Source organism: Acanthochromis polyacanthus, chromosome 23 (genome assembly GCF_021347895.1).
Source record: "Acanthochromis polyacanthus isolate Apoly-LR-REF ecotype Palm Island chromosome 23, KAUST_Apoly_ChrSc, whole genome shotgun sequence".
Taxonomy (NCBI): Eukaryota; Metazoa; Chordata; class Actinopteri; family Pomacentridae; genus Acanthochromis; species Acanthochromis polyacanthus.
Genome location: NC_067135.1, coordinates 16,884,204 through 17,172,561, shown reverse-complemented (window position 1 = coordinate 17,172,561; position 288,358 = coordinate 16,884,204). Strand labels below are relative to the sequence as shown.

Here is a 288,358-nt window from a genome sequence, read left to right as displayed (position 1 = left end):
GATTTCAAATATGAAATCATTCTTGTGTGAACCAAAATATAATGCAAACTGTTATTCCTAACTAAAATGACAAAAATGGCACAAAAACACATTGATTCTTAGGTCCAACACTGGAGCATCAGACAGCAACAGGATCCTTGTGAGCGTCTCCAAAATGAGAAAGTTGCACACATTTTGGGGACACGGAACAACAAAAGTGATTTCCTTATTACTTAAAATTATAATGAAATAAGTTATATAATTATAATTTTATGACTATAAATTACTCCCAACATGGAGACAGGATCAATGAGGATCACCAACATGTCACAATGTATCTTTATCGTCACACACAGAGTCACAATTCATAAGCGACAGTAAAATTATTTGTTTCATGGCAGATTTAGATTTTTGTGTTTACTTATGACTTATTATGTACATTATATACGTTTGATGCATAACAAATATCACTACTTGGCGTCCTCCATCAATGTGATGGGTTGTTTAAACAGACTTATAAAGCCAGTAATTACTCTGCCAAGGAACAGTGGAGTTATGCGACGATTGGCATACGTTTGTCTGTCTGTTCGCAACACTACTCAAAAACAGATTAACGGGTTTGGATGAAATTTTCAGGGAAGGTCAGACATGACACAAGGACCAAGTGATCATCATTGTAGAGATAGCGGCACGGCATCACTGTAACTGTAACTGCAAGTGAACACAACGTCAGGTACCTGCTGACGATCACATAAATGCAATCCTACTACAAATATACCACTGCGGGCTTATTGGGACTTATCCAAGGAACAATTATTTAAATTGTGGGGGTGTTTCCGAGTCACATCAATTCCCGCTGCCAGCTACGTATTTCGGTCACGTGATTCGGTATCCGTACAAAATGTGCACATGCATAACACACGCCTGTGCAGCAAGGTCATTTTGTTTGTGGCTACATCTATATTAAATGACCACACTCTATAATTAAGTGATTTCTGCCACAATTTTTTCAAGATTTCAGCCGTCAGAAATGATACAACAACTGAGCAGCCTTGGCAGAGTACTGCGCTCTCTTATGTATCCCATGTAACTCATGGCTAGGTAATGACTAAGCTAACAAGCATGAGAGAAATGGTTTATGAGCTAGCAGTGATAGCTAACTTACGAGGGTCAGGCTCAAAGTATAAGAGTTTTAGGCACCTAATTCAAGTAATCTGGTGTGGAATTTTGGTCTCAAATGAGATTAGCATTTATGAGCTAGCAGTTACAGATAGGAGGAAATGACTCAAGCAATAATCACATTGATAATTAATATACACTGTGTTCCAAGCTATTATGCAACTGACAACACGTGCATTTTGTCAAGATTTTTGCTTATTATGTATTTACCGTTTACAGTGCAAGTTTGGACATACACACGATTTGACTTTTTTTTTTCATAACATATGACCAATTTACATGAGAAAAAAATGTTTAATTCAATTAATGCAATTAATGCAGTATATGCAAACACAGGCCGCAGGGTGGTAACAGAATGGGCAATACTGCAATTACTCACTGTTACCCCCCCCCCCCCCCCTCCCCCGCACATGCTGCTCTGTCCTCTGAAAGCATTTTCCTCCTGTAATCACACCCAAACCTCCAAAGAGCAAGCTGACACATTTTCCAAACACTTCCTCTCCCCACCCCTCAACTCTCTCTTTTGCTGCACACACACTCACACACACACACACACACACACACACACACACACTTGCTGCTGCGTCAAAGCACTCCGCGTGAACAGGCAGATTGCTGCGAGAGCTAATGAATTGTGCTGTCAGGGAAGTAACAGATTTATTTACATCTAGAAATGGATATCTCTTCCAGCCAATCCTGGAGAGCTGAGCCCTTTGGAGCTTTACGCTATAGGGCTGCTAATGGATCGGGCAAAAGTAATGAGAGAAAAAACGGGAGAAATATCCAGGAAACAGCATGGGGCTGGACAGCGCACCGTTACACTGCAACACTGGAAACTGGAGAGAAAATAAAATAGCCAGAGGGTGGGGAGAAGTAAGTTGAAGAGTATTAGTTGGAAATCCACTTTAAGAGGTGTCATGCTGTAGAGATACAATTTTGCGCGCACGTTCGCAGGTATGCAGCACACGTGTTTGGCAGGTTTGCATTATTTAATGGTGTTGAAGGAGGGAAGATTGCACCTTTCCTACACTGTAAAAAAATGATAAAAATTCTGTGGTTGCCAGGACGCAGCCGTAAATTGACAGTAAAACATTTTCTTCATTTACAGTACAGAAATGTGTTGATACTGTTGATGTTATGTTTAAAAAATGTGCTTCATTACTCCGTGAAGGGATGGCGGAGTTATGTGATGATTGGCGTACATTTGTCTGTCTGTCTGTTCTCAACATTACTCAAAATGGGCAAATGGAATTGGATGAAGTTTTCAGGGAAGGTTAGAAATGACACAAGTGATTAGATTTTGGCAGTGATGCGGCTTATAGTCTGGATCCACGGATTTAAGATTTCTGTATCATCGGCGCCACTGTAACTATGACAACAAGTGAACACTACATCAGCTGCCTGCTGATGATCAAATGATTGTGATCCTACTACAAATCGACTGGTTTCAACTTCTGCCGCCCGCTACATATTTAGGTCACGCAATTTTGTATCCGTACATAACATACACATGCATAACACATGCCTGTGCTCAGTACAAAGTCATTTTGTTTGTGGGTACCGTATTTTCCTCATTATAAGGTGCACTGAAAAGCCTTTAATTGTCTCAAAAATCGATGGTGTGCCTTTTAACCCTTTAAGCTGCAGTCAATTCCAGCCATTTTCAGTACAAAAAAATCGCTAATATTCTATTTTTAAATAAAAAAATGACGAAAAATACAGGGAATATTGGACGCGCATCGCGATGTGCATTTCCTTGAAAACAACCGATTCGTGGATTATATACCGACTTCAGGACATCCATCCATCCATCCTCTATACACCGCTTTATCCTCATTAGGGTCGCGGGGGGTGCTGGAGCCTATCCCAGCTGACTCGGGCGAAGGCAGGGGACACCCAGGACAGGTCGCCAGTCTGTCACAGGGCTACATACACAGACGAACAATCACACTCGCATTCACACCTACGGACAATTTAGAGTACTCAATGAACCTCAGCATGTTTTTGGACTGTGGGAGGAAGCCGGAGTGCCCGGAGAAAACCCACGCATGCTCAGGGAGAACATGCAAACTCCATGCAGAAAGATCCCAGGCCCAGACCGGGATTCGAACCAGGGATCTTCTTGCTGCAAGGCGAAAGTGCTAATCACTACGCCACTGAGCAGCCCTTGACTTCAGGACATGTTTTGGACAAAATAGTTTACTGGCTTGTGTCGTCTGGATGTAAAAGGTTGGATTATGGCCGTTTTTTGTGGAATATTTTCATCTGTGTGTAATAGTGAACCCGGAAATGTGAGTCGCGCTGTGTGCGTTGAAGCAGTGTATAGAGAACGGATGGATGGATATTCGTTTTTGTCGGACAAATGTGTTTTTCTCACCCGCTGTGGTAATCGCATCTGAAAGTGGTTTATACTCTGGGACGTGTAGGACGCTACTGCGCATGCTCTTACCGTCAAAATGCTAGTGCGCATGCTCCAAAATCCCAGAGTCCCAGAGTCCTACAAGTCCCAGCCTTCTCCGCGGTTCTGGAAAGCGAGACCGCGCAGGTTTTTTTTAATTTTTCTGAAATGGGGAAGTCGGAGAGAGAGCCATATCACGCTGGGGAGATGGCAGCTGATCGTAGAGGCAAACAGGTTGCAGAAATTATCTAGTGTTATCTTGCAATATTTGAAAACGGTATATTTGTTTTACTGTAAAGCACTTTGTGCACTTCAAGGGCACACCATTGAAATGTACTGGCGGAATCCCAGAATCAGGCACCCACTTACCTCTGGTGTGTGTGTGCCCTGAAGAGATAGTTCACCAGTTTACTTGAAATGTTAAGGATTGCAAAGTGTGGATTTAAAAGAGCTTGTATTTTATTTTTCTATTTTATACGATCACAAACTGTTGTTATTTGAAGATGTTTGTCAAGTTTACTTGAAATTTTATAGATTGTATTTGTTTAAAGTGTGTATTTAAAAGAGCTTGTATTGTTTGGGACCAATAAAACTGACACTTTGTATATCTCTGCTTCTGTGTCATTTATAAATGCTTTATAAAGCATAGATAGTCCTCACTTTAGATGGGCTCACGGAATATACTTAACTAATGAGTAGTAACCGCATTAATAAGTTATTCATTGAGTATGAATATGTGTTTGTAAATCATATACTAACACAGTTGCTAACTCTTTATAAAGTATTAACAACTGAGGTTATCAATGAGCAACAAAACATTTTTAACCGGATTTATTAAGTGCTTAGTAATGCATAATAAATGTCATACAGATCATGAATTCATGATTAATTAAGCACGTATAACTAATTAGTTACAAATGATGAGTTAACAATGAATTAAGCACTTTACTAATGTTCAACTAATACTTAATAATGTGTTGGTTGAACATTTAAAACTGTCTTTACTAATGCTTTGTAATGCATTACTAATGGTGAATTCATGATGAGTTCATGAGGATTTAAGGATTAACTAATGCTGAAATTATGCTTAACCAATGCTTAACTAATGCTTAATAGTGTATAGTTATTATAAAGTGTTACCAAAATTCCATATTTCAAGAAATATATTTTATATCAACAACAAAATAACAAAAGTATATTTAATAATGCTTCATGTGAACAATTCATAGTCATGTTTCAAAATGATCGCCATTATTTTGAACACAATGACGTATGCGTTTTCTCCACTCGACCACAGTTTTCTCAATGGTGTCTCTTGGAATTGATCTCCACTAACGCTCAAGACATTTCTTCAAACTGGCCAGTGGGTGATGCAAACAGTAATTGACCTTCCCCTCTAATAATCCCCAGATGCTGTAATCCATTGGATTAAGGTCAGAACTTCTGGCAGGCCACTCTTGTTTGGTGATGAAGTCTGGGCAGTTCTGTCTCAACCAGGCCTGGGTGATGTCCTGTTGGAAAATCCAATTCCCATCCGGATACAGTCTGTTGGCTTCAGGAAGTAGCACAGACTTTTTATTCATTCAGCTTTATTTATATTGACTGAGGTTGCTGAAGTTTGTTTCCAAACTTTTGGGTCACCCTGTACTCACACTGGCAGCGATAAACCTATTAGAGAACATTACCTGAAGCTACGTACAGCACTGACTATTGTCCGAGCTTTCGCGAAAGCCGGCATCATTGCTGAACAGCCACCCAGCAACAAGACTGACTCCGACAATGACGAGAGGGAACCCGGCATGTTTGATGTCGAAATTGCCCAGCTGTTCAATTCAGATACAGAAGATGAGGGCTTTGATGGATTTGTGACAAAAGACTGAAAAAAAATAATGTCAGTGTATTTTTAAATAGGTAGTAGAATAAAGTTCAACCAAACTCACTGTTTTGTTTTTCATGGTGCGTGTTGTACTGTAAAAAAAAAGTTTTCTTGAAAATTTACATGAAAATAACACGTAAAATAAAATTTGCATGACCTATTATATATATTACAGCAGTTTTTCATTATCAACACAACAGTTGGTGTATTTAACATTTAATATGTGTATTTTTAGCTATGAATGTTATATAACAGTGCAAAAAAATTGCCGTCATAGCTGTCATAAATATTAAAGGCTATGTGCGTGTTTAACAAAAAATACATCAATTTGACTGGTACAAACTGTATTAAAATTAACGAAATAAATGCAGAAATCACCATGTTACTTGTTATAAATATTACGACAAGTTTCTGTTATCGGTACGTGCATTTTAACTGTAAAAATATTGCACTCTTTCTGAGAAATAAATGCAAAGATGACAGTATTGATGTTATGCGTATTGCAACATTTTTCCATTCAATAACTGTGCAAGAGAAGGAAAATGTATTTTTTCAAGAGAAAAAAAATGTAAAAAAAATACAGTTTTATGGTGATTCAGTGCTAAACTGAACCTGGATCAAACTGTTTTATAGTTTACAGATTTTCACCATGATGGTTTGACAGGTTTTCACAATAAAATTTGTAAACATTTTTTTTACAGTGTAGTCATGTATCAGATGAATCTGCACAGGTACTGTCATGAGAAAGAAAAAGATGCTGAAAACCCGTATAGAAACACAGACGATAGAATATTTCCAGAGAGGGGAAAAAACCACGAGGGAACAGTAGGGGAGGCAGGCTGCAGTGCTCCAACCTGTCTCAAAGGTTTATGTCATGTAAACAAATACTAGCAAAGACACACTTGCACAAGCACATGCCTCATAACACAAGCCAAGAAAGAGAACAGGTAAAAATGAAACAGCAGTCATAGGAGAGCTAATCTGTGTTTCATCGCTCCCTCTGGAAATCTCAATCCGTCTTTTGATCTTCCTTCTTGTATCCCCACCTCTCGTCTTCTTCTTGTGGAGTTTAGATGTTTCTGTGCTGCGTGCAGTGAAAATGACAGTACAGCTGTGTGTGTGATGGTGCAATGTGTTTGGGTTATTGGATAAAAATGAAGCCCTCCTGCACCAGTCCCACCTCAGCTAGCTGCCAGAACGGACACTCACTGTGTTTTTTTCCCCCCTTTTTTAATCTGAGGAAGGTGCAGCTCACTGCTAATCAGAGTGCAATGTAGCAGGGTGTAAAATTAAACCCTTACAACACATCCAGAACTGTGCTGGAGAGGGCAGGGAAGGACGAGCCTCCGGCGGTTTGTGTGTGTCTGCGTTCTTGGATGTTATCAGTCATGTCGGCTGCTGGCCACAGATGAGGTCATTAAGCCCTTTAGCAAGGCAGATTTCTTCCCTCCTGTCCGCTCCGGTTAATAAATCTCCTCTGATACTCGCATGTTGTGGTCAGCTGTGGGCGTGAGCATGTGACTTGTGCATGTGTAAATGTGTGCTCATTCGCAGAGGTGTGTGTGTGTGTGTGTGTGTTTGCGTTGTGCGTGCGCATATTTGTGTGTCTGGGGGAATCCCTCTGTTTGAGCGCGTTCGTTCGTGAGGCGAAGACTTTGTCTGGTTGCATTTGGTGAAGTGGCCCGGGGATTCAGAGCAGTCAATCCTGTCTCACCATGGCACATCGTGTGTGTGTTTGTGTGGGCGCATTTGTGTAAACCAGTGTGAAGTCTTGCGTTGTTTGCAAATGGCAGAAAACACTTAGTAGGCGTCTATGGAGGGAACAAATTAGCATAGATTATTTATTGCTCGCTGTGGCGTTTGCATTCATAATTTGTTGTATTTTTCGACAATTTATTGGATTTGTTTGAAGAGCAGCGTGAGCGAGCTTTTTGAATGCAGCTCTGTGTGCTTGCATGTGTGTGCAACAGACACACACATAACACAATATAACCACGGATAGTAAGAAATATTCCCCTGCTTTCAACTTTCGATCCATGTGCTCGATAAATTCATGCATTTTAATCGCATGGATGCGAGTGACATGAACATCCATTGAACTATACTGACACACCTAGAAGAGCACAGGAAGTGTACTTCAGTCTACTGGTGGGTTTATTGAAATGACACAGACAGAACAACTGAGATGTAGAAGTTGTGTATTTTCATAGCTTTCTATTCTGAACCATGTCCATCACAGAATCTAAGGCCATCATTTGATTTTCTTCTTGTCAGTTCCTGTTGACCGCTTTCCCATAAACTATCCTATAATCATATGTTTCTGTATGTCCTGTTTTTTACATACATGAAACATCACAAGTTCTTCATTGTTCCTATCTTATGGCCAAGTGCATCCAAGAGGATTATGTGACAGATGTGAAGCTGACAGAAAACGTTATTTTTAGGAACCAATTTTTCTCAGACATTTCAATTGCTAAGTAAATATATACACGACTGTTCAAAGGTTTGGGGTCACCCAGACAATTTCATGTTTTCTATGAAAACTCACACTTTTATTCATGTGCTAACATAACTGCACAAGGGTTTTCTAATCATCAATTAGCCTTTCAACATGATTAGCTAACACAATGCAGCATTAGAACACAGGAGTGATGGTTGGTGGAAGTGTTCCTCTGTACCCCTATGGAGATAGTCCATTAAAAATCAGTCGCAACAAGTGTAGCAACACTGTTTGATTGGACAATCCCAACAAAGCTGGAGTTGCCTAGCGCTGTTGTGTTCCTGGTGTTAGCCGTTAGCTGATGCCTAACACTCTAAGTGGTCCTCACGTTACCAATTATTTAGTGCTGCTGGTTTTGTTGAGATGGATGACTTACACTTGTACCTGATGAGAGAAAACTTAAAGGTCAATCAGGAACGTGTTAATAACAGTCTGTTCACACCTACACGGTCCTGAAAAAAGGTCTAATCAGGAGCAATAAGTGATATTTCTTGTGTGGGTGTACTTTGGCTCTGCAGAGGCCTTAATAAGAGGCACTTTGCAAACCAGGAGCTTTTTAGACTTGATTTTGCTGTTATAGATGTTATTTAACTGCTGCTACAGCATGAAGCTTTGACAGTATTTTTGCCATTCTGAACTGCTACAAACAAAGATAGCAAATGAGACACAGCTGGGGTGTTCTGATGCCACACACTGAGATGCACATGGAGATTTTATCAACTTCATGACTGACTGCATAACAGAGTGCATCAACAACTGTGTGGATCACACTATCCCCAGGACAGTACAATGCATCACCAATAATAAGCCCTGGATCAGCTGCAACCTGAATAAGAAGAAAACAGCTTTCAGTGATGGGAACTAGGAATTACAGGGAAAGCAAGGAGGCAAGATCTGGAGAGCAGGCTCCAGCTGAACATGAGGGATGTGGGGACAGCAATGACCGTCAAGGTGAGGAGGGATCAGGCTGAGAGAAGCCTGTACAGACCGATGAGTTGACCATGGTCAGCAGAGGACCCTCAACTACCTCTTTCCTGCCCCCAACCACACAAACTGCACACCCCGCTTGCAACTTAAACCCACCATGGTGATCAAGATCTCAGACTCACAGTGCGCCTCACCTCACCTCACCTCCCAACTGCCACCATAGACTTCAACACAGCCCCATCAACACCTTTTCTCACATTCAGAAACACCAATTCCCCCTTCTTCCTGCCTGTTTCTAGTTGTCAGGTGAAAAGATAGCTGGAGAGAACAAAGCTGCAGATCTGGTTAGTATCAGCTCCAAGGTCTTGAAGGCCTTTGCAGACCAGCAGATTCTACAGCTTCGCTAACTTTGAGTCACAACAACGTTCCAGTGCTGTTGAAGACATCCCGCCATAATTTGATAGTATCTGAAGATGTCCTATCCATCAGGTTGCTATGAAATCGCACTTTATAGAAGACTCATTTTAGACTTTAGGACTGCATCTCTGTGGATCCACAGCAGTTTGCTTACCAGTAGGTGGGAGTTGCAGGCACAATGATCTACAATTGAGGCCAAAATGATTAGCCCCTCTTGTGAAATCAGACAAAACCCTTGATTTCTCCATGGAAATGGCCATGAACAACAAGTGTTTATAGTTTATTTGGTTCCACAATAAGAAAGACATAATATTCACTATTGATGCAATGAGTTGAAACAAGAAAAGGCAAAAATGACACAGCCAAATTTTTTAGCCTCCTGGCCATTAATAGTCAATAATGTACCCTTTCTGAGTCATAACTGACAACAACTTCCTAAAGTAGTTCTTTACAAGGTTGGCACATGTCTCTTGAAGTATTTTGGTGCATTCTTTCAATTGTTCCAGGTGGTCCAAATTGCATGATTTCCGAGCATGGACATTCCCTTTGAGTACCCGCCACAGATTCTCAATAGGATCTGGGCTCCACTCTAGGACCTTGATTGTGGTGACCTTTAAGAACTGTTGGAGCAATTTTGACAACTGTACAAGCTTCAGTGAGGCCACACTCACCAAGACAAAGCAGACTGCACTTTGAGGAACATGTTCTTTAATTTCTCCAGTGCCTTTAACACCATCCAGCCCACACTGGAGTGTGAGAGGCTAACAGATGGAGACAGACACCTACTGTATTACTGACTATCTGATGCACGGAATTGAATTTGTGTGTGTGTGGGGGGGGGGGTGTCTGAGCAGGTGGTTTGTAAGGCAAAGGACAATCCCCTCATTTTTCCTTCTTAGCTTGTATACCTCTCTTTCAGTTCATCTCAGAGTCCTGTCATCTTGTCGCATCAAGCTGTGGAGTGTGTTGGTGGTAGAATACAGGGAACTGGCACGCTGCTTTGCGGCATGGTGTGGGATGAACCACCTACTCTTAGATGTGACCAAGATGAAGTAGATGGTTGTGGATTTTAGGAGGACCAGGACTGAGCTGAACATGATTTCTATCCTGGTAGAAGTGATGGAAGACTATAGATACCTGGATATTCACTGAGCAAACAGAGGTAAAGAAAAAAACTAAGCAATAATGAAATAAAACAATGTAATGTGGGTGCATGTGAATAATAGTGTCTTAAGGCTCCCTCCACTGTGTTGAAATAAGGACTGCAACAATCTATACAATAGCCTTGTTTCCATAATGTATTTTTTAAGTGTATTTTAAAGTATTGCATTGGAAAAAGTTAATGGAAATGCCATAATTAAAAAAAAAAAAAACATCTTGAGTTTTCAAATCGGCTTTTTACACTCACTTGAGGTAGTTTTTTGCTTTTTCACAAAGAACTTATTGTGCAAAATGTGAAATGTAAACACTTTTTTATAAATAGCTTCTGACATAGCCAACGCTTTACACAGTACTTGATTAGCTGTTTGGGCTTGTTTTGTCATCGTTGGCTTCGGACAGAACGAAACACAGTCAATATCAACTGACATGAAAGAGTAATTACAACTTTCTTGTTTGAGAACAATTCCAGCAAACAACTGGTTCTTCTACGCTGTTACTACAAGTGTTGTTAAACCTAGAGCACCACCCTCTAACAACAGTTAGAACAGAAATCAGTTTAAAAGCATGGATCCATCCTGCCTTGTATCAGCGGTTCTGGTTGTTGATGGTGTAATGGTGTGGGGGATATTTTCGTGGCACACTTTGGTCCCCTTAGTACCACTTGAGCATGGTTTAAACACCACAGCCTACCTGAGTATTGCTGCTAACCATGTCCATCCCTTTATGACCACAGTGGACCATCTTCTGATGGTTTCTTCCAGCAGGATAATGCACCATGTCACAAAGCTCAAATCATCTCAAACTGGATTCTTAAACATGACAATGAGTTCACTGTACTCCAATGACCTCCACAGTCACCAGATCTCAATCCAATAGAACCTTTGGGCTGTAGTGGAATGGGAGATTAGCATCATGGATGTACAGCTGACAAATCTGCAGCAGCTGTGGATGCTATCATGTCAATATGGACCAAAATCTCTGAGGAATGTTTCCAACACCTTGTTGAAAGTATGCCACAGAGAATTAAGGCAGTTTTGAAGTCAAAAGGATGTCCAACCTTTGACTAGCAATTGTACTAATAAAGTGGCCAGTAAGTATGTATATTTCTGTAAATTGTTTCTGCATTAGTGAAATTTCCTTTGGACTGAAAAGGTTTGGGTGGGAACTAATGACATAAACTTGCCTTGAATTTTCTTAGCTCGTTTGACCAACTAACAGCTTTCAACAGCCACCAATGTCCACTGTTAATTCCCCAATGAAATTCATTATTGTGCTCATTGCAAAGGTCTCTGAAATTGCAGTCATTCTGAGCTATATGACTTTTTTATATGACTACATGAATTTTTTCTCTGACTTTTCTATTAGAAATAACTTGCTTAATACTGACTCTGGACCTTTTCACTGGCTGAGGTGACAGTGTGGGGACTCCAATATAAGACTCTACTAATGATCTTTTGTACTTTATTGAGCATAATTTGATAGTATCTGTGTAAAACAGGTTTTTATATGTGATTGTATTGTGCAGACACTTCGGCACGACTAACTTGCAGCAGCGGTTGAGAGAATTAAAGATGAATTAGCTCCTCAATAAGGACTAAGTGCTGTATCTACTAAAGCTGTCAGGCTTAAATGAACAAATTCCACAGACGAGGCAGCAACATGGGCTCAGGAGGGACAAAAGAGAAAGTGAGAGAAGGAGGGGCGGGGGGGGGGGACTGCTAATACGAAGGAGAGAGGTTATGGAAAGTGACAGCAAACAAAGGAAAACCCCATCCTAAAAATATAACTCTTTGTTAAGGTGTCACATAGTGTCTTTTCTCACCCCCCTCACATTCTACCTTTCATCTTTTGCACCTTTCACACCCTCTCACTCTTCCTCCTCCTCCATTCCGTCGGCTCATTGCTCCCATCGTTGTGTCTCTTTGCTCTCATGTGTTCTCCACAACTTGTTTTGGAGAGCAGCGGGCAAAACAGCACATACGGGTGGGCATATGACACCCGGACATTTCGTTGCCTTCCATTCTTGCAATTTTCCCGGCCCTTTTAGACCAAATGCTCCATTTATTTGAAAGAGCAGCGAAAATAGTCAGACATCAAAGAGTCTATAATAACTGAGAGAAGGAGGACAAGAGGGAAAGCAGAGAGTAGGGAACAGATTAGTGCATTTGAGCTGACAGGAAAGGGGAAAAAGGGGGGTTTTATAGTGTACAACTTCACAGTGAGAGAATATCTCATAAAAAGTCCTCTTATGAATTTAAATCTAATATTTCTAATTCTCTCTTTCCACTTGTGTCCAATTCACATTAAAGGCAGCCTAATGTCTTATTTAGACTAGTTTCAAGGTTGATTTATTTATAAACCGACATCAATTTCACAATTTACGTTGTGTGTGAAAGACAAGGAATTATCTCAGAGAATGTTTCGCATGTTAAAGGAGGGAAAAAAATATTTAGTTAACATTTTATTGCGGCGTGGCTTAGACAGTCAGTCCCCTGACAGGCACACAAGGAAAACGCTAACTCCAAATGAGACTGTAATCCTTTGACGCGCAGGGCAGGAAAGCGAGAAATGCATTAACGCTTCGAGAAGAAGCAGCGACAAACTGCGGCTGCTTGCGCGGCGGCTCATTAACTGCGTGCTCCGTGTGTTTTTGAGGCTTCTTCATGGATCGCACATTTTAATTGGATTTAAAGTAATGTAGGAAACGGCAGGTGTGCTCATGTTGAAAACAAAAACGCTTGTGCACATTTGAATGCATGCACGGAGGTATACAAATAAAGCATCTGAAATGCTGCGTGTCATGTTACTGTCTGTCTGTCTAATTAGGTGCAGGCCAATACGTGTGTGTGTGTGTGTGATTCAGACAGCAGAGGAGCATCTCTGAGTGGCTGAGAGTTTCCCCCGTTCAGACAAGGAGAATAGACCTGGTCATCGCGGAGATTAATTCCACTTGAATGTGCCGCTCTGCTACTTAGACTCGCTTTACATGCAAAGTGTTACTCGGGGCGGCTCACTGTTTGGCATTAATTTGCGTTGGGGTTGTCAGCTGTTTACCGGCAGATACTGACAATGTTGGGGAGTTCAGCACCGAGGGCACCAGAAGGAAGGGAAAGAGACGTGCTGCTAGATCTTCTTTATTGTTTCTTTTAGTGCATTAATGGATCTTTTTTTAATGCAGAACAGTAATTAGGGCCTGATCACCAAGTGATGCAGACGCCCTCTTGTATCTGATTTAATTCCTCTTCTTCAATAAAGCATCTTTTTAGGGCCTAAAGGTGTCATGAAGCTCTGCACATGCGTTAGAAGCGCTGGGAAATGACATGTCTTATGTGCATGAGTGTGACAAAATGGTTCATTAGCGTCTCCGACAAAACTTCAAAGTTGCAGCCCCCACATTAGGCTTCACTTAGATGTACCAAATTTGGCATGAACATGTATTATGGGGCTAAAAGTTCAAGCATGAGGCATCTGTCAGGAAGGTGGTTCTTCATCGCTTTGATGTTTTGGGACAGGGAGGGATTGCTCATGATTGATTTCTTGCAAAAGGGTCAAACCCTTAATGGGAACTACTGTGCATCAGAATTGTTACAAATGAGAGAAGCAATCAAACAAAACAGGAAATGAAAGCTTCAAGCTGGTGTGTTGTTGCTTAAACGCAAAGTTCAGGTGGCAGAAACAGCCAAATGTATCTGGAGGCTCAGGATTTGATGTTTTTCTGAGAAGGTACAGCGAAGCTTGATAATCGTTCATCAAAGGTAAAGAAGACTATGTTGAACAAGAAACGCACTCATAGAGCGCAGTACTCTGCCAAGACTGCACAGTTGTATCATTTTGATGGCTGAAACCTTGAAAAAATTTCGGGTAGAAATCATGGCACTATACAGTGTGGGCCATAAGTTTCCATACATATGAAAATGCATAATGTATATTCTTTATATGTTTCAGATACCATAGAAGATGTGTTCAAATCTATCTTTGGGGGCTCTTGAACGCCATGGTGTGTCAGGTAAGGATTCAAGACATAAATCATGTCAAGCAACATATCACCAACGGCATTCCAAGCATAACTTCAACTGTGCTAATGCAAGTTCATCAACAGTGGAAAACAAGCATTGATATGTGTTTTTGAAACAATGCTAATCATAAAGAGCACATTATGTAAATAAAAACAGTTGTCCAACATAAAATACTTATTTCTCCTATGTATGGAAACTTATGGCCCACAGTGTAGAATGTGGCCCTTTCATATAGATGTACCCACAAACGACATGACCTGACGCTGAGCACAGGTGTGTGTTCCGCATGTGTACGCGTTATGCTGTGATTTTACTGGTCCGGCCCATTTGAGATCAAACTGGGCTGTGAGTTTGACACCCCTGCTCTAAGGGGTAAAAGGATCAGTCGTCATAGCATGTATGATTTGATCTCTTCCCTTTAAATTCAAATGTTTATCTCCAATTATAAAGTCTCCTGATGAGTTCTTGCATGATGCCACAGTACTGAGTGAGGATTCTGGGATTTGATCATCGCCTCTAATGCCCCACACCTGTGTACCACTCAGCACAGCTGCTGCGAATAAATGGTTGTCTTAGCAGCCTGCAAAAAGAATAGAAGGACAGACAAAGGTGAGCATCTGTGCAGCCGGGACCAGTCCACCTCTCACACTTACTCCTCTGCAGAACCGTCCCCGGAGGACATATAAAGACCGCCAAGGTGACTGCACCGCCAGCACACCTCCCCTGACTCCCAGACTTTTGGCTCCTGTACTCTCTCTCGCTCCAGTGCTCTGGACTTCCAAGGCACCTAAAGAGTTTTTTTTTTGTCATGCTTCTTAAACTTTTTGTTTGCAAGCTGTCAATAAAACCAGCGAGGGTTACTGTTTGCACCGGGCCTGAATCCCTGTGCATATTCTACCCTCCCAGGGTTTGCCTTATCCCACAGCAAGATAAAAGGTATCGATTGTGATCCTCAGTTTTGAATGGAGGAAAAACACAGATTAATGACCCTCCTTCTGCAGTTAGTTTCCAGCTCAAAACAAGAGCCAGCGAAAGTTAATACAATCGAAGATACAGAACTTTGACCTGCACTTCATGCAATAAGGATAAACTCTTGCAATCACCTCAGAAGCTACTGACAAATGCTAAAAAGTTTTCTGGATTGCGGCGTTACATCTCACTCTGAGTAAGCAGTTTTTCCCAGAGCCTTGTCTGTCCATCACAACGTTATTGATAAAGGCCTCGTTATGCAGATTTCCCAGTGATAAGAGAGAGCCGGTTTGATAATATCAAATAATGACTCATGGACTTTGTTAGGACATATCTTCCACTGTGTCCTGATTTTACATTGCAGTACAAAGCAATAGCACACTGTATGTGCTTATTTTGAACTGTGACAGTTCACAGAATTTGATAATTATGCTGCCAAGGAGTCACGTGACGATCAGCACTGTTTGTCGGCAACATTACTCAGAAATGGATGAGCAGATCTGGATAAAATTTTCAGGGAAGGTCAGAAATGACAAAAGGACCGAGTGATTAAATCTGGTGGCGATGCAGCTTATAGTCTGGATTCATGGATTTATTAAAGATTTCTGTATCATTGTGCCAGAGTGGCACGGCGTCACTGTGACTATGACAAGTGATCACTACATCAGCTGCCTGCTGACGATCACAGGATTGCGATCCTACTATAAATTCACCACTTATCAGGACTTATCGGTCAGAAATAATCCACGAAACAACTGATTACATATTTAGGTCATGCGATTCAGTATCCATACATAACGTAGACATAACACACGCCTGTGTCATTTTGTTTGTGGGTACATCGATATTAAATGGCCACACTCGATGTTGCTGTGATTTCTGATCATCAATCAATCATCAATCATTTCGAAAAAAAAAATGCTGCATTTCTGACAATGCCATTTGAATGAACAGCCTTGACAGAGTACTGCGCTCTTTAGGTGCTTTTCTAGTTTGTTGTATGTCACTGGTACACAACTTTACTGTTTTGTTTCACTAAATAACAGACTGAAGTCCTTGGGTCAACAATTATAGGCTATTGATGGCACCATCAAATGAATAAAACATATAGGAATATTCAAAATACTCTATTTAGTCGATTTGATACTTTAAAGTACAAAAGCTTTAAAATTCAATTGTCAAACAGCTTAAAATATATTAAATATGCAAAACACCATGAATAATTACAAAGAAAACAATAAGCTACAAACCTTCTCGTTACAAGCTCCTAACTGAAATAGCTGTAAGAAGCAGCCACTATTTTCGTCTATCATTTCCTTTCATGTTTGTAATGCTTTATGTGAGCACTGAAGAAATGACCTTCCACAGAAACCAGAATGCAACACACACAAGCAACGCACCAGATTAGATTTACAGTGCACACCTAACAAGATGAATGGAGAAAATGATGCATGCTGCACAATGAGAGCACCGCAACAACCCTCCCTTCTATATTGAGCCCACTTCCTGAATCACAAGAACTTTGTTTGAAACATATTCAAACTTCAGAGTGGCTTGTATGAAAACTTTTGCTCATTGAACCAGACCAGAATATAGAGTGCAGACTCCAACTTTTTGGACAGTGACGGATTCTCTATTGATTTGGCTTTGTCCTCGAGAACAGTTGAATTTAAAATTAAACATTGACTGTGGTTAAAGTGCTGGATTTCAACTTTTTATGTGTGCTGGAGGTCATTTAGATGAATATTGTTCGGGTCCAGTGTAGGAATCGACTGCTTCACCCGCTGTGAATGTCAAATTGTTGCTGCGTAGCCATGAATGGCAGGCCTGTGAAGCTTGGATTGCTCCACATCTGAAAAAGTGTGCATGGGACAGGAGCAATAACAAGCGTTTAAAGGTGGAGTATGTGAATCTAATCCAATGCACTTTTTGTTAGATTAAATGAATATCCTCTCACGGTCTGCTACCAACATATGCTCTAAAAAATTTAATTTTTTTGTACGCAGCCATGTCTTGGACCAATTTACACAATGTAATGGAGTGTATCCTGTGCACATTTGTGTTTATGCACGTTCATGCTCATGCACAGGACAATGAGGGAAAAGCAGCAGCAAATCTAGCACATGCAACCTCGCTTGCTATCAATTTTGCTCTGGAAGTGAAGTTGGGCCTATACAATGCCAAAAACGTAAGACCAGAAGTGTGACAAACTAAAAGTTGGGTATGGCACTAGATAGTTACATATTTTATGAGGTTTAAGTATAAAAAAATATTTAGAGCTGGAGCATAGCCTGTAGGAGCGTACATGCTAATTTATGCTAGCTTTAGCAACCGTGTATTGATCTGGGCAAGTAAATCCAGTCAAATTTGCAATCGATAGCATTCCAACTGCACAACCAATTGTTTATTCAAATGCTTTCTTCTGCAAAAGCAAGACATATTTGAAAATCCTAACATTAAAGCATAAATCTAATTGTCTGACAACTATGTTTTGTTTTTTTTAGCATGCACCCAGACAATTAAAATGGTAAAGACTCTTTCTTTTTTTGAGACGGCCCATGTCAGGTATATTTGTTAAGCATTAACATTAGACTGTTTTCCACTGCAAGATCTCGTGGGCCGTTTTAGGGAAGTCCAAACCTCAGTGCAACTCCCCCCATAGAAGCTTTTTAGGGCCATTGTAAGGCGAGAAATAAGTATCTAGCCCAAGATAGGCACTTAGATTTGTTGCACTTGAAGACAACGCTGATTGGATAAACTTGGAGAGGAGCCAAACACCATTTTCTCCTGTGGTGGTTGATGTCTTTGTCAACTAGCAGATTTCTCCTCTAACATCACAATCCGCAATGTCAAATTTGCCTTAGAGAGAAACATGAAAAACCTTCCTTTGTTCTCTTTGCATGTGTTCACAGAACTTGTAAGACGTGTGCAGTTATGACTATTATTGGTTACTTTTCATGCTGAGATTTGCCTTCATGGTTGAAGCGACTAAGTCCTGCACTGCAATGGAAATAGAAAACTCGATATAGTTGATTCCTGTAAACACATGGACACCGTACCCAGGTACAGTACAATGACCCATGCTTGGGTATGTTTGGAAGCGTCCAGATCAAGTGTACACAAGGTGTGAAAGCTAAATCAGGAAAGACGCTGCTGATGACACATTAAAATTAAAGCTTATAGGACAGTTACTTTGATGAAAGCATTCAAATTCTATAACACAGAAACCATAAAAGTTCAGAAATGTGACAGGTGTCGTCCTTGTTTGAGCTTTTAAACAAAAGCAGCAGCAATGTGAAGTCGTACTCTATTACAAAGTTAATTATAGCAAGTGCATATTTGGAATTAATGTGCATTTTTATTGTCTAACCAAATGCATTTGGGTATAAAACATTATGTACTCAGTCACAGAACAGATTAGTTTTACTTCAACTGGATGTGTGTTTAGTGTTTTCGGATATATGTAGCAAACATTTCTACATTTAGGACCATTATTGTAGTCAGTCACAGCTGACTAAATCTGCCAGCAGCCATTGTTATTTCAGCTCGCAACAAGTTGTTAGAGGCCTGCAGTTGTTGGTCATATTGTTTCAAGAATTCAGAATCTGAATTTTAAATGATATATTTGCCACTTTTCAAGCTACACGAGTGCCTGCAAGCAATAGAAGAAAGTAGCAACAAGTTAAAACTTATGATCTGTCAGTTGTAACACATTTGATGTATTTTTGGATAGAGCAGATTGGCAACCTAAAATCAGAACCTCAAAGTGAGTAAAATGGACAGTCTTGGTGTACTTAAAAGCAGTGCTGTGAAAGGTATCCACTTCAGCAAGTGTCTCTTCCAGTTAACTGCCTTCTAAGCGTTCTCACAAGTGAAAGCATTTACACATCAATCCTTTCATTTCCTCACCTCAAGGTAAAGGTTACACAAGTACTATGCCCAGTGAGAAGCACTAGCGGTTAGCGCACGAGCATACATCGTCTCTGATCAACCGCAACACTTGCAGATTAATTTGAAATCGGGGCGTGTCAATATTGTTCGTGGCCGGCACGGACAAAAACATGTCATATTCAATCCTGCTTCACTGACGGACATTTCTGGACTATTGGAGAGGCTCTTGTCAAGATTATTTCCAATCAGAGCAGAGCATTTATTATCAGCGACCTCTTATCTCTCCCTCCCTGTCACATAATGACAGTGCTAGAGAAACAACGGGTGACCTCCATCTAAACCCTCCACTGGGGAGAGTCTGACAACCTTTCATGGCTTTCTTCACGTTGACTGCAATGTGACGGAAATCACAGTGTTTACCGCAAACATGAAGTTTCCCTTTCTGCTTTATTACCTTTTTATCTCCTGTTTTTGTATTTCTTTTGTGACAGTTGTCAGAGTCAATCTTTAGATTTACTGCTTCCATTCATTAACAAATCTAATATTTTAAACCGAACAGATTCCCATTATTTTTCTCCGGGAGACTGAACTCCGCTGTGCATTTATTCAATTCCCTCATGTATGAAATAATATCCTGCCGAGCACAGCCAAGCCATTAAGGCTAGTTTTGCTGTGGCATGATAAGTGGATATATAAGGAACAATGATTAAATGATCCCAGCAACCTTCCTCCCACGCTCTCATTAAGGGTAATCACACCAAGGACCTTTTGACTACCACATTAGACTGGGATTTTCAGTTGATCGTCATTAAAGAAACGACAAAACCGACAGGGGCTTCGGCGAGCTGTTTAATACTGTCCTTCTTTTTAATACCTGCTTTTGTTCTCAGTTTTCCACTTAAAATTAAAAGCTGTGCTCGTATTGCTGCGACAAGACAAAAGCGGCAGTGCTTAGAAATCAACATTAAACGGATCAACATGAGCCACAACGCTATTGCATTGCTGCCATATTTACTTTTAAGTGGCTCATAAAAGCACTGAGTAAACACATAACACAAATTTAAAATACCAAGTGGCAAATGGAGAAAAAAGCTGCAGGTTTGATGACTACTTTCTCAGACTCAGTAATGGCTTTAAAGGCAGAGAGGCCTGCTAATGCGAAGCTCCATCTGCCTTCATGTAGGGGGGCTCAGACTTTCAAATTTCCTTATCCTTGCAGAGATGGTAATCACTTCCTGTGTAGCAAAGGTAGTCCTCCAAATCGGAGAAATATTTTTACTGTAAAGCCTTCATTGTTTCAACAGTTATTGAAGTTATTTGACCAAGCTATCTCTGGAGTGGTTGTAGGTCAATAAATTGCAGTAGATGTCTCAGGGGTTTGAGAAGTGGAAGAGAAAGTTTCTGGCTGGGGATAGGATACTGGCATCTCAGCACTTGAGATTGGTGTTTGTGTTTGATCCCAGATATAAATAAGTAGGAAGTAAAGTTAAAGTTTTAAGTTTGTTTTTTTTTGCATTTTGACTTATGTTTGACAAGAGTAGTCGAGTTAGAGAGGAAATATGAGGGGAAAGAGTATAGGAATTGCATTTAGAAAAGGTTTGGTAAGCCAGGAATCAAAATGAGGACTTCTTTCTGACAGTATGTACATGTGGAATACACCCTGTCCGCTTGGCTATTAAGTCACCATCAAACTAACAATTAGAGCATTAACTTCTTGCAAGATGTTCCCTGGTTTGAGCAGCTTATATAGTTGAGCGTGCAACAGTTCACTAAAACTAGACCATGTTTGTGCTTTTACATGCTTTGCACGCTCACAATGCAATGAGCGACATTAGAGGTTTGTTGTAGCCTGCCTATTCAGCCAGAAGTTTGAAATGATACTGGTACACCATTCAGCCACAACATTATGACCATTAACAGGTGAAGTGAATAACATTGATCATCTTGTTATAATGCAACATTCTGCTGGGAATCCATGAGTCCTGACATTCATGTGGATGCTTGACATGTACCACCCACCTAAACATTGCAGGTCAAGCAACCCCAAGTTGCAAGTTGCCCCATACTTTTCGCTAGCTGAGCTGCTAAGCTGCCTGCCTGGCTAAATACTGGAGCTATGTCGAAAATTCATTTCTCCATCACTCACATGTATGAAATTATATATGGAAACAGACCCCAGGTTGAAAAAAACCGAAGTGGTGAAAGTCCATCGTGACTTTGTTTTGTGGTTGCTACAAACCTGAAGGTGTAGATAAAAGCTGTTAAGACATTAAGATGTTTACTTCGGCCATTCCTCGAGCTCCGACTGTCAATTACAGAAGCAGACATTGGTTTTAAGAACAAAACAGCCCAAGGGTTACACAGTCATGGTGACACGAACCATTTTTGCAGTATTTTTGAGCTGAAAAACTTAAATATGAGGGAGATGTGGGCAGAATGTGTAGGGGACCTTTGAGAGGTTTACTGACATCATAAACATTTTTTTTTTTAAATGAAGATCCTTTCAAAACAGGATTGGTTTTACACATGAAGGCCACTGACATTTTATTCCCTTCTTGTGTTTTCTGACTGTTTTTCAATAGTTTTGCATTTGGCTATGCACTGTAGCATGAGGCGATACCTGGACCCTACAGAGGTTGGAGAGGCAGTCCAACTCCTCCACAATGACACATCAATACGTGCCATTACCAGAAGGTTTGCTGTGTTGCCCAGCATAGTCTCAAGAGCATGGAGGAGGTTCCAGGAGACAGGCAGTTACTCGAGGAGAGCTGGACAGGGCTGCAGAAGGTCCTCAACCGATCAGCAGGACAGCTATCTGCTCCTTTGTGCAAGGAGGACCAGGATGAGCACTGCCAGAGCCCTACAAAATGGCCAAAATGGAAGGTCTGAGGGTCCAATGTCCTCTAGTGGGTCCTGTGCTCATTGCCTGACACCGTGGAGCTTGATTAGCATTTACCATAGAACACAGGAATTGGCAGGTCTGCCAATGGTGCCCTTTGCTTTTCACAGATGAGAGCAGGTTCATCGTGAGCACATGTCACAGACATGGAAAGGTCTGGAGAAGCCATGGAGAATGTTATGCTGCCTGAAACATGGTTTAGCATGACCGGTTTGGTGGTGGGTCAGTGATGGTCTGAGGAGGCATATCCATGGAGGGACGCACAGACCTCTACAGGCTAGACAACGGCACTCTGACTGCCATTAGGTATCAGGATTAAATCCTTGGATCTATTGTCAGACCCTACATTGGTGCAGTGGTCCTGGATTCCTTGTGGTACACGACAATGCCATGTGGCAAGAGGATGCAGGCACTTTCTGGAGGATGAAGGAATTGACAGCATTGACTGGCCCCAATACTCACCTGACTTGAATCCAATAGAACACCTTTGGAACATTATGTTTTGTTCCATCCAACACCATCAGGTTGCTCCTCAGACTGTCCAGGAGCTCAGTGATGCCCTGGTTCAGATCTGGGAGGAGATACCCCAGGACACCATCCATCGTCTCATTCAGAGCTTGTCCCGATATTGTCAGTCATGCATACAAGCGTATGGAGGTCATGCAAACTACTGAGTACCGTTTTGAGTTGTTGCCAACGAATTTCAGAAAATGGACCAGTCTGCCACATCAGTTTTTCACTTTGATTTTGGAATGTCTTGAATTTAGCCCTCCTGGGGGTTGATAATTTTCATTTCCATCAAACAATGTGTCATCTTTTCATTCCTAACACATTAACCAGTCCATATCAATGCTAATATCCAGTTTGTTTTCCCCCGCATTGAAATATGATGTATTTTCAAAGTGTTCCTTTAATTTTTTGGAGCAGTGTATGCACCCCTGAAAATCTGATCTGTGCTGCTTGCTACTAGTTTAACACCTCACCTACTTGCAGTAATGTACAAAAGTACTCCAGGACACTGTGTTATTGCAGCTGGATGTAGATAAAGATGGACTGATCACTCCAAGCTTCAGTATGGTCAGAGCAAGGCAGGCTTGAAATGATCAACCAGAGAAGGTAGTAAATGATAGCTTTATTGGGTGTAGCTGAGAACATTGTAGAGTTGAAAAATAAACTTGTTTGCTGATGGTCATACTCTGTGATAGAGTCATTATTTCTAAATTCCCTCCCACTATTCTGCATTACAATATCTTGTTACTTATTATTCAACATGGACCTTCACTGAAACCAAACCCTGTCTCCTAATGATAGGATATGGTTTCCAGCAGAAGCTCCACATGTCCCAGAGTCCCTCCGCTTCTTTGCAGATTTGTTATTAACCTTTAGCACAATTTAAACGCTCAATCTTACACGGCTAGAGGCGAAGCAAACCCCAGGATGAGATCTGTCCCTGAGAGATGCTGATTCACTCCGAACCACAGAAGCAGGCACTTTGCTTTGGAACTCCCATTGATTTTTAAAGGGCCGTTTATTCCACTGACTCCCAGAATGATTTACATTATCTCCTCAATTAGCAAATGAGAATGAAATCTGCTGCATTTTCCTCATCGCCCATCCTGTCCTGACATCTCTCGCCTGAGTTAGCGTTTATGCAGTGCAGGGCCAGTGTGTGTGTTTGAGTGTGTGTGTGTGTGTGTTTGTCCCCCCTGGTTTTATTCATTTTGTTTTTAATCACTTTCGATTAGATTCTTGCCTATTAGCTTGGGTTTAGATTCAAAGGATCAGCACGGCGGAATTTCCCTCAATGAGATGCTCATACATCAGTGTCAGACCGGCAGCCATTTTATCTCAGGCTTCTGAATGGAAAAATAAATAATGAGTTGAGGGCTTTCCTGACTGAGCGAGAGAAACGCACCCATTAATAACAGCTCTCCTGGTGCCAAGTAATAACTTCCTGTAGAGAGTAAAAATTCCCCAAATGAAACCACAGCTTCTCCCTTTCCATGTATAATATAGTCTGATAGAGTGCAATTCTCATTATTACTCCACCAAGGAATGCGGCCGAGTTATGCGACAATCGGCGTACGTTTGTCCGTCTGTTTGTCTGTTCGCAACATTACTCAAAAACTGAGTAACGGATTCCAATGAAATTTTCAGAGAAGGTCAGAAATAACACAAAGACCAACTGACTAGATTTTGGCAGAGATGCGGATTATAGTCTGGATTGACGGGTTTGTTAAAGATTTCTGTATCATTGCAAGATAGCAGCACTGTAACTATGACAACAAATGAACACTATGTTAGCTGCCTGCTGATTGTGATTCTACTATAAATTGACCGCTTCAGACTTATCAGGACTTTTCTGTCGGAAATCATACAAGGAACAACTGAGTAAATTGTGGGGGTGTTTCCAAGTCCCATCAATTCCCGCCGCCCACTACATAGTTGGGTGATGCGATTTGGTATCCGTACATACATAACACATGCCTGTGCTCAGTGCAAGGTCGTTTTTTATTAAAGATTTCACCCGTTGGAAATGATACGACTGAGCAGCTTTGGTGGAGCACTGTGCTCTCTGAGTGCTTTTCTTGTCTGAGAATGCCATTAGGTTTTAGGAGATTGCTTTAAAGCATTTCAGCTGTTGAGCCTCCAAATCTAATCCTTCACCTCTTTGGCCCTGTTATTTCAGCAGGATACAAAATGCACATACCTGGAGCAGAATTGACCCAAAAACACTCAACACAACGATTAGCATCATGCAACATTTGTGGTTGCACCTTTTGAGCTCGCTCTTCAACCTGCAAAAGTCAAACCCCTGTCTCACCTAATTTACTCTGAGTGTGAGAGCTGTTCACCTGGATACTGAGCTGGTCCATTATTTATTTATTTCTTTTGCTTGCTTTTTGATGCCCCCCCACCCCCCACCCCCCACCCACACACACACACACACACACACACACACACACACACACACACACACACACACACACATAACTGCATATCACCGTCAAAGTGATGCGAGTTGACGGCTGCAGAGAATCTGTGCGAGCAGGTGTGAGGATGCAGTGGGAGGACCGGGGGCATCAATATGCAGTTGTTGACACAGAGGAGCCTAAAAAAAGACCCAGCGTGTTCTCCAGCATCGATCTCCAAATCTATTTCTTTTGAGTGAAACTCGAGTGAAACTTTTTTCCAAGGATAACTTTGCTCAGTTCTGAAACAGCATAAAGAAATACCGGGTCACACTGAAAGCACAGGATGATATTAATTCAGTACTTTCAGCCATGTTTTTTAGTGAAATATTCAAGGCTTTAAGTGGCTCCCATGGCTCTCCACTGTGCCTGACTGGTTGAGAAATATCTAGAATAATTCCATGCTATGGTGAGGTTAGACGTGTCTGACTTGTCAGGAAGGATAACCGGACCTGTTCACTAATGAGCAGCTGGACCCAGCCAGCCACATCCGTCTTCTCCGCTGGCTGACTGGATGTCTTCAGCCCGGGCTCTGATTATGCTCAGGTATTTATAAGAATAGCCCGACAACCACAAAGACATGTCAAGCCTGGGCTCTAGAGAACGCCTTATTAGCGATATGAAAGTCATCCAGGCAGGATTCAACAAGGAATCGAAGGTGGCGAAGTTGGATAAGAATTGCAAAGCATGTGACTGTCCGTCAAGCTCTTCTTTCATTTCTGTGTTTACGATCAGAAATGGCTTCGTTATTCCTTGTTTGAGCTGCCAGCAGGAAAATGGACGTCTGAGCCGTCGCGTAGATGAGCACCGGCTTTTGTGTTTTGGTTTAAAAGAGAGTTTGGATTGATTATGCTAATGTTCTGAGTCAGAGCAGGTCTGTCCATCTGTGCCGTGATTGTCTTTCCTTTGAGATGAATCTACTGGAGTCCAGTCTGTTTGGCCTGTCACTACTGATCTGCTGGTCACTGCTGTCAGACATTCATTGCATTGCGTAAGTTACCATTTCCAATGCTTGGTGAGAAGAGAGGAAAGGCATGGCAACTACAGTCATGATAAAAATGCAAGAAAATGTTTGTTTGGGCCATTTTATTGCTATCTTGATCCAGGTAGACATATCTACTGTATTTGGTGTATTGCTATTAAAATCTCATACAGACATTCATGGTTTCCAGATAATAACTTCTGCTATCATCTCTTGACTGTTTTTCGAGTGCCCCAATGAGGTTTGATTTTGAGTGAAATGCCATAACAATTATTGGTAGATTGCTTTGCTCATGATTTCTCATCGCATAGCATTTTCAAGAATTTCATTTAAGAACAAACTGCTTCAAAATGAATGATTCTCCATTTCTAAGTGACCCCAAACTTTTGAAAGTTAGTAGTAGTATGTAGTAGGAACACATGTAATCAGGCAAATGTATTTCCTGATTGCTCTTGAACACACCACAAGAATTAGGCAAACTCCTCCCACGGCCACGCCCCTAACTGAGAGTATTTAAAACACCTGTGCCCTCATGACTGCCTTTTGTCTCTGCTTGATGGTGCCCACATCAGGATTGTTTGAAGGTTGGTGGCTGTTTTAAAGATTTAAATGCATTTGTTTGACGGTTTCCTGTTTGCCTCATGATGTTGGGTTTGTGACTCCAAGTTTGTCTGCCTTTGCTGCTAATCCTTCTCAAGTCTATCTAACTAACAAACCATTACACCCAAGTTTTAATCAGCTGCTGTTATGCCTTTGCTCTGTATTTTTTTACTGAGCCAGCTGCTTTTTTGGCAATCATCCCTATATTTGGGTTGGAGCAGTACTGCAATTGTAAGTGTTAGTGGAGCTAGTTGCTGGCTGGTAGAGGAGCTTGGGAACTCAAGTGTGGTTTTATGCTTCAGAGGCTGTAATGGTAAGAGCACTGGGGCACCTTATCTTACACTGATGGGTAGTGGTTGTGAATTTCTGTGAGCTCACAAATGGTTGGTCATTTGTTGCATTCCTGGACACTGTTTTGTTGTTTGCTACCTCAGCACTGCTTGATTCCATTCAGTTTTTCCTTCCTGTGCTAATTTAATGTACTGGAAGTGCTTCTTAAAATCATTTTCTTGTTTCACAGAATCAAATGAAAGTAATCAGTGTTTTTTTTGTGCATTTCAATCGGTTCGGTTTATTATTTATTAGTTTTAGGCTACTCTCTACTGGCACTTTCACACATCTAGCATTCAACCAGTTACTCAGTCATCTTATAAATGTCATTTCTGCTGATTTGAACCAAATCTCTGTCTCGGATATTGAACTTGTGTGACCTGTGTATGACCACAGTGGTAGTCCAGGTTTAATGTACTAGTTCCTGGTGGCATAGTTGGCTTTTCTAGTTTCTGCTACAGCTCCACCCAATTGCCTCCTTTCCCCCTCCATCTTTCTTACCCCACCACATATACTTTGAGTTTAGTTGTAACTGTAGCAAATGGTACATTTTTAAGCTAAAATGTGAACATATAATGCCTTGGAATGGAAATCGTTAATGCTTGTCATGACATGGGAAGGCATGTGTTTCAACTTTTGGCAGTCAAGTGGTAACATCAGCTGTAACGGCAGTGCTAACTGATAGCATCATGGATGTGACTGTTGGCCTCTAAAAGCTAGTGGTGCTAACGATTTAAGAAACTAATGAGCATGTATTGTTGAAAATAGTAAGGCATTTTGAAAAGATAAGGAGGGATGATGAGTGGGGCTGTCTCAAATTACAATATGTAAAGTTACCATCCACCAAAAAAATACGAATTTTCATAGCTTCTGCATTTTCTGAATATGCCACAACTTGGGAACATGGAGCTTTCAGAAAGTTTTCATTCTTGAAAGGTTTTCATTTGGACTTTTCTAATGAGTACAGTGAAGGCAACTCCATTTGAAGGCACCAGTGGTTAACATTGCACCCTCTAAACACCAGAATTATTGGTATTATGAGCATATTAGCACACTGAGGTTAGTATTCTATGAATAGACCAGGAAGCCTAACCTACAGAGCTACTAGCAGAGAGTTATATGAGAAAATACACATGATTTGCATGTCTGCACAGTTATTTTGCTGTTTTCCTCTCTCGGAAATTTGTGTGTTCCAAATGCAAAGATTACCATTGCAGGACCTCATTCCGGGCAGTGTTTGTGAAGAAAAAGTTAGATATTTTTAAGCAACCTTGAACAAACCCCTGTGCATGGCCCGACATTAATTGGGCAAATTGAGTAACAGTCTTCACCTCTCAAACGTCACCTAAAATGTGCCATCTAGGCTGACAACGAGCCTTCTTTGTTCTATTTCCTACATTAAAGCTGTCAGAATGTCCACTGCAGTGTAAACGGAAAAGCTGAAAGGGCTGATTACAAAGTGTCTTTAATAAAACCTGCCTATGTTAATGTTCTTCATAAACCGTAAACCACAGAACACCTACAACAAACTTGACACTGCACAATGTGTCACTCCACTCAATCTTCATTATCACTGACAATGCAGATGCAATGGGTATTTTAAGACAGAAATTATCATCGTCAAATCATGCAAATCATCCTAAACTAAAATGACAGCATCTCAAAATCATCTCCAACATAAGTTTGTCATACAGTATTAAATATTATGCAACTAATATTTTTTTACGATTTTTTTTTTTTTTTAGCCAGGACCAGTTACCAGGCAACCAGCCTGCCACTGTTGTGTCCCAAATGTATCTGACACGCTACTTCTAAGCAAGTTTTCAGTATGTAGTGTGTTCACACTGGAAAGAAGAAAGTGTATCCAATGGTCAGTATGCAGTCTAAAACATTCTTTTGTGCACTTTTGTAGGAAACTATTCTCCTTCAATGCACAGCACAAGTGAAACAAACTGTGGATGATGGTGAAACAGTTGCAGGAGGGTCATTCCAGAATTGCAGAACATTTGGGCTTCAGTAGTTTTGGAAAATAAATTGTCTTTTACAATTTTCTGCTCCATATTCATCAATAATAGGTAATAAACTATCAAAGGCTTGATTGGCTCAGCTTACACATCAATGCTACCATTTTTATTCCATATTTTATTGTTAACCCTGCTCTAATCGCAGTAACAGGGTTGCTAATCCATGCTAATGTTAGCTTTTTCTCAGGAGTAGAAGCTAGATATTTAGCTAGCTGCTACTGCTGACCAAGAGTACAAACTTACTGATGGAGAAAAGTCAAGAAAAAAAGTGGAAAAAATTAGTCTTATCCTGAAAATATGAATAACAGGGTTGCATGAGGGAGAGTGAGACATTCAATGAAGGCTGACAGTGTTATGGAAAAATAGAAGAGAGGGCATAGCTTTGCTCTACCCATTCTTTGGAAAACAGTTTAATTCCATCATTTCATGTGATTCACTGCTTTCTTCTTCAACCAGATAAAAAGGTTATGCTAACAGGGTTGTTGTGAGACACGCGTTCAGTGCATGATCAATGTTATTTAAAATATTATGTTGAGTAACATGAATGAAAGAAATAATACCAATAAAGGAGAATTTAAACTTTATTTTCATTGTTTTATTTGAGATTCACTTTTGGTAATCAGGGGGGTGGGACAAGAGAAAAATGGCATTTTAGGAGGAACTCCTGACTTTTTTTTGGTATTTCTAAAAGAATATTTTCAAACATGCTTTGCTCTTAGGATTTATTTTTTAGATTTGGTTTTAGGACAAGTAAATTTACCCAACAACTGTATGTTTTACTATTTTGTAAGTGAAATTATTTGAAATTTGATAGGTGGGTGATACGCCCAGTCTAGAGTTTACTGAATGTAACATGAAGTGCCATCATGCCAGGGTCTCATGCAGCACACTACAATGTTTTCCCAAAGAAATTAACAATTTATTTTCAACAGATGTGAATTAATAAACAAAGGTTGCATTAAACAAGACTAATCAAAGGGAAGGTGTAACTAAAATTAGTGATGAGCTGTACGTCAAGATAAGTCAGCATAACCATACTAAACTTACAGAGGCTGAATGACCTACCAAGTAAAAGTGCAAAATTAAATACGAGGTCTAACCTCCCCTCTTTAAGCCAAACAGGTGAAAATGAATGAAACCAAAAGTCGCAGCTGAATCCCTCCTACCACTACTGCCAAACTTGGGTTTACTAAACAGTCAAAGAATGAATGAATAAATGAATCATGCTGCTGTGTGCCGGTTAAGACGCCGCCCATCTGGCATTCTCTCTCTGACCCGGAAGTGACGTCAACCTTCCGACTTACATCCGGTTTTCTTGGCAGCCCTAACCGATCCGGCGCCGACCCGTCCTTCTGGTGTCCAATCCTGGCGATGGTGCAGTGCAGCCCCTATTTACATATTCGGTTGGATAAACCAAAGGGGGCACATACAGCACAGGAGAACACTATACACGACCGCAGTCGTAACAGTGGGGCATAAAATCTCCTCCAATTCTGGAATGACCCAAGAACACTTCAGAAAACAAAAACCTTTCTGATAGAACATTTTGCTGTTTTTATTTCGCTGGCCACTGCAAATTTTATGTATTATTCAGTAGCACTGAATACTAATTAGGATGAGTTTGTATTTCTGCACAAAATCAGAATGACATATGGAATTGTGGCACAGCCTTTGTGTTATAAATATAGTACTGGATGTATTTAAGGCACCATTCACACTTTTCAAAAGGCACGCACAAGCAGGTAAAATATGCATATGTGTCTGCTCCACTGGGCTGTCATCATTCATGTCCGTGTGCTCCAAGTTGCTGCCGAGTAGATATGTGAGAGTGAGTCATGGGTGTTGTCATGCACTGTCCTTTTTGCCCCCCCCCCACCCTTCTCCCTCCAATGTCTGGCAGGGATGACTAAGACCATTCAACTCTCTCTGTAGATGTCATATGACTCACACACTCACACACTTTGGAGCTACGAGGAAAGCCCGCTGACATCAAGCAGGGCACGCTCCTGGCTCCTGAGAATAGGATATATATGCACGTATTAATCATCTTTATTTAATTTCATATTTCTATTTTTAGACTTCAGCCTGAATTTGCCTGGCATAATAGAAGAAGGGAAATTGGAATATGAAAAGAAGGTGGGCTCAATCAGTTCTGAAGATGAATGATGATTAAAAATGTATCTAACTTAATCCAATCAGCAATCTGCTTCTTCCTAATAGCATAGTATTAATAAGGGGATCGTAAACCCTTATGAAGAAGTTCTCATCTGCTCCCTTCTTTGGAGTCATTGTGTCTGTTGTGTGTATGTAGTAGTGTCATGTTTATAGCAGGAATATCCTAATTGTGTTTCAACAAGATTGATTCAATCTGAACTTTAGTTCGTGACATAACATTTAAATGGAACATTTAACCTCCCTTCTTCATGCTCTCTCTTTTGGGCACTCAGGCACACACTCACAAATGCACAACCCCTCCACACAAACCCCATGAGTAGCAGCTGGAACTTGTTAATTGCGAGCGCTAAATTCAAAAGCTATCGTTATCTTGGTTGGCAGGGGCATAAATATTAATACATCATAAAGAGCCATAAAAAGCTCGCCTAGCCTCATTTGGATCCATATATATGCAGCTGTTAGTGTCTATCATGGGGGGGGGGGACCATCATTTATTGAAAAAAGGGGGGGTTGAGAGAAGGCTGTCACAAAAGGAGCCCCAGCAAAGAATACAGGAAATGACTTGCTCTCCAAACAGAAAGATTGAAGGGTAGAGAGCTGTGAAGGAGGAGGATGCTGGGAAATGGAGCTAACGGCGTCGTCCAGGGGCCCAAGAAAATCAAAATGTCTGATTCAGATTGAAGTGCAGGCCTGGTGAGGAGAGGCTGTGGAAAAACATCTGCTCTCCAGGAGTAGTTTCGACCCAATCGATGCACATCCGCACTGTCTTGCTTTCTACTTTCATACACTTTCTCACACACACACATATAATATATACACAAACACACTTGACCTGTCCTTGGCACTCAGCTGTCCTGGGTGCACCAGACGGTAGAAGTGCTGTTGCGCTGCACTGCTGTGCTCGCTGTTCCTCTCTCTGCCTGGCCCGCCACTGCTGAGAGCAGAGCGGAGATGGCAGGTGTTGACAGAGTTCCACCTGAAGGGATTTTATCACTCCCGAACGCTGCCGCTCCCCAGCTGCTCGCCGCGCTGCCTAATCAACGCAGACGTCACAAAGTAAAGGGAAAGATAGCCGTGGTAAAGGTAAAATAATAGCTTGCATGTGTGTAGGGGGAAAAAAAGGGGACGTGAATTCGATGAAAGACAACACGGCTTCCTTCCCAAAATAAACAGAAATGTAATTAGCCATCAGTGCGCTCATTAGCTGTAACTGAGATTGTAAACAACATGTCGGGCAAATTCACAGACCGGTGCATCACGCTGAAACCACGAGACTACAGCAGGAGATGAAGAGTTATGATAACTCCTGAAAAAGTGCTCAACAGTGGAGTCAGTGTAACCTTACAGTGGTGTTTGCAGCAAAACTAATTAGCCCAGCAGCAGTCACTTGCTAAGTTAATTGGCAGGGGGTGAGTGGGAGGACTGGAGTATTTTAGGCAGTTCATGTCAGACAGGAGGCCGTTTCTTCGACATGTGAATAGGCTGTGGGAAATGGAGACAAATTATCACAGCGTTATTGATTGCCTGACCGAATGAGATGGAAAGGCAGATGGAGAGAAGGGGAGAGTGGGAGGGAGGTGTGTTGAGGAACAGCTAAGAGTAAGAGGAGGTAGAAAGGCAGGAGGGTTGAGGTGCATCAAGGTCTATTCTGTCAGCAGAGACTGCTCTAAAGCTATAGAAAACACTTTCCCTTCTTTGAGTTCATTCATTCATTTTCTGAATCAGAGTTTGCTTCTTGAGAATTTGTCACCTTAAAAATATGATCCAAACGTAAACGAAGCAATGGACTCTCTTTTCAGAGCAGCAATGAGTAGGCAAATGTGTTTGCTATTGTTTTGTTAATGATGGGCAGAATTGATTGTTTGGTGTCGGTAGCAATGCCAGAATTGTACCAGAATAGGGAGCTGAGCCAGAAGACGGAGCTCTTGATTTACTAGTTGGTGTTGGTGTGATGTTTCAACCCTCACTTATGGTCATGAGCTCTGGATAGTGACCAAAAGAATGGGACTGCGAATGCAAAGAGTCAAAATATGTGTCTTCTGTAGGGTGGCTGGGCTATAGGATGGGTTAAAGAGCTCCGACATTTACTAATTAATCCTTTTATTGCTTACTGGGTACCTTCCCAGAACTTGTTGGAGGATGACATATCTCATCTGAACTGGGAACGCCTTGGGAGCCCTTGGAACTAGAAAAAGCTGCTGGGTAGATGGATGTCTGAAAAGGCATGCCATTGCGAATCAACTGGATTATTGTTTTTGGGTGCTGTTAAAGGGCATTTATGTAACTTCTGCTGAACACCGGTCAGTATGTTTAGCTCTCACAACCTTTGCTTAAATTATTAGCATCGCAACGAGAGACATGTTAGCTTTTCAGTACAATCACTGCAACTTCTTTTTTTGCCAATTTCTTTTTTTTTTTACAATAAAAAAGGAATAAAGACAAATTGAGGCTGTTTTGGTCTTGGGAACCAGGTTCAAGATAGAACCAGTTATAAATAAAACCGATGGTAAGTCAAAGACCTGACTCAATAACCAGCCAACACCGGTTACTGTTGCGGAAGTTCAGCGACGTCAAGAGGGGATGAGGAGGCAGACACAGAGAGACACACTGGAGACTCAGATGATTTACGTTGAGAGTAAGGTTAACTGATATCAGGAGAAGTAACACCAACAGAGCAGCAGTTCATGCAAGCAATGCCAGGATCAGTTCTGGGGATTCTGTCTGTTCTTCAGGTCTTTATTGTAGTTGGGAAATGGGTCAAGTTTATATTACAGACCAATATGGAGACAACTCATGAGCTTACTCACATCAGAACAGACAATATACAACCTTGACCAAAGCAGAGAGTCCTTGAATATCTTCCTGTTGGAAGTTAAATTGGGATGATGTCAGCTAACATCTGCAAGGAAATGCCTTACAAAGGGGAAAGGGTAGTTTTTCATTCAGTCACTGTAAGCTGCTTGTCATACCATGCCAAGTAGGTCTGTAGTGCAAAATTCTTTAGTTTAAAGAAGTGAGCAAAGGTGCAGTTTATTAGCCTTTAGTCTTTTATTTTGTGTTATAACTTCCTGGTGATACAGTCTCACCCTTGAATGGCCATAGTCATATGTTGGGCGAACAATGACTACCTGCTTGTATGTTAAAGGGATCACTCGCAGATTCAGGGTTTGAAAAGTGAAGCCAATTTGAAATTGCCACAAACCTGCAGATTTTGTAATGACCAGAGTTGGTGACTCCTCTGATTGCAAAAAGAAGTGTAATTGTATTGACATCTATGACAAAATGACTCCACTTCCTTCTTGATTTGTGACCTTGGTAACAACCAGATGAGTTAATGGTCTCAGTGGCTAGTTTTGACATGATGTTCATTTAGTAAACCAAGGTATGCTTCGGGACCAGGACTGTCCTATGTGAATGTATCCCATCAGTTCTAAAGGAAGAACAAAGGTGACATGGTTGTAGAGACACTCAATCTGAATAGGGAGGAGGTTGGGGTGGATAAGTGGGAAAACAATGCACTGGACTTTTTCAGTGTGCTGTTCAGTTTTTGTTTCGACCTGAAAGCAGTAAAATATTTCTTTTACCCATGACCATTCTACAAACATGACTGCTTTTTTAAGATTACCATCATGACAACACATATCCTCCATTTTAATGCAGGAACCAGACTTTCTCTAAACCAAACTGTGTTGCTTTTGGGCTTAAATCTAACCAAAGGCAAAAACATTTATGATATATGACAGTCTTTGGGGGTCATTTGAAGTTTTGACATCTACATCGATATTTTTGCTCATACAAGATGCTGATTTTCCTTCTACATGTCAGCTCTTTAATCAAATATTTACCACTAACCCCAAATATGGGATCAGAAGTTACAGCACCTTCAAAAAAAGACTTGATTTATAACTTCCTGTAGCAGAAAAGTGCAGCAAACGTGTTTAGTTGATCTATACATGCATGACATACTGAGGCCTGTGACTGTTTGCAGAGTTTTATAGTTTAAAGCAGCCTTTAACGCGTACAGCACATTACTCTAATTGATTTCTTTGGCACATGGAGCAATGTTGCTCCTCGCAGCGAGACTTCATTATCTTATCCCCCTGCTTCTCTTTTCTCTTCACCATGGTGATTTATTTGTCCCAGGGTTAGAGGCGTCACTGCCTTCAGAGCCATATACACTCCCAATCATTCACAGTGAGGTCCAAGGCTCTCCACTGTCTGCCAAACTCTCTCTTAAGAAAGACCTTGTGTGTGTTTTTGTGTGTATGTGTAATGGATTGTAAGATACAGAAAACACGGGTGAGTGTATGTGCATCGCGGGCATGCTTGTGTGAGCGGTAACACATACAGTAGAGCCCCAGTGTGACTTGCGTTATTATTGAAGCTGTTTTTCTCTCCTTCCCCGTGCAAGCAGCTTGTTACCACTAATGCGTTTATCTCGTAGCACTGCTGCCAGAGAACCTACATCATCACACAATCCCAATGCATGCTGGGACACGGACTCAAGTCGCCCGCATGACAGCTAATTTCAAACGCTGGCATAACACGCACAAATACTTTACACATGATGCTTTTGCATTACGGGGGAGGAAAAATGCATCAACATGGCATTTATTTCTTAATTAGGTTCCGGTGTGTGTTTGTGTGTGGCGCTTCCCCTGCCAGCAACTCAAACGGAATGAGCAATGAAAGAGGTGCTGGGGGATTTTCTAACTGACAAGCTGTCTAATTCATTCAGTCTTCATGTATACGCACACCACCGTCATCGCTGATACATACAGTGGATATGCAAAAACTAATTGCCGCAGACAGAATAGTGCTGGAATTCTGTTATAATAGCTGTAGAAAGCCTAATGAGTGTGGCCTTGTCATTGCTGGGCTCCATTCTTTTTGTTCCCCCTTTTTTTTTTAATGCTCAGAGTATTTAGACATAATGACACGCACACATACGCACTCGTGCACATAGATAAATGGGAGCCAATAATCTGGGTGCAGCGGAAGCACAGGGCCCATTCTGTTGAGAGGTGCTTGGAAGCGCAAGAGACAGAGAAAATAGGGCTAATTTAAATTGCCAGATGTGATTGAGTTCCATTGTGTGGTCTGGGTTGGCTAATGGGTGGCAGTCAAAGGAAAAGCAGGAGGAAGGATAAGAGTGAGGGAGCGAGGCGGAGAGAAAAAGGGAGAAAAGCCTTGATGTGCAGAGCTTATTAGGGCAGGGCTGCTGAATTGGACTTGATCGCTGGGGATTCTTTGGCAAATCCAATATATCAGCAGGCGCTTGCGCTGAAATACTGCAATGTGACTTTCCTTCATATGGTACACAAACACTCATACATTCACAAAATGATAGAGCTCCTCGTGAGGATGTAGACAGTTCCTGTGCACATTAAACACACATAATCACACCACATCTACTCGGCTATGGTTTACTGATGGCAAAAGTATTAGTTGAGGGAAGGGCTGAGACAGAGACCCAACCGGGCTCTAAATTAGCCCAGCGAAGCTCCGTCCTCCATCTCAGCTTACTGAACAGAGACAGAGGAGTTGTGTAGCTTTCATATGTCCCACCAACTGGCGTTCAATTTAATTTTGTTGTCTCGGTCTGTTTTCTTTCGGATGAACTCATAACCTTCTCGTCTGTTTTCCACACTATTTTCATCAGCAAGAAATGATGCAATGATGCAATGAGGTGTTGTTTTGGGGAGTTTCATTGTGTATTTGTAGTCAGTGAAGGCACAATAAGCACTGCAATGATCAGGGATGATATATCAGCTATGATAGCAGTGGTATCATAACGGAGTAATATTGTGATACATGATAAATTACAGAATCTGTGTAGCTGAAGAAAGTGAAAATGCACTACTATTGAAAAGTTTAAGGTCACAGAACTGTTTTTTTCAATGAAGATAACATTAAATGAATCAGAAATACAGTCTAGACATTATTAATGTGGTAAATGACTATTCTAGCTGGAAACGGCTGATTTTTAATGGAATATCTCCATAGGGGTACAGGGGAACATTTCCAGCAACCATCACTCCTGTTCTAATGCTACATTGTGTTAGCTAATGGTGTTGAAAGGCTAACTGATGATTGGAAAACAAATATGTTAGCACACGAATAAAAGTGAATTTTCATAGAAAACATGAAATTGTTAGCCTAGCTGTGCTAGACCCATGCTCTGAAGACTCAAGGGTCTAGGCACGCTCGACAGGGTGGGAGGCGGGCTAAAAGGTTGTCTATCAAATCACTCTGCAGCAATTGGGTAGGTATACAACCAATCAGCGCAACGGATAGGCTCCTAGAGCGCTGGAAATCAGAGGATACGGTAGTTCGGTGAAGCCTTATTTATACAGTCAATGGGTGAAGCTCAAGTATATTACAGACATGTTAACAGAAAGATTATTCAGAGTCGGTGCTAATGGAGCTCAACGACTGTTGTCATTTTTGTTGTCGACCCTGGCAGAGAATCAAATTCGTTGCCGTGGGTTGTCTAGCGCGGCTAGGCTAGTTGTTTCCGGTTGTTTGTCAGAATCGTCGCGCCTCTGTTGTCACTTAGTTACGCCCGCCTTCTGACTCTACACTTCATGGTGATTCGTCCGGCCAGTTTTAGGAGCATCCAGCCTCGAGCCTTATGGAGGGTAACTAGACCCACCCTGGCAGAGAATTAAATTAGTTGCCGTGGGTTGTCTAGCGCGGCTTGGCTATGAAATTGTCTGAGTGACCCCAAACTTTTGAACAGTAATGTACATCTAGAAAGGGAAAAATCAGAAATTAGGTATTTATTCATGGTGTTTGTTTGATTTTATTAATGTTATTTCCACTAATTAGCTCTATGATTAGCTTCCCTCCACTACTTTCCCCCTTTTCACTTTACCTTCATCACCACAAAGGAGTCATTCTGGGACCCTGGTAAGGTGAACTGGTTCTGTGATTCCATTTGGCAGATTGATATTTTATCGTGCCAGTAATGGTTATCTTTTTCTGCCCAATTCAATTACATGTCTTGGGAGGTTGCAGTGACTTTGACTTTGGCGACCAAAATCTCGTCAGTTCATCCTTAACTCTAAGTGAACATTTGTGGCAATGTCAGTAGAATTTTTCTCAAGGTGTTCAAGAGATATAGCAAGAATGGCATGGATAGACAACTCTAATACCTCCAGCCTCTCTCGTTGCCTGTCTGGTCACAATCCATTGTATTGAGCCTTTAGCATGTATCACCTAGCCACTATGCTCGTCTGTGCAGCAATCCATACGGTAGCTGCTGATATATTTAGCTATAAACCTTGACAGATAAACACTCAAATTGCAACCTTCTGTAGAGCCAACAGGGAAGCACACAAAGCCATCTGCACCACAACAGACACACGCCACGGTCTGATGTTGTTTTTGCATCCAATAGCTGCAGCACCTTGATGACAACCATGAATCAATCAGTCGTTGGCTGATAGTGCAGCTTCAAACAGCCTGTTGCCCAAATGAGGGCCACGGCGAGCTCTGAAGACAGCCTACTGTTGATGAGCAGGACATAAGGAGAAGATCTCTCGTTTTTTTTCTCATTCTCTCCCACTCGCTCTGCCTTTTATGTGCCCAACAAAGCGTCCTTTAACCACTTTGACTTTGAACACAAGCCCCTAATGGCTCCCAGGGGTTTGTTACGGCAGCCATCTTGAAAAATTCCTTCTGTCCCGAATGGAGAGTGATACAATTTTAATCGGAATCCCGCTGCTTGGATCTCACGTGCAGTGATGGAAGAATGATGAAAAGCTGCAGCATTCGTGGGAAACAATTAAGGAGGAGGAGAAGCGGGAGTCTTATAGACAGATCATGACGTCGGATCTGTCAGAATGGCTTGCTCTTTTTCGTTCTCAGCACACACTTTACATATAAACCTTGACTGGTGGTAAAGATTAGGCCTGCTAGCTTAATATTGGTAAAAACTAAAGTACTTAAAATCTGCTGGAAGCTGCTCTATCTTATTTATAGAACACGGTTTCTTTTAAAGGAATGTAAATCCAGTCTAAGAGTAAAACCAACCTCAGTTAAAACTCTTTAGGAGGGTGTACATTAAAAAAAAAAGATTTAAAAATGCACCATTGCAATTACAAAAATGAAAGTTCCATGTATTGCATCACCTTATAGTGAGGTGCACTTTTAACTTTTGTCACTGTTTCACTATCTGCTTTCACTGTTTGACTATCCAGTCATGCTTTTCCTCATTTTAAATCAAATATTTCGCTGTTATTTCCTCTCTTCAGGCAAAGGCTCAACTGAGGGGCTTCAGAACAGCCAGTATGAGATGAATATAGAGTTACTTTAACTGTGTGTAACGCAAAGCTACTCTAGTAGAGTCCCAGGTTAACAGCACAGAGTTGGAAATGTGCAGAACAGGTCCCCTTTAACTCCATTTGCATGCAAGTGATTGGACATAAATCGGTTAAATAACCATTCAGAAACACAAATCTTAACACTGTGCGTTAAAATTAAAATTGATGACTTAACCTGGAGTGATGACACCGACGAGAAAACGGTGACTGATGCAGCCAATGTTTGAGAATTCCCATCAAACTTAAAAGCCTCCATTTCCTGTAAAAATGTCAGTGGATGCTGACATACTGTCCCTGGAGTTGCTTACTGTCAAAGGAGCAGCTAAATATCATCACCACTGGTTCTTAGCTGCTCACATCAATTAAAGTAAAACTAAACTGCACAAAAATTGGCCTTAAATTAATGTCAAATTTAATAATTAACAGAAAAAATGCCCACATTATTATTTCTGAACCTCCAAAATGTAAATCTGTCTCTCTGATGCTATGATAATGTGTGAAATATGTGAATGCCTTTAATAAATAAGAGGCCCAAGTTCCCTCCCCCCCAAATGTAAATATCAAGCATTTAAATTTGCATTCAGACACGCACAAACATTTACAGTGCATGTGCACACGACTGTCTCGACGTCTCTTGATACAGCTGCCAGACTGCAGGGTGCTGCCTCTGACATGTGCCAATCTGACTTGTTTATACTTGCTAATTGCTTAAAGGCACGTCCACGAGATGCAGGGCAGCCATCAAGACATCAGGACACTATGATTAGGTGGCCCTTGTTTGTGCTGCTGGAAAAGGAGGGGAAAAAAAACCCACACACACGCACAGTTCAGACGGCGAACATGGCACTGCGCAGCTCGCTAATTATGCCCGTTTGTGAATTCAAGCAATAGACGTTTGCCCCTAAACCACAGGCATGCATGGTAGAGACATGCATGGACATGTTTTTCTGCAATTGCAAGCAAGGATGGAAAAAAAACAAAGTGGCTCCGAAAAATAGTAATGGCATTGTTTTTCTTTCTCCTTGTCATCAGTGGCGTTATTTATTCATCGTATTTCTGTGGTTATTTACAGCGAGGATTAAAAGATCGAGCATGCGGAACAATACATTTTGGGAAGATTCCATCACTTGGGGCTGGCCTGGCTTGTTAACATTCCTGTTCGCTTGCATCCTCTGGGGAAATACTTCCACTGTGAGCCTTAAGGCCCCGCTGTCATCACAAATACATTCAAAGAAGGCCCCATGGGCTTAGTTAAACTCATATTATTTTCCCCAAATGATGCTCAGATGGTGTAAAATGTCATTCACAGTCCGGCGGGGAAAGGTAATCGTGCGTCATAGCAGAATATTTTCAATGATTAATTAATTAAAAAAGTATTCCTGTAACTGTGGCTGTGTTTCTTTTTTCTGTGCCTCGCTTTCATCAGCCCGCCGCTCTAAATGTAGCATCGTCCAAATGGAGTTAATCAGCCATTTATGAACCAGGATAATCATGTGGGGATGCTAGAATGAAGGTCAACTCATTTACTTTGTCAGGATGTGATATTTCACTGCAGTGACTGTTATTGAATATCTGACAAGCTCAGTTTCAATTCGGCTAATTCAGAAATGAATTGCTCCCCAGTAGTTGTGTTAATTACTTCTTGAGCTGTTTTCCAGCCAACTTAACGTTCTCCAATCACGCAACACACAGCACATTGTTGTGACTAATAGCGCGATGCCTCATTGCCTGTTTGTTAATCTGCTCATACGAGGAACCGTTGGACAAGCTATTCGCTCAACTGAAGGAATTAAGTCAGAGATTAGGCTCTGCAAAATGTGTGGGAGCTTGCTTTCTCAGGCCGCCGAATGGGTGCCTGCATCCATAGTGTTAATTATCAGTCCAGCTGAGTGTCTAAAAGCGAAATTAACCAAACAGTGTGAAGCAGTACATTTTTATGCTGATGAGTTTTTCCATTTTTCCGGAAAATCAACAATGCTCCTGACAGATTTCTCACGGTCCGATCAAAGAAGAATGACGCTGAGAATGAGGTTCAAATGTGCTACTTGAACTAAAATTTCTCTTTAACCCAATATCAGGAAAAACATGGCAGGTATCTGGACCTTTTTAATGGCGCAGAACAGAATGTGTGTCAAGCTATTCATACTAGTATTTAAAATTTAATTGGCCAAACAATGTAAACCATTTGCTGATGGGGTCAGTGTTTCTAAAAAATCAATAATATGGTGGATTGAAATATTCATTTTTACAGTATACACTTGTTTTCCACTGTATGAGTTACACCTGGTGAGAAAAGGGTTTTATCCACTTTTGCCTTCAGAACTGCCTTCATGCTCTGTGACATACTTTCAACAAGGTGTTGGAAACATTCCTCAGAGATTTTGGTCCATATTGTCATGATAGCATCCACAGCTGCTGCAGATTTGTCAGCTGTACATCCATGATGCCAATCTCCCATTCCACCACATCCAGAAGGTTCTATTGGATTGAGATCTGGTGACTGTGGAGTCCATTGGAGTACAGTGAACTCATTTTCATATTCAAGAAACCAGTTTGAGATGATCTGAGCTTTGTGACTTGGTACATTATCCTGCTGGAAGAAACCATCAGAAGATGGTCCACTGTGGTCATAAAGGGATGGACATGGTTAGCAACAACACTCAGGTCGGCTGTGGAGTTCAACCATTTGATGCAAAACATGGGTCAAAAGTGACCCAAATCTAATGGAAAATGGGTATCGCTTGACCAACACTGCACATCAAAGGGTTAAACCATTTGATTTGATTTGATTTGACCTTTATTTGTTCTCAAACAAGCACATGCACAAAAACAAACATATGTAATGGAAATAAAAAAGGCACACTATGACAAAGTGCAAGTTCGAGAAGGGGCTAAAGGAAGCAAAGCTTATCAAGTTCAGCCCCCTCTAACGCCATCATATAATTTCAAGATACATGATACATAATTCATACAACCATGCTCAACTGGTTCTAAGGGGCCCAAAGTGTGCCAAGAAAATACCCCCCCACACCATTACACCACCACCAGTAGCCTGAACCATTGATGCAAGGAAGGATGAATCCATGCTTTTATATAGTTTACTACAAATTCTGACCATCTGAATGTTGCAGCTAAAATGGAGACTCATCAGACCAGGCAATTTTTTTCTGCTCTTCCATTGTCCAATTTTGGTGATCTGTGTGAAATTTAGCTTCAGTTTCCTGTTCTTAGCTGACAGGAGTGGCATCCGGTGTGGTCTTTTGCTGCTGAAGTCCATCTTCTTCAAGGCTTGGCATATTGTGTGTTCAGAGATGGTGTTCTGTGTTCCTTGGTTGTAACCAGTGGTTATTGGAGTTACTGTTACCTTTCTATCCTCTCCAATCAGTCTGCCCATTCTCCTCTGACATCAACAAGGCGTTTTGGTACACATAACTGCTACTCATTGGATGCTTTCTCTTTTTCAAACCACTCTCTGTAAACCCTAGAGATAATTGTACTCAGACCAGCCCGTCTGGTACCAACAACCATGCCACGTTCAAAGTCAGTTAAATCCCCTTTCTTCCCCATTCTGATGCTTGATTTGAACTTCAGCAAGTTATTTTGACCACGTCTGCATGCCTAATTGCATTGAGTCCGACTTTGTTTTGTATTGTTCATCTGAATTTGCATGAGAAGTGGAATTTTATGGTTAAAACCCTGCATTATTGTATAAAATACAAGTTTACCTTGCTCAGTTAATATTAAGGTTAAGACCTCGACAGTATTCTCTATAACAGAAATTAACCTAACTGAGTGAAATGTTAAGGTTACCTAAAATATTATATGCTCTATCAAAAATGCCTGATTAATTTCATAGCTGTTAAGACCCTCCACAGCGATAAATGGGAAACCCAACAAATCCAAAGGTCCCCTATAAGCAAGCATATTGCAAAGAGGAAGAACTCTCTTTGAACAGGAGGTGACTTCCAGCAGAACCAGGCTCAGGGAGGGCAGCCATCTGCTTCCACCAGTTGGGACGTGGGAGGAAAAGCATGAGACATCGTTTCTGACAGGGAATCCCTTTTATTTTCAACTTGCAGAAGAATGTGGCTTTATAATACTGTTAGGTTTTGATAGCTTAAATGGGTCATTTTGTCAGGGGAAAGAGTAGAGAATGGTCTTACTTGTTTTCTAGTGGACATTTTGGTGCATATATTGATTATCTGTACAACAAAAAACATATTATAGTAAATACCCAGCATTAAAGTAGAGTTTTAACAGTGTTACATTTGATTGTTTGTTCTTGTGGTCGCAAAAGCTCCATTCATGTGCCCCTTGTGCTGTTTCCAGGATTTGTGCAGATAAAGTTAAACTGGGTTACTGCTAATACATCCATTTTCCAACTAATCGAGGTCACTTTATGTTGGGAAGTTTACCACCTAATACACAAAACAGACTAAATGTCAGCAAAAAAATTAAAATGCATTTTTTCATTATTTTTTAATACTCTTTACTGGCAGAGTTACAGTATAAGGAAACAAATAGTTATGACAGACAACCCCTTCAATACTGTAAATGCCCCTTTAGGGTAGTAGTGAGGAGAAATTTGACAGAAGAAATAGTAGAGCATGGCTAAATTCAAAAGTCAGGCAAGAAAAAACACAATTAGTGTACTAAAATACAATATCTGCTGTATAAATCTGGGCTATTTGTGTTTTTATGTATAGGCTAAGAATGTACCGTAACAGTTTCTTTCATTGTTTCAACGAAACGATGATGTTCTTTAGGAAATAAAATCTAAGAAGTTAAAAGTCAAAGCAATGGAAAAATTAGAAAAGCACACAGAGAATGCAGTACTCTGCCATGGCTGTTCATTCCCCCACATGGCATTGTCAAAAATGCAGCATTTTATTTCATTTATTTATTTTTAGAAATGCAGCATTTCTTTATTTATTAGTTACTGATGATCACAAATCATGGCAACATAGAATGAGGCCATTTAATATAGATGTTCCCACAAACAGAATGACCTCGCGCTGAGCACAAGCATGTCTTATGTATGTGTACGTTATGTATGGATACCGAATCGCATCACCTAAGTATGTAGAGGGCGACAGGAATTAATGGGACTCGAAAACACCCCCACAATTTGAGCAAATGTTCCTTTTGTCATTTCCAACAGACAAGTCCCGATAAGTCCGCAGGGGTGGATTTGATCATCAGCGGGCAGCCGATGTAGTGTTCCCTTGTACTCATAATTATGACAGTGATACAGAAACTTTGACAAATCAATGGATCCAGACTATAATCCGCATCACTGCCAAAATCTAATCACTTGGTCCTTGTGTCATTTCTGACCTTCCCTGAAAATTTCATCCAAATCCGTTAATCTGTTTTTGAGTAATGCTACAGACAGACAGACAAACAGATGGACAAACGTACGCTGATCGTCACTTAACTCCACCGCATTCCTTGATGGAGTAATGAAAATAGCCATAATGTGCAACCAATATAAAAGTCTGATTCATGAACAATGGGACTTAAATGGTGCCACAATGATTCACAGTGCAGTGGTTTTAGCTAGTCTGAATGCCTTGTTAGCTTAGCAGTAAGGAGGACTGTGATTTTAGAAACACAGAATGGTCAGAGGAGATGTGTAATCGTTATTTTTGGTGCATACAGGTGCAAATACAACATCAACAGTGTTGATTTAGGCTGTTTTGTGCTTGAGGCTATAAAAGCTAATTTAGCCCAGTTAGACTACACACATTAACACTGCTTTGCTCATTATTTATGAGGCAATACAAAATACTAGTGGGAGGTAGTAGGAGGATAAATAGAAAAGTTGAATATCTTTGAGAAGTGACTGTTTTTGTTCTCTGATTAAAAAATAAAAATTGCGTGCATATATTATGGGTGTTATTTGGACACTGCATAACATCTAATACCAAACAAACCATTCATCACAGCAGGACATCAGTTATTTCAAGTAGAAACACTGTGTAGAAGGATGTGAATTGTGTGCCTCGTCATCATTTAAAAAAAAAAAAAGTGTGGCGGTGCCTTAGTGTGTCATTAAAAATCCTAAATGATGTGCTAATCTGAGGGGCGCTGCATGTGCAGGGATTGTCTGCATTGAGATGCAAAGCCACAACGGAACGCGCCTATTTGCCTCTCCAGATGACGCTGGAACTTTCCTGTTTGACACTGGATTAATAACAACAATACGGAGATTTATTTGCTTGCGTAAAGCTCGTGGTCTCTCTCGCTCTCCCCCTCTCTCATGCTCTCTTTAGTGGTTTTAATATTTGCCTAATTCCCGCACAGGCTGAAGATAGGAAGAATGCTATAGACCGAGTGCATGTTCTAACCTTTTTGAAGTCATTCTTTGCCTCAAGGTCCTTTGATGTCAGGGCGTTGTGCACAAAATATTCTCCATTTAAATTGCACCGAAAAATCTGTCCAACTTATGAAATGAACGTGTCTCCGACGGCGAACGAAATCTCATTGAGATGCATCCTTGTGGATTAATAAAACAACACTCGGAGAGGCACTGCTGGCTTTCTCAAAGCTTTTAAGACCAGGCCACCATCTCTTCTGTTTTGCCTGTGCGGAACTTAATCGAATTTGTCCGAGAAAACAATAGATGAAAGCTCGTCGGAAGCATTTCCTATCTGTGTGTGCGCGCAGTCGTGCCTCTCTTTTCTCCGAGTGTGTGTTTGTGTGTGTGAGCGTGCATCCGTATCAATCCATCCAATCTCCTTGCCGACCAGCCTCTCGAGAAGTGCTGTGGTAGCTCAATTAGTAAAGCAGCCAGCAAATTAGAGCTTTTCTCCTTCCTTCTCGCTTCCAATTGCCCCCCCCCCGCCCTTTATGTACACAGTGAGAGCAAAAAAAAGTGGCGTTAAATATAACAAAACCACATGTGAATGCACTTTCTTTCACTTGTTCACACATAGCCAGACATATTTGCAGATATGAGCAGACTCAAAGGCACAGAGCTCACAGAATCACCTTTTGGCCTTAGCTATCCACACCGCTATACTCTGTCTGCTCCGACTCAATGGCCTGTGAAGGTGAAAGCCAGAGGAACCAATTAGAGCACACAAAGCTATCCAGGACCTTTTTTTTCCCCCATCTCAACATCACCCATATATCCAGCTTGCCCACTCAGTCCTTCCCTGTGAAAAACATTCAGAAGAACCCTTTAAATATTACATTTTGTTGAATTTTTTTAAATACTGCTGCCGCGATTTCTTTCTCCCACCTCTGACCGACTGTCTTTTGTTCACGGGCTGTTTCCTCGGCTCCAGTCCACCAAGCTTGAAAACCTTTTGACCTAATAACAGAACCCTTCGAGTGGTGTCACTGGTGGCTAATCGGTTCTGTGGAGACAATTTTCAGGTGTAATTAGAGTCGTGAGTGCTTGCTGGGAGAGCTCAGGTGGAACTGTTGACACCTGGTCTACATTTATTGTGTAATGCCTCTCTGCTGTACAAAGCCACTGACAGGTGTCAAAACTCAACTTGAGTCTCAGTCTTTGCAATTACTTCTCAGGTTGCTGAAGGTAGTACTTGGAAATTTCTACATTTAAGGCATAACTGGTGTAACAATACAGCATCACACACGTTTTTGTCATGAGAACATATTGTATAACCCCCTACATGGCAAGTAATAAGTGTATATTACTAGTTTGACATGACAAAACAAAATTTAGCATCTGGCATGTCAGGCATTTTGACATTTTAGCTTATTCGCTTCTTCGGATGAGATGATTGGAATAATTCTCACCTGTCTAGCCAACTGCTGGTTCTCTCAGCATAATATACAACTGGATATGGAGATATAGCTTGGCTCACCACTAGCTCCTCTAGTTATTAACTTTGTTTGCTAAATCTTTACAAAAATCAAACTGTATGAAAGAAAATGTCAAATTGTGGTTAAATAGGGATTGTGAGAGTGTAGTGGCTTTCAATAATAGGACTTCAATGTGCAATAGGCAAGATTTTCAACATGATATTGCATTAACATGGCAGCAAACAGCTATTTTCTATTTTCTATGGAGGATGAAGATATAAGGGAGGTACTTTTCAGTAAGATGTCCTCTGTTTAGACTGATTTCTTTTGGTTTTTTCACCATGAAAAAATTGCGTTATGTTTGAGAACTGAACAGCAGAATAATGTGTGTTTTGGATGTATTGCTGCAATGCTAGTGTATTGGTGTCTTGTAAGCCCATGAAAGTTGGGCGCGCTTCTCTGCATGACACGAAAATGGAGAAATCCATCATCAATCATACCTACCAGGTGCTAATGTCACACTCCCTCTGTTGTAATGTTATAATCCACGTGTCTCTGCTCTGTTCTGCATGGCAACATGTGAGACCCTCCCATTGAAATTGGTAGCCCTCCCTGTGCTTATTAACAGACTGAGAGTGACCTCTCACACCGCAATGAAAAAGCTAAAGTACCTCCCAACATTCAGTCAGTGCTCTAAAAATCCAAAGAATTTAAAAACAAAGCATTTTTCATGTTTTTCATGTTATTTGTTATTTGTATGCGTACTAAATATTGTAGCTCAGTGTGAGTTCTTACTGCTGTCTGAGTCCTTCTCCGCTCCAGTCTTTTCAGCTCCAGTCTTTGTGTTTCCGTTTCCACACATGGGTCAACCGTGGCCCGTCAACGGAAAAGAGAAGGTGATAACAGCATTACTTGCTATAGACATTATCTGACTTTTAGCATGCTAGCAGGGGCTAATGGTTGTGGCTGGATTATTTTTGTTGGCTACACAATATTTCTATAAGCAAGTCAAGTCAATTGCATCCAACGGAATCTGTGACATGAACAAAGTTCTTCCTCCAGCTCTCTCAAGTGATGTGGAGATGACAGCTTACATCCACCAGGTCCTCAAGTGGCAGATAGAGGAATGGCCCTCAGATATGAGGTTTAGCTGTGAAAAGCAGTCCCGGGCCAAATCACGGGTTGCTCTTTGGCAAGGCATAGCACTCGTACAGGGTTATGCGAAGATGACATGCCCATTTGTTTCGGTCTAAGATGCTAGTGCAACATCCTGTTGTTCTGGATGGTCCACACAGAATCTAGACTTAATTCAGTTTTACACAAATTCAATAAATAAAATGTAGTGTTAGATGTAACGCATTACGAAGTAGCGCCTTACTGTCATCACATTACAACTGTCTGTAATACAGGAAGTTACAGACATTACTGCTGCTAAATTCAGTGATGATACTGCTTTCAGTTACTAATCAGTTACAGTTACTGGTTTTATTTTGAAGCAGTACATCCTACTCCCAGTGCTAACTTGATTCTCTTATGCATACAATTGATCCCTGTCCTGATTGTGTTGTGGAGTAACACCAAAGTAATTTCAAGTTTGTGTTAAGCTACTGATGGTGGTATTGACCTTCTCATCTAACTCAAGGATGGAAAGCAAATCAGTGTGTTTCCCAACATGTCAGACCCAAAAAGATTCTACAAATCAACTTTCCTGTAATCTTTTGGAGCCTGGTGGTTATCATTATAATCAGAAGGATCTGAAATTTAGAAACGCATCATTTGCCTGTGAACATCACATTCTCAACTGTGGGATACTGAAATGTAGTTTTTCTTGTATGGCAAATATAAAAGCAACAACTCTACTTAGCTTACAAACTTATTCTCTTTTGACCTGTTTTGTCACAAGTCCTGCAGATAAAGAATACACAAACAGAGAATTACACATTCATTTAGGCCAATATGTAAATAGTTCCCTTTTGTCCTTGGGATATTTTGTTTGTCTGTTTGAGTGCATGAATTGCACCTATTCAAAATGAAACTTAGAGAAATGTGACATTGCTTGCTTTTTTTTCCCTTCCTCGTCTCAGCGAACAATAGAGAAGCATGTAAACAAACCAAAAGGTCACAGCGAGTGCACGAATTTGGAGCAAAGATCACCAAAGCTCTGCATAACAAATTTAATTTTTATTTAGTGAAATGCATATTTGTCCCCACTGACTGTTTAACCTTTGTTAGAAGTTGAAGGTTACCCTGTTTTCACTTCCCTTTGCGTCTTCAGAGCATAAGCCGCTTTTCTGTGCACATTTTTTAACCAAAGCGGTCAAAGGTAATTGCACTATGTTGAGCATTTTCACACAGATTGCAACAACTTGATCATCAAGTGATATATAGTTTTGGTTTAGATTCCTTTAAAGAACACAGCTATCAAAGCATCCATCAATCCATCCATTTTCTTCCACTTTTCTGGGGTTGGGTCACAGAGCCCAGGCATGCCGTTCTAGACATCTCTCCCCTCAGCAAGGCTTTCCAGCTCTTCCTGGTAGACGTGTTCAAAAAACCTCCAAAGGAAGTCTCCCCAGAAGTATCCATATCAGATATCCAAACCAACCTAACTGGCTCCTTTCGACATGAAGGAGCGGTGCTTCTACTCCGAGCTCCATCTGGATGTCCCAGCTTCTCACTCTATCTCTAAGGCTGAGCCCAGCCACCCTATGGAGGAAGCTCATTTTAGCCACTTGTATCTGTGATCTTGTTCTTTTGGTCCCTACCCAGAGCTCATGACCATAGGGGAGGGTTGGAACATAGATGGTCTGGTAAATTGAGAGCTTCGCCTTGTGGCTTAGCTCCCTCTTCACCATGATGGTTTGGTACAATGCCTGCATTACTGCTGCCTCCACACCAGTCTGCCTCTCCATCTCTTGCTCCATTTTCACTTGTGAACAAGATCCTGAGATACTTGAACTCCTTTGTGCTGATCTGCATCCCTGCCGCTTCATACTCGGCTGCAAACTGTTCCAGCGTGTGCTGAAGGTCAAGGTCTGGTGAAGCAAACAGAACATCTGCCAAAAAGTGGAGACGCAATCTTAGGTCCCCAAAGCGGACACCCTCCTCACCCCTGCTGTGCCTTGAGATCCTGTCCATGAACACCACAAACAGGACTGAAGACAAGGGGCAGCCCTAGTGTAGTCCAAAACCCATTTTAATCAGGCAACTTTTGCTAAAAAATGCAATGAAAATATGTATATATGAGTGCTAGAACACCAAAGTGAATAGAGGAGGCGAAGCAAAAAGGTATCAGTAGCGGAAATACAATTTGACATGGGTGTGATGGTGATGCTGGGCTTTCTTTCGGTCATTGCACTCTATCTGAGCCTATCTCTTACATGTGCACACTTTAATGCGTGATATCATGAGCCTGCAGGTGGCTGCAAGCTGTGTGTCTGTGCATGTGTGTGCTGGAAGTAAAGATTTCTCAGCTGATTTGCTTCGGCTCCCGGCGCTCCCAGACTCGCTCTCGTGATCGGATAAAACAAACACTGCCCTCTTTCCCTTGCCCCGCTGTCCTTGGTCTGGCAATCAGCACAGGCATAAACGAGCAGCAGTCGCAAATGAGAGAACCGCCTGGCATCCACATGAGATATCGGGTCAATCAAGCCCAGTGTAGGCGAGCTGTGGGCGGGCCTCTGGGCTAAACACTGTAGTACGGAGCTCAATAAGAGCCTGCTGGCCTGAGGGGCAGCTTACTAAATGAAAGAGGATACTGGGGAGATCGTTTTGTATTATCACCGTTCATCATCGTTCCTTGGTTGGCCGTAACAATATGTTGCTTGGTTATTGTGCTTCCCCTAAAGAAGACTAGCAGCTGCCACCGATGAAGACATATGAACGGATTGAAGAGATTGGAGGGTATAGAAATTGTATTTGGAAGTGAGCAGGATTTGTGACAGGAAAGGAAGGGAATAAGGATCAGAGAGACAAAGTGAGAGGATGGATGGTGAACTTATCTCCCATCTCCATACAATGTGGCTTTAATGGTTGGGCAGCACTAAAGTGGGTAGTGCAAATAGTATAAACAGCCTGATGGTGAGGAGGAAAAAATGTTCTGCCTGGACACCCTGGAGGCAGAAGAGAGGATGAGGATTAAACTGAACTCCATTTTTTAACAGCACCACCCACCCTCTCTTTAGTGAGCTGATGCAGCTACAAAGCACCGCAGCCACTTGCCTCTTTCCTCAAATGATGCAACCTCGTTGCATTGCACTGTACAAAGCTTTTAGTTTCATCAGTGCCAACACAGTAAGCTGTCACAGTCAACATCTATCAACGCATCAGAATAACTGCAAACAAGCCTCTTTTTATAGATTTTTCCATGTGGACTGCTTTGTTAAACAATAGAAGCTGAGAAAAAAAGGATCTGTGAGAGTAAAAGAGGGACGTTATGAAGGTAGCAAAACAAAATTTGGACTAATTGTGATTACATGATATGGATAAAATGCACTGCATTTAACAAACATAATGAAATATTCCTCCTTTGTAAGAGCATTCAGATTTTCTCACACCTTGTCGTAGCACACCTAAATAACTTATTTAAACCTTTGACTTCTGCAGTCGTTTTAGGGTCTGTCAGTGTTAGCTAGTGTTCTTCAAATAGAGGACGAGGGCAACAACAGTTCTGCAGATGGACATTTTATACAATAATAGTCCATTTGTGAATTAATTTGTGTTGAAGTTGCTTTTTAATGTGATACTGCCATTTGTGGTGACAACATCACAGTGTACAACAGTGGTTAGCATCTTTCAGGTCATTGTTGTGGTTTTATGGTCTGCAACTTTACCATTCCAATATGCATATACCAGTCTCATCAATATCATTTCCTAGCGGCCATTTTCAGACAGAAAGGTCTAATAAGCCCCATGAACACTAACCATCCAGCACCAAACAGCACACACTGTTAGCACATGGTTGCTAACTGAATAGCCCCTTATTATTTTCAGTAGTTGGTGGAGATCAAAATGGAGCTATACGGAGCATAAATATTTGATTATTTGTCAAAATTATTTCCAAATTTAAGATAATGTGAATGTACCTAGTAGTCAAATTAAGCGGAATAATTCATGAACTCCATGAGTAGCATTGTTAGCAGTTGTTAGCTAAAGAATGCCAGTTATTTAGCAGGTATTGATCTTGTACTTGAGTTTTTGATTACGTTGAAATCTGTGTTATATCCAACACTTTTTTATGCTTCTTTCTGAGTTTGTGAAATATACAACCCTTTAAAAATTTGGGGTCACTAAGAAATGCCCTTAAAAGCAGTTTTGTTTCCCAATTAAGTTTACATTAAATGAATCAGTAATACAGTCTAGACATTGTTAATGTGATAAATGACTATTCTAGTTGGAAACAGATGATTTTTAATGGAATATCTTCATGAAATTGTCTGGGTGACCCCAAACTTTTGAACAGTAGTGTACATGTTTGTCACCTGAGTTTTGGGCTCATTCTGCATCAATTTTTGTCTCCTCATCTTTTCCTTCAGCCCATTTCACAGCTGTAAGTAGTCTGACTTTCACTTTGGACAGAACTTCGCCAGCCTCTCCCTCCAGTGATAAAACATGACTCAGCTCATCATCAACTTTGCTGCATTCTCCAAAATATTAAACTACTCCTTTTAACAAGTGTGGCGTTTACTCGAACCGTGAAGCAAAATCGTGGAAAGTGAATCACACGGGACCTTTAGGATGAAACATCCACACGCGCTTATCGTGATGTGAGGCCAGAAGCTGGAGGAGAATGACGTCATGATGGAGTGGCAGAGAAGCAGCCCACAGTCAGTGACATCACCGCGTCCCTGAGTGATGTCACTGGAGCGAGGGCACACGGCCATCCTTTGCTGTGCTTTAAATAGTCCTCTGTCTTTCTTATCTCCCCTCCTCCCCTCCACCACCTCCCGTCACTCCCTCCTCCACTCATTCGTCCCCTTTGCCTTCTGTCCGCCACATTTTATCCACTCACTGGACAATACAGCAGCAGCTTATCTCCGTCTCCCTCTTTCGACCCCCCTACTTTTGTCTCTCTCTCCCTCTCTTGGTCTGCCCATCCCTTCTCTCCCTCTCTCTCTCTCTCTCTTTCCCAAGTCTTTTAGCAAAGGGGGGAGAGTTGTAAAGCGGGGGGTTCAGCGCGGCCACATCCCAGGCTCTTTGCTAGATTAATTTGCGGGGGCACTGGGCTGCACTGCGCTGCTTACTGTACGCAGTGAAAGTCACTCAGGGATTAACGGCAGGCAGGAAGGGAACGGCCCCCACCCACTTGCTGCCTCGGCAGAAAAAGACGACCCCTCCCACCCTCCTCTCCTTTTCTCCCCCCTCCCTCCGAAGCTTAACCTCCATCTCTCTTCTCTCTCTCGGCTTGAAACCACTTTCTCTCTCATACCTCCTCTCTCTCTCTCTCTCTCTCTCTCTCTCTCTCTCTCTCTCTCTCTCTCTCTCTCTCTCTCTCTCTCTCTCTCTCTCTCTCTCTCTCTCTCCATCCCATCAACCCCCTCTCTAGTTAATTACTGTAATGGGTTGGCCGTCCTTGGGGGGGCTAGTTGGAGGGCAGGGGGTGGGACCAGGGGAGATGCCGCATGGCTCGGCTCAGTCATGCTTCTTGCCTCCAGCACACGCAAAAGCACACACTTTAAAAGTCTCATGGTGTTGTCATATGTGCAGTAGATGCCCCTGCACACACACACACACACACACACACTCACGCGCACACATGTGGTTTCATTCATCAAGTTTTGCATACAACCTAAAATCGCACACAATTCTTCAATTAACTCAGCAGAAATAAAGATTTGACACATTCCTTGTTTATTTTGGCTCTATGTTGAAGCTTGAATCCTTACGATTGCAGTTTTGGTTGATCCGGCAACACCTATGGTTACCGTGGTAACATGCTGGAGAAATCTGGAGGCAGCGGCCACTTTTGTCCGAAACGCAACTGGTGTTGGCGGCATCCATTCTGTTGTTTAGGTGTTTGAACATAAATGTGTGCTCAGGACACCTGCCGATGATTTAATTTAGCTCTGCTATAGAGAGAGAATGAGTAGCGAGATGAGATAAAACGCACGTCGAAACGGAATGGAAAAACATTGTATAAATTTGATCAAAAATGCAGTTTGATAGCTTGACGTTTCCAAGAGATGTTTCACATGATCCCAGCATTGTATAGGCAAGATAAGTGTAATAACTGAGTGTGTAAAAGAGAGAGGGTTATACAGATTAATGAATGTCGGGATGGAGAGTGATGTGTTGAGATGAATGCTGCAATATGCCCAAAGTGTCCATGCGAAGGGACTGTGGAGTTTTGTGTGGGAACTTATTGGCCCAGTTTAGGGATCAGTCAGCTGAAACACTTTGGCTGAAGCTGACAGCTGTTTGAGAAATGCCAAACGGTGCTGGCAGAACACGACACACACGCACACACGCACAAAAAAACCCCACACTTTCTATCGCTTCTCATATACAAACTCTCCGATCACTCCAGATCGCAGACACACAAATACAGACGTGACTCACACATACAGTCTGTGAGATTACAGATGCAGTTTTTGCATATAGTGTTAGCAGCCATACTGCACTGTAGGCACACACACACACACACTCCTGGAAACGCACACACTCAGCATAGTTCCCATTGCCAGTTGCAGAGGAGCATATGTCTGCGCTTACAGGAGACACTAAGCAGACATGACTTTTCTCAATCAGGCCAGTTAACTTGATCATCCGTCTGGCTGACTTTAGGAAGGAACCCTTTTAACTCTTTTGGTGACTATTTAAAGGCTGCACAGCTGTTAAGATGGAGTCGCCATCGCTTGTGACCCCGCTTTGGCTTCTTTTGTTTGCTATAGAAAGCGATAATAGGAGGATTTTCTTATTTGGAGCTGCTCCATTAACAGCTGAGAGAGGCATGGACAGAAAGCAAGTATTTAATTGAGACTTTCTGGGGTTATTGAGTGCACTATTGAGCTGTAATGGGGACATTTCTGAAGGGTGCTCAATCCATTTTCGAGGAAAATCTCAATTCTTTTATTTGCTCAGAATTATTAGCGATACAGCTGTGAGATTGAACAACTATTTATATAGTTGTAGCTTCATAGGTGTCTTATTTTGGCCTTACAGAGCATCTTGTAGGTGGATTTTTGGCAGCAAACACAAACATTTCATCAAATAATCGAATAGAAATATTAATTGAGAAGTATTTTCAAGCAAAAAAAATCTGATATTGTCTGATAGATTACTGAAATTCTTTTGAACTCTTTGTTGGACAGTTACATACAGTCCTTAAAATATCAAAGTAGGGTCAATGTTGCAACTTTAATCAGAGTTGTTGAGGTAAAACCAAAATGGGTGCACTGGAAATATGGGCGATAAATCCTCATTGAAAATTAAATGGTTATTTTGTGCTATTATTAGTAGAGATGTCCACCTTTTTTTGCCAATAACCGATAAGCCGACATCGTCCAACTCTCAATTTCCGATTCCGATATCAACCAATACCGATATGTGTGCTTGAAAATAATTCCAAACCACAGACATATTATTAGTCAGGCACAAGAAGCTTGCTACTGCAGCCACATTTCTGTTTACACGCTTCATGACGCAGTTTGATGATGTCATCATTTGATCACCAGTAAATGCCTGCGAAATCCAAGCATTATTTTTTCAGTTTTCATGATTGGCAAAAAGATAACGATATTGACCGATAATGGATGTTTATGCTAATATCGGGCCGATAATACCAGCCCACCATCACCCCTAATTATTAGATAGTCAAGAGTAATACGATTTAACATGAAATGGGTAGTAATAAATCTTTTTACACCACATTAGGCAATATTTTCACTTAAAGATAAGTCCATTTAATCGTTCTGAGTCCTGAGCTGTATGGTAGAAACATTAATATCAGACTATTGCTGTGGAATGTGCTTGCTGCTGCGTTGTTGTGCTGATTTTGGGTCAAACGAGTCAGTCATCCGGCGATGAATCGGAATATTTTAGGTCGTCTTTTGCATTCATGTGTGATTTTGGGCATGGCGATGTCACATTTCTAGATCTGGAATCCAATGAAATTCAGTGTAGCGTATCTAAACACACACACAAATACATAATGACAAAAGAGGCTCAAGATTATGATAATGCAAGAGCCTGACCTTGTTATAACACGGCATGCTTCATTTCCTTCAATGTTTACTCATGATCATCAGACTAACTGTGTGTGTGTGTTCATAGATTTCTGTTTCCATCTGTCTGTGGGTATTCTCACAATTTTTTTGCAACCAAGAGAAATGACAGCTTAGGGATTTGGCATACTGTAAGGAGGCACTTGTAAAATAAATAAATAAAAAAACTATTTTTGAAAATACGAAACGTGTTGGGTAATCAGACAGGAGGAGGGAGAGACCTCACAGCACATTGCTCTGGTGCCACTACTCATTAAGATGATTATGATGTGAATATTTACTGTTGTTCTCCTGCTACCACTGCTACTGCTTGCTGCTTGATAGCCTGCAGCTATTAACATCTTAACTGTGCCATTTAGTCTCACAAACATACACACACAACTTCACAAATCCTCACACACAAACGCTAAAGTCAGTTTACTTGTAGCAGGTATGGGCACACACACAGTAATAGATTACAGCAGTTACTTACCCCAGGCGGCATGTAACCCATTACCAACATAACCACTACACTTAGGCATAATTTTCATTTCTAGTCGAATTACCACACTCATGCTAAGTAACTCTACTTCAGGCCATTTAAAAGGACTGAAGAAATTACAAAGCAATCACTGCTGCAAAAGAAAAGGCTGTTTAATTTGTAGCTACAAAATAAAAATCTAGCAAATCACATTTGAAACAAGAAAAGCACTCAGAGAACACAGTACTCCACCAAGGCTGCTTAGTCATTGTATGACTCCTGATGGATAAGTCCTGATAAGTGGTGGATTTGGTGTAGGATCGCAATCATGTGATCGTCATTAGGCAGCTAGCATGGCGGTCACTTGTTGTCATAGTTACAGTGACGCCATGCTGCTATCTCGCAATGGTATAGAAATCTTTAACAAATCCATGGATCCAGACTGTAAGCAGAATCACTGCTAAAATTTAGTCATTTGGTCCTTGTGTCATTACTGACTTTCCCTGAAAATTTCATCCAATTCTGCTAGTCTGTTTTTGAGAAATGTTGCTAACAGACAGACAGACAGATAAACATACAGCAATTGGTACGTAACTCCTTGGTGGAGTAATTCATTTTAATTAAGGGTTATTCCGTTTTTTTTAAGTGAGACTAAACCACTGTAAAGCCTGCATGGCACACACATACACAGAGCCAGGAGGTGCTTAGCTTAGCTTAGGTCTCTTCTTCTTTTCCTTTTGGCTTTTCCCTTCAGGGGTCACCACAGTGAATCAATTGCCTCCATCTAACCCTGTCTTCTGCATCCTCTTCTCTCACACCAACTACCTCCCCTCCTTCTTCGACCAACAGTCGTCCATTTTCCACCGGCACCCTGTAGGTCGACAGCACCGATGGCGGTCATTGTTAACCCGGGCCTTGACCGATCATGTATGGAAGTCATACATTTGATTCGCATGTTTGATTTGGCCAAAGTTTTACGTCGGATGCCCTTCCTGACACAACCCTCTGTATTTATCCGAGCTTGGGACCGGCACAATAAGACACTGGCTTGGGTCCCCTTGCGGCTACATTAGCTTAGCTTACCTTGGCTTAGCTTAGGTCAAAGACTGGAAAAAGGGGGAATTGTCTTGCCTGCTACATCCAAACTCAAAAAGGCCCTTGTCAACACTTCTAAAACTCATATCATTGAAATGTATGAGCAGCTGATTCCAAAATACTGTTGATGCCATCTCTGGAGTTGTTCTTGTTCCTGCTGTTTTGTTGACATCATGTGAATGCAGCATCATGAACACATTGTTTGCCCTTGTTTTGTAGCAACCAGAGGTGCTGTGCCCCTGAGTTGGAACAAAATGGCACGCCGCTACTTTATTCCTCCAAGTGAAGAAAAAAAAACCAAGAATATTTGCAGTTTGCATGATTCAGTTAAAATTCATAAACCTCATTAAAGAGTATTTCATGCAATAGAGATGTACTCAAGGAAAGGATCTAAGTACTTGGGTTTTGTTCTATTGATTTTTGAAACTATTCTTCTTGGTCTGAACATTTTGCTCATCATCTGTTGCTGGGAATATCAAGACTGCAACACCTGACCTCCAAGACCTTCTGTTCGACACCAGGCAGATAAAAGCAGATATAACTAGTTCTTCTGCAGACAAAACAATAAATCCAGTCAAGTCAGCAGCATGTATCAACCAGTCGCACTGGCTGTGAATATTTCCAGATTTGTTTCATCTTTCTCTGCAACCGCTGTGCCGAGCGCCGGCCAAGGGGTAAAGATCAGAGGCCGCCGAGAGGTCAGCCAACCAGACAGATTGTTGGCTTTCCGCAGAGAGACTAACAAGATGCTCATGTAATGTAAATGACTACATGAAACCAGTACCCTGGGTGGAGTGAGGATTTAAAATGCAACTGCTGCTTGGTGATAAAATATTATTAGCTGCATGACACTCCAGTTCGTCCCACAGAGTGTAGTAACCAAACGCTCAAATGGACTAGGTACATAAATATTGCTTATGTATTCAAACACTGTGGTCCCTTTTTAATAGTGCAATGAGAATAGACTGTTGCATTTATAACCACAGTCTAACACGTGCTGTTGTTTGAATATATTGCGCTGTGACCAGGAAGACACATTACTGCCTCCAGTCATCTGCAGGAAAAAAATACAGAAGAACTGTGAATCATTGTCTTCTGGGAGAAGTGTGTGCATTGTAATCAGCTTTTCGTCTTTTGTTATTCTCTCTTCTCGTAGCAGGACGTGCGTCATAATGTGTGGCTGGGGTCTGCTTTGTAATAAAGCAACCGAAACGTCGAAGGTGTCAGCTTATGGACGGGGCTTAATTGAGTCAGGTGTGAGCGTCCGTGAGGAATCGACAACTCTCCGAAGCAATATCTGGACAGGCGTCAAAATCTTGTTCGGTTTTAAAATGAAGCCACATAATGAAAATAAGCCTGTAAAAATCCAATATTCTTCCACCCCAGCTCCACTCTAACGGCAGCATATTGAAGGAAATGAAGCCACTTGACTGCGAGGTCATCTGCAGTGCAGCATCTAACGAGGATTGGTGGAATTAGTACGAAAAGTAGACAGCTGGTTGCTAAAGAGTAAGAGGGACTTGTGAGACGCCGCAGGAAAAGAAACGCTATCTGTCATCTACTATGAGGCTTTTGAATCTTAAGCATTGCTGCAGTTTCCTCCGTGTTAATCCGTTTTATTTTAATCTGAAGAGTCTGGCAGAGTCATATTTCCTCTTGACAAATTTTCATGAATTTTCTCAGACGAATGCGAGCAAAAGTGTGCTGCTGTGTGTAGGTGTGTGATCAGAACTCCTCAGCATTTAAATGTGCCTGTCCTGGCTCATGGGATGTAACCGAGGTATTGGTTAATGATGGACAGGTGAAGGGAAGAAGAGAGATCAGAGGCCATCTGACAGCACGTGAGTAAAACTGAAATATCTTCACTTCCGTCGATCCTGGTACCCAGAAGTTAATCTTACAGGTCATAGATGTGGTTAAAAGCTGCTGTTATCAATACATTTATATAGAGTATGAATTAAATGACGAAGCATTGTGTAGCGACAAATTGACGGGTTACTGTCATCCGCTTCCCTCTAGTCTGTGGAGCGTTTGTGTCCTTCAGGTTTTGGGTTCACATTTATAACTCCTGCATGATGAACCAAAGAATTCAAATTTTGATTCATCAGTCCATAATACCTTCTTCCAGTCTTCAGTAGTCCATTGGTGGTGTTTCATGGCCCAGGTAAACCTCTTTTTCTTATTCTGACATCTTCGTAGTGGCTTTCTTGCTGCAACTCCACCTGTCAAACCTGCAACTCCAAGTCTTCTCTTCAGTTTCAACTGAGCCTTCTTACTACGACCTCTATTAAGTTGTGCTTGAAGCTGTTGTCCTGTGAGCCGCCTACCACCAAGCTGTTGACTGTCAGAAATGTATGTTCTGATTCTGTTGTGGCTTTGGGTCTTCCAGACCTCTTCCTGTCAATTTCCCCCAGTATCAGAGTCCATTTTGATGGTGAAGAAAACTGTACTCAATGACTTTCTTCAGTTTCTCTGTAGGAAAGACCTACATTTTTAAATGTTAAGATGGTCTGTCTCTTTTCTATTGAAAATTGCCTTTTCCGCACCATTTTTTTTTTTTTTAGCATCCCACTACTTTCTGCAGTACAATACTGTTCAAATAATGCTCAAGGGTATGGTACCACGGTCTGTTCCAACACTACTTTATGCAGACAGATGGGGTTGTAAGTAATCAAGCTATTCACTGGACTTGAAATACTTGAACTTCAATTAAAAAAAATGGAAAATTGGGGCGTTCTAAAACTTTTTGACTGGTAGTGTATATCTGTACAGTTTTTCTCTTAACAAAAAAGTAGCAGAGAAAAATAGATATGTGGCCTCCAAGTCATAACTGCTATTCACTAATTTATGATCTTTGTGTTGTTTGGAAAAGCCTGTGATAGATGGAGTACTTGATATTTTGTCCTTTGGGATATTCTTAGGTGCACTTTGACCTGAGAAGCACTTGTAGTTTCAGTCCTGAGAGAGCAAGAAAATAGTCACTGCATTACCTATTCATGACATGAGATGAATTGTTGTAAATCTCAGTTTTATTTTTTTTTTTAGCTTCTTGTCTTTTCTGTTCAGCTATTATATAATTTTTTTGTGTTAACTCAGTCTTCTATTTAGAAAATCCAAGAATCACCCCTTATCTGAACTCTGATACTCCACAGGTATCGATGTTTACAGCATGTACACACCGCGTGGATCCTTAAAAACACATTTCACGGCCAACATGGCTGCATGTGTGTTGAATTATTCATGCCACACACACATGGATGGCAGGGGAATAATGTTGAAGAGTAACGAAGGGTGAGGAAAATAACATCTGATATGTGAACAATCTCAGCAGTCTTTGGTTTTTGCAAGATAACTAGAGTTGCAAATTAATTCCTAAGTCGATTTATCGCTTATACTGACTATTGGTGAAGGAAACAGACACAGTCATGTGAAAATGTAAGAAATTATTTACGTTTTGGCATATCTGGAAAGGCTAATATTTGGCTTGTTTGTCAATGAGGAATACCGCAGAAATAGCTACACCCTTGGCCTTAGAAGCTAGTATTAAGGTGCAACTCCTTGTACATAATTTGTCTAAGATTCCACCAGTCTGACAGCTTGAGTTTGAGATTATTCTTACATCCAATGTTTGCTTCAAATCCCTCCACAACATTTCAATGGGATTCAAATCTGGGCTTTGACTCGGCCATTCAGTGGCCCTCCATCTCTTCTTTCAGAGCCAGTCCTGGGTGGATTTGCTGTGTGCTCATTATCCTGTTCAAACGTCCACTTCCATTTCAACTTCAGATGTCTGACAGATGGGCTCACAATAACTTCAAATGCTGTTTGACATAATGTGGAATCCATCGTTGATTCACCGACTACAAGCTGCCCAGTCCCTGAGGCAGCGAAGCAAACCCGAAACCCTAAAAATTTCCACCATTATGTTTCACAGTTGGAATGAGGTGACTCTCCTGAAAAGCTCTTTGTTCTTAACCAAACATGTCTGCTGTTACTGTTATGCATTCTCTCCACAGCACATTATTCTAAAAGGCCCTTGCCTTATTGTTCATGAGCAAACTGTAGTTTTGCTTGTACTTAAGGCTTTTTCCTGCCACACCTCTCATGCGCATCAAACTGGCACAATGTCTTTCTGATTGTAGATACGTGCACTTTGACATCAACAGTTGAGTTATCTGCAGATCCTGTAATGAAAGTTTGGATTTGGTGGTTGTCTGCTCTTGTCTTGAATTTCTTGGCACAACCAATCAAAATAAGAAGCCTTCAGATATTTTCAATGCTTGTAGTTGATTTTCGTTAAGGAATGGAATCTGTATGTTGGGATTCCATGCGATATAATTGCAATATTTACTCTGCCAAGGAACGCAGGAGAGTTACGTGATAATAGGCGTTGGTTTGTCTGTCTTTGTCTGCTAGCAACATGACTCAAAAACTCACAAACAGATTTGGATGACATTTTCAGGGCAGGTCATAAACGACACGAGGATCAAGTGATTAGATTTTGGTAGTAATGCAGCTTATAGTCTGGATCCACGGATTTCTGAAAGATTTCTGTCACTGTCGCTGTAACTATGACAACAAATGAACACTACATCAGCTGCCTGCTGACGATCACATGATTGCGATCCTACTACAAATCGATCGCTGTGGATTTATCAGGACTTATCTGTCGGAAATTATACAAGGAACAGTTGATTAAATTGTATTGGTGTTTCTGAATCCCATCAACTCTCACCGCCCGCTACATATTTAGGTCATACAATTTGGTATTCGTATATAACGTACACATGCATGCTCTGAGTGCTTTTCTTGTTTGTTCATGTGCCTGTGGAGATGTGTGGGCTTAAAAATGCCTTTTAGGTTGCAGATAAATGCCACTTGCCGTATTAAAATGTTCATGAGACCATGCCTAAGATTGGTTTCCAAGGACAGAGCTGTTGGAAAATCTCGGGTATTCGTATCCGTTTGTTCAGTTGGGTACATATTAGTAGTAATATGGGTATGGCAATGTCAATGAAAAGAACAAGTGCATTTTTGTATTTTTAAGTTGTAAAATGTTTAAATAGTAGCATTATCTATTAACTCAGCTAGAACAGAGTTGAGGCCTTGCTAAATCTTCCAGTTCACTCAGAGAAGTGTAGTTGAGTGGATTCACACATACACAACCAGTTAAGTTTGGACACACCTTGTTATTCACTGGTTTGTATTTCAGTATTTTCTACATTGTAGATGAATGCTGAAGACATCAAATCTACAAAAGAATATGGGTGGAATTATGTTTTGAACAAAAACATGTCAATCTTCAGTGTTAATCTACAATGTGGAAAACAATTCAAAGCAATAAAAAGTATTGCATGAGAAGGTGCGTCCAAACCTTTGACTGGTACCGTAAATCATGCTCAGACTGCATGAGTTCGAAGGAGAAATCTGGTCTCAGATCTTGGTCTGAGCTGATGTCAGCCCCAGTAACTATTATTTGGTAATATGAGGGGTTTACACATCCAGTCATGAACTATTTACACACTCATCTGGGCTTCCCTGAACAATATCAAACATATATTTATCAAGACAGTTACAATTATTATGCTTAGAGCAGTGGACACTATTGCCAAGCAACAACTAACATTCTAGTCAACAGCTAATTTTAGCTACACATATCAAAACTGATAATTAAAATCTCACCCTCTTGCTCCCTCTGGCATGAAAATCTTAATATCTTGTATCGTGTTATTTTTTCATCTTGCAGTACACGCAAGTTTGAGATATTCAAAGTCTGTGAACAATATCTTAAATGGCGAAGATATTAAACATACTACCTGCTTAGCTTGTAGCACTCCTTAATGTTACAAATGCGGATGTATTTTGTGCTGCTTTTGCTTCTCTGTGATTTATTCTGAGAGCTGGTGAGGCCACTGTACAAAGTGTGTACTATTGCCGGCATGTGATTGGCTCACCTCTACCAGCCAGCAGGTGATTGGTCCCTGGACCCATGGGCAGGACTACATAAGATGCAAACTGGAGCTCCCATGCCACAGGGAAACTGCTCCACCTCCCGAATGGCTACACTGCTGTAATGACCCATGTGTCCGAAGTAGTGACAAAGACCTTTTTCTAAGACCAGGTAGGAGTGGACTTCCAATGCGAGAACCGGGGATTTTCTAGCTGCAAGGCGAAAGGGCTAACCACCGAGACGCTGTGCAGCCTATGGTCAATCTTATGCCTGTAGATTACTTGTAAATAGTGTAAATAAATGTAAGAATTGTGCATTTTAACTCCTTCTGGCTGCTTGGCACCTGGAGGAGATGGCATTTTTCATGTTATGTCTCGGCCACTGGCAGATAAGGCTTAACATTAAGGATGTTCTAATCGTTGGTACTACATCTGGAAACCCTAATTCTACTTTTTTGAATTTGTTCTTCCTTGTGACAAATCTTTTTCTTTTTACATTTGTTGTCAATAGACCACTTTCAGAAATAAGTACTGAGAATTAAGCACTTCCATCCATTTTCATTAGATGAACTATCCAGCTTCCTTTTTTATCATACTGCCATACTTTAAAATGACCATCTGACAGTTACATCGAAAAGAAACTTGAAATTTGACATTCAGAATGTGAAGTTTCAAGGCGCGTTAGCTAAAAACCACCACAGGCCCTGAAAGTGTGAGCAGGAGAACCATACAGACAGGGTTATAAAATACTGATTCCCACAAAAATCTGCCAAAAATCAGATCAAGACAGCCCATCAAACTATTGATCCTTAACCTGCCTCTAGTTTCTGTCAGAATCAGAAACACTGACTATTTACTTCCTCTATTAGTGATAAAAATTGTACACATTACTCATACTGTTGATGCTTGCAGGCACTTTGTGCTTTAAATGCGTGAAATATTACTGTTATGGGAGGCTGAGCAAATGCACTCTTTGACCTTATAACCCTGAAAAGATCCTCTCAGCCAAACCAGAGGTGTTTCTGTGCGTGTGGAGGAGAAATCAAGCCTGATCTTGGCGCCTTTCTCCTGTCTTGAAATCCCTCTTGCATACACAAACGCGCACACACATTGCACATGTCAGTCCGGTTTCACACACCAGTGGACACGCTGTTACTACACCTTCTCTCCTCACCATCTCCCATCACGCCACACCTTCTTCCTTCCCTCATCCCTCCTCTCATGTTTATTCGCTCTTCCGTCACTCCTCTGACACCTCCTCACCCCTGCTGCCGCTCCCTCCGTCTCTCTCTCTCCATCATCCCAACCTTTTTTCACCTTTGTTCTGCCGCTCCGCCTCGCAGCATCTCATACAATTTTTTGAGAATTTCCACAGTAAACAAAAACAGTTTACTTCCACCAGAAAATGGTGAACGAGGACAGTGAGACGGTGCTGGAATTGCATCACTGCACGTGTGTCTTTGTGTGCATGTACGTGGGTGAACATGGTCCGGATGCATACAATGTAAATTTAGGCTTTTCATGAATCGGAGGAGAACAACACAGAACTGTACACTATGAAATGCAGTACGCAGTGCACTTTTATGCCTATATTATCTGTGCTAGCCAGCTTTGCCAACTTGTTATCAAACACAAAGTCGGCAGCAGCCCAGAATAGAATTTGGCTCGAACAGGTCGGCACAGCAGCCAATCAGAAACCCCAAAACCCTTGAAAAATCACTGGCTTATGCTGGGAAAAACTGCATCCAACGAGCTTGGCAGAAAATTCTCAGCAGTGTTCTCTATATCTTGGTTCCAAACTCTAATGCTCTGCCCATTCTGTCTCCATTGTGTCACACTGCTGCATGAATAGCTTTCAATTAGTCCTGACTTGGACAAGGACTGCGGTGTTCTTGACTTGTGTCACTCTTCCCAGCTTGTTTGTGGTGTGAAATCTCAGGGGAAATTTTTAACTGTGTATTTCAAATATTAAGTATATTAAGTATTTTTACCACCCAACAACATTCTTCATGACTAGCTTCTTAGCTAAACACTACATGAGTTTTCTTTTGGTCCACAGATGGAATGGACAGAGAGCCTCAACTATCATTTAGGTTAGGAAAATTAGATTTATTCCGTCTATAGCTGATAGGCCTACATGTCGTATTCTGAAATATAGAGGCCTGAATTGAACGCTGGTTAAAACTACTTAGTCAACATTACAGATATTACACGCATACAATACAGAAGGACCTCGGTTTACGGCGTCCTCTACTTATGGCGTTTCGTCATTGTGTGGGAACTGGCTATGTGGAAGTTGTTGGAGAGCGGAGTGGACGAATGCGTCATCAAGTGGTGCCATGAGACGGCTTTGTTTAAATTTGTCGGTTGTATGCCACCTTGGGGTGTGCTATATTCCCTAACTTTTTGCATTTCATTGTGGCTCGCAAGGATGATCAAGTTGCAACATATTCTGTTGTCTTCTTGTAAAATGACTTATATATGCATGAAAGTCATTGGTATTCATGACTTTTCTGGAGAACTGATTGATATCGTGATGTAGGTAATGGCTTTGTTTACATTTTCACTGGCGTTTCGACTTACGGCGAAAATCGACTAACGTCAGGCTGCAGGAACTGAACTACGACTTAAGTCAAGGACCCTCTGTAATGTAATTATTGATGGAAATATCTGGCTCCGGAAGGCCATTTCAGGCTCTCCAGATCTGCTTGTTTACAAGGGTAGCAAATTTCATTGTCTACCTAAATTTGTGACTATGCAGACTGTACATTCTGCAAGAGCACTGTGGTTACATGGCCAGGAAGACAAATGGTTATGGTGAGAGGCTGTATGAGGACATGTCAGCAATACTGACTGAGACAGTGCTGCAGTCCAATCTGTAACTAGCTGCTACATCCAGTACAAAGTGTACAGTCACAGCCAGCCCTTCAGAAACATCCATACAGTATGTGTTTTTCTTTGTTTGTACAGTATAGTATGAATAGGGCCACTGCTATTCTTTCTATGTTGCAGACACCTACACTACTGTTCAAAAGTTTGGGGTCACCCAGACAATCTCATGTTTTCCATGAAAACTCACTTTTATTCATGTGCTAACATAAATAAATGCACAAGGGTTTTCTAATCATCAAGTAGACTTACAGCACCATTAGCTAACACAATGTAGCATTAGAACACAGGAGTGATGGTTGCTGGAAATGTTCCTCTGTACCCCGATGGAGATATTCCATTAAAAATCAGCCGTTTCCAGCTAGAATAGTCATTTACCACATCAACAATGTCTCGACTGTGTTTTTGATTTAGTGTTATCTTCATTGGGAAAAAAAAAAACTCCCTTTCTTTAAAAAATATGTACATTTCTAAGTGATTTCAAACTTTTGAATGGTAGTGTACCTGCAGCCCAAAATTTGTGCCTACTCGAGACGTCCATGTGACTTCAGAACTGGGGAATTCCAGCTGCAAGGCAACGGTGCTAACCACTAAACCACTATGCAACTCAAGTTAACGGCTAGCTAGTGGGAAAAACTAAAGGTCAATCAGTTGTTTCTGCATCCCTGTGAACTAACCGATGCAGACTTTGAACATGGACAGCGGATAAATAGTCCCATGCGGACTTGAACACTTGTGGACCCAATGGATGCAAAGTATTTTCTTTTAGAATACTACTAGCCTGTTCCACACATGTGTTGTAGGTCAGCATCTACTTTTTCCGTCAATGCACAGTACTGCCATTGTAGGCCTGGGATCTTTCTGCGTGGAGCTTGTCTCCGTATGTAGGCAACCGGTGTCTCCTGCTTTCACCCTAAGTCAGCTGGGATAGACTCGAGCTCTTCTACGACCCTAATGAGGGTTAAGCGGTGAAAAGGTAATGGATGGACAGATGGATAGCCACTAATTTTAACTATTGTTTCGTGCTGGGCAGGTTGTTTGCTCTTGATTTGTGGAGTTTTTTTCAGTGCTGTCAGAATGCTAACGGTTTAAATGGCAAAGCTGTAAGTTATAAAAACCAAAAAGGTGACCTCAATCTCATGCTACCTCATCTTTGCTACCAGTCTAATCATGTGAGCTGTTGCTATTAGAGAAACACTGATTACAGCAGCTTAAAATATTCCCTCGCAATAATGGAGGTTGCTTGTTGCGATGGGAACTCTGGCCCTCTCAGGTCATGAACACCCAGTCTAGCTTCCCTGCCTGCCACTGAAATGAGTTACAAATGAAGAGTTTGTCACGGACCACTGAATTGTACACCTGAGAGGTCTCTCTATCGGTCGAATTCTCTCTCTCTCTCTCTCTCTCTCTCTCTCTCTCTCTCTCTCTCTCTCTCTCTCTCTCTCTCTCTCTCTCTCTCTCTCTCTCTCTCTCTCTCTCTCTCTCTCTCTCACACTCACACACACATATACACACAGAGGGATGGAGTCAGGGCCAGACTGTGAGTCAGAGAATCACCCCAGAGAGTTGATCTATCCGTGTTTTTGTATGAGTGGGCAGCCACAACGGAGCTGTCTCTATTTTTTACTCATCACAGGGTTCAGCACGGCACAGTGACCCGCATCACCCAGTAGACCTTCGGGTGCTCCAGCATGAGGAGCTTCCAGAGTGCATGAGGAAATGTATGTGTCATCGGATTTTGCACATGCACTTTTTGGACTTCTATTTCTGACATAAACTGAAATTCATGTTGTTCGTGTACAATAGCCTCAAACGGAGGACTACCTCGGGTTCGGTAAGAACAGAGTGGGAGATTGACGGAAGGGTGGGTGTGGTTTCTGCACTGATGCAGTCGCTGTAGCTGTCTGTGGTGAAGAGAGAGCTGAGCCAAAAGGCAAAGTTGCCGATTTACTGATTGATTGATTGGTCCTCAACTATGGCCACAAGCTGTGGGAAGTGACCAGAAGAAAAGGATTGCGGATACAAGCAGTGAAAAATGAGCTTCCTCTGACATGTTTTGACTCGCCCTTAGAGATAGGGCAAGGAGCAGCACAACCTCTGCTCATAAATAAAAGCCAGTTTTGGTGGTTGGTGTTGAGGATGCTTCCCGTATACTTGACATGTGGGTCTTTTGAGTTTAACCTGGACAAAAATCTGAGGCTGACCAGGATATTCTGGAAAGATTAAGTCCAATACCCATATTACAATTTTAAATAGTATGTCAGAAAAAGATTTAGTGAGTCCCAATGCTATCGTCAAGTGCAGTATGGCAAACATCCCAGAATGTCTTACTACATTCGGTCACATGATGCAGTATGTGAGGCAGCAGGCTTCTCTGGCTAAGTACAAAACGAGCTTGAGACTGACAATGCACAGGTAGAGGACATTACAGACAATGGATACATGAGCAGGACGGTTAAGACTTAAGGTGCAATGTTGTGACAAAGTGGCATGTCCGATTGTGACCACAGGTGAAGTGAATAACATCGATCATCTTGTTATATTGCAACGTTCTGCTGGGAAACCTTGAGTCCGTACATTCGGGTGGATATTTGACTTGTACCACCCGCCTAAACATTGCACATCAAACATGTCTCTTGGATAGCGTGGGCATGCCTCAGTATCCCCCTAGTAGAGTTGGTTGAAGGTGGCAGTGGAAAGGGAGGTGAAGGGCAGATTTGCTTTGGAAATGTAGAACAATGTGCAACATCTAACCCCCTTAGGAGACACCAGACTCGGATCATACAGGGGTGTCAGTTCGAAATCCCCCTGTAGAATGGAAAAGAGGAAACTAGAAAGTTACTGCATCCCAAAGAAATAACATGGCCCAAATAATCCCTGTGTTGGTTTTTCGCATAAGTTTTTGTATAGATTAAACAAACAACATACACGGTGACACACTCTTTAGGGTGTTTTTTCAGTACTGGCAGATGGGACATTTGTTTTGCTCCGTTTCCAAACTCCATATTAAGCTAAGCTAATCAGCTGCTGGCTGTATCCTCATATTTACCATGAATCTCTTCATCCAAAACATTACGAGGAAGAAAAATGAGTGTTATTCCTAAACTTCTGAGCTATTCCTTTAAGGCTGCAGAGTTTTAATCAAGTGTTTAAAGTAAAGAAGTTGCTTTAGTGTGTGTTGAAACCTTTTGAAATTTTCATATCTGCGAAGAGTGTTGACTGTGTTGCTTGGAAACTGCACCCACATATGTGATCTGGTTTTTTTTCCCAGCTTCTCAATGTTTCTGAAGATTTGCTTCATAAAAAAACGTATTGTGCTTGTTTTAATGAGTAAATAAGAGTGTGGGTAATTAAACAAGCCTTAGAGCCGAGCTCAGTCACAGAGCTGATTTCCATTGCTAAGGGCCTTCCAGCTTCTCTACTAATTTAACAGGAAAAAAAAAAGTAATCTGGTGTTTTTGTGTGAAAGAAAAGAAGCCTGTGTTTTCTCCAGATGTGAAAGCTACGGTCTGACAACTTTTAGGACGAACTGCCACGGAGCATATGTTCACTCATGACTGCCTCTGCATCTCAATCACAGCACACTGGTTTCTACCTTGACAGCTGAAGGTGTGAGCTGATCAAGACAGCGAGGATTCCTGCCTATGAAAAAGTCAGAGAACGGAGAGGATAATGATGAAACGGATGAGGTTTTAATCAGAATCTCTTTATGCTGGCACTCCGTGGGAATTCTCCATCACCTCATCAGCCCTCTGTATCCTCCCCCGCTGGACGACGGGCAACCTCCCAGCGTGCCTTGCTGCGTGGCCTTTTCAATAATGTAGAAAGGGGAGGGAAGAGAGATAAAAATGAGAGAGGAAACGATTTCCCGGCGCTGTGGGAGCCCCCTCGGTGACATTTACCTCTAGCGGGGCCCACAGTGCATGTGTGCGTGTGTTTGATGGCCCTCTGCCAGACTAATGACACCCCCCCTCTGGCACACACACTCCGAGCACAAAACTCTCCTGCTAGTGATGCCACATGTGTCCTTTAGGATCGCACCGAAGGGAAAGAAGGTGTAAAAGTGGGGCGATAATAGGAGTTCAAAAAGGAGCTATGAGAGCAACGTTCCTGCTTAAGTGTGGAGCTAAGGGACAATAGAAGGGCAGGAAGTGAAGGGAAGAGAAAAGGTTCATGAATAGAGGAGACGGCTTTATTCGGTGAGTGACAGAGAAGAAGCTAGAGCCAGCATCCTGTTTCATAAATCAGCTCCACCTGTTACCGTTTCCTACTTCATTAACCTCCCCTCCCTTTTTGCATCACTGGGTGGTCTCCTTTACCTTCACAGGGGTTTCCAGCACCCCCCACCTGGACACATGGCAGCTATCATTACCTCCCTGCTTCAGCTCAGGGCCTGCAGAATGCCACACAGCTGGAGTGTGAGACTCAGAAGACACATGAGGCAGGAAAACCCCCGTGAATATCTTTTATAAAGATGGAGTGCGGCAAACGTTGTTCAGGAGATATGCAACTGTCCGTTTAGAGCTGTATCTATCATGTGGTCAACACTGTACTGCCTGGCCAAAAAAAAGTTGTCACCTGTATTTAACTAAGCAAATAGGTAAGAGCCTTTGGATAATTACTGTAGTGATGATTATGTTTCAGCTGCAACAAGTTATTTAACCCTCGCTGATGCAGTGAGGAGCTTCTCATTTCTAAAACAACCATGTTTGAAGACATATTCTGTGGTCATGGAAAGGATGATGAGATGCGGATGAAGTGATGCACTCTTCATGCCTAATCATAGCCTAGCCGTGCTAGACAACCCACGGCAACAAATTTAATTCTCTGCCAGGGTGGGTCTAGTTAAACCTCCATAAGGCTCGAGGCTGGATTCTCCTAAAACTGGCCGACGAATCACCATGAAGTGTAGAGTCAGAAGGCGGGCGTAACGAAGTGACGACAGAGGCGCGACGATTCTGACAGAAACAACTGGCGCACAATAAACAGTTATCTTTTGACTCGGCTTTGGCCACAGCCCTTAAAGATTTGAAACTAAAATTCAACTTGAAAGATAAACAAAGGACGGCACTGAAGTGTTTCATTGAGAAGAAAGACGTATTTGGACTCATGCCGATGGGATATGGCAAATCCTTAATATACCAGTTGGCTCCGCTGGTTGGGAAGCTAACGGGACTTAGCCACAATCCGCCGGTGCTCTAGGAACTACGTCAGCCTATTCGTTGCGCTGATTGGTTGTATACCTACCCAATTGCTGCAGAGTGATTTGATAGACAACCTTTTAGCCCGCCTCCCTCCCTGTCGAGCTTCCCTAGACCCTTGTGCCTTCAGAACATGGGTCTAGCGCGGCTAGGCTAGCCTAATCATGCTTAGGGTTATGATCTGGGGTTGGTCAGGTTCAGCAATGTCATGTAAAACTAAAATAAACTAATAGATGCAAAGTTAGTTTTATTTGTTCTGTTGATTTAGCAACACCCACCAGCTCTGTTTCTTAGTTTTACCACCTTATTTGATTAATTATGTCACTGAGCAATAAACTGCTTTGTCAAACCAAGAACACCTGGTTTTATGTTCTTTCCTTTGTCCGAGTAGGGCTGGGATGTAACAACTAATGGCAACATACCTAAAAGACTGAAGAATGCAAAGGCTAAAAAGGACACTGTACTCCAGGCATGTTAGGTACAGAGTTTATCTGTGTACCTGAAGCACTTTGTAAGTCTGGATTTGAAATTTTAAAGAATTTCTAGACCATGACAAGTTGTTTTGACCATAAAGTACAATACTAGATTGCTCATTGCTCTTTTGTCTTTAAGTGTCTCATTTTTGGAATATTTTGTCGTGTTTTCGTTGGTTTTTTTGTCGTTTGTCTCGTGTCTTTTTGTGTTTTTTCGCTTACGTTTTTTGTCTTATTTTTGTCATTTTGTGTTTTGCTTTATTCATTGTTTTTATGTATCGTTTTACTCATTCTGTGTATTTTTTGTCTCGCCTGTGTTGCTAGTCTATTTTTTGTCGCTTTGTTTCTCTGCTTTAGTAATTTTTTGTCGCTTTGTAGCTTTTCTGTGAATTTTTTTGTCTCTTTTTGTTTTTCCTGTCATTTATCTAATGTATCTGCCATATTTTTTTGTCATTTCATGTCTCATTTTTCTAATATTTTGTCTTGATTTTGTCTTTTTTTTTGTGTGGCTTTTGTCATTTTGATCATAAAGTTCCAGACACCTTTGTTTCTTAGTAGATACACTGTGATCTGTAAGTTGTAATGTGTAAATGATAAACTGCGACATAATATTGTTGAAATTGAACTTGTTTTTCTGAAGAATTTCAGGTTGTTCATAATGATTTGTGAAAAGATAAATCCTAAAATGTCAACATTTTCGTACTGAAACAAGGGGAAAAAATTGGAGTTGGTTCTATTTATCGCTTATTATGCTCTGATTGTGACTGGCCCATTTCAGATCAAATTGGGCTGAATGTGGCCCCTGAACTAAAATGATTTTGGCACCCCTGGTAAAGCACAATATGTCTTAAAACTGGTTAAGAAGTTAACTTTGTGGAGAATCTCCATTAGACACACACAATGCAGGTAAATAACAGTAAAATAAATGAATCAAGCTGAATTTACACACATATGTACAGGATTTGTATTTACATCAGTGTTTTTTTATTTAAAAGGCATATAGGCACAAACTGCACTGTGCATCGTCCAAGTTTCTCCAACCTACACCACAAACAGAGCTCTGTCTTAGTATGCGGAGACGGAAGTCTTTGTTATCCAATCAGGCATCATCAACAGACGCTGTCATGTCTTAAAGATGAGTCGGTGTCAGGGAGCTGAAAAGAGGTCAGAGCGCAGTGTCAGGGTTTGTTTACACAGAGAGAAGAGACGGCTGACTGGGCTGCTAAATCGCCTACCTGTCTGCGGAGACGAACTACAAAATAAAGTGAGGATGTGACGGCTCTGTCAGAGATTAATGCTTCCAAAATCTCTGACTTCAAAAAGAAGCCTGAGAAAACTCCCAGATGCATGGGAGAAAAATGGAAAAAAGGACAGAATAACTTCTGTTTCTGTTAATATTTAAGTCTGAGTCGAAGTGCTGCTACAGATAATCCACTGTGCTGCTTTAAAGTCGGACCTTTGAGAGTTTATTGCATTATAATCCATAATGTGAGGCAAAGTGTAGATTACAAATGGCCTTAGGATATGCATTTATTAATATTTGACTTTGTCTGGCTGTTGCTTCAGATTTGCCAGAACATAAATACTACCTTCACTACTGGCCTGTTGGTGTGGTTTTGTAATATAATTATACGAGTGAATGACGTCATTAACCTAAAAAAAGCTGAGGAACATTCCAAGTATTTTAGCAAATATTTCTTCCTTTTTTTCAGTTTGTTGTCTTTATATGTCTGGTCAACATTTCCTTTTTAGATATGTAACAATGAGTCATCTTTTGATTGAGTCTCGGCTAGTCTAGACTTAAATATAAACGTATATATACGGTATAAATATAGAGTAGTTGAACCACCGGCCTGTGCAATTTGACAAAAGTCCAGAAGAGAGCGCTGAATCTCCCAGTCCAATGCTGCCCTCTTGTGGCTCAAGCAAAGCACTACATCCACTCATTTGGCTCTGATTGAAAGCAGCAGTCTAAATGCAGTGTCAGTTTCTCTTTCTTGGACTTTCGTATTCCGTGGAGCTCTGCCTGGTGGCTGCAGCCTGTCGCAGCAGGAGCTCTCTGGCCAGATCCGGCCTGCCGCTCTTGGCCAGGCAGCGAGCGAGCTGAGAGGCCTTGGGTTGGGGTGGAACAGCGGGCAGCCCTCTCCTCCACATGGCCAGGACGTGGAAGGCCTGGGAGGACAGGCTGTCCCCGGCCCGGAGCTTCACCAGCTGAGTGGTGCTGCGACGGAGGCGCAATGAGAGCACCAGCAGGGCCAGTTCCTCCTCTGAAAGCTCCCCAGACAGCCAGAGAAGAAGAGAGTCTGACAGGGAATCTGGTGAGAGGGAAAGAGAGGAAGGGTGGAAGTATTTTCTGTATTATAATTCAATTCAATTTTCTTTATGTAGCACCAGTTACAGGTTAAATTTTCTCAAGACACTTTAAATGCATTTAAATTTTCAATTATAAAAGCTGGAAAAGGATCTGGGAAATTAGTTTGAGTGTCTCGGGCTAATATGACATTAAATGTAGTCAAAATTATATTAAACACGAGCAAAGGAGTGTGTGTTACATATTTAAACACACCTAATCAAAGGTAGTAATAAAACTATGCAAAAAAAAAAAAAAGCTCTGTTGTGGGGAAAAATTAATGCATTCAAAATTGTGCTTTTTATTTATTTTTTTTACAGAAATCAACATTACTATTTTCCAAATGTGTCACGAGCAAAGGCAAGGTAAGTTTATTTGTATAGCACAATTCATACACAGTGGCAACGAAATACATTCAGAAAAATTATTTAAAGGTAGCGATACACCACTGTTCAAAAGTTTGGGGTCACTTAGAAATGTGCTGACTTTTGACAGAAAAACTCCCCCCCCCGTGAAGATGACATTAAATGAATCAGAAATCCAGTCTAGACATTGTTAATGTGGTAAATGACTATTCTAGCTGAAACTAGATGGTTTTTAATGGAATATCTCCATAGGGGTACAGAGGAACATTTCCAGCAACCATCACTCCTGTGTGCTAATGCTACATTGTGTTAGCTAATGGTGTTGAAAGGCTCATTGATGATTGAGCACGTGAATAAAAGTGTGAGTTTTCATGGAAAACATGAAATTGTCTGGGTGATTCCAAACTTTTGAACAGTAGTGCACATTAAAATCATAGAACCAAAACATAAAAGTGGACATTAAGATCTTAAAAGTGCATTAAAAGACAAGAAAATAGATTGAGCATCTAAGAGAAAGCTGCGGTAAACAATATGGTTGTCAGTACTAATTGCTGTCTGCCATGCAGGACCTATAACCTAGTGTGAATTTGAAGATTTAAAAAATTGCTCTCCTAGTTGAAAGGTACATATGTTTAGACTGAAAATTATCCTCAAAATACACAGAGTAGCCAGTAACTATAGTGCCCAGCGATGAAAGACAGAGCTTTAAAAAGACAGAAACCACTGAAGATGTCATCACAGTCTAAAATGATGGATTACAACTGTGTATTTTAGTTGATGCTGCAGTAATTATAAGAGACGAGGAATAAAGCAGTAGGGAACAAGAAGACGGTATGGATGACTGATGCTCACCTGTCTCCTCGCATAACTTCAGTCTCGGTGCAATGGGCCGACTGTTTCTCACTTTCTGAAATGAAACGGAGCAAACCTGTAAGAACAGAACACCCCTTCACCGTGAACACCAGGTGTAACGTGGACTTCTCTGCGAACGCTCCTGCACCTTGGGTAAAGTCAGAGACAGCTTACAAATAGGATCTCCCAGGAGCTTTGAGTGCTTCAGGACAGCTTTGTCCCCTCGCCACTCCAGGTGACCTTTGGTGACCTTATAAAAAATGGCCGTCCCTTTGTAGTGAGGAGAGCTGTAGTTTCCAAACGGGTCCACTTCGGTGAGATGCACCAAGAGGTGAGTCTTCCGCTGGCTGTGAAAGGTGATTCGCTCGTGTGTGTCGTCGTTTCGAGCAACTGCAAAACATCATCAAAATCACGCACAAGTGTCGTAAGTAAGATATAGATTTCTCTTCTTGTCTTATGCTGATTGCATTGTCTTAAATGTCACTGCCATGTTATAAATAATTTGACATTTAAACATTTCTCCAGTCTGTAATTGTAATATTGAAGAAGGTGCCGAAGTTCTCATTTTGAGATATACACTAGAATAGGACATTTCTAAGTTTTTTGTGGCAGTGTAAAATTTCATCAGGGCCTTGTCTATACAACAAACTCCAGTCAGTATATCATGAAAATATCCACAAAGTGGGAATAAAGAAAGCAACCATACCTGAGATCATACTGTACAAGGATACTGCTGGCTGCCAGTGCAAACATATCATTATATCCACTTTGTGTTGTCTGTGGCAACCAGCAGCAGGAAGGCAATCTTGTTTTAACCACAGTTGTTTTACATTTAGCCTCCTAACTTCAGTTTTGGTTGTTCTGCACAGCGTTTTTCACAGAATTATTTCGTAAAATAACACTACACATCAGTCACTCTCATACAGATAAGCTGTAATTATGAATATTCTGTTGAAATTACACTAAAAAGTCAGATTGTTGTGTGAAGGACGCTTTCGGCAGAAATAATAAAATGACAAATCTTCTGCATTAATCTGTCTAAATCAGCATAGTTTTTTTGTTTTATAGGATAACACACTTGGGTTTGCACTCCTATATCCAGGCCTTTTAAGGAAGTAGTGTAGGATGGGTGTAGTCAAAGTAAACAGTCTGTCATTAGAAAAAAATGTGTACACACCAGCAAAACAAGACCAAATGTTATGGTTGAATACTCAAAAAAAAAAATGTTTTTTTTTTTTTTTAACTTCTTCCTTTAACACTTGAGATCAAGGAAAGGTGTGAATGAGAATATGCATCACAGCGCTATGAGAATCCAACTGAACTTACGCTAGGCTATGTAATTATGAAACAGCAGATGTTGATGATTCTTTCATAAAGGATGGTGTATCCAATACTATAGGAGATTAAAAAAGGAAGTACAGAGGCACTTTTCTTTGGCACGTACGGTGCTTTTTATGATGCTAACTTATGCTTCTTGCATCCTTGTTCCCTCTTCCGCCATCATTCAGGATCTGTTAGAGACTTAAATGCACCTCGGAGAAAGAGACGAGATTGAGAGTTGCTTTTAGCGAGGAAACACTGGTGTCTCCGGGAAGTCTTTTATCAAGTGATGTGACACAAAAGCTGCGCCTTTGTTGTTGTCAGTTTGATTTGACAGGTAAAACAGCTGCGCAGCACGTCACGAGTAACTGGGGTCGCTTAAAGTTTGTCACGGCGGAACAAAGCATTTCTCATTTGGCACCTTTTTTGCTGCTAGTATCTCTTTCAGATCCTTGATGGGGAAAAAGCTGAGGGAAGTGAGGAGACGTGAGCATAATGAAAAGCACCTTTAGAGAATACGGCCGGCTCTGATAGCTTCCACTTCCAGCTCATTTCATCCACTTCCTTAGCAACAACACTATTTAGCCACAACTCATAAGACCACAGCCGTGATGCATGCTAACATATTTTCATGTGCGTGTAACCCCGCCGAGCAGGTGTAATGTTTGTCTCGTTTAGCATTTAATTTTGGCATGTTAGCATGCTAACACATGCTAATTAGCATCTAGCGCAAAGTACAGCTGAGGCTGATAGGAATGACGGTTTTACAGAAAAGTCAGATTCGTGGTACAAAACTTGAAAGCATCTTGTTTCCTTGTTTTTGAGGCATTTTTGTGGTTGGACTTGGGATCTTTCTGCATGGAGTTTGCATGCTATCGCTGTGCATGTGTGGGTTTTCTCCAGGTTCTCAGACTTCCTCCCACAGTCCAAAAACATGCTGAGGTTAATTGATGACTCTAGATTGTCCGTAGGTGCAAATGTGAGTGTAAATATGTAACCCTGAGATAGACTGGTGACCTGTCCAGGGTGTCCAATGCCTTCACACTAAGTCAGATAATGGATGGATGTGAAAGAGAAGCCAAAATTTTTGATCAAATTGTACACTACCATTCAAAAGTTTGGGGTCATGCAGACAATTTCATGTTTTCCATGAGAACTCACATTTTTATTTACGTGCTAACATAATTGCACAAGGCTTTTCTAATCATCAGTTAGCCTTTCAACACCATTAGCTAACACAATGTAGCATTAGAACACAGGAGTGATGGTTGCTGGAAATGTTCCTCTGTACCCCTATGGAGATATTCCGTTAAAAATCAGCTGTTTCCAGTGAGAATCGTCATTTACTACCTTAATAATGTCTAGACTGTATTTCTTGTGAATTTAATGCTACCTTTCTTGAATAAAAACAGCTTTTCTTTCAAAAATAAGGGCATTTCTAAGTGACCCCAAACTTTCAAAGTGTAGAGTATGCAATTTGACTCTTGAAGACCAAAAGACAAACTCCAGTAACCAAAGGAGAATAGTGTAATAGAAAAGTAGTCATTTTTCTTCATTATTTTCATACATGAACAGCCTCCTTTAGTTTTTTTTTGTTTCCTATAACATAGAATTGTCCTGATTAGCCAATAAGTCATCCTCACAATCTACCTGTGGAGGTGATGTTCCCACTGAAACGCAGGAGAAGCTGGTCTGCTTCACACATCGAAATCTCTGACGAGGTCTCCACGAGGCCTCGGCAGCCCTGAGCCTGCAGTTTGTTCAGCTCCCAGCTGAGGTCTCTGCTGGGAAGGGCAGTCACCAGAACACTGTGAGGCTCATCTTCTCGCCGCTGGAGGACAACGGTGACGGCGTGGCAGCAGACTGATTCTTCCAGCTCCTCCGCCAGAGAAGTGAGATCACAAGGCGGCAATAGGGAGAGGAGACGAACCACGAGCAGCCTGATTGGAGGAAAGAAACGGGCAGACAGGAGGAAAAACTTAAGCAGTTTAGCTCAATGTAAAGATTAGATTGTTGCTGAATAGTGGAAAGAGTCTGTTATCGCAGGCCAGAATACAGAAGTAATATACTTAAGACAGAATAAAGAATTCATCCTGTGCATGTATTAGTCCCTGAGGAAGCTGTTTTAGATAAGAAGGAAGAAGAGAATTGTAGGTCAGGAGGGGAATAATGAGAATCCATCCTTATTAAAGGAACATATCTCAATTTACAATTTGGTCTAATACTCATAATTTCCCTTTTTAAACAGGTGACTAGAACAAAAGGGCAGTCGTAATACTTTTATTTCCTCCTGCTGTATTACTTCTCTAGTGAATCATTACCTCTTCTACCGTACTGCACTATGTGGATGCCTTTGTTCTGACACAGAAATGTTAATGCCTGGAATTTAAAGCATTTAGGCCCCCCTTTATCCATAGTGTCTTTCTTAACCCCGTTATGTAAGGAAAAGCTCTCTCTGTGTCTGGTTGTTCATTGCATGGTTCCACTTGTCATGTCTTTTTTTGCCTCTTGATGTGAACATGTCTAAATGAAAGGAACAGAGCTCAGCAACAAAACCCCAGTGAGGCGGAACAGCAGTCGTGTGAGCAGTAAGTACTTCTAGATTTGTTCGACATATCTTGTTTTATTTTCTGCTTTTACTGCATTTCTCCTATGCCAGATAAAGGATCCACAGCATGATGTAACCTGGAAAGTTTTCTTTTGCATGTACAAGACATATGATGTACTACAACACAAAATGCTTCACATTGTAACATGAGACAACATTCCAAGTCTTCTGTGGGCTTCCAGACTTCAGCATTTCAAAATCTCTCTTCGTGTGCACATACTTACATCAATATTATCTAACAATAAAGGCAGAATCTCGCCATATCTTAACCCAGGAATGAAGTAGAACTGAATGAAATCATGTAAATGAGCCATATTTCTCAAATTATCCATTCTCCACACACCTTGTCATGATTAAAATGCAGTATTTTAATGTTGTAACATGAAACATTTCAATTCACAAATAGCATATTGCCCATTTTTACTGATAAACTTCTAAATGACATGGTGTGTTGAAGGACTAATATTCAGATTCGGATATCTTTATTGTCCCCAGGGTGCAATTAAAAAGGATCATAGAGCAGGCAGTGCAACAATGATATATACAATGTATCTAATTATTGTTATTATCATTGGCATTGTTGTAATTATTGCTTTTATTGCCATTTCTGTTAATGTTATTACTGTTATGTTGTTGTTGTCATTGCTGTTATTGCAATTATTGTGTTTTTGTTATTAGAACAAATAATTAATAGAATAAATTTCGTATCATAATTCAAGAGCATTTTAAATTGATTTGAGGGCAGCATTTATTGATTTCATTCTCAGATTTTGTGATATTGTCTCTCAGAACTCTGCTCTCGCGCTAAAATTTGCTCTGCGCGTGCTTTAAACTGTGCCCTCGCACTCGGTTACGATGCTGCTCGCGCAGATTTCTTGCGCTCAAACTCTTGCTCTCACGGAACTTCTGCTCACGGATCTCTGCTCTGCTCTTGGATTTTTTGTGTATCAACGCTGTCAATCAATAGAAGGCCGGCTAGCTTTGACCAATCACATTATCCCTGTTTGTATACGGGTGGGTTCGCGGTTTTTCCGAGGAGCGTCGCATACGGGCGGGCACTCTTTCAACAAGTTTTATCCACTCCCTACCTCCGGGGCTGTAATAAATGTGATTTCTTTTATATTTTGACCACTGTTGGAATAAAATATCATTCAACACATACAACAGCGTCCGAGCTTCTCATTAAAACGGCTATATTGTGTAATAATAGCGGCATCGAACACTGCTCTTTGAGGTGTGCTGGTGGAGAAAACAATGTCACCATCCTGAAGCTCGACCACAGACATTCACAGTATCAATGCACTTCTTTACTGTAAGTGAAGGAAATGTTTAACAGTAATTTTACGGGAGTGTTCTTTCAACCATAGCTGTCTGAATTTTACTGCAGAAATAACTTTTTCTTTTTTATTCTTTTTTTATTAACAGTGTAAGAAAAAAACTACATTGGTTTCCCTCCAGGTAACTGCTAAATATGAGATTTTTTTTCTGTTCTGTGATCAGGAGCAGAATCTATTACATCCTCCTTTGTTGTGAAATAAGCCGGCCTATAGTGACGCTGTGAATCAGAGGCGGCGGCAGCAAGATGAAAACATACACTTCTTCAAATCAGTTGGAGTGGTTGATCAGCTTTACGAGAAAGGCGCAGATGTAGTAAGAGACATGAGAGTTTTACATCATTTAAAATGCATTTGAAGGCAACTGTAATGAGTCTGCTTTTGATACAATCATCTGCTTTTCAGATTTTCCTTTTACTGAAGGGGCAAAGTGGACATAGCTGTAGATCGGACATGAATGACACCACAAATGACCATTATCCAACAAGTCTTAGCCTGGGGTTGTCTGCACTGTGTGTGGTCCTGCTTTGGACGTTTCTGCCTCATATTGCAGTTTGTGCTGTGGTCTGTTTCGGTTGGAGGGTACAGCAGCAGATCTGCCGCTGTGGTGAAGACGCTTGAAATAGAGATTTTAAATGTGGCCCACTTTATTCTTTGACTGACAGTTGGTCTGTTTTTGAGTCTTATTTGGGAGACGGATGAAGGAACACAGCAGAATAAAATGATTGTCCTGGCTGTCTTGAGAACAATAAATGCCGGATGACTCAGAAAAAAGACTAGGATTTTCTTTCATGACCCAGATTTTCATCTTATGCCAAATTCTTTATAATGAAGAATTAGTAAAATATAAAGGCTACATGGTTGAAATAGGAAAAAAAAACTTGGAATTTATTTTTTTTAAGCAAATTTATACCATCATATATCTGGTTGTATTACTCTATCAAAGCAGGGTTGTACCATTGAATACCTTATGGACATGTCAGTGAGCCTGAAAAAATGTCAGGACTTCAGCTACATTACTTCCCAAGTTATGGAAGAAAATGGCGCAAAACTGACATGACCATATCTTATTTTAGAATTTATGACTCAAAAACCAATATCACTCTAGATTTTGCACCTTTTACTTACAAACATGCACTACTATTCAAAAGTTTGGGGTGACCAAGGCAATTTTCCATGAAAACCTGCACTTTTATTCATCTGCTAACAGAATTGCACAAGGGTTTTCTAGTCATCAATTAGCCTTTTAGCATAATTAGCTAACACAATGTAGCATTAGAACACAGGAGTGATGGTTGCTGGAAATGTTCCTCTGTACCCCTATGGAGATATTCCATTAAAAATCAGCTGTTTCCAGTTAGAACAGTCATTTACCACATTAAAAATGTCTAGACTGGATTTTGGATTAATTTCATCTTACCTGCATTGTTAAAAAAAAATGACATTTCTACAACGTAGCGTTCACTTGTTGTCATAGTTACATTGACGTTGTATCACCATCTCGCAGTGATACAGAAATCTTTAACAAATCCTTGAATCCAGACTATAACCTGCATCACTGCCAAAATCTAAACACTTGGTCCTTGTCATTTCTGACCTTCCCTGAAAATTTCATCCAAATCAGTTTGTCCATTTTTGAGTAATGTTGCTAACAGACAGACGGACAAACGTATGCTGATCGTCATATAACTTCTTGGTGGAGTAAAAATCTTACAAATATGAGATTATCAGGCATGAACTTTTTTTAAAATTTGGTGAACTGAGGTGTAATCACCCTGGTCTTACCTCCTAGCAGTGGCTGCTTGTTAGCTTTAGAAGTTCATGTGTCATTTCAGTAACTGTGCACACTCTAGATTCTCTCTGTCAAATGGTAGATCCAAAGAATAACTCAAACACACATTCACTGTTTGAATTTTAAGTGAACCCTGTCTCTTACTCTCTTACTTGCTCCTTGTCACCTTTACAGCCTATCGCTATCTTGTCTTATCTTTTCACATGTTTTCTGCAGCAATATTATTGAGACAGGACAAAACACTGCAACAAACCTGTCAGAGTTCTCTGTGAGGTCAAACGACACCAGTCCATTCTGCTGGTTCCTGACACTGACGTTATCCAGGACGTTCCACTGTTTGTCCCTTGAGCCCAGAACGACCAGCGACTCACCAGACATCTCCTTCAGTTTCACGGAAGCACCCAGGATTCTGACAGGGACATTTAAAACACCATTAATCTTTCTTAGACATGTTGCTTTATTCATTAGAAACAACTGCTGTCTTGCTTGAGCTGCTCTCTACATCTATAGTACCTTTGTCTGTATGTAGGTCTCGAGACATTTGGCAGAAACACAAAGAGGTCGCATCTCTTTACCTCATTCTGTGGGTAACTGGATGATCCAAAACTTGAGAAGCTGGTTGATGCTCTTGTTCTGTTTGTCCCCTCGTGCCTCTCTTTTTTTCTGGGTTTGGTGGACATGGAAGTGTGACTGTGAGGGGTCTCCTGAGCGGCTGTGAGGTCGGGTGGGTGAAGTAGAGCAGAGGGCTGGTGGACACCACCGAACGATACGCATCGTTTCTAGACTTGACGGAAGCCAGAAGGACGGCGTCTACCGGCTGGATCTGAAGCAGGAAAAGAACACGGCTGCTCTGCATGATTACGGCAGCGGTTTGGACAGGGAAAGCTGGGTGGTGCGATGTAGCGTTTTCCAACAATTTAGTTTTGCCAACAGCATGCTGTTGTATCAAAGAGAGCTGCGCAGAGCGAGTGTTGTTGCTTTCTGACGGAAGATCAAGCGGCAAACTGCTGCGGTGAAGTTAGATCACAAATGATTGAACTCAGGAGTCAGTTCAAATATTATCCACAGCTGTTCAGCTTTCTACCTCACAGAGAACATCTGTGGAAGCTTAACTCTGTGAATAACAAGCGGTTTATGTCTTTCTCTATCCCTGGCTTGCTGTTGATGGCCATTTTTCCTTGCCAAGTTTCTCTTTTAATCAAATTTTTTGGATCTTTTTTTGTGTGTTTTGAACAGGTTCTATTTTTAAATGTCAAGATGGTTTAATCAGTCTAACAGCCTTCAGTTTTGTGTGAAGTGGGAGGAGGATCATGGTTACCATTGTTTGTACCATTACAGGAGCAGTGAAGGATCCTGGGAGGTAGTTCAGACAGATTCGGGCATCCATGGGGAGTTTTAGCGACAAACCCCTCCGGGGAACTGTGTAATTTTCCCTTTTTAGACAGGAAACCACTGCAAATAGACCCAAAGAGTACACCTTCACCTCTGCAAATGAGCCCTGACGGAGACATAAACAACACGTAAATGAAATGTTCCAGATTTGACAGAAGTACTCTTCTAAAATAACACATTAAACAACTAGACTTAGATAAAGATATCACACAAATATAGAAGTTTCATTGACCCTTAGATGCATGATTAGGTCGAAAATGGCCCGTTTTCTGGCAATGTCTGTGTAATGAAATGTGTTTGATATCATTCCATTAAAATTTTTAAGGTATCTCTTTTAGTTTAAAATTTTTTTTAATATTTATATTACCACCCCAAGCTCTTTATCACTGATATCATGCAAGAGGTGATGCACAAACTTGGAGGGATGGAGAGGAGCAACAGCCGGAGGAAATGAGTGAAAAAATGTCGACAAAATTGACCTTCTTCTGTTGCTGTTTGGTAAAATATTCTTCTTTTCCAATTTTTAAAATGTTCAAAATGTGTTACAAAGTGAAAAATAAACATACTTCAAACATGAAATCATTCTTGTGTGAGCAAAAAATATAATATAAACAATAATACACGTGATTATTCGAAACCAAAATGACAAAAATGATCTTAAAACACATTGATTCTTATACAGGCCACTTATGGAAGAGTTTAGGATCCAATCACTCGTGCATCTAATTGTAAATATATATATAGTCTCACTGCTTCCATCTGTAAGCTACACAACATAGGCAAGCTATATTTACAATCTATATCGACAAAAAATTATACAGCATTATATTTTCTGTTTAACACAACAATGTAACTCCCAGTTGCCGTACACTTTTTGTCCTCTGGGATCAAAAATGACCCCGCTTGGTTTGGCTGTTATTTAAAGCATATAATATAAATTGTCAATCCAGTCTTTAGTGGGTCCAACCCATTACTATAAAAAAAAAATTCCTTGATTTTGGAATTCAGGGCCAAATAGACCTTGTTTTTATATACAAGTATACAATGGCAAAAGATTTTATTTGGGATCAGAATGACTGGAGGACAACAGGAGGGTTTATTTTGAGAAATCGTGAATGTGTTGTCAGACGGGGGCATTGGCACAGTCAAACTTTCTTATCAGGAATCACACACTTTGTGAAGGTCTGGGTTTTCCTTCTTCAGAGGGCAGAAAGACTGGATTCAGTCAGTGGACATCATTCATTTTTAATACATCACACATGGTAGAACTGTTTACTACGGTAGAGGATTATTATCACTATCATTGCTGCTTAAGGTATTGCACAGGTGTAAACATTGGTTTAGCAAGAGATGGTACTTGTATATCCTAAGAAAGTACCAGAAATGTGCAGAAAGTAACTTTACATGCATTTATGAAGGGAACTAGCCTAGCCGCGCTAGACAACCCACGGCAACGAATTTAATTCTCTGCCAGGGTGGGTCTCGTTACCCTCCATAAGGCTCGAGGCTGGATTCTCCTAAAACTGGCCGGACCAATCACCATGAAGTGTAGAGTCAGAAGGCGGGCGTAACTAAGTGACGACAGAGACGCGACGATTCTGACAGAAACAACCGGAAACAACTAGCCTAGCCGCGCTAGACAACCCACGGCAGCGAATTTAATTCTCTGCCAGGGTCGACAACAAAAACGACAACAGTCGTTAAGCTCCATTAGCACCGACTCTGAATAATCTTTCTGTTGACATGTCTGTAATATACTTGAGCTTCACCCATTGACTGTATAAATAAGGCTTCACTGAACTACCGCATCCTCTGATTTCCGGCGCTCTAGGAGCCTATTCGTTGCGCTGATTGGTTGTATACCTACCCAATTGCTGCAGAGTGATTTGATAGACAACCTTTTAGCCCGCCTCCCTCCCTGTCCAGCGTGCCTAGACCCTTGTGCCTTCAGAAACAAGGGTCTAGTGTGGCTAGGCTAGAAGGGAACAACAGTGTGCTGTATGCTGTGCAATGGAATTCAAACGGTTGTTGTTGTCTTTGTAGACAGTGTTTCACTTTTTCCTATGTTGGGGTTACTTTAGGAAAGTCATTGAATTTCAAGTTGAAATAAAGGTAATTTAGGAGTTTTTCCCTGCTATAAACAAAGTGGTCAGGTCACTTTTGTTCCTCACACAAAAAATACGGAAATCAGGAAATTACTTTTCTAAGTCTGTGAATATTTGTAGATAATACAATCCCTTACCCTCAGCCCTCCATACAGGCCGTCTGTTGTTACAGGAGTGACGTAGCTCACCCTCTTCTCCTCATCAACTATCTTCACGGCGATGTCCCTGTAGTTACCTCGATAGCGTGCGTGGAAAGGCAAAGCCACAGCAACAGGAAACTGAAAGGTGGCTCCGTCTTGAGCTTTGACACGGATCACTCTGCTGACCAGCTCCTCTGAGCCGCTCACCACCAGGCAGCTCAGGGCGTCGGCCACCTCACACCTCAGAACCTTCACCACGCCCACAGGTGCTTTGATAAAACATGTGTCCGAATGGTCCTCCAGCTGACCGGTGAGCCTTTAAACACGTACAGAGCTTATCACAAACATGCAAAACTTTAAGACTGTACTAAACAACACCATTTTTAAATCAAACTCCAGACTAAACATTTTTCTTTCCGCATCAATTACTGCTCCTAATAGTAGAAGTCACATTTTTAGTCGACTCATCATCGTCCTCCAGCAACATTTCTGGCAAAAAAAAAAAAAAGTGCAGCCAGTTTAAAACTTTCTGAAGCGCTGGAGCATGCACTTTTCCGTATCAGCTTCTCCCAGACTCACTCTGATGTGAATTTTCCTGATTTGTTTGGCTTTTGGACAAACGTGGGCACTGGCCTGACAGTGAACTGTATGAAATAGCTCCTTACACGGAGGCCGAGAGGTCAGAACGCGTGCACTTTGTGATTAAGCACTGCAGAGAGTTTCGCTTCCGTTTGACGGAGCAGGAGAAATGAGGGGAAGGAATTAAATCATGTCCAGACTCACAAGTCAGGACAGAGAACAGGATGCTCATCATCTTTTTTTTATTAAATGTAGTCAGCAAGTTGTGAAAATTACAAGCTGTGTTAATTTTTTATTGTTTACAAGTGAGACGTTCAGACGTATCTCATGCTGAGCAGGAAATGTGAATAAAATGATGCAGAAGACTATTGATTTTGCTTTAATGCACAGGCATAAAACAGAAAACTATATACACGGATCAGGCATAATATTATGACCTCTGACAGGTAAAGTGAATAGTACTCTCTTCATCATGGCACCTGTTGGATATATGAGGCAGCAAGTGATCATTTTGTCCTCAAAGTTGATGTATTAGAAGCAGGAAAAATGGACAAGTGTAAGGATTTGATCAAGTTAGTCAAGGGTGAAATTGTGCTGTTGGACGACTGGGTCAGAACATCTCCAAAACTGCAGCTCTTGTGGGGTGTTCCTGGTCTGCAGTGGTCAGACTCTATCAAAAGTTGTCCAAGGAAGGAACAGTGGTGAACCTGCGACAGGGTCATTGAAGGTTGGCCATGTGGTCCGATCCCAGAAACGATGATCGCTCAAATTGTTGCTCAAATTGCTGAAGAAGTTAATGCTGGTTCTGATAGAAAGGTGTCAGAATACACAGTGCAGACAAGACAGAGTGTCCATGCTGACCCCTATGCACTGCTGAAAGGCAAAGGACATGTGAGCATCAGAACTGGACAATGAAGCAATGGAAGGAGGTGGCCTGGTCTGATGTTTTCTTTTACGTCAAGTGGATGGCCGGGTGCATGATCGTTGCTTACCTGGAGAACACATGACACCAGGATGATCTATGGGAAGAAGGCAAGCTGGTGGAGGCAGTGCAATGCTTTTGGTTGATGTTCTGTTGGGTAACCTTGGGTCCTGTCATCCATGTGGATGCTATTCTGACATGTACCACCTACCTCAGCACTGTTGCAGACCATGTACACACTTTCATGGAAACAATATTCCTTGATGGCTGTGGCCTCTTTCAGCAGGATAACGTGTCATGGCACAAAGCAAAAATGGATCGGGCATGGTTGAGGAGCACGACAACCAGTTTGAGGTGTTGACTTGGCCTCAAAATTCCCCACATCTCAATCCAACCAAGCATGGACAAACAAGTCCGATCTATGGAGGCCACATCTCGCAACTTCGAGGACTTAAAGGATCTGCTGCTAACATCTTGGTGCCAGATTCTCCAGCACACCTTCAGGGGTCTAGTGGAGTCCATGCCTCCACAGGTCAGGGCTGTGTTGGCAGCAAAAAGAGGACTAACAGCAATATTAGGCAGGTTGTCATAATGTTATGCCTGCTTGGTGTATATGTATGTAGTGTATGCTCTGCCTACAGGGGAAATGGGGAAACTGGGTTAACTGGGATAGAAGGTAATGACGTATTCGGCTTACCCAACTGGAATCCATTCACTTTTTGTCTCTTCTTTGTCATGTTTCCTCTCTTGGTCCTTTTCCATCTCCTCCAGTGAATCTAGCAAGTCACTCACTTGACCTTTGACCAGTAATTCTTCTCCAGTCTTTTCCACATCATTGCAGGTGAACGTGGAATCTGGTATACGTTCGGTGTCCGGTAATGGCCGAGTAGGACTTTGATCAGCTCCATCCTCAACTTCCTGCTCGTGCCTAAAATCGGACTCAAGTTGATGATGGGGGTTCAGGTGATTGTCCTCAGGTTGTAATGTGGTTTCTCTGGATTCCTGAGATGCTGCGTCCACTGTCGAGGTCTCATCTACAGATACGTGAAGAACTGCTGCATCCAGCTTGTTAATGATTGTGCTCAGTTTGTCCAGAATGCCCTCTATGTCTTCTCCAACACTCAGAACAGTGTCGCTGAAGGAGTCTGAACAAGGCCTAACTTTACGTTGTACAGAATCTGAAAGAAAAAAGACATGTAGAACGCTTTACAACGATAAAAATAAAACTTTGACTTGAAAAACTGACATATTTAGAGATAGGTTTCAGTTAATTTAGGTCACTTTATTCAGCATTTACACCGACTTTAGCAGTTTCAAAGGTTCCCCTTTAATTTTATCATGAAGCAACACAGAAATTCCTTTTGATGCCGACATTTCAGCTTCATCACACTTGAACTACTTTGAGTAATTAAACTCCTGACACATTTTGCCTTTCAAATATCTTAATCTGCGTCAAGTCATTTAAGATTCTTCTCTTCAACCGATGCTTCATCTGCTTTCAGCACATCTGTACTAAACAGATTCGGACCAGTCTTTTGTGCTCCTTTTCTAGCAAATTAATGAAAGTCTCACAACCTTTTATTTTTCAGCTCATAATATTGCAAAGATTGTTTGTTAGAACAGAATAGAAATATTTTACTGATCCCCAACAGGAAACTCTGTTATTACAGTAGCAACCAGAAAGAGTAAAGTGACCACCGCCACAATAGAAAACTAGAACAGAAATAGAAATACAAGAAAAGTACTCAGAGAGCACAAAAGGCTGCTCAGCCATTGTATCATTTCCGACGGATGAAATCTTGGAAAAATATGTGGCAGAAATCACGGCATTATAGAATGTGGCCATTCAATATAAATGTACCCACAAATAACACGATGTTGTGCTGAGCAAAGTTGTGTGTTATGCATGTGAACGTTATGTACGGATACCGAATCGTGTGACCTAAATATGTAGAGGGCAGCGGGAATTGATGGGTCTCGGAAACAACCCCATAATTTCATCAATCATTCCTTGCATCATTTGCGATCATTTGCGATTGTATCATTTGCTTAGTAACAATAGAAAAATATGCCATGATACAAAATGAATAATAAAGTGTAAAATATACAAAAATAAAAAAATATACTAAATTGAAAAGTGCACCATAAAATGTCAGATGAAAACAGATTTTTAACCATAGCTGTCTTACTTGGTTTTAACCCCGTCATAAATTGGTGTCTGTCGCTTTAAATGCAGCTGAACTACAACAGCTGACGCTGACCTGAATGACCTGGGCTTTCTATTACTCAGAACTTTCTCTCTGAACAATCATTTTACATATTGTCAAACTGTCAACACGGCCATTGCTTTCAACTCGTGTGTGTGAATTCGTCAGGCCGTGTCGTGGTCATAAAATCAGCATTTTAACAGTGCAGAGCTTGACGATGGCTCTGAAGTGACCGGCGGTTAGCATGTAGCGCTAAATGGCTGCATTTCACTTGCTATACTGCTGTAAAAAATAAATGAAAAAGATGCAAATGAGAACAGCTTTATTGGGAATTCAACCATATTAAAATGCAGAATCAGAATCAGAGACACTTTATTGATGCCTGAGGGGAAATTGCTCATGTTGCAGTTGATATTTAAGCTGTACAAAAAATATATATACACTATGTAGATATTCCATTAAAAACCAGCCGTTTCCAGCTAGAATTGTCATTCACCACATTAACAATGTCTAGACTGTATTTCTGATTCATTTAATGTTGTTTTCAGTGTTGTTGACTACTTTTGTTTCAAAAAATAAGGACATTTCTAAGTGACCCCGAACTTCTGAATGGTAGCGTACATAAAAATAGTAAGTCCTAAAATGTGCAATGTTCTCAGAAAAATATAAATGTAAGTAAACAGTGTCATATTTGTGTTATTGCACAGAGAAATTAAGTATATGTACTCATCTGCTCCAAACACTTAACAATTGATGACATTTTAACCGTTTCAAGGGTTTAAATTGCACATTTTCAGCTTTAATTTATGTATATATATATAAAAAACAACCCACAAACCTGTTTCAGATTGCTGCTCGTTGCCCCCTGGTGGAGAGCTGATGACAACAGAGGTGTATGCTCTCAAGGCTTCTCTCCAAGCTGTCAGTCTGTCTGAATGAAACACACTCAGCTCTCTCAACGCCTGCAGGACTTTCTGCTCTTTGTTGACACTCCTTTCATCCTCCTTCGCATCCCCTGCCGGACTGAGCGTCCCTTCTTCACTTCCTCTCTGTGCTTCCTCTCCCAAGCTTCTCCTCCCACCCACTGTTCCATTATGAGGATCTCTGCGGCGTCTGACACCTTCAAGCCCCTGAATAGTTTCAGTCAAAACTCCGAGGAGGCTGTCCTCGGCCACTGTGTCGTCGGGAGGCTTTGCTTCATCCATCTGTTTATTCACATGCAGATTCTTATCCGTGCTGAGCTGAAAAGTGCAACAGAAGAGAATTAGAAGTGTCTGATCTGGCCTGTTTTCTGGCCTCTTTCCAGTCCATCTTGCATATGGGAAAAGCAGCTCATTCCTTTGCAGGAAAATTCAGGTGAAAAATGGCGAATATTGATTGAAAAACGTGGCATTCCTTGTGTACCTCCTTTTGGAGTTGCAGCTGAAGACCCCCTGGTACGGTGTGTCCCTGGCATCGAGTGTTTCTGTGTACAGCTATCCCAGTTTACTGGAGCCAGAGCCGCATTTATATGGCTGCCAGCAGTGAAACATGTTGCCAAGGCGACCCCCTGGAGGCGTGGCAAGGGGAGACAAAAGACGAAAAGATCCACAGGAAGACAGACTGCTGTCCTCCAGACATCCTCCATTCTTCTGTCACTCATTTTAGAGACAGTAAAAGATACTCGCACTTTCTGAATATTTTAAGCAAACACAGCAACACTAAAGAGATGAATTTGTGTCAGAATTGACCTGAAATGCTGTTTTGAGGGCACGTGCGTGATGATTTACATGACACACAAAGGTTAAATCAATACAAACGCTGAGCGAAGTGTCATTTTGTGGGTTTCCTGTGGGATTTCTGGCTTTATAGCTGCAGCCTGCGTAAAGCTGACAGGTCGGCTATACAGTTAAAATTCATGGCAGGTTTAATAATGTTGTCTGGAATGCCAAAAGGGCCTTAAAATGTCACTTCTTAAACATGTTTGTTGTAGAGTGATGTAAATTGTGGCTTTCAGATTAGCAGGATGGTGTTTGTTATGCTGTGGAATGTTAAAAATGTCGTTGAAAAAAGCCACTTTAAGCTACACTGTCCTGTGGAAATGGACAGCATGTAGTTATTTTTCTTTCGCACTGTAAAATAGAACGAAGAAATGTGATTTCATGTGATTTAAAGCTCTGGAATTCTGAACACAAGTACGCAATGAGTGCCGAAAAAGATGAAACCTTCAAGGTCTTGCAAAATTTCCCCAGATACTGTAGGACAGCAGTCTACCAGAGGGTTCAATGTTTGTAAAGTGTAAAAATTACAGAAAAGACATTAACTGCAAAATGAACATTTTTAAAGCTGCAAATTTCAAATAATTTCTAGACCATGACAAGTTGTTTTGATCCCAAAGTAAAATGCTATACTTCTCATTGTTCTTTTGTCATTTCGTGTCTCATTTTTCTAACATTTTGTCTTGTTTTTGTTGTTTTTAATCTTATTTTCTAACTTTTGTCGTTTGTCTCATGTTTTTTTTCGTTTTGTTTCTCGCTTTTGTCGTTTGTGTTTCTTTTTTGTCTCGCTTGTGGGTTTTTTTGTCTTTTTATCATTTTTGTTTCGCTACATTCATTTTTTTTTGTCATTTTGTGTCTTTTTGTGCCTTGCTTGTGTCGTTTGTCCATTTTTTTTTGTCACCGTTTGTCTTTTTTTTGGCATTTTGTGTTTCACTTTTTTTTCTGTTTTTAACCTCATTTTTGTCATTTCTGTCTTTTTATGTTTCACTTGTGTCGTTTGTCCATTTTTTGTAACTTTGTGTGTTGTTTTTCTAATATTTTACCTTGTTTTTTGTCTCTTTTTTGTCGTTTGTCTCATTTTGTTTCTTGTTTTTGTCATTTTGTTTCGTTTTTGGTGTTTTTTGTCCTATTTTCATCATTTTGTTTCTCTGTATTCATTGTCTTTTGTCTTGTTTTTGTCATTTTGTGTCTTTTTTTTGTCTCGCTTGTGTCTTTTGTCCATTTTTTTGTTGCTTTGTGTCTCATTTTTGCAATATTTTGCCTTGTTTTTGTTGTTTTTGTTGTTTGACTTTTGTCGTTTTGATCATAAAGCGAAACACTACATCATTCAGTTCCAGATACTTGTGACTAAACGTTGACATCAAATCGGGCTGAATGTGGCCCCTAAACGAGACGGAGTTTGACAATCCTGCTGAAGGAAATGGACATAAATTAAAGTTAATACTATAGATAAAAGGTTGACTCTCTCAGGGAGCTGAATGTGTTGCCTGGATTCATTGCATTGGATTAACCTTAAGAGATGGAAAGGTGCTCCAGTTTTATTCAACTGACCTAACTGAATTCAAGCGTTGGCATCCATTTTTAAATAATAGTAGAAATATCAGATTCTAAAAATACTCAATTCTGTATAAAAGTCGTGATTGTTTTCACCAAAATGTAATTCGCGCATCAAAAGTGGAAGTGCTTATGCTGCAAAAACATTATGTGTCGTCACATTTGTGGCTTTTATACTCCATGGAGGTGTTTAATAGTAAAGGCCTACACTGTGCTGGCTCATCTTTTGCTGTACATGTTCAGTCATTACCTGAAAAGTAATAATAGTGCAATAAAGCACAATACTTCCTTCTGCAATGTAGTGGATTATCAATTTAAAAAAAAGAAGTATTTGGGCAGCTGTGTGTGTGAACACTAGAATACTTGTGAGTTATCTATCCGGACAACTCAAAAAATGCAAATAATTACAATATTTGGAGTTAAATCAGCACAGCGTAGTAAATCCTCTGCTTTTTCTACTGTGATGAGTCAAAGTGTCCTCAGAACCAGAGCAGAGTAAAGCAGCACTTTGTCTCCATCATGTGGCTGATTGTACATATGATCCCTCTGGATGGTTTTAGTTATAGTTGTTATTTTTTTTATATTTATAGTAACACTATATAGCAAGTAGTAGTAATAAATTGTGAAGGAGGAAACACCCAACATGAAAACTTTAAAAATAAGAAAGTAGATAATAATAATAATAATAATAGTAATAATAGTAATAATAATAATAATAATAATAATAATAATTACTGTTATTACTATTATTATATGTTTTTATTTTAAATAACAATAATAATAATTAACATTATGTTGTGTCTGGTCCTGAAGAAATTGTTAATTACTACTACTATTACTACTAATGATGATGATGATGATACTACTACTAATAATACCAATAATAAAAATGCTAAAAATAATAAGAATTATCATTATTATAAATTTATTATTATTATTATGAAAATATAATAATAATAATAATAAAATAATAATAATATTGTTGTTGTTATTATGATTGTTGTTATTATATATATTTTCATAAATTCTAGGAAATACTGTTTTTTCAAAAACAAAAATCTACTTTTGCCACGTTTTTAGGATTAAAATGCTTCATAAATCAGGCTATAAAGTAATTTAGAATATAGATTGAAATAAAACTGGAACAATGTCTTTACTTTAACTCACTTTCGTGTCAACTAACACATGTCACCATGAAACTTCCCCAGTTCATTCCTTACATTAAGATGTGTTTTATTGCATTACAAGTTTTTACACATATTATGTTTCCATGTACAAATGAGATAACATCTAAATAAATACGTGCTAATTTTGGTAATTGCCCATTACAGAAATCTGAACAGATAAAGCCAGCTTTATAATTCTTGTTTTATTTGATTGATGTATTCAAAGTCCAATATTTTCTACAAAGGAGATCCTGGATAGCTTTTTTTTAAATCACTCCATAAATCTGAAAATACAGTCAACTGCTAAAAAAAAGTTCTATATATGAACAAAAATTAGTTTACCTTTCAGAATGCAGCCAGGAGTAACTATGTTTGGTGTATTTCATTGCATCCTAAATGACAAAAAGAAAGATATGCAGTGTAAAATCCCACAGAACAGAAACAGAAACAAAATACTCATATGTAACACCACGAAAGTTGCCCTATTTTTCTTGCTTTTTTTCTTGCTTGTTTTAATGAATGACAGTAAAACAAAACGTGTGCGCAAAACTGTCATCCAGCTGCATTCCTGCCCGTGGAGCTGAATGCGTGTCCTGGGGCCTCAGGATCAAGCTGGGACACGCAGGGAAACACCAAGAGGCTGCACTTTGTTGTTTTATTATGAGAACCAGCTCAGCTCAGCTCAGAGAGAAGCGACTACTCCATCAGCGCAATCACAGCTGGACGGCTGGACAGTGTCGCAACCAGGTCCAGCCGCGATCGGAGGAGCTGTGACGTGTTTGGTTTGATTACCGGCGCGCACCGACATGGAAGGTGACTGCTCGCGCTGAAACTCCTGAAATGGGCGTGGAGTTTACGCCGAGCGACGGAAACAGTCGAGAGTGTGTCAAAAGGCAGCGGGGAGACACGCAGAGCGGCGTTAAAGTCACACGAAGTGGACACATCCAGTGCGTAAAGGTGCGCGGATAGAGCTCCAACTGTTTCTAACCTGCAGGTAAGTTTACCAAACCAGCGGACGCACGGAGGCGCGCAAGGCAACGCGTGTTTGTTTAGGGAAAGGCGGAAAAAGGTGGCAGAAATAAAGTACTTTAAGTGAAATTAACGCGCCAGAGCGTGGATATCATCACGTAAGAGTAATTTACCATTGAAAATGTGAAGCAGAGCTGACTTGCTTTCATTCATCCGTTATGTTGTGTTGATTGGTGCAGATGCGTAAACACACAGATCCCACACGTGCAGCCTGCGGTGCTTTCACTGACTCCAGTCCAGACAGCTGAGTCGAGTTTGAGGGAGTGTGACACTGTAAAAAAAAGTGCTTCTCTTTCAGCAGACATGTGGAATGAATCATGCTGTGTTTCAGTGGGGCATTAGAAGTGTAAAAGCACGCACAGGTGGGGTTTTTCTTTCTTTTCAAACCAGGAAGGGAGCACAATTTGGACTTTGTTCAAAGTGGATTGGCTGATGGGATGCACCCAGGTATGAGATGGGTTTGTGTTGGTGTGCATGCATGGGCGTGCATGCTGTGACTCACTGCCATACCTGAGGTGTTGGAGAAACCGCCTTGTAAACGACACAGGGACACACACCTCCTCAGACAGTTTGCTTAGATAGAAGAAGCTGTGCAATGCTCTAATAAACTCATATCCTATTGGATGTCAGTAAGTTGTGTGTTGCCTCCAGTTCATGACACACACACTCCACTTCATATGTCCCCATGCCCATGTGGCAAGCTGTTTATCTAGTGGAGTTCTGTTTTTGCGCTCTGCTATTGATCTGCACACTTTATAGGGCTCTCACAGCGGGCGGTAGCCGTGGATCAAAACTCCAATATCCAGCCTTTAATAATGTTTGCCCAATGTGTGTACTTTATAGTGTGTGAGTGGGTGTGTAAGCACTAAAAGGCAGGGATGTGGGTCAGATGTGCGAGCAAGCTTTGGCGTATGCATGTGCTGGATGTGGGCCATTGCAGGTCCCTGCATGTTAACACTGTCAGTCCTCACCCGGCTGCTCTGACACACTGGATAGATTTCTATTATGCAGTCATGTGTAGCACAGGGACTTTCATTACGTGCCTGCATCCTCAGCGCCGAGCGTGAAAAGCCGGCTGAAGTGGGATGTTTGTGTTGAGGAGATTAAAAACTTGAAAATAAACGGATGCAAAGCCTAGCAGTGAGGAAGAGCTGCCGGATCTAAATCTGCCTTCGGGTTCATCAATTAAACAGCGACACATGAGTTTCTGTTCACGGTAATTCCGCAAAGTAAACTCACACACACACACGTCAAAGCATTGCATTTACTTGAAAGCAGAAGTAACATTTCAGGTCCCCTGAGTGCTGTGGTTTTGCCACTCTAAAGAGGAGAAGTGGACGATGATGAGTTGATGTATCTTCCGGTGAGTTTCATGTGTGAGCAAAAGATAGAGAGATAAACAGTGAGAGGGAAGTTCTACCGCACAAGTCATCAGTGCTTAAGTTTGAAGAGGTGGGCCAGCAGAAACAGGAAACAGACATGCAACAATTAGTTGGCATTATTTGTAATATGTTGCCAGGTAGTGATCTGCAATGTTGTTGGTTTTCTTTTTAACTCTGTTGTGGTAAGTGGTGCGGTAAAAGAAAAAAGGTGTCAGCTGGTCTTACAGGAGAGATTTAATTTAAGGTTTTTCTTTGTGGTTTTTCTAAGACTTTAAAGGTATGCGTCTAACCCAAACCTGATCAGAGAGCCAAGCTGTGATGGTGCTATTTCCTCATTGCTATTGCTGTTTCCTGCCGTTTCATTCAGGAGTGTTACAAATATCCACGACAGGTCAAACATTTTAGAACGCCAGTTTTTCCTTTTTTTTTTAATTTTTTTTTTAAAATTCAAGTATTTCAAGTCCAATGAACAGCTTTAAAAAGGCCAAAGGTAAGTGGTTTTTAAAGAAGTAGTTTGGGGGGAAAAAAGGCAAGGTTACCCAAAACTTTAAAAATAATGTACATTTCAGCACTTAAAGTTGTCAAGCAGCAGTGGAAGTTGGTGCTACCAAATTCTATAGGTGTCCCAACTTTTTGTGATTACTTACAACCCCCTCGGCATAAACTCTGACAGGAAGTGGTCTGGAAAACCCAAAGTCACATCAGAATCAGAAGATAAGTGTAGGTGGTGATAAGGTGATAGGCGGCTCACAGGACAACAGCTTCAAGCACAGCTTAATAGTGGTCGTAGTAAACAAGTCTCAGTTTCAACTGAGAAGAGAAGACTTGGAGTTACAAGTTTGACAGGTGGAGTTGCAGCAAGAAAGTCATTGCTAAGGTGTCAGAATAAGAAAAAGAGGTTTGCCTGGGCCATGACATATCAAGACTTTCAAGACGGTAGTATGGATTGATGAATCTAAATTTGACATCTTTGGTTCATCATGCAGGATTTTTGTACAGTCAAGTCAGTGAAAGGATTGTTCCTCAGTGTGTCTATCATGACATTAACTATCAAACATGGCGGAGGAAATGTGATGGTCTGGGACTGTTTTGCTAGATCCAAAGTGAGAGGAACCCTGAACCAAAACATCTACCACAGCATTCTGCAGCACCATGCAGTACCCCCTGGTATGTTCCTAGTTGGTCATGGGTTCATCCCACAGCAAGATAATGACCCAAAACATAACTCCAAGCTATGCCAGAACTACCTTAGGGAAAATGAGCAAGATGGTAAGCTTGAAAACATGGAGTGTCCAGCACAGTCTCCAGAGTTAAACCCCATGGAGCTGGTTTGGGATGAACTGGACAGAAGAGTGAAAGCAAAGAACCTACAAGTAACACACATTTATGGGAACTTCTTCAACAGAGTTGGGAAGAACTTTCTGAAGAATATTTGATTTCCATTGTGTAAAGAATGCCACGAGTGTTTTCAGTTGTTATATCTGCCAAAGGAGCAACTCTGAGTCAAAAAAAAATTAGAATGCATTTTGGTTTCTAAATTGATTTTTTTTTTGCTTCATTTGTGTCTTTTCTCTATACTTTAATTTCAAAGTACAATGAGACATTAACATGCAGAATTTCCAATAAAAAGCTGGAAAAATTGGGGTGTTCTAAAACTTCTGACTGGCAGGATAAATCTGATTATGTTGGATGGTTTGCTTTTTGCACCGTGCGTCTGGCTATTTTCAGATGAAATTTAAAGGAATAGATCATTTGGTGAGTGAATGCAAAGCTTGATATCACCGTTATGTCTACATGGGGAAAACTAGAGCCACAAACTAAGCAAGTTTCACATTTCAACATAATTCCAATGACAATAAACCCAAAATGAAACTTTTGTTGTTGTACAGGCTGATGTCTTATGGTGACTTCCTGGAACCTAGGACCAAAACTTGTTGTGACACTTTGATTTTTATAACCAGTAAACAGATGACACATATTGAGGTGGTGTTTCATTTTGTTTCCGGTGATATCCTTCTACTTTATACTAATCTAGGCTGGGCTAACTATCTCAAGGCTGTAGCAAGTGAATGGAATTCTCAAAATGTTGAAGTTCCTTGATTCTCTGAATCCAAGCAGCCTCTAGGTATTTTTTCCACTTCTGTAGAATCAGCACAATCATTATCAGAATTAGAGAGAACTGACAGTGTGTTCTATACCTATAAATCATTAAAAATGTTGAATTTCTTTCATTATTTATATTATACAAAGTAAAAACCCTTGAACTAACATGTTAAACATTTTTCTAATGGCCACAGATGGTATTTATATATGTACTCATAGTTGTCTCCTGCCAGCTCAAGGTAAATACAGCCGGCAGTTTAGCTTAATTCTCCTCAGAAAAACTGTCTTTAGATATGTGATAAATGGTGTAATTTTAGTCTTACTTCAAGATATCATGGGTTTTCAAACCTGCTGGTGGGTTTTGGAATTCAGAAAGTTAAATTATGTCACATTTCTACTGCCTGATCCAATTAATGCCTTCAAATTGACACATACAGTAAAGGTTAAACCTTTAAAATTCTCACCTGCGGAACTTCCCTCTAAGACAAAATCAATATCTGCTCTGGGAAGCATTGGCTTGAGGAAAAGTGCACATCATTAGAGCCTAACTGATCTTTTAAATTATTCCTGGCTTGGATGTCTAAAAGTTTAATAATCTTGGTACAATTATGGTGTCATGAAGTTGGATCTCAAGTAAAAGATTAAATTCTGTGTGATCACTCTTATGCCTTCTCCACAGCCTTATCCTTTACCCATCACTTCTTTTTATCTGTTTTTTTGTACCTGCAGTGTAAAGCTGGACTATTTCGTCTCCTGAAAGTTTTCCTAATGTGGCAGAGGTGAGATTAGAGCGCCATGTTGGAGCCTCGAGAGCCCAGCCAAGAGATTGTGGAGTGGCTGTCCACCCTCCGCCTATCCCAGTATGTGTCATGTTTCCAACAGGGAGGCTATCAAGCTCTGGAAGACTGCAAAGACCTCACAGATGAACGTCTCCTCGAGCTCAAAGTGCTGCCAACAGGCCACCGTAGACGGATCCTCCGGAGTTTGGAAGCGCTGGGGTTGAAGCAGCAGAGTGGAGATGAAGATGAGGAGGAAGGTGTAGAGAGCAGCAGGAGTCCAAGGCCACCAGCACTACACCCAAGACATATCTTCCTAAAGGATAAAAGGAGGGGGACGTCATGTCAGCAAAAACAGCCAAATGAGAGGAGGGAGTATGATCTGGGAGGGAGTCGAACTTTGCCTCCGGGTGCAGGCCTGGGAACAGGGACTGGGAGTCTTCCAGAGATCGGTTACCGATCTCCACCTAAACCGGCTCCACGTAACCCCCAGAACATCCAGACATCTTTGTCTGCACGTAGCTGCATACCTGTGTCCATACAATCCAGCAGCAGGAGCAGCAGCAGCGAGTCGCTTTCCACTACTGAAATACCCTCAGACTGGGAGGTTTCCCCAGACGACCCCTTCCTCTCTACCAGTGACTCTGTCCCCAGTCCTGCTGAAGTCTCTCTCTCAGGTCTGGCTGCAGAACATGGGGGTTTTCTTGGAGAAATGGTTGAAAACTCAATTTATGAGGCACAGTCCAGCTTTAAGGATCTTGCAGGTCCACGGCTTACTCGCTCCTACCGCTTGAGGCATCGACCCGTTCCTGACATCCCGAATCAGACTGGAGTACCACTACAGGACAGGTACTGCTGTTAAGTTCAATTAATCGTGGCATTTTGGGAAATATAGCTGTTTCCTTTCTTGTTGAGGATTAGAGGCGGAGAGTACATCAAATTGATAGTCTGTCTGTACACTAAAGATTGCTGGCTGCCAATTAGCTTAGCTGACTTTAGCTTAGCCTATAGACTAAGGCTGCATCTGAAATCACTCCCAGTTTAGTAGATGGTACACAACATGTACTGTGTGTCAATTTGAGTATCATGTGTAATTGTATACTTTCTATAAAATACACTATAGAACACAAAGAGTAGTATCCATGAATGTACATTACTTCCTGTTAAAAGTTTCTCAATTTCAGGTGCATTTTTGGATTAAATTCATGAATTCACACACAAAAAAAACTCACTTTCTCACTTCTTGACATTATGGTATTTATTAGCATCATGTACATTGCGTCAGTATAATCTATCCTTCTATCCATTCTCTATACACAGCTTTATCCTCACTAGGGTCGTAGGGGGCGCTGGAGTCTATCCCAGCTGACTCGGGCGAAGGCAGGGGACACCCTGGACAAGTCGCCAGTCTGTCGCTGGGTTACATATCAGTATAATACAGTAGTGTCCAATTTAGTCAAAATGCTAATTTTCATCTGCACTTCCTAGTCAAGTTGATTATAATTATTCAATGAAAGGAACAAGGGACCCAAAAAGCAGCCAAAACATGCAGAAAAGAGAATTTGCCATGAAAGGAAGTGTAAATACAACAGTCAGCTTAAGTAGCTGTTCCTGCCTCTTTCTTACATTTTGTGCTAAGCTAACAAAGTGCTTGCTATAGTTTCATTTTTACAGCAATAGCAAATTGGAGTCTTTTAAAAATGATGTTGCTTTGGAACAAAGCAAATTTTCAGCCTTTAATGGTAAGCCAACTAGCTTTTGGTGGGAATTTCTTAGACACGGAAGCAGTCGACAGGAACATTTACACTTTGGTTTTTGGCCATGTTGGTTTGTGTTAATATGAACCTGCTCTGTACAGCGCTGAGTTCGCTGTTTCCTTGCGTTTCCTTTCTTTTGTAAGCTAAGGTAACCATCTCTGGGCTGCAGCTAAGCTAAATGACTATTTCCCAAACTGGCTATCGTTTCTGTAAAGGTATATGATTCTTGTCTTTAATCTCTCTCTTTTCTCTAAGCTAACCAGCTGCCGGCAGTAGCTTCACATTTACTGCACGGACATGAGAGTTCTATCAATCATCTTATCTAGCTCAGCAAGAAGTAACTTTCATGTAAATTCCCCTAAATGTTGAACTATTTCTTCAAGCAAAAAGTTCCACTGTCTGAAAGTTTACGAGCAGTTTTGAGAACTAATCAAACGAGTCGAGATGTGAAAAGCACTTGGAGAAATAGATTTTCATACTGCCATGGCATAAATGATTACAATAACACGTCTTTTTCTCCTTGCTCTCTGAGTTACACTTATAGAGAACCTAAAGCTGCTAATTTCATATTCAGTTCTGCATACATTCATACCACAGACTCTATACATTGTGTTACTTTTGAACTGTGAAACTTTCTCACATCTCCATTCTGAAGGCCTTTACACGGTGCTACCTGTTTTTCCCACGTGCTGCACCGGTGGTTCTAATCCACTGATTCTTCCTTCCTCCTCAGGAACGCACCACCAGCGCAAACAACCAGCCCTGAACGCCTAACCAGCTCCGAAGGTCCCACCGGTGCAAACGGCATACAGAAAGGTACACACAGTCTTTCAGCTGCATCCGCTTTATCTCAGCTATGAATATTTCATTCGGCAGTCGAGTCAGCGGTGCTGTTGTTTGCCCGGATGAAAGTGGGGAGAGGAGACGGTGGGGATGGGGTGTTCGGCGGCTGTGTCGTGGGAAACGCTGGCACCCTTGTTTCAAGTGCTCCTCTCACAGGGAATACGCTCCCTCACATCTTGTCCCTCAGCGAGACCCTAGTGTGTATTCCTGTCGCACGCCTCGCCAAAGTTTTTTAGAAGTTGTTTAACTTTGCTAACAACACACAGGGCTTGTCGTACAACCGGTACAAATATGTTTTTGAATTCCTCCCAAGCTGTATTTATTGGGCTTCGTCCCCCCCCCCCCCCCCCCCCCCCCAATCTGAGGTGTTCTCTTAGGGTTATATGATGCTTTACTGCCTGTACAGATATGTGGTAAACACCTGTGAACATGTCAGTCTTTTCAGCGACCATATTTGACCGTATTGTGACATTATCCCTTGCAGCATATCAGCAGATTTCTGACCATTTTTAGGCTTAATCTCCCCTCACGCTTCTTTTTTTTATTTATTGTCATCTCCTTCCTTGTACCTTTACTGCAGTATTCTCTTGGCAGGCCTTGTTTTTCCAACTTTTTCTCGGTATGGAACATTACAGGGAGTGAGACTTGTGAGGGAAGCAAGACAGTGAAGTGGGTTGGGAGGATCGAGGAGGAGATGGATGCAAAACAGGCTGAGAGAGACGGAGGAAGAGAGGGAGCCAAGGCGGTCCCAGAGCAGGGAACCGGGGAGCCAAAACTCCCTTCACAGCAAGGACTAGCAAGGCGTTATTTGACATAGCGTTTTACCCGAGCATATTTGAAGAGTTTATTCCGAGATGAGTTTCAGAACATACAAAAAAAAAAAAAAAAAGTGCAGCGTCTCTCGTCTCACAGATTGATTGTTGTATTCAATCAAAACTCGCTACTGGAGGCTGGCAGAATTTTAATTAACACCCTCTCTCCTCCTTTCACAAATGCCTTTTTTTTTTTTTTTTTCCCACAAGTAAAATCTCATTCACTCAGTAGTGCTTCTTCAGCAGCTTTGTAGCAGCAGTTGAAACTTCTCAATAGTTAAAATGATAAAAAATATATAATATTAATAGCAGGTACAGTGACATACTGGCATAATCTGTGTATACACTGCTCAGTTAAAGCACTGTGAGTGTTTGACATCTGAGGGGTGTTTGATTTTTGTCACACTGCTGTGATGTTCCACATGCGCGACTGATGTGCACACATATCACCAGAGCAATCGCATGTATTAGATAACTGATTTGGGCTGCTTTTCTGGGATTTTGCAAGACAATGGCCACATTTTGAAAACATCAGTATGCCAGCTATTTCAAATTGCGCACCCTTCTGTGGGAATTCAACATTAAAGTAATCACAGCATGTACAATGCAAAAGAAAATAGACGGCTTTTCCCCTTCTTCACAGTCGCACAGTCAACAGCCTTTCTCTTGAGAAAATAGGGTGTACATTATATCTTATGATTCATGTCTGATGTACTGATTTTTTTACCCCTGTTGTATGAAAAGAAAACATTTTAGATGTTCATCTTAAGCAGCTGGATGTCGGATTGTTACATAGTCTGATACGTATTTTTCATTTACGCGACTGTTCAAAAGTTTGGGGTCACCCAGACAATTTCATGTTTTCCATGAGAACTCACACTTTTATTCATGTGCTAACATAATTGCACAAGGATATTCTAATCCTCATTTAATTAGCTTTTCAACACCATTAGCTAGCACAATGTAGCATTAGAACACAGGATTGCTGGAAATGTTCCTCTGTACCCCTATGGAGATATTCCATTAAAAATCATCAGTTTCCAGCTAGAATAGTCATTTAGCACATTAACAATGTCCAGACTGGATTTCTGATTCATTTGATGTTGTCTTCATTGGGAAAAAAACTGCTTTACTTTCAAAAATAAGGCCACCCCAGACGTTTGAACGGTATTGTCTACAGAAACATTTGCAAGATTGATCAATGGTGAAATGCTAGGGATGTTGTGATTCTATATGAGGTTGTAATGTGGTCATTAATCATCAATCCAACATCAATGTGTTCAGTGACAAAGCTAAAATGGTTAAGCTTTGAGACCAAAATCTGTCATTTTCATGTACACCAAGAAACCAAGAAAAATCAGGAAGTTTGAAGATCCTTAAAAACACAAAAAGACATGATGCTTAAAATCCATCCATCCATGAGCTATACACCGCTTAATCCTCACTAGGGTCATGGGGGGATGAAGTGTATCCCAGCTGACTTGCGGTGAAGTCGGGGAACACCTGGACAGGTCTATCATGGTCTACATATGCAGACAAATTTAGAGTTACCAGTTAACCTCAGCATGTTTTTTGACTGTGGAAGGAAGCTGGAGAACCCAGAGAAAACTCACACATGCACAGGGAGAACATGCAAACTCCATGCAGAAAGATTCCAGAAAGGCCGGGGCGTGACTGGGGATCTTCTAGCTGCAAGGTAATAGTACAACCACCAAACCACTGTGCAGCCCTGATGTGTAAAATGAAGAAGGAATATTGAAGATTTTGCACTATTTGTAGGTCAGCAATCAAACTGAAGCCCATTTATTGCATTGGCCGTTTAAATTTCTTTGACTTGTTGTCCACCTCTTGCACTGACGCAGCATTCAGATGCCTGTCAGGTAAATTTGCTCAACTTTTAAGAGGTTTCAGGTTTTCTGCAGAGCATTGCTTACTAAGCAGCCTTGTGATGGTGGGGAACATGGCATCAGAACTAAGTGAAAGTGTCAGAAGTCGGATTGTTATTCTGGGCAAACGGGGGCTTTCTCAGCTTCAAATCATGGCAAGACTGAAAGTTTCTAAGGGGCAGTGCATGGCTCTCTGAAACACTTTGTAGTGGCTGGATCAGTCGTATCCAAAGCACGAACGGGCAGACCGAAAGTGAGCACACTACCAGAAGATCAATACATCAAGCTTTGTTCAGTGAGAGACAGGAAAGCGGCTTCATCACAGATACACAATTAGCTAAATAAAGAACACAAGATTCCCACCAGCGAAAATCCTGTCAGAAGAAGGCTGTCGAGCAGCAGTCTCAGAGGAAGAGCACAGTCTGTTAACCATGTCTCAGGAGGGGAGCAAGGTCAGACCGTTCGGCCGGACTAAGACATGCCAACATTTCACAGTGGATGATGGAGAAAAATCCTATTTTCTGCTGAATCCAAGTTTGGGATTTCCGGTGGTATCAGGGGGTTGGTTTATTTGAACGTACGTGTGTTTTAACCGAACTCTTCACAACCCTGCTGACACTATAGACTATATTTTTCTTGACTTGAAGTGTGAATGAAGAAAGTGTTTAACCTGAAAGTGTTAAAGCTTTACTGTCTTGCTGTAGTTTCCCTTGTAGCTGCTAATCTTTATTGTCCGGATCAACTCTAAGGTGAAGAGGAGCAGATAAACGGTTTTGTAACAGACTTTTTGTTTTTCGTTTCCCGTCAAGCAAACATAGTATATAATATTTTGTTTACTGTTCTACTGAAACTTGGACCTCTCTGCTCGCTTTATGGCTGATGTCTGCATTGACTTCAGTGGCTGTGGTTGCATGGCGTTACCGTACTTAACACCCACGCATGACCCCAAATGCCAGTTCCTTTATGTGCACACTTTCAACTAGACTTTGCGGGTTATTTACTGGCTTGAATTCTCATGAGTAGATGATTAAAATAGAAACATACACTACCGGCCAAATGTTTTAGAATTTCCCGCTTTTTCCAGTTTTTAGTTGAAATTCAAAAAGTGGAAGTAAAATAAATAGCTCGAAATGGTACAAAGGTACGTGGTGAACTGCCAGAGGTTTAAAACAGAAGAAAAAACATCCGGTTACTCAGAACTGAAAAATAATGTACATTTCAGAATTGTACATAAAGGCCTTTTTCAGGGAACAAGAAATGGGTTAAAAACTTAAAGCTGTTCTGCAGCAATGGTTGGAGCCTTGAAAGTTGATGCTACCAAATCCTATAGGTGTACCAACTTTTCTTGATTATTTACAACCCCCTCTGTCTGCATAAAAGTAGTGCTGATACCAAATCCTCAAGAACATTATTTGAGCAGTACTGTACTGCAGAAAGTAGTGTGTTACTATAAAAATGGTGAGGAAAAAGCAATTGACAAAAGAAGAGAGACAGACCATCATAACACTTAAAAATGTAGGTCTTTCCTAAAGAGAAATTGTGAAGAAACTCAAGGTGTCAGTGAGTACAGTTTTCTTCATCATCAAAAGACACTCAGAAACTGGGGGAAACTCTGACAGGAAGAGGTTTGGAAGACCCAAAGCCACAACAGAATCAGAACAGTTTCTGAGAGTTAACAGCCTGGTGATAGGCAGCCCACAGGACACCAGCTTCAAGCACAGCCTAATAGTGGTCATAGTAAGCAAGTCTTAGTTTAAACTGTGAAGAGAAGACTTTGAGCTGCAGGTTTGACAGGTGGAGATGCAGCAAGAAAGTCATTGCTAAGGCATCAGAATAAGAAACAGAGGCTTGCCTTGGCAATGAAACGCTGCCAATGGACTACTGAAGACTGGAAGAAGGTGTTATGTTCTGATAAATCAAAATTTGAAATCGTTGGTTCATCACGGAGGATTTTTGTACGCCATCGAGTAGGAGAAAGGATGGTTCCTCAGTGTGTGACATCAACTGTCAAACATACTTTAATGAGTCAAGAGTCTAGAATACATTTTGGTTTCTGTATCTGCTGCTATAGTCTTCCAATCACCCCCACCCTACTCTGGAGCTTTCAGTTTCATCCCCTCCTTCAACAGGAAGATCCATTTTGCACAGCTGTCTTACTGTCTTGCCAAGAACTTTGCTGCAGTGCTAAAAGCTAAATGTGGGGTGGGTGGGGTGGGGGGGAAACAGCAACATAATGATAGCATTATTACCTCCGCCAGGAGGTTATGTAATCATCGGAGTTTGTTTGTCTGTTTGTCTGTTAACAGCATAACTCAAAAAGTCATGGACGGATTTTCACCAAATTTTTACAGAATGTCCGGAAGAGCAAAAGTAACAATCGATTAGATTTTGGAGGTGATCCGGATCACCGTCTGGATCCAGGATTTTTTTGAAGGACTCTGTACAATTGAGAGAGATGGCCGCCATTACTTTTTGAGTTATGCTGTTAACAGACAAACAGACACAAACAGATGGCCTGGCGGAGGTCTGCGCTCTCCGAGTGCTTTTCTAGTTGTCATTGTTTTTGTTGTCCTTTCCTTGATTTATTCACTACTAAATTCAAGAAACTAGTGACTGAAAAAACAAATTGTCTGGCTACTAATTTGAATTCAGATCATGGTTTCTTTTTGTCTTCAATGCTCGGCACAGGAGTGTCACAAACAAGTGATAACAAAGTGACCTGTAACTCCTTAACTTCAAAGACAGGAGACTACATTCAGAACAAAATCAATCTCCTAGCTAACTCCTGCATCGAGGTTGCTTCCCAGACTGCGACTCGACACAGCCTGGTCCGGAGCAGATAAAGAAACGGCGTGGTCGACTTGAGAGAAACAAAGGCAGAAGCAGAGACGGAGCCAGCGAGGGTAGAATAGAGGGAATCAGACAGGAATTGAGTACAGTGGCATCCGGCGGCGCTCGGAGAGACTCATGAGTGGCCTGAAGGTCGGCTGATAGATGATGATTGATGGTCGCTATCTGCCTGTCCGTGGAGAGGGCCGCTGTGCTGGAGTGGATTCTATCATCAAGTGAACTGACCCCTTCATAAAGCTTACCAAGCCCAGTACATGCCCTTTGTGCACTTCTGTAATGGCCTGCATTCTTTGAAAGTGTGTGTCTGTAAAGCTTTAAAAAATGGTGCATTCTCCGATTCGCCTGCTTATTTGGCCGTCCGTTCTTTTATGTCTGTGTTTGTCTCGAGGCATCTTTATGTGTCTCGGGGTGTTTCGATCTTTGCATGCCGCTGTCTGTGCGCATATCTGCTCCTCTGCCGGTGTCTATGTGTGTGTCTGGCCCTGTGGCGACGTCTTCTGGCCCTCACAATCCTCAGGAGAGGGTGGTGTCATTTTTCACAGTGACAGGCAGCGGCCCACGCACGATGGCCCCGGGTCTCCAGACTAATAGTGTCTGGCCGGAGTCTCTCTGCGCTTCTTCTTCTTCATCTTTGCTTCCACCGACCACCGACCACGGCCCCTGCAGGAGCCAAGGCAGAGAAATGGTCTTGGCAGTGACTGTGTGTGTTTGACACACACCGAGGAGGATCATACTCCCATTTAGGAGGCACGGAGATAGGCATGCTAAAGCGAAGTATAATTGGTTTATTTCTTGCATGGATCAAGGGATGACACATTTTATTCAGATCAACGACTTGTTTAATCAAAGGGCACTATAACATCTGAGTGATTTAAAATTTAACTGCAACAATCCGGTTAAGCTCCTTACTTTCAAGCACCACATTTAGTCTTCCACACTGTGTTTTGCAAGTTTCATTGCCATGACAAAACCACTATTGTGTTGTCTCTGTCCTTTTCAGCTGCACTTCAAAGGACCTTGACGCCTATTGCTCCCTACGGAGAAACATTCCTGTACAACAACCCTCAAAGTGCTCCGGTAAGACAGCATACACTCCCACTAGTGAACGGTGAGGCGCCGCTTGCCAAAGAGGAACAGACATTTCTCAGATCTTCAACACTATCTTGGGTGTTTCAGCCACAGCATGCACACCAAACTTCCCTCTTCGGTGTTAATGCTGTCACCATGGACACATAGCAGAGAGGAAAATGTGCTTGTTTCACTTTGCCCCCTGAGGTTAATAGAAATGTCACCTCGCCACTAAAGTTAACATAGTTTAGTGCACCAACACGATAACGGTGTCTGACTGAAAGATGGACGCCTTCTTTTCATCTGATGCTAATCTCTTCTGTGCTCTGCAGGACCAAAGTGTTAAAGACGGGTTGGAGAAGGGTTTTAAAGACAGGTTAAAACCAAAGAAGCCAAGGTATAGTATGCACGTGACATGCTACTGTCTCACATACTGTACATATAAATAGGAACTCACATGTTCATAAAGGGAACTACTAACCACTGAACAAGCTTTAGTGGTTACTGGCTCTTGATGTAGTGTGTGGGATGCTTTGCTGAAAATGTACAAGGTTGTTCACCTGCAGTGCTGGTGGCGATACACTACCATTCAGAAGTTTCAGGGTCACTTAGAAATGTCCTTATGTTTGAAAGAAAATCATTTTTTTTCAGTGAAGATGACATTACATGAATCAGAAATACAGTCTAGACATCGTTAATGTGGTTATGTTGTGTTGAAAAGCTAATTGATGATCAGAAAACCCTTGTGCAATTATGTTGGCACATGAATAAAAGTGTGAGTTTTAATGGAAAACATGAAATTGTCTGGGTGATGCCAAACTTTTGAACAGTAGTGTATGTGATCTGTAACTAGCAAATGCACCACAACTCTTGAGAAATCATTAGAATAAAAGACGCCATCAAGGTTCTTTTGGGATAGTTCCCCAATTCATTGCAAAACACACTTATTCTTAAATGCGAAGATAATTATAGACCTCATTTCAGGAAGTGATTAGCTTAGCTTAGTTTAGCAGAGCATAAATTCAGAGAAATGTAAAAATGACTGACAGAGAGAGCACTGTAACTACTTCCACGCTAACAGCAGCCAGACAGCGGATTGATAATGGCACGTCTGTTCATCTGAACATTGCTTCTTTCGTCGTCTTTAAAGCTCCTTTGGGCAGTGCATCTTGCAATGATTGCAGTAAATGATGATGATAATGATGTGCGCAATTTTTTTTTTTGATGCATGGGTAGCTCATCCCTGACTTCTAGTCTGTATGCTAAGCTAAGAAAATTTGAGAGATCACAAAAAATAACTAAATTCTGCAGTATGCAAAAGTAATTATACAGTAGTTTGGATGCATTTTTTGCATAAAAAGCTAGTTAATATGATCATTTCTTTTATAACAAGAAAAGCCAAGGCTGCTCAGTTGTATCATTTCTAACGGCTGAAATCTTGAAAACATTTGTGGCAGAAATCACGGCAACATAGAATGTGGCCATTTAATGTAGATGTACCCACAAACAAAATGACCTTACACTGAGCACAGGTGCGTGTTATGCATGTGTATGTTATGTTCGGATACCGAATCGCGTGATCCAAACATGGAGCGGGCGGCGGGAATTGATGGAACTCGGAAACAACCCCACAATTTCTCTCCAATACAAAGTCCTGCACCTTAGTGGAAACACTATTATCATGGCTAAATGTAGAGAGAATAAAAAAGGTATTTGCTGTACAGTGTCATTTAAAAAAAAATTAAAAGAAAATGGAATTTCTTTGATTAGTCCTTTATTGTTGTGAAGTAACTGTTGGTTGCAGCTAAGTCGCTAATGGCATCTGGTTTGAGCTGAAGAGTGCCGAATTTTTTTTGTTTTTTTACAAAATCTGGCTAGCGCAAACTGCTTATGTCCAGTGAAGTTTTAGTAGGCATGTAGTATGAAGTGATTCTGATGGAAGATTAAGATTTTAAGCTTTCTTGGGTTAGCTTTTATTGATGGAACTCTGCATGACATGACAAGGACTGAAAGTTGAACATCAACAATTCTTCCTGTTTGTGGTTTTGGACTAAATAGGCCAACTGTGCCTTGTCAACAAGGCTCAAGTTAAGTTTAGCATTAATTTGTACCCCATAATATGCAATGCAAACAGAAAGCCAGTTACAGTTTTAGCTAACTCACAATGTCGCCTGTGCTCATGCAGAAAGAAGACGCCTAAACAGAAAGGGTCAAGTAAAAAAGAGCGTCCACCAGCTCCAACAATCCCAGACCCCTACGGAGACGACTACTCGACAGTGGAAGAGTGTGTCAGCATATTGCCGAGGGCCGGTGTGGACCAAAGTTTTGCCGTGACCCCTGACACTGCTGCTGTTGGTCCGGCAGCCTCGGGGCCAAAAGACAGCTCCTTGATCATGGTGGACTGTGACCTCTACTCGGAGCCTGCAGACGCTCTGGGGGGCGCCAAAAATGCGCTGCCTGATATTTCTCCGTACGCATGCTTCTATGGAGCCCCCAAACCACAGGTGCTCAAAGTGGGTTGGCTGGACAAGCTGTCTCCTCAAGGGTAGGTTACACTTCTTCATGCTTGTGATCAGAGCTCGTTTCACTGCAGCTCCATTTTGCATAGGGGATGCTATAAATATTTATTCCCTCCGAAGAGGATCTTGCTAAAGTTAGCAATGTTTCACCTCTGAAATCTAATGATTGAGGAAACTCAGCACCACACTTAAACAATGCTTCCTATTTTTTAATTTCATTTTATACAGACCCATTTAATTTTGTGCTCTCCTCTGCTTCCCCTTGTGCCTTCTATCATTGATGATTATTTAAAAGTGATGAGTGGTATTAGATATATAGTCCTAAGGCGAATCTATCCATGTTTGCATAGCACTATGGAAAGAAAAGGAAAGGAAGATGGGAGGCAACTTTGTCGGACTGAGATGCACAGCTTTCATTTGCTTCAGTTCTCCTGGTGAAACTGCATTCTCTCCATCTCTTGGTGCTTCATGTTTCACCCTGGCTCAAAGCCAGAACTATCAATCACTTACTTCCTTTTTACATTATCCTCCACCACCTGATATACGTGGGTTTGGCAAAGTGCCCTTGAGCTGTTGAATATTCAAACTGAAAAGTGGCCATTTGTTTTGATTATGATAATTGACAGCTATTGATAGGACTCTTGACATTAATGAATCAATGGCACTTTTAATGAAATATGAGTACCTGCGCATAGCACATTACTGGCTCGCTGTCTTGACAGCTTCGGAGTTTGTTGTTGTTTTCCGCAGCACCGTGGCTTATTGAAATGGATTAGCGTGGTTGAATTTCGCAGCGTACCAAACACATGCTCGCCTCATCTTCTCACCTTTCTTTGCAGAAATTGTGTTTTTCAAAGGCGGTGGGTGAGATTTGACGGTGAGAGTCTGGCCTACTACAACAGCGACAAGGTAGGTGTGAGAAAAACACCCACATGTATACGCTAATAGCTGCTAAAGCCTAAAATGTCTCGAACGCACATGTTCAAGCTGCCCTTCCTGCCGCCGAACACACCCACAGCTTTCACTGTCCCGTTTGTTAGTGAAATCCATACCATGAACAGCTGAGTCAAGCTCCTAAGTGTTCCCTACTTTTTCCTCCTCCTCCTCATTGTCATCATCATTAGCTTGGCAGGGTAAAGAATAGGGCCAAGGATGGAGCGATATTACACCATGCATGACGGGCCGGCATTTTCTGTGTCCGCCCAGCCATAGAGTAAAGTACATTGATGTTGGCACCTGACCAATTCTCTGGGAAAGAAAGATGGAGTGGGAAACGGGGGAGAGAGAGGGAAGACTCTTTCTGCCTTCCTCAGCACTTCTCCCTCCCTGTGCCTCTCTTCGCTCTCCCTCTCGTCTGACGTTGGAGTTTAAAATTTCGCTTAGTATTGCCTGCCTCATCATCGCGGGAAAATATATGGTGCAAAAGCCTTCACATGTGAAATAAGCATACGTGTTTGTTGGTGGTAAATACATGATCTTGAAAATACACTTGGAGGACAGTGCATGTGAGTTTAGAAATAAACTGCACATCTGTGTGGGGAACCGACAACTAACCAGCCTTTTACAATCTGACACAAATTCTCCAAAATGAATAATAAATTGTCTAAAAAAAAACACTTAAATATTAACAAAAATGACACTATGTCCTATATGACCTAAAATATGGCAAAAAATGACAGAAATAATTCAAAATTTGTCCAGAATGAGTCAAAATGGTCCAAATTGATATAAAATATGACAAAAGAAACACAAAAATGTTCCAAACTTTTCCAGTGACAGCAAAATTCTCCAAAATGTCTCACAAACTGTCCAAAATAACTTCAAAACTGACAAAAATGCCTCATAGATGTTCCAAAAATGTCTCAAATGGCTAGAAATTTGTTCAGTGACTTCAGTTTTCACAAAATTCACTCAATTTTCCAAAAAGACTTAAACCTTTTACAAAGTCCACAAAAATTCTCTAAAATGAATGACAAGTTGTCCAAAAATTACCTAATTTTTGAAAAACCTAACACCAAAATGTCTTGACATAAAATGTGACCAAATAGGCTCAAAAATGTTCTAAATTTTTCAGAGGAAATGTACAAAGTGACCTAAAATGTGACAAAAATGACTCAAAACTGTCTGATATGGCTTCAATTGGGACAAATTAACTCACAAAGGATCAAAAATATCTCAAGATGGTCAGGAATGACCATTCCAGTAAAGCTGGAATAAATAAAACAACGTGAAAAATAGAACCCAATGGGAGATGATGTTTTCAGACTGTCTTTCTAAATCTTGATGGTGTGTGCTTGGTTGGCAAATACTTCACTTTTGAGCTCTAAAATGAATCGAATTTAAGCTCAAACTCATATTTTATCAAAATGACTTTATTGTACACCTTTCATTCAAATAGAAAAAAAGTCAGTCATATGCTACCGTTCAAAAGTTTTTACATTTTAATGTTTTCCATGAAAACTCACACTATTATTCACATGCTATCATAAATGCACAAGGGTTTTCTAATCATCAGTTAGCCTTTTAGCATAATTAGCTAACACAATGTAGCATTAGAACACAGGAGTGATGTTTGCTGGAAATGTTCCTCTGTACCCCTATGGAGATATTCCATTAAAAACCAGCCGTTTCCAGCTAGAATAGTCATTTACCGCATTAACAATGTCTCAACTATATTTCTGATGAATGTAATGTTGTCTTCATTGAAAAATACTGCTTTTCTTTCAAAAATAAGGACATTTCTAAGTGACCCCAAACTTTTGAATGATAGTGTGTATTAATTCATATATTGCACCAGGTTTTGTACAAGTAAATTATTATTTTGTGCTCTGCATGCCTGAGAAGTTATGGCTGACTTAGCTGTGACCATGGCAAAATTTCTGGGACTTTACAACTGAACTGGGCTGAACTGCAGGCTGTGTTTACACAGAGCAGACTGAAGACAAGTCTGTAAGCAAATTAAAACTAAGTCATAAAACATCAATAGCATACAGAGCCATATTTTTTTCCAAGTTCTGTTTGCCACCTGTGGGCAATAATGTTGTACATGATTCAGTTTTTGTAAAACAAATAATCAAAGAAATTCAACTTTTATGTGTGATTTAGGGCGTTTTAACTTTGACATTCTACTCAGCAGACACAGTTGAGTTCTCTCCACTTCTGGCAATGATTGTACTGTTTCCATAGTGGCGCAGGACTTTATATTAGACATGAAAAATAAGCCCTCAATGATTAAAAAATTTTTAAGCAGCAAAACAAACCCAGAAACTGCTTGGGGTTCAGATGGGTAAAAGCAATCCACACTTAAATGCCGTGCGGGCAGAATTAAACATTTACCAAAGATTTATGCCAGTAGCTGTGTGGAGTTGAGAGAAAAAAAACAAAGAAAAGTTTGAACTGCATGCATCTGATGACGGTCAGCAGAAATGTAAGCAAACTTGTGTAAGTCCGCGAGGATATATTCCTTCATTTTTGCATCCTATAGTGCAATTTCTTTGAAGTATTTTTATTTGCTTTTCATCAATACAACCCTTATATCCCAAGTTTTAATAATATGTATTGACCTATGTCTTAACTACTACGATAAATGGGTAAACAGTGCAATAAACCTAAGAAAAAGTAAATCGTTTTTTTTCTGCATATATTTCAAAATACATAAATTGCATAGTTGCACAACATCCTGTGGTCTCATTTATAGAGATTTTTGTTTTGTGCGCTTTGTGTATTTCTAAAAACCCACCACTGCACCGAAAAAGCGCTCTTGGACCTGGTGAATGTTAATTTAACTCCACAGATTTTATATGCAAAAGAATGATCGATCTATCTCATCTGGTTTCAAATCTACCACCAATCAAAAATGGAGACGCAATCGTGGGCTCTATAGGCTTAAGTGAGTCTAAAATGTGATGTAACGTGCCTTACTTTTATATTCTCTCACTAATTATTGTTTTTCAGTAAGAACAAACACATTTCTGTGTGTGTGTGCAGTGACCTCGTACCCCTTCCTAAGGCCAGCTTGTTTTCGCTGCAGCAGCATTGCGCAACATCACAATCAATGAAGTGGGACCTGTCTGATGCCTGCTCGTTAATCACTTACTAATTATAGCCCTCCATGCTCCACACTCCCTCTGCCTCTCTCTCTCCCTCTCCTTTCCCCTTGTTTTCTCTTTCCATTGCATTTGTCGCTTTATTTATCAGGACACGCTCCGTCGACAGCAGGGCGGAAATCGGCAGGGAGGCCAGCGAGTCAGCACTTTATACTCGGTGTCACCGTCGGCATAGGCACGGCAGTCTTTGGAAAGATGAAAGTTTGCTTTTATGTGTGTGTGTGAAGGGGGCTATTGTTTGGAGTTTTTAAAGTCTAAAAGGACTTCTGAAAGTGTACTACTAAAGTCCTGCCAATGTGACCGTCCCCACTGAGACAGCAGAGGGCTTCATCATGTTTTGGGTGAACGGAGAGGTTGAGTACAATCTCTCTGTCATCCCTGCTTTGTGTGGCCAGCTGAGGCCCTGTACCACCCTGTGTGCCACCGGCTACCACCTCCACAGGGTGAGCGCGGGGGAAGATGGAGATTGCAAGGAAGTCTTGCAGCGCTGCTTTATGTCAGAAATTGAAATGTGAGTCGGTGGCTTTCTTTCCCTCATAGACATACGTGTGTGCGTGGAGACAGAATCGGCTCACTCTGCAGAACCGCTTTTGCGTCTCATATTGTTGCTATGTTGACACGAGAGTTGAGAATCTACACAACTCATCTCAGAGGAGTCGTACTGATTGCAGAATTATTCCAGATGGAGAGATCAGAGACTGCGGCAAATTGCTGTGATATTCAACAAAAACATACAAGCGTGTGTGAATATGTTGCATCCTTCTCTCAACAAACCCCAATATCTTGTTCATTCCCTTGACACTTAATGGAGCGCTGCAAATACAAGCGGATTTGACTGTTATAATCAATGGAAAGTAGATAAAGCATGCATGTGTAAGCTCCATGTTCATGATTTCAACACATGATGAACTAACACTATCTATAAAGTCCAAAAATGAAGTGAAACTAGACTCTGTTAGCTGCTGTTATTTTTTCATCTGTTCCTAAATTTAGCGAAGTGTACAGCAATGCTAGCAGGAGTGATGAAGTGGTAAGTCACTTAATATTGCCAACATGCTCAAAGTCACTATGCTAAAATGCTTGTTTCCTGTGTTCATTTTATTAGATTAGCATGCTAGCATGGTAACAGTTAGGTATGACTGAGAATCATGTGGAAGTTGAATTGCTGCTATCTATTCATAAACTAAAATGCTGAATGCATTAACATGAAAAATACTAAGATGAGATGTTAGTGGTTAATGATTAGGCGATGTCAATAATTTAACAGATTATACATATTTTAGCCAATAAGGTAGAAGACATGGAGCATGCATGTCAGAAAATGTGTTGCACATTTGCTATAGTACCTGAGTAATAGCTGGGCGAGTGTCTATCTGCACAGTTAGCTTGTATTTAGCACTGTAGGGAAACATAACAGCAGTCACTTGGATTATGAGAATTTCCATGTTGGCAAGCAGAATGAATTGCTGGGATTTACGCTACTGTCCAAAAGTTTGGGGTCACCCAGGCAATTTCATGTTTTCCATGAAAGCTCACACTTTTATTCATGTGCTAACATAACTCCACAAGGGTTTTCTAATCATCAGTTAGCCTTTCAACACCATTAGCTAACACAATGTAGTATTAGAACACAGGAGTGATGGTTGCTGGAAATGTTCCTCTGTACCCCTATGGAGATATTCCATTAAAAATCAGCTAGAATTCCAGCTAGAGTAGTCATTTACCATATTAACAATGACTAGACTGTATTTCTGATTCATTTAAGGTTATCTTCATTGAAAATAACTGCTTTTCTTCCAAAAAGAAGGGCATTTCTAAGTAATCTCAAACTTTTGAACAGTAGTGTAGCTAGAAAAAGGCCACCATGACAAAGTCTTTTGTGACAGTTAATAGCCTCTTGCAAGAACCGAGGTATTTAACCCTTTTGATGTGCGACATGGGTCAAAAGTGACCCAAATCCGATGGAAAATGGATATCTCGTGACCGACACTGCACATCAAAGAGCTGCATTGTCCACTGATTTGCTCTACCACCTGAATTACAGCCACAACTAATGTTAGCTAGCTTTACCCAAAAACAAGTCTTCTCTACTTGTGCTCAATCAGGTTGCCTCCACATGATGTCGTCAATGATTTTTAACTCTGTAATGTTAGAAGATTAAAGTCATTTCAGTTATTCTTCATTTAAACTGTTGACCACACTGGTCACTGTTCAGCTAATGCTACATAAAATGGCGCTTGAAGATGTTTAACTTGACGAGGTCCAATGACAAGCAATGTTATTACAGACTTATTGTTTTGAATTAAGTTGCTCATCATAAGCATATAAAGATAAAGATGCTGCAGGGTGCTTTGACGTTTCCAGATCGCGCAGGGAAGTTTTCAACAAGCTGAACAACATTGCTTACAAACCGGGCTTGTTGTTTTCTTTCATACAATGGAAAAAGCTACAAGTAGAGAAGATGTTTTAGCCCAACAATCTTTTCACTCAAATCTTAAAAATGTGTCTACATGTGCCAAAAAATTTGCAGATTTTACACTACACCTTACCGCAAGACTTTTTTAAAAAAAAGTTTGTTGTTCTGTCTTTACACAAAAACAAAAATGCCTACAAACTGAGGCATTCCCATTCTCGTTCTCTTTCTCAAACTTTCGACGCCCAGAAAACTCTTTTGTAGTTTGAAATCCTCTGGGATCTGTCAGCCCCAGACAGAACTAATCGCACTTAATCGCAGTCGCAGCTTGAAGGTCTCTGGCCGCTGTGATGTCATCATAGGGGTAGAAGAGGTGGCGTGGGAGAGTAGCGAGATCCTCAGTCTCACTTCTCCCTCTCTGCAAGCATTGTATCCAATCCGTCTGATCAATCACGCCTTTCGCCCGATTTCGTCAACACCAGGATTGACTTGGGAGAACGCTTCGGGCCTGAGATGTAGTCTTCAGGGTCCTGATGCGGTGGCGTGTGTGTCTATGTGTGTGTGCAGTTGTGAAAATAGTCCAAAGCCTGGCTTTAGGGTAGCGAGGGGAGGAAGTGAGAAGGATGGCTGTGAGGGATGAAGGGATGAGAGGATGGGGGTGGGGATGGGCGGATGAGGCTGGATAGGAGGCCAAAGGGGAGAAGAGGTTTTAGGACCAGGGATCAGTCTCTCAGAGTGTCAGTCTGTCTGATTGTGCATCCGTCTGTCTGACACTGGAAAGCTCTTGCCAAGAATGAAGGCTTCTCTGCTTGCTATGTCCGATTATCTTCTCAAAATGATACTTCATGTAACACCTCATTTTTATTTATTTATGCTTGATTTCATTTTGAATACTCTGCTCCAAGAATGCAGCATAGTTATTGGAGTTTTTATCTTTTCATCTCTTCATACATTCCCAGGAGTTCATCTCCATATGCATACAACAAACTCATCATAATTTTTTCATTTAAAGCTACCCCTCATGCTTATCAGTATTTTTTATTTGAACAGAATTAAGATCAGATTACTATGTTTAATTTAAATATGCTCACTTGTAGTGGTGCAGAGAAACATCTAACTCGTAAAATAACTTCTCGAGCCAGTTTTGCTTTTGTTTCAGCTGGTAGCTAAATACCAGAACTCACCAAACACAACCTGTCCAGCACTACATGCCAGAAGGAACTAATTAATGCTGCTAACTTCATAGTTTTGTTCAGGACAGCAGAACTGAAGTTAAAGTAATTATTAGACTTAAATTCGGCAGATGGACAAAAACAAACTGCTGTTTGTTACTCCATATAGGAATGCAGTGGAGTTATGTGATGATAGGCGTATGTTTGTCCGTCTGTTTGTCTGTCTGTGCGCAGTATTACTCAAAAATGGACTAACGGATTTCAATGAAAATTTCAAAGAAGGTCAGAAATGACACAAGGATCACCTGATTTGATTTTGGCAGTGATGCGGCTTATAGTCTGGATCCACCGATTTGTTTAAAGATTTTTGTATCATTACCAGATAGCGGCACGGCGTCACTGTAACTATGACAACAAGTTGATGCTACATCGGAAATGATCCGACTGAGCAGCTTTGGCAGGGTACTGTGCTCCCTGAGTGCTTTTCTTGTTAGTATTAAGATAACAATATGTTTCTCTTTTGCGCTTTGTGCATACACCCTGTTTTGATGTCCTCAAAAGGCCAAAAAAAAAATAAAAATCAACAATTGCACCTTTAAAGTCCCCGATTAAACCCCCAAGTATCAATTTCTTTGTGTCAAATTTACATAAAAGTTTTATTCTTGAAATGCTTAGACTTCCTATGTTAATTTTATTAGATTAGCATATTGGCATGGTAGCATTTAGGTATAGCTTAGAATCTTGAGGAAGTTACTTTTTCAGCTATCTTATCATAAACCAAAGTATTGAATGCATGAAGGAAAATACCATGATGACAAATGTCTTTTTTTGTCCACAACTAGAGATGCTGGTTGATGGTTGTTTGATTAAAGTAAATGTTTTACTTAAATTCCCCAGATAGACAAAGACCCAATGCAATGTCTTTCTTTTTTGCGGTTTGTGCTGACATCCTGTTATGATGTCCTGAAAAGGCCAAGAAAAATATCAGTGACTGCAGCTTTAAAGTCACCGATTAAACCCCCAAATATCAGTTTCTTTTTTTATCAAAGATATGTTTTCCTTTCTTGAAAACACTTTGCACCATAACGTGACTCAGATGTGAACACACAAGTGCTTCCAGCTGCAGCTCAAGCACACCAGCTCACCCGTCAAACTCCTCTGATTAGATAATGACAAGCTGTGTTTCTGGTGTGAGTCAGCCATACATGTTGCTACCAGAAACTGATTCTGGAAAAAAATTACCGTATGGAAAGCCCCGCTTTGTCAGCTGACATGATTGGTTTCGACATTTGGTTACATATGAAACCCCAGACGTTTGCCTTTGGGTTTTTGACAGAAATGCTCTGCTTGACTATGCATTACTCCAGTGATATATATATATAAAAAAAACACCATACAGGCCTGTTAACAAGATAAAAAAAACTTGATTTCAACCTGTGGGAGTCTACGCACAACCTTTAACCTAACACTTAAAGTGGAGCCAGGCTTCAGTCCAAGACTGAGGCCTTGGACTTGGCTCAGACTTGACTTGGATTTGATTGCTGTGAAATTTGACTGCCTGAAGACTTTGAGGCGTAAAGTTTTGACCTTGTCTGATCTTTCAACAACGATGAATGAATTAAACTGTGATAGACAGGTCTTGCATGATCACATCCATTTGCTATTAATTGGAGATAAATGATTTGATTATAGACGTGCAATGCAAATACACATTGACACAGGCTTGGAGTACAACTTGAAAGACTCGCGCATAACTAGTTTTATGAAGATTTTTGGTTGCCTGGAAGCATCGTCTTTAATATTCTTCAGGCATCTCTTGGTGAAACGCTGACCGAGGATGCATTGTCTCCCAGAAGCATTTTTTTTTTCTCCCAGGTGCAGCTTCCTTCAACAACCAGTTGGTGTCCTCATACCTCCATTTGAAAATCCAACGCTTTTCACATTCCAGAGCCTCAACTCCATGCTGGTGGTAAAACTCCTCCACCCCTTTTTTTTTTTTTTTTTTTAAACCCTCCTCCCTGTTTTCTCCACACGGTGCCTCCATTATTGCAGGCTTTAGCTCTATTGCTCTGCTTTAATTGTTTCCTGAAGTTTAGCAGGTTGTTTTTGAAAAGAAAGGAGACGTAGTTATCCACGCAGGATAGGCAGTTCTAAACACAAGGAAGAGAAGGGACACCGCCCTGCGAAATGACATAGGTAGACAAATGTTGGTTGGGTGGGTTAAAAGGGGGAGGTGGTGGCTAAAATGAGTGGATGTGGGAGCGAGCGGGAGGAGGTCAGAGTGAGGGGAAATGAGTCTGGAGGAGATCTTTGGCAGAGGGAGGCGAGTCAGGTGTGTCTGTTGTTGGAGAGAGAGAGATAGTTAGGCCTCATTGCTTCCTTGGCAGCCCGTCCTCTTGAGATTAGTCCATAAACATTACGTGTGTGTGTGGGCAGCTGCAGTGTGCCGTGTTTGGTGTCTGCATCTCAACACTGACCGCTTCTTTCCATCACGTCTCTGCTGACTCCGCTGTCAGAGTATTTACAGATGCACAGCTCGCAATTAAACAACTCTCTCCTCCGTGACCCCAAAACTAGAATTAAAACAATTAATTACCGTTAACCCATACTGGGGTATAATTATCAGCGCGCACACAAACGCGCACACTTCGCTTCTCCTTTCCTCACCTTCCTTTAACTTCTGTCTAAATTTAGAGGGAGTAAGAGGGAGATATTGGTGTGAAAATCCCGGGGAGAGGAACGCACAAGGCTGCCTGTCGGTAATTAGGTTGAGCCACTTCTTGCCATTGTTAACATCCTGCTTTTAATATGAGACCGACCCCTTCCTGACCCTCTTAGGTATCTTCATTCCTACATGATGTCCCCCCCCACGCCTCTTTTTTTGTCCTGCATATCTTTCTGATCATGGATTTTCCTGTCCCTCTCTTATCTTTTTTCCGTAATGCTCTTTCCATTTTCTTTCTCTGTTCTCTCCTTGGCCTTTTGCACAAACCTAGTTTCTCTTTCTCCCTCTATCCATTCCTCTCTCCCGAACTGACTGGTATATTTTTGTCTGTATGGTCTCTAGAAATGGGCTTTTTGTGGATGGCAAGGTCACTGGCTTAATTAAGAATGGCGAGAAGGAGTCAGAAGTTCACTTCCTTCCTTCCCCCCCCATCTTCCATTGCTTACTTTGCAGTCTTTGTCTTCGTGGGATGTGACCGGAGAACAAACATGCTGTATTCTGCACGGCAAACATCACATTTCGCATTACATTTTGCACCGGGCTGCACAGAATCAAAATTCAGGTCAATCCTCTTGAAGAGTGACACACAGAGAGAGAGAGAGAAAAAAAGAGTCACGTCCGTGTTTTTTTTTAATACTTTGCAATGATAATGACATTATCAACATGAATAATGCAATGTCTGCTATGACCCCTTTTTTCCCTCCTTTTTTATAACCCAGTGATTTTCACGCCACCGCAGAAGCGTAATTCACTGTCCCCCAGTTCACTCTCTTGCAAGAACATTACAATCTGAGATGTTCTTGGATTTTTCCAACTACTTTAAGGGCACTTCTGCGTTATACTTGACACGTCAGGTTTTGAATACTGATTCGATAGCGGTACCATTCTGTCCTTGCTTCTTCGGGAGTGACAGTATTAAGGTTTGATTTCTTATTTTTCGGCCTTTTCCGTCTCTTTCACACTGACAATGACCCAGTACTTTAATTGCCATTGTCAAGGGAGTCTGTAAAGAGGGTCATGAAGCCTCCAGTGAGAAATCCTCCTTATTTGGATGCCTCCGCTCGAGCTGCTGGGGAAAAACATGGGGATAATGAAACAATACACACAACCAAATCCCACTTCACCCAAGTATTTCCTGTGCTTTTCACAAATTCCCACTGTCATGCATGTCTCGTTTTAATATTTGAGAAGTTTGTTTTCGGTTTTCTGATGCCTCTTAACACCCGTATGACAGCTCTGTGTGCGTTTGATGTCATGCGGTTTACTTTCGGGGCTGTTTCCTGCGCCTGCATTTCCCACATTATACGGTTCGAATTTGAGGTCAAAGATCACCTTGATGCAAATTCGGCTTGGCTTCCTTAACGGCATATAGCTCGTTTTAAAGCGTGTAACGGTACGAGCTTCCCGTTTGTATTCCTGCGGTAGCGTTTTGATTCAAATGCTTCTTGTCCAAGAGCGCTGTGCCATTTATCAAAGTTACTGCTTGAAAGGGAACAGGGTAGCTATTTCTGCAAATAAATTTGACGCTGTATTGATGGGATATGGCTCTAGTTTGATGAGGATGTCTGTCAGCGCTCTTTCAAATTGAATGCAATCCTTGTTGACGGTAATACAACTCTGAATTACACATCTATTGATGCAAACAATGCGCTGGAAAACAGTAATTGTGGGGCTACAGATGCAGATAATAGGAATAAGCGACAATTCAATAACATTATTAGCATGCGTGATGCTATGTGTGTGTCTGCTTGTGTTTATTTACCTGTTCAGTGTGTGTTTTGGCAGCATTCTTCATCTTTCTGTTTTTGTGTCTCTGTTTAGGAGATGTACTCCAAAGGAATGATCCTGGCCAGTGCTATCAGACAGGTGCGAGGACTGGGTGACAACAAGTTTGAGGTAGTCACGTCCCTCCGGACCTTCATATTTCGGGCTGAAAGAGAAGGTACAACAAGTGCATTCTTCTCTCTTTGTTCTGCATCTTGCCGTCATCTATCCGCTACACATTCTGTTCTTTCTGCTTGTCAGTCTGCCTCTGTCACTCTGACTGTCTGATTCTCTGTCTAGCCTTGTTTTTCTCTCTCACTCTCCCCTGCTTCTCCGCCTATCTCTGTCCTTTCCCTCTCCTCCCTCCCTTTCCGTTTGTCTCTCTCTTTCATACCTCACTGTCTAAATGCCTCTGTGGCAATCTTTTTTTTTATTATTTTATCTTCTCTCTTCCTTTACATTCAGTGTATTTGTCTGCCTTTTTTTTTTGCAACTCTTTTCAGTTTTATTGGATGTGTTACATGACTCCCCTTGTGAAGAAATGGTTTTGTATTTTGAGAAAATACATTTATTTTCTTATTTTCAAAGCGCATATGAAAAGATCGATATCCGTTAAGCAAAGAAGTGTGGCGTTTAGACAAGTGCAGCATAAAGACTGAAGGTGGGAGGAAACCAGAAAGCCTTATGTGTTAAACGTTTAGCACAGCGGTTAAAACCAGCAGCTGGTTAGCATGGCTTAGCGCAAAGGCTAAAAGATCAAATCGGACTTCCTGAAAGATAGTAAATTTAGGCTCCAGCATTTCAAAAGCTCAGCAATTAACACAATGTATGTTCTTACAAGTATTTGGTAAGTTATAGGTTTAGTCTCTCTCATATGTTGTGAGTTAAGAAGCTTGGTTCAGTGCAAGTTAAACTCAAATTCGCAGGAAGAATCTGTTTAAAGATCATTTTGGGCATATTTCAGCATGACCACAGAGTGTGTCTTCTGATTTTTCAACTCAAAATTCTGCAAAGATGTTTTTATTTGATTTAATTTTTTATGCGATGACTGTATAAACCTTTAAATGCAGGTGTGGCTGCTGGCCACACCCACCTCAGGAAGAAGACTCTCTCTGCAATTGGCAGTGTGAAACCAACACTGTTGACCATAGAGCAGCTAGCATAGACATGACTGAGTTCGCTAAGCAAGGATTTTCTTTTGCTCCCAGTGTTCTCTTTGAGTGATTGATTTACATGGAAATACTGCTGAAATTCCCGTCACAGCCATTGGTTTTTATTTTTGTGTACGGTGTCTTTTTCAGACGATAGTTTAGCGATACATGGCTGCAGCTTACAAATAACTCTGTGATGTCTACCTGTTACAGATAGTCTTAACGGTCTGTGTCTTGTCTTTTAGCACCTAATGTAGTATGTGAGCACAGGGAGCAGGAGAGAAGCACCAAATCTTTGTTTATTGGTTTTAAATTGATCTTAAAGTTTCCAAAATCTCTGAATGGTTCTCAGCATTACAGTTTTCAGCCAGCCTGGACCTGTGGATTTGATCAAACGTAATGGTACTGTTAGCCACATTTGATAACACACTAAGTGTTTTCCTGCTTTTGTGGGGAGGTTGTCATCAAAAGCACAAATAATCCACTGGATCTTCAGTTCCTCCGATGCTGGGAGTGCATGTGTTTTCTCTTGCTGCCAACAGCAAAACATTTGCTGTTCTTTGTTCATGGTGGAGACATGTTAGAATTAGCACAAGCAACTCTCGTAGGTAACCAAACCTGGCAGGCTGTAAGGTGGATTCTCATTCTGAATGCCCCATCTTGCCACCAGATAACAGCAAGGGTAGAATTATGCGTGTTTTTCTACTCAATGACTATTGGTTCACTCAGTTTCTGCATAGAAGCTGAATGAAATTCTTATTAGCTAGCAATGATGGATCTGGTTGTTTGGATGAAGGGCTGTGGAAGTGTCTTTATAGTTTCACAGCTTTTTTAAATTTGCATCTTTAAGTTTGTAAGACATATTACGCAAAATAAAAATGGATTTTCACCATATGGGACCAGCCAGCTTGGCTTTGTTTGAAGTGAAAAAATACATTTTTCAGAAGAAGTTCCAGACTTACTTAGTAAACCAGACAAGAAACACCCCTCAGAAAATGAATCAAGGTCTTTATATTTATAGTCTTACTTTACTTTTGGAAAGTAAGCAAACAAATGTATTTCACAAAAGGTTATTCCTTGAAGTTATTTTGTCGGAATGAATAAATATTGCATGTATTACGTTGTGTGAATGTGTGTGTGGAGCTCAAGGAGATTCTGGTAGCAATAATGACCACTGGGACAGAATATGAAAAAATGAAAAATCTTCCATGAACTGGCCTTTAATAGTCTCAATCCCCCTTCCTCTCTTCATCCTTGTGTCAGCCAAAATGGAGGAAGAGTTGTCCATCCTTATCGCCTTTCAGTGGAAGCTTTGTCTGTGTCGGCCTTAATGATAGGGGGAAGAGACACTTTCCGCTCCTTACCTTCTGCCTGCTTCATGGCAGTCTATTAGGCAGCTCAGGCCAAACAGCTCATTCACTAATCGAGGGTCTTTTTCCGGGGTCAGATGCTGGCCGCCCTTTCGTTCATTTGAATAAGTGAGAATGGAGAAATTGAGGTTTGCATGACGACGGCGCTGAAAACCTTTGACTGGTTCTGTGTGAATATGGCAGAACAGATGGAGCTGAAAGATCTGAATCGACTGAGACCTTGATGCATGATACTGACATCTGTTGAGCAAAGAATAGAAACGTCAATATTTGACTTCCGCAACATTGGTATTGAGCATCACCTTATTGTTCTTGAAAAGTTCAACTGGTCATTTAACGCACGGTTAGCAGTAGCTGTATTAGCCACAAGCTGAATCAATACACCAGGCTTTACTAAACCATCTTTTTTCTCTGCATTTTCACTATGATATAAAGTCGTGCACCTCTACGGAGGCAGCTTGATAGCAAAGAAAAACATCTTTTGTGCAGTGTGACTAAGTTACAATGCTATGAATCATAAAAAGACAGTTGTACACCATCATTCAAACATTTGGGGTCACCTGGACATCTTCATGCTTTCCATGAAAACTCACACTTTTATTCATGTGCTAACATAATTGCAACAAGGGTTTTCTAATCATCAGTTAACCTTTCCAACCGTTTCCAGCTGGAATAGTCATTTACCACATTACAATGTCTAGACTGTCTTTCTGATTCATTTAATGTTATCCTAATTAAAAAATAGTGACCACAAACTTTGGAACGGTAGTGTATGTCTTTGAAATTTATTTTTAACAAAAAGAAAAACTTTGGAATCACCATGTCAGACATTTGTCCAGTTGTCCCCAGGTGTTACGAATATTTTACAATTTATATTTTTCTCTAATCTTGCCTTCTATTTATGCTGTATAAATAAGCCTGTGGTACCGTCCAGTCCTACCAAAGATCAGACTTTTTGTTATGTGACTCTTAATTCCAGCTGAACCGCTAATAGCTTTGCGATTTTGCAGAGATGCACAGAATTGTTTGTATTGTAGAGAGTCCTGTTACTGGTTACTGGTTACATTACTGGTTTAGTAGACACACTCGCCGCCGCGGTAGACCCGCTAGCGCTAGCGGTAGCCACCTTCGCTAACGGTACGACCGCGGATTCTACTTCTTCTACTTCCCGGCGCTTTCTCACCATGGACGCATTCCTCTGGGCACTACTTCTACCGCTCTTCCTCCTCCTGTGGGACTCTGTCCCCACGAACGGGTTAAGTTTCCCTGACGGCCAGCGGATCGTCTACTCCAAAGATCTCCTGCTGCAGCTCGGAGCCAATCCTCAACCCGCCACCATCACAGATTCAGTTCCAGAGGAATTACTCCGCCACCGTTCACACCACAAGCACAAGGTAACACGAAGAGGCAAGAAAAAAAGTGGAGTAAGAGCCAGATTAAAGCGGGAGACATGTAAACAGCGGCCGCTCCCCTCCATTATCCTAGCCAACGTGCGCTCGCTCCGTAACAAACTAGACGAGCTACAGGCTAACATCAATTACCTGCACGAGTACAGGACGGCTTCGATTCTAGCTTTCACGGAGACGTGGTTAAACAACAACGACTGTAACAGCCTGCTGCATATCGATGGCTTTGCCCCCACTCTGAGACTGGACAGGGACAGAGAGCTCACCGGTAAACAACATGGCGGAGGTGTCTGTCTGTACGTTAACACACGTTGGTGCTCCACCGTTGTTGTGAGGGAGAAACTGTGCTCTCCAGACATTGAACTCTTGGCTGTTTCGCTGCGCCCTTACTACCTACCTAGAGAGTTTCCACAGCTTTTTGTTATTCTGGTTTACATCCATCCCAAAGCTAATGCCGCCACTGCCACAGAACATATCATGAACTCACTGGACAACCTGGAACGCATCTCCCCCGACTCACCTAAGTTTATCCTCGGTGATTTCAATCACTGCTCCCCTGGGAAAGCCCTGAAAGGTTTTCAGCAGTACATAACATGCACCACACGCCTGGGGAAGACGTTGGACAAATGCTATGGGTCAGTTCCAGATGCATACAGGTCTGTTGCTCTCCCCCCTCTAGGCTCTGCTGATCACAGTACTGTTCTACTCATTCCAGCATACATCCCCATTATACGGAAAGCCAATAAAATCATCTGCAACATCAAGCAGTGGACCAAAGACAGCATTCTTGCCCTACAAGGATGCTTTGAGTCCACAGACTGGGATAACTTTTTAATCCCCTCCAATAACATCAGCGAACAGGTCGACACCATCTCTTCCTACATCTCTTTCTGTGTGGATAGCATTATCCCCTCCAAAACTGTCACAATATTTCCCAACAATAAACCATGGATCACCAAGGAGCTCAAAGAAACCATCAACAAGAAGAAAAGGGTCTTTTTCACTGGCTCTGAACTAGAGAAAAAAGAGGTCAACAGGGAAGTTAAGCGTGCCATAAAAGCAGCCAAGCTGAAGTATAAAAACAAAGTTGAGGAAAACTTCACACAGGGGAACCTCCGCTCAGCTTGGCAGGGCTTGAAGAACATGGCTGCTGTGAACACCACCACCAACTGCAGAAACACCATCCATGTGGACGGTAGCAGCCCTACATCTCTTCCCAACGACCTCAACTCTTTTTACACCAGGTTTGAAAGAGACAACACCGCACAGCTGGAGGAGATCAGGACCACACTCCAACCCACTGACTGCACACTGACCTTCAACAGAGAGGAGGTGACCAGAGCCCTGAGGAGGACTAAAGAGACCAGCTCCCCCGGCCCGGACAACATCTGCGGTCGTGTGCTCAGACACTGTGCAGAACAGCTGGGAGGTGTGTTTCAAACCGTCTTCCAAAACTCCCTGGACAGTAATAGAGTTCCTCAGTTGTGGAAACATTCCACAGTCATCCCCATCCCCAAGAAGAGTACAACCAAAGTACTCAATGACTTAAGACCTGTGGCCCTCACCTCTCTCGTGATGAAGGCAATGGAGAGAATCGTGAAACAACATGTCATCAGAGTAACTAACTCACAGATTGACCCTCTCCAATTCGCTTATCGTACGAGCAGAGGTGTTGATGATGCCAAAACATTCATTCTGGACACTGTACACCGTCACCTGGAACACCCAAACACTTCAGCAAGACTTCTGTTTGCTGACTTCTCCTCTGCATTTAACACCCTCCAGCCTCACATCCTGGCTCATAAACTCTCCTCCCGCTTCCACCTGGATAATCAGCTCATCCTGTGGATTCTGGACTTTTTAACCCACAGATCACAGAGGGTGCGGGTCAACAACACCTTCTCTGATGTACTTCACACCTCCACTGGTTCTCCTCAGGGCTGTGTCCTCTCTCCGCTTCTCTTCATCCTCTACACTGATGACTGCAGATCCACACAGCCCAACTCCCACCTGGTCAAGTATGCAGACGACACAGTCCTCCTGTCTCTGCTGTCAGGACCTTCTTGGTCTCACAGCTCAGTCCTCCAGGAGTTTGTGGACTGGTGTGATGACTCTTGTTTGGAGCTGAATGTTAAAAAAACCAAGGAGATGGTGGTGACCTTCTCCAACAAGCAGATGGCGCTGGCTACAGCCGTCACCACCACCATCCATGGACTGCCTGTTGAGCTTGTGGAGGAGTACAAATATCTGGGCACCATCTTTGACAGCCAGCTGAAATTCTCCTCTAACACAGAGGAGATAATCAGGAAATGTCACCAGAGGCAGTATCTCCTAAGGAAACTCAACTCATTTGGAGTAAATAAGAACATTCTCCAGACATTCTACTACTCCTTCATAGAGAGCACCATTACATTCTCCATCATCTGCTGGTTCTATTCTATCAGCCTCCAGAACAGAAACCGCCTGCAGAGGACTGTCACTGTCTGTTCCAAGATCATAGGACTTCCTCTGAGAACTCTATCTGCAGTGTATGAGCACTTAACATGCAGACTGGCGAACCGGATCATCAGTGACCCCTCACATGCTCTCTTCTCTGCATTTGAGTGGCTTCCTTCTGGTCGACGGCTTCGCTGCCCCGCATGTAGGACACAGAGGAGAAGGGCCACCTTTGTACCCAGGGCGGTCCAACTACTCAACTCATAACCACAACACCCCCCACCCACTGCCACCACCTCCCACGGACTTTAACACGGACCTCGTGAACTTTTCCATTTGCATTTTGCACTCTGCATTTTACATCTGTACTGACTTATTACTGTACCTACCTCATTGCCATTGCAACTATTCTACTTGTACTACTGACATACACTTGTATATTTGCACTAGTAAATTGTTTTCCGTATTGTCATTTTAATTTTTTAGTTTTTATTTCTGTACATAGTATTTTGCCTTTATTATTATTCCATTGCACTGACTGCTCTACGTGCCTTTGAATTGCCCCTTGGGGACAAATAAAGTTTTTTGAATTGAATTGAATTGAATTGAATTCTTGGGTAATTTTTAAATGAGACTTGTAGAATGTAGTGATTAAATGAAATGCCACAGTTTTAAGCTTTCTGATTGAACAGATGGTCACTTCAAAGCTGGAAATTCAGTGATTCTTGCCGTCTCTTGATCTGATAAATGGTGTAATTCTGGCGATTTATTTTTCAGCGCAGTCGGGTTTTGAGTTCAGAGGATTAAATAGTTGCTCTTCGTCCGTCAGTATCCTGTAAGCTGTTGGGTTTGATGGTTATAGAAACAAACTTGTGACCTGAAAAACAAGTTCCAGCTATAGAAATCTGATGTTTTGATGGTCAAATTCCCTAGCTGTGCTTATACTTTATACAGTTATTACCTAATGGTCACTATATACAAGTCCTTCATTACTAATGATTAATGTGAAGGAGTGCTCTAGCATATAAAAGTAGCAATGCAGCATTGAGATATATATATCAGAATATGCAACAGTCTATCCATATCAAGTCTATGTTGAAATTTAAAAAGTGGTATCAAGGCTTAAGAAATACATGACAACAGAGAAGTGAAACAAATCTGACACTTGTGGACTGATCTGTTTTCTCTTAATTGTGCTCCCACCAGAATGCATACAAAGCCTTTGGGAGGTGTTTAATCGTTGAGGAAGGTCATTTCTTTACAAAATTAGCGAAGCTGAGAGGACTCTCTAAAGACTAAACCTTTCGATGGCACTTGAATTCCTGCACTTGAGTACATTTTTGAGGAGAAAAGGGTGTTTTGTGAAGTCTCAATACTCTACGCTGCGCTAATCAATATTTGCAGGGTAACAGTTCATTATATGAATTATCACTGGATGCTACCAGCAGTTACCAGATGTAGCAGGCAGCTGTTTTTGACGAAGTGATAATACACTCGCTGTGTGAACAGCAGACAGGTAAAGGTAGGGAATGGCTGGTGAATAAATAAGCATTTAGCAGCTTAAAAGGGCAAACATCTTTCTCTGGAGAGTGTAGATGCCAAAGTAGAAGTATAAATGGAGAATATTTGTTTACTTTGTGGCCACAAACACCAAGGCTGCCCCTTTGATAGTGAAAGAGTTGGCTTGTTAGCTGCAAGGCAAGTTTGTTTGTATGGCACAATTCATACACAAAGCAATTCAAGGTGCTTTCCAATGGCAAAGAAATGCATCACATAACTTTAAAATTGATTATAAAGATGATTTAAAAGCAGACATTTAGACACTAAAATCACAGAAATAAAACATAAAAGTGCATTAAAAGTTCAGAAAACAGAATGAGCATCTAATCGAAAGCTGTAGTAAATAATATGGTTTTCAGGCCTGATTTGAAAGAGCCGACAGTTTGAGCAGGCTTCAGGTGTTCAGGAAGTTTGTTCCAAAGGTGAGGTGCATAATAGCTGAATGCCGCTTCACTGTTGTTGGTTCTGATTCTAGGAGCACACAGAAAAGCTGTCCCTGATGACCTGAGGGCTGTAGATGCTTCAAATGGAGCTCATAAGTCAAGGATGTATTTTGGTCCAAGACCATTCAGTGCTTTGTAGAACAGGAGTAAAATTTTGAACTCTATCCTTTGACTAGCAGGAAGCCACTCTAGTGATTTGAGGACCAGTGTAATATGGTCCAGTTTCCTGGTGTTAGTTCGCACTCTGGCAGCAGCGTTCTGATCAGCTGCTTGATTGATTTAAAAAAAAATTTTTTTTTGCTACTTGTTAAGAACTGTGTCTCTTTCATGTGAATGAAATGTTCTTCCTGTAATGCCAAAGAGCAGCAGGCCTATATATATTACACTGCCTGGCATTACGGCTTTATTCATTGTAGGTTAACTGTTTAAAGTTGTGTCTGGCTTGGCACACCCGTCCCATTCTGTTGAAGAAGTGGACTTTGAGAAAAATGTATAGAAGGAAGTGCATTAATAATTACACTTGATACTTTTAGAAACTAAAGAATACTTTTCATGAGAAGTCAACCATAAATCGGGCAAAACTGTGCATATGAAAGCGTTTTATAGATGGCAAGCTGCAACCAGGACTTTTGCATTACCTTTGGTTCGCAATAAAAGCAATATAGCCTTCAAACTTTTTCTCACCACCAATCCCCTCTCCTCTCCTGGTCGATTCAGTGCGTCATCATATCGATGAGTGCCAGCTTTTTTTGGTCCGTTTGAGTTGCGAGTCCTCGGCAGCATCATTTATCACACTGTCTGCTGACTGATCGTCATACGTCGCACTCGGCCGTCCCTGACAAGAGCTGGGAAAAGAGGGGTGGTCTGGAGATGTCGGATTTAGAGGTGGCTGCTGAAGCCTCTCACGAAAGGTGGCCATCAGGAAAAGGGACCGGGAGGTAAAATGGAGAAGGAAAAGAAAAGGGAGAGAGAAGGCGGAGAAAACTCGGCCTCATCACCTCATGCATCTTTAAACAGGCCCACTCGCCTTGTAGCGGAGAGTCATCAATCTTTGGGGAAACACATGAGAAAGAGTGAGACATGAGGAGACGGAGGGAAAGAGAAGGAGTAGGTTAGTGAAGTGGAGTTAAGGAGCTGCTGGGCTGATGCAGTACGGGTGAGAGGGGGGAGAAAATGATGGAGTGATGGTCAGAGGAGGCGTCCAAGAGGGGTGGGAGGAGAGGGGATAGGAGCAACAAGGTAAGGAAGGGATTAAGCGAGGGAATAACGGGAGCGGGTAGAGAGTCAGACACGCAATCTCAATGTGAAAAAGCGACAGAGGGGGTAAAGCCAGGAGACGGCAGTGGAGAGATGAAAAGGGCAGAGTGAAGATGGAGAGAGGGAAAAGGAGGAGGGAGAAGTGAGTGAATAATTGAAGGCCACCGGAGAGAGTGTGCACACAGCTGTCGGCTGATTCCCCACTTGGTCCGCAGGTGGCCTCTTCCCTCAGGTACTGTCAGCTTGCGAGAGGAACGATGGAAGGAGGAAGGAAGGCAGGCAGGGACGAGATGAAACGAGGAAGGGAGTGATGCGGAGAGGAGTGGCAGCAATGGGGGGAGGGGGGGAGAAAGCGAGAGGAAAGGAGAGTTTGGCAGGAAGAGACAATGCGGAGAGTGATGGAAAACAGGCAGGACAGAGTGTTGGAGAGGTGTGGAGGGGCTGCAGACGAACGCGCTACGAGACGGGGAATGGAATTTCTCGTGATGATTTGTATTCTGATGCTTTGGCGATTGCATTTCCACAGGCCTCCTCGGAACACATGTTGGATTTGTTTGAGATGACAGGAAAGAGGGTTGGAGAGATGTAAGGAATGAGTAAAGTTGAACCGTAAAAAGGTCGTGAGCAAGCCACAAACAAAATGTAGACAGAATTGTAAAGTGAACTTGCAGTTAGCCTGAAGTTGTGTATGTCACAATATATATTTACCTCATATTGTTTTATATTTCATTACTCAGTGGTTGGTTTTAGTTGTCCCCCTTTTGTGTAAATTTCGTGAACCCTACACTTGGCGAATGCAGGTTAAAGTTTCTCTATTTTAGCTCTGTTTTTGGTGTCTGCCAACTACTGTGGGAAATGTTTGACTCTTTAGCTCATAGTCTTTAGTTTGCTAGCAGGTTTTCAAGTGCGCTTGCTAAAAACAACTGCTTCCTTTGAGCTAAATTGACGGTACGAGTGTGGTGAACCATATGACGTAATGAAACATGCCATAAAGTGTCACAAAGCCAAAGAGAACTCCTCAACATTGACATTGACACAAAAATACTTTGCCAAACAGCTAGCTGTATTAGCAGACATTTGCACCCAGCTAACACCAAGTCACATTTGTGTTCACCTGATTAATCCAAGTCCAATATTCCCTCTCCTTTTTGTTTGTATTCATCAACTACTGTAAAACAAAAGGATTGAAAGATGCTGAAACACTGTAGAGCTGACATACTGAAGTTGCATATGCGGCAATATATATTTACCTCATATTGTTTCATATTTAATTACTGAGTGGTTGGTTTTCGTTGTCCCCCTTTTGTGTAAACCTCGTGAATCCTGCACTTGGCAAATATAGGTTGAAGTTTCTCGATTTTAGCTCTGTTTTTGGTTTCTGCCAACTGCTGTGGGAAATGTTTGACTCTTCAGCTGACAGGCTTTAGTTGGTTAGCAGGTTTTTAAGAGTGTTTGCTAAAAGCAGCTTCCTGCTTTGAGCTAAAATGATGCTCCAAGAGTGGTAAACCCTATGACACAATGAAACACGATAAATAGTGTCACAAAGCCAACGAGAACTCCACAACACAAACATTGACACAAAAGTACTTTTAGCAAACAGCTAGCTGTATTAGCAAACATTTACATCTTTACACACCCAGCTAACACCAAACCACATTTGTGTTCATCTCATTAATCCAAGTCCGATATTTTCTCTCCTCTGGATTCTCCAACTACTATAAAACAAGAGGGGTTGAGAGATACTGAAACACTGGAGAGCTGACATGGATTGGATGAGAATTCACCACTATTAGTTTGTTACTGTCTTTGACAACTTTGAAAGTTGTTTCTTGTAGTGACAAATCAATGTCTGATGTTTTCTCATTGTTAAAAAATGGATTGATGCAGTCATACTTTATAATAAATAGTATCTTAATATGGTTCTATATTGTAACGTCCTTCAGTTTGTTTCACCATTAACCTCTTGGCTATTATTTGCTAAAATTTAGCAGTTTACCTTATCCCAATATTCTAACATTCTGAGACTGTGCCTATAAAAATCAAAACAATTCCTAATTAACGTTGGCTGTCATGCCCATCTCGGTTATCTCCTTGTGCAGCGCTACACTCCTTCAAGTGCTTCTGTAATGCTTCGAACACTTCCTAAAAGTCCCATTATGTAAAGATGCAAGGCACCATCTCCCAAGTGTGATGAATCTCTGAAATAGTTTCCATTTTGTTGAAGAGTAAGAAGTCAAAAGGAGCCAAATCTGACAACCAAGGCAGGCGGGAAGTGACGATTGTGATTTCATTGCCAGCAAAAGCAATGGTTAGTCTTTACTTTAGGCCACAGTTTAGGTTGTTGGCAGCAAATGTTCTCCCTCCAGCACCTTAGGATGTTACAGTGAAATTCTGTTTTGGCAGTCTGTTCCAGAGCAACTAATTCCTTTCTCCTGGTGCACTCCTGACTTGAAATATCTTATCTAGTTTCAGAAACCGCTTTGTGAAATTTGCCGTTTCTACTCTTGATGGTAGCCACAAACTCACCAGGTCTCCGTCATAAAATGTGGCTCATCTTCGCTGCAGGATATCAGAGAATGAGATGTTTTTTCTTCTCTACTATGAGGTCCTTGACTAAGAAATGGGAACCATACTGCTTACACGTGTTGCACAAAACAGTCCCAGAACCTTTTGATTGCAACTTGTACCTACGAAATACTGCACAAGTCAAAAACATTAGTCTTCTCCGTATGACAAACTGTAATTTGTCAGTGAGTCTAAATTACCCTGAAGCTACGTTCTAAATCTGTATCTGTTGGATTTTCTTGTTACCAGTATATCTGTGGAAAGCTCAAATGAACTCATTAAATTGTTCATGCCATGTATAGTAATATCTGTGGCAAACATTTAGCGAAAAGCCAGTGAATAGCTATGTAAATGTTTTAGTCTGTGTTTGTGTGTTTGGGTTGAGATGATTGAAATGAGAGAAAACAAAGAAAACGGCCAGAATCCTTCTGCTTTGTGTGTGTTTTTTTCCCCTTGTCTTTTTTTTTTAATTCCAGTTGATGGAGACTGTGTGGGCGGCTGCTAAGATCTCTGTTGAGCGAGTGGACCTGGCTCTCATCTCATCCACTTTCAATGAGAATTATCTGCCTCTCGCCTCCTCTCTCTCCCTGTAAAGTGCAGCAATAGTCTTTCAAATAGACGGCCATGCATATGTCCCTTAACAAGCAGTAATTCTATATGGCTGTTTTGGATTTAGTGGCCAAGAGTGGTGTGTGTTCTTTTTGTATACATGTAGAGGTAAGGGCATGTTTGCACACTGAGTGTAAATGTATTTGGCAAGCATCCTGGAGGTTCATGTGCACAAACATACACTCCAACATATGCAAAATGCTCTCAGGCACACAAGTCAGATGCACACATGCTTACATGCAGGCGTATGGGTGTGCCACTGTCTTGTTTCTCTCAATCCTCCTACCTTTTTTCCTGGCCTCCATCCCTCCCTCCTGTGCTCGGATTGACAGCTTGGGCGAAGAAGAAGAGCGGAGGGAGAGAGGAACGAGGCCCTGAATAAATGAACAGGCAAATAAGTGAGCGCAGGACAGGTAATGGAACTCAGAAAGCAGGGTGGGAACGGAACAGTAAAGCCAAGTGATGTAAAGAGCAGTCAATAATTGAGTAGGTCATTCATAATTGATACCAGCTCTTTGTGATTTCATAAGAATCTGGGGGGTAGACAGGCCAGAGCTGAGTTCGGGACCAGGCAGTAGATACAGTATTTGGGAACTGAGGGGGTAGAATATCTGAGAACGATGCCAAGTGATGAGTAACTTTTCTTCAGAAGTTGAGATGATGGCGGATATGTTTGCGTGCAAGGTCAAGGGAGAGGCATGTCGTCAAAGGCTGCAGGAAGGCCACAAGGTCACAGTCAAGAAGATAATTAAGGTCAAATTAGGACAATGACAGGTTGACAGTGACCAAAAAATGATTGACAGTTCATCGAGAAGCCCCCCCCCCCCGTCTTCTGTCAATCTACGGGGAGAGAGTGCGTTGAGGACACATGAGCAGGTCACTCGGAGGGTAACGCAACTCAAGCTCACAGTTGAGTCTGTCAAGCCGGAGAGGAATAAGGAAATGAAAGTAGAGCTTGTCTTAAAATAGGACAGCTGCAAAAACTGGTTATTATGAAGAGTCGGAGGGGTGTTTTTTTTTTTTTTTTTTTTTTTTCCCTCAGAGTGAGACCTGATCTTTATGTTTGTTGTTCATGATCAGTCGATAAACCTTGAATTTGTAGAAATTTGGAAGGTTTTTTTTTTTTTCTGAAAACCTAATCAGACCTGATATTGCAGGGGAAACAACCTTTGACATTTTCCTTGTATGACTGGTCAACTGATGTGAATGCACGTATGCTCGATGTGATAGGTCCAATGTTCACATGCTGAGTGTGAGTATGCTTTATTTATGCAAATATTGGCATTTTCCCATGACTTGGCTACTGTAAAAGGCATAACATACTTTTGAACTTGAACATCCAATCAACGCTTTTTAAAAATTATATATAATACGAGATGCCTCATTTCAGCCGCCTGAAGTCAATCATGACTTCAAGCGAAAGGACAAAATACGATATGAGTTCAGGAAGATTCTATTTCAAAAACATCAGTTAAAGCAAAGGAGTTTTCTTTGTATAATTTTGTATAAACTAATATGTTACACAGAAATCATCTGCAATTGAGTGGACCAGAGGTGGATATCACTAACATTTGCTCTTCATATTCTTTAGTGGGAAAAGTTATGTAGGTGTGTGTAAATTATAAACAGGTTTTTATCAAAAACAACAAAATTAAACAAATATGACATTGCAGTGCTTTGAAGACACACCTGGCCCCTTATATCTTTTATATATTTATATTTACACTACCATTTAAAAGTTTGGGGTCACTTTGAAATGTCTTTATTTTTGAAGGAAAAGCAGTTTGTTTTTCAATGAAAATAACAATCAGAAATCCAGTGTAGACATTAATGTGGTAAATGGCTATTCTAGCTGGAAACGGCTGCTTTTTAATAGAATATCTCCATAGGGATACAGAGGAACATTTCCAGCAACCATCACTCCTGTGTTCTAATGCTACATTGTGTTAGCTAATGGTGTTGAAAGGCTAATTGATGATTAGAAAACCCTTGTGCAACTATGTCAGCACATGAATAAAAGTGTGAGTTTTCATGGAAAACATGGAATTGCCTGGGTGACCCTCAACTTTTGAACGATGGCATAAATAAATGAAAGATGTAAGAGCCAGGCTGTATTGCACCTTCACTCTGAACCAGCACAAATGACAAGATGCTAACATCTCGCTAGGCTTGAGGAGTGGCGTGCTTTGTGTGTACTTCACCACAGAAATCAAGTTGAGTTGAACAATTAGCCATTCTAGTTCCTTCCAGCAGTGCAACTGTAACTAGATGAGCCCTCAGTAGATGGCAGAACCACGCCCATGCATGATACTCTGTATCAATTTTGATCATCCTACGTATATCCCTTCCTACTTGGTCTGCTGACCTCTAACTCCACAACTGAGCAGGGGACCTTGCACTGATCTTCAGTGCCAAGTTTGATTATCCTGACTTCAGCACTTGCAGAGATATCTGACCGGACATACACACATACATACTTACCCAGCCAGATACCGAAGCGAATGCAGTAACCCCGCTGACGTACGTCAGGTGTGGTTAATTATGCACAATTCAGTCCATACGTGTAACAAAAACAAAAATCAAGGACAACAATAGAGCTCTTTAAAGTACCAAATAAAATTATGAAACAGGAAAAGTCTCTTCCAAGCTGGAACCTCCATCTTGACTATTCTTTCAATATGGGATTCTTTGTAGCCCAAAGTTCAATTTCTTGTCTTGAGACGTGTGTGTCCAAAATGTGAGTATTACTGCTTACATTGCAGAAGTGGTGTGTATGGGTGCCTATTTAGCATTCAGATGAATGGGTTCAGTAGGTCAGATATCTTCCATGGCCAGGTCACAAGGCTGGCCACACTGCTTCAATGACCTCCCACAATCTCGCTGGGCTGGGTTCACTATTGTTGAATCCTTTGAATCTTTACTGAAATGTTCAATGAGCTTCTACCTTCAGTTGTTCTATTCAACACCACAAACCAACTGGAGGTTCAGCTGTCTCTCTTGACAGAAGTCACTGTTCTTATGCTTGCAGCTGAGACACTAAAGAGCAGTTGAATTCAAACTCATGAAGAAATACTCAAAAGCTTTTTATTGCCCTGTAGTTTGATAAGTTGGCACATGATTGCAGGACGTTTTCAGGAAGAGATGAAAGTTGGAAGCTCAACACATGTCTAGCACTCTATTCTGGGGGCAATGACCAATGGTACTTCTAAATATCATACTGAGGTTAAGTAATCCTATGATACAATACATTTTAATATATACACTAAGAGTCTCCTTTAGGCTTTGATTGCTTTTATCCAAAAACTATTATTCAATTTTCTAAAGCCGTCGTCTGGACGATGAGACGTTAGCTCCACCAGTCCGACACATGGTGTTCTTTGATGGATTTCTGTTCATTCTGAGGTGCTTTGAGGAAAAACACAGTCCCTACCAGCTGCAGGCCTGATCATCATGAGCTGCGGGAAGGAAGCAAAAAGACACGTTTTTCCATCAAGGAGATCAACAAAATATCACAGAAACAATTATTCTCTTTATTCTTAAATTGGCATGCTTCAGCAGTGTAATTTGTTAACCTCCTACAAATATTTTCTCATGCTTCTTTAGCCTACGCCGCAAATCGTTCAATTAATTTTGGTGACATGATTTGTATGTGATCATTTTTTTTCCCCCTCTTTTAGCGAAGAACTGGCACATAATAAGCATAATAATGGATAATAAAAGCAAAGAGAAAAGTAATTACGCCAAGTAAAGGCTTGTCTTCGGTACTCCGAATGTTTGAATAAAATTCATTAGGACCTCTTAGAAATAGAGACGTCAAAGTCCTGTGTTTGGAGATCACTCATGAGGTCCTCCATCCTGTTGTTTGCTCAAATTCGCGCATATCCAAAAATACATTTCCTGAAAAAAGGGGGTGTGATGGCCCTTCGTGACCACACAGATGTTCATTGTTGTTCTGAGAGCTTTGCTTTGTCACTTTGCGTATTTCACAAATGTATCTGTCATTCTGTCAGAGTGCTGTTTTTTGTTTTCGGTTGATGAGTTGATAGCTGTGCAGATTTTGAATTGAAGTGCGTTTATACTTTTCAAAAAACTTTGAGCATTTATGATTTCTTTTTTCCTTGTTGCGTTTCCTCAAATTTGCAGGTCCGCTCCGACTGATCGCACAGTTTTTCTATCTTTTTTTTTTTTTTTTTTCTTTTTCTGGCTTGTATTGAAGAGTTACCACAGTGAGTTCTGCTCTGGACCTGTGATGTGTGTCTGTGTGTACTTGTGTGTTTACAATCCTTTGGTATTTCTTGTGTTTCCACTTTGCAGGCTTTGATAGCACAGTGTCTTGGGCGGTAGGGGAATGGGCTTTACAGCGTCTGCATCATGTCTTCTTTTATGTCTGTTTGAAAAGTTGCAGAGGAAGATATCTGAGAGGCCTTTTTGAGTGTAAATCGTTTGAATGTACACCCCGGATGGAACATGATGCATTGTGCTACGTTTGAGCCATTTAGCTGCACAGTAATCCAGGGGGATTTAGAATAAGTTTGAGATTCTGTGTCTTGCTCAAGGACAAATAGTTTTTGAAGACGCCAAACATGTCAGATGTGGCAGTTACAGGAGAATTGAGTGTTTTCTGTGTATACTTGTACATTAAAATTTTAGAATATGGCATCATGTTTAGTCTTTCCAAATACCACAACAGGAAAATGGTAGAAATTGATTTATTTTCCTTCTGAAATTCAAGCAATTTCTGAATGATTTTGGCTCATTTTTTCCTTGCATTTTATATTTCTGTACCTCAGTGGAAACAACAAAACCACCGCTAGAGGTAGTAAAATGTGTTTTACACAGTACAACAAAGTTATGAGGCCATAATCTCCAAAAAAGAAGAAAAAATGTTGAATATCTTTGAGTAATTACTTGGCGAAATATAAATTCCTGTATTCTCTCGATAGTGCCCACAAGTGTTACCGATACTGGAAAGAAAAAACAGTGACTCTTCATTCTCCAGTTGTTTTACTACCTACACTATTAAAAGTTTCCATACTTGTTTCTGCTCTGGTGTACGCACAGCCTGCAGTTCATCCCAGTTCTGCTGAAAACCCTCATGTGACTGCTGGTCACAGTTGAGTCACTAATGGTTTCACTGTAGTGCTGAGAACAGAATTTTGGGGGTATTTTACATATTCTGGCTATAGCACTCATTTCATTTTTGGTAATTCTTTAAATGTCAGATTAACACAGTTTTATACCTGTCTGCTTTTCAGTAACTGCCATTAAAAAGTATGACACAGATGACTAGCTTCAGGACAGTCGGAAAATTTGACAAGTGTTTCTGTTTCTAGAGATTCTGTCTGTGGTGTCTTGATGGTTTTTAGGTGGTGTTATTATTCCTATTATTATTGTTATTTAGAATTCAGACACTTAAACAGTGCATCATTACTGCTAGCTTCCAACTAGCTTGCTATCTAAAATCCTGGCCATTAAGTCACTCCAGATATTGTTGTGTTTACTGCATGTTTGTTACATATTTCATGCTAAAAGCTTTTCATCTTGTAATGTTTGAGTGAAAACAAATAATTTTTTCCTCAACAGACTTTAGACTGTTAGCCCGCTATCACGCTTGTGGCCTTTCAGTGCTAATTTCGGACCCCTTCAAAAAGTTATATAGCTCAGCTCAGTGTTTTCTAATGTTAGCTTGTGTAGCTAGCCGTGCTATAAGTGTCCGTACTAATTTTCTCTATATCAGAGCAAGAGACTGTAAAAACAGTAAGCATAGCTGGATTTTCAGCTTTCTTGCAGTCTTTGAACTAACCATGACCAGTGTAACTTTTAGTTTTGACAGTAAAAACAACCAAATCTAAGCTAAAGCTTTAGGTTTTTTTTTTTCAATCAAAATCACTTTATTCTACGTCTCTTGGGAAAATGTACCAAAACTAAATCATTTGCAGCAACTGTACAAGCATAAATGTCAGGTGTTGGTCAGTTTCTACCTCTGGGTATACTCCTGCAGAGGCATATTCTGGGCTATGCTATTCCAGCCCCTGGGGTCTAAACTAGCCTAGGTCATAGGGTACCCAGGTATAAACTGGCCCGGTATACTTTGACCAGAGAATTAATCTTGCCTGTTGCATAGGAATAAAATGCAGGCTGTGTTTCCACTGATCAGATACTATGTAGGCTAATTTATAGAGCCACCATTTTTTCTCTGGTACTGGTTTGAGTTTTTTTTCACGTCTCACATGGTTGTGTTGTTTCCATGGAGGTGCAGGACTTCATTTTTCAGTGAAAGTGAGCCTAAGAATGTGGAAGGAGCAAAAAATGATAGAAACTGCTTGCGGTTCAGAGGGCTCATTAAAAAAATAAGTTTTTACACATTTATCTTTCAGTGTTGATAGGCTGCTCTGGAGACATTTTATGAATTTATTAAAGCAGGAATTGGATTTAAAAAAAATGTTATTCAATGATTATTAAAAAAATCTATCAAAAGATCTGATAACTGGCCAGGCCGCTAATCGGTTGTTACAGCTGTTAAAATGGCCAACAGCTACAAATAAAAACCCCAGCTTTTGCTCATGTCTGCCTGACGCAATGATTTAAAAAGTTAATAATGATTTCGAGTGCTAACTTTGACGCTGGTATCATTTTTCATGCGCGAGAGCTGAAATCTTGACAGGCGTCACCACAGTTGATAATGGGTAGAAGCTTAGCAAGCAATTAAAACTACAAAACATGACATAATAGAAGTGATACTCCTGGAAATTTTAAATATGTGTTCTGTGAAATGTATTTACACCTTTGCTCGGTTGTTGAGAAAAATTAGTGGATTCACAGGCGCGTGGCTGATTCTCACCTGAAACCATTGTCTTTCTTTTTCCTGTAACTGATATTTTAATTAGATGAGCATCTCAGAGTAGCAGTGCTGCAGGTCTTTAGCGTTAGACTTGGCACTTTTTTTTTAGCATTGTAGGATTTTCTTTTTCCAGGAGCTAAGTTCGTTTTTTCCAATTGCAGCTCAGCCTGTCTTACAGTTACATTTTTTTTTTTTTTGCCTGGAATTTTCAGTATGCAGCGGAGGTTTAGCAGCCAAAGAGCCGGTGTAGCTCACTTGAAGAGATGCAAAAAAAAAAAAGGATGAATTAACACTCTGATTCAAAGACCTGAAAATGCCCTGATCTCTCTTTGTCTAGTTCCCTCTCTGGCTTTTCTTGATTTCCTTCCCTCTTGTGTTCACTCTTTCACACACTCACACTTGTATCCACATGCACCATCTGCCTCTCTTTTCCTCTGTTTCTGTCTCACTCATGCTCTTGTCCACAGGGGAGCGCCAGGAGTGGATGGAAACTCTTCAGACGGCCACGCGCCCCCCCGCCTGTGGCTCCCACAAGCGCTCCGACAGCCTCTCCCACCCCTCTTCCACAAACAAGCGAGGCTTGCTGGAACTCCGCGGTTACAAAGGCAGAGTGCTGGTGTCCCTGGCGGGGAGTAAAGTCAGGCTCTGCAAAACAGAACAGGTACTTCCAACGCCGCCGGGATTTCCTCTCTACAGAATGACAGCTTCCTGTTTTCAAAAAAAAAAGAAAGAAAGATAAGCGTATTTGAAGCAGGGGTGGCAGAAATGGAGATGTTCATGAATGTGCAATGCAAAAAAGTAAATATATATGTGTTGAAAATGCTTCGGGGTCCAGTGAGATGCGAGGACATGCCGGTGGGTGGGAATGGCTGGTTGTAGCCGAGTTGACCAGAAGCTTGATCACAGATCTGTTTGGAGGACTGGTGGGGGAAAAACAAGCAAGCAGCGAATTTATAGCAAGTTGGAGGAATATTGTAGTAACTATTGGGACGATTATCTGTAATGGCCAAACAAATCCGCCCCTTTTTTGTGGTATTTTCCTAAGTAAGGTTGTTTAGGAACTTTCTGGAGTGTGCTTTTTCCTGGGGTCTTATCTTGTGAGTTGATGTGCTTCAGGAGGTGTTTTAAGTCAATTCTGCATCAAAAGTGCAATTAATTGAATAATCAGGTTTTGGGAAAATCAAGGTGTTTAAACTGGCTTGCAGGAATGCGTCTTGCATGTACAATGGTGTCCCTAAAGTCTGGACACATAGAAAATCTCAGTAATTAAAATATAGAAAGGTAGCAGCTGAATTCATGCACACCGTCCAAGGAGGATTCCACTTGGCTTTTCCACGGTGGCGAAAGTGGTTAAAAAGTTTAAAGAAAGCTCCGTTTTGGATGACCAAATGTATCGGACGAAACTAAAGAATTGGTGTTTGATTGAGATTTTGAACTTCAGTTATAAGTAACAGCATCAACGGCTGTACCAAGTGGCTTGTTAGCAAAACAAACAGTTAGCTTCCAAGCTAAGTGTGAGAGGATAGCTCAGCTAGCTGATGCTTTAACGTACTTAAAAGTTGGAATATTTGACGTTGTCGTTGGAAGTTCGAGAGATTGACGCGACTGCTTCCGTCTTGCATATATTCCGTATATATGTGGTAAATAACTATTCTAGCTGGAAACGAATGATTTTTAATGGAATACCTCCATAGGGGTACAGAGGAACATTTCCAGCAACCATCACTCCTGTGTTCTAATGCTACACTGTGGTAGCTGATCGTGCTGATTAATCATCTAATTGATGATTAGAAAACCCTTGATTAATTTTGTTAGCACATGAATAAAAATATGAGTCTTCATAGAACACATGAAACTGTCTGGATGACCCCAAACTTTGAATGGTAGTGTGCTTTTTTTTCCAACCAGACAGATTCCAGCCACCATATGCCGTGTGCAGTACGATAATTCTTTATAAAGAGTATTTTTTTAACCTTCTGACCCCCAGCGGCAAAATGTTGATTTTAAAAGCACATAATCAGAGCTAAAAACACAGGAACAATTTGTCCTTGATAATGTGTGCATCTCAGACAATTCACCAAATCTTGGCTTAAAATTGTGACATTTTATCAAAATGACTTCATTCTGTTTGTCTGGTTGAAAAAAAAAATGCCAGAAATGAACCATGTGCACTAATCAGATTCTGTAAAATACAGAAAATTCGACATTCCTCGGAGCAACTAAGAAGCCTTTATTGATTCAGCTGCAACCAACAGAAATGTGACAGAAATTCAAGGAACCATTGCGCAGAATTGTGTTGAACAGCAGGCAGTGCTTACACGGAGCAGGTGGGGGAATTTTCTGTTTTTGTAAAATGAAAAAATCTGAAATTTAAGTTTTGAAAAAAAAATATTTATGGCATTTTAGCTGTGTTATACTGCACAAAAACACGCTCGAGTTCTGTCTATTTCTAGCCATGCTTGTGCTGTTTCCATAGTGAGAACGTCACAAGAGCAAAACGCATCCGGAATCTGCTTGGAGTTCAGATGATTTGGTTTTTGTTTTTTGCTAATTCCTCTTTGGGGAACATTTCTTTAGTGTCAATACTGCCTGGAAAAGTTTTGAAGAGCTTGAAAGCATCAAAGATGGATTTGAAAGGGTGAAAAAACGTTGCACGAAGAAATGCAGGGTGAAATTCCAAAAGGTGGGTATTGACCACCTGTCCATAAGCGCGTGTGGCTATCATTGATGGCTGTGAGCGTTCAGGTATTTCATGGACACAAGCTGAAACCCACACTTGTCTCGCTGGAACCTCAGACTGAAAGTGCGATCTGTCAGAAGCAGACAGGTGTCACAATGTTATTGGTTCAGCGTATTATTAGTATGCGAGGTTCCTCCAGCCGTGGCGCCTCGTCCAATTGCATCGTTATGCAAATACTGAGTGCAGACCTGCTAGACGGGGAGGGAGAAGCAGAGCAGAAGTGAAAGAAGTTTTCAAAGATGACAGTTGCACCAACTCAAGTTTGTCAAGATTGAAAATACTGGCAGGACAAAAATATTTACCCAAATTTCTCTCGCTCTCTGGGAGCTGCTGTTTATGTGACCCTTTAAAAACCGCAGCAATTTTTTTGTTTGTTTCCACTCATTATTACTGAATCTCAGATACTGAAAGAATTAGCGAGGAACCTGTTTGTTTTTTAATGAGTGAATACATTATAGGAAGGCAGACAGTTTGGTTTGGGAAGTGCCCATTTAGTGTTTCTTTTTTTTTTCTTTTAATTTCGATTTTTATTTTAGTCTGTTTTGCCGCTTGCTTAAAAGCGCACTAATTGAAGGCACCAATTAAGCATTTATGGTTCCAAACTGTCAATCAAATTTACATTCCGATACATAGTTCAAAAGATCTGGACCTTTGTGACACAGGACATTTGTGTGGCAGGATTTGCTGAAATTTTAAAGATCCCCTCTGGTTGAATTATTTTTATTTTTTTTGGTTTGTCTTTTTACCATACCTGCTTATTGTTAAATCAAAATCATTTTTAATCATGAAATAAACCTCTAAATGTGTAACTTTGACACACAAAGATGAGTTTTTAGGGGTTTAATCAGTGGCCCAAGAGGGACTTTAAGTGGTCGCAAAAAAGTAAATAGTGAATTGTTTTTCCTGTGGAGCTTTTCTTCCAAATATCTTCAGTGCTGCCATGTCTTTAAATCTTTTCTTTACAGTCCCCACACCGCTACTTGATGTTCAGGCTTTTAAAATCTAGAACGTCATATCCTGGGTAATGCAGTTCTTGTGCAGAATCTTTTGGAGGATCAGAGCTAAGAATCACAATCATCTAACATATCGCTACTACTTCTGCTTTAGTACATTTCGTACATTTTAGAATGTCTTTCTAGTATTGCTAGGCCCTGTGAAACACCTGGATGGAGCTCTTCTCTCACAGAAAACAGTCACTTGGTTTAAACTTGAGGTGAATCTGACATCAGAACACTTTAATTCACTCTCTTCAGTCATTTTTGGTCGCACAGCTGTCTAGTGGAGAGACCAGAGGCTTCTCATCGACCGTAGCCTGCATGTGAGGCGTTTAGGGAACATCTGTAAGTTGTATTGTCTTGTGATAGGCAGATGTTCAGCAAAGAAGTTGCTTTGGGTGCAATTTTATTCGTATTTTGCCTCCAGGAGACCTTCTTTCCAGGGATGCAGAACCTAATTTCAACTCTCATTTTGACACAAACATTTTTGTTCTTGCAGTTATCTGCTTTTCAGCTACCATTGCACTCGTTACATTGCTGCCTGCAGGACTTTACTGTATGTTTTTATTGTTAGCATTTTATGTTGCATTTTCGTGGAGTAACAACAGTACAGTACTAGTAGCAGCCATGTGGTAGTTACAGGAGGATAAATAAATTCAAGAAAAAAAATTTACACTTGGATCATGAGATAAGTTACCACATTTTTATTCATCATATATTTTACAGTTCATTGTGCATGTTGTAGCTTAATATTTTCTATTACATTTCAATTTCTATTAGAATTTAAAATTTTATTATATTTCTATTATGGTGGTGGTTGCTTTCTGCTTGCTACTACAACAACCGAATTTCCCTTTAGGGTTCAAAAAAGTATTTTCGCTCCGTCAAGGAACGGCAGAGTTATGTGAAGATCGACGCACGTTTGTCCGACCGCCCGTCTGTCTGTCTGTCTGTTAGCAACATTACTCAAAAACAGATTAACGGATTTGGATGAAATTTTCAGGGAAGGTTAGAAATGACACAAGGACCAAGTGATTTGATTTTGGCAGTGATGCAGCTTATAGTCTGGATCTACGGATTTATTAAAGATGTCTGTTTCATTGCGAGACAGCGGCACGGCATCACTGTAGCTATGACAAGTGAACACGACATGTCATCTGCCTGTTGACAATCGCATGACTGCAATCCTACTACCAATCCACCACTATGGACTTATTGGGACTGAAGAGTCAGAAATGATACAAAGAACAATTGATTAAATGGTGGGGTGTTTCCGAGTCCCATCACTTCTAGCCGCCAGCTGCGTATTTAGGTCACGCGATTCAGTATCCGTACGTAACGTACACATGCATAACACACACCTGTGCTCAGCACAAAGTCATTTTGTTTGTGGGTACAGATTTTAGCCGTCAGAAATGATACAGTGATTGAGCAGCCTTGCCGGAGTACTGCACTCTCTGAATGCTTTTCTATAATGGATGGATGGATAATCAGTTTGGTCACCCTAGTCAGTTGTATCACTCTAATTGTAGAATTATACTTTTTTTTTCCCCCAAATAGAGATATCCAAGTGATCTCATTAAAATTCTACATCACAGAAAAAACGAAATATTGCAAAGTCATTTTTCCCCACCCTAATTGTTTTCACAGTATCAGTAGTCCTCATGAGTAGAGGCTCATGGGTAAACATTGGCATAAGTATTAGCATGCCGTTGTCATAGGAACAAAGGGCCCAGAAAGTTAATGTAGTCCCTTCAGTAGTTTGCTCGGTTTTATTGTGTACCTAGAATATATCGTCACAGACGAATCCACTCTTTTTGATAAAACGAGCTTACATCTCAATTTTAGCTGTGGATTGAAGCAGAGATAAGTTTAGTCTCACTCATAGTTTCTCTCGAGTCTTGCTTATTTGATGTCAGTCCAATTAAAACCTGATAGTCCGTGCTCATATACAGCGTCTCTGTTCTCTGCCTGCTCCTCTCCCGGCTGCAAGATATCCTATCTGAGATGGAAAGATACCTCGTCGCAGTGATACTCTTTCTTAAAGTGCTTCACACGTATTTGTGTGCATGTTTGATAATGCTGCATGCATTCAACTCATTTCCATCCCTCCTTTGCTCTCATTTCGTTTCGCTCGCTCTCATAGTTTTGTTGTTTGCCTTTCATTATTTTCTTCATTAGCGTGAACAAACATCTTTGTTAGAATTCTCTTTTGGGTATCACTCCATGTCAGCACATTTCCACTTCCTTGATCTGAGACAGCGGGGAGAAACGGGAGGGAAAGAGAGAATCAGGGAGAGAACAAATTAATTGTATTATTTCAGCTTATAAGCTAAATCCCCGGCATAAATGCGGCGGCAGCGGCGGTGGTGGCGGCGTTGCGTTTTGCAGGGAGGAAAGCAGGCGGCAAATGAAAGACAAGAGAGTTAAGAGACAGAAACAAAGAGACAGAAGTCGGGAAATGAAGTGAGCGCGATGGAAAGACCACTTCGATGCATGGGTGAGAAATGAGCGTTGTTGGTTTGTAAGGAAAGGAGAGAGTGATGGAGAGCAAGGAGGGAGCTAGACCGTTGGCCCGTTCAAGTTCAGTGGAGTGGAGTATTTAATCTAACATGATGAACGAGCTATTGGAAACATCATCCTCCCAGCTCCTCCTTCACCACCCCTTCCCCATTTCTCATGGACCGTAAGCCCCGTGATGGAGCCGTGGTTAAGGTCATTTAAGCACCAAGGTAAAGAAAGTCAGACGATGTGTCTCCAACACACACACACTGGGAATGATCCCTGCATAGGCAAATCGCTACAAGCAGAGTAACTTGTTCGCGTCTTATCATCTCATACATCACAAGGGTCTGTTTTCGCTCCAGTAGCTGAAGGATTGATTGATTCCTGGATGCATTTCTCGTCGTCATCTTTCAGTGGAATTTTGGTTGAAACTAAAACTTTGAACATAAAATAGAGGAGGAAAAAAAAAGATTTTCTGACCGTAGAATCACAGTGAGACTGAGGGTTTAATTGTTCTCTGCTTTAATGAAATCTCTTTGTCTTCACAAGATCTTTGTGGCAAATAACGTCATTCCAAGACTGCGAAGCTGTTTGGTAGAATTTATGATGTGATTGAATTTGTTTACAATCATCGCTCTCCTTCTTTTTCTCAGACCTCATAAGGCTAAAAGATAAAATTTAAATTACTCCTGTTGTTTATGTGACAAGCGCCGTTTACGCCTGCATTTCTTTTTTCACTTTTAATGCACGGGGGCCTACATACATTGCCCATCCTAAAAAAAAAAAGTTGCACACTTGAATATTTCAGTGAGCTTCTGCAATGTCACAGCTTTTATTTCTCTCCAGAGTTGCATTAATTTTCTACCAAGATCTTGTATTGGTGATGGGAGAGTCAGACCGCTGCTCAAAGTCTTCTCCAGCACATCCCAAAGATTCTGAATGGGGCTGAGGTCTGGACTCTGTGGAGGTCAATCCATGTGTGAAAATGATGTCTCATGCTCCCTGAACCACTCATTCTCAATGGGAGCCCCATGAATGCTGACACTGTCATCTTGGAACATGCCCATGCCATTAGGGAAGAAAACTTCCATTAATGGAAAGACCTGGTCATTCTGTATATTCAAGGAGTCAGTTGATTCCTTGGGCACATAACGTTGCTGAACTTGACCAACTCCAGATCATAACCCTAACCCCCACATGCTTGTAGGCATTAACCATGATAAGTTCATCACTTCATCCACCTCTCTTCTTACCCTGATGCACCATCACTTTGGAACAGGGTAAATCTGGACTCATCAGACCACATGACCTGTTTTTCATTTAGCCTCACTGATCATTGGTTTTCTTCGAGCTACACAGCTGTTTAGTCCCAATCCTTTGAGTTCCTTTGCACTGTGCATGTGGAAATACTCTTACTTTCACTATTAAACATAGCCATGAGTTCTACTGTTGATTTCCTACCATCTAAGAGTTTGTTCTGACCACATTTGTTCCTCAAAGATGATGGTTCACCACTATCACTCAGGTTTTAATAATGTGTTGGATGGTTCCTTGCCCGATTTTAGTAGTTTCAGAAATCTGCTTAGTTGTATTTTTTGGTTGATGTCTTCCGACATGGTTGTTTAAGAAATGAGATCAGCTCGAGTTAAATATGTTTTGGCCAGCTGAAACATATTCATCACTGCAGTGGTGAAAGGTTTAGTTCAGGCAATTGGACTTACCCCCACCGCCTCACAGCCATTTCAACCCAGGGGAAACACTGTGTGAAGAGTGGTTAAATCTTCTGGGGAGAGTTCTCAAGGCTGCCTTGTATGTGGCTGAGAGGTGGTGTCTAGGATAGAATATTCTATCATATTGCAGAATAGAATATTATTCTAGAATAGAATTCTAGAATATTCTATTCTAATATTCTATTCTATTGTAGAATAGGCTTCATAAGTATAAACAACATCTAAAATGAAAAGTGGTTTATTTGACATATTTGCGACTCTAACCTGAATAGATGTCTGTTAATTAATCACTCTGTAAATATAAAGAAATTCTAAATGTAAAAGAAAAAATGTTAAAAGTCAACATCACGCAAAACGTCTGTTTTATTTGTAGGCATTTTCGCTATACATTAAATAAAAAAGTTTTACCACGCATTTTTTATGAAAAATGAATGAATTATCCTTGTTGAACCATCATCTGTGAGAGGTAAAGAACACCATTACACTAAATTTAGACTGAAATAGTTTGTAATGGAGATATGAACAATGTTTATTGGGATTTTTTGGACAATTAAACAAGACATCACTGCTGTTCCTGAGAAACAAGCCCAAAAGGATGGTTAAAGTTGATATTATTCCACGTGAAGCAGGCACAGAAACATGTTGGTGTTCATTTGGAGTTTCTGTTTGGCTGTAAATGTGCAAAATTCATGCTTCCATTAGCTGAGAGATTTGCGTGGCTCTTTAACCACTGAATACTCTGCTATATTTAATGGTTACTTGCTGTCTGGTTTGTTGCTGGGCAGTGGGTTGATCAGAGCAGCTTCACATCTTCGTACTGCTGCTGCTGCTTGGGAGAACGTTGATGAGAACAGTGGAAGAGCTAAAAATGCTTCTAAAAAGTGAAGAGAACTGTAGAATGAAGCAGCAATTCTCTAATATTAACCCTTTAATGCTGCAGCCTTGACAACCACAGTATGTATTTGTTTTTCTATAGTTCGTGTTTTTGGGACAATGTTGATTTAAATGCTCAGTTATAAGTAATGAACAGAGCCCTGCTTTTTGTGACTACTGTGAAAATGTCTTTTAGTTTTCAAATAGTTACTTTTAGAAATATTTTATAACATACTTGGCCATAGAAAAAGACTGATTACAACATTAGAGTTGCGAGGACAATCTTTTGTGCTGTTCAGCTCTGTCTGAATAATTCAAGAAATGTTGTCCATGACTCTCCAAATTCCTCTCTCAAACAAAATTCAGCAATTAATTTTTTTTTTTTTTTTTTTTTGTGTCACATCAATTTGTCAATTCAACTGTGTCTATTATCTACTATTAAAAAGTAACAAAGCACCCAACATTATGACATCTGTTTGCTGTCTTTGCTTCAGTGTAGTGGGGTCATTGGACTCTAGGCTGGCTTCAATATTTGTTGATGAAAATGCCAATCATTTAGAACAAAATATTGCTTTGTTGAGAATAAATTGTCTATTGCGTTTAAAAAAAGAGAGAACTGATTAAATAACTGAGAGAATGTTGCTATAGACAAAGTACATCCATTTCATTCACATCCACTTTATGATGGGTTGTCAGTTTATAAAAATGTATTGCTACAAAATAGAACAAAAACACATCTTCCTTTAGGCGAGTTTCCAGGAGTGTTCAACAAAGCTGACATTCTGTCGGCCATCTTGGATGCTGGCATTTTTAAAATGCAAAACTTTCATTGAATGTCTAAACTAGCCGTCGTTGAACTAAAACAAGGACTGATTCAGCAACTGCATAACTCATTTCTCGCCTTAAATGCTTTCAGAAATAGTTTTTGCCGAAATAAAAGAGAAAGTTTGCGACCGAGCCGCCACGTTGGTTTCTTATGTATCTACCAATCAAGTGGGTGATATGCAGATGCGTTGCGTTTCCTTGTGAGAAAAATCGGCCCTATGGACACGTAGCTTCACATTAATTGGTTTTTAAATCTTTTCTGTTATCTGTTCTATGTAAACGCAGCCTGCAGTTCAGCCCAGGCAATGTATGTTCTTTAAAACTTTACATGTTCATTGAAGCAAAATGATTCAAAATAAATACATTTACTATGCTTTAGGCACCTGAATTTTCAAGTTGTCCCATTCTTGTAAATATAATAGCTTAGGAACACCTCAAGAGAATTTCTTCAAGTTTGACATAAATGTTCACTTAGACCTAAAGATGAAGTGATGAGATTTTAGCATCCAAAGGCCACTTGTAATTCATGGTATATATCGATATTCCGGGATGTATCAGGACTCTCTGGAGGGAATTTAATTACACCAGGCACAAGCATTAACCAGGACTCCAGAATGAACTAAATAGAATTTAGTCATGTGACGTTTCAAAGCACATTTTTGGCCACAGTTCAAGAATTCATATATTAAATATAACACGATTTCTCACAAATGCCGAACAGGATATAATGATGAAGAGATGACACCAGTATACCTATAAAGGTCAAAGGCTAACAACTTTGGAACCGAAGAGGAGATTGTGACCGTATTTCACATTTGGTCGGACACTCAATTGGTGTCACTGATCTGGGGTGGCCATCTTGAAATTGTGGTGATGTTCTGTGCTGCTGGGTTGAAAGTGTGTGTGAAACATTCTTGTTTTATAATTCCATTTTACACTTGAGAGACCCCTTGGATGCCTGGCGTGTTAGTGATTTTAGTGTGACTTTACCGTGATCCCATAGCTGAAGTATAGACTAAAATATGAATGGAGATCATATTAGAGATCACATGTGACCTGGGTTTGTTGTCTTAAAGAGCCCATGTTATGCTTTTTGGGTTTTTATCTTTCCTGTAATTTGCTAAATAGCCTTTTTGTGTATGTAAAAGGTCCGCTAATTTACAGAGCCTGAAGTCTAAACCAAAGTTAGTTTTGCTCTGTACCAGCCTGAAATACCGCGTTTGAAGTCATGCAGTTCTTCTATTACGTATTTACATCACCATGTACCACATTTTTAAAATGCCTGCTTAGCGGCTAGTTTGGCACGTCAAAAACAAAGAAGGAGCAGCTTCCTTGCAGTCACCAACATTTCCTGGAGGCCAAATGACCAATCAGAACAATCTGGGCATTTTGAGAGGTGGACTTTAAAGAGGCAGCAGCTAAAACGGAGCGTTTCATACAGAGGGTGAGAAAAGGTGCTGCACATATGCAGAATGAGAAAAATAATAGTTTTTTTGAACATTAAAGAATGTAAACAGATTTTATTAGACCCCAAAAATCTAATTATGATCCCATAAATGTGTCTAATATGGGCTCTTTAATTTCTCTGTTTCAGCATGCCAATATTTGCTAGTTAGTATAAAGCTCAGGCTGATGAAAATGCCCTGTTTTTGAAAATAAACCAAAATATTGCTGAAAATTTGACCTGCCAGTGGAGCAAAGGCAAGAGTCAAGGAATCATCAACCATCAAGATCTGTACAAGATATTTTGCCAATGCTTCTCAAAATTGTTGCGATATTTCTGGGCACTCCGTTGACTCGTGTGTGATTATAAACTCAACCCTAGCGTCTTTATTTTTGCCAAACATGCTTTTAAGCTCACACAGAAGCAGCTTTCACACTCAACATCCAAATAACTGTGTACAGCATGCACAGTAAAGTTTACACGATTACAGGACTTAAGGAAATATTTTAAGAATATTACCACTACCAATCAAAGTTTTAGAACTCCCTAATTTTTTTCTTTTTTTTAAAAATTGAAATTCAAGTCCAATGAATAGCTTGAAATGGTACAAAGGTAAGTGGTGAACTGCCAGAGGTTTACAAAAAGGTACCATTACCCAAATCTCAAAAATAATGTACATTGCAGAATTTAACAAAAAGGTCTTTTTCAGAGAACAAGAAATGAGTTGGCAACTTAAATTTGTTCTGTAGCAATGGTGGTCGATCAAGCATTGAGAGTTGGTGCTACTAAATCCTACAGGTGTTTCAACTTGATTTCTTACAACCCCCTCTGCCTGCATAAAAGTTGTGTATAATACACCATGGTACCAAACCCTCCAGAGCACATTAGACCAGTATTGTACTGCAGAAAGTAGTGTGTTGCGATAAAATGATGAAGAAAAGGTTATTCACAATAGACGAGAGACAGACCATCACAACACTTAAAAATGTAGATCTTTCCTACAGAGAAATTGTGAAGAAACTCAAGGTGTCAGTGCGTACAGTTTTCTTCCCCATCAAAAGACGCTCAGAAGACAAGTTTCTGAGAGGCAATAGCTTGGTGATAGGTGGCTCACAGGACAACAGCTTATTAGTGGTTGTAGTTAGAAGCCTCAGTTTAAACTGTGAAGAGAAGACTTTGAGTTGCAGGTTTGACAGGTGGAGTTGTAGCAAGTAAACCATTGCTAAGACACCAGAATTAAAAAAAAAAAAAAAAAAAAGAGGCTTGCCTGGGCCATGAAACACCACCAATGGACTACTGAAGACTGGAAGAAGGTATTATGGACTGATGAATCAAAATTTAAAATATTTGATTCATCACACAGGATTTTTGTACTCCGTCAAGTAGAAGAAAGGATGATTCCTCAGTGTGTGACATCAACTTTCAAACATGGATGAGGAAGTGTGATGGTCTGGGGCTGTTTAACAGAGTGAGAGGTACCATGAACCAAAACATCTACCACAGCATTCTGCAGCACCATGCAGTACCCTCTGGTATGTTCCTAGTTGGTCAGGGATTCATCCTACAGCAAGATAATGACCCAAAACATAAGTCCAAGCTATGCCAGAACTACCTTAGGGGAAAAAGAACAAGATAGTAAGCTTGAGAACATGGAGTGGCAGCACAGTCTACAGACTTAAACCTCATGGAGCTGGTTTGGGATGAATTGGACAGAAGAGAGAAAGCAAAGAACCTACAGAACCACACATTTATGGGAAATTCTGTAACAGAGTTGGGAAGAAGTTTCTGAAGAATATTTGATTTCCATTGTGGAAAGAATGCCACGAGTGTTTTCAGCTGTAATATCTGTCATAGGTGGCTACTTTGAGTCAAAAGTGTTGAATACATTTTGGTTTCTCAATTGATTTTCATATTTTAACTTCATTCTATGCTTTCATTTCAAAATGCGATAAGACATTAACATGCATAATTTCCACTAAAAAAATGGAAAACTTGGGGTGTTCTAAAACTTTGACTGGTAGTGTATAGAATTTCTTTTAAAATGGAAAAAATATCAGCTCTATTCAGTGCATTCATCACTTGCCTCATACGGTTTCTCCCTTTTGCCTCCATGAACCCTCTTTTTATACTTCTATTTTATAGGCTCTATCATTGTCCACAGTTGTGTGCTTCCTCGGCCACTCTGTGTCGCGGCTTGATGTTTAAAATAATCAAAAGTCTTTTGTCTCCGTTGAGTGTGTGCTCTTTTAAAGTCACCCACCCCTCTGTGCGCCAGTCTTACCCTGCATGCTTTTAAAGCAGCTTAAGTGGTTGAGTGGACATGGAATTGGAGATAGAAGTAGAGGCCGCCTCTATTTGTCTGGTTTCTCTTCAGCTTGGTACTGAGAATTGACTGACTCGCACAATAAGAGGTCGGAAAGCTTTGAAGGAAATTAGGACGGGACGCATGACTGGAATATGCAGAGCGGCCTTTGCTTAGAACTTACACGTTTAAAGTAGAAGGAGAAATCCCTTTTGTTTATCACTAAATTAGTTTTTTTCTCTTTTCGTGTTCGTCTTCGCGTGGAATGCTGAAAAATTGGCGTACGAATTCTCGCCTTAAGGCCTTTTCCCGTCTGCTCCAGCAAGCGCCATTATTGCCACCTACCCTTTGGCAGTTGTAATAGGGCGAGTTATTTTTACCTCTCATGCCTTTCCTTCCTCTCTCCTTCCCTCCATCCTTGGTGAATTAATTGGAGAGGGCGGGAGGCCCCGGCACGTATTGGGTAGGTAACGAGTGGCGAGGGCTGGACGGCCGCTAACACCCAACTCTCTAATTGGCTGCCTGAGAGGGATGAGGGTCATTAGGTATAGGTGACTGCTTTGCCCTCTCAGCACAGTCCTGCACATACATTCAGATGGGGCGGGAATGCTCATGCATGTATGTACACATGCAGCACACACGCCTTCCTCCTCCAGATATCCTCCAGCTGTAAAACCCAACAATTTTCCCCGGAATACATGTAAGTCATTTGTCCTTCTGTGTTTGAACTGCTTTGAGATCCTCGGCCCGAACCGAACTGATAGCAACAATGAGCTTTGGATGAGGTTGCTTTATACCCCCCCCACACTCTCATTATCGCGTCATGCATCTTCAAACCTCTGAACACACTGAACTTAAAAGAGCAATGACTGTACATGGTTATAATTGATAGGAGAGAGAGGCAAGTTTCCGCTGCCCCGAAGCCCTCGCATCAAAAGTTTTAGCTCAATTAGGACCTGGCCATACAGTGAATCCACTAGCCTCACTCACACATTATCTTTCTCTGTCTCTTATGTCATCCCCTTCTGAGATCAGAGTGCCTTAATTACTCATAACGTTTCACAGGATCTGAGTTCTGTGCATGATTCTGTTTCATTGTCCCCATTTTTGAAATCATTGTGCAGAACCGTTAAAGGAGGAGAATAATAGCTCGTGCTTTTTGCCACAGTCTTCTAAATGAGTTTGAAGTAGCCTAATTGGAAGCTGATCATGGTCAAATTAAGATTTTGACAACATTAGCCCCCATTGAACCGGCCCACACAATAGCAACAGATCACGCTGGGAGAATTCAGCGTCACGCAAATATTTAAGTAACTTCCATCTTGTGTTGCAGTCTGCGAAATTTGGCTGCTCTGAGGAGTGTGTTGCTAATTATTCTGCAAGAGAGATGGCAGCGCTCTCCTTCACATACATAAACACACACTTCTTTGCACGTGCCAGACCACGTATTTCCCAAAAAACAAAAAATGGATGGCATCAATTCATTTTCTTCTTTGTTTGGTGTAATTAGTGTAAATAGTTTTTGCTGGTGAGGAAAGCACATGTGATTTATAGCTGGCAGAGCATGGCAGCATTCAGGGCTCCTCGCTGAAGCGGAACTGTTGAAGTATTGGCTTCGATGGCGTTTTGTTCTTGCTTTTTCTGTACACACACACACTGTCAACTGCTCAGCTGACCCTTCACCTGTCTCACCCACTCTCAGTGAGGATTATCAAGACCTCCTCTCACTTATACCTCCCCTCTCCTTCCCCTTCCTCTCTTTGTCTCCCCATCTTTTGAGTCACATTTCTGGCTTTGCCTGTGTGCCTCAGTGATAGAATGTGTTTTTTTTTTTGTAGCGTAATGTTGAATGCCTGTGTTTTTTTTTTTCCATGTCTTTTTTTTTTTGGTCCTGTTTTGATGTTTTGCTTATATGTGTGGGTGTAGGTGCGCTTGTTCTGTCTTCCTGTCTGTTTTTCTGTCTCTGCTCAGAGCTCTAGGCTACAGAAAATGGTCTAAACTGCTGTGAGTGTTGAGGGTGAACTGAAGCAGGGAGGGGCACGGTGCAATGCAGAGTTACAGTACAACTTATAAAAACGGTGCCTCCGAATCTAACCCCTATTTCTGAAATGGGTCTCAGAAAACATTGAGACTGAAAGCTTGGGTTGGTTTGGATTCCCAAGACGCACCTTTGGCTTTCATAGAGCTTTGCTGTTAATACACAGGTACACGCACACACTATAGCCTCTTTTCCTTTCTGCCTCTCTTTAACACTCACACACGTCACATACTCAGTTTGTGCGTCATAACTGGTCGCTGTGCTATTGGTCTGTCACATACTATTTTCAGCAGGCCTCTCAAACACATCTGCCCTTATATCCAGTGCCATTTTCTAATAACAAAAAAGAAAAAAAAAACCACCCACAGTGACAGCAGAGGCGGTGACTGTCCCTGCACTGTCTGCCTTTGTGTTTGTTAGTTGTCATTATGCCAAATGACATTCAAGCCCCGTCCGAGAAACACATTGTGACATTAATGAGCCGACCTGTTGATCTCACCTTATTAGGGATGGTCTCAAATTTGGCCAAGAAGGGCTTCAGATAGTGTCTGGTGGCTTCTAACATTTGCAGTGGCCTTTGGGGAATAATTACTCTGCCACGGAGGTGGAGCTTTGGCGGAGTTATGTGGCGATCGACGTCTGTCTGTTAGCAATATTACTTAAAAACGGACAAATGGGTTTGGATGAAATTTTCAGGGAAGGTCAGAAATGTCACAAGGACCAGTTGATTTGATTTTGGCAGTGATGCAGCTTGTAGTCTGGATCCGCGGATTTGTTAAAGAGGACACATAACACATGCCTGTGCTCAGCGCAAGGTCATTTTGTTTGTGGGTACATCTATATTAAATGATCACTTTCTTTGTTGCCATGATTTGTGATCAGCAATAACTAATGAATAACTGCTGCATTTCTTTAAAAAAAAGAAGCTGCGTTCTCGGAGTGCCTTTCTTGATTTGAACTGTTCCTAGATTTATTTTTGACCGTGAAAATGGAAGTGTGTTAATGTGAGCAAACGGTGCCGGAATATGTTTCACTACAGTTTACTATGTTACGTTTTGTCCTCCATTTCACTGGGAGTAATTTGATATTTTGGGAAATACATTTATTTGCCTTTTTTTTTTTTTGCCAATATTTTTTTTAAATACGGTGCTAGCTATTGCATGCTAATCCACAATGTATAAAGCTTGAGCTAATAGGTTTTGACATTGGCTTAGCAACAGCTAACAGCTTAACTGTGAAAATATATAAATAAATTGAATATTTCAGATTTTGTCCTACATTTGTGACAAATTCAGAATTCAGTTTATTTTCTTGCTGGCCAGTGTTTAGCAGACAAGATATCACTTTCACATCTGTGTGCGAGAGCCAGTAGACATTAAGGACATAGTAACAACTAGCAAACTCTGCCCAACTTATACAAATAAAACAAAATAAATATGTTTTGAGTTCTGTATTTTTGAAAAAACGTGCTTATCTGCACTCTTGTCAAGGTGTAGGTATTGGACACAAATGTGTAAAACTTAAGTCTGTCCTTTTAAATTGGGTTATGTCCTCTAAGTATTTCTTGGTGAGCGACAGCTTTTTGAAGAACTACCACCCTAGCTGTCGCTTTATGTTGGATGCTAAGCTAGGGTAACCACTTCCTGGCTTGAACTCCATCTTTAACAGTCAGACCTGAAACTAATAACTGTAGCCAAGCAAGTTGTTCGGGTTTTATGTGTGGCAGTGCTGCGAAAATGTGACGTACCTTTTTCTGTTGTGTGTTTTCTCCGATACCTACTTTATATATTGGTTATGTTCTGATTTCTGTTTGCAATTTGTGCCTTTGTTACAGTTTAACGGTAAATCTTCAGTGACATACACTGTCACACCTTGGGTTTGAGGAATCACACCGTTAGCTAGCTATCTAAGTACGAAAATCAGAAAACTCACAGGAAGGACAGCATACAAGTGTTTAGATCATTTACCAAACAATTCCTTTAAGAGATGTGACAAGAATAAATGACTTTCATTATTTTAACATTTACTCATCTTCATCTCTCTCCGTATGTTTTCTCAGGACTTTAAAGCGGGGCTGGCTATTGCTGAAGTGGAACTGACTGCTGCCAATATCAAAGACACTGACCGCAGGGGCTTTGAAATCAACACACCCTTCAAAAACTTCTGGTATGTCTGCCCTTCATTTGTGTTTCTGCATGACATGCGAGTAATTGCACCGTACAGCACCTTGGCATGTACGTACATTTCCGTGTGTGTGTTTTGCATTGCCCCCTTTTCCCACAACAAAAAAATCTATTAATGCCAGGATGCATGTGATATCTTCATATGAGTATGTGCGACTGAGAGAAAAGTGCTCATCTGTTTGATCTGACAGCTCCTATCTGAACATTTGCTCTATTTTTTATTGCCTTTTCATCACCTCAGAGATGAAGTGAAGGAGCCTCGCTTTCAATACAGACCCTTCAGAATACACTTTCCAACAGGTTGTCACTGTCACGCACCTCCACATTTATTTCAGATCTTATAACAGATGGCAGCTGAATTTCATATTCTCCTTCGAAACAAATCTTACTGAATTATCATCTTATTTCAACCAAATAGCTAGGAAAATGCCATTCACATGCACTGAGCCTCTTGTTTCAATGTGTTATAATCTGAATAATCATATCTCATAAGGCATCCAAAATCACAGCTACAGCAAGGTTATGAATTTTGGTTAATCTGGTCTTTAACATGTGAGGTATTAAGAGTCTTATTGCACGATAAGGCGCTTGTAGTAAAAGAGTATTCACAAAGAGGCAGAGGATTCGTTCGGTTCACCAACATGTGCTGTAAAGGCTTGAAAATACCTCCTTAATGAGATGTAGCTGTGTGGGAAAATGTTAATGATTAATTAATTTGTTTGTGGTACCTACAGCTTGAGCATCTGCCTGCTCTTGTTCCCTGATTTCCTGAGAAATTAGCAAATATACATACGTCTCTCTATTAAAAACAAAAGTTTAATTAGGCACTAAAAAGTAAGCAATCAAAAGGATACATATGCTTTAGGACTGTTCTGAAGGCAATTGGAACAACATAAACTTCACTTTGTTGTTTGTTTCTCGTAGACTGTCTTATTTCTGTGCCTATATCTTTTTTCTTTCCTGGCTCCATTATAACTGAGACTTTCCTACTGACTTGAAGGCACTCCCTGGCATTTAAGCCCTTGCAGAGGTGTTATATTTGTCATGGATCCACCCGGCCACCATGTCAGTCACATGTGAATGGGTGTTAAAGTGTCTGAGGAGGGATCCCAGGACTGCATTATAAGTGGTTGATAAATGGTGTCACTTGCCACCTCCTGTGCTTCGTGATGGTTCTTCCAGTTTGACATTGATGGCTTTGCTTGACTTTTTGGACCATCTGTCTTATCTGGTCAAAGAGCCATGTACTTTTGAAGTGTGTACTCTGACCTGCATTTGCTATTTTGCTCAGCTTATACTTGGGTGTTTTGTCCTTAGTGCATGGAGATGAATTGTTTGTCGAGGATTCTCCTGAGCTTTTCAGTGAATACCAGTGTTGTTCTCTTGATTGTTCTTTTCCTCCTGCCTGCTCTGTGTCTTTTTGTGGTTTTCACAAAGGGTAACCACATGTTTTAAGTGCCTCTCTGATGTGCTTGCGCTGCCTCTTCTTCCCCTCTGTCCTTGTGGGCACATTCTGATCCCAGTGGTGTGGGATTCTGATAACCCCTAGCTTGTGCACCAGTGGGTGGTGAGAAACAAATAATAGTTATTGATCTGTGTGCAAAGGGATTCTGTAAACTTAAGTGTTGAGGCTTTTGCCATTTTGAGTGTGCACTGCGCAGTCCAACCAGGCCAAACTGTTTCCTTAGACATCTTCGTGAAAGAACTTGATGTTGTGCAAACTAATTGATGTGTTCTGTGAAGGCTTCCACTTCCTGTGTTTTGATTCTGACCCTGGTGTCATCCTCGTACCTAAACATAAGTGAGGGTGCAGTTCCAACGAAATTGGGTTCAACATCTTTCATATCGAGATTGGCCCATTTTGGAGACACCTGTAGAGGTCTTCATTATTTTGGAAGTAGGTGGTAGGTCGGTAGAATTTGCTGGATGGATTGTTGTCCTTCCAGTATTTTAATGCTTCTCGGCTTAACAAATGAAGTAACATTCCAATATTTTCATCTGAGTCCAGTTCTATTTTTCTAACCTTGTTGGAAAGAAGTCCTGGGAACTTATGTCAGGCTGTAGAGTGTTGCCAAAAAGAAAAGCTAGGAAGTTGGATAGGTGTTTGGCAATTTTGGAGAGTCTATAAATGCAAGGGGTGTCTCTTCAGAATGTAAGCTGTATTATAGTCTTTTTCTTTTTTTCTGGTAGGATCCTATCCCAGACACTCAAGCAGGCCATGCGTGCTAAGTAGACCCGCCACTTTGGCATCCGCTATGTCTAACACAACTGGGCATCTTCCGTTGTTGGCTGTCTTTTTTTTTTTAATTGTGAGGATGGAAAGTGGGGCTTTCTTATTGTGGCTGATGCCTTTCACCTTAACAGTTTCAATGCCGCATCTGCTAAATAGTTGTTTCTGTTGTTTGCAACGTGAAGGCCAATCAGCTCAGTCACAAGATGATTGCAGATACAGCATTTCAACAAACATTCAACTATTAAATCCATGTGCCGATAATGAGAAGCGTTAAGGAAGTCGTCTGGATGAGCAGACTATGCAAGGTCCTTTAATAACTGTGGTAATATATGCACGTCAGCATGTTCAGGGATTTTCCCTGATTAATTAGAACATGAAAATGATTGAAAACAAACGTGTGCTGAGCTCTATCTCTAGGTTCTACTGTTTATATAGCTACAGCTCGTAAATAAAACGTGACTGAAACCCAGCATCTCCACAACACATTTCCATTGTAATGTTATGCTTTAAGATGTCTCGAAGTTGGCCATTTCGATCCCCCTTGTGTTCATATCCTTGAAATATTGTCATCATTGTTCCGTATCCACCACCTGTTGCTGTCCATCCACAACATCGAGAAAGCGCTATCTTGCTCAGGCTAATATTAGTAGCCTTTACCTTTAAAAATGTCCAATTATAACCGTGTGCATGTGTGGTATCATATTGTGTATGGAGTGTGTTGTATACTGCATTCATTTGACCTTTCTTGTATCAATTTTTGTGTCGAGAGTAGTGGATTTTCAAAGGCATTAGTATTGACTGCCAGATTTCATTATGTTCCTAATTTGACTAATCATGGCCAGAAAGAGTTTTTCCTCTGAGAGGTCTTCATGACAGAAAAGAAAAATCAACGAGCACAGTATTAAAAGGAAGAATTAAATTGGTAAAAAATAATCACTAGTTTCAGCCTGATAAATGTGAATATTTGCTGATTATCCTGACCTTCTCTAGTAGCGAACAGGATATTTTTTGGTTTTACGCAGTTAGTCAGACAAAACAAAGAAACTGAAGACCTCACATTGGCATCTGGGAAATGTTGATCAATGTGGTATTGCGGCTTGCTATTTTTGTATATTTTTTTAGAGCAAACAATGAACTGTGTAAGTGGCAGATGAATCGATAATGAAAAGTATCATTAGTCCAAGAGCTGCACGAATTGTTGTTGGTCACCAGAATTGGATTTCTCCATGTTGGTGCATGTAACCATAGTACACAAACATTGATGCAGGATTTCATCACCAAAAATGTCCAATCATTAGGCTACCTGTCAGTCCATGTAATCCATTTTTTTTTTACCTTGTGGTTTGTTTGTGATGGATTTGAACAAAAAGCCCCCTTTTCTCACCTTTTTTTCCCCAGATCAGCTAAGCAGAACAGCAAATGTAAAAAACGACCTCGTAGAAAATAATTTTGACTGTACATCACTTGAAACAAATTTATGCATTTTTACCTATTGCTATAACAAAAGGGGAGTAAATGTTTTCCTTTGGGGTGTCGCTTGTGAAACTAATGAGCAGGCTTGTCGCAAAGTTAAGCTCGGCTCTAATGAGACTAAAGAAAGTCTGCTTGTAAGTTTCCCCTTCAGGAAGCACTTTGTGAGTGGCTTCACCCACCACACACCTCATAGACTTATTGATCATGGCTGTGTGTGCCATACATGAGAACAGGGTCCTGTAAAATCCCACTAATTATCGATCAGGGTTCTTTTTTTTTTAAATAGATAGTCTCCCCTGGGAGCTCTGTGCAGGCATCTCTGCCTCTGTAGGGCACAAAGCCTTTCAGGTGACTCCTCTCAATGAGGGTCTGCAATCAATGAGTGAGCTGCTTGTTTGTGCTGTAATGGCCCATTTAGAATACAACCGTCACAGCTGCATGGACAAAGCACGGCTCGTTTGTTTGTGCGCTTGTTCACCATTTTCCCTTCTCTTTTTTACCCCTTCCTTTTTTTTTTTTTTTGCCCGTTGCCTCTTGTAAAGATTTTTCTTTGCCCTCATTCCTCTACCTGTCTGTTGTATGTCCCATCGATCTGTTTGTGTCAGCTCCCTTAATGGTCCCATCGTTTCGCAGCTTCGTTAATATGGTGGATGTAATTGCCATTTTGTATGGAACAAAAAAAAAAAATAGCGAAATTAAAATGAGCTCAGGTTTCCCGAATTGTTTTGATGAGGTGATTGTTGAAGGGGTTTTATTGTGAGTGTGTGTGTGTGTTTGTGTGTGTGGATCAAATCGATTGGCGGCCCTGGGAGCGTTCTCCTACCTGCTCAAGGTGGGGATTAGTGAGAAACTCATCTAATCACTTTAAGCTGCGGAGACTCACTTTGGCTTTTCCATTGTTTTGCTGGCGTTAAATGGACGGAGCGTTCACTGCGCTGTGGTGGATACAACAGCAGACTTCCACAAGTAGAGAGAATGACAATGAGGCGCAGGGGAGAGAAGATGTTACCAAGCAAAGACGTTGAACTTTGGAGAACAGAGAAACTTTGTGTTCTTGATCAGAAAGCACTTTTAGTGAAGTAAAGCTACAGATAAATGCCTAGCTCAAGGGCATATTGGAGAAAATCCATGTTTGTCTGACTTGTTTTGTGTTTGTCTGCTGGGTATTGGAATCTTTGGACAGTTTCACAATTTTTAACCTAAGCAGCAAATATTTCCTAATGAAAAGTCTTGACGGCAAGGTCTTCGGATTATCCTGAGCATAGGGGGCATTTGTTTTGGAAGGACTTCTTATTGTTAAGTTTTTCAAATTGAATTTTCTACAGCTTTTAGCAGCGCAAGCACTCTGATTCCCTTCATCTCTATTGTATCAAGTGGCAAAAAAAGAAATCTCAGAGGTGGGTAGTTCAAAGAACTTGTCATCTTAAACCTGAAAACTAATGCATCTACACGGACAGCAAGGAGAAGTGTTTTTTGTGTGTGTGTGTTTGTATGGCTAGACAACATGAAATCAACAAGAAAAGCCAGCGTGCAGCCACTTGGCAACAACACAGCAGTAGATGTAGGATGCAACACAAACATAATGGCTTACATTACATATGGTGAAGTTTATTTTTAGCAACAATACACATGCAGTTTATGTTCATTGTGCAGACAGTCTAGAGATGTATTCATGGGGATTCTTGAGAAAAGTGGCAGATAATGCCTTCTCAGTCACTCAGACATGTGGATGACGAAAATGTGGATGACGAAACCAAGAATTTATCTTTAGTCTCTCATCCTTTAAATTCCCTTGAAAAAAATCAAAGAAAATATGAATATACCCAGGACGATTTAAAAAGGTTGGTGCTAACTTTAACCATCAATCACAGCAGCTTGTCCCTCTAGTTGATAAAATCTAGCACTGCCCGACTGAAACCCAACTTAATCTTTATTGGCTACTCAGTTTCTGTATCCCCTGACATCAGATGCATCAGTTTCTATATATAATTGGCTCCGGTTTAAATGGCCAAGCCATCATGAACTCTTAATTTGTCTCTCACATTGGCAAAAGGATATCAACACTGCGGTTTTAATGAGGCATGCCAGCTATTAAAGCTGGGGTAGGCAGTCATTTTTTGGTGTCTTCAGGCAAAAATTCCATAATAGCCTTTCAGTGAATTCCAGTCAAATGGAGTCAAATGAAAACTAGACTTCTGCATCTCCTGTTGCCTCTATTTATAGGCTTTAGGAAATCTCGCCAGTGGCAGGAGACTTTATCCAATCACAGGTCTCTTTTCAGGGATAGAATATTCTCATTGGCTATATCACGAATGCAAATGCATGTGCACATTGCTTCAGATGGTGGGAACTCTGATCAGTAATGGAAATCCTGCAGAATAAAAAGAAAAGTTGCTATTCCACCATTGGCAACAACTGCCCACACTGAAGGAAACCAAAAACGAAAGACAGACTAGTCTCATGATAGACTCTGCTGGCAAACATTTAGTTGCTTCAAATCCGGAAGACATCTTTCTGGTCAAGCCTATCAATCAAGCTTGTGTTGCTAACATGGATGAAGTGCATTCATATATCCCCATGCTCGTCTGCCAGCAGGAAAGGGAAGATAACTGCAGTAATTCTAGCTGTTGTCTTTGTCTTGCTTTTTCCAGATTTCCACATACCTCGGGTTTCACTTCCATTGCACTTATAGACAGACTGAAAAAAGAGTGGTCAAAAGTACCACAATTTTTCCTCTTTAATATTTGGCCAAGCTCCCTAACCTCCAGATCCAGCAGTTCTCATAAATCAGCTAGCAGCATAATTTTGTTTGGCTCTGTGCTGGGTAAATGCTCACATCTTTCGCAGCCTGTATCACAGTTTGTAAATCTTTTGTTCCGAAGTTTTTCTATGAAGTTTGAGTCTGCAAGCCTAAGCTTCGGTAAATCTAATGACACGTTATATGACATCGTTATGGGTCATTTTTCTCACAAAGGACATTATATAGCAGTTTTGTTATGATGAGTGGACTAAGGATTATATGTAAAAAAAAAAAATGACTTTGGATTAGAATAATTTTCATTTAACTGCATGGATTCTGTCTTTTTTTTTTTTTTTTTTGAAGGGAGGCAGCTTGGTTGATTTTATATCAAGGTCATAGAGGCCATATTGATTATCCAAGCATTAAAACTCTACATGCTCACAGTAGTAAATGCTATTGGAAATGACTGGTTGAAATGTCGCTTGGATGTCAAGTCAAGCAATACTGTAGTAAAGACTGCTAAATACTCAGACTCAGAATGTCAGAATATTAACATAGCAATATGGTCTCGAGTTAAATATTATGTTCAATAAAAACTTTTCATAATATAAACCACAGGAACTTAGTATATTACAAGTACGTCAAGCAACCATGTAGCAAAAGTGGATTAACACATTTTCTTTTTAAATAAAATACATTTTCATGAGTCGGGACTCCTACTAAATCCTTGGGTAAATGGGAAGTGGACTTCAGAGAGTAGACCATGAAGGTCATATAGGTTATTTGAAACTGAAAATTAGAGGGACCTTTTTTAATGGAACTGTTAGACATTTTCAGAAATATGCTTATTTGCCGTCTTGCTGAGAGTTGGGTTAGAAGCTGGAAAACACTGACTTTTTTTGTGAAATATCAACGAAGACCCTGGTGACTTTTAGCTTAGCGTAGCACGAAGACGGAAAACCAAAATGCAAAAACATCAAATTATGTGTGCAGTAAAGAAAGGACTCCAGGAAATCACTATAGTGCCTAGAAAGAAAGAAAGAGAGATTTTGCCACACCTGGACCTCATTTACACGACTATGTTTCACCCTAAAACCTTGCCTTGTTGGGTTTACACGACAACGGAGTGAAAAAAATCTGCATTTACATTGGAACGCTGCAAGGATTGAAAACGCTGCAGTGTGCATGCCAGGCAGGTAGTTGGCGATGTAACTTTGTAGAGATTCACCCCACATGACCACTCCCCGTTCCTTCATGGACCAGAGGAAGTACAGCAGCCGATGTAGAAGTGGGCTGATTATCTGGCGTATATTTTGAATGCGTCTTTGCTGATTGCAGTAACGGCGCAACAAGTGCACATTTTTCTCAAGGCGTATAATAAATTCAGTCGACTCAGCAGCACAAGCCCAACATGTTAGTCCACCATTGTTCCTGTTGTTGTCCGGTTCGTACATGACAACTAGAATGAAAGTATAATGCGCAAAGCGGAGCGGGACATAAGTGTTCTCACTGAGAACTCTGGCTACTCGTTCACATGGCAATGATGGCTGTTTTGCTTGAGGAAAAAATTCCATTTTGGAGGCCATTTTCAAACGTTTCTGTATTTGGTTGTACACATAAATGGCGTTTCTGTGTAAACGGATGACTGAAACATAGCAGAACCTTTGCGTTTCACCCTAAAACCTTTGTCGTGTAAAATGGTCCCTTGTTCACATGCTTACTCCCTGTTTCTTGTTTTGATGCTAAGCTAACTGTCTCCTGGCTTTTTAGACAGACATGCGAATGATATCAGTCTGCACCAAGAAAGGGAGTTAGAGTTTTTTCCAAAATGTCAAAGTATTCTTTTACGCAGTCAGTGCATTTCTGGAACAAAAAATAAAAATAGCTGAGCTGTCTGACATTTTCATATATGCGCATTACTGTGTTTATTGCACTCCTTGATTACTTTCAGCTTTGATAACCTTCCAGATAATTACTTGGTAGCAGCGTGCAATAACTTGTAGTAGTTTGTGGTTGGGTGGCTGAAAGGTAAAATGTCATTGACTCCGATTTCAGGGTTGTTGGATACACCGAGTATATTTTCAGGTTGGGAGTTTGTTGACATGCAGGCTCCACATGTGAGGGAGAAAATGAGCGAGGAGCAGATGGGACGCTAAAACGGAAGATTTTGTTGCAAAAAAAGAAAATGCAGCCTCAGCTGTAGGGCTGCCCGATTAAAGTAATATTATTCTTCATCATGATTTTGGCCACTTGCAATTGAATTAACCCTTTAAGCTTCAGTCAATTCCAGCCGTTTTCAGTACAAAAAATCGCTAATATTCTATTTTTAAATAAAAAAAATTACGAAAAATACAGGGAATATTGGACGCACATCGCGAGGTGCATTTCCTTGAAAACGACCGATTCGTGGATTTTATACCGACTTCAGGACATGTTTTGGATAAAATAGTTTACTGGCTTGTGTCATCTGGATGTAAAAGGTTGGATTATGGCCGTTTTTTGTGGAATCTTTTTTTCTGTGTGTAATAATGAACCCGGAAATGTGAGTCGCGCTGTGTGCGTTGAAGCCGTGTATAGAGAACGGATGGATGAATATTCGTTTTTGTCGGACAAATGTGTTTGCAGCCGTCGGACATTCTTGAAATTCCTATGCAAATTAGTAGGTGTACCGCCGGCGGTACACCTACGACGCACTGAAGCGTAAAGGGTTAATGGACTTCAATAACTAAGCGCGGAGACTAGAGGCTTCTATGTGCACAGCTAACTAGCTACTTTGTACTGTAACCCACATGTCAGTAGATTTAAGAATATAGGTAAATGGTAGTGTCTATTAACAAGCAGATGTTGAGCAAATGATTACAACAAGATGAATTCAGGTGAAGACGAGCCTCATTTTAGGTCTTATTTTAATGTAGGTTTGTACATTGGTACAACATGAAGGTGAAGGCAGTGCTATATTTATATACTCACCAAAATCAATGAATAATTGTTGTAATTGCCATCACAACATTGGTTAAAATAATTCTGATTATTGTAGCCATAGTCATGCAGCCCTACTCGGTTCTGTGGGACTATTTTGGCTCCAGAAAAGACCAAAAAAAAAAACACTTTGTCGGCAGTATCTTTTAGATTATTGCCACTACACAAGGCAACACACCTTTTTTTGCCTTTTGAAACAGCATAACAAAGCTCCGTATGACATGTGCAAAACCAGATCTAAAAGCCATGCAAAGCCAAAAGCTGTTTTGGATGCCTTTGCTGCTGTTAGGTCCTATTAAAAAGGCTGCAAATGGTTCACACAATTTTCAGCTTTGAAAAAAAAAAACAAATTCTATGCAGATTCACTCCACTACAAAACCATCTCAGCTATTCTAAATTATAAATGTTTTTCCCCAAATAAAGTTACTAAAGTCATCTAGTGAATATTCCTATATTTTTTCATCACAAAACATAGAAAACCAAAAATAAAACAACTTTTTTTTAAAAATATCATGCAGCTGTAGTAGAATATTTGAACAATATTTGAGATAACTTGAAACTCATAATAGATTTTTAATATCTGAGCAAAAATAACTTTTTTATTGATTACGATTTAAAGCAGTTTTAGCTGGGGTTTGCTTCAAATTTCCATTCATAGATATATTTTTTTATTTTCCTGCTCTTTTTCCCACCTGTTGCTCTTAAAGCTGCAGTTCATTTCGTCGCCCCATCTGAGACCTGCCTTCACTTCATACCTAAAAAAACTCTGCAGCCCCTTCACACACACTCGTGCTGCCTCCTGCCTCCCTCTGCTCCTCTGTGGTTTTCAGGGGCCATGTTGTAGTTCAGCAGACAATGTGAGCAGTCATCTCTTTAGATGGGCCCTGGGCAGAGACAGGTGGGCACAGAACGGCTGAACCCAATCAACCTATCGATCTCTGCTGGGTTGCTTGGGCATGGCTGGCCCCGGTGCACATCCTCTGCTCCAGGCGAAAGCCTCCCCCTCCCTCCCTGTCTTCCTTCTTACTTTACTTTAGACCGGTTGCCAGGTTGCCATGGAGACCAGTGGTCCCATTTCTCCTTTCTAAGTGCTTCTTTCAGTCAAGCTAGGGTGCTCTCCGTCTCCGTTTCCTCGCAATTTTATATCTCTGTCGATCTCTGTCATTCTGCCTTGCCTTTCTTTTTGTCTCTTGCTCGCTCCCACTTAAGCACACACGTGCGTGCAGATTGCTTGTTACACTGACTTCGCATTACATTTAGCTAATCTGGAGATATTCATTACTTTCAGCAACTTCTTCAAAACACACACTCACTTTTACATCATCCTCTGCATCAGGAACCTGTGCTGTCTGCCAAAAAGGCGTTTGTGCAAGGACTTGTTAGACATAGATGGATTCAGAGATATGTGAAAGTGTGAACAGTTCTTTTTTCTGTTATTATATTGTTTCTAGTACAGTTTTATGACATTGTAATTACCAAGCTATTGCAATGCATGTAAACCTGACTCAGTATAAATGATATATGTTAGCAAATTCATTTTCTACTTTATAATGTGAGGTGCTAAAATTTTAAAATGGACATCATTATCAGCTTATCTCGTTGCTTCACTTTTATTTTATTCATTTTAGGTGTACAGAGCCCTTGTTCCATGTTTAATGTAGCCTTAAATACTCTTTTCCCGTCTTTTTCCTCAACTTTTTGCAGGTCTAATGTAAAAATAATATCCTGCGTTAGGACTTCATTGATTTCAGTGGTACATGGTGAGATAGATTGACTTACCAGCACCCCCTTCCCTCCCCCCCCATCAATTTCACCAAATCTATTGCAGTCACACACATATGTGTACGCCGAGCAACCCCCAAAAAAACTTCTCCAAATACAGAAACACTCCCGTAACCCCCACCAAGCGATACTGTGCTGTTTTAATTGCTCTCTCAAATGAAATCAATAACGGTGAGGTGTGTGCTGGGGTGGGGTTTGCGGGGCACAAAAATCAATTGTTGCAGCTTCACGGCCGACTCTGAACGGGAGAAGAAGGAGTGGATTGAAGCGGTCCAGGAATCGATCGCCGAGACGCTCTACGACTATGAAGTGGCGGAGAAGATCTGGTTCAACGAGGCCAACCGGAGCTGCGCCGACTGTCGGGCCCCAAAGCCAGAGTGGGCGTCGGTCAATCTGGGCGTGGTCATCTGCAAGAAATGTGCAGGTAAGGGAAACACTCCTAACTTTCTTCTACTTTCAGATGGAATATGCGGGTATACATGCTGATAAAGTACAGATAGTATGGCACTGAACACCCTCCTTAATGAATTTATTACAGAAAAAATATCTCATTTAATCGTACCTTTCTCAGTTCCCTAATTTGTAGCACACCGGTAACACTGATGAACACTTCAGCCTGGTAGGTGATGGTAATGCTCCTAAAGATACACAGGACGCAGTTTGTGATGTCAGCACACTAGAAAGTTTGGTGAACAGTGAAGGAAGACCGCATTGAGCTTGTTGGGCGGAAAGTTGTCTTTACAAATCCTCTCGATGGCAGCTTGGATAAAAGCGTGGTTGTGTGCAAATTCTTATCACTGCAGCACTTTAAGCCGACGGTATCGCCTCAATGCAGAACATTTTGCTGCGAGCACCAGAGCTAACGTTACCTACAACAGTCCTGGCACCAGCAAACAGTGTATTCATCCCATAATTGACCACTTTTCAAGACATTGAGAGGGCTTGAGTTTGCAAAATGTCTTAAAATGTTGAATATAATCGCTATAATTGCACTTTGAGTTCGCAATAATCTGTGAATGTAGTAGACAGATGAAAAATGCGCAGGTAAACATGAATGAAACAAACATTTTTGTTGTTTAAATCCATGTATATGTCCATTCATCAATGCGGTCGTCAACCGAAATTTATTTGAATTGGAAAACTTTGCTTATTGTGTCAAGACAAAAATGTGATTAATCGAGATTAATTAATTGCATAGCCTCTAATTAGATGCATTTTTTTTCCATTGGGTCACATTTTCTGTTACTTTTCAGCAAATGAATCGAAGTCTCACATGTCTCTGGATTGAGTCTTTGAATTTTTCAGTTCGAAATATTGCAAAGGTGGTTTATTTTAATATGATTGAATATCGCCAGGTTTAATTTAGCCCTGTTCTAAACCGGCTGCTTCAGTGCCTGAACCTCTGGAGTCGACTGAGCTGCCCAATTTCCTGATTTCATACTGCTTTAGTTGTCTGACAACAGACACAGAAAATGATGTAAGTGAGAGCAGCTTTTTTTTGGAATGTCATCTGTATTAAAATGCAGTATGTCTAGGAGAAAAACGACATGATCACTGGCTGAGTTGCACTAAAGCACAACTGGCAGCACTGACACAATCATTGTTTGTAGATTTCATTTTGATCGTAAAGTTTTCTCCCTCAGCTGTTCTAGTTTCCTCAATGCTTTGACCTGTGGGCTTGTAATGAATGCTAATGCTAATGTTACCCACATAGATACTGGGAGTGCATGGAGACTCTTGTGTTCACCCTTGCAGCCAACAGCAGAACATTTGGTGTGCTTTCGTGCTTGGCTTAGATGTTTTAGAGTTAGCAGAAGCAGCTCTAGAAAAGAAATAAACCTGTGGGCGAGTTGCTCTTCTTGAATGGTTCTTAAATGCAGACTTTTAAATCTTCCAGACAATGAGAAAAGGAGACACATTCTTGGCTCACAGTCATATGAAACCAGCAAAAAAGATAAGAAGTTGGTGCTATCATATGTAGCAAAGGAAGCTAACTGGAAATGCTAACATCTTGCTGTCTTGCTCATATCGTACATGACTAAGACTCTTCTGTTTCTCACAGTTTATAGAGAGAAACCAAAATAAATACCACACTGCATGTAAAAAGTTAGGAACAAAGACATGCTAAATTACAAAGCCATGCATGTTAGTGCCCAGTTCCTCTGTCTGTATGTGTGGTCTGATGTTTGTGCCTGTGTGAGTATGTACTCTGACCCAGAGGCTCTTTCAGAATAAGATCTCAGGTGATAAGCCACTTATGGGAGTTGGCGTCTGGCCTCTGGACTCTTTAATCTATTTGGCAATACTGGATGGCTCAGATGAAATGACAACAAAGATTAAGCCACAGGCGAGAACTTGGGGGATCCCGAACTGCTTCTTGACCCACTAAACATGATTAGAGAGGCGCAGCAGCTATGCTTGTTGTGGAGGGATATCTGGTCGGTGTGTCGTCTTTTTTTTTTTTTCTTTTTTTTTCTTGGCATGCTCTTGTAAACTCCCTCTGCACATATCTACCATGCCGTTTAATGCATTTCCCCACCTCTGCAAAGACGATGTAATTGGTGCGAATCAGATATCCAACATTTTCAAGCGCCCTTAAATGATTTCAGGGGTGTTTAATATTACATTTTGTCGACACGCTGAGACCGAGAAGGTGAATATTTGTGATGAGAAAGCCGTCCTCGCACTCTGCTCTCCTGAAATTAGACCGGGGTCCATTTGGAATATCAATGACTGCTCATGCTTTTAATTAGCGCTCTTACGCTTTATTGTCACGGACAATAAAGAGAAATGCTGAACAAGAGAAAGCGGAAAGAAGTAATGAGAAGGCTAATGGTAAAATGATCCCAGATTGGCTTTTCTCTTTTTGTGCCAAGACGGAATAAATTTGAATATTGTGTAACCGTGCTTTGGTGCAGAACTGTTTCATCCTGTGATATTTTGTCTGTGTTTGTGTAGACGAAGGGATTGTTCATGTCCATTATTGTTAGTGGTAAGTAAATAATAAGTGTTGGTTTAATTGTTTTGTTTTTTTTAATATTAATAGGTGTGATATGACTGAATACAAAAATACGGATGGAAGGGAGACATTCTACAAAATAGCCATGTGTAGTTTGCAATTAAAATCTTAATGTTGAAATATAGTTTGAGCTGTTGTTGTCACAAGTGGACCTCATTACTCTGCCAAGGAATGGCGGAGTTATGTGACTATCTGTCTGTCAGCAACATTACTAAAAAATGGATTTCTGCCACATTCCTGGGTGGAGTAATGAGTTGTAAGATGAGCAATAAATAAATAAAATCAGTCAAATCAATCAAAAGCCTGACTAAAAAGGTAGATCTTGAGTTTAAATGAACTGTTTTAGTCCTATTTTGTGGCACCCACCAACTCATGGGTCAAGTGTCTTTGTTTTTAGCGGCTAAATGCTCAACTGTAGTGAGCTGCCAACTTTGTCTACTATGTGGTTCTGTGCAGGTGGCATACAATGGGTGAATCAGAGCTCTTTACTGTTGAAATCTACTCTGTTGCAGCCTAAACATGAGCAGAAAGAAGCTAAAACAGCCCCCGTTTTAAAGCAGAACAGCACAGCTAGGTGCTAATTTTGAATTGTTTAACAGTGCAGCTTTAACAGTCTAGCCACATTCATGGAAAATTCTCCCATATTTGACTCGTTACTTTTCTTTGACATGAAAAAAGCATTACATGATGAAACCCATCCTCTTTTTTTTATTTTGCTTCTCCAATAACTGAACTCATCTCTCCATCTACACTGCTATTTTTGCCCTTTCTCCCACCATCCAGCGTAGCCACCAGAGGAAATGACATGTCTTCAAAGTCCTTAAGGCTGCTCTCTACTCATGTAATTGCAATAAACTTCTTTCAGCCAGGATGCAACTTGTAGACATGTCTGTTGGCAACAGCTGCCATGGTAACACAAAATGCAGCGCTCATTGTCTTGCTCTATTTCTCTCTGACTTGTCATTGAGTGAGGGTGGGGGAGGGGGAATGCCACACAAGTACAGAGGGTTGGAAAAGTGCTCCGTGAATTGTCGCGGAGTCACTGGGAAAGTTTTTAATTGAGAGCGAAATCCTCGGTGGATTGAGCAATTTATTTATTTATTTTTTGCGAAAGCTGCCGTGATGGGAGTGCCCTTTTGTGCGTTGTTTTGATTCCACAGGAAAGATGAAGACATCTACAGCGGGCTATTTATATGGGAAGATCTCCCTGTGTACCCGGTGGCACATGCACACTTTTTTTTTTCAGCTTCATTACCCTTACACAAGTGAAAATGGTCCTGTGGTGTTGTGTGGCTCAGTGGATGGAGCGTGGCTGTAGCACTGCAGCAGGCACCCAGAGGGAAACATTTTCACTCCTTCACGGGCAAAAGGGACAGAATCTTGCTCTTTGGCCTGCAAGATGTGCGATCTCAAAGGCCGTTATTATTCCTGTATTTTCAGTGTGACGTTTGGGATTGGACAAATCGGATTTAAACACACTGTAGCATCCACACTTGCCACTTTAATGGGTAGTTTTCCTGAAAAATATTTAAATTAATCTTGGGAAGAGAAGGGAATCATTTTTATTTGAGGTCTCTCCGGGCTAAGGTGAAACACTTTTGTTTAGCAGAAAACAAAAATCTCCAAATAACCCCGGATTTGTGTTTGTACTGAGCTGATTGAATCAATGCAAAACTCAACTGATCTTTAAAATCTGAAGAGTTTGCTATAGCCTAACGCGTTTAATCTTTCTCATTTTCAGCTACAGTAGCATAACATAGCAAGTATGTAACATAGCAATGGCACTGGAGAATTACAATGCTTTCTGATTACCCATGGAAAAAAAAAAAAGATACAGGTTGGGAGCTGTTGTGACAGGAAGGGTGGCACTGCCCTTTGTACTTAATGCATTCACCAACTGATCACATCAAGCCTGACCACAAAGGAACATGGCTTGGCATATCAGATTCAGAATCCAGTCTGGGAGCAATTAGACCTGTCAGTTAGTGCGTCCTGGTGTCAGATTCAAAAAGCCACCGCAACTCCTGATGCTTGTGAATACCTCACAGCTTTATAATGGGACCGCGTATTATTCTTTGTAAAGTTTTCTGCAACCAGGTTGTTCGAGGGTTTAAACCAATTATGTGTGATTGCATTAAAACGGAGCGGCGACAAAATAAAAACCTCTTCATCCTAGATGTTTTAAGTTTTTCCTCTGCTCATTATAGACATGATTTAACACCTGTATTCCAAAAGTAAGTATTGTAAGTACCGTCTAGTTATCAATAATTAAGTCCTAGAGAGCTTCTTTTTTTTTTAACATCATAAGTGGAAAATATTTCAAAGGTTTCTCTCCTCTGTGTTCTCTAGAACTGTGTCAAGATGGCCTTTCACAGCTCATAGCCCCTCATTTTCATTCACAGCTGCTCTACTTGAGAATAGAAGACAGTAATGAGATCATGCCAAATCTAAATCTAAAATTATCCGCCATTACACACAGGACAATAATTCACATTCACACATACGCCGCGTTTCGGTCTCATGTATTATGCATGTATGCTCTGTCTTTGGCCATAAGCAACCCCAGAAGCCTCTCGTTCACCCAAATAAACAGGCCGACCAGCAAACACAATGAATTACTCATGATTCATTAGCAATTAATGGCCCTCGTTCTCTGCTTTCATTTCCAATTAGGAGAGCTGAGGGGACTAAATATGTCTGTTGTGAGTGAGAGAACGAGCTCGCAGTCATGCTCTGTTTCTCCGTCTTGTAACTGCCTGTTTATTGTTTATTCCATCGCTGACATTTGTTGTGTCTTTGTGCACTGAGTGGAGATTGGTGTGCGCATATGTGCGCCGGAATTTTTGTTTTTTTTTTCATGTCAACTGTTCAGGAACTAAAGCATAGCCTGACAGCCGTGCATTTTTGAATATATATTTAATCGAGAAACATTCCATAAACCAGAGGGTTGTATGAATCTATGAGCAGATGTCTGTTTGTGTGACTGTGAGCTCTTATTGACGACTGTGTCTTCCTGTTTGCCAGGACAGCACCGCTCCCTCGGCCCCAGTATTTCCAAAGTGCGGAGTTTGAAGTATGACAGCAGTATCTGGAGCAACGAGCTAGTGGAGGTAAATATGATGTGTGTGCAACTCGCATCTTTGTCCTCAAGAAACAATATTCAGGTCACTCCAGAATTGGAGGGCATTTTATGTCCCACCCATCAAATTTCAAATAATCCATCTACAAAATACTAAAACATGCAGTTGTTGTGTAAATGTACTTGTTCCGAGACCAAAACTAAAAAAGTAGGAGAAAAGAATGTTTGAAAATATTTTTAAAAATACCAAATTAGCCTGGAGTTCCTCCTAAAATGCTGTTTTTCTCTTGTCCTACCCCCCGATGACCAACTTGAATCTCAAATAAAACAGTTAAAATTAAATTTAAATCTCATTTATTTTATTGGTATTATTTTTTTTTTCATTGATGTCTCTTGTAATTGTGGGAACATTTTTTTTTACTCAACATAATATTTTTTAAAAATAATTATGCGTGAAATTTGTGTCTCACAACATGACTCCAACCCTGTTAGCATAACCTTTTTAGCTGATAGAAGAAGAAAATAATGAATCGCATGATATACTGGAATTTACATCATCAAACAGTTTTCCAAAAGAAGAGGTAGAGCAAAGCTACGTCTTTTCCGCTCTTTTTCATATTTTCGTAACCTTGTCAGCCTTGGTTGAGTGCCTCACTCTACCTCATATTATCAGGATAAGACAAATTCTTTTCTTTTATCTTGACTTTTTTTCCATCAGTAAGTTTGTCCTCTTGGTCAGCAGTAACAGCTAGCTAAATATCTAGCTTCTGCTGCTGAGAAAAAGCTAACATTAGCATGGATTAGCAACCCTGTTACTGTGATTAGAGTAGAGTTAGCAAACAACACATAAAACATGGAATAAAAATGGTACCATTGATGTGTACGCTGAGCTAATCAAGCTTTGGATAGTTTATTACCTATTATTGATGAATATGGAGCAGAAAATTGGAAAAGAGGAGGTTTATTTTTCAAAATGTTGAAGCCCAAATGTCCTCCAGTTCTGGAATGACCCTTTATTTTTCCCCAGTAATGAATTTTCCCAAGTCCAAACCCTACATTTTAATGTATTTCCCCACAGCCTTCTTACCAATGTGCTAACTATTTTGCCTATGATGAATTTCATCATAATGAAGGGATGATGAATTTGTCAAAGTGTTTTGATGTATTACCTCAAGAAAATAACCGCTGTGGTGACTTAATTGTGTTCATTAAATCAAGATGTTCTGTTGTTTGGGCTTGCGCAGATGTTGGTTGCAAATAATGGTAATTACTCGTCACATAATTCTCACTTGAATGTGTCCTTTGCACGTGTTTTCCAACCCTCCAGCTCTTCCTTAAGGTGGGGAACAGGAATGCCAACAGTTTCTGGGCTGCTAATCTCCCTCTGGAGGAGGATCTCCACAGCGGCGCCTCCGCAGAACAGCGCGCCACGTTCATCCGCAGGAAGTACAGGGAGAGGAAGTACCGGCGGGTCCTGGAGGACATTCAAGACCTGGAGCAGCTCAACCAGGTACAGATGTCATGGGGATACTTGAGCAGAAGAAACGGCACTGAAACTGATGCTGTAGAAATCGTTTCGAGGTGTTTCGCTAGCATGGTGGTGTGCTTGTTCAGATCATGTCGGAGCTGCCCCGGTCTTCTTTGCTTTTCAAATTAGTTAGTTTGTTCACATCACATGTAGTGCAAAGCATTCGTCTGAGTTTTAAGCATTTTAAGACGACAACTCTCTGGCTTTGGAGGTGCTTATAGGGGTCTTGTTGCTGTTTGATACTCCTGGTTTTTAAAAAAAACTCAGAGGAAAGACTGCTACAAGCAGATAGAAGCAACAAACTGAACTTTAGCTCCTGTTACCATTTTGTCCCCCAAAATAAACTCCGAAATTGCATTCATTGTTGGTGATTAATCGGATCCGTCTTTCTCCGTCTTGATCGGAGTAAAACTACATTTTCATGGATGTTTCAGTTCGTAGTAGGTGGCGGATTGTAGCGAAAAGTGAATTTGTTGCAATTGTCTTGTTTTGCTCTCGCTGATGTTTGGAAAAAGCCTTCACACAACTCCAAGAACTATTGCTTGTGCATGCCTATCCGTTAATGCAGTGGCATCCAATGTAGACTTCTTCATTGTTGAAAGTGACATGGAAGTGTTGCTGGGTATGTGGCTACCAAGGCAACCTTTATGAAAAAGAAAAAAAAGGGGCTATATTTAGGTCAGAAACTCGTGATGCATGTGTGGTCAGCAATGTTTATCTATCTGTGGTCAGACTTTTTTATTTCCCTACTTTAAATAGTCTCTTACACTTGCAGTGAAAGTGAAAAAAACTGAATAAATACTACTGATCAGGAGTTACCAAGGGAGAAAAAAAACTTGCCTTTGATTTCTCTTACCAACTTGTTTGCTTTCTCACAACAGCTGCATACTGTATGCGCTTTTCTGGAACTTCCCTGCTTTTCTTAGCTGAGCAGATGTGGTGCAGATACAGTAGATCCACAGATGACTCCTTCCCTAGTCCTCAGCACACAGCCATATCCTGAACATTAATGTTTTTGTTGACTTTGTCTTTAAGTGACAACTCGTACATACAACCTACATCAGTCTGCTGGCTTGTGTCAGAGGGTGGTTTCATTCTGCAGTACTGCACTCTCTGCCTGTAGTGCATTTCAGATAAAGCATCCATTAGATTTGTCCACTGTGTGCACAAATGTCTGTGTTGATACCTGATTGGAGTGTCAGACTATCTACTTTTTGTAGGACCCACTGCTGAATAGCCAAATGTCTTTTCTTGCTAGCTAGCAACAAGAAATGTAATGTTCCATATGCCAGTTATTGTTTGCTGTGCCATTGTTCCACTGCCTTTCTTTTAACTTTGATGCTCTGATATTGTTCAGATGCATTGTTTTTTAGACAATAACATCAGGAGTTTGTGTTCTTTGGCAGAGTTAGTGGTGTTAATGTTCTTCTAGCTGCATCTTTCAAATACAGCACACAACAAAACTGAGTAGACCTTTGTGCAAAATCACTTATCACTTTATATATATATATATATATATATATATATATATATATAGCCTAATCTTGGTCTAATTTTAACTAATCTTTAGAGGAAAAAGTAACACAAGTTCCCTAAACATATACACTACTGTTCAAAAGTTTGGTTACTTAGCCACACATTGCTAAGTCATTTAGCAATGTCTTTACTTTTTAAAGAAAAAGTTTTTTTTTAAAGAAAAAAGAAAATGAAGATAACATTAAATGAATCAGAAATACAGTCTAGACATTGTTAATTTGGTGAATGACTCTTCTACCTGTAAACGGCTGATTTTTAATGGATTATCTCCATAGGGGTACAGAGGAACATTTCCAGCAACCATCACTCCTGTGTTCTAATGCTACATTGTGTTAGCTAATGGTGTTGAAAGACTAATTGATGATTGGAAAACCCTTGTGCAATTATGTTAGCATATGATTAAAAGTGTGAATTTCATGGAAAACATGAAATTGCCTGGTTGACCCCAAACATTTGAATGGTACAGCCTTCATCTGTACCTTCAAGAGAAATGGTCCTTGTTGCACACCTTCAGCTAAATCCAATGTACCCGAAAAGCCCACATTTTCCTGACCTCCTGACCGTCAGCAAATCTGCACTTTAAGCTTAAAGATGCCAAAGGGGAAGTTTTATCGATCTCAAGTATAGGCATGTTGGCATTGAGGCCTCCAGCTTTAGAGTTTATTGTTGCTGCAAACAGGGTCCTGCCTCTTTGGCTTCCCTTTAAAAACAGAGTCTTAAAAGCACAAAGCGGCGAAGAAGTTTCCGCCTGCCTCAGCGTTTACGTAGATCAGGCCAATTGTATTGTTTTCCTGTGTGGAAAGAGAGGAATGGAAATGTAAGACGGAGAGAGGGAATGAGGTGAGAAAGTAAGGAAGAGATATACTAGCTAGCTAAGTGGAAAAGTGGATTAGGATCCACAACAGAAACGCTTGGGTTGGTTTTATTGCGGCTTTGCTGGCTTTTGCGTGTGTGTGTGTGTGTGTGTGTAAGCGAGTGTGTGGTTGGGTACATGCGTGTGAACATGTGTGCTGCTCTACTTGGGATGTGTGAATTTGCTGTTCTAGTGGGAGTTTTTTACAGGGTGGTGTAGGAGAGGAAGTGTGACAGACGCAGAGAGTGTGGCTGCCTAAAAGGGTCTGGCCGGTGCAGAAGTGTGTGTGTGTGTGTGCATGATAAAAATAAAGGGAGAGAAGAAGAAGAAGAAGAAGAAGAAGTAGGGAGGGAGGGAGAAGGTGGAAGTGGGTGGTTGTGTTTGCTTTATTGCTGTCTGGTCTGCCTTGTATAAATGGGCTCAACAGATCTGATAGAGATCAATGCGCAGTAGAGCCAATATACACACAAGGTTATGTGTGTGCTAAAATTGAAACCCTTCATCAAAATAATTCAACTTATCTTCACATAAAGTAGCAATAAAAGCCCGAAGAGAGCGCAGAACTCCTCCAAGGCTCTTCAATCGTTGTCATTTCCGACATCTGAAATCTTGAAAAAATTTGTGGCAGAAATTACGTCAATGTAAAATGTGGCCATTTAGTATAGAGGTGTGTCTTATGCATGTTTGCGTTATGCACAAATACTGAATCATGTGACCTAAATATGTAGGCGGCGGTGGGAATTAATGGGACTCAGAAACACCCCCACCTGATAAGTCCGTAGTGGTGGATTTGTAGTAGGATCGTAATCATATGATCATCAGCAGTCAGCTGGCGTAATATTCACTTGTCATAGTTACGCTGACACTGTGATGTTATCTCGCGATGATACAGAAATCTGTAACAAATCTGTGGATCCAGACTATAAACCGCATCACTGCCAAAATCTAACCAGTTGGTCCTTGTGTAATTTTTGACCTTCCCCGAAAATTTCATCCAAATCTGTTCGTCTGTTTTTGAGTAATGTTGCTAACAGACAGACAGACAGACAAGCGTACGCCGATTTTCACATAACACCGTTGTTCCTTGGCGGAGTAATTAATCACAAGCAATGTATGAAAAAAGACACACAAAGTATTTTTAACATAAGCAAGGACACACTGAGTCTAATCTCATTGGACACGTTCCAGTTTTGTGTCACATTTGCTTACTGTAACAGAAGAATTAATATGAAAAAATAAAAGTTATATAAAACCTATTCCTTCGGGGATCCTCTGTGGAACAAAGACTGGCAATTTCCTCGTTGACATTCATGCAATTTTGAAATCATCTGATGGCATTCTAACAGATTTTATGGGCTCAAGGGTCATGAAACTCACTCACTGCATACGGTAAATCGTTATCGTTTGAAGTGTCGTCTCAACTAATGAAAGACAAGATGGCGAAGTGATTAATGCGACACTGCGTCAGCGTGTCCTTACAGAATCTCAACCGCATTGTGCTTATTGTGTGGGGATGTTTCTATTCAGCGTCTTTCTTTTTTTTCTTCATTTCGTGCCCTCTCCATCCCACTCTCTGTGCTTCTTACTCCCATGTTCCCCATTAGAAGCTCATATCCCAGTGACCTCCACGGAGTCTCCGCAGACCACGCGACCTAGAGAGGGAGGTGTCAAAGGACCTTCTTATATCATTACACACCCTCTCACACACACACACACACTCACACAAAGCCTCTTGTGGCTACAGTAATTGCTATGACATGGAAGGTCATTTCCAGAGACGATGCGAAATAAGGCCAGGTTGCATGGGACTATTTTGCCATAATCTGACCCCCATCTTGTGTGCGAGAGAGGAAAAGACAAAGAGAGAATAAACTAAAGATGCCTTTCTGCAGATTAATTTTCACTTGATGTTTATGAAGAAACCGAGCACAGAGGTAAACAGTAATGGATGTCTCTGCTTGGGACACGAGACATCTTTATCTCAGTGCTGGCCCTTTGTAGAGGTGTGCAGGTTATATAGACAGGTAGTTGTGTGTATATGCACAGTCTCACCGTGCCTCACTTTCAGACGGATATTGCTTGTTTGTGGCAAATCGATGCAGCCTACTGACTCGGCCCAAGCCTGATGAAAGGAGAGGTTGTCCGTTGAAATTCTGCTATTTGCCACTCGACTCCTCCGCTGATCCACTTTGTTGCGGGTCATCGTGCATGATGCCACATCAATTGACTGGAGCGATAGAAAGAGACAGACAGACAAAGAAAATATTTTCTTCGGTCAGACTGTGCTCTTCTAGCCTTTTTATCTTGCTTCTCTTAGCTATGACCAGGTAAGTCATTTAAACAAAGCACGTCTGCATGGCTAGACATGCTGTATGAGTAAGCTCTTTGCAATTACTAAAGCAAGAGCTCACCATTAGTTGTAAATGTGGAATCAAAAGTTTGTTTAATAGGCCCCAGATCCATCCTCAATGCCTGAAGTTAATGCAGAGGTGCCTCACACAGCAGTACTTCTCCTGTCCGCTGGATGCTGGCACTAAAGAACATTCAGGCTGTGTATAGATCAAGGTGAAAGTTCCTTTTAAACAGACTTTACAGAAGGAGACAGGCAGAAGAAGCGAGACTCACAAGAAGTTAGTATCAACTCTCTTTCTCTTATCTCTCAGTGAAAGTTTTAAAAGATCTTCTTCCATTAAAGAGATCTTAAACATTATGCACCAGCGTTTGGGATGTCTTTGAGTGACAGGTGTCTCAGCCTATCATAGTCTGCTGTGGTGGTTTTTCACTTGTCCCAGGCTTCCTCTCTGGGGGCATTTAGATAGATAGATGGGTCGGTAGATAGGTAGAATATTTTAAACCTGGAATGGAGCTGTTAGGATCACAAAATTTTAGTTGCCAATGACTTGTCAAATAATTAACTTAATTAATTAACCAAGAAGAACAAAACACAACAGATTTTGAAAAGATTCAGCCCTCCTTCTGCAGCTCTTCCCTCCCCTGTGTTTCAGCCACTCCCACCAGATGATTCAAACATGCTACGCTAGTCAAGCTAAAAATGTTAACATGAGGCATCACACGCTTACTGCAATTTTTGTTATTTATGCTATTTCACCCAATTCAGGTAAAGTCCTGCCTAGTTTCCTCTCAGACCACTTGAATCACAAAAGACTGGAGAGGTAACATGGAAGTTGCTGACAAATTATGCCTGTTCCAGCTTTAAAGATAGTGCTGCAGATTGTTTTTATAATAAGCTTTGGTTTGTTTTGATTTTAGCACAGAATTTTGGTTCACTTTGAAAATGTTCTTCTATACATACTCTGCTGTTCAAAAGTTTGGAGTCAAAGGAATTTCAGTTTATTCATGAAAACTCACACTTTCGTTCATGTGCTAGCATAATTGCACAAGTTTTTTTTTAATCATCAATAAACGTTTCAACAAGATTAGCTAACACAATGTAGCATTAGAACACAGGAGTGATGGTTGCTGGAAATTGGCTTCTGTAGCCCTCTGTAGGGTTTCCATTTAAAACCAGCCATTTCCAGCTAGAATAGTCATTTACCACATGTCTAGACTGTATTTGATGAATTTAATGTTTATGACTTTATTTGATAAAGTTATGTTTATTTACAGAGTTGATAATTAATATAACACAGTTAAAGAATGCACTTTATTTTAGTATTCACATAAGTAGTGAGTCAGTTGAACTTTGGGACTCCATTACCCATGATGCTCAGGTTCAAGCAAGGAATGTTGGGAGTCAACAGTTTAGTTTATGCTAGTAGGAAGTTATACTGTGCAATGAGCTGAAGTTGCTGTTCGCTTGTTTTCACTAAAGCAGTTAACGAAACAGAAGTCCAGACTCTTGTGTATTATTTTGAACGTCACTGTGGAAGCCGCTACAATGTTATCCTCATTGAAAAAACTGCTTTGCTTTCAAAAATAAGAACATTTCTAAGTGACTCAAGCTTTTGAGCAGTAGTGTATGTTAGACATAGTAGCCAAACAGATCTTCATTTACCTTGTGCCCTTGTTTAAATGCAAGTGTGCTTTTTTGGATGTAAGTACTTTGAGAGCAAAGAAAACACCAATGTTTAATTACTTCTACATGTACACATACTGGACAAATAAAGCAGACTCTGATTCTGAAAATATATGCTCCGTGGGGGTCTGTGGTGTTTGGCTTGCAACTGTGTCCATCATGTTAATGTCAATAAGTCCTCCATGAAGTCGAATTGTTAAGCGCCTCGAGATGAACAGCTGGTGCCATTAAACCGCTGCAGATGAAGGGAGCTCAGATGGGAAAAAATAATGTGGATGTAGAGACTGGAACGTGACATTTGTGCTGGTCCCATCCAGCTGTTTGAGTTAAACGGAAACGATTATGCAAAATAATTACAGTGAGCTCAAATAATTGCTACTGGGAAACTGTGTATTAACAGTGAAGACCACAATCTTCTGTTCTTAAAGCAGCACACTACCAATTTTACACAGAAAGGTCTGGTTTTATATTACGATTTGATATAATGAAATTGTCTTGACTTACGCTTGAGGCTTCAGATATTTAGCAAACAACCCGTGTTGAAGAAAAATGGGGTTTGAAAGATGAGGGCGTTTACTGGAACAGGCTGAAGATGACTTTATGAAGTTCTGCAAATTAGAGGATCCAATAGGATGTAGCTGCAGAACATCTCAGCTTTGCTATTCTGATTGTTTTAAATTCAGTATTTGGGCTTCATGAAAGTCTCTTTTAAAGGTTGTCTGTGCAACATTCAGAACCACTGGATGTCGCTAAAGCACCAGCATCTTAGACCAAAACACAACCACAAAGGAGAGCCAACAAAAAACAATCCAGCCTTGACTATTAGCATACTCTTGCATTGTAAAACTGAACAGTCGTAGGATCTTTTGTCAACTCCAATTTACCTGTTTCTCCTTTCTCCACTTGTCGGTTTCACTCTCTGGGCTTCTGTTTTCGGGGTTTGTTAAACTGGAGTGGAACCATGAATGGCCTGCTCAAGACATAGCATGGAGAGGACTGATGTGGCTAACAGGAAACCCCGAGAATAAAACACATGGAAGAGCAAAGGAGAGCTTAAAAACACTGAACTGAAATGAAACAGGCTCCTAAAAATCAGGCAAATGGCATAAATGTCGTACTTTGTTTTAAAAGTCTTTGTTTTTGGGGGGGCATCAGCCGAACGCTGGACCGCACTTTCGCTTGACTGGCAGCCAAAATACAGAAGAGAAAAGCTCGGATTACAGCGCACACAGAGCGAGTGTGACTTACTTCTCTGCCAAGGAATGAAGTCACACTTACTTCACTAAATCTGTACATAGCAGATAGCTGTTTACTGCTATATTAATGATGTATTTGTGTTAAAAATGTTGCACCTTTAATTTATGTTAAGTTATGCTGTAGTTCTGTCGGTTTGCAACTGTTATTTAAAGCATCACAGTGACAAGTGGTGATATAAAGTGACTTTATTTTTATTTTCATGACATAATATACAGTGTGTGTGTGTGTGTGTGTGTGTGTGTGTGTGTGTGTGTGTGATGTGCTCTGTATGGTCTGCTGCTTTCCTTTTGCTCACTCTGTTGTTCCTCATGTCTTTATTCCCACATTTCTGCTCTTGGAAATTGTTAGCTTCATTATATTTAATATGGCCCATTTGTCCTGTTCTTATTTGCTATATTCCTCTTTTCACAGGGATTTGAGTTTTAATGATTCCCACAGGGAGCATTAAAGTTTGATCATATTTTAACTTCTCTTTGGAGATCAGCGGGTGGAACTCAGTTCTAAACTTTATATGGTTTTCTGACGCCGCTTTATAGACTCTTTGTCCTCTATCAACTCAACGGCGTTCGCACATAGACACACACAGCAACGCCAAACGGCTTCTCCCGCACCGGGAAGTGAAACCGCGCTTGCGTTTTCATGGATTTTTACCGCTTCATTGTCTGGAATGACAGATTTTTAAAGGTATTAATCCAAGTATTGAAAACTAGCTTGAAATCCAATGAGCTGCTCCTCCACTTGTTCAGTCTTTTATTAAGCTATCACAGCAGGAAATGTTAAGTGAAAGGTGGGCTTTCATTTAAAAGATTTGCAGCCGCTATAAATCAGCCTCCAGAATTGGAATCACAAACATGCCGAAATAAGAAATAAAATATTATCCTGTGTTCTTAAAGAATGTTATAAACGCTGGTGAGACCTCAAGGGACCCATGGTGAATGTAAAGACCAAGCGCAAAGAAGCTCTCGATGTACCCTTATGTTGTTTTATATGTGCAGGCGCTGTGTGCAGCTGTGGTGATGCCTGACGTGCTGCAGACCATGGCGCTCGTGTTCAGTGGGGCAGATGTTATGTGTGCCACCGGGGATCCAACCTTCTCCACCCCATACCTCTTGGCTCAGCGTGCCGGACAGAAGCTACAGATGGAGTTCCTGCACCAGAACAAACTATCTGGTAAGCAAATGTGTGTGCCCTCCTTGGCTACGGTGTGTATTTGTTCTTTTAAAACCAATACAGAAAGGTAAAAATACTCCATTGCATGTGCGCTGAAAAGCCCTGCTTGAGTAAAAGTAGATAAATAACAGCAAAATGTAGCACAAATAATATACAGCGGCAAGATAAAGGATGTAAAATGTGAACCTTTTGGAACTTCATGGTTTTCTGCAATAATTTGTCATAAAATGTGATTTGATCGTCATCTAAATCAAGGGTATTGACGCGTATAATATGCCTAAAATAATGACACAAAACAAATTCTGATCTTTCATGTCTTTTTTGAGAGCAACCATAAAAATCTCATGGTGCTAGTGGAAAAAGTATGTGAACCAAGCTGCCAAATATCTGTAGGGGTGTAGAGAGCACAATGTTTCCCTTGAAAAGCAGTGGAGTGGAAGGGAAAGTAGCACCACATTTAAAGTGAAGTACCTCAACATTGCTCTTATGTTATAGCATAATAGCACATACAGGGGCAGATTTCTCAAACATCCTTTTTTCTTCTGAAACCTCAAGCCTGTGTTTTCCCACTGAGGTAAGCAGGTGAATTCATTGGCTGAACTACGCTTGCTAACTGCTAACTTTATTTGAAATGGATTTTTTGATGTTTCCAGCTTGCTCGCAAAATAAACCCGCAAACTAATGCAGTTATTACCTGTTTGATCCCAGCATGCCACGCTACTTATCCAGGCAACATCCAGGCTGTCTGTTCTTGTATGTTTGTCTTTAATTGGGTGATTAAACCCCCCACCCTCTTTGATTGTATGTTTTTTTTACTGCACATAATCTTCCATTTAATAGCAATGGGAATAAGAGCAGTAGCCAGAGCACAGAAAACTTTTCCATGGTCAGTGTTCAGCCCAGGTGAGGTGCTGTGCCACAAAAATCAGCTATGAAACAGAATAACAGATTCTGGCCAGAACTTAAAAAAAAAAAAATCCGACATGCTCTCATAAATCTGTGAAAAAAACCTTTAAACTAGGTGTACAAGTTGGACTTTTACAACCATCGGCGCCACATATATTCTGCCCATTGTCTTTATACTTTAACAAGCCAATCATGTTTAAAACTCATACTCACCGCTGTGCTGCCACATTCATAAAAGCACAGTGGGAGTTTTTTTCCCCCTTTGCCATGAATAGGAAATGAAGGCAGAAAAACCCACAAATTTGAAGCCAGCGAGTTTTAAGTTAAAAGTTCTGTCTCTCTCTCTCTCCCTCGCTCTCTCTTTTTTTCCTACATCTCTGTCTCTCTCTCCGACTTTCCCCACCTCGCCTTTGTATTACCCACCTCATATTCCCGGCATCGGAGGCACGGCACAGATGTGCTGTGTCGTGTAGCTTCCTCATGATGGGTGTGTTTTGTTTGTGTGCTTCCACACAGGGCTGATGATGAGAATGTATTAGATTAAAGGAGCGAGAGAGGCCGTCGGCTGGGGCCGGGGGGAGACTTTCTCCGGGACTGTATTTTACATAATGTATGCGCCGCATCTGTGTACACTCGTCGGCACCGAGCCTGTTAGGGACTCGCTAATTGCTAGTATGGGTCACCTGGTCACCATGGTGATGGCCATTACTTGGAGGTGTGTTAGAAGACACACATGCTGACAGGCAGACAAACACACACTCTTTCCCATGTGTGGTATTGTCCATCTGAAATGTGCAGCTTCCAGGCAGTGTCTATATGTTCATTATACAGCTGGAAGTTGTAGAGCTTATCATTAACAAACAAACAAATGTGGACCAGAGTTTTTCTGTAGATGGATGTCCAGTTAAACTGGCCAACTACTGTGGACAGGCAGGACCTGGGTCAGCGAGGTTACTGAGAACCCAAATGTTACTGTGACAGATTGACACTGCTCTTTGGCTGCAATGGAGATCTTGCCTCAGGGACAATAGTCAGAGCAGCACTTTGCAAGCTGGGACTAAATGACCAAGTGGCCACAAGGAAGCTACTCCTAAAAGTGATGTTAAACCTCGGCAAGATGCCACCTTAAGGGTGCTATCTTGTTTTTGTAAAAAGTGTAGGACTGGCACAATCAATCATGCATTGCCTGACACACACAAACATTATAATTCCCTTTTCAATAATTAGGTGTTTACAATATGTTATTTTTGGGAGGTTTTTGTTGTTTTTTTAGAGTGGTTTCCAATTAACAGTAATCAGTGAAACCACAAAGTGATATACATTTGCAGTAATAATGAAAATCCTAATATCAAAATGTAAAATGATACAAATGGAAAAACAGAACTTTATATATTTGTGCTTTGTGTATTTGATTAAAAGAGAATTTTGTGATGGATGGATGCATAGATGGATGATGGATGCATGGATGGAGTGCTTTATTAGTCCCTTAAGGGACTAATAAACACAACTTGCTTAGAGTAGACTTGAAAAACAGGAAAATATTTATAATTGGATTTAGCTGCTAAGAGCAGCTGCTCAGTTGGAACAGATGCCAACAAATTATCGGTCTAGAACATCTCATCTCTAGAATATATTTATATTTAAAATGCTCTTGGAAGTATATAATTAGAGTCCTGCTGCTCCTGAAGCCATTAACATCTTTAGCATCTTTGGCTACTCTCTGCTGACAAATACTCAGCTCCTGGCATGTGTTACCATTTTTAAATCCTGGTTTAGCATGAGCGTGGGCCTTAGGCAACTTGCTAAACCAACCAGGTGCCAGGTACTTTTTAGCATTTTTATGCTGCAGAGTTCTACAATGTTGCTAACGGACAAACAAGCAGACAAACCAACGCTGATCGTGACATAACTCCACTGCGTTCCTTGGTGGAGTAACAATGGATGACCAATAAATCATTCACGTTTCTTATCCTGCTATTTACAACTTTCCTGAATTAAGCTTTATTAAACTAAAAGAAAGGATTGGATTAGCCCACAAGGTGACCATCCACACTCAGATGCGGCAGATGATCGCAATGTTTCACTGTAGACGTGCTCATTTTTAAGACACCACTCAAGTCTATTAAAGACCACATATGTGAAACTGGAAATACAGAAAGTCTTTTTCAATATCCTGAAATACCAGCCCAGTTCCTCCTGAAATTATATTCATGTTTGATAGTTCTACATCTCCACAATTTATGTTCAGTAAAAGCATCGAGTACAAATACAGGAAACATTGTGCCTTACTGTATTTTAGTATGACAGGAAGTAAGGGCATGGGAGCTATAGTGGTTGTGTTGCGCATTGGAAGTTCACACCCTGCCACAGCCAAGCAGTTAATATTGGCTTTCTTCTTGGTTTTTTTTTTTTCATGAACAACTTCAACCAAATGTTTAAGATGTCCAATTCAGCCAGAACCATATAGTTGTAGCTATTGTGTGTAAACGGTTTATTATTTTAGTGATATCTATATGTACATTTGATGGGTATGATTCAGCTCTACTATATAGATGACAATATGCACATATGTCCTCAAGAATTAAAAATAAGAGGATAAAAGCAGACTATATTGCTGTGTCTGTTAGTCATTCCATATTGTAAAAAGAAGAGCTAATGTGCTGAAAAGATTAAGGCTTCCCACAAAGTACTGTCCAGATTCCTGTCTTGTGACATTTCTCTACTGTTGGGCACATTGTCACAGCACACAAAGCTGTGGAAAGTGGTGTCTGCAGTGTTTTTGTGCACGCGGCCCCCCGAGTTTTCAGACAGACTTGTGAAATTTTTGATTAAACAAAAATTGAACTTTTTTCAGTTGCAGTGTTATGTCTGGCAGAATCCGGGAACAATTCAATACCCGCATGACACCATCCCTACTGTATAGCGTGGTGTTGACAGAGCGAAGATAGAGGGAAGAATAAAAGGAGACACATAGCAGCCAGTATTGAGGACAAAACTACTGAGTTCAGAGTTGTTTGAGACTTTTAAAGACCTCAGCCTTGGGTTACAGTTGAATTTTTCAACAGGATAATGATTGCAAACATGCAAGGAAACATAAGGACAGATGGAAGTTATTTGTAGGCGCAAGCTACTATGTTGGGCTGTATGTGTACTTTCTCCCCTTTCATTTATCTTGTGGAACATGCCTCCACATCAAGGGTACACTTCAGGTCCCTCACTCCAACACCTTATAGTGATTTAAACCAGGCATTATGTTGAATAAAATGATGACAGACAAGATCCTTTTCCAAATTCACTGCCCCTTAGTGGGAGAATTGAATGAGCCACTGATAAACAATTAGATACCCTAAAGCAGTGTTTCTCAAAGTGTGGGGCATGCAGAAGAACTAATTTGCTGAACTGCTGTTTTTGCCCTGTTTTTCGCAATGCACAACAATACTCAAACTGCGTTGGCCATTTCTCAATACCAAGTGCACAAGTCCATACTTGCGTACACGAGTCCATACTTGCGTACACGAGTCCATACTTGCGTACACGAGTCCATACTTGCGTACACGAGTCCATACTTGCGTACACGAGTCCATACTTGCGTACACGAGTCCATACTTGCGTACACGAGTCCATACTTGCGTACACGAGTCCATACTTGCGTACACGAGTCCATACTTGCGTACACGAGTCCATACTTGCGTACACGAGTCCATACTTGCGTACACAAGTCCATACTTGCGTACACAAGTCCATACTTGCGTACACAAGTCCATACTTGTGTACTTGGCAAGTATGGACTGTTCAAGAAAGATCGCTCATAGTCCTTCAAAGTTTGCTATAGTGGGGTGTTTATTGGTATTCCGGCATACGGTGGGCTTACCAACACAGAGCATGAGCATATGAAGGTAATTCGACCCAGAACATTTGCAGAGTATGCAATTTGTAGGGATGGTCAGAGGGTAGATAGGGGGCTGTATGTAAATAAAAGGGTGAATATTGGTTAATTTGTGTACAGTTGCTAATTAATGACAGGGGGTGAGACAATAAAGAACAAAAGGGAGCTGAATCAAAAAGTCTGGCAGACAACCAAAGGTAAAAGATGCGGAGTCTAGCAAACAGTTGCAAATAGCAAAGGTGTGACAACAAAAGGTAGGATGGAGATCTGACAGACGGTAATAAATAACAAAAGATTTGTAAAAAATTATGGATAGCCTTGGGAAATGGAATAAAGGGGTGACACATGATCCTAGAAAGTATCTGTCGCAAAAAGTCTGTTATTTTCTTCATCAATATCAGGACTCGGTAGTACGGACTCCTGAGGACTGGAGAACGCATCGTTAATGTGCAATTGGAACACCAGCGTACTTGATGACATCACCACTTTGGCTCTTTACAGAACAACAATGAAATAGAATCAGATATAACACAGCCCTGCAAATTCACATTTTAATATAAAACACTTGATATATATATATATATGTTCATGTTTGTGAGATTGTTATGAATCTTTAATGTTTTAGAATCCTTGAGTTATTGACAGCTCTGGTTTGTGATGCAGTTGAGCTGCTGAATCTTATTCTCAGTTGTATCAGTGGATCCACAAAAACTTTTCAGAAACTGATTGCTAAAAAAATGGTAAACCTTGCCAAGGACACTATCTGGGACCATGTGTGTTTCATTATTTTATTATTTTTATTATTATTAGGTTGCATACAGAATCGCCAAGTGCAGGAAACCACCTACAATAGCTGTTCTTGAGATGGTGTCAGCAATGTTTGATGACACAACCACCGCAAAATTGTTTTCTTGGCCAAATATCTGTGCATGTGCAGAAAGTTTTTGTCCTCTGAAGGGGGGCCTGACAGAAAAAGTTTGAGAGCCACTCCCCTAAAGAATCCTTAGTCCTAAGAAGTGAAATCTAAATTAGCTAACTCTTACTGTGGTGGGGGAAAAAAAGGTCTCTCTTTGCAGTGCAAATCACAGTTTGTAAAAATAAAAATAGGAAAACCCTCCATTTCCCCTGGACATAGTGAATGAAAACAATGCTTCTCCCAGAACCTCTCCACAGTCCGCTTCCCTCCGCTGTGGCTCATTTGTAGCTCCGGTGTTAGGACATCCACTGATACCCGAGCATGGCCACTTCATTAGCGCTTTCTCTCTGCATATATGCGAGTTCATACACGTGGGCCTCAGTAGACCTCGTTCTTCCACCCACACCTGCTCGCCCCAAACCACCCTGGGATACTGCAGGAGCATGTTCATTTGCATACTACCATCCCAGATTGTATAAAAAAAGCCAGTGGCAGCTCTCTGAGGCAGTGTCTTTTCGCATTTTAGGAACCCCCGAGGGCAGCTTCAATGATGGCTCTATCCCTTATAGTCAAAGGCTTCCACTGCAGTGCCTTGTGTATTTTTAGCTACTTTTATTTTTTTTTATGTCTGCTGTATTCCCACATGCTTAATTCAGGAGGCCACATAGACCATACAAGTACAGATAAGTGTCAAAAACATGTGTTTTGTTGATACTAGTTTATGGAAGCTAATTTACTGCAGCAGACTTGGTACCATCGATTTTAAGGAAGCAAATCTGCAACTTTACAATTGTGCATTTGAAATTCCCAGAGTAATCAATGCTTCCACAACAGTTTTAATTAAATTAGAAGTCACTTCTTGTCAAAACATTACATGGGGATGCTTTCATAGCAGTAGTATTTGCAAATCTTTGTCTGTATGCAGATTTGCACGAGTGTAAAAATCTTTATGTACCTTTGATTTATTAATGTGTAAAGGAATCTGCAAATGTATATTCTGGTCTGCAAATGAATTGAGAATTGTGAATATGAGATGCCAATAAGTTGTGTTAAAGTATATATAATTATGTGTGTTCAAAAATATAATGTTAGCCCCTTTATTATATGACAAAACTGTGAAAAATGTGTTTAGCATTATTGGTTGGGTACAGCTGTAACATCCAGGTCTGTGGTTGAACAGAGTGACTTACAAGACCAGTTTAACACAGAAGCGAAATTTCAGTCCTTGGACTTGTCTCTTTGTCTGAGCTCTTGCTGCTGGTCCCTGTTGGCCTGAAAAGACAAGTTGGTAATTGGTTCACAAATGTTGCAGGTGTTGGACATTAGCAGCTGAGCTCAACCTGTCACTTGGCCTCGTTGCCAGTTCACTGGCCCACACTAGTTTAGATGTGTCAGATCAAACAAAGTGCACATCTAGTTTTTCATTCTCCCATTCACTGTCACAGAGGAGGATCTTTAGACAAAACAAAATGTGGCCAGTGGTTCCCAGCACTGCTTTTTGAAAATGCTGTTGTTTATCTGTTATTAGGTGAATTTACCTGATAGACAGAAATGAATGGCCACTTTATTAGGTACACCTTGCTAGTTAAAGGTTGGATGCCCTTTTATCGTCAGAACTGCCTCAGTTCTTCCTGGCGTACTTACAACAAGGTGTTGGAAACATTCCTCAGAGATTTTGGTCCATATTGTCATGATAGTATCACACAGCTGCTGCAGATTTGTCAGCTGTACATCCATGATGCCAATCTTCCGTTCCTCCACATCCAAAAGGTTCTATTGGATTGAGATCTGGTGACTGTGGAGGTCAATGGAGTACAGTGAAGTCATTGTCATGTTCAAGAAACACATTTGAAATGATTTGAGCTTTGTGACATGGTGCGTTATCCTGCTGGAAGAAACCATCAGAAGATGGTCCACTGTGGTCATAAAGGGATGGACATGGTTAGCAACAATACTCAGGTAGGCTGTGGTGTTTAAACAATGCCAAGTTGATACTAAGGGGCCCAAAGTGTGCCAAGAAAATATCCCCCACACCATTACACCACCACCAGTAGCCTGACCCGTTGATACAGGCCAGGATGGATCTGTGCTTTCAAGTTGTTTACGCCAAATTCTGACCCTACCATCTGAATGGTGCAGCTGAAATGGAGACTCGTCAAACCAGGCAATGTTTTTTCTACTTATCTGTTGTCCAATTTTGGTGATGCTGTTTGAATTCTAGCTTCAGTTTCCTGTTCTTAGCTGACAGGAGTGGCACCCGGTGTGCTCTTTGTGCTGCTGCAGCCCATCTTCTTCAAGGTTGGGCGTGTTGTGCGTTCAGAGATGGTGTTCTGCATTCCTTGGTTGTAATGAGTGATTATTTGAATTACTCTTGCCTTTCTACCATCTCCGCACAGTCTGCCCGTTCTCCTCTGACCTCTCACATCAACAAGGCATTTTCGTCCACACAGCTGCCGCTCACTGGATATTTTCTCTGTAAACCCTAGAGATGGTTGTGCGTGAAAATCCCAGTAGATCAGCAATTTCTGAAATACTCAGACCACCAGCCCATCTGACACAACCACACAACCAACCATGCAACGTTCACTTCAGTCTCCTTTCTTCCCCGTTCTGATGCTTGGCTTGAACTCTCTAGTCCTGGTTTTGTTCACCACCTCCCTAAAGGAAACCTTTGGCTCTTGTCCTAATAAATGCACCACTTACGCTTGCTGCCGTCTTTGCTTTTGCATAATGGGCAGCTATCGTACGATGAGTTTAGAAGATTTCTAAGCTTAACGCAACTCCCTGCTGTGGCTAAAAACAAGCCTGTTGAGAGCCGTGAGAGTAAAGTTGCAGGCCTGAAAACCAAAATAATGAATGGAGAAATGATTTAAAAGGGGAAAAAAAGTGGGAGGAGAGCTGCAGCGTTACGTGATAATGCTATTCCTTTCTTTACATTTCACATTAACTATAACAATTTGACCAAATTTACATGTAGAAAATTTGATCATTGCTATGTGAGTGATTCCAGATACAGACACTGATATAAAGCAAAGACAGTTTTCCCCAGGACTTCTATATGAACAAAGCTCTTTCTACAAGAACAGTTTGTAAGATGCTCAGCTCGTAAAAAAAATTGCAAACAGTGGCTTTAAGCCTGGATTATTTTTTTTTTTAAACTAAACAACTTGGGTGTTTTGTAGCAAGATGCTGAGCTCCTGGCAGCTGTTTCACTGTGAATATCTGGATAAAAGCACCGGCTAAAGCCTAACCTGTAAACAGAACAATGTAAACATGTAAATCGTATTTTATGGCGGCTCTTCACTCCACCCAGGAGGCCATTGTACTGTTAAACCAAGTTACACAGCAATGTCTCTTACTGCTGACATCATTCCGCTTCTTCTTAAATGACACACCGTGGATTTGGAGGCAAATAAGTTTTATTGATGCCACCCTAGCATCCCCGACGCCTCGAATCTGTGGCACATTAAAAATTTATCCAGCCTTTCTGTGTGGATAATAAAAAGACGAACACACACACACACTCGTACACACACACACTAAATCTAAGGGCCCTGTATCCACTCCAGCCTGTTATTAGCTACATCGTAACGCAGATTTTTCTGTGCTTGTTGACATTGTTTATATTATTTACTAAGCCACGGCTGTACACAGAACAGCTGGAGGTTCAAGAGGTCACAAGCCACTGCTGAGAGTTTGGGAAAATTGAGGATTTTTCTCTGGTGAAGTGTCTCTATGTGGATAGTTTTAATTTAAAGTGTTATTGACAAAAAAATAGGAAAAAAAGTTTAGATGTGTATGGCCTCTGGCTACATAGCTCAATATAAAAATGTGTTTCATTTCTTTAATCGTACAAATGACTGTGCCTTTTTTCTTTACACTTGGAAATGTACTCTTCTGGCCTCCTTTAGCTTTCATTTTCCTTTTTTAATGTGCGTCTTGAACAAACTTCAAAGCGTGTACAGATAGCACAGGCACTAACTGCAAATAAGAAGTCTGAAAGTTCTCTCACATGTAAAATGTTTTCAACCCGTAAACAAACACGGGAACAAACACCACGCGTTATCACAGATTCACTTTCTCACCTGCCCACGCTTCAATATGTCTTAGGGGATGCACAATGCATTTCTAGTGAACCAACAAGATGAAACAAAACAACAAAAATGGGGAAACACAGAGGCATTCGTCATGTTAATTGTTCACCAAAGTAAGAGATTCTTTATAGGAACATGAATAAGAAAGAAAGACGTTTCGAGTTCTGTGAAATATTTTCACAGATCCACAGACTGCAGCTTGTTGTCAGGTAAACCTGCCACTACCAGAAAACAGTCTTCCCCTCGTATAGTGGATTCTAAAAATCGCTATTACCTGAGTGTGTCTCTGAATCTGTGTTCTTCCATCTTGACCTCCAGCTCCTATTTCCATGTATCATTCAGCCAGAAAATTGCGCAACCTATTCTCTGATATGAATGTACACTGTCCCTGTCAACTTAAATAAGCAATGATAATATACAATGGTCAAATTTTGTTTCGTGTCTCCAGGAGAGACATTATGTTGTCCAACAGAATTTTCTCAAATAGTTTAGTAAAAGATGTGAGTTGAATTCTTGCAAAGTTGTGTAATTGAAAGTACCTGAATAGCCCTTGAATTTGTAAACCCAAAGTAACGACAAGGTTATTGCAACTTTCAAACATCTTATCAAAGTGTGTCGGTCGCAAAAAGAGACAAGGCCCTTCTTCTTCTTTCACTTAAAAAAGCTGGGTTAAGAGTAGAGGGTAAAACTCCGAGACAGGTGCAGATCGGAGTGAAAAGAATTTTTTGAATCAAAAATGCTGTCTTAACTGTTTCCAAGTTGGTAGCCAGGAAAGAAAAACAGGATTGTATTGGAAGGACGAATCGAGAGGGGAGCAGAAACTGATGCAGGAAACAAGGATGAAGTTGGAGGGTGAAGGAAATGGCATAATTTTTAAGCTTTTGGAGGTTGCTAACACAATGTAGCATTAGAACACAGGAGTGATGGTTGCTGGAAAATGTTCCTCTGTACCTCTATGTAGATGTTTCATTAAAAATCTGCCATTTCCAGCTAGAATAGTCATTTACCACATTAACAATGTCTACACTGGATTTCTTATTTATTGAATGTTATTTTTGTAAGAAAAGCATAAAAAAAATGCTTTTCTTTCAAAAAATAAGGTCATTTCTAAGTGACCCCAAACTTTTGAATTGTAGTGTATGTGCAGAAATGCCCAAAGAAACGATAACCTCCGAGGTAGTGTATGTCTGTGTAGATTCTCAGTCATCCAGGTCTTGGTAATCCAAGGAGCTTCAGTAGAAATCAGCTGGACTTTTCTTGTAGGTTCTCAATACGAACCACAAGCCAACGAATCAACATCCCCCCCCTCTTTGCAAGCCCAGTTCAATCTTCTCAGTCAATTTTGTGAAATTATTCTTATGAAGTGAGCTAAGCAAATCTGAAATGTTGATAGGTGTTGACATGTTTAAAGCCGTGAACAAATAGTCGAAAGGGTGGCGCACCTGCAGGGATTTTTTTCGGGAAAAAAAAAACAGAAAACACTCGAAAGGTCTTGAACAGATTAACTTCTCTGCCAGCACAGATTACCGTGTCTTGGACATATAATAATAGATCATCAGCATACAGTGATACTTATGAACAATGTAGTATATTGCAGAGCTGCAGACAGATGTTTTATCTCCCCTTGCAAATAATCATTGCTGTCAACTCAGTCAAACACCTTCACTGCATTCAATTGAATAACCATTTCAGTGGCTGAAGAGGTAGAGAGAGACATTTACAGATTTCATGACCCAAAATAAAGCCAGTATACAACATCTAAATTAGTGCTACATCTAATTTATTTACAACACTCCAGGACTGAAGAAACAGGAGAGTAAAGTGAAGACGACTCAGAATTTATTTTTACAGCTTCTATGGTCAGGTTTTGAGAAGAGCCATATATTTGTGACATGAAGTGGGAGGCATATTGAAGCCTTAGCTGCGAGGCTATGAGACAACTAGCTCTGTCCCCATCCTCATAAGAAGTTGCTCTTGTCCGTTGTAGTAGGTGTTCTGCTTTGCTTGTCAAAAACAGGTCAATTTTAATTTGCAATTGTAGGCGTTTAGCTGCTAGAACAGGATTCGGTGGACGGGCCTGTTGCCCATCTTTATCTAGGATAGCATCCATGAGTTGTTGCCGTCTTACTCTTCTGGTTTTGGGCAAATGTGCACTGAAAAAATATATACACCCACTAAAAAGAAGCTTTTAACGATTTAGACGTCTCTAAAGAGAAAGCAGTGTTTGTGGATACATAGTGCTGTTTAGCAACCCATTGCTCAGTTTCCATCCTCCTTGATTGTCGATACGTGAACCTGAGGGGAGGCGGAAGTCCAGAATGTGAGACGCATGATCATAAAAGACTACAGCAGTACTTCGCTAAGGTCTTAAACAAGGTTAAAAGGCTCTATCAACTGATGAATAGTGAGGAAGTAAGGAAAATATTAGATGTATCTCTGACCCCTTGTTAACCATAAGCAACAATAAGGTCTTAGATGGTGTTGTTGGTATGGCTGACTTGATTTATGAACACATTCGACATCCTTTCCTGATGTTGAATCCAATTATGTCTAAATTTGGTTGGTGTGAGAATGTTGTTGAAATAAAATTTGCTTATTTGATGCATCCACAACAGCTAATACAGCCAGTGTTTAGTAAAGACTGGCAGAAACTATCCTATAGTGGCCCTTATTTATCTTTGCCTCACTTGTATATGTTATCTATGCTTTCCTTGCATAGGTTTTCTGTTTCTGTTATCATTTACTACACATGTCTTAATTTCTGTGTACGTGCATGTGTGCGAGCAAGCTCCTCAGATTACCCCACTGTCCGCCGCTTGTCGGGGACCACTTTGTGACCGTTGCCGTGGGCGACCAGATGGCTAATTGAGCACTCTGTCATGTCACCTCCCTTCACTGGGGACTGAGCCAATCAGCACAGGCCAGACTTCTCAACTGCCGCCCCCACAGACATCACAGTCCCATCTTAACACAGTGCAGCTTTAGGGGCCCAGAGGGATTGTTTAGGAGGCTCACAGAGAGAGCCTTGTTACAACTGATACAGCATCGAGCCACTGGCTTATTTACATTCTGTCAACCTGAGTGGTTGGAAAAATGTGTATCTGTGTGCACGTGTGTTAGACTTGCACTTCTCTCTGTAATGGTGAAAAATTGTGAAGATCCATGTCGGATTCAGTGTGCTGATGATGTGGCTATTGGCAGATACATCCTGTATGTTAGATTCACAGCTAGATTACAGATGTTTCTAACTAACTTGGCTCAGCATCCCTTGGCATCACATCAAACACATATTGCACTTACTAAAAAATGGCCATAGCACGCATAAAAATGTGTGTATCGTCCCAGAACGAATGCTGGTGTTTATTTTGTTGCTGTGTTTGACTAACTAGACTGAATATAGAGCAAGGATGATGGTGCATTCGTGAGGAGTTTTTGTCATTCGTCTTTATACCTTACAGTCCTCCATTCAAAATGGCCATGGTGGAGGTTCAAGGCACACACACAAAAACAATCAAATTAGGTTGCTTTCAAAACCTCTACTGAGAATAATTGTTGTTTTCAAGAGAAAATAAAACTTCTCAAGTGCCTTTTGCAGAGTAGTGTCACCAAAGCATCACAGCAAGATAGCAAAACACCCATTACACACAGAGACATGCAGACAGCATGATGTATTACTAAAAACATCAGTCAGGAGGATTTTTTAACAGCTTGTAAATATTAACAAAGCTACCTTACAATTAATGTTCCCACTTAGTTTTGCAGCTAAAGAATTTCTCTCTGCTGATCACAGTTAAGTCAAAAATATCCATATGACACATTTAAAATCAGAAAAGCACTCAGAGAGCGCAGTACTCCGCCAAGGCTGCTCAGTCATTGTATGATTTCTGACGGATGAAATCTTTCAAAAATTCATGATCCTCAGTGGTCGATTTGTAGCAGAGTCACATTCATGTGAGCCTATCTCACAGTGGTACAGAAATCTTTAACAAATCCATGGATCTAAACCCGCATCACTGAAAATCTCATCACTTGGTACTTGTCATTTCTGGTCTTCCCTGAAAATTTTATCCAAATCTGTTTGTCCGTTTTTGAGTAATGGTGCGAACAGACAGGCAGACAGACAAACCAACGCCGACCGTCATGACTCCACCGCATTCCTTGGCGGAGTACGTGTCACAGTGTTTTACAATAGAGAGATAAGACTACCATGACAAATACACCAAGTTTAAAGGTAGTGTCTACAGATACGGACCCGTACCCGTAGCCTGTGGCCTACGGATACGGCACTTTCCATTTGCCGATAGATACAGACCCGTATGCGAGTCTCGCGAGTCAAGAAGCTGCTAACCACTGCAAACTGTTGAAAGGTAAGCAAAGGTTAGGGTTAGTGTTAGGGTCAGGTTTAGGGTCCGTACCTGTAGTACCGATGCTACGGGTCCGTACCTCTAGCGTCTACCGGGAGTCATGTGACTAGATCTCGCGTATCTGATTGGCAAATGGAAAGTGCCGTATCCGTAGGCCACAAGCTACGGGTACGGGTCCGTACCTCTAGCAACAACCAAGTTTAAATATTAAGGAGAACCTACAGTATTATATATAATGCAAATTATTCAGACTAACTCAAATGTTAAGATCCTACAATATTATATACTATAATAAATTACCAGGCACATTTATAACTTTAAACTTCAAATCTTTGCAGTAATTTTGAACTGTCGTGACTCGTAAAACGAAGTGTCACGAGATCCAACACACTGTAAAAACAAACAAAAATTCTGGTTGCATTGGCACTAGAAAAATACTGTAAATTAATGGGAAAAAATATAAAAATACATTTTCTTTCCTTAATTTTACATGATTGTGTATTTTTGGGACTTTTTAAGTGTGTAACTTGGATATTTATTCACATGAAAACACTGTATAAATGGTTGAAAAATGATATTTATAAACAAATATTCAGACCTAATATGGCAGAAAGGTTCCATTGTTTGTTGGGTTCATTTTATAATTTTATTCAAAAAAAAAAGTACCGTCGTAAATCTAGTATTTCAAATTGTACAAATCCACTGCTAATTTTGATTATATCAAGTGTGACAGGACTTTTTGCGTGTAATTTTGACAGATTTTAACGTATTTCCAGGTTAACCCTATACGCTTCAGTGCGTCGTAGGTGTACCGCCGGCGGTACACCTACTAATTTGCATAGGAATTTCAAGAATGTCCGACGGCTGCAAACGCGATTATACAAGCACTATACGCCGATGGAAAGCTTAGATTCTCATGAATCCGCCGGTATAAACCACTTTCAGATGCGATTACCACAGCGGGTGAGAAAAACACATTTGTCCGACAAAAACAAATATTCATCCATCCGTTCTCTATACACGGCTTCAACGCACACAGCGCAACTCACATTTCCGGGTTCATTATTACACACAGAAAAAAAGATTCCACAAAAAACGGCCATAATCCAACCTTTTACATCCAGACAACACAAGCCAGTAAACTATTTTGTCCAAAACATGTCCTGAAGTCGGTATAAAATCCCCGAATCGGTCGTTTTCAAGGAAATGCACCTAGCGATGCGCGTCCAATATTCCCTGTATTTTTCGTCATTTTTTTAATTTAAAAATAGAATATTAGCGATTTTTTTTGTACTGAAAACGGCTGGAATTGACTGAAGCTTAAAGGGTTAAAAATGATTGGCTTTACATTCGAGAAATGACATGCGTGTAAAATTAGATTTAAGAGTGTGATTCTTATAATCTGTTCTCAGCTCCAGAAATGCTTTTTAAGTAAGCATGGACTGAACGCTGGCTGGCAATTTAGCATATATTTTGCTGGAAAAACTGCAAAAAACAGCAAAATTGTGATTTTAAAAACTATTTGGTAATCGGAATTTATGCTGCAAATGAGCATAAAATTCTCTCTGTCACTGATTAGCAACATGCATTTGGCCACAGAGGCCCAAAACAATGAATACAGTCTAAGATTAAATACCATGCAGTAAACCTGATGCCAAAATCTCTTACAGCTGATGCATTCACATTATCTCATGATACTGTATGTATTTCCATATTTTCATGTCAATATCATGTTGCAAGATGAGCCTTGAACACATTCCCATTAGGTGCTTCTTAGTGATGTTTGACACCCATTTTTTTCTCGAATAATAGATTCATAAATTAATACTTTTCTGTAAATGAAAGATTATTAATGTGCATGTGGACACAATTAATGAGTTTGACATAATGAGTCCACACACAGAACTCTAGACATGTACAGAATAAGCTGTCTTCTTAAATGAACTGATTGTTTTTCTGTGACGAGGCGTCAGCGGTGTCAGTAAAGGGTGGAAATGTCACTTCAATTAAAAGTGGTTTCAATTAAAGTTATTTTACCTTGCTTGATGAGAGAGCTGGAGGTAGCGGAGATAAAATCTCGGAGATATTGCCAAGGCTCTGGCAGAAAATTGAACCCCAGAATTGAAGCTAATTGAATTTGAGAATGATAAGGCTGAATGTGGGGAGCTCTTAAAGCTGGCAAGAAAGGATGAGTGGAGGGGTTTAGAAGAAAAGAGAGGGAAAAAATGAGAAGTTCTAATTTAAATGGACAAAGATGAAGCGAGGACAGAGTGTAAAACTCATTTTTAACAGATACAGGACGTGGAGGTCTGTGCCTTGAAATGCTCTCGGAACACCTTGTCTTTGACTTTGCGAAAGAGTGACCATGTGACATAGTCTCAGCTAAATAAACATCGGCTTCTATAATCATGTTTTATGCTGCTTGTGGAATAAAAAGAGATGATACTGTGCTGCTTTATTGATGCCCACAGGAACATCACATAGAGGTTAGTGCAGAGGTTCAAGAACTGCAATCACGAGGCTGGTAGAGATTCATTGTTTTGCTTAGGGTTTCGTCATACCACCACTGGCCCAGAAATCCACGCTTTCAGGCTAAAGGGCGGCCTTTTTGGTCAGGTGTTTTGTGTGAATGACGATCTGGAATTAGTGCTATCTTAATCTTAAAACATTTCCACCTTCCAAACCCGGATAGATTTTTTTTTCTTTCTGTTGTAGCATTATGTGATATCGGCTATGATTAACATTTGATGGAAGCTTGACGGCTTGATCGATAATATCTAGATGTATGCTGTTGTAGCAGGAAGACAGACAAATGCATTTACAAATTTACGACCATGGTTGATGAATAATCTCTGTGCATTCGAATCTTTATTTTATGAGTTTAATGCGTTATCATGTCGTGCAATTCTGCTGTCTCGTGTTTTAAGCTCATAAAATAGGACATATTATTGAAGTCACATGGCTTGTCTTTGTAAAGGTGTAATACACTCCTGCGCAATGAACACATTAGGTTCAAAAATGGGTGTAATGCATCCATGTAACATCTACTTGAGTGGAAGGACTCCATTTCCCAGCACAATGTTGCATTGAATGAAATTGTTACTCACTTCACCTGTCCTTGGTTTGAATGTTGTGGCTGATCCAAAACGGATACACTACCGTTAAAAGGTTTGGGGTCATCCAGATAATTTCATGTGTTCCATGAAAACTGAAACCTTTATTCATGTGCTAACAGAATTGCACAAGTGTTTTCTAACCATCAATTAGCCTTTCAATGCCATTAGCTAACACAATGTAGCATTAGAACAATGTCAAGACCATATTTCTGATTTATTTAATGTTATCTTCATTGAAAAATGCTGCTTTTCTTTCAAAATTAAGGATATTTCTAAGTGACCCCAAACTTTTGAATGGTAGTGTATTAAATCAGATATTCTATGATGTCTTTGTGACTCTGCAAAAAGCATCGAGATGATTTTCCACAAAGCCACGCAAGGATTCACTGAGGGTTAAGGTTAAAAATGAAGAATTTAAGATCTACAGTAGGTAAAGGGGACTTGACAACACAAAAATGGAAATAAAGGATCAGAATGGTGCACTGCTACTATTACAGTCTTTGGGGAAAACGGTTTCCTTGTTCATCTTTTGTGTCCCTGCTCTTCTCCCGTAGATTTCCCCAGACTAGAGCAGTGGTCGGAGAATGCCTCCCCGTCCGACTCTTCCCCCTTCATGGATGGCTTCCTCTACATCTCCTCTGGCCCTGGCAAGATGACGCTGGATCGCCGCGGACGAGACGGTGAGCGTACATGTCGTTTTGCAAACCTCCCAGTGAGCCCAATCAATCCATCAATCCATTTGTAAGCAATTTAAACCGCGTGTTTGTCAGAGGTCTACTCCAGTTAAGCGCTCATCGATCAATCAGTGTCAGTCCCGTCACTTGTCAAACTGCCAATCGTTTAATCCGTACAGCAAACAGTCCAGTCAAAACGATCAATAAATCTGTCTTTCAAATGCGTTCAGCATTGGTCCTCTGGGAATTCTTGTCAGACGGAAGCATGTTAGATGACCCAGCGGTGAATGCTCTGCGGAAGCACGGGGCAAATTTGGGTCACTTGCAAAAAAAAATAGATTAAATGTAGGATTTTTGGAACAACTTCTTTCTAAATGTACCCGAGATACCTCCTCCAAAACTTTAGAATTCTTCTTCCTTTGTCTTCCAAGGCACTTTAAAACTTTTAATCAGACTCCATTTCATTTTCCCAAACTCCTCAACTGCTGCTGCTGCACCTCCTGATCTGCAATGGTCCCACTTCTCCAAACAGCTGGAGCATTTCTGGGGCCCATGGGTAATTAGGAGAAGGAGCCGGCTTTGGGTACTGCCTCTGGGGAAGCGGGTTACTGGGAAGGTGGGGGAATGGGGGGGATGGAGGAGAAATGCTACCTGCCACTTGAACAAGCTAAATCTCCTTCATGTTGAGCAAGGCATCCATTTCTATTTCCATCACCCCGCTCGCACTCTGCTCTCATTCGTCGTCGTGCTGGCTAATGAACAGGGCCGAGGTCTGCGAAATTGGCCCTTAGAGGAGATGGGGGGGGGGATTTATCCGAGTATCTCTTGAAAATCTCATTATCTACACAGTTGAAATTCATTTTCATTTAATTTAACGGATAATTCTAATGTATTGCAACTTGGCTTTTAATTTAGTAGTTTTTGGATATAGTTTTATATTGGTTAGGATGATATTGCACTCACCCAAAGAATTGGGATCAAGGTGACCCTGCTATGACAAATAAGTGATGGTGAGTTTGTCTAAAATGCTGCTCAACTAAAAAAAAAAAAAATCGATGAAAGTTTAAACTGATATTGTGGCTATTTAATTGCAGCAAATGCAAGCTGGAAATGCAAGACTGCCTTTTTTTTTCCTCTCCAAGTTAGGAAATACAAGTTTGTATCATACAGTTAAAAGTTCATGTTCTTTTCTTTTAAGAACTAGAAGATCGTCATCAGTAAAGCACATGTCAAGCAAGTAAGCCAATAGAAATACATGGTTTTTGTATTGATATTTAATCTGCGTCGATTGATTCATAATGTCTGCTCAAGAAAGCATCCCATCTCAAAGTTGCTTTTGCACTTTAATTTATGCCTGTATGCCTCATTCATCACTGCTAATGCTACAGGCCATCCATGTTTCGAAAATCAGGTTACAACATGTTTATTTGCTACAATGTCTTAATTAGGCTTAAAGTCTGCAACAGTAATCAATATTTAATTGACTGGTAGCAAGATACTGAGACAATCTCAGCATTCACCTTTAGATAGAAGTCTTAACTTGCTCTTTTTGTAAGTAAAAGCAACATGATGACTGTAGTTTATACGATGAGTCTGTTTAATTGGTGCCAAAAGTTTACATACACTTGTAAATACCATGTCCATCGTGGCGACTAAAATTTTCTCAAATGGAACAATTGAAACACATGCAGCTTTGCCACATAACAATCATGCATTTTGTTTTGTTTTTTTCATTGATTTATTATAGGTCATCTGAGAATATGACAATCTTTCAAAATAAACATAAATATCAAATTCTGTTATATTGCAGATCTGCTTTTTGGTGATTCTTGGTTGACTCTTGACCATGTGGACCCACTGTCTCTCAGCAGCAGCTGATAGTTTGTATTTTCTTAATGATTGCAGCAGTGGCACAACTTTACCCTGCACTTTATAATTACAAACAATCTGAAGCAACTTTGAAATGGCTCCAAGTGACTTTCCTGACTTGTTCAAGTCAGTGATTTCAGATCAGAGCTGTGCTCAGCTTCTCAGACTTTCCCATCGTAGTGCTTGTAGCTGAGTCTAATTAGTGCATCAAATGGGCCCTAGTTACGCCGGGTCAGAGGAGTCAGCTGCTGTAGTCCATTTTAATCACTCACAAGAAGGTAAGAGGTCATTGCACTAAAAACATTTGATCAACGCAACTTTTTTCATCATCAAAACTGATAATTCAAGGTGCCATATGTGTAATTTTGAGCGAACAGATTTTGTCATATTTCCAGAGCACCAATAAATCAATAAAAGAACCAAAATGCAGGATTATTTTGTGATAAACGTGCATGTTATAATCATTCCATAATAGAAAATTATGAATTGTAAAAGTCATTGGAAATTTCACACTGCCATGATATACGTAGTCTTTACAAATGGATGTTTATAACTGTATATAAATTGCTACAGTAGGAACAGTCACTCCAGTACTACTTAGAAATGGGCTACAAATTAACCAGTGGTGCTTTTCCACTAGCACCTATTCGACTCGTCTCGGCTCGACTCCACTCGGTGTGTGAGGTTTTCCATTAAGACTAGTACCCAGTACCAGGTACTATTTTAGTACTTACTTTGCCGGGGTTCCAAGCGAGCTGAGTCGAGCCGATAACGTGATGTCTACAGAGTGCAGGCCACTGATTGGACAAGAAGCAACGACAACGAGAGCGACTCGGTCACGAAAACCAAACCCGCCATTTTGGAAAAAGCATTGATCTGCTGGGAACTTGGCAAACTGACAAAAGCCATAGACCGAGCAGCAGGTATACCATCGCCTCAATGTCCTCCATTGTTGTGTGGTGTTTGTGTCGCACACAAATGCCACTGAGGGACTTCCGGGCCGCCGTGCTATGACGACTCCACCCAGACCTTAACCAAGTCGAGTCGAGGACAGTTGAGCCGAGCAGGTGCTAGTGGAAAAGCGCCTCATGACTTGTGTCACAAAGGTGCTCTCAGTTGTTAAACTAATACCACTCGACCGCGGCTATTTTCCCACCTGGCAGGAATTGAACATTAGCTTTAATGAATAGCTGTGTTACTGCCAGCCTGCTGAATGCATGTTCAGTTTGAGGCTTCTTTTAGCCCTGTTTTGGGGTCTACTGCCTTTTCATTCAGTAAATACACCTTTATTTTAGGGGCGCTCAGGTAGCTCAAATGATTTAATGGTCAACCTGTCCAGAAGGGCTAAAGTTCTTGATGCAGCGGCCTGGCTTCGATTCCATCTCACAGAAGTTTGCTACATGTTCTCCCTCCATTTTTCTCTCTACTTTCTTTTCCGTCTCTCAACGAACCAATGTAATAAAGGCAACAAAAGGCGAAAAAAGTAACTTTGAATACACGTCTGTTTTTATCAGCCAGTCACTAATTTTCTCTTAACTTTGCCACTTCTGTGTCTGGCAATGAAGGTAGTAAAGTTACCAGCTGTACAACCATAAAATGAGCTGAAATACCCTAAATGCTCTGAGCTTAACTGTGGATTTAGCTGACAACTCTCAGTGGGTTCACTGCTAGCAACTCCCTTTATGTTCCACGGTAATTTCACCTGCCTTAAAATGAAATATTTATTTGAACAGCCTTAGTTCAACACTCCTTACATTTCTTTGCATTAGGTTACAACTGAGGGAATTGCAGTCTAGGTAAAATTGCTATTCCCCTGTCTGATAAAAGCCTGTTGGTGTGGCACTGCGTCTTTTGTTGTTCCACATTGAGTGAACATTTCAAATACAGTCATGCTACAGGTATTGTTTTTGTCGAAGGCCACTTCAGCCGCTGTTGTGCATTTTGTACCGCTTACAGACACCGGCACCGTTCTAAAGTTGTCTCCGCTCGGATAAGTGCCCGTAATATTTTGTCCGATAAATACCTTGTTATGTCATGTATTATGGAGGGCCGCGCCAGTTTGGCTTTTGTGCATTAATGGCGCTTTAACTGCGGCTGCGGCTGTTGAAAAATTCAGAGGGACTGGGTTTAAAACTCAACTTCTTCAATCAAAAGGAAGCACTGTCAGGACTTTGTGAGCACGGAGGGATGAGGTATTTTTGAATGTACTCCAGGATGCCTTTCGCTCCCAGGCTAATGGTTTGATGGTCTATAGATGCGCACGAGTTCTTAATAATTCATAGGTTGTGCTCAGGGCTTAATAAAAGCACTCTGCCACAGTGTCTTAAACTTCGCCTCTTTTTTTTTTCTCTCCGTCTGGAAACAACTCCAATAGGCTTATGTGCTTCCACTGATGGGAGCTAAATTCGGAGAACGACATAAATTAATTTGGCAAGCAATTTTGGTAATGGATTTGACGGAGGTGGCATGGGGGATCGTTGTGCCGGTCCAGCATAATGAAATAAAATACCACGCTGCTTAGCACATTTTCAGTCGAGATGCTGCTGGTAATATAGATTAGGGCTCGGAAATAATATTCCTTGTTGGTTTATTTGTGCCTAAAACATTGTTAAAGTGCTTTATTCTCCAGCGTGGTGCTACTTTGCTTCCTGTTGCGTTGGGCTCTCGTCCATATCCGGTTTCTACAGTTGATTCCAGGGTAAATTAAGTCCTCCCCCTTGAACGGGCAGAGGATTGACTCATGCTACTCCTACATTCGAGAGTGTGCACTTCCTTAGTGCGCATCTCAGTGTGTCTGCGTGCTTGTGTGAGTCTTGGGAGGGAAAGAGAGACAGTAGGCAGTTACTTTCTGAAATGGTGAGTGGCAGCAGGGAAATGGCAACCCTAATTTCTGATTAGTTTTGTCTTTTACTCATCAGGAGCACTCTGGTTTTGCCTGCAACAGTAACTCACAACTGCCAGAGAGAGAAGAGGGGGTAGAGGGTGGATAGGAAAGATGGATGGTTGGATGGATAAAGAGAGAAAGAGGTACAATTTTGGCAACGGGTTTTTCAGGACACAAATCTGAACCCATATGAACCCACATTAAACAATGTGATCCCTGTAAAACCTGACCCATTGAAAGTAGATAGAAAAATCAAATAGTTTGGAACTGAGATGTTTCAAAAAAACATTTTGTTTATGATGCATTTTTTGTATCAAATTTGATACAATGGACAGTTTTGACAACTTTTTGCTCAACAATCTAAAACAAAACTCAACTTGCTCCAGTCTACTAATAAGCATTGAGTAAGCTAGCACACTTCATAACAACAAAAGCAACATCATAAATCAAATTAAAAGAAAGAACAAAACAACAAGCTGCAGCGAGCTTTGTCTCCATCTCCCAGTAGGCGCTCACACTGAACATATGTACTCATTCCATATGCATGTACATGCCTAGAACCTGCTCCGTCTCCTCCTCATCCTCATCTTCTATCTACATTTTTCTGTCTCCTTCCTATTGTCATTTTTCACATTTAAAATGTAAAATATAGTATAGCGACTATGATTTCAGAGGAACTGTTGTTGTAAAAATGCTTAAAATGCATTAGAAGGTGGCATTTCATTCATTAATTAACTTAATTAAGTCATCAAAATAGTTTGTTTGTATTTTCATAGGTGAAATGTTGATTACATTACAAAAATGGTTCTGATTCAGGAAAAAAGCATGTTATACACCTGGAATACCAAAATTTGATAGACATTTCACTGCGATTTAATTGAAATACAATGAATTACTAAATATGCATTCTTTCAATGCAGAAAAATACTTATTCAAAAATATGAGTAGCAATTTAGATTTTATTTTTACCATTACTTCTTGAAAATTAGCAGTGATTTTTAGTGGCGGATTTCATGGAAGTAGCCATTTTGAAATGGGGAAAAATACAACTTCAGCTGCCTGCAGTGGAAAGATCATGCACGAGGGGATAGAATGCATGCATCAGGTGTATACAACAGGTTTTTAAGGAAACCATTAATCATGTTGATGAGGTAGAGGTCTCAGAAACTCATGTTTCAAATATGATACAAATGGTTGTGGGACACAAATCTAAACCCATATGAACAAGTCGATTACTTGCAGCTACAACATTACTCAAGTTTTTGACAATGAACCAAATCTTCTTTATGGTTGATCCTAAAAACTTGTCATCAAATAATGTCACATGATTGGAATTTCTGAGTTGCCACATTTATGCAGTTCTGTTTTGTAATTTATGGGGAGCACACAAAGCCTATCTAAACAAATGGTCTAATCTCATATGCTTTTCTGCATGTCTTTGTTGACATGACTGTGCCTCTGCTTGCTTAAATGAGTGAGCCGTGCAGTTGATAAAGCCAGAAATACATGGCAGACAGTGTTTTTTTTTACTTTATCTTATTCCATATCTGTCCATTCCTCCCTGTAATGAAGTGGGCTGTAACTCTGGCACAGACAGATCGTTCAGATCCCTTCAGTTTCTCGATTTCCATTTCCAGCCCCCCTGACAAGCTGTCCGGCAGATGTCTTCATCACAGATATTTTAGTCTGATGGCAAGATAGGCAGAAGATTGGTGGAAGGGCTGGAGGTGGGAGAGTGAGCGAGGGGAAGAGGGTGATTCGGTGGAAAGGGCCACAGCCTGCTATTTCGATGCATACTGAAATGGCTGTCTGTGCAATGTCGATAAAAAGTTTTGCGGGGGGACACTGGGTAAATCTGGTCGAATGCTGCTAAAAATAAACCTCGGCTCACAATCTAAACTTTTGAGTAAACATGTCATTCTATAACTCGACCCATTCAGTCAGTGAACAATAAGACATTTTAATTGCCACATTGATGACCTGATTGGTCGAATCAACCTGCTCATCTTTCACTCTCGGAGCATTTAGCGCATTTTACAATTTGCTGAAGTGAGAGAGGAGGCGAAGGAGGGGAAAAAATGAGAATGAACGATTAAGGTTGCACATTGTAGATTTGATTTCTTCCTGTGGAAAATACTATGCAAGGAGCTCTCTTGGCATATCAGCTAATTGGCCCAATTTAGCTGGTGGAGGCATGTACTATAGTTGGCTTCCGTTGGCGTTGTCTCTGGCGGCTGGTTGCGGACTCCCATGGAGAACGGCTGGGCCATGGGGCTGTTGCTGTGTGCGGGGAACAGCTGGCAATGGACGCAGCTGCTTGATTGTAAATCAAGCACTATTGTTCCTCCTATTGCGCTGGTGCTTGTGTAGAAGCCAGTGGTATCCCACCCGCTAAGGAAATGCTGAACCATAAACAAAGAAGGAAGAAGGATGCTCGTGATGTGCAGATTTCTGATCAAGACAGTTTCCTGGTGGAATATCTTCAAGGGATCCAAAGGCATTCACTGATGTGCTAGGAAGGAACTTGTGCCTAATATTTCAGTATAGTTGAATGATGGTTGTATTCAAGTGAGTCAAATTCATTTAGACTGCAGCATCACACCTGTTATGTGTTGTGCATCTGGAGTCGTATCAGTTCGCTGCCTGGTTTCAGATTTTGTTTTGATTCATCACATCATCGTCTTATCCCACCACATTTTTATTCGCAATTTATACCCGAAGGAGATCAGTAGCGACACCTGAAATTGCATTTCTCAAATATTTTGTCCCTCTACACCTTTTGGCCCCGTTTAATCGCTCTTCTTTCCCTGCACTCCATTTTCTAGCCATCTTAATGCCCTATGTGGGTTGGGTGATTGTGCTGGCCTTTATTAGGGTAATTCTTCAAAAACTAGTGGTACAAATAAGGAGACCAATCATGTGTCCGCACAGTCTGGACCCAGGATCCCGCAGCAATTTGCTTCCCGGATTCACAGTGGGATTTTTAGTGTCTTTGTCCTTGGAGTGGCATGGAGAGGAAATTAAAAACATTTTTTTTCCAATGTCCTCAGTGTAGATGGAAGGTTTTGTCAGATGGCTATTTAAGGAGATACAATCTAAATGCCACATAGGCCAACATGAGAATGAGATCAGTTAGTATTTCAAATGTATTGCAATATTCAAGTCTCCTCATTTATGCATTTCAGGGTCCCCATTGGGACTTTGATCACCTTGACCAGAACTTCCCAACCAATGTCCTCTGTAAACCCTTGTCACCATGTGCATCTTGTTTGAGTTTGGTTCGGTCAAGGACTCATTGTTATTTCAAAATTGTTTGTCTTATTTGAAATGTTTGCGGAGGCCAGTCGAGGGCAAATTATCTAATTTACAAGAAAAGAGACAGGAATGAGAAACACTCATAAATAGTATCCATCAACTCCTGTTGCTGTAACCTTGTCAGCCTAGAAAACAAGATTGTGAATCAGTCAAGGCTGGAATGTCAAGGAAAAAGGTGGAAACCACAGTTTTTGATTTGAGTTCAAAAAGCTCACAAAAGAATGAAAACTTTCATTCTTCGGAAACTTTTAAAAACTTTCATTCTTTTATTCTCATTTTATACTCATTTATCCAACAGTTGTGGAGACAGTTCACTGTAAACCTCAAACATCAGTCTGCTGGATGTGCTTGGAAGAAAAAGTCCAGGGATCTCCAAAGTCATTGCAATTCAGCCTCTGGTGAACGTTAAGTTCTGCAGCAAAATCTGTGCCATTCCATCAAACACTTGTCAAGACGCTTAGATGTAAAATCAAACATTTCAAACTTGAGACGATGCTTGAAAAACACCTCAAGGGATCACCAAAGTCATCCAGCCTCTGGGGACCATGAATGCCCATATCGAATTTTATAGAAATCCATTAGAAGCGGAGATATTTCAGTCGGGACTAAATTTGCTGCTTGACTTCAGACAGAATTGTCAATTCATTATCCTCAGTTTCCATCCTTTGTCTGACATTGCCTCCAATTTAACCAACTTCTGTGAGGGAGGGGATTTGATTTTTCCAAACCAATCACGAGAGACCAAGGCTATCAACCTGAACGCCATTTCAAGTCGACGCTGATGTGTAGCCATGTGAACATACGGTTTGTGCCAGGGTCTCAGGAGTGAGAGAAGAGAATTAAAAGGGCTAACAGAATGCATGCGGTTTAGGTGAAGTAATTATCATAATTTCAGGTCTCATATCAAACCGAGCTGAAGCACTCCTTCTTCTTCTTGTCCGCCTCTGTAATTAGTACTCCACTGTAGCCCTAGCGCGCAGCTAAATATTGTTTGAAAAGAACTTGACGATAATAGTCCCGCCTACATTGCTAATTGGCTAATTGTTTTTGACTGCTTTTTTAACTAAGAAAACATCACAGTGCCAGGCAAATCAATCGGCTCGGTTGAGTAAGTAAATTTAAACGTGTGTTTCCAGCCAATCAAAATTATGGACATCACCATGCCACACCCATGCAGTCTAGCCTTTGCTGTTGTAGGTATCAGCAAATGAGCCTGATTCAAAAGTATAATATTGCAGTGACTACTTTTAAGCTCCTTGCCGCTTTGGTTGTTCAAAGCATCTTGGACAATTTGCCACAGTTCCTGTGTGAATTTAGGCTGTCTCAGCCGATTCTGTCTCTTCGTGTAATCTCAGATTAACTCCAGGATGTTGAGACTATGACTGCGGCTGTACATTTGGGATGCTTGTCATGCAGCAGAATGCATTTTGGACTGAACAGATGTCTCCCTGATGGTATTTTCAAAACAAACAATTTCGTGTGACAGAAATATTTCTTTTTCTCCGCTGTCTAACTTCTTGACAATACCCTTCTAGATTCACCAATACTTTAGCTCATGCACGGCCTAAACTCCCTGATATCCACCACAGGGACTATTAAAAAGCACTTTTCAAAATAGTTAACATTGTTTTCTAAGGTTTCTAACTGCTTGTGATGGCGTCTGACTAGAGTTAGGAAATTAAATGTACCTCTTAAGAAAATGCTTTAGTAGAGGTTTCACAAAGTACAAATTTAACTATTTAAGTAGTGAATTATTAAAAGGTTGAACAGAGGAAAGCGAGGCTAAATAACAGGAAAATATAGCACAAAGCAATAACTTACCTATCCTCTGTTGAGAAATGATGGACATGACATTTTCTGCTAAACCTTAGTGACTCAGGAACACATTTATGATGCATTCTGTCACCAAGACAACACAATGTCCTGTCAGAAAGATTGGATTGGTAATGGCTTTAAATACCAGTGTCTGTCTCTTTCTATCCCACACTCACATATACATAGCTGCTACATGCACGCTTGGTTTCCAATAGAGATGATGAATCTTACTCCTGGAGTAATTTTTTTCTTCAAGTGAAGTGGGGTCAGGCGCACTGTATTTTCTAAATGCCACAGTAGACATCTAGATATTAGTCATTTTGCAGTTTTAAAGCTGTTTGCAGAGTCGTGTCCAAATTGTTTTTCGTTTTTTCTTTTTTTTCCATTTTCTTAAAAAACACAAAACACAAAGAAAAGTCAGAAAGAGCCATAAAGAGAGGCGGTGCAAGGGTGAATAGAGCAAAACTGACATCCTTCTTTCCCATGCTTATCACATCCTTTTTCTTTTAACAGCCAGTTGTAGACACTTGCTTTTTTATTGGAACTATATCTGTTCCTTCAGAAACATCACACACAGTTGGCAGAGGAATGCACAATTAGCATATTCATGAGATGAATACAGTGGAAACTTTGGAGTCGCAAGCGACAGGGGGTGTGGGGTGGAATGCTGTTTGTGTGTATGTGTGTTTGTTGCGGAACAAAAAAGCAGATGGCACGGTGACTTTGAAAATCCAAAATTAGGTATGTTTTCATGAACTTCATGCTCATTGGCTATGTAAATCGCACAGTCAGACAGTCATGAAAGACAATGTTGTGTGTTTTCCAGCTTTTCCACTGAGATAATGTTTGTTGATTGAAATCTGCTTGGTACTTGGAGGCTCCTAACAGTTTTAATTTTCCGTTTGTGTGCGCTGGTGTGTGTGCGCCCCCACACAGCGTATATATTAGACGTGACTGAAAAATGACATCCTCATGAAAGTCATCTGATTGCAATGGGAAAGTGAGAATTTTTCTCTGGTCTCATCTGGCATTCAACAGTTAGATCTTTGTATTCCTCGCTTGCTAAGACGTCTTTTGATAATTTTGAAATGAAGGCCACAGTCTGCCAGTCCTCTTTGCACTCTACTTTTCCTAATTAGTGAATGGATGTTCTCCTGTTCTTTGACGTTGAATCTTGGCTATTAATTCTGGACAGATGTTAGTTTGAAATTCTGCCTTTCAGGTGGTGTGATGTCTTTGTCTGACTGCGTTTGCTTTCGGTATAAACAACTTGGTTTGCGAGTTTACTACGCTTTTAAGTGTCTGAGAGAGACCTATGACACCGCCACATCTGCCACTTATAGTACATCGATCCATGTGTGAAAGCTGAAACACTTTGTCTTATCTCTGAACTTTAAAATGAATTCTTGCTCGTGTTGTCTCAGCTTGCGGAGAGTCATTAGCATGTGTTAAATAAGGTTGGAGTAGTGCTAATTGTTCACAAACCAATCACACAAATTGCAGTCTCTAATTAATTGCTTTTTCTGCCTCTACAAACCATAGCCAGTTTGTTAAATTTTATCAATATGCAAATGTATGCTTCTACAATAGCAATCCAATAGAGGCACCAGATATATTGAAGGGTGCAAAAGGAATAGAGATGCAGCTTGTCTGATTTATCATCAGATTAGTGTACAGAATGTATCCATAATAAACAATGGAGGAGAACGTCTATCATGTTATAAATCTGCATACTGCTCAAAGCCCCACTTTGGTAATTAATTTGACCCTTAGGAACTTATCTTTGTTCATCCAAGTTACAGATTGTAAAGTTGTTTTTTTTCCCCATGAAAATACTCTCTTCCTGTCCTAAATGACCTGAGATGTAACTCTACACCATTGTCTCCTCTCTTCACCCACACCATCGCAACCACTGCGGTTCAAGCACGACTTACCCATGACTCTGCTCAAGAAACGATTCTGAAGAATACTGATATGGAAGTTAACAAGATTGTTTCCTTCGGTTTGTTACTTATGAAACCCCTCAGCTGTGGCGATGACCCCTAATTTCGCTAATGATGTCTTCAAACATTTAAAAAAGACGGCATATGGATTCAGCAACCAAGTAAAACCTTTGATTTATACTGAAGAGGGTATTTAAGTGAGATTATTTACACGATCTCTCAAAAGTTTTAGAACACCCCAGTTTTTCCATTTTTATATTGGAAATTATGCATGTTAATGCCTCATTATACTCTTAAATGAAAGCATAGATCCGATGAAGTTACAAAAAAATCAGTTTAGAAACCAAAAAGTAATCTAAACTTTTAACTCATCAAAGTAGCCTCCTTTGGCAGATATTACAGCTGAAAACACTCGTGGCATTCTTTCCACAAAATCAAATATTCTTCAGAAACTTCTTCCCAACTCTGCTGAAGAAGTTCCCATAAATGTGTGGTTCTTGTAGGTTCTTTGCTTTCTCTCTTCTGTCCAGTTCATCCCAAACCAGCACCATGAGGTTTAAGTTTGTAGACTGTGCTGCCACTCCATGTTCTCAAGCTTACTATCTTGTTCTTTTTTCCTAAGATCGCTCTGGCAGAGCTTTGACGTATGTTTTGGGTCAATATCTTGCTGTAGGATGAACCCCTGACCAACTAGGAACATACCAGAGGGTACTGCATGGTGCTGCAGAATGCTGTGGTAGGAGTTTTGGTTCAGGGGTTCCTCTCACTCTGTACAAGTCACCGACCCTGGAGCCATCAAAACAGCCTCAGACCATCATCCTCCATGTTTGACAGTTGATGTCACACACTGAGGAACCGTCCTTTCTTCTACTCGACGGCATAGAAAAATCCTGCATGATGAATCAAAGATTTCAAATTTTGATTCATCAGAACATAATACTTTCTTCCAGTCTTCAGCAATCCATTGGTGGTGTTTCATGGCCCAGACAATCCTCTTTTTCTTATTCTAAGATCTTAGCAATGACTTTCTTGCTGCCACTCCACCTGTCAAACCTGCAACTCCAAGTCTTCTCTTCACGGTTGAAAGTGAGACTTGCTTACTATTGCCACTATTAAGCTGTGCTTGAAGCTGTTGTCCTGTGAGCCACCTATCACCAAGCTGTTGACTCTCAGAAACTTGTCTTCTGATTCTGTTGTGGCTTTGGGTCTTCCAAACCTCTTCCTGTCAGAGTTTCCCCCAGTTTCTGACTGTCTTTTAATGGGGAAGATAATTGTACAATATGAAACCTTGACATTCTTGGCAATTTCTCTGTAGGAAAAATCTACATTTTAAAGTGTTATGATGGTCTGTTTCTTTTCTATTGTTAATTGCCTTTTCCTCTCCTCACCATTTTTATTGCAACACGCTACTTTGTACAATACAATACTGTTCAAATAACGCTCTGGAGGGTTTGGTGCCACTGTGTGTTCCAATAATACTTTTATGCAGACTTTCTTGTTCCCTGAAAAAGACCTTTTGTATAATTCTGAAATGTACATTATTTATCAGTTTTGGGTAACTTTACCTTTATTTTTTAAACCTCTGGCAGTTCACCACTTAGCTTTGTACCATTTCAGGATATTCATTGGAGCTGAATTACTTGAATTTCATTAAATAACTGGAAAAATTGGGGAGTTCTCCAACTTTTTGACCGATAGTGTGCCTTCCTATACAATCTTCTTATTTAGTCAGGTATGACCAATAGTCTTTGGTAACTAATGTTAGAAAACCTTGGATGTCAGTAGTGTAAAGCAGCATTACATTCAAATCTGGGTATGTATGCTGTCTCCTCGGCCCTCCTCGTCTTAATTCATCAATTGTCATGCATGCACAAATAACTAAATTAAAAAGTAGTGGCTGTAAAGGTATTCAGTAATGAAGTGTTTTAAATGCATTTAAAGAAGTTCAGCCCTTATTACTCAACAGACTGTAATTACTGGACGAGTCCCTCACTGTGACATTTTTACAACATTAGGTCCATCACAGTTTTTCAGGTCTTCATTATATCGAGAGATGAATTTGGAAAGTCCTGTTTAGAATGACTGCATTTCTGTATTTCATCATAATTGTCAAAGAATTTCCCACAATCGCTGGTTGAGTGTGTACCAGCGTCCTTTAAAAATGTCATAATAAATCATTAGGAAGCCAGGTGGAATTCACTGCTATACAAAATATTCAGCATAAACATTGAAAAACACATATTTAGAGCCTGCTCTGATTCTCACAGTGATTGACTGGTTTTAATAAAAGGATCATGTTAAATAATAACTTGGTCTCACTTGAACTTTTCTATTGATGCTCAGGGTTTACTTCGGAAAGCTCTTGACCTTTTTTTTGTTCCACGAAGTAGTCAGACTGTTCATTCAGCCAACAAGGATTGCTTCATTATTGCACTGATAATGTAAAGTTCAAAATTACACAGAAAACCCTTCTAGCTTCGTTCTGTTATTACAATTCAGTGCGATGCTCCACTCAGTTGTCAAGAGCCATTTTCCACTGCAAACATTTGACTTATAATTTCAAGAAATGCACAGGTGAAACATTTGCTTAATGATGGCACAATTCCATCAAGTGTCATGTGACAGTGAGCCCCCATGCACAGCAAAAGGAAGTCGAATGTGGCTCATCTAAACTGAACACATATCAGGTTATTTGATATTTAGTGTCTGCTATTACCAAACCCCAACTGGATGTCATTTTCTTAGATAATACGCACTTCAAGGGCATTGAAGTCTTTTAAAACACCCAATATATATACTTGACAACTAAGCGGCTCTGTAAAAATATGCTTTTCTGCATTCGAGCTGTTTTTAAATGTTGTATAGGTGATCACAAACCTTGTTATAAGGCTCTGGCAGGGCAATATATTTAAAAGGAGAGTTGAGAGGGTAAGGTGTACCATGACTCAAAAAGCTCCAAAAGATGGCAACAACTAACAACACTCTCAACATAAATGTCAGAATATGTATTCTACATTAGCGGTAATATCGGGCCGAGTCGCCAGATGGATCCCTTTGTTGTTTCATGATGTAGCAACTCAGAGAGGCAATCCATTGGACTACAGGCTGTTGTGTTAGCAAGCAGAGAAGATTGTGGGGATTTAGCTGGCAAGGGGCACCGTGACAGAGACTTCTATGATGCTGGCCAGATTTTATGTAAAACATTCTGCCACAGCTTGCCCTCTCCCTTTCTGCCATCTGCTTGCAAATGAAGGATTGGTCTTAGATTGGTGGTAGACGTGCTATGATAGACCCTGATCTGTGACGTTGGCTTAGGACATCCCTAGTTGGAACATTTAAAGTTTCGTCAGTCACAGCTTAAATGCTTGCTGATCTATGAATTCCTCACCTCTTTCTTTCTTCATCTTTCCCCACTCTGGGCAACTCACGTATGGCTTTGTTCAAACCGAAATAAAACTATTACGGTAGGAAGAGATGAGTGTAACTCATTGAAATGTTGTGGTCTTTATACCACTTAAACAATTAAACACAAGCGTTGATCAAAAAGTTTCAAGACTGTGCAGTGTTCAAGTAGCATTTGTTGTGAATTAGGACCTCACTTGACACCCTGTTATTAACAGCAGCAGGGACTTGTCAGAAGCACTGCTGGCGATGGCTGCGAAACATCTTAAACCGTGTTAAAGTGGTGACTCTTCAACTTGCTGTGACTGAGCACCCATGGCACAGTTCAGGTCATTTTGTGCTAAATGTTTTCCATCAAACACTGTAGGATGTTACAGTGCAATGTTGGAGGATTATTTCCTGTACATAACCACATGAATGATAGGGAAAACATGGACTCTTCTGGTGCTCCTTACCATTTAGAAGATCTGAGCAACTCTTGGTCGAGGCATAACATTATGACCACCTTCCTAATATTGTGTTGGTCTCCTTTATGATGCTAGAACTCCTCTGACACAGTGGGGCATGGACACAAGACCTCTGGGGATGTACTGTGGCATGGGGATGGTGACAGTGAATTCTGTGGGTCCTGTGGGTTTGCTAGATCATTCTTATCCTGGCACATCTCACAGATGCCCAGTAGGATTTGGATCTAGGGAGTGTGGAACCCGGGTGAACACTTTAGCTCTGTCGTGTTCCCCGGGCCACTCCTGAGCAGTTTTTTAACAGTGTGTCGGGGTGCATTGTCCTTCTGAGGGTGACAACTGGTATCACGGACTGCTTGTTGACATGGAGGTTAAGGGGTTGCTTGACCTACAATGTTTAGATGGGTGGTACATGTCAAACACCCACATGAATGTCAGGACTCAACGTTTCCCACTAGAACATTGTATTAGAACAGGATGATTAGCTTCACCTGTCAGTGGTCATAATGTTGTGGCTGATCAGTGTATGTCTTTTCACTCATTTCGGAACCTTCGTAGGCAATAGAATCTGTTTGATCTTTCTGCAAATTAGAATACCAGATCACCTAAAGAGTTGTGTGGTTATTTTGCAATGCACTAATAAATAACAAATGTTGTTAGCAGTGCTGTAAATATGAGTATTTGTTCTGCTTCACTTGTTTTTGCACACAGTCTTACATGGATGGTTCTGTGCATTTGTATATTTCAGACATGGCACGCCGTTGGTGTACCTTGGAGGGTGGCTTCCTGAGTTACTATGAGAGCGAGCGAAGCCCTTCCGCCATCGGCAGGGTGGACGTCACTGAAGTGGTTAGCCTGGCCGTCAGTAACACAGAGACGATGACCGGAGCTGGGTATGAACACACACACACTAAATGTATGATACGAGCGTGTCCGAAAGATCAAAAAAGCTTTCAAACCTATGAACTGGATTTACTGTGGTTGTAGAGTTTCTTATAGCATTGGTAATTATGTATGTTAATATGCTCTTTGTCTTCTTTTTTATATAAACTACACTTTGTACAATTTCAGCCATATTAGAGGCATCCAGCATTAAACTTTTTGTCTCATTCACACACAGCCCACACATACTCACAGTGCAGATTTACAGTCATTTGAAAGGCTTCATTTGCATCCCCTACACTAAATCATAATTTATGTGATCGTTGAACCTACTCAGAGGACACACATGCCATACAGACACAAAAACCCTTCAAGCGATTTATTTTCTTCTGTTGGCTAAATTACAATTTACTGCACATGTGATTCATATGTTGCAGAGCTCCAGGCTGGTTTGACATAAACACCCAAACGCTCACATGTAAACATGGGCTTCTGTGTTGTTTCTCTCCCTGGTCATATGTCTTATTAGCATAATCTTAGACTGAGTATTACTCACTTTAACAGAACCATCAGGGTTTTATGAGATGCTGTATTTCCTGTTTACTTTGGCGCGGAGGCAGGGGAAATGACACGTCTTTAACTGCCACTTCCTGTGTCTGCTTTACCTCCCCGATCCCTTTCCTCACCTCTCTGTCTGACTATGCTACCGTTAAAAAGTTGCTTTGACTGCAGACTTTTTTCCTTTATTTCCTCTGGAAAGTGATGCAAACGCGCAAAGAAGCAGCAGATGTCTCGATCCTTTTCTGCTCACGCTCTTCGCGCTCCCACTGGATCTTGCCGCGTGTGTGTTTGTGTGCTTCAGTTCCAAAGCAAGGAGTCTGATAATGGCTTATGATTAAAGCACAAGCCAAGTCCTTAATGATAGTAGCAGATGTTACGAAGAGGGAACAATGCTTTTATTTGTAAATGTTATTTATACAGCCATTAGAAACACATCTGGCTAGCTAAAACTGTGACCTTTGGAAGGAGTTGGACGCGTACACACAGCCGTGGCAGGGTTAGAGCGATAATATTGAGTGTGCACAGTTGCTACAAAGCAACAGTGACTTGCACCATTTTTAGCCCGCCGCGTACATCCCATTTATAGGTCACAGCGTCACCCCTAGAAAGGCTATTATTTCTCCGTCGCTAACGCTCATAATGGCCGTGCGTTTCACTAGATTAAACTCTTGCCTCCCCTCCCTCTCACTTCTGCAACTTCCAGCATTCCCAGCATGCCTGTGCACGGAGAGAGCAGGGACGTCTCACCTCTTGACTGTCTGTCGCTCATGAATATTAATGTATGCAGATGACACCCTCCCACCAGCAGCCTATCACCACGCTACAGGAGGCTGTAGGTGTCGTTCCATTAAACACGGCATTTGGGTAATTTCAGCGTGGCAGAGGACACCGTGAATTATAGCGCGGCCCCGAAACATACGTTCGCTAAAGTCGTATGAATATTACAAACCCACTCCTAAGGAATTAATGCAAAGGGAGTATGTTGGCTGGTGATAAGTTGAGTGTTTTTTTGACTCATCCGCCTGTTTCGACAAGAATATTTCCAAGTCAGTTCTGACCTTCAAAATCAACTAACAACCTTGGAAACAAACCACCTCTTTGCTCTTTCCCTCTTTTTCGTCACTTTTAGCCGCTTCCTTTCATTTTCTGTCGCTCTTCTTTTTTGCCGTCCTCTCCCCTCGCACTCGCACACAAGACTTTTTAGAACAGCTTAGGCAATAACTTTGTCAGTGAGATGGCTTATATATATATATATATATATATATATATATTTGAGGGCTGGGGGGAATTAAGACTTCTTCAGAGCGCACAAAAGCCTTAAGGAGGCAATAAAACGCTACAGAAATTCATATAGATAACTTTGTGTTTGTTTCAGGTGAAGCTTGTGCAGCAGGCTCCTCCGCAAGGAAATGTCTGTAAACTCTGTCAAAATTGGTTCAGTAATGAATAAAAGTCTACTTTTCCCAGCTCTCTCAAATAACTGCATGAGCTTGTGAACTGTAATTAAATGAAATTCAATTCAGACTTTTTCAAATGTGGTCTGCAGTAATCAGCCGAGAGATCTGCCTTTGTGACAGACAGTGTAAATCCACTGTGGTCTTTTTTTTTTTTTTTTTGATGATGTTTTTTTTCAATTGTATTCATATGTCTGTCGGGTAGAAAAATAATCTTCATTGTTTCAGTTACATATCAGTATTTCAGCTCAGATTTGACACAAATAGGACATGCAGCAAGTCTGGAACCATTACCAATTATGTCAGTAACACTGTTAAAGGTGCTAAATTGAACTTTGACCGAAAGTCACCATGTCCACAATTATTCATAGTAAAACCAATACCGATAGCCGTAGGATGTTCAAACAAACCAAAGGGTCTACAGTCTTTAATATTGTTTTCAATGTTTCTGAGTTTTTGTTTTTTGACCTGAAAGCTTCAGATTCCTGGATAAAATCTCGAGATTTTACCTCACTCCACAAAGCGTTAAATCATCTTTTATACTCATACAAACTTCTTCTAAACACTCCTCTTCCGTTCTGGAAAGCCACAACCCATCGTCTGCAGACCCAATCAGGATGTACAGTATATGATGTAGTCTTATCAAAAGTTTTACCACCTCCTCTTTTTTTTGTTTTTGTTTCTGTTGGGTTGGCATTATTTCTTCTTAGCTCAGCGTGACCTTGGTTTCAACTCATGAGTGCAGACGAAGAGAGGGCATGCACATCTTATGTGGGCTTCATGGGCTTCCGTTGGGTTGCAGCTTCCCACAAGATTATTTAGTGTACTCATAACTTCCGTTGTCAGGTTAGGTCTTCTGATCTCGTCACTGGTAGCTCTTAAATTTGATCCACACGTCCTATTTGTCTTGTTTCATCATTTGTTTGATAAAATGTCACAACACCTGGAGAAAACCCACACATGCACAAGGAGAACATGCAAACTCCATGCAGAAAGATCTCAGGCCCAGGCCGGGACGTGAACTGGGAATCATCTAGCTGTAAGCCCTGCACAGTTTTGTGCACAACAAAAACGCGTAACGACAAAATATGAAAGCAGCAGAGAAAGACTCTGAATAATGTTCCGCATCTCATCCAGGAGGTGTGTAGTGCATATAGGTGACAACCCATTTAAAACAGAGGACATATGCAGTGCTCGAACCTTTGTCATCCTGGCCGCATGTTGTGTCTCTGATCTCACGTCATTATTTCAACACCTCTTCCACTCTTCCTGCTTCCACTCCCTCCCTCTGGGACTCGCATCTTTCATCCCCTCCCGTGCTTTTCTTTTACGATAGCATTTGCCCGGCACATCAATGCACCCCTCCGCCGCGCTCTCCCTCGCTCTCCCTCTGGGACACACCCCCCGACCCTAACAAGCACACCTGCCGGCGTGGAGGAAGGTGAGGACGGGGTCACGCGAGGCCACACAAACACCCGTTTCTCGCCCGTTCCCTCTGACAGAGGAGAGCGTCTCGGCGCTGCCGTGACCCCCACCTTAAACACCCATCGCTGTAGCATTTAGAGCCGCCCTCGCTGTAGCGCCAACAACTACTGCTCGGCAGTGTGTGTAGACCATTAAGGCAGTGATCCTCTGACCCGCGTACCTTCCCTGAGGGAGAGATGTGGGGGGGCTGAGGCAGAAACAACAGGACGAGAAAGACCAACAAAGATTAATAGCTGCCTTTTTTGCTTCCGACAGTAAGGGTTTTTTTTTTCTTGCCTGCGAGTCCACGTCTGTGCAGGGATGAGTGTGGAAGTGCATGCGTGCTCCGTTTTTTTTCTTTCTTTCTTCCTTTTGAAGCATCAAATGTTCAGCGTGCATGCAACTGCTCGTGGACACACACTTTTATCTTCATGTCCTGATGGGTGAATGTACCTTAATGACTGACAGATACACATTGTTAAAGTGGTCATTTGAATATCTGAAGTATATGACATGGAAAGCGTGCTGCAAGCAAAACTGCTGTATTCTGCTGAAGTGAATGTCGCTACATGTAACTTGTCAAATATTTTTTTTTGTCATATGCATAGAGGAAAAAAAAATCTTCGCTCACACACCATTTTAAATGTGACTAAATCAGTCTTTTTAAAGTAGATACTGGATCTTAATGCCAAGTCGCAGCGCTTCCGGACTTACGCTACCGTTCAAAAGTTTGGGATCACTTAGAAATGTCTTCATTTTTGAAAGCAAAGCAGTTTTTTCACTGAAGATAACATTAAATTAATCAGAAATACAGTCTAGACAGTGTTGATGTGTTAAATGACTATTCTAGCTGGAAACGGCTGATTTTTAATGGAATATCTCCATAGGGGTACAGAGGAACATTTCCAGCAACCATCACTCCTGTGTTCTAATGCTACATTGTGTTAGCTAATGGTGTTGAAAGGCTGATTGATGATTAGAAAACCCTTGTGCAATTATGTTAGCACATGAAAAAAATCTGAATTTTCATGGAAAATGTGAAATTGTCTAGGTGACCCAAAACTTTTGAACGGCAGTGCAATTTTTGTCATGTGCAGAGAGGGGAAAAAAGAAAGCTCCACCCGAACACCATTTTAAATCTGTAGTTTTAAAGTAGACACTGATGCAAAGATGCAGATCTTATCTACCTATCTCGTGAAAAACTCAACGCTTTTAGGGATTTGCTCGAATTTCAATTGTATTTTTGTCAAGAAGCAAGTTGTCATTACAACGTGGCGTGTCTTTTTTTTTAATTTGGAAACACTGATATAAAATTATTGAAGTGTGGGAAGTAAATATGGTAGTCTCACCCTCGCCAAAGTAGTGTGAATATTCAGAAAATTTGTAGATTTGTGTTGAACACGCACAGTAATTTGAACTCTCCTGTAAAGCAGCCGTCTCTCAACTTTACTCCAGCTGCACTCCTATATGTTAGTCCAGGGGCACTCGAAGGAGACTTCTCCTCAAAGTTAAAGAAAAAAGAACAAAGAAAACAACAAATTCCTCAGCCAAGTAACCAAGGGCGTCAGTTTGTTTTTAAAAGTGGGGGGGGATGGAGACCATAGCACTTGGAGAAAATGTCCAAGAACGGCAGCAAAATGCCACAAGCTGGGCTTGAACTCACAACCACCGCACCAAAGGCGGAGGCTCAAGCTGTTGAGCTATCGGTACATGTGGGTAGAAGGGTCTGTGGGCCGCTATAGGACTAATTCTCCCGGGCCAAAATTTTGCCCCTGCACGCCTCTGGTCGGAGCTTCCACTTGGCACAGGCGCAAGTTTAGCATCTGCACGTTTTTTTTTTTTGTTTAACCTCACGAAGGTGTGCTGCATGTCTGTGCAACTCTCGGCCGAGTGCGGATGGTGCGTTCAGGAGCGTCGGAATTTTCTATACTACTGAAAATAACTGGGTTTACAACGGCTTACATGTGAAGAATTTGAATGTGTTGGAGACAAAATGACCCCTGACAAAAAGTGGGGGGGACACATCCCCACCGTCCCCCCTAAACTGACGCCTATGCAAGTAACACATTTAGGCTATTCCATGTGGTCTTCTTTTAATGTGATAACTAACCTCTCTTTTTTTCACTTCCATTCACTGACCCTGCTGGGGTGGCCTGTGTCCCACTCTGAAAACCTCTATATTAGTCATGAACAGAGTGTTTAGTAAACAGTGTGGCTCGTATCTAATTGAGACAGTTGGGATCTCCAGTAATCACACAAGAAAAATAGGTGTTCACAACTGATGTTCAGCAAAGGCAATTACAAATCCACAGCTTGTCCAAAATTTGGCACTACAGGCAACATCTAATAACCACCTCGGAACTCTAGGATACAATCAAATTCATTTCAAAGTGAAAAGAAAAACTAATAATAATCATTTGTTTTCCTCATTTAATAGGCTTTTATCTACAACTTGTGCCAAACAGCATTTTGTAGCTTTTAGTAATTAATGTGTAAAAATGGCTGCTTAATCTGTTTCACACAGAATCAGTGGAGTGAAACCCCCTCACCACATACATTTACCTAATAACCTGACTTCTAATAACACCTAACTTTAATGATGTCTGCACTCGAGCATCTATTTCCAGTGCTTTGGGGTCGTGCATGCGCGCTCGCTGACATGATTTACAAGTCACTTGACGGGGGAAAAAAGCAAACTCTTTCTGACACTTGTGCTTTTCCTGCTGCAAAATCCAGTAGAGATGTGGGAGGAGTGCCCTATTTAAAAGTGTGAATACTTTGCTAACTAATGTAACTAAGGTGACAGTGGTGGGTGAGAATAGAACAGAATAAATCTGGGTGTGGAAACTGAAAACAGCACCTCATCAACCCTCTCTCATGGGGCTGCGGCTATCGATTATTGTAGTATTGTAGTATTCTATCGATTATTCTGGCAATTAATCGAGTAATTCCACGCTTGGCATGCTAATTACAGCATCAAAAGTGGAGGTGAGCACACTGTGAATCAGAAATAACCATCCTGATGGAACACAGGTGGTGTATTGTACATATATAGTATAGTAAAAGTGTGTTATGGTGCAGGGGGTATTCAACTAAAAGTCAAAGCCATGGGAACCCCACATGTATTTAGCTGGTGATGCAGAAATCTTACAAATATGTTTTTATGCTTGTTCCGTTCAAACTGCTGGTACTGCAGCTGATAAAACACAAATAAGAAAACTGACTAGTTTATTCATATTTATTACAGAGATTATTCAATCAGTAACTTTAGTTTCACTTTGATTTGGCCACAAATTAGAGTGATTTCCTTCATTATGAGACATTGTCAGAGCTACATGCACTTCAATACAAAATCGTGTTTGAATATACGAAGTCTGACCGTTTTATTGTCTGTTAGACATAATCATTGATCAGTAAAATAAATACATTACGCTCATTTAACAGTTCTTTGTCTTACATAATTTCCAGTCATAGTGCTTTTTAACCTCATTGATTTTTATGTTCCTCATTGTTCTCCATTAAAAAAAAAAACCTGTTGACTGAAGTAGGTGCATGCGATCGGTTCTTTTTTTGCGAAAATGAGTCAAACGACGCGTTAAACGCTCCTGTTTGTGTGGATAAATTTGAAGCAGAAAGCCTGAGTTCACGAAGAAAGTTGAAACCCACCTTCATACCTGTTGACTCTGACTGAGGTTTTAGTTTTTGTCGAGCCGACTCAAACAAAGTCTGACGATGTCAAACTGCCTTCATAGTTCAGTCCCCTGAGCTGTTAAATGCTGTAAACACTAGAAAAGCTGCTCCGGTCAAAATAGCAACGTTATGTGAAATTTAAAATCTCATTGTAGTTTATTAATTATAGGTTCTGGCTCATATAGGATGAAATCTGGGTCCGGATTCGAACTGCAGTCCGCCAGTTCGTGACATGGAGTCTAGTATGTAGTGGATTAAACGAAGCCTCGATTCAGAGAATTTTGATTTTAGCAATCGAATTACTCGAGGAATCCTTTCAGCTCTACTCATCACCATCTCAGCCTTGAGCAAGGACTTTGACTCCCAGTTGCTCCAGTGAATCTGTGGATCTACAGATTTGTGGTGATCATGGGCATTCCAGGTGTGAATGTTTGCATAGGGTATTGATCCTAGTGAAAGTAATTCAGTAAACTTGCTCTGTGTTACACATCTTTTTTTTCCCTCAATGTGCGCTTCTTTGCGTGTTCCTTCAATGTGCCGGTGAGGAGTTTTTTCCACTCCGGATATCTGATAGTGAGCTGTGTGTCTCTGGCAGGGCTGTGTTTACCGTGGAGCTCTACCTGCAGACGGAGCGAGTACTGATTGTCGGCGCTGAAACACAAGAAACGCAGCACGACTGGATCCAGGCGCTAACAAAGGTGACACACTTTGCACAAAGCGAACTCGCCCACAAAAACACACTTCATTTTTCCTTGCTTCTTTCATAGGTTTGTTTTTTTTTTTCTATTCCACTTAAAGTTACAAAGAAGAAACCGTGTGAATTTGCTGCAAAGCCACAGCACACCCATCTCACACTGTTCACTCGCTCTGCGGCATTCACTCTCGCACATTGTCCTCGGCGAGCTCCGTGCTGCCTGTGCTGCTTTCAGTAAGACAAGTGGTCTTGCTATCTCTTCCCCCACATGCTGACAGGATCTTGTAATAAAACCCTACATAAATATGTCCCCTGTTCCCTCTTTTATCTTCTTAGTCCCAGGCAACCCAGTCATAGATAGTGGGAGGTAAAGCTGCATTAGTCCGTATGTCTCTCCATCTGTACTGTAGGCCCCACAGACCTGCGTAATTCAATTTGAATCGCAGAACAATGGCCAGGCAGAGCACAGCAGCAGGGAAGGAAAACAGGGACCGAGCAAAAATGTGTCCACTCAAGAAGAAGGCTGCACCTGTTGTGTCTTTGTACTTGTTTTGTGATGACAAAATGCGCTGAAAAAGTTGCACATTAATCGCAAAAGTTCTAAATTCGCCACTCTGTGTTCTTTCGGTTCGCTTGCAGTGCTTCGTCCCGTCTAAAGTGGAGGGTTTGGTGCGTAAAGACAGCGAACTGATTGGCAGACTTCACTACAAAGAAGGCCATGACCTGTACCACTGGAGGGTGGGCTGGTTTACGCTGGAAGGCTCGGCCCTGTTCTTCAGCTCGGGAGACGAGGAGGGAGAAGAGGAAGTGCTTCAGCTCAAACAACTGCAGGAGCTCAGTAAGCATGCCACATATTTGCATTTCTATTTCTCTGCTTCACACTGCGTCTTGTCGTGCTGGGAGCTCTGCGACGTCGCGACTCCATGCAGTCTTGGTCGTTAATTAGAAAATAAGACAGAGAAATTATATTAGACGTGGTGCAATGCAGGGTCAGGGCTGCATATTGAAGTGTTAAAGTTGAATAAAGTTAAATATACTGTATTGTCCTAGATATAAGACAAAGAAATGCCTGTCTTTGGGGACAGCAAGTATGTTTCAGTCTACTGTAATACTCTACTTATATTCAGTTAATGTCACTTTAATCTTCTACCGCAAACCAAATAAGGAATTAGGATGCACAGATTAAGCTACCTGGCACTGGTATTAGAAGCTAAAATTAGCTTAGTTTGCACCGACGGTCAATGTGGGGACATTCTAAAACCCATGTCACATTGTATGGGGCCACTTGTGTGGACATTATTCGTTCTTGAAGCAATTATTGCTGCAATATTTCATGCTTACAACATTGTGCAACAGTACAAATGTTGACTGTGAAAATGTGCGCCATTATTTTAAGTGCTAGGCAAGCTGCTTGGAATGTTTAATGAGCTGAGATAGCCGCTACTCAACTTAAAATGAGGCTAGCTAAACCTGTAGAAAGCTAAGTTACACATACACAGCAAACTGAGTTCACTACACAGGAAGCCTCTTTTTTCTATTTTTCCCTTTTATTGCATTTATTTATATTCATTTGCTTCCTTTACATAGTAAAAAAGAAAGAAAAAACACATAGCTAGCTCATAATTAGCAATTGACAAGGTGCTAGCTGGTGTTTGTGCTAATAATTGGTACGTGAAGTCACTGTCATACAATAGTACTACTGTGCAAATGTATGTCCGTATATCCTTACCCCTTTTTTTGCTTCTGATTGCAATGAAAGCTCCATTGCCGTTCAAAAATGCTCAGGAAAATGTAGCTTGTGCGGACACTAATGCACTATTTGATTAATAAAAGACCTCCACTACTGAAGAGGTATTTGTTGCCAAAAAAACAGCGCCATTGCTGCTGCACATGCTGCTGAGAAATGTAGTTAATCTAGTAATGCTACTATGTAAATTATAAATCAATAATGGGTAACTTTTTCTATTAAATAATTACTTCATGCTTATGTTAATTTACTTAAAAACCCTCTCCAAAACCCTTAAAATCACTGTTGCCAACTCCTCAGTAAGGAAAGTCGCTGTTGGCTGTCCTAAAAGTTGCTAGAAGTCGCTAAATGATGTCATCGCCTAATTTGCATATTTCCCAGTTTGGATGTAATTGTAATCAACGTTGTAGGAGAGAGGAATAACGTTGTGGAAGAGACCAAAAAGTGAGTATAAAACACCCAAAATATGTTTTTGTACTCGAGGCTAAATGCTGTGGTTTATTTTAGCATGACAGTGAAGAAACATTTTCGTTTATATGGCTCCGTAAGTCTGGATGGGATCTGTAGTGACTGCGCATGCGCCATTCATCTGTCGCCTGGCCGCTGAGTGATGTGGTTCTCGCCCTCCCCTCACTTGGACTGCTGTGGGGTTACTGCACTGACAGCCTGTGCTCTGGGAGGGGGAGGAGCTCACAGCAGCACCTGCTGCTTGTTGAGGACAGTAACTGCAGAATGAGACGAGTTTTCCTGTCAGAGTCTCCAAAACGGCAGAAAAAGTCGCTAGATTTCTCGCTAGTCGCTTTTGACAAAAAAAAAGTCGCTAGGAGCTTTGAAAGGTCACTAGATTTAGCGAGAAAGTCGCTAAGTTGGCAACACTGCTTAAAATTCACCTGTGTGTATCACAGTTAGTCCCTCTTAGTGAATTGACAGGATTGGTTCCTGAGGTTTGTGACATATGAATCCTCTAAAGTCTGATCTCGTGTTTTTAGATGGTCATCTGCGAGTTTTGAGGTAGTAATGCTTAACCTTAGCATTGACATTCAGCATATAAATAACATAATATGGATATGTTAAAGTAAAAACTTGATATTCACCAGATGGTGTCTTTAACTGTAAGGTTTTTTTTTTTTTTTTAATGCAGTTAAAGAATATTTCTCCATGGTTGCTATTTTTCATAAATGAAACATCTTGACACTTTTTTCCACCCTTGCTTTTCTCCTCATCATAACAAGCTGTGACAGCTGTGAGTCTTGTCTGTTTGACAGATGAGTTTGACACAAGTTTGTATTTGCATTAAAAACATAGAGAAGCAGCTTCATTTATTCCTCGAGACATTCAGATTTTTGTGGACAAAAAGAAAGACCTTACATGACCCTTCAGAAACTCCTGTAGGTTCCTTAAAGCTTTTATGGTTGACGAACAAAAACAAATAAATACACAGACACTATATACAGATATGAACAAACCTGCATAACGTAGCAACATCAACCCTCCTAAAAACCCTTATTACAACTTTTAAAGAAAACATATGCCATTATGAAGACATGATTCCTGTAACTCTTAATATATTACAGAGGGGTCTCCGTTCCTATGGCTCAACGTAACACGATTTTGCGCTAAATCAAAACTCACGCATGTACTTAAGTACCTATGTCACTCACTTACATTAAAAGAGTGCTAATATCAGAATTTAGGATATAAAAACACTGTAGAGTAAAAATCATTACAGTCTGACTTATGCTTTGGAGCCATAATGAATACAAAAAGTTCTCAAAAAAACAATACAAGCAGAAGAAAGCGAATGTAGCACAATCAGATGTGGCGCAAATGTAAAGCGGCGCGTCCTGACGTGTTCATCCGCTCCACTTTCCAGCTAGTTCCCGCGTGAAATTTGTTTTTGCGTCACGAACGCCATACGTCGGACTGATGGAACAAGACTTTCTTAATAAATGTATGGGAGATTTTGCTGGGATATTCCACCGTTCCTGAGGCCGAACCGAGCAGGGCTTGGTTGACCACTTTTAATAGAACAAACATGAAAGGTGTTTTAGTTAATACATATATACCTCAGCTCACCCTAATTTGCCACACTTTAAACAAGCAGACAGTCTCTTAAGTAGCTTCTGTTGAGCTTGTAATAGGCAATAAATCAGATTTTTTTTAAACCTCAGAGCCCAAAACAACTGTGTGTTTATGCTTGAAAGTGTAAATGGTCAATTGCAGTAACTTCATGATGAATGTGCTGAGACTCGTGGCTTTTAACATTCACTCTATTTTCATATACTCTCTGTAATTTCCAAAAACTACCAATCCTTAACACCCTCTTATTGCTTGCATTTATAACTGCTTAATGATGTCTGAGGATGCGTGCAAGCGACCAGTGTCAGAAGACATTTCAGCTTCTCACACCATTACACATTTCAGTCGGATCTCTGCTCTAACTGGCTGGCTCAGTCTTCCGTTATGAAAAACCGTGCTCGGAGAAGACCAGGGGAGAGTGAGAAAGTGCCACAGGCCTGTATATGAGAAGATGCTCTGTTAAAATGAGGTCAGTGAAGGTCAGTATTACATAATGCATTAACAAGCGATCATTAGACAAAATGGGATTCAGCTTTCCCTGAGCCGCTCACAAAAATCTGCTACAAAAACATGATTTTAGAAGTAAAGTGCCGTTCATTGCCTTCTCCATAATGCATAATATTCGCAGAGTGAGGGAGTCACGGCAGCACTGTTCCCACAGCCCACTTACGTGAAATTTTCCGATACGTCCACGCTACTGGCAAACAGGAGTTATTTAAAGGACAGTCGGTGAAGGGGAAGCTGCCAGTCGAGGTGGAAAGCTCAGAAGTTCACGCGTACTTTGGCAGATAATAAAGATTTTGGAACATTTCAATTGATTGCGCCCGTGTGGTGAGCGAACAGAAGGAGGAGGGAATCAATGGATCTTTTTAATCCACTTACAGCTCGACATGGATCAAATCGCGCAAAGTGCCGCCCCATCTTCTCACCTGGGGCGGGATAAAGAACTGCAGCGGTGTTCATTTTTATTCCCGGCTTTCTCAAACCATATTTGTCACAGCCGGGGAGCCGTTAGCGCCAGAAGGGACTGTTTTGTCAGGGGATGGTAGGTTCTGGAGCATTGAAAGGATCCCTTTAGGATTCACAGTCTGTGACATGGGATTAACTGTTATTTTCTCTACAGTGACACCACCGCATGAAAGGTGCCCCTGTGTAGCACTGAGGGATTAAATAAATACACTTTTCAATTAAAATCACTACATGTTTCCAACATGCTTCACTTCAGACTGTGACAGGAGTTCATTGCGAGTGTGATGCCGTCTGTTCCTGTTTTTTTTTTGTTTTTTTGGCCCCATGCTGCCAGAGTTATCATCATTTAACTCACTTTTGAAATGTATTTAATGGATTTCTTTTTCAAGGTAAAGCACATGCTTTAATCTTTGACTTTTTTGTTCCGTTCTTAATTGCCTTGTCTATCGTTTACTCTCCACTTGGTTAAACCCTGTGTCTAGGAGAATATTTGCTCTTTTATTTATCATTCAGAAATGATTTATTGATCTTTGTCAGTCATTCCGTATTCAATTCTCTCGGTTAAGAAGCACTTTGTAGCTTTTGTTTTTGAAAAGTGTTGCATAACCAGATAAATTCACGTTAAAAAACACAAAAAATGAATCCTATCCCCAAAGAATGTGAGTGCAGTACCTCTCAAAATGGCTTCCCGGGGGCTCAGCTGTGTACTTGAGAGGAGATTGATCTTTTTTTGATGTCTTGTGTCAAGATATCTGCTGCACAAATAACAAGAACCAAAGTAAAATCAGGGGAAATGACACATAGAGCTGGATAATCATTAACCTGTCACAGTGCACAAATCAGCCTTCCCACCCAGAACTTTCCGAAATGAAAGGTTTTCAAACAAGATAAGCACATTAACTTTAAACTCATTCAGTGTGATTTTCTCAGTGGATTTCTCTTACGGCAGCAGGCTAAATAGGAAAAAAAACCTGTTAATCCCATTGCTCTGCTCAATCATCGAAAAATTAAGATAGGCATCAGCACAAGACTGCAGTCCAGCATATTTAGCAGTCAAATTTCAGTGTGTCCACACTGAGGTTCTTTTAAAGGCAAAATTATATTTTTTAAAATCATTTTTAAGATATATAGCAATCACAGCTGCCATGTTCAGAAGCAGCAAGAACTGTCAGTGATAATTCATGTTCAGTTGGAAGTTAACTTTAATAATTACCAATTCTGATCAGATGAATGTTTTCCTACTTACTGTGACATTCTGCACTTATACAATACACACAATAATGTTAATAAAACCAATCCACTGTGATTTTTCTGAGCAATAATCCTGTCTATTGTTCCATTTCCTTCATGCCTGAGTTGTGCCATCATTACTCTGGGAGATGGCGAAAACCATGTAAATCCAATTTTGATGTTTTTTTATTTAACGAATTTGAGATAAATTGAGAGATTAAAGGCCCCCTATGGAGTTTTTGACCTCCAGGTGTGCTATGGGCCTGTTTTTCTGAGAGTGTTTTGTTTATCTTGCTCGCCAGAATGCAAATGCGTGCACACAGGTGACACGAAACACAGTCCTGTTTTGACACTTGCAGCTTTACGGGTAGTTGTAAAATTCCAAGCTTTGTGTCAATGCATCAGTAAACACATGAATAAACAAAGAATCACGGCAACATAGAATGTGGCCAGTTAATATAGATGTACCCACAGACAAAATATGTGACCTAAATATGTAGTGGACGGTGGGAATTGATTGGACTTGGAAACATTCCCACAATTTAATTATTTGTTCCTTGTTTAATTTCCAACAGATGAGTCCCAATAAATCCACAGCGGTGGATTTGTAGTAGGATCGCAATCACTTGTAGTCATGGTTACAGTGAGGCCATACTGCTAGCTCATAATGCTACAGAAATCTTTAACAAATCCAAGGGTCCAGGCTATAAGCTGCATCACCACCAAAATCTAATCACTTGGTCCTTGTGTCATTTCTGATCGCCCCTGAAAATTTCATCCAAATCCATTTGTCCTTTTTTGAGTAATGCTGCTAACAGAGACAGACAGACAAACATACGCCAAGGCTCCGCCCCCTTGGCAGAGCAATAAATGGTCAGCATGAATGCGAAGAATGTCTGATTACACATTCATTGCATTCTAGTGAGTAACATAAATAAATCCTTCTCTGGTCAGTGACCAACTCACCTGCTCAAACACTCTGTTACACAGTGGAACGTTTTAATATGAGAGTAATTTATCAGTTTGTGTTCAAACTGAAAATGGATTCTAATCCTGCAAGTTGGCAGGATTGGTTTGTTGGTTTTGTTAGTTTGTTGGATCATTCCGTCTCAATTCACCAAAAATGTTGAATATTGATTTAGTTGACCACGTGGATAATCTGGTGCCATGTGTAGCACTAGTTTTTGAGTTTAATTCTTAAAGGAGGTGGGATCATGTTGATTTTTGCGCCATTTTCCATTATTATTGCAACGTTCCCAACACAGTGCCTACAAAATTCCAGTATTCTGCTTACATTATTTCTCAAGTTATGGCACTTAAAACACTGCTCCATTGGTTGGTGTAAAGAAAACAGTGCAAAAAATTAACATTGAATTTTTAACTCAAAAGCGAATGTTACCTATGGCCCCAGAATTTACATGTGTTACTGAACAGCATACATATACATTGAAACAAAGTCTGACAAATGTAGTGAATTGAGATGGAATAACCCTGTTATGTATGAAACTTTAGTCTGTTTGATCTTTATATCTGAATCTGTGTTTGTGACATTGTCTTCGGTACACTGCAGTTTCAAGGTGGAAATGCTCGCCTATTTTTTTTGGCTGCCAGTTTTTCTCATGATACATCTTTTAGGATATAAAAAACAACATATGGACATGTTCACATGTTTACAGTACAAGAGCCTTTCACAGTGCACTTGCCCGTATAGCTTCCTCTGCTAAAAATAGATTAGAACCCTTTGGATTACCTGCAGAATGTATCTTTGCAAAGCTCAAGCTGTTTTTCTGAATCGTCTCACCATATGCAACCATCCTCCAGTACCTGTTAGACCTTAGCCGACTAGTTTCCCATCTACACATGCCCTTCCCAAGCAAGACCACTTGATCCGTCACTCGCTTTCTCTCCACTGTGAATAATCGTACCAAGAGGCCTGCACAGGTGGGCCATAGTATTAGAAGGTTATCAGATAGTTCCAGTCCAAAGTTTGCACTTGAAGTAAGTCTTGCTTTTTTTCAGAAAAACATCCATGAAAACCTCTTCTACAAATTATGAAGAGAACACGACTTAGCTCCTTATCACACAAACATATTAAGAAATACAATTTTTCCCACTGAGTTGTTAAGATGGATAAAAGAGGATTGCTGTGTGTTTGTTCAAACGACTATGACAAGTGTTTTGCATTTACCTGATAACACTGCTAATAAACCTCTCTCAAGTCAATATCAATCTCTGAAGTTCTCTGCTTTCTTCTCTTGTCGTTTAGATCAAAATGAAAAACAGTGCCCTTGAAAATCTGCCAAAGAAAATAAAAAGGAAATTATTTGTTAAGAGAGACTTCTGGGGATTAAGTGTTTTTGCTGTTTAGTTCGACATACAAAGACCTATTCTGCGGATTTATTTGCCAGAACGACGCTATTTTTACCAGTCGTCTTTTATGCTTGTGCCAACAATCAAATTGTATTTTGTCTGAAGAGAGCGTTTATTATGTGGTAGAAGAAGTCAAAAGTATTATGAAAGTTTTCAGTAAAGATTTTCACTCCGTTTCGAAAAATGTCCACAGATGGAACTTACATTTTTGCCTCATGGACCTGCTGGGTTATTTTTTTTTTAGCTTAGTGACACCAAAAGCATTTTACAGTGTTCCCCATTCTCTCTCTCTCACTCACTCACTCACTCACTCACACACACACACACACACACACACACACACACACACACACACACACACACACACACACACACACACACACACACACACACACACACACACACACCATATGTTTACCTAAATTTACCTGTTCGCTGTTAACATCTGGCTTCCTCCACCTCTAAAGCAGTCTAATAAACATTGTATCTTTTTTTGGTTAATCCAGTCAAAAGAAAACTGGAAATACAGATTGTGGTTTATGCCAATCTGACCACCAATACCAGAGTGATATTGAAAGATGGTTTACAAGATCATGATTGCAAGAGAATCTATCTTGCAGTGATTGGTTTAGCTGCAGGTCTTCCTCCTACAGCCCCAGTTCTGAAAGCCATTAAGGTTTGAACCGAATGGCTAATCATCCATTGTATTGTATGCTACATCAACTTTCATTTATTCCACCTCCACAAAAATTTGTTTCCGAATAAATTTGAGCTGTAAAATAATCATTGCCGTTGCTGAATTTTCACTCATATTAGATCTATAAATCATGATTTAAGAGTTGTTACGACTTTCGTAAGGCAACGTCAGTACTGGACTTACTCTTGCCACTTCTTTCTTGGTTCTACGTCAAGCTTGTGTTGAATACCAAAGCAAACTATCCATCCATTTTGTCCTGCTTATCCAGGGTCAGGTTGTTTCAGGGTAAATGCTTCCCTCTCCCCAGTAATGTTTTCCAGGTTTTCTTGGGGATACCAAGGCAAATATATTCCATCCAGCAAGGTCTGGATTTACCCTGGGGTCTCCTCCCAGTTCGACGCGCCCAGAAAACCTCGAAATGAAAGTACCAAGTAGGCATCCTAATCAGACGCCTGAACCACCTCAGCTGGTTTGTCTTGAGGTGGAAGAGGGAGACGATGGGACTCTACTCCGAGTTCGCTCTGGATGTCAGTGTTCTTCACACTATCTCTAAGGCTGAGGCCAGCCACCATTGAGGAGGAACATATTTTGGCTGTTGCATCTGTGTTCGCATTCATTCTGACACGACTTAGTACTCATGACCAGAGCAGAGGGCTGGAATGCAGACTGACTGGTAAATCGAGAGCTTCCGGCTCAGCTCCTTCTTCACCATTATGATCCAGTACAGTGCTCATATTACTCCTGACCCGTCCCTAAATCCTTTAGTCCATCTTACTTTTTATTTTTCTGTCACTCATGAGCAAGATCCTGAGATACTCTTTCACTTTTGGCAGTACCTCACCCCCAATCCAGTGGGAGTTTTTTTCATTAGAGAAAGATTGCTTCAGACTTACAGGTGAGGAATCGCATCCAGGCCACTTCCTACTTGACAGTAAATCACCCCAATGTGCACTCAAGGTCAGTGGAACCACAAATGGAACCAAACTTGAACATCCTGTTCATGAATATCAAAGCAAAGTGCTTGTAAATCTAAGTAATCTTAATCTAAAAGTCCCTTTGATATTGGATTAATGTTACATGACCATGCTGGAATTACTTATTATCATTGCATAACTGCACTGTGTTCCTTGGCAGAGTTATGTGACGATCAGCGTTGGTTTGTCTGTCTGTTTGTCTGTTGGCTACATTAGTCAAAAATGGACTGACAGATTTGGGTGAAATTTTCAGGGAAGGTCAGAAATGGCACAAGTACCATTTGATTAGATTTTGGCAGTGATACGGCTGATTTGTTAAAAATTTCTGCATCACTGCGAGATAGTTTTTTTTTAATCTTATAGGTGTCAGCGATGACAATTGTCAGTGTAATGGAAGTGTACATCCTCCTACCACCAGGTGTTGATATTGAAAGACCTGAGGATGGAGGTCCAGTGTGCTGCATTTGCGCCTTCTAATCTTAATGTCTTCTCAGGCTTCAAAGTGTGCATTTGGGTCAGATCCAGAGTTAGTCAGACCAGTCAGCATCCTGAGGCACTACTTTGGGTGTGTTTTAGGTATGAGTTATCCTGTACAGACAGATGGTTGATACAATCAACTGACAAGTATATTTGCGAAAGTCTACAGCCTTTTCCAAACACTTTCCAAGGACGTGTCACACTGTGTAACAAACCATCTGTCACGTCAGATTAGAGTGGCAGAGTGCATTTTCCAGAATGTCAGACTCTTCCGTTACCCATCAAAATTGAAAATCTGAAATTGTCTTTCGCAACTGTGCTGATTGTAAGTGTTCGATCTTGAAGAGTCAACAGTTTCCTCAGGTGAAGTCCAGGTTGTTTTTTTAGTTTTTGTTTTCCCCCCCTTCTTCTTCTATCCATTACTTGAGCACAACCAGTGCTTGAGTATGATGAAAGTGCCAGATGTTGTTGCTAGGAGATTTGTGCAGAGCCTCATATCTTTTTTTGTACTTTCTCTGTTGTGTGTGATTGTTGCCATGATCCAAGCAGCTGTTTGAAGCCCCAGAAGAGATTATGGCAGAGCTTTTGAGTCCCGTAGCCCAGTTTTTTTTCCTGTATCTTGCACTCTTATTCCGATTTAAGAAGATTGATTGTGCAGATGAAGAATGCCAGTAACTCTGTTTTTTTTAAAGTGTTAAATACTACCCACCATGCAATCATTTTTAGCTGTATTTAGACCAGATTGTCGTTGAGCTTTGCGACAAATGACACCATCGTTTATGGCCCATTTCCCTCTCTTGTTTGTCAGTAAGACGGTGGTACAAAACATGAATTTGTTTCCTATTACAACAACTATTAACGTCTATGGAATGTGTTTGGCATTTTCCACTGTTCTTTCTTTTCCACTGCTCTCTCAACTTGTTGCCCTTTTCCTCCAGCTGTCTCCACACATACTGAGGGTGAGGACAAGATCCAAGTCCTGCTGATGGTGGAATGTGGAAGGTATGTCTTTGGACAGAGAGAAAAAAAAGTCGTGCTAATTGGCAACATATTTGTGATACAGCAACAGTATGCATTATGGAATCCTGTTAGCTTTGACTCTGCCTTTTGTCTTGTTAGTCTGAATGCACTTCACCTACTGTAACCATCCGAGGTAATTAAAGCCTTACCAGACTGCCTGCTTCAGTTAGGACTGAGATGGCACGTAGCACACTGAAGCCCTTCACACAAGCCAACAGTTTTAGGCTCCCTTTTAGAGTAACAAGACTTTGTGCTTACTTCGTTAATTGCTGTTCGTTTCTGTGTTTTTGATCAAACCTCTTGGGGAACTGGCGCTTGTTTATAGATGTGTGTTCTGCAGAAGCACTTCTGGATTCCTTTAATCTTAGTTGGTTGTTTATTTATTGACTTAGCAGTGCCTTTCCAAATGCATGAACTTTAGGTGTTAGCATATGAAGCAGCATATTGTTACAGGAAATTAAGTCTTCATTAATCCAGACCATTTTCCATCTCTCTCTCTTTTTTTTTTCTTTTTAATAGAACAGTTTACATCCACGGCTTCAGCAAGATGGACTTTACGCTGTGGCACTCTGCCATCACGCTGGCTGCTGGCACAGATGGCAAGGCGCTGAGTGACCAACAGCTCACTAAAAATGGTGTTCCTATTATAGTCGACAGCTGCATTGCTTTTGTCACTCAGTATGGTGAGTTATATTGTACTAAATATCTGCAGAAAAAAGTTTTACAAAACAAGTTCGCCGTGGCTGCTATTATGAATTCCCCTTGAAGAGCTGATTCATTACATGACATTATCCCCTCGCTCTGTTGAAATGTAGAAAATGTAGTCCAACTTTTCACTGCACTATTACTATGGGATAGATTTATACTCTATAGTGTCTGTTGCCTTAGTAATGCATGATAAATGCCAAGTAATGAGAGATTGAAATAAAAGCAACTCTGGCTGAAACTGTAAAACGGTACAGAAGGTTAATATACCTTACACTGTCAATTTTATTCCATCTGCAATTTACATTCAAATGTGCTTATGTAACACTGTTAAGTCTCACAATTCAAACTGTCCATAAGGTAGGTTATCTCTCTGTAACCTTCTTTCGTCTCATAGAAATCTACGCACGTCATTTTCTGCTGCAGACTCTGCACATCAGAAATAGTCCTCATCTGACTAATAAATTCACCGTCTTTTCACCTTTCTCCTGACACTGCACCCAGGTTTGTGCCAGGAGGGGGTCTACCAGAGGCCTGGGGACCCCGGTCGAGTCTCTCTCCTCCTGGAGGACTTCACCCGCGATGCCCGTAATGTGAAGCTGAGAGAGAAGGAGCACCAGCTCGAGGACGTGACAGACACCCTAAAGAGCTTCTTATCCCAGGCGGAGGACGCACTGCTGACCAAGGAGCTCTATCCATACTGGGTCTCAGCGCTGGGTATGTGAAGGGGGAATACAAGTGGGATATCGCAGAATTACATCCTGCCAAGCTAAAAAAGAATAACGGCAGCATGCTTCAATTTGCTAAGTAATTTACAAAGTATGTACAGATCCCTTCCACTTCACTTAAGCCCCTGTGACACCAGAAGTCAGATATAGCTAGCTAGTCGGGTTTTAATGAGTCCAGTGAGCTCCTCCAGAGATAAAGCATAGGCACCTCAATTATCACACATTTAACATATTACTTTGACTGTTTCTGTGGTGGTTGTGTGGGGAATGAGCTATTTTAGTGCTTCTGCTTGCAAATGTTACACCAAAAGCAGGGGTGGAATGCAATTAAAAAATGTATATAAGCAATTGGAAGTTTTTTAATTAATTAATTGTGACTTCTCTCATTTTTTTCTAATAGTAATATTTGACACAAGGAACAAAGCTTTTCAATTCAAATAAATTTTGGTTGACAACTGAATCGATGAATAGATGTATACGCATAGCCACTACTACTACTACACTTCAAACGTTTGGGGTCACTCAGAAGTGTCCTTATTTTTCAAAGAAAAGCATTTTTTCAATGAAGATAACATTGAATTAGTCAGAAATACAGTCTAGACATTGCTAATCTGGCAAATGACTATTCTAGCTGGAAAACAGCTGATTTTTTAATGGAATATCTACATAGGGGTACAGAGGAACATTTCCAGCAACCATCACTCCTGTGTTCTAATGCTACATGGTGTTAGCTAATGGTGTTGAAAGGCTAATTGATGATTAGAAAACCATTGTGCCATTACGTGAGCACATGAATGAAAGTGTAAGTTTTCATGGAACACATGAAACTGCCTGGGTGACCCCAAACTTTTAAATGGTAGTGTACATGTACTTAAACAACAAAACTGTTTGTTTCATTTATTTGTCTGTGCCTTTTTCATCTGTCTACTACATTCACAGATTACTGCAAACTCAAAGTGCATTTATAGCTATTATATTTAACATTTGAAGACTTTTTGTAAACTCAAGCACTTTCAGTGTCTTGAAAAGTGGTCCATTATTGAATGGCTACACGGTTTGCATGTATCGGGACTATCGTAGCTAACATTAGCTCTGGTGCTAACAGCAACATGTTTTACATTGAGGTGTTACTGTAAGCTTGAATTGCTGCGGTGATAAGAAAACTTTGTTTCACAATTTGCACACAATCACGTTTTTATCCAAGCTGCCATCGGGAAGTTTTTTTAAAAGAAAAACTGTTCAACAAACATTCCTGACATCACTCAGTGCATTTTCTTCGCGGATCGCAAACAGACTTCAGGTGCATTACCGCCACCTACTGGGCTGGAGTGTGCATCAGTATTACTGGGGTGCCACAAATTAGGGAACTGAAAAAGGTGCGATTAAATGTGTTATTTTTTTTAAACTTTTTTTTTCTGTAATTAATTAATCGAAACTAACGCATTAAAGTCCAAGCCCGAACCAAAACGCAAACTCCTCGATGCTGTTTTGAGGAGACACCATTGCAGCATCTGCTTGGGCCAAGATTGTGACTGATTTAAATAGACACAAATAGGCAAGAGTGGGGGATTTTGTGTGTTTTCTACCTAATAGTATAAAGACAACAAGTACAGCCAGACCATTCTCAGTCTGTGGCTGACACAGTGCTGTGGAGATATGTTGTTGTGGGAGATCAATGTTACGGGTAATTCATTTTATTTGCCCCTTTTCTGGATATTCCATGTCTGGCTTTGCAGATGAGAAGGATGAGGGGCAGAGAGTGAAGAAGTACTCCGCTTTCATCGCGAGTTTGCCGAAGATAAACAGGTCAACCCTTGACGCCCTGCTCCAACATCTGTACAGGTATACACACACATCTGCTCACACAGGCTTCAAACTGAACACACAATTAGAGTTTGTGGTGGTGAAGCTGTTTCAAATAGAGATCAAAGTTATGTTAGGATCCTGAAGGCAGACCTCACTTGGTCAAGTGTTTTTAAAATGTGAAATCTCGGACATGGAGAACCTATATTACATTATTACTACCAATGACCAGCTAGCACAGCTAATTAGACAACACAACAGTATCACTAATAATTTATTGTGAAACTCATCCACTAGTTATGTACATGTATATGTCACCTTGTATCTGCTTTAATTAAATTATAGTATGGCTTATTGTTTCCTGTCATGGTGTGATATGGTAAAATACTGCTTAATTAGTGCAGCCACTTTTGCTGCAACTCTTTGACACCTAATGGGATACATAAAAACACAAACCAAAACATTATTTATGCTGTTGCTTTTGCTAGATTATGCAGTTATAGTTCTTTTCAAAAGGTTTGAGAACTGGCTTTGTCTTCATGCTCTCAACTGACCCTGTTGTCGATGGAACAAGTAACAACAGGGCTCTACAGATGCCACGCCGCTTCACAGAGGCAACAAGTGCAAAGACTCAAAGGTCGATCACCTTGAGTAGCCCTCGGGTTGCTATTTGCCACCTGCTGATTAGCCTGTTGCCCCTTCCGTTCCCCTAATGACCTATTCTGCTCTCTGTTGTGTGTGATTTTCTTTCTTCTTCTTTTTTTTTGGCCCCCTGTCCAATCGGGTTGGATATTATCACATGTATTCATGGATGATTTAAAGCTTGTGGAACGGATGTTTAAAATCCAAGCTCCACATTAAAAGGCTGTTTTGTTTTTGTCACTGTAGCGACGGTTTCCGCGGTTGGAAAACGATGAATCAATTTCATATTGTTTGTGCCATTTGCTGGCATTTTCCAAGTGAGGCAGATTGTGTGGCTCATTAATAAAAATGCTGGGAATTAGCGAACACTTAATTGAAGTTCACAGCGCAAGTGGTGCCATCTTTGGCAATGTAAATCAGTTTGTTTTGGGGGGTTTTTTTGTGTGAAAATCACATATTCTAGTCATTATGTTCTCAGTCAGTTGTTTACTTAAATGTCGAGTTTTCAGTTCTTTCACCCTAGGACATTGTAGATATGCTGAAATTTCCGGTGATAAATAACCGCCTGCTCAACTGTTGCAGAATAATTTGCGAATACATTTACGTTTTAGACTCAGACATTAATATACAGAAGGCACAGAGCCGAAGAGAAACACATGTATGCATCCCAACGAATGAACACTCTGCTGTCTGGATGTCTCATTCATTGAGCTTCACATTACACATCAGCCCCTTAGACAACTGCAATGGATAGTTGCAATCTGGCTGTTAATGATGTCGATTGTTTAGCGTTAACTGACCCATTGCTGAATTTGGACCAATCCGAACATTTCACCCAGTTCTACATGTGTTAGTGAGATTAAGAGATATGAACTGCTGATGTTGATCTGTGCAGACATGTGGGTAAATGTAAGGTTTTTCTTACCTTCACCAGTGTGTTTCTTCCTGCGATTTAGGATTCAGCAGTGTTCCCACCTCAACCGCATGCCGAGTGAAAAACTGGCCTCTGTCTTCTCCTCCTGCTTGTTCCAGACCCAGGGACAAACCCCACAGGAAATTAGTGTGGTGCATGACCTGATCAGCAACTATGTGACACTCTTCAGTGTGAGTCAAAGATGTCTCGTATTTTTTGCCATTAGACAGTGCTGATAGCGGTGAAAAACGGATTGGGAGTCATTGAGGAAGGTGACAAAAGGCTGAGGTCTTCTGCCTGTATGTTAGATAACATCCAATGTTTACCACATAAGCACATATTGCATAAGTTGTTTAAAAAATTGGTATATTTGGTGCTATTCTGCTGAGGTTATTGTGTCTTTGTCAGCTGTACTCTGCACAAATAAACAGCACACATCTCCACGAAATACAGATGTTATTTTAAAAAAACAGGTCACCTAGAACACAAAAGTAACAATGGAATCTTGTTCAGGACATCTTTTGCTCGAGGCAAAGCGAGACCAGCCTCACGAATATGTTCTGTATGTATCTGGAGCCATTTGGATTATCAGATACTGTATATATATGTCGCTGGGAAAAAGAAAAATCTGATTTGTTTTTCCTTGAGACCGAACAGTTCAGCTTTCTGGTTGTTGTTCTTGCTGTTGCACTGAACAAATTTTAGGGGTGATTAAAGATCATGGACTCAAAACAAAGAGATGTCTTTTGAATGCCATCCAAAACAGCAATGACATCTAAAAACTATAGATTTTGTCACGCTTGTAGTGTATAAAATGATAAAAATTGTATGAAGCGAAACCATGCTAAGTAGGGTACAAGAAGTAATGCCTTAGACCACCTTCCTAATATTGTGTTGGTCTCATTTATGCTGCTAAAACTCCTCTGATCCAGTGGGACATGGACACAGGAGCTCTGGGGATGTCCTGTGGTCGTGAATTCGGTGGGTCCTGTGGGTTGCAGGGTGGGACCTACATAGATCAGGCTTATCCTGGCACATCCCACAGATGCTCAATAAGATGTGGATCTTCAAAGTGTGGAACCCGGGCCACTCCTGAGCAGCTGTTGCGATTTGTCGGGGTGCATTGTTCTGCTGAGGGTGGCAACTGGCATCAAGAACTGCAGTTGCCATGGGGGTTGTGGGGTTGCTTGACCTGCAATGTTTAGGTGTTTAGGTACATGTCAAGCATCCACATGAATGGACTCAAAATGTTGTGGCTGATTGGTGTATTTGAAGAACAACAAAGTACATTGGTGCGGTCAAAAAGTTGAGGCTGTGGCAGTAAAAATCAAAAGCCACAGCTGATTTAAATTTGGTGGCTATCCACCAAACTATTCTTGGTGCACCGCTCCCAGTGCTCCTGCCACACATGGACCACTTCTGCTATGTAAACATGTCGGACACTATTTACAACATGTGCTGATTTTTCTACACTGTTTCAAAAATGGTGACCCTTAATTAGTTTTGGTAAAGAGGAAGAAGTGACGGGGAACAAAAGCACAGCATCAAGATTGTGTTGTTGTGGCCAAGAAACTCAAGCATAACTTGCTGTTAGCAGGCACATATTCAACAGAGACTTAGTGGAAATTGGAAGTTGAATTCTGACCCACAACAGTTAGTGCTAGCATATATTTAATGCATGTGAATACAAACACTCACGTAACTATTTTAACGTACCATATAACAGTCAAAGAGGCATTTCAATTTTGTATTTTAATTGCTAAAGCTAAAGAGAATTTAGTATTGTGCTAAAAAGTAATGGACTTGTGAGAGAAAGATTAAAAAAATAGCTTCTGAGCCTAGAAATCCTCACTTTGTATACCCGTGATGGGTCAAGATTCAGTATATAATGCATCTTATAATTTGATGACATTCGCAACCCTTTCTTCCTGGTATACATCTTTAAACTTCCATCCCGAGGGTGTTACTGAGAAATCTGAAGTCTCCATGCCTAAACATAGATAACCCTGATGACATCGTAAGAGTTTTCTTTTCCCAATACTTTACAAAGCTGCCTTCAGATCCGCAGAAAATGTAATACAAGTGTTTTCTACTCCTTCTCAGGATAAATTGAAGATTTTTATGTATGAGATTTTGTTCAGAATTACATTAGATTTAATAGATGGAGGTTCACTGACCGAAGAACCAAAATTATTGGAACAACAGTACATCCAAGTGTAAAACATGTCATTTCCTGTTGCCAGCAGGTGGCACTATGACTATGAATAGATTTTGACATATTTCACGCAGATCTGGAGCATGCTCGGGGCATTTACACTTTGACTTTTAGAAAATATTTTGTTAACTCTTGATCACTAAAGCCTGTTGTATGTACTGGCCAAACTTGAATGTTTTTGGAGTTACCTCATTGGACGAGGTTGCTCTTAAAAATTTAGCAAAAATGGCCAAAAATCATCAAATTTCCCACAGTTTATGTAAAAATTAGCAGACGTCCTGTTGGGTTCAGGATATTGGCACCGGTGACTTTTTTTATTCAGCTTGACATGCTACATTTGCCTACCAAACTTGGTAGCTGTAGGTGAAATGTGCTGCCTGTGGTACCTTGTTACAGACATTACAATAAATATATTGTATACTGCTATCCAATATTGAAGACACACAAAACACCACATGAAATAACTCTATGGCTATGCATCATATGCTCGTTGTCAGATCTGTTTATTATTTGTCCCCTCTAGCCCATTCTAGAAACTGTAGGAAATCTGGAGTACACTCTAATGTAGTAGACCTACTGTCTTTAGAATCATCCCAAACAACAATCAGTGACAAAGGAAAATTTAAATATCCAGATATTACCATATTGCATGTCTAAACGAAGCTGCAGGCATGACTTTATTTACACTCTCGTACTTCAACCATCTGGGGAGCAGAACTGTTTGTTGCCAAATCTCCACAACAAGCTTGACTTTGCTGATGTGTGGATGGGCGGTGGGGGGTGGGGGGGGTGCGGGATCACTGTTACCCTTGGAGAGCTGCCTGGCTTATGGGATACGCAGCACCAAGGAACTGCTAATTCCCCGCGGAACGCCTGGATCCCTCTTGTTCCGACGTTAAAGGAGGAGCATTCACTCCAAATCGGTTCGGGACGCCATCATTCGCATGACAAATAGCCATTAAGCCCAACCAATCATGAGCCCAATGGCAGTGAATGCGCTCGTTGTGACATAAAACGAGTGAGACGTCTCGCTAATTAAAGCGGCAGTTCTGCGCTGGATGCCGTCGACGGGGCCCATTATCAGACCTAAACACACACACGATAAGTTTGTGAGCCCCCCCCCCCATCCTCCAATCTTCTCTGCCATTCGTATAACTCTAACAAAGCAAATTGTTCTCTGAAAATGATAATGATGTTAAAAAAAAAAGTTGGAATAAAAATGTCATTTCCCACACAGAGCTTTTGTGAAAGAAAAGAGTATTCACTCGGTGCTGAGCTGTGTCAAACAGTCACAGCCAACTTTCTCTTTGGAAATTACTTTTAGAAGTGTGAGCTGAACGACCCACTTCTACAGCTTGCATGTGATACCTTTCTTCCTGGTTTAATCCGGTTCTCTGTATCATATTTAAGTGCTGAAATGAATATGACCATCAAAAATGTATTTATTACTCTATGAAGCAAGGCAGTGTTTCTCAAGTTTAGCTCCGAAAGTTTCTCTTGAGCCGATTTTCAGTTGATGTGTGGATGCTTTTGTCACGTCTCCAACAGGTCAATGAAGAGCAGGTGCAACAGATGGAGAGAGAGAATAGTTTCATCACACGCTGGAATGACAAGAAGGACACCACAGTAAGTCGACCCACAGAACCCAAATGGAAATCACCAATGGTTGTTCTGTTTGTGCGAGTGTGTGTGTCTGCATGCTGATTTGCATGCATGCATCAGGGAGTCTCAAATGTGGGTTTCATTTGAACAGGTTTCCTGTTTTTCTGGCAGAAATGAAGGGGAAGGCAGGAGCAGGCGGGTGAGGAAAAAGGGCTTTGTTCCTGTTAACCTTTGCGGCAGGTACTTTATGCCTGGATGCCTCAGCCGAGAAAAACATTTGGTTCGGATAACCGGGAGAGGAAAAAAAAAAAATTATTAAATCACATGTCGCTGCTGTTGTTGAAAACCGAAATAAGTTGTTTATGCCTGATCTTTCTTGCTCCCGCCTTCTTCTCTCCACCTTGTCCGTAACATTTCAGAACATGACTGCTGCTGTGGGGCACGGGGGTTACTCAGCAGAAAGCCAGTGCTATTATAAAGCTGTCGGAGGTGAAAATTGGGATGACATTTTGGCTATGAATGTGAATTTTTGGGGCTTGTTGCTTCGAAACAGGAAAGTTTTTGAGTTAGAAATACTTATTTAATTAGAAGTCAGCACGCATATGCATGTCTCTGTTGAGAAAATAGGTCTGCTTTTTGGGTGAATGATTTAACATTTAACAAAGGTAGACATTGCTTAAAGTAGTTTTTACTCCACAAAGGAATGCAGTGAAGTTATGTGACAATCGGCGTACGTTTGCTTGTCTGTCTGTCTGTCTGTCTGTTGGCAACATTACTCCTAAACTGACCAACAGATTTGGATTAAATTTTCAGGGAAGTTCAGAAATGACACAAGAAACAACTGCTGAGATTTTGGCAGTGATGCAGCTTATAGTCTGGATCCACGGATTTGCTAAAAATTTCTGTATCATTGCGAGATAGCGGCACGACATCACTGTAACTATGACAACAAGCAAACACAGCAGCAGCTTCCTGTTGATGATCACGATTGCGATCCTACTACAAATCCACCACTGTGGACTTATCGGGGTTATCCATTGGAAATGATAAAAGGAGCAACTAATTAAACTGTCGGGGTGTTTCTGAATCCCATCAATTCCCGCCACATATTTAGGTCATGCAATTTGGTATCCGTACATAACATACATGGAAATTATACAGCGCCTGAGCAGCCTTGGCGAAGTACTATGCTCTCTTAGTGCATTTCTTGAATGTTACTTTAATCACTTCATGATTGCTCTCTGGCTTTATTGTAGACGCCCCTACTAGACGCTGTCAGCAGGGACCAGGGAGCATAAGCTAAAGAGCAACTGAAGCCAGTCATGGCAACCACTGATTTGAAGGTGAAAAGTGAAAGTTAAAAGCTGAAATGTCCATTTTATCCATCCATTTTGTGCAGAGCTGCCTTCCAGTAGCTCTCAACTTCTCGACATGTGGAAAAAGGTGGTAATTTACCAACCACAGATTCACAACTCCAGTGGTTATTTATGCATGCAGTTTATTTCTAGTGGTATGTGGCTCAGGTTTATATAAGCTATCATGTAAAACAGCACTTGAGTGGCGTTTTTATTCAGTTGGTGTTTGGAAAATACATACAGCAAAACAGTTTTTTAGATCTAAGTGGTCTGTGGTTGCAAAATAACATTACATTTTCCTGTCGGCCTTCTTATTTTCAGTAGCAATAGCACCACTAAGGGTGGTGTTGGATTGCTGTGAATTGTATGTTCCCAAATCATCAGCATTCATTCCTGTAGATTTCTGTGTTGCTTCCATCACTGCAAAGTTAAGCAGATTTTTGTGACAAGACTAAGAATTTGCAGCTGTTCAAGCAGCTCAGTGAGGCTTTACTGCTAAGTGCTAACATCAGAACGCCGACAAACTGACATTTAGCATGCAGTGTTAGCGTGCTGACATATATTAAGTTGGACTAAACACTGTAGTGAAACTTAATCTGATGGGAATGTCATTTTCAAAGTACTGAGAAGGGTTTTTTTTCCATGAAAATATTCCATTCCAAATAGAGCTGCACAATAATTGGAACAAAAGTGAAAAATGTTGTTTTTCTGTGATGTATTTTGCAATATGAAAAAACAAAAAAACAGGACTTTTAACCCTTTGGAAAAATATGAGCATTCTACAATGACAAATGATTTTGTAAGGGACTCAAAATAAAAAATAATTTTAAACATGTTAAAGGAACACTAACAAAGACATTCAGAATAGTTTTTTCTTTCTTTTCAATCGACATACAGAGCTTTGGGGTTCCGATTTAATCGTCAGCCAACATGTCATGAAGTTCAGTCTCTTGTAAATATGGTTAAAAAATGAAATCAGAAGCATTTAATTACAAAATATTATGCTCCCCTCTTATAGATTTTTCAGCTTTTATCTTCTGTCAAGCAGCAAAAGAAAGTTGTAGCATAACTTATTTGTATTAATCTGCATTGTACTTCCTGCAACATGACAATTGCACAGTCACATATTGCAACGTTGACGCTGGAACGACACATTGTGCAGCCCTACTTCCTGTATTAAAGTGGCTTAGGGCCAATTTATGCGACAAGGGTTTTTGGATGAAACGCAAAGGTTTCGTTGTGTTTCGGCCTTCTCTTTACACAGAAATGACGATTTAGGCGACGAAAGACAGACAATTTTGAGTAAAGCCTCCAGAGTGCAATTTTTCTCAAATGCAACACTCACTGTTGCCGTATCGATGAGTAGCTAGAGTTTTCAGTTAGAACCTTGATGTCACACTCCACTTTGTGCATTGCACTTTTATTCTAGTTGCCATGTGTGAACCGGGCAGCAGTAACAATGGTGGACTACTACTGCTGAGTCTACTGAATTTATTGAATCTCCTTCATCAAAATGTGCAATTGTTGCGCCATTACTGCAATCAGCAAAGACACATTCGATATATACGCCAGATAATCAGCCCACTTCTACATCAGCAGCTATACTTCTTCTGGTCTGTGAAGGAATGGGTAGTGATCACGTGGGATGAGCCTCAACAAAGTTACATTGCCAACTGCCAGCCTGGCATTTTCACTCCGTTGTCGTGTAAACCCAACAAGGCAAAGGAAACTATTTTGTATTTTAGGGTGAAACTGTGTCGTGTAAACAGGGCCTCAGATTGAATTCTACACCATAGCATCCTCTAGGATGTGCAGATTTATAAAGTCCCAGCCTCTATCTCCACCCATCAGACCCTGAAGCTGAGCATGTCGGCTGTGCTCAAACACTGTAGAACCACTCTACGTTACACAATTACAAGTTGTAATATCAGAGTAAGTTAGTCTTATGTGTTCCAACTGGAAACCGATTTTGAAGAAGTCTTAATCTGTGTTTTTGAGAATCTTTCCACTGCAGTTTCAAGGTGAAGCTGTTAAACTGTGGTGTTGACTGCTTGTTATGCTCATAGTATGTCTTCTAGCATGTTAAAACTCTGTATGAACATCTGAACAAGATAAAAACAAATAGACAACCACAGTTCTTACAATTCATCCATATGACGACATGAATGTCGGATTCAATCCATCTAAGAAAGTTGTTGACAATTTTCACTTAAAGCAACAAGTGTGATGAAGGTCGAGAAGTTACCGTCGTCTTGGAATCAAGATGTACAAAATCTTATGCTGATCCATGGATAGTTGCTCAAATATATATAGTCTCGGCCAATTAAATGTTGGACTTATTGACAATTGGGCCCACATATCCGGCCATTTAGGACAAGAGGATTGAAGAACTATTCAGCCTAGATAGGAATTAAAGTACATAATGAAGGCTTTGCTGAGCAAACGGCTCTTGGATCTGCACTTGAATACCAAGACAATGTGCACTTTTGACATTTTCAGGAAGCTTGTCTCGGAGGGGTTGAGCCCACGAGGTGAAGGTTTCTGACCTCATCTGCTTCCTTTTAAAGGTGAGGAATGGCAATAAGGCACCCCGCAAGTAGATAGGATGGCTAGGCTTACAGGGAGTAAGTAAATCAGTAATATAATGAGGTGCAAGGCAATGTCATGCCTTTTAAGTTCCAAGTGGCACTTCAGAATCGATGCCTGCATTTAGTGCCGGGGAGAGGAAGGCTTTTGTTGAAAGATTGGAAATCTGAGGCGCTGAGAAATCTCCCCAGGATCTCTAAAAACTTTTCAAACATCCCTCCACTTAACAGGTTGTCTATATTTCCCATCTTTCAGTCCAGAAATGTTTAAGTGTGAGTTTTCCTCTCATTACACAACGGTGAACAGAAGAAGGAACCGTGTACAGAGAAAAGCTAGATGGGCCCCATATCGGTGTGTGACATTTTCACAATAACAGCTTTTGCTCTGTTGGCTTGAATGACTGTAATTTCTGCATCATTTTAGGGCCACAGGAGTCAGAAGTGGCTTCCTACCTCTTATCAAGCCAATAATGGACCTCAGCTCACCTAAACATTAAAATGACAAAGGGAAAGTAACTGTAATTTCTAGATAGCAAAGAGAAAAGACACCTTTTCAAGCTCACTTAGCTGTTCATTTTTCCGAGACGGATTACTCCCTCTCCTCAGACTGTCAGAAATCCGGATTCCACGCCTTGACTATGACCCTGTCTCTTTCACTTAACTCCTCCGGTTTTTCACACCCCATAAAACTCACTTTTTAATTTGATGGAGAGAGGATTACAGCTCCAACACATTGAGAAAAGGTGCTGCGACTGGTGCTGACGAGTGACATATTGCTAGGAATTTGACCTTTTCAATATCAGACAGAAAGTCAAAAATAATCTTTTTAATTTCAGGTTGTATTAAGTAAAGAAAGAAAAAAATAATAATAAAATCTTCCACCCCCAAGTCTGTTGACCTGCGATTGAAAAATATAAATGGTAATATTTGAAGGATTACTTTGATTTTTGGACCACTAGTCCACCTTTGATCTTGAATTCAGTTAATTCGAGGATGAATAGAATTATTTGTTTTTCTATTTTTCTGTTGATAATAGCCAGCTTGATTGCTTTGAGTTATACAAGACAGGGACTTCCATGTTTCATGTGAAAGGGCAGATTTAAAAAATGCAGCCCTCCTTCTGCACTTCTAACTCCTTCTATTTTGCATCCTAATCTTGTCCAACCCAATCGGAGAGCAGGCATATGCATTACGCATGAATGCAACACAAGCTTAATCATAAGCATGAACACAAACGTGAAATTGAATTAGCCGTAGCCACAGCTGTGAGCCTGTGGCTGCAGTTAGCAGAAGGCGAAACTGTTAGCAACCTTCAGCATAGCCACTCATCACAACCCTAGACAGCCAACACATTTCGATATTTCAGGAAACTGAAGCAAAATAGGTGTCTTTTTTTGGGAGGAAGTTGCTCTGCAGTGTAGGCAGCTGAAGTCAGCGCTGAAATTGTAGCTTTTCCTGCAGAATCTTCCACTCCGGTTTTCGATCATCTAAACAGACATGCGTCTGCATTTGTAGAGCAGATCTGAAAAGGCCTTTGGTTTTCCAAAGTCTCCTGTTGTAGATCAAATGTTGTTGTGCCTCACAATGGAGCCAAAAGAAGGTGGTGATTTCTGTCTGATTGATTTGCAATATACTAAAAGTTTATGAAGAATTTTGTTTTCCCTCAATGACACCAAAACATGACTGCCTACCCCACTTTAAAGTATGGAACAAGTTTTTAAACAGGTGTTTAGCACAAGTTTAACTTATTTATAGCTTGCCTTTGTGCAAAGGCTGCTGGCAAGGGAAACAGCTGGCCCAGTTCTGTTCAAATTTCACAACAAGAAAAGCATTCATTGAGTACAGTACTCTGCTAAGGATGTTCATTTCCTCATATGGTATTGTCAGAAATGCAGCTTTTTTTTTTCTTTTTTTTTTTAAGAAATGCAGCATTTATTAGTTATTGATGATCAGAAATCATGGCAACACAGAATGTGGCCATTTAGTATAGATGGACCCACAAACAAAATAAGCTTGGGCGGAGCACAGGCGTGTGTTATGCATTTGTACGTTGTGTACAGATACCACATCGTATCACCTCAATATGTAGCGAGCAGCGGGGATTGATTCAGACTCAGAAACATCCCCACAATTTGATCAATTGTTCCTTGTATGATTTCTGATGGATAAGTTTTGATAAATCTGCAGTGGAGGATTTGTAGTAGGATCGCAATCATGTGATCGTCAGCAGGCAGCTGATGTAGTGTTCACTTGTTGTCATGGTTACAGTGACGCCATGCCGCTATCTCACAATGATTCAGAAATCTTTAACAAATCCGTTAATCCAGACTATAAGCCGCATCACTGCCAAAATCTAATCATTTGGTCCTTGTGTCATTTCTGACCTTCCCTGACAATTCTATACAAATCCATTAGTCCGTTTTTGAGTAATGTTGCTGACAGACAGACAGACAGATGGACAAACCAACGCCAATCGTCACATAACTCATGTGGTGAAGTAATTGTGTCATAAAGGTCCCATACGGTGAAACCAGTTGTTGCAATAGAAAATCTTAGTGTCACACTTGAATTAGCACCTGTGTCAGCTGCAGTAGGGACAACTGTCAATCATAGACATAGGGAGAGTCTTCTTCCTGAAGGGGGCGTGGACAGCAGCTGCTTACCTGCATTTACAGTGAAACTTGAACCACATTTTGGAAGCACGTGTGATTTCTTTAATATGTTGAAACAGGCAATAATATGCAACCTTTACAATATTGTTATCTTGTAAGGATTGTATAGAAGCAGAAAAGTAAAAGGACGCTATCACTCACTCAGTTAAAGACTGAACAGTGCAGTCATTCAGAGCTGTTTCAATTTCAAAAATACATATAAAAATCATAAATTAAGGGATTAAACTGTCAGATTTCATTCCCAAGACGGCACCATTTTGTAAAGGTTCCAACACTGAATAAACATAACTTTTCTGTTGTGTGGCACTTTTCCCACTTACTAAAGATTAAGCAAAAGGCTCTTACAGTGAACCCTTATCGCTCGGTTGGCATCTCTGTTAGGTTCATTCAGGCACTTAACTTTCCTCCATTATCTCTCTTTCTCTTTTGCTATGTGCATCTGGAAATCATTTTTAAACCAACTGCGCACTTGAAGTTAACCCCAAAGAAAAGCCTTTCAGTTGTGGTGAAGGTGAAACATTCACCCTTTGGAGTGTTTCTGTTTCACACATGTTCTCTTTATTTAGCCAGGTTTTGCGTTCCATTAACACTACCAGGTTTTGTTTCCCTTCAGCTCCGAAAATAACCCTTGGTTTTCATAATTCCTTTAACCATTTCTCTCACTTTCCTTCATTTAGATTCACGTCACAGTGGAGCAGAAATTTAAAATAAAATCATTCCAATTAATCCGGCTGCACTGGCCTCAGGATTGAACTGATACGTTTTGGTTTCTTTTCTTCTTCCCCACTCCCTTCCAGTTCTCTCCAGCTGGGGACTTGATCTTCGAGGTGTACCTGGAAAAGAAAGAGCCAGAGAAATGCTGTTTAATAAAGGTGAGAGTGTGTGTGTGTGTGTGTGTGTTAATGTGAGTGCGTACACCTGCTTTCCCACGGGTTTCTGGCGGTAAGGTGGAGAAAAGAGAGAGGAAAGGCTAGGTGGAGTTTGGGATGGAGGCAGGTGAAGCAGGAGGACGGATGAGTGTGGGTAGAATGAGAGGTGGAAAGGTTGATAGAATAGGGCTGAGACATTTGCGGTTTAACCTGATGGGATTACTGCCACTGAAATAAATCAAAAGTGAACTAATCAAAGAAATGTCTGATTTAATAGTGTGAGTAATTGCATTTTGCAAGGCATGTAGGTTGTTTCACAGGCCGAGGTAGACGGAGGATGGGGTTGAAGCGGCCGCAGCACACTCTGACTTTTCTTTCTGTGGATGTTTAGTTCAGTCCAGTGCAGATCCAGCTAATAACTTTACAGAGAATCAACTATTTAATCAGTGCGCCGTGTACACGGCTGCGAGTCAGGTATTAGTGCAATAAATGTTACATGTTAAATATCGAATGGCTCTTCAGAGGGAGAGATGGTTGAAGGCGGTGGTATCGATCCGAAGAGTTTAGCTTTTTCTATACAGGAATTTCTCAATTTGTGAGATTGTTTCCTTTTCGTTCGTTTCATTTTTTTCTCTGGTTTGCGGTAGGTCTCTCCCAGCATGCGACCTTCTGAGCTTGCAGAAACCGCGCTGAGCATGAGGAACGTCACCTTTAACGCAGACGATTTCTGGACCACCTTTGAAGTCATTGAAAATGGAGAGTTGGGTATGAAAGATTTTCCAGTTTCCCCTTTCAGGCAACCGTGTTGTACTCATTCAACTTACTAAGCTTAATTCTCATGATGTGTAATTATCTCCAACAATCCTGAGCACTGGAGCCAGTGAGGGGATGCAAAGCTTATGTGGTGGGTGTGGGCAGTGTAATGGAAGAAAGACACGCTTGCCAGAAATGTTGTTGAGCACTTTATTTGCCACCCACAGCAACAAGCATTGTGGAGAGCAGAATTTCTCTGTTGTACATTCTCTCGGAGAAGTAAATCGTTTCACAGGGTTTCTCTCATGTATGTGCTCTCAGCATCTTTCTTAGGAAAACTTCAAAGCAAAAAAGAACACACACACACACACACACACACACACACACACACACACACACACACACACACACACACACACACTGACATTACAAGAAGGAAAACACAAAATACTAAATGTGTAAGCAAATTAAGCTAGTGTGCTGTATTTTCTATTAAAAACTAAACAAATATAGTTGTGAGCTTACCTGCATTAGGAGCCATGTTCAAATGTAACGATGTCACTGTGCTAACATTACATGTGCTTTTAGTTAACTTCACATTTATATTTTAAAAAAATATATAAAAGTTCAGAGCACAATCGCTGCATACTTCCCCCAGGGAAACTGCAAAAGTAAAAACAAAGCACAGGAAGCTTACCAAATACGTTTCAGGAAACTAGAAAAACACTCAGAGAGTGCAGTACTCCGCCAAGGCTGTTCATTCCCCCATATGGCATTGTCAGAAATGCAACAAATACAGTATTTGTTCACAAGTTATTTATGATTTATAGTCATAGCTACAATGACGCCTTGCCGCTATCTCACAATGATACAGAAATCTTTCACAAATCTGTGGATCCATCACTGCCAATATCTAATCACTTGGTCCTTGTGTCATTTCTGGCATTCACTGAAAATTTCATACAAATCCGAATATCCGTTTTTGAGTATTGTTGCTAACAGACAACAGACAGACAAGCCAACGCCAGTCGTCACATAGCTCCACTGCGTTCGTTGGTGGAGTAATAAATGACACACAGTACTTCCAGAAATAACCTCCAGCATTACATTTAAATCCTAATATGAAAGTCAGTACAGTTATATACATCATTTTAATTGGCCATATTGATGATATGCCATCAACTTTTAAGAAGTGCTAACCTGCATTCTAACCAGGTAAAATATATTGTTTCCATCTTTCAATTTTACTCGACATCATCATCAGGAGCAAGTAGTGATATCAGGAAATAACCGCGAAGGAATGGCAGTTCATCTGTGTTGTTGTGAATGTAACTTCACGCCAGTGCAAGAAAGATATAAACCACGTAGCTGTTTAGACCAGTCAGAAAGTTGAGTCAGTATCGAAACCCACGAAGAAAGTCTTATTTGTATTATTTTGTAGACACAAACATGGCTCTAAGTAATGGCAAGGCAGCGGAATAAAAGTGTTTATTTAATTTTATCCGAGCAAAGAGAAGGAAAATAAAACAAAATTCTTAGTTATTTTAGTTCCATCCAATCCTAGACTGTTTAGTTCATGACACAAAAAAAGGTACGTTTTCCATTTGTTGATGCATTTCATTTCACTTCATTTCAATTATCTAACTAAAATAAAACTAAATAAAACACTCTCACTCACAAATTTAGAATAAAACTTTACTGTCATTGTAGTAAGTGCAACAAAATTAAAAATGCATTCCAGTCAGTGTATCATTCACACTGTAGCCTCACTAATGTAATAAATAATGGATAAAATACTAGAATAAATTAATGAAAACATCAAACCTCACACACGAGTACACATTCACTTCCTACTACAGTCTCATTATTGCACTTATTAACACTTTGTTAGTGACAAACTCCAGTCTTAAGGAGATTGTGTCATTGTTGTGTTGTAGTTGTTGTTAGCCCACGAGAGTGCACACAAATTTGCCTGGAAAATCCAGACTGAGTTTATTTATGTATGAATATAAATACAAATAAAGGCAGTCTGGCATTGCGATGATACGAGACGATTTCAAAAAGGAGGGACTAACGAATGCAGCTCGAACGAGAAAGAACCAATCAGCGTAACATGGATGTGACGCACAAACAAATCGACTTTGAAGTCCATGTAGTCCAAACAGCAATGGCATGCAGCCGAGAAAGCAATGATTACTGCCGTTTTTGTCACAAAAATCTGCGAATACATAGGGTACTCTCAAGTACAACACTTATTTTTGAAAAGGCTACGCAACAAAAGACTCCTTCCGAACGATTAGCGGTGTTAGGAATAACTTTAAATCGGAGTGTATGTGTAAAAGTTGCTTAAATTTACTCAAATGTTTGGAACGGGATTTTCCTCTGTACAAACAATGGCAAGAAGCCGAAAGTAACGAGCCATCCACTGCCTCCTCATCGTCGGAAACGTCAAGTGAAAAGAGGCAACGACTAACGCCATCCAAAATGCCAAGAGACCACAAAAAGATTCGCTTTGGCCCCCCTCCTCTCTCTCTCTCTCTCCTTCTTGTTTTACGGCGGTGGCCCCCCTCCTCCTCCTCCGGCATCATCTTTGTGGGTAATCCAGGCGCTGAAGATGACGCAGCATTAACTCTCGCCTCCCGTGCTATGATTGGTCGTACCAAACTGTACCGGGAGGGAAACGCGATTCAATTCGCCCAATGCCAAACTGACTCTCTTGTATCTCCTAACATGGAGATAGGAGATTACATGGAGATTCAGTTTGGATTTTCCAAGCTACACACAAATCAAGAAACAACATGCATTCAAAGCACCAACTTGGAAGGCATTTAAGCCACAGCAACTGTGTGCACCACCTATATGAAGCCATGGGTACCCAAAGCTTTAGCTCTTTACTGGCGAGTTTTAGTCGCTGTGTTGCGCTTAATTTTCTGACGGTGGTTAAATGTGACTGGTAGACCATACACTGTGGAACCAAGTGAAAAAAGATCCAGATTATTTAATTTATGGACTTCGATGACATTCTATATCGGCCTTCTACATCAGAACAAATGTGTGCATTGGCCTCACACCATCTGCTGAATGTACTTTTAAAATTATTTTATTTTCCCATCAGTGTCTGAAGCATATTTACCTTTACTATTAATGACTGACCACACCAACCCACTAATCAACCAACCAACCAATCTAAACTGCAGCAACCAACCAACCAACCAAACAACCCGCCATCCCACCAACCAACCATCTAACCGACCAACCAACCAACCAGCCAAACAACCAACCAACCAACCAACCGATCTAAACTGCAGCAACCAACCAACCAATCAACCCACCGTCTCACCAACCAACCAGCCAATTTGAACTCAACCAACCAACCAACAACCAATCTGAACCAAACCAATCAACAACCTAACTAACCAATCTGAACTGAAGCAACCAACCAACCAACCAACCAAATTTTATGTATACAGCAATTTTCAGACAAACAAAAATGCAATACAAACTGCTTCACAGATCATTTGAAAAATGCAATAAAACAGTAGAAACAACCCCCACTTCTACCCCAGGAATCATTGTCCTATATCGCACATGCAAATAGGAAACACCGGGTGCAATAAAATGAAATAAAATAAGGTAAAATAGGCGAGATAAATAACTAAAATAAAATAAATGAAATAAAATATCTGTTATTAAACTATGGATTGATATATATAAACAGAATAAACTAAACATTAAATAGATAAAAATACATGAATAGGTAAATAAATATAGAAATATTCACAAATACTAACTAAATAAACATTAGTTCCCGGAAGAGTAATAAACAAAAGCAATTAAATCAATCCAAAATGTGACTAAGAAGGCAGATTTTGAGTTTGCTTTTAAAGATATCATTTATAGTCAGTTCCTGCTGTTCCACTGTTGCAGACCCCGTGCACGAGCCTCCTCTCTAAACTCACAAGCCCCACTCCATTATCATGTCGTTTAATCAACGCTGAAATTGGTTGTAAAACGCAACATGCTTTTCTTTACCTCAGATAATTCAAGCTTACTCAATAACCCTCGTCTCTAATTACCGCTTCTTCGAGCCCATTTCATTTGATTCGAGTCAAAAAACATTTTGAGTAACAAATACTTCACTCTTTTTTTTTCTTCCTTCTCGCCGAGATTGAAGGGTCAAGAAGTCATTTAGTCATTAACTGAAGTGCGACGGTCACCAAGGCCTGACAAATGTGATTATGTTTCTATGCGCTGATGCGATGTTTCCCTTTTACCACTGGAGTCTGTTGTCTCTTTTAATAACACCGCTCTTATGTATGTTCACTCAATATTTTGCGCATATCGTGACTATTATCTTGATGTGCAATTTCCGTTTTTTTTCCCTCATTTAAATTAAGCTTTTAATTTAGCTTCTAATTTCATTCCTGACTGCTATCATCTCTGACTCTGACTCTTGTATGTGCACTTATGAACACATACACTTACACCTGTTGCATTGCAATAAGCTGTAATTTCTCGTTTCTGTGAAATGTGAGCTGTATTTCATAAGTGAAACCCTGCCGTGAAATTTGACACCTTATAGTTGCAAAAGTCATGGCTCGAAACTTTCCGCTGTCATCTGTTGTATATCCAATTAGTGTCACATCACTATTCATGTGGCTATTCTCATTTTAGGGCATATGCGATGATCACACTTTCCTACATCCAAAGACCTTGTGATTAGAAGATTATGCTATCTCTCTAATGAACCGGTGTCTGTGAACGTGGCAGCACACTGAGAAATTAGCCGAGCATCGTCAGTTTGATGATATGCACATTAATTAATCATCTTTGCCATCATATGTCATAAATTACCTTCATCTTTCTTGCATGATCAACCCAGAGAGCTGACCCACCTGATCTCGCATTAGAATGCGCTGATGGCGCCTCATGCCTTGCAACGCCTGCATTTGATCGTGCCGCGGGAAGCGGCAAGCAAGGGGAAGTCAAAGTTGAGCTTTGTCGCGAAGTTGCTTAGCTGGCGGTCCCCGTGCACTTTTCATCAGTTCACTGAGAGTTTACACCTCGCTCTTATGTTTGTTTTTCTCCTCGCAAAGTTACAGAGGACACGCCGTCCTCTTCTAAAAATGAAGGTGTGTTGAATGCTGAATATATTTGCTGACGGTTCAGCATATTTTCCATGCCAAAACAATATGTCTGTGAAAGAATAAACAGACAAGCTATTTTGAAGGCAGTAGCGTGACAGGTTTTGCTGGTAAAACCATAAAGAAGGGAGGGAAAGCGCGTTAATTAGCCATTTTGGAGGATAGCTACAGATAAACACTGTTATCGAGGACAATAGGCAGAAAAGGGGAGCTAATATTTGTTGGGAAATGAGGAACTAATTCCATGGCCTGGGTCTGCATAGATTCCAGAGAGAAGATAAGCCCACTGTTATGAATAAGTTATGCCATTGTGGCTCTTTCTTACCTCCTTCGGTTATGAAAAACAGGGGGAGTGTAGAGATGAAGGCATCAGAGCAGGAGTGGTGGTACACAAATTATCTGCTTTTTTTTATTTTGGCTGATAGCATGTACACTGCTCGCCAATTAGGAAGAGATAATAGGTCTATTTTGCACATGAGTGTGTTTTTATAATCAGGTGCTGATATGCTGTTGATAATTTAAACTGTTCTGTGATGAAAATGGGGGGAACAGCAGCATCATTTTGTTATTGGTTAACTAGAATTAGTTGTGCGTTTTATGATAGGAGGTTATGGGTTTGTTTCATGCATTTCTAATTCATTAAACCCGAGGACAAAATGGCTTTCTTGTTGGCAGTTGACTCTTCTGACCATTTATGTTTCCAATCACTTTCACCTTTTTAATTATTTCCCCTTTCTGACTCACAACCTTTTATTTTTTATGTTTTGTAACAGAGCGACCGTTGCACCACAGCGAGAAGATTCTTGAGCAGGTCTTGGAGTGGAGCTCCTTGGACTGCCCGAGCTCTGCGTTTCTTGTTATAAAGAAGTTTGCAGATGCAAAAAGAGTGGCTGATGGGAAAGGTAGAATGTGCAATAAATGCTGCACACATACCAGTTGCATGCCATTATTTAGTGTAGTTCTGAATAGGTTAATTTGTAGATTTTTATGTATATTTTGTCATTTTGTGTTTTTTTTTTTTTTTTTAATTATTGTCTCTGCTGATAACACCCGACCAATTTCTACTGCAGTGGGGTTAAAAAAGGAAATAGTGGGTTCTAAAGGATATATTTCTGTTTTGATAGAACATGCTGACTCATAGATAACAAGTTGAAATGAGTGTAATTGTGTAAAAGTTATGAACAGCTGAAATAGTTAGCAAAACTTAAATGCAATATACACTACCATTCAAAAGTTTGGGGTCACCCAGGCAATTTCATGTTTTCCATGAAAACTCACACTTTTATTCATGTGCTAACATAATTGCTCAAGGGTTTTCTAATCATAAATTAGCCTTTCAACACCATTAGCTAACACAATGTAGCATTAGAACACAGGAGTGATGGTTGCTGGAAATGTTCCTTTGTATTCCTATGTAGACGTTCCATTAAAAATCAGCCGTTTCCAGCTAGAATAGTCATTTACCATATGTCTTCATTGAAAAAAAACTGCTTTGCTTTCAAAAATAAGGACATTTCTAAGTGAGCCCAACTTTTGAACGGTAAGGTATGTGTCTAAGACCAGCAGTCTAACAGCTAGCTTGATGTTAAGACTGTGTGAAACTAAACAGGTGGTTCTAGTCCATCAAAGGTCCCCAACTAGTTAAACAACCGAGCGATACTTTTGCAATTGGGTTTTTGCACAGACTAAACAAATTCAATAAATACCATGTTAAAAAGCTTTAAAACTGCTACATTTAGATAGGCTAGCTGTTTCCCCTTGTTTTTGTCATCATGCTAGATTGAGCTAGCTTGAAACTGTAGATACATCATGTAAACACATGAAACCCACGTCAGCCTTTTCATAGAACTCCCAGCAAAAAATATTAACAAAAAGACACTATTGTTTAAAAGTTTGGGTCACCCAGACAATTTCATGTTTTCCATGAAAACTCACACTTTTATTCACATAACTGCACAAGGGTTTTCTAATCATCAATGAGCCTTTCAACACCATTAGCTAACACAACGTAGCATTAGAACACAGGAGTGATGGTTGCTGGAAATGTTCCTCTGTACCCCTATGGAGATATTCCATTAAAAATCAACATTTCTAAGTGACCTCAAGCTTTTGAACGGTACAGCAGATAATGAGTAGATGTCTCTTATAGCTTTGCATAGATCTGCTGTAATCATTAAATAACTACCTAAATATGGCGACAGGAAGCCGAGTACACACTTTACGGTGCCATCATTCACTCCAGTTACTGTCAAGTGGTGAAAATGAATAGTTATGTCTAAAAATTATGCTTCCCTTGAGCTGGAAGTAATGCATAAATGGTAAAATAGCAAACAGAATTATGGATATATAGTGAAAATAGATTGCTAAGCTTGACAAAACTGACCTAACCATCTGTTCGTGTTTAAAACGATTCTGTGAAAGTATCTGTTTTTACTGAATTTATGGTTTCAAATTTATTCCTGATCACCAGATGTGGAACAAACCAATAGATCCTTTAATTTGCAATGTTTTACACTAAATTGTTTTTGATTCTTCACTACAGACCAAGGACAGTTTATAAAAAGTGGCTATCTGAAGTTCAGCGATGGATCCTGCAAACTGCTTTCAGGGCATAAATTTCAGGACAAGTATGTCGTACTACGTGCAGAAAAGCTGCTGCTCTACAGAGATATCAAAGTAAGTATGCTTTTAGTTTTGGCTTAATCTACTGTCTCATTCACAGTCAACACTTGCCACCGTGGGCCTCTGCATGCAAACACAAAGTCTCAGGTGAACACAGAGAGCTTTGTCTGTTGAAGGATTTCAAAAAGGTTATAGAGCTGCTTAAGTAAACCAAAATGTGATCGAACGGATTCTGTGTCGCTACAACCAAATCTCACCAGTCTCAATCTGCTTCATCTTCCTGGCAATGTCTCGGCCTCGAGGTTCTACGTTTTCCAAACGCACCTGGCTGCGGACTTCCCAGTCTTTTTCACAAAAAAAATTAAAAAATAAGAACATGCCGAGCGCTTCAGAAAGGACCAGCAGGACTGAATTCCCTAGAGGGGTTTTCTTCTCAGCACATTTCTGCAGTTGAAACATGGGATTCGTAAAGGAGTGTGAAGAAGTGTTAATAATTGATGGAGGTGCAGTAATTCTGGCAGAAGGGTGGAGGGTGTAGGTGGGAGGGGAAAACAGATAGAGGTTGTAGGGGTACTTTCACTGAAAGCTTTTCCAAGTATCAGGCTGCACAAGAAGGTGTCTAATTACTGCTTAAATGCGAGGGAAATTACAAGTGTTGCTGCAATTTAATTGATATTTCTTGGACTCTGCAATTATTGCCATGTCTGTATTTAGCAGAAATTATTGATTGTGATGTGTAGGTGTCAGAGGCAGGCTATAGCTTTGATCTGGTTCACTTTGTTCTCTTCTACTTTGTTCTTTGTTGGCTGGAAGAAGATTCAAATTGATTGTAATTTTTTGCGGCGGCGCAAATAAATTGTTGGCTTTTCATTTTATTTTAATAAGTTGAACGATGGTTTTTCCTCCTTTTTGTAGTTATTAATTCAAACCGTTCAGCTGTTGTTGTTTTTTTGTTGTTGTCTGCAGAGCGCGAAAGCAGAGAAATCAATCCAGCTCAAGTGTGTGAAATGTTACCTGGGCCTGAAGAAAAAGCTTAAGCCTCCAACCAAGTAAGCCACACTCACATGTAGAACAAGGGTCATTTATGACCTTCCCTGAAAATTTCATACAAATCCGTTTTTTGAGTAATGTTGCTGACAGACGGACTAACCAACACTGATCATCACATAACTCCGCTGCATTCCTTGGTGGAGTAATAAATGAAACGGTACTTTTAGAATTAACCTCCAGCATTCCTTTGAAATCCTAATATGAAAGTCAGTACAGTTATATACACCATTTTAATGACATATCATCAGTGATTAAGAAATGCAAACCTGCATTCTTCAAAATAAAAGCCTGTGAGTCAACTCATACTGCAGGGAAAATGAACTTGCTTTGCCTTTGGGTCCACATTTGCAAGATAACAGGCCAGAGACCAGTTAATAAACAATGACATATATCAAATACAATAAATCAAGAATGACAACTTCATAACTTATGAATCTTTACAAATAATTTGTTTCCAAATTAAAAAATGAACCAAAACAACTTTGTTCAAATGCAACAGTGTCATGCACAAACATTACATGTGGTTTTACGGTGGCCGACACGGGCATACGCGCCACAAACCAAAAAACGCAATACAAACGGCCAAAACGCAATACAAACAATCAAAACGCTGCAAACACACCAATGATGCAAACCCAAAAACGCATAAAACAAATGCAACAGAGAAATGCTGCAACAAAAAAACGATGCATTCACAGAAACGCTGCAAAACCAAAAACACACAAACCGACAAAACAAATGCAAAAGGGAAATGCTGCATACAAACCCCGAAACAACTGCAAAAGAGAGACGCTGCAAATTCACAGAAGTTCGCCAGGCCACTAGGGGGAGCTGACCATACGGAAGGGATTGATCTTTTATACCGACAGGAAATACCCAGGAGGGAGTTGCAAAGAAGACAGCGGGATAAGAAAGTTTTCAAACACTCGGAGAGGAGAATAAAAAGATATGTTTTCCCTTACGTCTTTTTTAAACACTCGGCCCTAGTCTCTTACAGTATTATCCAACAGCAGCAAATTTATGTAGCAAATATTACCGTGCGTCTGTCTAGCAGACCGTTGCTAGGGACGCCGATCAGAACAGCTCCCCCTAGTGGCCTGGCGACCTTCTGTGAATTTGCAGCGTCTCTCTCTTGCAGTTGTTTCGGGGTTTGTATGCAGCATTTCCCTTTTGCATTTGTTTTGTCGGTTTGTGCGTTTTTGCTTTTGCAGCATTTCTGTGAATGCATCATTTTTTTGTTGCAGCATTTCTCTGTTGCATTTGTTTTATGTGTTTTTGGGTTTGCATCATTCCTGTGTTTGCAGCATTTTGATCGTTTGTATTGCATTTTGGCCGTTTGTATTGCGTTTTTTGGTTTGCGGCACGTATGCCCTTGTCGGCCACCGTAGTTTTTAGTTAACTTCACATTTATTTTAAAAAATGCAGAAGTTCAGAGAGCAAAATAGCTGTATACTTTCCTCTGAAAAACTCCAAAGCTAAAGAGGAAGTTCAAGAACCATACCAAATACATCTGAAAATATAAAAGACACAGTACTTCTACAAGTCACCTCCAGCATTCATCTTATTAGGAACATGTGAAATCCTAAAATGAAAGTGGGTACAAGACTATACACAGTTTTAATTCACTATACTGATGATATGCCATCAACTTTTAAGAAGTGCTAACCTGCATTCTTCAAAATAAAAGCCCATGAATCGACTCAGACAGACAAATGTACGCCGATCGTCACATAACTTTGCGGCTCCTTGGCAGAGTAATAAAACTTGGAGGGATTCTGCAGTAGATTAAAACAAATGACAGTCTTAGCTGTATGGCTTGCTTTGCCGTGCATTTTGTGTCTCCACTTGCACAGTTGATATAAGTGAGCAAAGCTGCAGTGGATGTGAAAGCACTGCTATTAATGCCACACACTGGGTTGTTTAAGAGAACAGATGCTTTGACCACAGAAAAATGGACTAAGTAACACATTTTCCACTAAAATGACAGCCTGACTCACTGGAAAAGGTCTCTTTAATTCTGAAATCAAACATTAAAGTACCTTTAGTCACAACACAGGAAGGCATTTGCAGCTAGCGTCATCATTCTTCCAAAAGTAGAAATTCTGCCATGCAATTTGTGCTGTGGGCTTTGTATTTTGAGCTGCCGTTAAGTGCACTTAATGCACATTTGTTCATTTGCTGCATTAATATTCCCTTCCATAACTGAAGTGATTTCCATTGCCATATACTTTATATCACCATTCTTCCTCTCCTTTAGTGGCTCGGCTCCATTTTCTCCATTTTTCTCCGACTTATCCCAGATGTTAAATAACAGACTGTGTCTCAGTGGTCAGTCAGGAATTGTGAAGCAGTTTTCGTGGTCATTGGAATAATTTCCGTTCCTTTCTTGCATATTTTGTAGAGCAATAAATATTGCATTAAGATGTTATTGGGGGGAGGCATTTTTTTTTAACAGGCACCAAGTTTTTGGTTCATATTAATGGATATGGTGACTCATTAGCACCAAAACAGCTGCTGCGCACATTGTTAGCAAATCAAGCCTTCTGTTATTGCAGATGAAGTTGGGATTATTCAGCAGTCCCACCGTCTTCTAGAGTGAAGTCTTTAATAGCGTTTGTGAGCAAGCTGTTCGCCCGCTCCGATACATTACCGACACCCAATCCACTCCTGACCCCGTCTTATTTTTCACTGTAATGAAATTGATTAAATGTAATTGCATTTTAACAAATACAAATGATTAAACCCACTTCCTGCAGATAGCAAGCATTGCGGCCACCATCTTATTTTAATGATCCTCTATTACTATAATTTATGACGTTCGCCAAACCCGCAGCACTTCCTGTTGGTCAAAGAGGACATTTTTGAGAAGCCAAACCCTATATTTCACATTACCCAATTATAATTCCTCATAATTTTCCCCATGTCGGAAATTCCAGTCGGGGGGTGGGGGGTGGGGGTGGGGGAGAGTGTGAAAAATGAGTCCGGCAAGCGATTGTCTACATTGCGCAGTCCTTCAGGGGGAGAAAAACCGGATAAGAGAGAGGGAGTGGGAGATGAAGAGAGAGAGAGAGAAAGCGGGACAGAAGGAAAGAATTATGCAGCGTGGTATCATAGATATACTGTTGAGTGGGCTGTGGGAGAAGTGATATGGTGAATAAAGAAATAAAGACAGAGTGCTGAGGAGAATGGAGAGAGTCATAGCGAGAGGGTTAGGAGAGGCAGCGCTCCAGTACCTCATTAGGCAGAGGTCTATTTGTGAGCGGCCTACTGCGGGGTTGGATCGGCCGTCTTAACTCACAGGAGTGGTGCTCCAGGCTGCGGTCTCTCTATCTCTGCCCCCTTCTTCTTCTTCTTTTTTTTTTTTTTGCTTTGTTCTTCCCCCTACTTCTCTGCTCCGTTCCAACCACAGCTTGCGAAGGTTTTCAGGGTATTCTCCAGGAAGGTGGTCTTTTCACCTCACGCTGCCTGTGTGCAGGTTCATTTACAATTAAGTGCACACAACTCCGTGGATTTTTACACTCGCAAGCATATAGGAATGTCGGCATGTGGGAAGAGGGTCACTTTGTTGAGCTTGCAGCATCTAATAATTAGCTCGTTCATCGCTATAGTTTTGTGACAATCGCCGTCCATCTGTCTGTCTGTTAGCAACATTGCTCAAAAAGAGACTTCCAGATTTGGGTGAAATTTTCAGGAAGGGTCAGAAATGACACAAAGACCAAGTTATTAGATTTTGGAAGTGACGCGGCTTATAGTCTGGATCCACGGATTTGTTAAATATTTCTGTATCATTGCGAGATAGTCACTGTAACTATGACAGCAAGTGAACACTACGTCAGCTGCCTGCTGACGATCACATGATTGCGATCCTACTACAGATCAACCACTATGGACCACAAGTTTTTTAAAGATTTCATCTGTTGGAAATGATACAACTGAGCAGCCTTGGCAGAGTACTGCGCTCTCTGATTGGTTTTCTTATATGTGAAGACTGTGTCTGAGACAGTATGTGGCATGTACAGATTACTACTCAACATTTTCAATATTTCGAAAATATCGATCAAGTCTTGCGAGGTCGCATTGTCGTAGACATTCGCCATATTGAATTTCGGCCGGTACGCGGCCCCGATAAGAGCTTCGTAATTGTGGCTTCGTTATAACGGCTCACACGGCTTTATCGTTTGAAATAAGCAAATTTGGGGCCAATGTTTATATCTTACCATTGGTCAACTTAAACATACGGGTGTTTGCATATTTTATGTTAATTAGCAATCATAAACAAGTCACACGCGTTAAGCCAAGAATGTTCGGTTTCGGCTGTGTGTACGACTAAGCGGGAACGAGTATACTAAGTCCCGGCTTTTTAGGGGTTAATTCCATTGATTTTAAGAACGTTGATGATGCACATTTAGTAATTATAAAAACCTTTTTTTCTCTTGATCATGTTATCAGCTGACTTTTAGACTGTTTGGTCACTGTAACTATGACAACAAGTGAACACTACATCAACTGCCTGCTGACGATCACATGATTGTGATCCTACTACAAATTGACCGTTGTGGACTTATCGGGACTCATCTGTCATAAACAATACAAGGAACAACTGATTAAATTGTAGGGGTGTTTCCGAGTCCCATCAATTCCTACCGCCTACTACATATTTAGGTCACACGATTCGATATCCATACATATGCATAACAATCCTCTCACTTGCACAATTGAATTTTAAAGATTCAAAATCTTTTCCATCTCCCCCAACAAATTCTACTTAAAGGCGGATAGGTGAGCAGCATGTGTCTGCGTTTTGTACCCTTTGGCCCGGAGCATATTCATATCTGCTCATGCATAAACATGTGAGCTGAAACTGCAGTATTAACTTAATTAATTCCACTGTTTAGCACCTAGCACTCACACATAACTTGTTTCTTTTTTGTCCCCGCTCCTCGCTGAAAGAGTTCTGACCTTCTGCAATCTTTACAGTACTTTCTGTCTTTGTTTGTTGCTGATTGGTGTTGAAGTTTAAGATTCCACGTGTCCTTTCAAATTAAATTGGTATTCAGGACATCGCAAGTTTGGGTTTGCCAAGCCAAAATTTGTAAATCTGACCCGTCTTTCCTTTTTTTTTTTTTTTTTTTTTTTTGCAGCTGGGGCTTCACAGTCTACACTGATAAACAACAATGGTGAGTACCCTGTAGAAGTTCTTCAGTTCAATTATTCATGATTGTGACTTTTACCCTTTCCACTTAAAATTTCTGTGAAACCGAAAGTATCAAGTGGCAGCGAGTGAAAAAGTTGAAGCTAAAGCACTTTGTAATGATCTAAGTGGGTTACTAATGGGAACATCAGAGCAGTAAAAATATATTAGTGCTGGTCACATGGCGAGGTGCTCCTGTGTAGTCGACTGTCGGGAGGTGAAACTGTACACAATCATTTTCTCATTTTACTTTAACCGCCATTTGTAGCTCCCTGAAACCCACTATGTTCTGTCACGCATGAAGAGCTTCTTTTTTCCAAGTCAACAATGCAGTTCTTGACGAACTTCACCCAGAAATGTTTCTGTCACTCCATTTCTGATAGCACAGCGAACATATTCCAATTTAGGTTATTTGAATAGGATCATTCTGAGTTAGAAAACTGTTGTCAGAACAGTCGGAAGGTCCTGACAAGTGTTAGAAACCACTCGATTCATTTCACTTACAAAACACTTCAGAAGGTGGTAAAAAGCCTCGACTTTCATTTATTAATATCTCGAATATTTTGTCTCATCTGCTGTACCACTAGATTGAATTCTTTTTTTATGCATGAACTTTGAGAATGTGAGACATCTTGAAACAAGCGAGACTTGTATGAAAGAATGGTTTTTAATAGTTTTTTATTGCGATCTGTGTTATTATTTAATATTATCGCTCCTAACCTTGATTCGGAATGTGCAAGAGTCCATTTTCAGCAAAAACATGTCACTAAATTCTTTTTTTCCCCCCGCTTTTTACCTGTTTTTAGGTGATGTTATGTGATTAATCCTGTTGCTAATAAGGATAATTGTAACATAGAGCTTGGAAGTGTGAACAAAAATGGAATATAAATTGTCATTAATTCATTTGTAGATTATTGTAGGTCGGATTGTTCCTGCTGATTTTTTCATCATCTAGTCTCTGTGAAAAAGATATTGAATTTCACTCTCTGTGATGTTTAATAGGTACTAAATGTCAAAAACTTTATTTGATGAGCGTTGGAGAAACCCTGAGAGAACTTTAATCCTAACTCCGACTTCTGTATTTGTACATATTCACAAAAATATTATTAAAAAAGAATCCCAGTTATTATTGACAAAGTGCTACCACCTGTTAAGTAACTTTTAATGTACACTGCAGTTCAAAAGTTTGGGGTCACCCAGGCAATTTCATTATTTTCATGAAAACTCACACTTTAATTCATCTGCTAACATAATTACCTCTGTACCCCTATGTAGATATTCTGTTAAAAATCAGCCCTATCCAGCTAGAATAGTCATTTATCACATTAACAATGTTGAGATTGTATTTCTGATTCATTTAATGTTATCGTCTTTGAAGAGAACTGCTTTTCTTTCAAAAATAAGATTATTTCTAACTCGAAACTTTTGAACGTTAGTGTATATTGGGTTCAAAAACATATAGGTTGATCTCTAAAGCATATACAAAAATGTGGCCATTCCAACAACATTAGATTATTGTCTGTGCAACAGAGTCGGCTAGGACAAAACGATTGTAATCACAGTTTGAACCTCCACACACATCAATTAATTCTGTTGTTATGCTCATATCTCTATATGCTAATGTCTATTATATGTTAGTATCATTTGGGGAAAAAAAGTTTAACTAGGTCTTTGTAGTTTTGTTTGCTACACATTTAAATTTTAAAAATTACTTCTGTGTGTTCAGTCGTATACGACACACCACATATCAAAATAAACAGCAAACCTATTACGCTTTCTGATTATGCTAGTTGTGTCTCTGTGTGCCCGGTTTTTTAAGGCTGACATTCAGACTTTAGATGAAAAATACAAACAAAATAGTGGATTTGCTTTTCATTGCATTCATTCAAAAACTGCAGTCAAAACACAAGTCACTTGTGTGCAAGTGGGCAGTGGCAATCTTTATCTTTTCAGGGCCTAGGGCAACGTGGCCAGTGAGGGCCCCTTATTAAGGGTCAATGGGGGGGCAAACATTTGCAAACTGTATGTGAGCGCTTCATTGAATAAAATACTGATATTTACACTACCGTTTTTAGTCGCCAGAAATGTCCATATTTTCAAAAGAAAAGCATTTTTTTTCAGTGAAGACAACATTAAATGACTCAGAAATACAGTGTAGTCATTGTTAATGTGGTAAATGACTATTCTATCTGGAAATGGCTGATTTTTAATGGAATATCTCCATAGGGGTACAGAGGAACATTTCCAGCAACCATCACTCCTGTGTTCTAATGCTACATTGTGTTAGCTAATGGTGTTGAAAGGCTCATTGATGATTAGAAAACCCTTGTGCAATTATGTTAGCACATGAATAAAAGTGTGAGTTTTCTTGGAACACATGAAATTATCTGGGTGACCCCAAACTTTTGAATGGTGTATTTTTCCTAATTATTAAGTCACCGTCATAATTCTGACTTTCCCAGATTCCAGATAACCTCCTTTATATTCACGATACATTTATTTCTTGATAGAATTTTAAATATCAATGTCTTCAAGGTCTTTCTGTAAACGTTTGAGCAGCTAAATAAAAAGAACAGCATCATATCAATATCACTTATTACATGATAAGTACCTTTAAATAATCTCCATACTTTAGCTCTATGAATTTGCCTTGATGGGCTTTCATAATTGCTATCTACAGCTAGATTACAGTACATTACATGACCACAATAGCTGTCATCAGATATAGCTGAAAACTATATAAAGTACAACCCTGAATAGGTGGCAGGCATTACTTAAACCATCATCCCAGGTTATTATTAACAGCACTAATCACTGCTGCCGAGGGGTTACTTTACTCATGCACATTTATATAATGACAGGGAACGGAGGCAAGAGCGCCTCTGCTGCTCTTACAGCGATCAGTGAAGTGTCCCTCTAGAAGAAACTCCGTCCGGTGCCGTGACTCACCAAATCCAGTCGCCTGTGTAAAATGGGTGTGAAAGTGACACGCTCTGGTGATGTGACTGAGCTTTCCCTCCTCAGGCATTTCTGCTGTGACAAGAGGGAGACGCAGGTCAGCTGGGTGACAGGCATCATCAGGATGACGGTAAGGTGGTGGAGAAATAAAACAAAAAAACAGGAAGTCTCTTAGCTTGATGAAGCTACTTAATGAGCAAACTCTTGGGAGGAGAGAACAAGAATGTGTACGAATGTGACACACACATTGCGGACGCATCCTCCTTATTCGGATGAAAAATACACTCGATTACCGACTGAATAAATCATCTTTTACAATCCGTATCTCAGAACAAGGAGATATTATAAATCATATCCACCCCCCACCCCCAAAATCATCCATTCCCATTGTGCTGTTAGGCAGATGAAATACGTAAACAGGGAGAGAAGTGTAAGGTTTTCGAGGTCACTCAGCAAAAACATAAATCACTTTATGTGGAAAAGCTGTGAGAATAAGGTCAAGGCGACTGTAACAATCACATTGTGGTACTTAGCCCCCAGATAGAGCTAAGTGTTGTTGCTGTCAGTGGCTGACACAGCACATATGACATAAATAATGCAAAGCAAAGCAAACACGGGGAGAACAGCTACGGATGTGTCATTATCTCAGTATTATTTTTCACTCTCATCTCCGTTGCTGCCGTCTTCATCTTTAAATAGCATTTTTTTTCCTCTCATTAGGCTAAACGTCTATTTTCTGCTCGTTTTCAAGCAAACGGCTAAAAGTTGAGTATCACACCGGAGTGAAATATCAAACTACAATTTCCCAGCTCTGTATTGTATGCTCAGCACATTTCTTCAGCACTCTCCTTGGCTTCTTTTTACGGGAGCCCGTCTGCAGCACAGTGTTGTTTATCACAGGTGCTTACTGTAAAAGCCTTTTAGTGCCTTAGTTTGGGTTAGCAAGTAAAAAGGGCAACACTGTCAGGGAGAGATTGATCTAAAGGGGAAGGCAATTTTTGTCGGTTGTTTTTAAGTGTTTCAAGGTGTTTATTTCAGTGGATTTTTTTTCTTTTATTCCTTCTTCTCTTTGGAGAAGCTCTTAGCTCCGCAGCAGCTAAATCTATAGGAGACTGGAGCCGGCTAAAAATATTAGGATTCTCCTCCCAAATCCACTAAATATCAGGATTGTCAGCTTCCAACACGGGGGCTTGTGGGAAGGACACAGGACTTGCGGGAAGGGCAGAGAGAAAGTGCAGATGAGAAAGTAGACAGAGAGCACTTCACTCTGTTCTTGATTTCCCTTCCCTTACCTGTTAGCGAGCATTGTGCTCCGACAGTTTCCATAGCAACTAGCGATGGAGGGCCTCATTCTGAGGTAAGGTGGTGGTGAGTGTTGGAGAGCTGGGGGAGGGTGTAAAGGTCCAAGGACAGGTCCTAGCAGTGATGAAATAAGGATTTGTTAAAGAGAGACAGTTCTATAGGTCTGGGGGTCACAGTGATATAAAAGGAGACATTGTTAAAGAGAAAGTTTAGCCAGAGATCAGGACTCTGTCGGACAGCTGTGATAGAACAGAGCATCATCGCTCTTTGACTTTCCCTCGTTTTTAAAGATGCTTGTTTTAAACTGGCTGAAAACCGTATTTTATACTTGCTCAGTAGTTATTTTAGAGCAGTTTCTACTTCATGCCACACTAATCTACTCTTCCTTCAACATCTGCAGAGGCCACCAACCTGCAGTCTTTGAAGAGAGGCAATTAAAGAATATGAACTAACCTTGTTGTCCTCATTTAATACCCATCACAAGTACGTTACCGTTCAGAAGTTTGGGGTCATTTAGAAATGTCCTTATTTTTGAAAGAAAATCTTTTTATTTCAATGACGATAACATGAAATGAATCAGAAATACACTCAAGGCATTGTTAATGTGGTAAATGACTATTCCAGCTTGAAACAGCTGATTTTTAATGGAATATCTCCATAGGAGTACAGAGGAACATTTCCAGCAACCATCACTCCTGTGTTCTAATGCTACATTGTGTTAGCTAATGGTGTTGAAAGGCTACCCAATGATTAGAAAACCCTTGTGCAATTATGTTAACACATGAATAAAAGTGAATTTTCATGGCAAACATGAAATTGTCTGGATGACCCCAAACTTTAGAATGGTGGCGTAGGTTTTTTTTCTCATTACTGCTGTTGGCTTTGTGTCTTCAGTACGGTTCTGACCTCTATTTGTGGACCTCAAAAGAAGACGAAAAATCGTCCAGAGGGGGAGCTTTGACAGAAAGCAGCAAGGTCCCACCGCACAACCACAATCCCAGCAAACTGGTGAGGACATCGGTAGTGATAGTAGTTTCCTTTGCTGATTATTTGTTAACATAAAAATTACATGTTATCAATCTGTCCATTCATGGGTAAGTTTAATTGATTAATATTGATTAATATTATACTTAAAGATATCTGAATAGCTGTTGATGTGTTTCATTGCCTTAGATCAAGAAAGGTTTTTAAAAAGCTTCACTTGGAACATCGGAATTTGCAGTTTGTTTATTTGATTACTCATGAAAGCGTCATGATTTTAATCTGGTGTCACAATGGTAGGAACAAGGATAATAAAGCTGAGGTTCAAGTGTGGTTTGTGATTGACTTGAATTCAGTTCCATGCCATATTTGCTCACAGCTGACGGACAGGAGGACTTCTCTTGGAGATGGAGACCAAAGGGCAATCAAGGATGCTGGTGTACGCCTCAAGGCCAGCACCTTAGCCATCTGCCCAAAGCCCAAGGACCTACTTCAGGCTCCAGAGGCCCCAAACAGGAGAGGCTCTATGGATATTTGCCTGCCTCAGCGGCTACCTTCCCCGTCTCTGTCCAGACATTTGCAGCCGATGCCGTTGCCTCCACCTCCTCACGGTGGCTGTAAGACTCTCGGCAAAAGACCCGTTCTCGGCGCAGAGGGTATGATGCCATCTAATCTGCTTAATGAATTAAACTCTGTGCTCAGCAAGACTGGCCGCAAGAACAATGACTGACAGGACGAGGAATAAAGAGGGAAGAAAGTTGCATATACGGTCAGTTTGAACAATAAACCGAAAGATGAGAAGACTGACTGATGAATTGCGTTCATGGGGGATGAACTCTGCTTCTGAACTCGGGTTTATAAAGAGATGCTGATGCACAAGGGGATGTTGAAAACAGGTGCAGGAGACAGTGGAGGTCATGTAGACCTCAGCTGGACATGGCGCTGACCCAAGCACTACAAAGCGTGATTTATAAGCCGCTCGTCTCGCAGACAGTCACAAAAATGTGTTCCACTGTCAAAGCCCGCTTCCAGGGAATATTTCAAACTGCTTAGTTCATTCTTTTATGTTTCCAGTTTTGTTGGAAAGCCCGTTTCTACTACATCTGAAAAGTATTATAGTTTTTTTTAACCTTCTATGCTGTGAAGCTAATCTTCTTTGTATCACTTCTGCTGCAAAGATTTCTTGATGTCGCTGCATATATGTAATAACATTCCCAGTATTTTAAAAAGTTTTGCCTCCAGAAAAGCTGTAAATGCTTTTAGGCACAGAACCCCAAGAAAATGATCCATGTTTGCATATCATCTGCAAAAAAGAGCAGGTTTAGGGTCATCTAGCTTGTAACGTTGGCTATAGGCTGAAAGGTTTCGTACAATATTAGCTTTTATGTGTTATTTATTTTCACTCCAGTATTCGCTACTGTACTGAAACTGTTAACATTAATATGTCTAAATATGTCAACTAGCAGTGTTTCTGAAGCAGATGATTCTGTGACGTACCACTTTAAACTTTGCACTGGCTGCCAACCGTTGTATTGTGCAGCAAATGTACAGCATAAATCTATAAATAAACATTAAAAACATGTTTTAACTTGGTATTTCACTTAATCATTATTAATTATTCCATAATGTCAATGTGATTTGCACTCTTATGTGAAGTGTTTCTTTCAAATTATTTTATGCTAAATGTTACCTGGCTACATTATAGCAAATTTATCTGTTAGCTTTTTGTGCATGCTAGGTAGTTAGCATGAAGAAATGTTTTTTTTATTTATTTATTTTACGAGCAGGAAACGACATTAAGACAACATCAAAACAAAGGAACTAAAAATGTAATAACGTAACGTAGTCAAAAATATTTTGATGTAGTCAAATATAGAAAATGATAAGAAAATAAAAAGAAATAGAAAGATAAATGGATTTATGTTCTACTAATGCAACAAAAGGAGCTAAAACGCAGGAGGTAAACCACTCAATCAAATGTTAAGGAAAACGGCAGAGTTAATATTCCAATTCGAAAATGGCTGAAGTTGGGTGACATTAACGATGAGCCTCGAAGTTCTAACAGTGATTTACCACCTGCCTGCAGATCTTTAGAAAGCTCAAATGCTCTTCCTAAAGAAGAATCCTAAAAGTGTCTGTATCCTTCAAAAGGATTAGAAATTACTTATGAACAAACATCAGTTTTTCAGAATCTCTCCGATGGATAGCTGAGGGCCGGAGTTGAGAGCAGTTTATGCTTCACTTGTTTGTCCATGAGTATACGGTCATAGATGCACAAATGTATAGTTACAGACGCCACGGACGTTTACCTCTAATTTATTCTACTTATTAGCATAAAGTAGTTTAATTTTTACTTCATGCAGTGCAGGGAGCGGAGGGAGCTTTCGATAGACGTCTAAACTAGCCATTGTTGAACTAAAACCAGGATAGATTCAGCAGCTTATTTCTCTCCTCAAATGCTGTCAAAAATACTTTTTGGTGAGCTGTTTTCGTAATAAAAGAGAAACCTTAATGTGTCCAAATGCCCTACCAGAACAATTCCCTATTTTGAGCGAACACAGTTGGTGTATCATTTTCTTAGCCCCAACCAATATGACACTCCCAAGTAGTGTTTTCCCCTGTAGCAGAATGATCATGAGGTGTAGTCAGACCATTCTACACGCACTAGAATGGTCTGGCTATGTGAGACACTGACATATGAGGACTCTGGTGATAGAGCTAATTAAGGGATGAGTGGTGTCCATCAAAAGTTACATTATTGTCATATATAGTTTGATTTGGAGGGAGGTTAAACAATACTGGCCCAAGAAGAGAACCCTGGAGAACGCCACATTTCACAGTGATCCATTGAGACTTTAACAATCAGGAGCAATGACACAACCTCTGTCTTCAAAACACAGCAGAAGGACTGCAGCAGATAATAACAAACACTTCTCAGGTCTGTCAAGAAACATTTTCTGGTCCTCGTTGTCAAAGACGGCACCAAAACTGATGTTTTACCAGAATCAGTATTCGGATGAATATTGCTGTCTGCCTGCATTACAGCCACCTCAGTGCTGTGACTTTATGTAAAACCAGAATCCATACAAAAAGCCCATTTAAATTCAAAAACTTATTTAGCTGATTCAAAAGAGCTTTCTCAGTATTACTGCCCTGCAAGAGCAAGTAAACATTTGCAGAGGAAAACAGAGGAAAAAAAAAAACAATCTCTCTGTCAACAAAATGAAGTATGCGCTCGAAAATTTTAGGCATCATTGCCACTCCACTGACACTTTCAATGTAGTTTAGCACAACCTGTATGTACTGTTGCATATAATGTGTAAAAAATATTGTTTGATGCATGCAGTATTTGTTACTGGCTCTGAGTGGGGAAAAAAAACATTCATAAAATGAGAAAGAATAACACTGATCTCTCATCCGTGTCACCGCTGTATCTTTTGTGCAGTGCAAATTAGAAATTTCTATCTTTGCCAAAAGCCCAAAAGCTCAGACTAAAAATTAACTTCGCTGTTTCCACAGAAATGCAGATGGTGGGAACAATGGGAATGCTAGAGGTGATGCTAAGCGTGTGAGTGTGTAACAGAAAATTGTCCTTTTTTTTTATAGCAAGGAAAGCACAACTACATCCAGATCCATCGGATAATTACACTTACTAAAGATGTAAAGTCATTATAGTACTCTGAGAATGAAGGAAGCCTTATACGATGATATCAAAAAGTGATAAACATCAGTGTTGTTTAATGATAATTACCGCCATTGCTTTCAGGTTTATTATGCATCATGATTGGATTTTTTTTTTTTCACTTCGGTTGCTGAAAGCTCTTTATCTGTGTTTTATTTCTATTTTAATTTTGCATCTGCTTGCTCCAGGTTTGTATATTACATTAATTTCGTTTTTTTTTTTTCCCCCACCAGGTAAATCTGCTCAGTATATCTAGGGATTTGATTTTCCATTGGGCAGATTTGCTTCGGTACACTCTCTTGTGTTCCTTGATATCATTTTGTATGATTTGAGAAATGAAGTCCTGGAAGCACAGAGCTACTTGAGCCCTGCTGAGGGATTTCAACGTGGAAAAAGGCTCAATCTTCTGCCTTTGACTTTCTTCATATGTAATTATGTCATTATTTTCTTCATAAATTCCATCAAGTTCCGCCTTCTCTCCAAGCGAAATGTAAAAATCAACTCCTCGTCTAACGCTCGTGTTGAATAATGTATAGCAGCTGGAAAATGCACACGTAGGCAATTGTCACAGGTTCCTCCATGAAAAATTTATGTCAACATTTTATTTTCATTATGCCTCAAACAGCAGCTGCTTGTCCTTTGTTTCATGTCCGTGTATTCTAATCATAGTGCTGCCACATTTTTGCATTCATAGTCGAAGCATTTCTTATTAAGGCTTTGTTTGCACTGTGGAAATATGTTTTTTTTCTCTCGCAACTGCATTAATTATAGCGATGCTCATAGCAATAGTAGAGTAGAGTCCCCTCACTCCAAGCAGGCAGCAGGAATACAGTAAGTCTATAGGTTCTGAAGTGTGATAATGTACTACAGTATATATGCCTCGGACTCATTTCTTCTGAACTAAACGCCTGTCTCCTTTTAAAAGCCATTATCACTCACTTGAGAGCAGTGAAGATAGCAGTTCCTTTAAAGTTCAGAACGAAAGTGCCTTCGAATTCACTTGTATTGGCTCCATCTCATCTTTACATCCCTCCTAACCTTCCTTGGACCGTTGTACGTATGTATATTTACCCCCGCTGTCCCCTGTGTCTGTATAACCCAGCATTTTTGCCGCCCCCTCTGAGGCCTATAGTGTCCGAAGGTCACCATATGGTGGAAGAGACTTCGGTGAAAAAGCCCTGCAGAGTCATGGGCAGGACCGAATGTGCTGACTTTGACCACATCGTTCTGTTGGGGTAACAGCTTGTGTGGATTTCGCCTGGTGTGGAGAGTAAGAGCATTTAGTAAACTGAAGTGTAAAGTGTGAGGTGCTAACAATTCAGTTGAGCGTGATTGAATTTGATTCAGTATCTAAAATGTTTTTTCTCATTCCACTCCATGTATTTGACTGCTGTCGTTCCTATTTTGCAGATTTATCTCTGACAGAACACACAATCTGTCATATTTTCTAAGGTCAACCTGCAAGGATAAAGCAATTCAACGCAACGCAGGGAGTAAGTGGAAACGTACTCTACCGTTCAAAAGTTTGGGGTCACCTCGAAATGTCCTTTTTTTTTTTTTTTTTAAAGAAAAGCTGTTTTTCTATTTTCAATGAAGATAACATTGACTCACCTCGACCTGAATTGAGTTTTAGACCAAGTAATGCCATATTAAGCTGATGCAACATTATATCAGCTCAACCCTTCAAAATAACATTTGTTAGTGTAAAGGGTTATCGGATTCAGTAAATCTGAGTGCTTATCTTGCGAACGGAGTAAAAGCAGAAGTAAGCATCTTCATATCTCAAGAGTTCACACGAGAAAAATGAACGCAGGGCATTTAAAGTAGTTTAAATAGGCAGAATAAATGCAATAAAAAACAACTGACAAGGACAAACATTTAAACAGGGAAGCAACTGAAATAGCTAAATGGATTGGACTGGATAGTGAGTTGAAAGGATAAGCGGTTAAAATGAAGTATTGGAAGCATCGACTCCTGAAATAATGAGTTCAACGTATAAACAACTAAAACTGTGAGTTGGGCTGGGCACGTTAATACGTGAATGCTCCATTAATGTGCTAACGACGCGCCCCGTTAACAAGGCAACTACGTCAACTGGTGCCTCTGAAGACATTCGGTCCTCTTGAAACTCTTGATGAGTCATAATTTTTTACTCCCTAAAATTGATATCAGTCCCCTGAAAAAATTCATGATCAGTTGAGCTCTAATATGCAAGTATAATTTCTAGGAGACAGGGTTATTAGGATGGATCCCCGGGCGATTATAAATGAAATTTTATGTCAATCTCTGCAATAGTTGACGTAGGTGTCCCGTTAACGTTAACGCCCAGCCCCAATAAAAACTTCCTGTTACTAAAAGTAATGGCCAAACTTCTGCCACTTCATATACACAAGCGTTCAAAAGTTTAGGGTCACCTAAAAATGTCCTTATTTTTTAAAGAAAAGCAGGTTGTTCATCATGTTTTGTAAATGTGAACATTTTCATAATGTACTTCTTTTTGCATGAAAACAAAGGGAAACATTTGGAGTTGTTTTTGTTTATAGGTTATTATTTTCTAATTTTACTGGTCCGGCCCACTTGAGATCAAATTGGGCTGAATGTGAACAACTGAACTAGAATGAGTTTGATACCCCTGTCTGAAGGTATTTAAGAGATCTTTTGTTGAAAAAAAATAGCATTAATGCATTTATGGACAACCTCAAAGACATAATGCCTCTTGTCTCAGCGGTTATGATAGCCGGCCGAGCAATCATTTCAAACCACTCAGCTCTCTTCGCTTCAGTAAAAAAAAAAAAAAAAAAAGAAAGTTTGCCTTCCGTAAAAAATTAAAGCACTACATGGGCATTTTAATGGGGAAAATTCAGCAATGCCAATGCAGTGCAAAAAGCTTCCAGTAGCATAACATCTGAGCTGCACAGTGCAGAAACGTAGCGGGGCTGAGATGCTGTGGCTTCAGACTGAGGCAGGGTTCAGTACTTTGCCAACTTGTCACACTCAGGATTAGTTTTCTTGGACAAACAAAAGCCTCTAAGAACTTTTTCGCCCAGTTTGCTTCACAGCTTCATGAGAAAAATAAACAACTGACCAGCCACAGCACTGAAACCAGCTGCTTTAATGTGTTGCAGCTCCGACCCACTGCTTCAGGAATATGGCATCTCTGTAGGTGTCTTACAGTGTCCGGTATTCGGATGTTCGCAGATTATCCAGTGGGTTTTGGTGTTTGTGGATCGGGCTTGTCCCAGTCCATCCTGTGGTTCCTTGCTCAGATTCCTGGAAGATTGTCGGCCGAGTCCATGCTTTTGGCTCTTGGTCGTGTTCCTCGAACCATTCCTGAGCAGTTTCTGTGGGGTAACAGGTCACATTGTCCAGCTGGTGAGGGTTGCTGCCATTCTGAATGTACATTGCCATGAGAATAAGACACAAGTGTTAACACAAGAAAAACTTGTAAATATGTGAATGAGCGCCTTGAGTTTTTTTCTTCGTCGAGAACCATGCCGTTGGTTTTGCAAATCTTGCATGTAAAGATGTATTTTTCAAACAATACAGTCAGTTACCAGCTTCATTTCTTCATCTCTGCACAACGTTAAAATGAAATCAGAAATTCTGGAATCCATCACAGTGAAGTCTGCTTTTATTTTTGCCAAGTCTCTTTGAATTTATGAGGCCATTTAATGCATTGCCAATGAGGAGACATTTCACTCTAGCCAAACTTTAGAGGCCATTATCTGATTTGTGCAACATTTAGAAGGGAGTGGAAACAAATGGCATGTTGGAGGTTGTGGGACGATATATCCAGCAATATAAAGCTCTTCCTTATGCACCCAGAAGCACACTACAGCTCAAAAGTTTAGAGTCACCTAGAAATGTCTTTTTTTAATGACATTAATTGAATCAGAAATACAGTTTACAGTTACAGACATTCTTAATGTGGGAAATGACTATTCTAGTCAGCGGATTTTTAATAGAATATCTATACTGGGCTAGTAAGGAACACTTCCAGCAACCATCATTCCTGTGTTCTAATGCTACATTGTGTTAGCTAACGGTGTTGGAAGGCTAATTGATGGTTAGAAAACCCTTGTGCAATTATGCTAGCACATGAATAAATGTGTGAGTTGCCATGGAAAACCTGCAATTGTGTGGATGAGCCCAAAGTTTTCAACGGTATTATATTCCAAATTTGATTCCTAGCAAAGAAGTTGAACTGTTACAGGCTTTTATATCCACAACATGGAGTTACAGTTTATTTTAACAGTGCGGAGTTGCTACTTTTACTTGCAGTCGGCGTCCAAATGTTTCTTCCACCTCCAAAAGTTAGATTTGAGTTATACAATGCTTGCATGCAGAGGTGTACAGTAGTACCTGAGCTGTGTGCGGTGTTCATACTGCAAGTAATGACAGCGAGAGAAAGAGAGAGAGGAGGGGGATTAGAGAGAAAAGGAGTGAAGCCGATACGCTGGTGAAAGGGAGAGAAAATGACAAGTTATTTCAAAAGAACAGACATGAGCGCCCTGATTCGACGTGAGATGTTTCTCAATTAAACCCGGAGCCTGTGGTTTTCTTTAAAAAAAACAAAAACAAAAAAAAAAAAACAAGCCATGTTGGACCCGATCCGATGCAGTTTTGAAATGTGGAGGTTATTGATCAGTCCTCGGCCTTGTGGAAGCGTCCACTGAGGCTGCGATCTGATCTCTCCCTCCATCTTTGGTCTTCACTTGCTTTGTCTCTGTCAGTGAATAATGCAAACATCAAGGGCAGAAAATGAAAGAAAGTAGTTGAGTGACAGGTCTCAACATGGCTCTAATACCACTTTAGGCATTTAGGATTCTGTCTGCCGAAGAAGTATGAGCTTGTCCTCATGCTGCCTTTCTGAAACAGGCTTGCAATTAAAATATACATCCTTTGCAGTCTTATGCGGTATTTTAGATGCTTAGTCGTTTTTAGACGCAGAGCAAAAAAAAAAAAAAAAACTGCTAAGACACCATATTGACTTAGAACATAGCAGATGTCCATTGGGGTAGTACACCAAAATGAAGCAATCTGCTCTGCTTTGTCCCAGGCATCTGTAAATCAGAGAACTGGTACTGTTAACTCTGACATACTGCAGCTGTATAACATGCACGTCGAGCCGTGGCCCTGGTGATTTACATTTCCAGAAAGGGTAAGCCTTATATTAATGGGGCCGTCCATTTTAGCAGCTATAAATAGCTCACTGCATGAAGTCGTCCCACTGCTAGCTGCCTGTTTTTTGCGCTGATCCACACATTCTGCCCTCTAATCTCAATTCTATTAATGTCTCGGGTGATATTTACGACACACAGACCCTTTTAGCCTGACA

The 288,358-nt window shown here is 40.6% G+C and overlaps 2 protein-coding genes across 4 annotated transcripts; one reads left to right on the top strand and one right to left on the bottom strand.

Moving 5' to 3' along the window:
- Nucleotides 1-59,577: 59,577 nt before the first annotated feature.
- On the top strand, nt 59,578-280,926 carry arap2 (ArfGAP with RhoGAP domain, ankyrin repeat and PH domain 2). Of its 2 annotated transcripts, none has more exons than XM_051944258.1 (33): nt 59,578-60,015; nt 100,373-101,268; nt 102,910-102,992; nt 109,568-109,644; nt 109,968-110,032; nt 111,821-112,180; nt 112,994-113,063; nt 124,392-124,512; nt 144,440-144,633; nt 161,484-161,590; nt 173,039-173,238; nt 178,858-178,943; nt 180,240-180,422; nt 189,118-189,292; nt 207,129-207,254; nt 223,689-223,833; nt 231,587-231,689; nt 232,325-232,523; nt 243,167-243,230; nt 243,768-243,931; nt 244,458-244,670; nt 246,418-246,523; nt 248,083-248,230; nt 251,803-251,880; nt 259,266-259,340; nt 259,985-260,102; nt 266,008-266,136; nt 267,777-267,910; nt 268,823-268,905; nt 274,048-274,083; nt 277,122-277,185; nt 279,252-279,365; nt 279,718-280,926. In XM_051944258.1, exons 2-33 carry the CDS (start codon nt 100,439-100,441, stop codon nt 280,066-280,068), a joined length of 5,001 nt encoding a protein of 1,666 aa, XP_051800218.1. In that variant the 5' UTR covers nt 59,578-60,015; nt 100,373-100,438; the 3' UTR covers nt 280,069-280,926. The 2 variants fall into 2 exon arrangements, with proteins under 2 accessions (XP_051800218.1, XP_022056188.1); XM_022200496.2 differs by lacking the exon at nt 59,578-60,015 and adding an exon at nt 95,762-96,123.
- dthd1 (death domain containing 1) lies at nt 73,641-92,202 on the bottom strand. Of its 2 annotated transcripts, XM_022200498.2 has the most exons (11): nt 92,057-92,202; nt 91,491-91,893; nt 89,143-89,623; nt 86,942-87,260; nt 84,626-84,805; nt 83,883-84,130; nt 83,561-83,716; nt 79,224-79,513; nt 76,402-76,643; nt 76,254-76,308; nt 73,641-75,001 (listed from the first exon to the last, which is right to left on the bottom strand). In XM_022200498.2, exons 2-11 carry the CDS (start codon nt 91,855-91,857, stop codon nt 74,670-74,672), a joined length of 2,670 nt encoding a protein of 889 aa, XP_022056190.2. In that variant the 5' UTR covers nt 91,858-91,893; nt 92,057-92,202; the 3' UTR covers nt 73,641-74,669. The 2 variants fall into 2 exon arrangements, with proteins under 2 accessions (XP_022056190.2, XP_022056189.2); XM_022200497.2 differs by having other exon boundaries at nt 91,491-92,202.
- Nucleotides 280,927-288,358: the final 7,432 nt, after the last annotated feature.

Excerpts from the sequence above, each read along its gene's own strand:
- dthd1 (XM_022200497.2), bottom strand. The coding sequence starts at position 91,857 with ATGGATGAAGCAAAGCCTCCCGACGACACAGTGGCCGAGGACAGCCTC. Across the intron at positions 84,131-84,625 it reads CTGTAATGGTACAAACAATG|ATCCAGCCGGTAGACGCCGT; the intron begins GTAACCATGATC and ends TTCCTGCTTCAG. Across the intron at positions 79,514-83,560 it reads CTCACAGAGAACTCTGACAG|GCTGCTCGTGGTTCGTCTCC; the intron begins GTTTGTTGCAGT and ends TCCTCCAATCAG.
- arap2 (XM_051944258.1), top strand. The coding sequence starts at position 100,439 with ATGTTGGAGCCTCGAGAGCCCAGCCAAGAGATTGTGGAGTGGCTGTCC. Across the intron at positions 231,690-232,324 it reads GGATCCAGGCGCTAACAAAG|TGCTTCGTCCCGTCTAAAGT; the intron begins GTGACACACTTT and ends GTTCGCTTGCAG. Across the intron at positions 246,524-248,082 it reads CTGCTCCAACATCTGTACAG|GATTCAGCAGTGTTCCCACC; the intron begins GTATACACACAC and ends CCTGCGATTTAG.